The 277,506-nt window shown below is 49.4% G+C and overlaps 14 protein-coding genes and 2 non-coding genes across 32 annotated transcripts in view; 10 read left to right on the forward strand and 6 right to left on the reverse strand.

Moving 5' to 3' along the window:
* Nucleotides 1–382: 382 nt before the first annotated feature.
* On the reverse strand, nucleotides 383–3,710 carry NR2E3 (nuclear receptor subfamily 2 group E member 3). The gene is made up of 8 exons (XM_009480895.2): nucleotides 3,653–3,710; nucleotides 2,457–2,607; nucleotides 1,825–1,928; nucleotides 1,485–1,739; nucleotides 1,218–1,399; nucleotides 775–1,006; nucleotides 593–698; nucleotides 383–515 (listed from the first exon to the last, which is right to left on the reverse strand). Exons 1-8 carry the CDS (start codon nucleotides 3,708–3,710, stop codon nucleotides 383–385), a joined length of 1,221 nt encoding a protein of 406 aa, XP_009479170.2.
* Nucleotides 3,711–7,975: 4,265 nt separating this feature from the next.
* On the forward strand, nucleotides 7,976–13,187 carry LOC104029510 (uncharacterized). Its single transcript, XM_075714214.1, has 7 exons — nucleotides 7,976–7,993; nucleotides 8,867–8,884; nucleotides 9,148–9,349; nucleotides 9,430–9,680; nucleotides 11,561–11,594; nucleotides 12,400–12,632; nucleotides 13,182–13,187. The coding sequence occupies exons 1-7, from the start codon at nucleotides 7,976–7,978 to the stop codon at nucleotides 13,185–13,187; spliced, it is 762 nt and encodes a 253-aa protein (XP_075570329.1).
* An 826-nt stretch (nucleotides 13,188–14,013) lies between these two features.
* Nucleotides 14,014–25,790, forward strand: AP3B2 (adaptor related protein complex 3 subunit beta 2). 6 transcript variants are annotated; one of them, XM_075713723.1, is made up of 28 exons: nucleotides 14,014–14,126; nucleotides 16,432–16,507; nucleotides 16,618–16,692; nucleotides 16,829–16,924; nucleotides 17,013–17,173; nucleotides 17,315–17,381; nucleotides 18,066–18,248; nucleotides 18,367–18,543; nucleotides 18,781–18,878; nucleotides 19,157–19,211; nucleotides 19,352–19,423; nucleotides 19,591–19,653; nucleotides 19,883–20,015; nucleotides 20,098–20,207; nucleotides 20,283–20,459; nucleotides 20,544–20,730; nucleotides 20,832–20,950; nucleotides 21,177–21,288; nucleotides 22,078–22,312; nucleotides 22,388–22,559; nucleotides 22,645–22,699; nucleotides 23,169–23,275; nucleotides 23,373–23,604; nucleotides 23,707–23,791; nucleotides 24,458–24,555; nucleotides 24,665–24,688; nucleotides 25,269–25,407; nucleotides 25,640–25,790. In XM_075713723.1, exons 1-28 carry the CDS (start codon nucleotides 14,014–14,016, stop codon nucleotides 25,788–25,790), a joined length of 3,372 nt encoding a protein of 1,123 aa, XP_075569838.1. The 6 variants fall into 6 exon arrangements, with proteins under 6 accessions (XP_075569838.1, XP_075569839.1, XP_075569840.1 ...); XM_075713724.1 differs by having other exon boundaries at nucleotides 22,394–22,559; XM_075713725.1 differs by lacking the exon at nucleotides 24,665–24,688.
* A 1,666-nt stretch (nucleotides 25,791–27,456) lies between these two features.
* On the forward strand, nucleotides 27,457–68,262 carry CPEB1 (cytoplasmic polyadenylation element binding protein 1). Of its 6 annotated transcripts, XM_075713883.1 has the most exons (13): nucleotides 27,457–27,471; nucleotides 33,118–33,295; nucleotides 43,234–43,422; nucleotides 56,915–56,926; nucleotides 59,344–59,570; nucleotides 61,195–61,444; nucleotides 61,761–61,874; nucleotides 61,979–62,068; nucleotides 63,097–63,233; nucleotides 64,445–64,643; nucleotides 66,818–66,912; nucleotides 67,176–67,256; nucleotides 68,152–68,262. In XM_075713883.1, exons 1-13 carry the CDS (start codon nucleotides 27,457–27,459, stop codon nucleotides 68,260–68,262), a joined length of 1,698 nt encoding a protein of 565 aa, XP_075569998.1. The 6 variants fall into 6 exon arrangements, with proteins under 6 accessions (XP_075569998.1, XP_075569997.1, XP_075569999.1 ...); XM_075713882.1 differs by lacking the exon at nucleotides 56,915–56,926 and having other exon boundaries at nucleotides 61,979–62,083; XM_075713884.1 differs by lacking the exon at nucleotides 56,915–56,926.
* Nucleotides 68,263–70,498: 2,236 nt separating this feature from the next.
* RPS17 (ribosomal protein S17) lies at nucleotides 70,499–76,998 on the forward strand. 2 transcript variants are annotated; one of them, XM_075714163.1, is made up of 6 exons: nucleotides 70,499–70,536; nucleotides 70,807–70,958; nucleotides 71,354–71,459; nucleotides 73,178–73,243; nucleotides 73,781–73,871; nucleotides 76,959–76,998. In XM_075714163.1, the coding sequence occupies exons 1-5, from the start codon at nucleotides 70,534–70,536 to the stop codon at nucleotides 73,859–73,861; spliced, it is 408 nt and encodes a 135-aa protein (XP_075570278.1). In that variant the 5' UTR covers nucleotides 70,499–70,533; the 3' UTR covers nucleotides 73,862–73,871; nucleotides 76,959–76,998. The 2 variants fall into 2 exon arrangements, with proteins under 2 accessions (XP_075570278.1, XP_075570276.1); XM_075714161.1 differs by lacking the exon at nucleotides 76,959–76,998 and having other exon boundaries at nucleotides 73,781–73,907.
* On the forward strand, nucleotides 71,019–71,150 carry LOC142594035 (small nucleolar RNA SNORA71). Its single transcript, XR_012831237.1, has one exon. It is a non-coding gene; the product is annotated as a small nucleolar RNA SNORA71 (small nucleolar RNA).
* On the forward strand, nucleotides 71,858–71,981 carry LOC142594036 (small nucleolar RNA SNORA71). Its single transcript, XR_012831238.1, has one exon. It is a non-coding gene; the product is annotated as a small nucleolar RNA SNORA71 (small nucleolar RNA).
* TERB2 (telomere repeat binding bouquet formation protein 2) lies at nucleotides 75,371–79,288 on the reverse strand. The gene is made up of 7 exons (XM_075714215.1): nucleotides 79,225–79,288; nucleotides 78,659–78,740; nucleotides 76,949–77,094; nucleotides 76,551–76,612; nucleotides 75,943–76,034; nucleotides 75,751–75,842; nucleotides 75,371–75,516 (listed from the first exon to the last, which is right to left on the reverse strand). Exons 1-7 carry the CDS (start codon nucleotides 79,286–79,288, stop codon nucleotides 75,371–75,373), a joined length of 684 nt encoding a protein of 227 aa, XP_075570330.1.
* Nucleotides 79,289–81,422: 2,134 nt separating this feature from the next.
* Nucleotides 81,423–84,714, reverse strand: B2M (beta-2-microglobulin). Its single transcript, XM_075713714.1, has 4 exons — nucleotides 84,602–84,714; nucleotides 83,877–84,155; nucleotides 83,284–83,318; nucleotides 81,423–81,703 (listed from the first exon to the last, which is right to left on the reverse strand). Exons 1-3 carry the CDS (start codon nucleotides 84,666–84,668, stop codon nucleotides 83,305–83,307), a joined length of 360 nt encoding a protein of 119 aa, XP_075569829.1. The 5' UTR covers nucleotides 84,669–84,714; the 3' UTR covers nucleotides 81,423–81,703; nucleotides 83,284–83,304.
* A 1,964-nt stretch (nucleotides 84,715–86,678) lies between these two features.
* On the forward strand, nucleotides 86,679–93,256 carry PATL2 (PAT1 homolog 2). Its single transcript, XM_075714116.1, is given in 19 exon segments — nucleotides 86,679–86,702; nucleotides 87,313–87,415; nucleotides 87,602–87,915; nucleotides 88,106–88,174; nucleotides 88,285–88,350; nucleotides 88,746–89,015; nucleotides 89,018–89,113; nucleotides 89,625–89,779; nucleotides 89,914–89,997; nucleotides 90,087–90,225; nucleotides 90,348–90,468; nucleotides 90,542–90,639; nucleotides 90,991–91,035; nucleotides 91,195–91,346; nucleotides 91,592–91,751; nucleotides 92,094–92,234; nucleotides 92,326–92,423; nucleotides 92,501–92,650; nucleotides 93,064–93,256. Coding segments are annotated over 19 exon segments (2,325 nt in total). The 3' UTR covers nucleotides 93,104–93,256.
* Nucleotides 93,257–96,734: 3,478 nt separating this feature from the next.
* SNX1 (sorting nexin 1) lies at nucleotides 96,735–113,604 on the forward strand. Of its 4 annotated transcripts, none has more exons than XM_075713682.1 (16): nucleotides 96,735–96,881; nucleotides 97,028–97,038; nucleotides 101,627–101,727; nucleotides 102,659–102,792; nucleotides 104,128–104,194; nucleotides 105,404–105,447; nucleotides 106,473–106,614; nucleotides 107,148–107,226; nucleotides 107,966–108,041; nucleotides 109,104–109,217; nucleotides 109,371–109,464; nucleotides 110,080–110,285; nucleotides 111,752–111,895; nucleotides 112,287–112,367; nucleotides 112,846–112,917; nucleotides 113,206–113,604. In XM_075713682.1, the coding sequence occupies exons 1-16, from the start codon at nucleotides 96,735–96,737 to the stop codon at nucleotides 113,254–113,256; spliced, it is 1,563 nt and encodes a 520-aa protein (XP_075569797.1). In that variant the 3' UTR covers nucleotides 113,257–113,604. The 4 variants fall into 4 exon arrangements, with proteins under 4 accessions (XP_075569797.1, XP_075569798.1, XP_075569799.1 ...); XM_075713683.1 differs by lacking the exon at nucleotides 97,028–97,038 and adding an exon at nucleotides 99,834–99,842 and having other exon boundaries at nucleotides 101,625–101,727; XM_075713684.1 differs by lacking the exon at nucleotides 97,028–97,038 and adding an exon at nucleotides 101,031–101,033 and having other exon boundaries at nucleotides 101,625–101,727.
* Nucleotides 113,605–114,321: 717 nt separating this feature from the next.
* Nucleotides 114,322–118,219, forward strand: SNX22 (sorting nexin 22). The gene is made up of 6 exons (XM_075714216.1): nucleotides 114,322–114,390; nucleotides 117,145–117,228; nucleotides 117,372–117,476; nucleotides 117,592–117,686; nucleotides 117,899–117,972; nucleotides 118,110–118,219. The coding sequence occupies exons 1-6, from the start codon at nucleotides 114,322–114,324 to the stop codon at nucleotides 118,217–118,219; spliced, it is 537 nt and encodes a 178-aa protein (XP_075570331.1).
* Nucleotides 118,220–118,902: 683 nt separating this feature from the next.
* On the reverse strand, nucleotides 118,903–120,911 carry PPIB (peptidylprolyl isomerase B). Its single transcript, XM_075713688.1, has 5 exons — nucleotides 120,756–120,911; nucleotides 120,403–120,516; nucleotides 120,172–120,265; nucleotides 119,292–119,476; nucleotides 118,903–119,091 (listed from the first exon to the last, which is right to left on the reverse strand). Exons 1-5 carry the CDS (start codon nucleotides 120,909–120,911, stop codon nucleotides 118,969–118,971), a joined length of 672 nt encoding a protein of 223 aa, XP_075569803.1. The 3' UTR covers nucleotides 118,903–118,968.
* Nucleotides 120,912–125,433: 4,522 nt separating this feature from the next.
* CSNK1G1 (casein kinase 1 gamma 1) lies at nucleotides 125,434–197,204 on the reverse strand. 3 transcript variants are annotated; one of them, XM_075713686.1, is made up of 14 exons: nucleotides 197,174–197,204; nucleotides 192,433–192,849; nucleotides 184,691–184,731; nucleotides 176,611–176,680; nucleotides 153,266–153,417; nucleotides 146,414–146,648; nucleotides 144,201–144,286; nucleotides 142,103–142,187; nucleotides 139,747–139,895; nucleotides 138,103–138,207; nucleotides 134,107–134,214; nucleotides 130,863–130,969; nucleotides 128,546–128,569; nucleotides 125,434–125,488 (listed from the first exon to the last, which is right to left on the reverse strand). In XM_075713686.1, the coding sequence occupies exons 2-14, from the start codon at nucleotides 192,608–192,610 to the stop codon at nucleotides 125,434–125,436; spliced, it is 1,395 nt and encodes a 464-aa protein (XP_075569801.1). In that variant the 5' UTR covers nucleotides 192,611–192,849; nucleotides 197,174–197,204. The 3 variants fall into 3 exon arrangements, with proteins under 3 accessions (XP_075569801.1, XP_075569800.1, XP_075569802.1); XM_075713685.1 differs by lacking the exon at nucleotides 128,546–128,569; XM_075713687.1 differs by lacking the exon at nucleotides 128,546–128,569 and having other exon boundaries at nucleotides 134,107–134,217.
* Nucleotides 197,205–245,465: 48,261 nt separating this feature from the next.
* PCLAF (PCNA clamp associated factor) lies at nucleotides 245,466–247,746 on the reverse strand. The gene is made up of 4 exons (XM_075714535.1): nucleotides 247,704–247,746; nucleotides 247,536–247,613; nucleotides 247,307–247,456; nucleotides 245,466–245,536 (listed from the first exon to the last, which is right to left on the reverse strand). Exons 1-4 carry the CDS (start codon nucleotides 247,744–247,746, stop codon nucleotides 245,466–245,468), a joined length of 342 nt encoding a protein of 113 aa, XP_075570650.1.
* Nucleotides 247,747–250,420: 2,674 nt separating this feature from the next.
* Nucleotides 250,421–277,506, forward strand: part of TRIP4 (thyroid hormone receptor interactor 4) — a 35,745-nt gene continuing 8,659 nt past the window's right edge. Inside the window, exons 1-11 of the mRNA XM_075713704.1 lie at nucleotides 250,421–250,521; nucleotides 251,253–251,419; nucleotides 251,634–251,770; nucleotides 255,222–255,455; nucleotides 256,378–256,456; nucleotides 258,242–258,371; nucleotides 258,692–258,907; nucleotides 259,450–259,576; nucleotides 260,312–260,499; nucleotides 261,626–261,750; nucleotides 262,552–262,643. Coding sequence (XP_075569819.1) covers nucleotides 250,436–250,521; nucleotides 251,253–251,419; nucleotides 251,634–251,770; nucleotides 255,222–255,455; nucleotides 256,378–256,456; nucleotides 258,242–258,371; nucleotides 258,692–258,907; nucleotides 259,450–259,576; nucleotides 260,312–260,499; nucleotides 261,626–261,750; nucleotides 262,552–262,643 — 1,581 coding nt within the window. The 5' untranslated portion in view covers nucleotides 250,421–250,435. The remainder of the gene's footprint in view (nucleotides 250,522–251,252; nucleotides 251,420–251,633; nucleotides 251,771–255,221; nucleotides 255,456–256,377; nucleotides 256,457–258,241; nucleotides 258,372–258,691; nucleotides 258,908–259,449; nucleotides 259,577–260,311; nucleotides 260,500–261,625; nucleotides 261,751–262,551; nucleotides 262,644–277,506) is intronic.

Consider the following 277,506-nt stretch of genomic DNA (forward strand, 5'->3'; position numbering starts at 1 on the left):
TGCCCCAGGCTGGTGTCACTCCTGAGTGGCAGTGGGTCCCCATGTGTGCTGGTGCCACAGCACAGGGCACCTCGTCTGGGTCCATGGGTTCCTCCAGCATTTGGGACAGTGGCACCCACCGAGGCACCCACCCCAATGCGGTCCTTCTGGTGCATCTGGCATTTACCTGGGGACATCCCCCTGCCACCAGCTGTCCCCAGTGAAGCTGGTCCCAAGTCCCAGCTGCCACCATCATCCCATGGTCCTGGCCACCACTCTGGAGACAGGACCATGGGCACGTTCACGCCCTGCAGCTTCCTAGGGTGAGGAGACCCAGGGTGGGGGTGACAGGTTGCCAATGCAGGGTGACAAACAAGCTGGGTGACACTGGGGTGGGGGGAGGTCAGTTCTTGAACATGTCGCACAGCAGCTTCTCCATGGGGGTGTTGCCGATGGTCCGTCGGAAGAAGAGCAGCTCCACACGCTCGGAGGAGATGAAGCGCAGCGCCGGGAGGAGCAGCAGCAGCTTCCCAAACCTTGGGGATGGAGTGGTGGCCATGGGTTGGTATCCCCACCCCTGGTGTCACCCATGGGGACATGGGGAAGGCAGTACCTGACAGGCTGCCCAGGGTAGTGAGAACGGTTGTGCTGGCCCAGCATCACCTGCGACTGGTCCTGCAGGTTCTCTACCTGCTCAGGGTCCTTCAGGCCACGGGTCTCTGCAGGGACAAGGGGGTGACAGTGTGGGGTGGGGACATGGAGACGGACAGTGACAGGTGCTGGTGGGTCCCTCACCTGGTTTGAAGAGCACCACGGCCTTCATGCAAGCGAATTCGGTAGGGTCGACGGACAATGCCTTGAAGCGGCTGAGGGTCTCCTGCAGCGCCCGGATGTCAAGGGTGGCCGGCAGCAGTTTGCTGGGTGCTGGTTCGGGGACAGCCAGCAGTGGGCAGCTCTCCAGGGGCATGGACCACTGGATGGCACAGAGCAGGAACAGCTCACTCCACGCTTCCTCCAACAGGATGACCTGGGGAAGGGGAGCCCCAAAAACCCCTGTCACCCCCGAAAACCTCCAACACCTGCAGCCACCATCATGGGTTGCGCTGAAGAGCATCTTCTGAGGGGCACCCCAACACCCTGCGGTGAACGTTGTGGGGATGCTCCAGCCATCCCCATCCCACCAGTTGCCTGCATTTTTTGGGGTCCCTGCTGCCCCATGGGGGAGTCCCCAACCCCACCTGGTCACGGAAGGGCAGGTTGGAGAAGACGGGCAGGTTTTTGGCCCATTTCACGGCCATGAAGAGGAGACGTGCTGAGGTCTCATAGATGTTTTCAGGGCTGGCCTCTGGGTATGGTGCCACCTGGTACTCGCCAGCTGCCCGCTCCGGCTCACCGCCCGTCACATCCACCATCTCATCGGCTGCGGGGACAGAAGGGGCCACTTGTGGTCACCCCACTGTGGGGACAACCCCCTGCTCGTCCCCTCCCCACCAGTGGCCACCCACCATCCTCGGGCTCCAGCTTGGCGCAGGTCTCAGCTGTCATCAGGCTGGCCATGAAGCGATGGTTGGTGGGCGGCGTGGGTGCTCGGGGACCCAGGGTGACAGCGTCAGTGGCACTGGGACCGCGCGGAGCTGGGCAGGGGGCTAGGGGAACCTCACGGGTGGTGGCCACGTGCTCAGGGGGCAGCTCAGCATCTAGCTGGATGCTGTCCAGCCGGACTTGGGCTGTGCTGCGGGGCTGGCGCTCATTCTGCACGGCTGCGGGGATAAGGTGGTATCAGCACTGGCCACTCTGCTGTCACTATTGCCATCCATCACCGTATGTCCCCCCCACCTGTCTCACCATCCTTGTTCATGCCAGCTTGCAGGCACTTCTTCAACCGGCAGGCCTGGCACTGGTTGCGGTGCGCCTTGTCCACCGGGCATAGCCCCGTCCCTGCCTGGCACCTACGGGGAGAGGTGGCACCTGGCTGCAGCGCCTGGGATGGCCCCATCCCTGGGGTATCCTGTCCCTCAGGGGTGCCTTGTCCCTGTTGGGTGTCTTGTTCCCCCCCCAATTGTCCTCTCCACCCGTTGGGTGCCCTGCCACCATGGGCACCCTGTCCCCAGTGGCTGCCCTGTCCCAGTGAATGCCCTGTCCCCAGTGGGTGCCCTGTCCCTCCATGGGTTCACTGTCCCAGTGAATACCCTTCCTCAATGGGTGTCCTGGCCCTGTGGGTGCCCTGGACCCCTCCCAGATCCCTGCCCGTTGGGTGCCTGTCCCCTGGTCCCTGCCCTGCTAAGTGTTCAACCTCTGGATCCCTGCCCTGCTGGGTGCCTGTCCCCCTAGTCCTTGCCCCACTAGGTGCCTATCCCTCAGTCCCTGCACCATTGGGTGCCCATCCCCTGGGTCTTTGCCCTGCTGGTGCCCATCCCCTGGGTTCCTCCCCACTGGCTGCCCATCCCCCCAGTTCCTGCCCCACAGGGACTCCCCACCTGTAGATGAGCTTCCTGCGGACGCTGCGCTTGAAGAAGCCGCTGCAGCCATTGCAGGCATAGATGCCGTAGTGCTTCCCACTGCTGGTGTCCCCGCACACCTTGCACAGCAGCACAGGGCTCAGCGCTTTGCCGGGGGCTGGGCTCAGCCCTGCAGGAGTGAAGCCACCACATTTGGGGTGACTTGGGACACCCTGATGTCCCTTGTCGCTCCCACCAGTCCCCACTGCCCCCCAGCACACTGGCGACAGGGTGGTTTCCACTTCCGCTGGTCCAGCCCAGGGACATGAATGGGGACTCCTCAGGGACTCCTCAGGGACTCCAGGGATTGCATGTGGGGTTCAGCATCTCCCTACGTCCCAGCACCTGGGATGCTGTGGGATGAGCTCTCATGGAACTTTTAGAAGGGGATGAAACGTTTTCCCTAGGGATGGGGACACCAGGTGTCCCAGAGCAGGGCCACAACCAGGGACCGGAGGTGTCCTGGAGAAGGGCCACGGCTGGGGACACTGGGCATCCCAGCAAAGGTCTGTGGGCATCCCAGAGAAGGGTCACAGCAGGGGACCACGGGGACCCTGGAGAAGGGCCGGGGACCATGGGCTTTCAGGAGAGGGTTGTGGCTGGGGGCTGCAGGCATCCCGCAGAAGGGCCATAGCTGGGGACCCCAGGGATCCTGGAGAAGGACCATGATGGGAACCATGGACAATCATGGAGAGCGTTGGGGTTGGGGACTTCCAGGCATCCTGGCCCAGAGAACGACTACAATGGGGACCCTCAGCATCTTGGAGAAGGGTGACAGCTGAGGAGCCCGGGCATCCAGGAGAAGGACCACAATGGGGACCCCAGGTATCTTGGAGAAGAACCATGATGAGGACCCCAGGTATGCCAGATAAGGATCATGATGTGGACCCCCACCATCCTGGCGAAGTACTACAATGGGGACCCCGGGCATCTTGGAGACAGACCAGGATGGGGACTCCAGCCACCCTGAGGCAGGACTGTGATGGGGACAATCAACCATCCTGGAGAATAAGTATGATGGAGACCCAGGGTATCTTGGAGAAGGACCATGATGAGGACCCCTGCTATCCTGGAGAAGGACTGTGATGGGGACCCTGGCCATCCTGAAGAAAGACCCCACTGGCGACCGCGGTCCCACCGTGTCGCACCCACTCAAGCAGAACACCACCTCTTACCCGTGGGGCTATCATCCAGCCCAGTGCTCACCACCGACCCTGCCGGCGACGCAGCCATCCCGTACCCGGCGTTCCTGACTTCTCCCTCTCCCCTCCCTCCAGCTGCCACCGTGGTGGGTGCCCTGGGGTCTGGCGAGGCTGTGAGTGCTCCAGCAGCTCTGCAGGCAGTGGGGCTCTTGCCTTGCTCTCTTCAAGGCAGCTTAGTGGCGGGCGCTGTGTAAGCAGCCGCCTCTTTGTCACCCTCTTAATCTTTAGTGTCTACGGGGGGGGGGGGGGGGGAGGAGTGGGGGGGATCAATCAGCCATGCGATGAAGAATTAAAAAGGTGCTGAGCCCCAGCCCTGTAACCCTAAACCCCGTGACACCCAAGCTACCCCCGCTGTGCGCCACCACAAGCCACGGTGGGGGTGTCACCCTGCCACCATGTGTACCCCCCTGACCCAGCATTGCGAGGCTGAGATTGTGGTGGAGGTGGGAGATGGGGCTTGGGGTAGGGACCCCCATATGTGCCCCCTCTTGGGACCCACTGGGTCCTATAAGCACATAAGCCCTTCGCTAAGGCGGTTAGAGGGGAATAACGAAAAGTGGTAATTAAGGGGGGTAATTTCCCTGCCCCCCAAGTAATTAATTACCTGCCTTGATGGTGAAGGGAGGGGGGAATGCTCGGTGGGGCCCCCCCAAAGTGCCTTAGCCCCAGTGGTCAGCACAGAGCACCCTCTGTACCTCAGTTTCCCCTCTGGGGGGGATGCAGGGGTCCTCAGGGGCTTTTGGCCTGGGCTGCTGACGCCGCATCAGGTGGGGGCCAGGTGGCCCCTGGTGTTACGCAACCACCGCTAAACCCTTGTCATGACAGGGCAGCACAATTTGGGATTTGAGGGCTTTAGCTGCTAAACCCCCCTGCCCAGCTCAGGGGGATGGTGGGTGGCCACCGTCACCCAGCCTGGGTTGTCCCCAGGGATGGGCCAGGCTGTGGCCAGGGGTCCCCAGCCCCCTGTGTCTCTCCCGGGGTGGGGCTCAGTGTGCGGCCCGGGGGTGTCGCTGCTGTCTGTGGCCCGGACAGAGGCATCCCAGGGGACAGGCGCTGGCAGCAGGTTCCTGCTGAGGGTTGGTGGCAGTGACACCAGTGGATCTGGGGGCTGGGGGTCACCCCTCCGTCATCCCTGTCTGCTGCATGGTGCCATCATCCTGCCTGCTGTGTGGCTCCATCCCTGCTGTCTGCAGCATTTCTCTATCATCCTGCCAAAAACCTCCTTCCATCCCCCTGCCTGCAGCATTGCTCCGACCTCCCCTGCCTGCAGCACGCCTCTATCATCCTGCCTGCCTGTAGCATGACTCCACCACCCCTGCCTGCAGCATTGCTCCATCCTTCCCTGCAGCATGGCCCCATGCCCCCTGCCTGCAGCACCCCTCCACCCCTGCGACCCCCATCCCCACCCATCCCATCCCACAGCCTCCCATCTCATGGCAGGCCCCCGCCCTGACCCAGATCTCTGACAGCCACCATCTGCAGCAGCAGCCACCCTCCTCCCTCGGCAGAATTATGACGCTAGGCTAATGCGGCAGGAGCAAGCTGTCATCTCGCCCTGCCTGTCCCTTGCCTTGCAGCTTAGGTGCCTCCAGACCCTTCAGCAGACCTTCACCCACTGGTGAAACAATGCCCAGTGCCTGATCTGGGGGCACTGGGAGCACCCACACCCCAGGGTGCCAGCCCGCTCATGGGTGACACAGGGACCCAGGCGCCTGCTGCTGGGAGGCGCCATGGAGTGGCCAGCATGGCCATACATGCTGAGTCGGCTAATTTGCCCATCCCCTCCTTGCCATCAGGTAAAAGCCAGCTCCAGAGCTGGGATTTGGGAGGGGGATTAGCCAGGCCAGCCATCTGCTGCCAGCCAATCATCATCACGCCCCGGAAAGCCAATAATTACAAAAATATGGTTTCCCACATTGTTTCTCCATTAGACCCAGCTGGGTGCTGTCCCCAAGGTGGGGTCCCCATGGAGCAGCACCCTGACCCCCTCCCGGGGCTGAGCACCCCGTGAGCACCCAATCTAGGCATCCATGGGGGCTCAACCCAGACTGTTTTCAGGGACCACCCTGAGTAGGCCCGACACCACAACTAAGGGGCTGCAGGCGGCAGGGTGGGGGTGAAGGAGCAAACACTAAAGCCCATGGCCGGGTCGTGACTTAGCTCAGTGACAGACACTGGGGCAGATGCCATGGGATTACCCAGCCTAAAACCTTGGGATCTGAGCCCCTTCTCCCCCCAGCAAGCAGAGAGCATTTAATTACTAATTTACTAATTGCCCAAAGATGCTGCTGACGGGCTTGAAACCTGTGGTCAGGAGCAGCCCCAAGGCTCTGGCCACACTAATCCCACCGGCCATGGGGAGCAGGCGGATGCACCCTGGCCAGGGGACAACTCGGCTGGGGACATCGGGTTACCCAGGGAGGCACTGCTGTCCTGGCAGCCCTCCTCCTGCCAGTGATGGCACAAGGTGGTGGGGAATGTGAGGAGACAGTGGGGACAAGGAGGTGATGGTGGGGACCAGGAGGAGACAATGGGGCCCAAGGGGAGATGGTGGGGACTGGGAGCAGATATGATGGGGACCAAGATGGTGGGCACCAAGAAGAGACAACAATGATCAGGAGGGGATGGTGGGGACCAGGAGGAGACAATGGGGACCAAGGAGAGATGATGGGGACCAAGGAGAGATGATGGGGACCAAGAGATGATGGGAATCAGGAGGAGATGTTTGGGACTGAGGGGAGATGGTGGGGACCAGGAGGGGATGATGGAGACCAAGAGGAGCCAATGGGGATGAAGGGGAGATGACAGGGACCAGGAGAGGACAACAAGGATCAGGAGGGGATGATGGGGACCAGGAGGAAGTGATGGGGACTGGAAGGGAATGATGAGGATCAGAGGGGACAATGGGAACCTGGATGTTTTGATGGGGACCAGGAGACAATGATAGATGGTGGAGAGCAGGAGGTGATGGTAGGGACCAGGAGGGGATGATGGAGACCAGGACAGGACAATAGGGACCACGTGGGGATGATGGGGACCAGGAGGGTGTGATGGGGATGAGGAGGTGGCAATGGGATGCAATAGGGGTGGATGGGGATCGTGAGGGCTGGGATGGGTTGATGAGGACTGGGAGGGGAAGATGGGGATCAGGAGGGGAGAATAGGGACTGGGAGGGGATGGTGGGGACCAGGAGGAGACAATGGTGACAAAGGGGGACGAAGGGAACCTAGAGGGATGATGAGGACCAGAAGATGATGATGGGGCCCAGGAGCCCATGATGAGGACCAGGAGGGGATGATGGAGACTAAGAGGGGACACTAGGGACCAGAATGGGGTGGTGACAACCAAATGGTACATCAGGATGGGACAATGGGGACCAGGAGAGGATGGTGGGGATCAGGAGGGGACAAGAGCAATCAAAAGAAGACACGAAGGTCTGGGAGGGTACAAGATGGCTGTGGGACTGGAGGTGGCTGGGAAGGGTTAATGCGGCCACCCAGCACAGAGCCATGTCCAGGACAGGCTCCGATTTCAGCTGTAATTAGCTCTTGTTTATTGGAGGCTCTATGATAAATGATGCTGTGGAGGTTTCCTGATGACAGAGGGTGACAGCTCTCATGTCACCCGCCCATAGCCCTGCCAAAGTCTTTGCTGACCCCTGGCACAAGGATTAAAGTTTAATGTGGCTCTGGAGCTGACCCCGGGCACGCACTGCCCCAGGGACACAGGGCTAGGGACAGGCTGGTGGCCATCCCTTGGGCTACCTTCAGGGCAAGAGGCATTTTGGCACCAGTCCAGTGGCTACTGGCTATTGGTGCATTGCAGCCATGAAGCCATTTCATGACTCCTTTGGGGTCACCCAAGGGGTTCATTCATGAAATGTCACACCAGGTTGGGTTTTCCCCCCTGCGATTGGCCCCGAGGAATGGGCTCAGTGCCATGGTGGGGCCGGTCAGTGTGGTCCGGGCACATTCCTGGGCACCTGTGAAGCCATGTGCAGATGCCAAGAGCCACAGCAGTGCTTGCCAGGGTGGGTTGAGGTCCTATCCAGCAGCCACCTTTGGAGCAGCAGCTGATCGGGGACCACAGCGGAGTGAAGGGACCTTGGAGGCATCCCAGAGGCAAGGGAGCCAGGCACTGCATGAGCGCCAGGGCTGGCATGGTGCCTGAGACTGCAGATTGGGTTTCGTGGGCGACATGGCACCACAACCACTTGGGGACAGAGAGGTTACCGAGGTGGGGCTGGGCACAGGCCCATGTCCCCAGCTCTCTAGACATTATGTTTTCTCCTTGCAGATGAACCTCCTCACCCAGGTAAAGGGGGAGCTGGTGGGGAGGGCACCCACACCCAGGCAGTCCCACCCCTCCCCGTGGCACCCGGCACCCATGGACTGCATGGCTGGGACCTGCCTGGTGCTGAGTCTGAGGGTGCAGGGGCGGGGAGTGGGTCCTGGGAGGATGCTCTGGGCTAGGGATGGGTGCTAGCAGGGACATATGCTAGCAGGGGTGGGAGCTGGCAAGGGTGGGTGCTAGCAGGAGTAAGTGCTAGCAGGGGATGGGTGCCAGCAGGGGATGGGTGTTAGCAGGGGTGGGTGCTAGCAGTGGATGGGTGTTAGTATGCGTGGGTGCTAGCAGGGGATGGGTGACAGCAATGGTGGTTGCAAGCAGGGGTGGGTGCCAGCAGGGGATGGGTGCTAGCAGGAATTGGTGCCAGCAAGGGATGGGTGCTAGCAGGGGATGGGTGTTAGCAGGGGTGGGTGCTAGCAGTGGATGGGTGTTAGTATGCGTGGGTGCTAGCAGGGGGTGGGTGACAGCAATGGTGGTTGCAAGCAGGGGTGGGTGCCAGCAGGGGATGGGTGCTAGCAGGAATTGGTGCCAGCAAGGGATGGGTGCTAGCAGGGGATGGGTGCTGGCAGAGGCTGGGTCCCAGGCTTGCTCTGCCCCCTCTACCCACAGGTGAGCACCCTGGTGCAGACCCTGAGAGCCCCGGATGGGCCGTTCCTCCAGCCCCGGCGCTGGCTAGGCTCCTGGGTGCGACAGGTTTGGGGGTACTGGCACAGGGACCTGGCCAGGGGCTCGGGCAGGGGGATGGCGGCGGTCCAGGCAGGGGCTGTGCCATGACACTGATGCCCTGGGTCCCATCTCCCCAGTGCCACTGGGGCTGACACCAGGTGTTTGTCCCTCCAGGTGAGCAGCTCCAGGCAGGTAAGTGCCGGAGTCCCCTCTGTGCCCCGCACCACCCGTCTCACCCCTGGCACAACAGGGCCAAATCCTGCACACCCTGCCTTTTCCTCAGCACCCATGGGTACTCAGCACTAGAGGAGATGGCCCCTTCTCAGCGGGTTTCCGCATCCATGGAGACCCAAGCTGTGCCCAAGCCACCGGGGATGGGGGACGAGCCAGCACGTTGGAATTGCTGCCGCTGTTCCCGGGACACCGGTGGCCCTGAAACATGGACGGGTCCTCAGGTGGTGGCCGGGGTGGCAAGCACGGTGACATTCTTTCTCTGCGAGGGGCTGCTGGGCCAGCACTTCGATGTGGTCCCTGATGGGGTGGCCGAGCCCCAGCCTGGGGATCTCTTCCTCTTCCCGCTGGCCTCGGGGGGCCCCAGCTGGTGGGGCGCCCATGCTGGTGTCTACTGTGGTGATGGGGAGATCATCCACCTGGAAGGTGAGCCCTAGGGGGTGGTCACAGCGTGAGGATGTCCCCATGGAAGGGAGACAGGGTACAGCATCTTCTCCGCCCCACAGGCAGCTCGGGGATGTCCCCATTGGGGATTGTGGCCAAGCATGGCAAGAGCCACCTCCTGCGGACACGGGGCCCAGCCAAGGTGCTGCGGAGGAAGGGAGGGCTGGATGCAGCTGCCCTGCAGCAGCGGATCCGGGCAGCCATGGACCAGGCAGTGGAGTACGACGCTGTCACCTGCAACTGTGTCCACTTTGCCCTCACCCTGCTGGGGCTGGGCCAGCTCGACAGTGCCACACCAGCTGCCACCACCATGGTGGGTGCCACCACTCCAGGAGGCCCCGACACCCACTCCAGCCAAACATCACCACAGCCCATCTTCTCTCCTAGGTGTCCCCAGAGCTGCAGTGATGGAGGTGGTGATGTGCCCGGGGGACGCGTGGGGCTGGAGCATCCTTCCCTGGGGGACCAGTGTTGCGCTGGCAGCTGTGACATCCCTCTTGCATGGCAATAAACGGTTCTGCATGGAAAGCCTGTGCCAAGCCTGTTTGATTTGGGGGGGGGGGGGGGGTTCACTTTGTTTTCCTTTTCCCAGAAGCTGCCAGCAAGCGATGTCTGTCCCACCTTGGCACATCTTGAAGGCTGCGGCCGCTCTTTGCTCCCCATGGCCTCCTGAGACAAACAGATGCCTCTTTTGTTGTCACCGTTTGATTTTGAGCATCAAAATAAATATTCCCTGGCTGCTGGGTTGAAAACTGGCCAAATGGCTGGAACACATCTGGTTGGAGGCCAGTCACTGGTGGTGTACCCCAGGGGTCAACACCGGCTCCAGTCCCAGTCAACATCTTCATTACTGGTCCGGTTGACAGGGCAGAGCATACCCTCGAGTTTGCTGCTGATGCCAGACTGGGAGGGGTGGCTGATGGGCCAGAGGGTCGTGCTGGCACCCAGAGGGACCTGGACAGGCTGGAGAAGTGGGCCAACAGAAATCTTATGAAGGTTCAACAAGGGGAAGGTGCAAAGTCCTGCCCCTGGGGAGGAACAAGCCCAGGCACCAGGACATGCTAAGGGGTGACCAGCTGGAAAGCAGCTTGGCAGAAAAGGCCCTGGGGGTCCTGCGGGACACCAAGTTGACCATGAGCCAGCAATGTGCCTTTGGGGCACAGCAAAGGCCAACAGCATCCTGGGCTGCATTAGGAGGAACATTGCCAGCAAGTCAACGGCAGTGATCCTTGCCCTCTGCTCAGCACTGGTGAGGACACCCCTGGAGCACTGCATCCTGTGCTGGGCTCCCCAATACAAGAGAGACATGGACATACTGGAGAGAGACCAATGAAGGGCCACCAAGGGTCTGGAGCATCTCTTGTATGAAGAGAAGCTGAGAGGGCTGGGGCTGTTCAACCTGGAGAAGAAAAGCTTCAGGGGGATCTTACCAGTGTGTATCAACACCTGATGGGGGGTGTAAAGAAGACAGAGCCAGGCTCTTCTTGGTGGCACCCAGTGCCAGGACCAGAGGCAATGGGCATGAATGGAAACACAGGAGGTTCCCTCTGAACATCAGGAAAGAGCTTTTTCACTGTGAGGGTGACTGACCCCTGGGCACAGGTCACCCATGGATGTTCTGGAGCCTCCATCCTTGGAGGTATTCAAGTCACCTGGACATGGTCCGGGGCAAGGAGCAATAGGTTGAGTGAGGCTGGACCAGATGACCTCCAGAGGTGTCTTCAACCTCAACCATTCTGTGATCCTGTGAAAATATTCCTCCACTGGGATTATTTAGAGCTGCTTCGGGTCTCTCTCTCTGAGCTTTCTTTTGGGGACTCTTGCGGTTCCCACAGTCACAGGAGAGTTTCTGGGAGGCTTCGCTCCCACCAGAGGGGAAGTTTGATTCCCCAGCGAGGAGGAAATGTCCCCATGGCTTCTAAGGGGAAGGGAGCAAAACCAAGAAGCTGGGTGCCTGATCAGGCTGGGGCTGGAGGAAGGTCTCTTGGAGGTGGGTGGGGGGGTCGCTGCATGACACACACTTTTGGAGACACCCTTCAGGTCCTCTGACTCAAGAGCATTTCCAGAATCTCCCACATCACCTCCGTCCATTCCCAAACTTAACATTTAAGGTGGAATTAGCAAATTAAGCCCAGTTTTAAGAAGTGGAAAAACACATATGGGGCTTGTACTGCTTTTTGCTTTTGCTTTCAGCCTTTCTCCACCTCTCATGTGTATCAGGAAGGATGTGAGGTCAGGTTTGGCCCCAGTGCCTGCCAACCCCTCCATCCCAGCTGCATTTCCCACAGCCCTTGGTGGAGGTGTGAGAGCCCAGCTCCATCACCAGCTCCAGCCCAGAGAAAACAATGTCAAGTAGCAGCAGTAGCCTGGTAAGGATTCTCCCATCTCTGCACCCCATTGCAGGCAGCTGCTCGCACCACCGTCGCACTGGGACAGGGAGGGGGATGATGAATGGGGCTTGTCCTGGGATGTATCCAGCTTGAAGAAGTTGGGAAGGACAGGTGACTTTTACCCAAGCCAAGCCCTTGCACCTGGCAGGAGCCATCGCAGGCAGGGCATGATGGCAGGGTGGGACCCTGCCCTCCATGCATGGGCAGGACAGCAGGAGCACAGCACTTATGCCCCGTTTCTGTTCCTCCGCTGTCAGCGTGGGGAGTTGGGGGGTGTTCGGGGGTGATGGGGCTGGTTCTGCTGCCTCCTCACCTTCCCTCCCTGGTGTGGTTGGCAGAGGGAGTATGAGGCATTCAAGTTTCTGTTCCACAAGAGTGTGCCTGGGCATGGGGAGGTCTTCAAGGTGGTGTCAGAGAGCACGTTGCAGCCCAGGGACATCTTGCTCCTCCCCATGGACACCAGCTCTGGCCTCAGCAGCAGCAGCTTCAAACACACAGCCGTCTACTGCGGGGATGGAGAGGTCATACACTTCCAGACTAAGCACCTAAACCCCTGCTCATGTCTGGGATGTGGTTGTTGCCAAAAGGCGGCTGGCAGTGTGGTGGCTGGGCCAGAGCGATAGGCAGCTCTCGGTTTTCCAGTTGTGAACATTTTGAGCAACAGTGGTCGGATCAGCAAGGAAGGCTTCAAAGCCATGAAAAAGGAGAGGAAGAAATGCCAGATTTACCAGAAAAAAGGCGGGATCAATCTCAATGACTTCCATAGTAAAGTCAGGGAGGCGATGAACAGCAAAGCCAAGTATCACTTGGGCAAAAACAACTGCATCCACTTTGCCCTCTATCTCCTGGGCTTGATGGACTTCTACATGCAACTGGTGAGCACAGAGCTGGGCGTTACAGCCACGGTGGGACAGCTCCTGCACCCACAGCCAGCCCTGCTTTTGCATCCTGACCCAATTCCCCCTGGGGCTGGCCCATGGGCAGTGGGGACAGCGGTGGGAAACAGCTGAGCCCCCACACATGGACAGCTTTCTCTTGCAGGTGGAAATCCAAAATGGAGGTGGCAGCTACGGCAGTAGGGTTGTGAGTATCCCCAGTATCAGCCTTCCCTGGCAGGGCTGTGGGGTCTCCGGGAGGGCTATGTGGTCCCCAAAGAGGGCTGGTGTCTCCAGGAGAGGTGGAGTCCCTGGGAGGGATTCAAGGTCCCCAAGAGGGCTGGGGTATCCAGGATGGCTGAGGTCCCTGGGACGGCTGAGTCCTCAGGACGGAGGGGGTCCCCAGAGAGGGCTGGGGTCCCCAAACAGGGCTGGGGTCTCCAAAGGGGGCTCACTTCCCCAGGAGGGCTGGGCTCCAGATGCCATGGGGCAGGAAGGGCAGGGGGTCAGGGGCTGCTTTCTGGTGCTTAATCACTGTGCATTAATTAGATTTAGTTAATTTTGCTACCTTGCCCATTTTCCCTCACTGCCTTACTCCTGCACGATGGGGTGAGAGAGCTGCCCAGCTGGCAACCAGCCTTGTTAGCTGCAAAGAAAAACAATAACTGAAATATCTGCCAATATCAATAATTACCCGTGAAGAATATAATAATAATAATATCTATAATAAGAATAAATAATACAATACGTAATATATTATATATATCATACTATATACCATATCCTATATAATGTATAATGTTTCATATATAATGTAATATAATATATAATATAGAATAGAATAGAATAGAATAGAATAGAATAGAATAGAATAGAATAGAATAGAATTAATATAATCTGCAATATAATATAATGTAATATATGGTATATAGTATACAATATATAATGTACACTATCTAATGTATTATGTATGAAATAGTAATATACTGTAATATAAGATGTAATACAATGTAATATTATATAATTTAAATATGCATAATTATATAATCTGTTATGTGAGATATATGATAGATACTATATAAGCACATCCCAAACGCTACTACTAATAATATCCCAAATTACGCCCATTTTACCGCTGACTAGCACCCAAACCTGTGCAGGTGTGGGGGGGTGCAGGGCTGGGGACCCCTTTTGGGGGTGAAAAGCCCCCTTCTCCCCCCAAATTTAGGGAGGGGTCGAGCCGCCTGGGCGAGCCCCCCTGAATCCGAGCATCCCTGGAGGGCGGGGAGCGCGGGGAGCGTGGGGCGGGCCCCGTCCCCGCATGACGCTGACATCAGTCCCGACATCCCAACCGGCCGCATCCCGACCGCATCCCGCCGCCATGGCGGCCAGCCCGGCCTACGGGGAGGAGAAGGGGGGCTCCTCCAGCCTGGGGGAGCCCGAGTACGGCCACGACCCCGCCAGCGGCGGCATCTTCTCCTCCGACTACAAGAGGTGGGGACGCCGCGGAGGACAGGCCGAGCCTGGCCGGGTGGCCGCCCCGGCGGGCCTTGGCCGCCATCCCCGCCGGGGCCGTGGTACCCGACTCGGGGCTGGCCACGGTCCCCGGCGTGGGGATGAGGATGAGGATGGGGACAGGGAACGCGGTCACGCCACCGCCACTGCAGGTTGCAAAGGCCGGGGAGGGTTTCAGGGGAAAACCGCGGGGTTTTGGAGATGGTGTGGCGGGGGCGATGCGTGGGGACCCGCACTGCACCCCCCACCCCTGGTCTGGGGGCATGCCGGGCACGGTGTGTCCCCCCCAGGCTCTGCTGGCTCCTGTGGCTCTCACAGGGGTCCCCGGGTGACGGCACCCCGCCCCCGCTGAGGTCCCCAGCGGGGAGGGGGCTGAGAAATGTCACCCCTGCTGGGGCAGGCTGCTGGGGGTGGGGTGGGGACAGGGATGCAGAGGAAGGTGGGGGGTTCCCCGGAGCTGTGGGAACGTGGGGGTCCCTTTGTCCCCCCAGCCCTGGCAGCGTCGCCACCCTGACCTGCTGGCAGTGTCCCCATTCAGGCAGTGTCCCCCCAGCCCTGATGCACTGTGTCCCCCACTCTGGCAGTGTCCCCCAACCCTGGCCCCCCCAGCAGTGTCCCCCAGTCTGGATGTATCCCCTGCCTCTGTCCCCCCACTGGCAGCATCCCCCACCCTGACCCACTGGCAGTGCCCCCCACTCTGGTAGTGTCCCCCTAGTCCTCATCCCCTGGCAGTGTCCCCCCATCTGGACGTGTCCCCCCTCCCTGCCTTGCTAACAGTGTCCTCCAGTCTGGCAGTGTCCTCCCCTCCCTGATCCCCTGATACTGTCCCCTGCTCTGGCAGTGTACCCCCAGCACTGTCCTGCTGGCAGTGTGCCCCAGTCTGGCCAGGTCGCCCCATCTCTGGCCCCTCTGGTAGTGTCCCCCAGTTTGGCAGTGTCCCCCCATCCCTGATCCCTGGCAGTGTCCCCATCACCTGCGTGCTGCCCTTCCCCAGAGCCCATTCCCTTGTGGCCACACCAGATCTGTCACTGTCCCCATGAACCGTGCATGGCCCATTGGGCAAGAGAAATGCCCCCCAAGTACCACCCCACTACCCAGCTGGGACACCCACAGGTGTCCCATCATGCCACCCCACCACCCAGGTGGGTGTCTCATCATGACATGGGGTCCCTGGCCAGGACTGAGTCCCTCAAAGCACCCAGGGAAGGCGTTTCCTGCAATGTCCCCAGACCCCAGCTGCAGGACAGGTGTCACTTGGGACGTGACACCCCGGGGTGGCCTCATCCACCTGGAAGGGCATCAAGATCATGGCTGCAACCCAATCCCAACAACAGCATCAGGTTTCAGCCGGCAGTGCTGGGAGGACGAGCTGGGCTGCAGCCCTGCCACCATCCCCAGGGCCACCACCCCTGGCCAAAGCCATGCTGTCCCTACCGCTGGTGCAAAAGCTGCTGCAGCAGCTACCGGCAGGGCCAGCCAGATGGCCAAAAACACCGGTGGGCAGTGACATGGCCGAGGAGGTGACAAGCCCGGTGCTGGCCACTGAGGCCGGACAACCTGCCTGCTACAGCGCCCTGCGAGCTGACGAGCTGCAGCTGCTTGCTGGCCCCAAGCCCATGGTGGCCACTGGCACCCGGCCACCGCCACGGTAAGACCTCCCCCAAAGGAGCTCCCCAGGACCCTCCAACAACAGTGGCTCTGGCTGAGCATTGTCCCGTGGGTGCCATCCCCAGCTGCTGTGGGTGGACGCAGCCTTGCAGGTCCCCCCCCCGGTTCAGTGGGGATGGAGGTCCCTTAGAAGAGGGGACAAGGGTGACAACCAGAATTATAAAAGGGGACTGTGGTGGCATTTTCCCAGCCCAGGGAATGGGCCAGGGAAGGGGTCTGCCTCGGGGCACACTGGCACATCCATGCCACCATGCCCAGGAGGGGACAAGGGACACCCAGCCAAGCTGGGCTGGTGGCTGGGATGGAGCCGGTGATGGGCACCTGCTCCCTGGGAAGCAATGTGGGGACATCCTAGGGTGACAATCACAGCCAGGCTGGGATGGGGTCCTCATCCCAGCACCCAGGGTGGGGACAGAGCTGGGTGCCAGCGCCACGCTGGTCCCTCTGGCTCGTCTTTCACCTGGCTGTAACCTAACTCCTGTCTCCATAAATATTGTATGGCAAAGGGTTGGGTTGCCAGCCTGATGGCAGGCTGGGAGCAAAAAAAAAGACTAAAAATGGTTAAAAATGGCTAAAAATGGAAAATGGAATTCTTTTTTCCCTTGGTGCGGTGCAGGCATGATGACCTCAAGGAGATGCTTGATAGCAACAAGGATTCGCTCAAGCTGGAGGCCATGAAGAGGATTGTGGCGGTGGGTGTTGTTGCCACCAGTGGAGACACTGCCTGTGTCGAGCCAGGCTGTGCTGAGCTGTGCCGTGCCATGCTGGCTGCCCCATGTCACACTGCTCCTTTACCCCCTAGATGATCGCCCGGGGTAAAAATGCCTCTGACCTCTTTCCAGCCGTGGTGAAAAACGTCGCTTGCAAGAACATCGAGGTGAGGAAGGACTTGGGTGGCCCTGGTTGCATCCACGGGTGTCCCCAGGGTCTGGCATCTCCCCTGCAGGAGGGTTTGGGTGATGGGCTGGGTTTTGGGGGGGCTCTGAGGTGGCTCCACCACCTTCACCCTGCAGGTGAAGAAGCTGGTGTATGTCTACCTGGTGCGCTACGCAGAAGAGCAGCAGGATCTGGCATTGCTCTCCATCTCCACCTTCCAGCGAGGACTCAAGGTGGGGTGGTTTGGGAACCTGGCGGGGGGGGCAATGGGGGCAGCAAACCCCCCACGGCTGCGCTGCAGCCCCCCACATGTCCCCACAGGACCCCAACCAGCTGATCCGTGCCAGCGCCCTGCGGGTCCTCTCCAGCATCCGCGTGCCCATCATCGTGCCCATCATGATGTTGGCCATCAAGGAGGCCGCCTCAGACATGTCCCCATACGTGCGCAAGACGGCCGCCCATGCCATCCCCAAGCTGTACAGGTAACAGGCAGTCAGCTGCTAAATTTTGAGGGTACCAATAAGGGTCCAGTGGTGGGGTCTCAGCTGCTTGGTGCAGGCAGGGACAGGCAGAGATGGGGGGGAGTTTGGTCTGGCCACACCTGCCCTGCTCTTCCCTTGCAGCCTTGACTCAGACCAGAAGGACCAGCTCATCGAAGTGATTGAGAAGCTGCTGGCAGACAAGACCACGGTGAGCAGGGTGCTGTGTCTCCCCTGCCCCCAAATCTGGGGATGTCACCATCCCCGCTGACCCAGCGTCCTTGTGGGGATGCAGATGTCCCTACCAAATTGGTGTCCTCGTAGGGATGCAGCCATCCATGCAGAGTGGGCATCTTTGCAGTGATGCTGCTGTCCTCACCGAGCCAGCATCCTCATGGGGATGCTACCATCCCCACTGGTACGGCATCCTCATGGTGATGCCACCATACCCACTGAACCAGCATCCTCACGGGGATGAAGACATCTCCACCAAATTGGCATTCTCACAGGAATGCAGCCATCCCTGCAGAGCTGTCATCCTTGTGGGGATGCTGCTGTCCCCAACAGGCCAAAATCCTTGTGGGGATCCCACCTTCTGCACTGAGCTGACATCCCCACAAGGAAGCCACCATCACCACCAAACCAGCATCCTTCACAAGGATGCCACTGTCCCGACCGAGCTGGCATCCTCATAGGGATACAGCCATCCCTGCCAACCCAGCTTCCTCGCATGGTTGCCACTGTGCCCCACTGATCGAGCATCCTTGCAGGGATGCAGCCATCCCCACCAAGCTGGTATCCTCATGCAGGTGCCACCATCCCCACCAAACCAGCATCCTCATCATGATGAAGATGACACTACCCTGGTGAGTCACCCTGGGCTTTCCCTCCCCAGCTGGTGGCCGGCAGTGTGGTGATGGCATTCGAGGAGGTCTGCCCAGAGCGCATCGACCTCATCCACAAGAACTACCGCAAGCTCTGCAACCTGCTTATCGACGTGGAGGAGTGGGGGCAGGTGGTCATCATCAACATGCTGACCCGCTATGCACGCACCCAGTTTCTCAGCCCCAACCAGAATGTGAGTGCAGGAGCCTCGGGGTGCCCCAGGAGCCTTGGGGTACCCTGGGAGCCCCTGGGGAGGTGGGGTGAATGGGGGGGTGCTGTTGGGGGGTGCAAGGTGTCCCACCTACCGGCAGGAATCCTTGCTGGAGGAGACCGCTGAGAAGGCTTTCTACGGCTCCGAGGAGGAGGACGCCAAGGATGCCAAGGCAGAGGCAACCTCACTGGCCAAGCGCAAGCCCTACATCATGGACCCCGACCACCGTCTGCTCCTGCGCAACACCAAGCCCCTGCTGCAGAGCCGCAATGCAGCGGTGAGCCCCCTGCCCCAGTCCTGTCCATCCCTGGAGGCCACTGGTGGTGTCCAGCAGCATGGGCTCATGATGTCCCCACTTGCCAAGGAGCCACCAGGGTGCTTGAGGGACACCCAGGAATGGGCATCCCCAGGGATGGGCTTCCTCTGGGTGCTGCCAGGTGGGACACTGGGGGACACAGCCATCTCCCAGGGTGTCCCCATGCTTGCCAGGTGATGCTCAGGTGTGTCCCCACAGGTGGTGATGGCCGTGGCACAGCTCTACTTCCACCTGGCACCCAAGGCGGAGGTTGGTGTCATTGCCAAGGCACTGGTGCGGCTCCTGCGGAGTCACAGGTCTGTGGCACCCAGGTTGCGGTGGTCCCCTACCCAGCCACCCCAGTTGGTGGGACCCATGGGGAGCCCCAAGACCCTGGGAGATACCCCCAAAAAGCCCATATCTGCAGAGACATCAGGTTGGAGCAAATTGCCAAAAAAGAGGCCTTTTTGGCCCAGCCCAGTCCAGACATGGGGTGGCAGCACAGTGGAGGTGGGTCCTGCCCCATCTTCACAGGGACTTGCTGAGGAAGTCCGGCCCTGCCCCGCTGATGGTGGTCCCCTCTTTGTTCCCACAGTGAAGTGCAGTATGTTGTGCTGCAGAACGTGGCCACCATGTCCATCAAACGGCGGGTGAGTCTCAGACTCGGTGTGGGAGGAGTTGGCCCTGTTGTCTCTGGAATGGAATGAGGGTCACCAGGGCCAGCTGCCTGTGGGTGGCCTTGGCGAGGCAGGGACAGGGATGGCACTAATGCTGCTGGCTCTGCATGCAGGGGATGTTTGAACCCTACCTGAAGAGCTTCTACATCCGCTCCACGGACCCCACACAGATCAAGATCCTCAAGGTGAGCTGGAAACACCCAGCAGAACCCATCACTGGTGGCTTTGGGGCTTCATGGAGCCCTTCCCTGTGGGGCTGCTGTCCTCCATGCCCTGGGGGCAGGAGGACAGCAAGGACTCTGTGCCCTGGCACCATGCCCCCATGCTGCCCGTCTCTTCCTCTTTCCTGCAGCTGGAGGTCCTCACCAACCTGGCCAATGAGACCAACATCTCCACCATCCTGCGGGAGTTCCAGGTATGCCATGACCATACTGAGGCCACCAGGGTGCCACCCTGGCATGGCTCTGGGTGCCAAAACACCACCATGAAGGGGATGGAGGAGAGCTCCACCAGGAAGAGTGGGCTAAGGCCATGCCAACCCCATGGGTGGCTCCAAAGAGCCCCAATGTGTGACCACCACAAGGGGGGATGCCCAGCACTGGCATCTGCGTGACATGTCGTATGTCTCCCCCATGCCTGTGCAGACCTACATCCGCAGCATGGACAAGGACTTTGTGGCGGCCACCATCCAAGCCATCGGGCGCTGCGCCACCAACATTGGGAAGGTGCGGGACACCTGCCTCAATGGCCTGGTACAGCTCCTCTCCAACCGGGATGGTGAGTGCATGCCATGGGGGTGAAACCAGGGCTCCATCACTCTCAGGACAGGACCCTGCTGAGGCCAGGTCTCTGCCCACAGAGCTGGTGGTGGCCGAATCTGTGGTGGTCATCAAAAAGCTGCTACAGATGCAGCCAGCCCAGCACAGCGAAATCATCAAGCACATGGCCAAGCTCACCGACAACATCCAGGTGGGTTGGGGCATTGTGTGGCCCGCAGGACCAGAGGAGTGGCAGCGGTGCCATGTGCCTGGGGGCATTTTGCAGGTGCCAATGGCACGGGCCAGCATCTTGTGGCTCATTGGCGAGTACTGCGAGCACGTGCCCAAGATTGCGCCCGATGTGCTGCGCAAGATGGCCAAGTCCTTCACCAACGAGGAGGACATCGTCAAGTTGCAGGTCATCAACCTGGCGGCTAAGCTCTACCTGACCAACTCCAAGCAGGTACCAGGGATGTGGCCCAACAGTGTGCTGCAGTTTCCCCACCAGGGAGGGAGGGGCTGGCTCTGAGCACATCCTCTGGTGCAGAGCAAGCTGCTGACCCAGTACGTCCTCAACTTGGCCAAGTACGACCAGAATTACGACATCCGTGACCGGGCTCGCTTCATCCGCCAGCTCATTGTGCCCACCGAGAAGAGCGGGGCCCTCAATAAGTATGCCAAGAAGCTCTTCCTGGCCCAAAAACCCGCTCCCATCTTGGAGTCCTCCTTCAAAGGTACCCACTCCTGGCCACAGGGCATGGGGACACAGGGCCAACTGTCACCATGGTGCTGCATGGCTGTCCCCGAGCTGCTGCCACCTCTCACCCCGCTATAGATCGGGACCATTTCCAGCTGGGCTCCCTGTCCCACCTGCTCAACACCAAGGCTGTGGGCTACCAGGAGCTGCCCGACTGGCCAGATGAGGCCCCTGACCCCTCCGTGAGGAATGTGGAGGTGCGTGGAGCAGCCCGGGGTACAGGGGTACATGGGGGGGCCAAGTTGGGGGCATCATCTTGAGGTCTTGGGAGAGCCCCAGAGGTGCCTACATGCTGCTCAGATGCCCCATGCCCCCTCTCTGATGCCCACACACCTGCTTGGGGACAGGAGCAGGGGCAAGGGCTGCTGTTTGGGACCCCCACCCATGGGTGATGGGCCCGCTCCATCAGCCCTGTGCTGGCAGGTTCCTGAGTGGACCAAGTGCACCAGCCGGGAGAAGAGGAAGGAGAAAGTGGAGAAACCTTTCTACTCTGACTCGGAGGGAGAGTCGGGGCCCACGGAGTCAGCGGACAGCGGTGAGGACCTGGCGGCGTGGCAGGGGCCACTGTGGTGGGGTATCAGGCAGGGGTCACTGTGGCAGGGACATCAGGCAGGTGCCACCATGGTGGGGCATGGGGCAGGAGCCACCATGATGGGGCATCAGGCAAGGAATGCCATGGTGGGGCATGAAGCAGGGGCCACCACAGTGGGGCATCAGGCAGGTGCCACAATGGTGGGGCATGGGGCAGGGGACATTGCAGTGGGGACATTCCATTGTGGTGGGGCCATGGCAGGGGACATGGAGGGATGCAGCAGGGGGATGTGGGGTTGCAGTGGGGGGAAGCAGGGATGTGGTGGGGGGTTGTGGGGATGCAGTGTGAAGATGCGGGGGAGCAGTGGGGATGCAGTGGAGGGATGCAGGGATACAGTGGGATGCAGTGGGTGGATGTGGAGATGCAGCAGGATGCAATGGGAGGATGCGGGGATGCAGCGGGATGCAGTAGGAGGATGTGGGGATGTAGCAGGAGGATGCAGGGATGCAGTGGGAGGATGTGGGGATGCAGCAGGATGCAGAGGGAGGCAGTGGGAGGATATGGGGATGCAGTGCAGATGCAGTAGGAGGATCCAGAGATGTAGTGAGATGCAGTGGGAGGATGCTGTGGGGATGCAGCAGCAGGTGTGGGGATGCAGTGGGAGGATGCTGTAGGGATGCAGCAGCAGATGTGGGGATGCAGTGGGAGGATGGAGGGATGCAGTAGGATGCAGCAGGGAGCTGTGGGGACATGGGGGGATGCAGCAGCAAGGTTGAGCCATGCCCCCTGCAGAGCCCGAGTCCATCAGTGAGGAGAGTGGCAGCAGCAGCAGCTCCAGCAGCTCCAGTTCTGGCAGCGAGGAGGAAGAGGAGGAGGAGGAGGAGGAAGAGGAGGAGGAGGAGGAGGAGGAAGAGGAGGAGGAAGGCAGCAGGGAGCAGTCGGAGGACAAGGAGGAGGAGGAGGAGAAGAGGATGAAGAGAAAGGAGAAGGAAGGCTCCCAGAAGGCAGCCCTGGGGAGCGTGGGCAGGTACCCCCTGGGAAAGTGGGGTGCCCCCAGCCAAACCCCACCCCTGTCCCCCCCTGAGCTGGGCTCTCCCCACAGCCCCAGTGAGGAAGAGAAGGAGGAGGAGAAGGGGGCAAAGAAGGCCAAGAAGAAGGCATCGCAGGGGCAGAAGAGCCGCGCTGAGACCTCGTCGGAGGAGGCCAGTGCCTCCGAGAGCAGTTCCTCAGGCTCTGACGCAGGCTCCGAGGCAGAGGCCAAGCAGAAGAAGGCGGTGAGGGCCAGGCTGGGCTTGGGGGCAGTGCGGGGACCCCCAGACCCCCCGTTCACACACCTCCTGTCTCTCTGCTCCCTTGCAGCCCCCCAGCAGCAGGGCTGGCCCCAAGGAGATCTCCCTGCTTGACCTGGACGACTGTGAGTGGCTTCCTGGGGCATGCAGGATGGCCGTTGTGGCAGTGCTGGGGAAACTGAGGCACGGGCACCCGCCCCAGTGGGGCCAGGGTCCCGCAGGTCCTTTGGGGGCTGCTGAGCTGGGACGGGGATTGGTGGGGTGAGCGGTCCTTGTCCCCAGAGGATGGCTGTGGGACGGGTGGCTCTGCCAACGGGACTGTCCCTGTTGGGGCTGTGCCCATGGGACTGTCCCCATGCGGCTGTGCCCATGGGGTTGTGCCTACAGGGTTGTCCCCATGCAGGTGTGCCACCAGGGCTGTCCCCATGGGGCTGTGCCACTGGGGCTGTCTCCAGGTGGCTGTCACATGGGGCTATGCCCACTGGGGTTGTCCCCATGGCACTGTCCCCACAGGGCTATGCCACTGAAGCTGTCCCCATGGGGCTGTGGCTCATCAGAGCTCCGTTAACCCTTTTGTCCCCCCACCCCCCGTAGTCACCCCCCTTCCTCCCCAGCCCATCCCCTCCAGCAACATCGTCTCCACCAGCCTGGTGACCGACCTGGAGGGCCTCACGCTCACTGACACCTCCCTGGCACCTGCTGTAAGTGACCCCAACGTCCTTCCTGGGGAGCTCCTTTGGACACCTGCCACCTGCAGGGGCCTCAGGGAGCCCACACCAGTCCCTCGGTCCCTCACAGCTGCTGAGCCCGGTGTTCGGCACAGTGAGGACCTATGAGCTGCTACACCGCATGGCAGGCGAGGGGCTCTCGGTTGAGTACTGCTTCAGCCGCCGGCCCTTCCCAGGGGACCCCCACATGGTGGCTGTCCAGATCCAGTTCTCCAACAATACTGACACTGAAGTGAAGAGCGTGCGCGTCAGCGAGCCCAAGCCGCTCTCCGGCATGCGGATCCAGGAGTTCCCCGAGATCGGTATGGCACGGCACGGCATGGCCTCGATGCTGCAGCAGGGACGGGGACAGGGGTTGGCTGGTGGAGGGGACATGGGACACAGTGGCAGCCCTGTGCTTTCAGAGCGCCTGGCGCCCGGGGACACGGCCAGCGTGGTGATGGGCATTGACTTCTGCGACTCCACCCAGGCAGCCAACTTTCAGCTGTGGTGAGTGCCAGGCACCAGGCAGGACAAGATGGGTGTCCTAAGGGATGGGGAACAGCAGGGCAGGACACAGGTGCTCCAGGGGACGGGGAAAGTGGAATGGGCACCAACATCCCTCCAGGGGACTTGGGGCACCAGATGATAGGTAACAGCCATACCGGGCATGGGGTATCCCAGGGGATGGGATGGAGGACAGCACGACAGGGTATGGGGTGCTCCAGTGCACTGGGGACAGCTGGACAGGGCATGGGATACCCCAGGGGACAGCAGGACAGGGTATGGGGTGCTCCAGGGCATTGGGGACAGCTGGACAGGCACCAACATCTTTCCAGGGGATGGAGGACAGCAGGAGAGGCCCCAGGGGACAGTGAGACAAGGTCCCTCTGGGGGATATGGGACAGCCAGATGGGCACCAGGGTCCTTCCAGGGGAGGGGGGACACTGGGATGGGCATGGGGTGGTTGGGGGACAGAAGGACAGGCACCGGGGTCCTTGCAGGGGACAAGGAGGCAGCAGCAGCCCCAAGTCCAGCCTGATAAGTTCCTCCTATTCCCGAGGCCTTTTGTGCCTCAGTTTCCCTGCAGCCACCCCCTACCCAAGGCAGGGACCAGAAGCGGGACCCGGGGGGAACATTCTGAGCATGTGCCCCCCTCACTCCCTGTCTCCCCAGCACCCACACGCGCCACTTCTACGTCTCCATCCAGCCACCCGTGGGGGAGCTCATGGCCCCTGTCTTCATGAGCGAGAATGAGTTCAAGAAGGAGCAGGGTGAGTGGGGGATGGGGACAGGGACAGGGTGGCACACGGGCACCCACCACCCCAGCACCAATGCTCACTCCCCATTTTGTCCCCTCTGCTGCCCTCGCCGTGGCCCTAGAGCACCTCACGCGGCCGGGCGAGGGTAAGTGGCCACTGGGCCAGCCCCTAGACTAGCTCTGATCCCCTCGTCCCCTCTTGCACCCCCCAGCCCGTGAGTCAGGGTGACCACCCTGGCACCAGAGTGGCCCTGCTGGGTCCCCTGTGCAGCGTGGAGGGCTCGTGCCACCCCTGGCACTGCCAGCACCGTGTCCAATGAGTGATGGGGACACCCTGGCCCCGCATCCCTGTGCTCCTGGAGCAGCACCATCCCCACCCTGGCCCCACCAATGGGGGTCTGTGCTGAGCAGTGGGTGCTCGGTGCCCTGCAGCACCCAGCCCCGTCGCTGCCAGGGACCAGAGGAGCCTGTCCCCAGGGACGTGACTGCTGCTGCTGGGCAGGGATGAGCCCGGGAAGGGTTATAGAAGGATTTTCCTGAATCTGTCTCTGCCGGGCTGGAGAGGAGCAAGCAGGGCAGCCAGTTCAGGATGTTGGGGGTGACCTGGATGCAGGGAGTAGGAAACTAGAGGGGCTTGGTTTGGGGATGGCAAAACGGGGCCTGGCAGGGACATATCTGCTGGGTGCATGGCTGGAGATGGGCAGGTGCCTCTGCTGCCCGCTCCAGGGAAGCTGACAGGCATGAGTGAGATCACAGAGAAGCTGATGCTGCCCGAGAAATGTCAGAGCGACCACACCATTGTCCAGCAAGTGACCTCGGCTGCCAATGTGGGACGCGTGCCCTGCGGTGCCAACAATGAGTACAGGTAGTCAGATCCCCACACCAGGACCAGGCAGGCGCTGTCACCTCTCCGGTCCCACCCAAATCACAGTGGGGACACTCAGGGCTTCCTTTACGACAAGGAGCCTTCATGAACCCACACGTGAAGGTGGTCATGGGTGGCAGACACCTCCCTGGTCCCCACCAGAGCATCCTAGGGGACGGGAGGGTGATGGGGGGACAGTTCGCCCTGAAGCCTTGTGTTCGCCGGCGGGCAGGTTCGCGGCCAAGACCGTGACCAGCGGGAGCCTCGTGCTCATCACCCTGGAGCGCCGTGAGGGCGCCGCAGCCCAGCTGACCGTCAACAGCGAGAAGATGGTTATCGGCACCATGCTGGTGAAGGACATCGTCCAGGCCCTGACACAGTGACACCCAGACCCTGCCACACCCATGGCCCTGCCCTCCCACCCCCCCTTTGCCCCACACTGCTCCCCAAAACGCACCCTGCCCCAATTTCTGCCGGGTTATTCCCTGCCCCGATCCCCAGAGGGGCAGCAGGCAGCGACCCTTGGGCCAGCTTTGCCACTGGGAGGAAGGAGTGGGACGGGGCGGACAGGACACAGGGCAATGTTCCACTCAGAGGGGCAGCAGTGGCTCCAGCCCCCACGGGAGCACAGTGCACCTCCAGCCCCCAGCCCCACGCCACCGTCTCCCAGTGTAACCCCTATTTATTATGGCCAGGATCTCCCAATAAAGCTCTTCTCAAACCCGCTCCCTTCCTCTCCTCTGCTCTGTATGCACACCAGCCGGATCAGCCCCAAACTGCCCCCAGGCCAGGCTCTGCCTTCCTCCCCAGGGCAGCAACAGGGGACATCAGAGAACCAGCCTTCCCTTAGGCAACTGGGAACATGCGAGTCCCCTGGGGGTGGCACTGCTTGAATCTGGTGGCTGCTGGCTCTTGGAGAAAACCCAGCACTGACACACAGGGTTGGGGTAAACCCCCTGGGGCTCAGCAGAGGGTGGGAGGCATTTGGTTTTGACCAGGGATCTGAGGAGTCCTGCGAGGTTTCCAGCTATTTATTCAAAGCAGAATTGCTCATGCTTTGACCAAAGAAATACCTGCTACTTCAGGGCTGGGTCTGTTCTGCAGTGCTACTGGAGGGATTCCTGGGGCCGACTCCAAGAGGCTTTTCATCTCCAAACTGGGGGGGGGGAGGAAATTTGACTCTTTATCAAGATCTCTCCTCCCAGCATGGATTGGGTGGGATTTAAGAGAGAGCTTGCTCTCCCTTTCCAAAGCTGCAGCCCAGCGGGAGCCAGGCCCCGCACTGGAGGGAGATGAGCAAAGGACACGCAGGAAGGCCTGAAGCCCGTATCGCCTCAAGTCTGACCCCTTCTGCTGCTGCAAAAAGGGTGAGGATCTTTCTGCTTTTTCCAGCACGTGGGTAGGAGATGGGATAAAAGTACCTTTTTTTTTTTTATGGTGACAAAACACCGGCCAGAACCACAGCACCACCAACCGCCGGGCATAAAGCATTTGCTCCTGCAGGGAAAATGCTCCATTTCCACAACAGCAGAGGCAAGGGCGAGAGCCAGAGCGCTCAGCGCTGCCTCACACCCAGGGGGCCTGAATTCAGGAGCTGGTGGCGCTGCCACCACCCCATGCTCCTTGGGGGGGAGCCCTGTTTTAACCCCTTGGGGGCCCCCTTGCCCTCACAGGGAGCACAGCGCGCACCGCAGCCTGCGTGTGGAGAGGTGCCTGCGCTGAGGCGGCCCCAGGGAGGCTCAAGCCGCCGCCGGGCGTCGTGAGGAGAAGGGCAGACACAGCCTCAGCGCGGGAGCCGGCGCGCGTCCAACACCCCGCGCGGCGCACGCCGGGATAGGGGAGGAATAATTGGGAGGGGTGCGCCACGCGGCGGGCGGGCGCAGCGCGCATGCGCCTCGGCCCCTCCCCCTTAGCGTGTCCCCGTCCGTCCCCCCCCCCCCCGCCCCGGTCGGGGCGGTGGCCCATAAAAGCGGGCGGGGCGGGGAGGGCTGCCTGCTGCCGTCGCTTCCCTCCTCTCCGGGGTCCGCCCGCCAGCCCGCAGCGCCGCCCATGGCCTTCCCGCCGGTGAGGGGGGGAGCGAGCGGGACACGTGCCGGCGGCCCCGGCGCCTCACGGAGCCGAGGCGGGCGGGAGGGAGGAGAGAGGCGGCGCGCGTGGCCCCTTTAAGGCCGCCCCGTCACGTGGTTTCGCACGTTGGCGGCGCGGGGCGGCGGTGGGGGGGGGGGGGGGGAGCGGCGCTGAGGTGATTTCCCGCCCTTTCTCCGCGTGTGGCGAGGGAGCGGGGATGGGGGATGGGATCCCCCGTCCCTTAGCGGACCGGCAGGGCCCAGCCTTGCGGGGTGCCCGCTGCTGCGTGAAGCTCTGAGGCCTGGCGGCTGTCGTGTCGTGTCACCCCCCCCTGCAACAAGGGGCTCTGAGGGAGCTTCACCTCAGGCAACCCATCAACTGACTGGTGCCACCTTCAGGAATGAAGCCATTACTGGGGAAAACCCAGTGGTCTCAGTCTGACTGCCAAGTGGTGCCTGCTCTCATCCCAGGTTATTGGGGGCTGAAGCTGAGCTGGAGGTGTTGAGCTCTGTTTCACGATGGTGGGGTGTGCTTTGGCTTGAGTGGGAACCCATGGTCTTGATTCATAGCAAGTGGTAGTTCTGAGCTCTTCTCAGCTCCGTCTCTTTTTAGTGTGTGAAGTGAATGGAGTGGTTATTTTACTCTTAAACCAGGTGACTGCAAGCTCCATGTAGTAAGACTGGCTTCTGCTGGTGACCCTGGGAGACTTACTCCCTAATCTCTGTGCTGTATGGGCAGAGGCAAGAGAGAGTCTTTTGAAAAACAAGTTCTTTTTTTTATCCTTCAGTATTTCCCAGCTAAAACCAATTAACACTCATTGTGGCTGCTTTTGTGATAGGCTAGCCATGTGTGCTAGCAGTGGGAGTGTTGGTGAGGGGCTCCAGCTAGAGCTGTGCAAAGGATGGGAGCTGTGTTTTGTGAGGAATTTCAGTATCCTGTTGCTTTGCTGCAGTTTATTGTGACTGGAATAGTCCCCCTAAAGCAATTAAAACCTTATTCTGCTTTGATAATGTGCTGAAGCAGGCAGCTGTGATATTGCTTGTTTCCAAAGCTGCTTGAGTGATACCTTCAGAATGTTTTGTTCACAAAAAAAAAGCTATAGCAAAAAGTAGGTGCCTCAACAGGGACACTTCTTTAAAAACAGGAGTCTTGTCAGAATTGGTGTTGTTCTGAAGTCAATGCTCCTGTGTAAAATAATACCATCAAAATCTCTTCTAGTCTTGATTCCAGCCAGGTGTGTTCAAGACTCTCTGCACAGTAAACCCTGGGAGAGCTGCTTAAGCTCAGCTTTGCTGATGGTGAGAGAGCTGATGCAGCCTAGCCTAACCCTGTTTGGGATGAGTTGGATGTGTCAGCTTGTTGCTTTGTTAGTGGTGTTGCTTGGTAGGAACAGTTACACCAATATTAGCTGACTTCAGCTTGGCAAACAAATTTCTGGTAAAAAAGGACTTTTAGAGCTGCTTTTAATCAATGTGTGGAGCCCTCTTGGCTTGATTATGTTGAGACTGACACTGTTTTAACAGCATCTTAAATTTTGTCTCGGGATTCAAGGCCCTCTTGGCTGTAGCTAACAGTGCTGAGAACCCCTTCAGGCATCAGCGTGGCACTGCCCAAGTGGGATTTCTCTGAAAGATGTAAAAAGCAAAGGCTGAATTGTAGCTGAGGTGGATGAGTCTTGTCTGCTTCAGAGCATCCCCAGGAGCTAATGCACATCTTGGCCATACTGGCAGCTGAGCTGTGTTTAATGACTTCCCTAAGGATTAGGATATCTTAATCCTTTGCCAGTGCTGTTGTGATGCTGTGGGTTCTGTGTAGCCCTGGGATTTCTTTATCTGTAGGTTTCCTACTGGTGTGTCTGCCTTGGGGCTGTGGAGATGCCTTTGTTTTCACTTACCTTGGACATCTTTGGTGGCTTTTGCTGCACAAGTGTATGCTGTTTGCTGACTGAGCTGCTGCAGGTTGTGCATGTGTGTCTGGAATGGGACCTCCTGCAGGTAAACCACAGGCTGCAGCCATGGTATTTGCTTGGGGCTGATGGAGTGTGAACTCCAGAGACCTGACAGCTGCTGTGCTTCAGCTGCCAGCTTCTTGATGCAGAGCCAGCAAACAAGAGCTCTCTACCATGGTGGTAAGGCTTATCAGTTGTCTTTCTGTTACTCTGAGGGAGTAGGAACTCCTCCTCCCTATTTAAAATCAAGCCTGGCACTCTTTCTCACTCAGGTGTGTTTTGTTTGGAGTGCTTAGATGTGTCTGGAGCCTGATGGTGTTGTCCTTGAGACCTCAGAGCATCTTGGGGATGCATCTTCATGCTTGGACATGGGTTCTCGGCTAAGGGTTTAGCTGAGCCAGGATATGATGGGCTGTACTCCTGTCTGAGAGTCACCTTGCTGTGTCTTTGTGCAGTGCTTCTTGGGTCTGTGTTCCAGATCTACAACAATGATTTAACCTGAAGCCTGTAAATTGTTTGCTCTGTGGCACTGCATGCCTACTGCAAGGAACTGAATTGCCTTTCTTGTTTGTTTCTGATCTAGGAACATCCCTAGAAACTCTCAGCTCTTAAATGGAGACTGGGTGTCTTACCAGGTGTCAGGAAGCAGTGTTTGACTCCTGATGACTTTAAATGACCTGTCAGCTGGATCACATTCTGTTTTCACTTGTTCATCTACTGGCTGCACCAATAAAATGCTATCCCCTCTCCTGGATTGGGATTGTGTGCTGTAGCAGGCAGGACTAGCTGAGAATGGCTGTTGGGTCACTGGGTACGCCCTGCTGTTTCACACAGTGTGCTAGGTCACTGCTGAGGCCTGCAGAAGAAGGAGGACCCACAAGTGCTCCTGGACTTGTGCCTCAGTGAAAGCAGAGGGGATCACCAGTTCTGAGACTGGGCTGTAGCCATGGTTGCTGCTGTGCAGAGGACTTCCAGAGAAGCCTGAATAGGTAGCATGTGCTTAACTATTGCAAAATTCTTCAAGATGGAGCATTGAAAGCTTATCCTAGCTGGGCTCAAGAGTGCTTGTTTGCTTGTCTTGGCTTGGGGATGTGAGAGTGGAGCAGGTTCTGGAGGATGCAGCCTCAGGCATAGTATTTCCCTGTGCTTTGGTATTAACTCTGAGACTAAAGGATATGGGCGTATTCTCCAGCTACACAGTTTGCAAACTCTTTCCACCAGGCTGTCCAGGTTGCTGAATGGTTTGGGCCCTGCATGCTTTGAAGACCTGCAGAGCTCTTCTCAAAGGAGTATCTCTCTTTTAGGGGTTTAGAGAGGAAGGAGAGCTTTACCAGGGGAAGGTATAGAGACACAAGGCCCTTCCTACAAGGGGTTGGATGCCAGCTCCTGTGTCCAGGATGCTTGTATTATTTCTAGGATAGCCTTGACAGTCTTAAGGTTAAAAGCTCTGTAAGTGGAAGGAATTTTTGTGGAAATGCTTGGCTGTACTGCTGTTTTCTGTTCTTGTTTGTAGCAGGACTGGTGCTGCCAGTTGTGGGAAGCATCAAATGCTAAATGAGCAGGAATGGGTCAGGCGTTTGGTTTGCTGCTCAGGTTTATTTTTGTCTTGCTAGCACAGACTCCTAGGGAAAAGCTTTGCCTCCTGCTGTAAGTGGTTCTTTAGCAGTAACGGGGTAGAATATGGAGTTTCACACTTGTGCCAAAGCAGCCTGATGTGGCACTTTTTAAAGATGACTGGCAATACTTTCTGCAATTGAGCTTCTGTACTCCTCAGCTGTTTTTTATAAAGATGATTTAAAGCTTGCTTTGCCTGTCTCCTCTTGCCTGAAACTCACTTTCAGCCCTACCTGTTTTACTCTTGGCTTGTAAATGCTCCTGCATTGTGCCTGCAGAGTCCCAGGACCTTATCTGAGGGTGGGCTGAGCCTTTCAGTAGGCAAAGATCCTAGACTCCATTGCTGAATAGATGCTGTAGTCTTAAACGGGCTGAAATCCCAAATCAATTGTTCAGGTCCTGCCTGGAGGTATTGTGTGAGTTGACAATTCAGTAGCTTATTCTGGCTGCTTCCAGGACAGGGTTTCCTTTGCTTTTTGGCTAAATAGTGTGCGTGTGGGAAGCTCACATGTGTGGAGAAAACTATCAGATCATGTGTTATGGCAGTAAAACTGCTCATAATGACAGGGTGGGGGGGAAAATGCAAGTCCTGTACTCTGGGCTAAAGTTCCTGTGACCATGTGAAACTCAGTTTAGGACCTGCCTTGTGCCACAGGCTGCATACTGGAAAGATCAGTAAGGGATGACTTGAAAGTAAAACCAGCTTGGTGCTTCAGGCTTGCTAGTAGGTGAAGGGGGGGGCGGGGCAGGAATGTGGGGGAAGTCAGGCCCAAAATGCTTGCAGAAACGCATCCAAAAGGTAGATGTATTAAGTGTCTCCTTGACAAGTACCAATGGCTTGATTTAGAGGTTCTGTGTCTTGGAGTAGCAGGGGCTTTTTTGCCAGCCTCGCTTCAATTCTTTGAATTTGGCTCTAACTTGATTTGCTTAAAGGCAAAGATTCTGCTCTGGAGGCCAAGACTGGAGAGGTTGTGCCTTCCTGCTCTTCTCTTTAATGTGGGTCCTAATTGATAGTGATACCATTTGCTCAGCATGTTCAGGAGCAGAGTTCTGCTGCAGTGGCTTTTGGGTGGCAGGAAGACTTGCCCTTGGTCCAAAAGTGCTCGTTTAAGTTTTGTGGCTTCTGGATTGGCAGAGGCTTGAATGTTGTGCAGTTGCACCAAAACAAGCCTAGCTGTGAAAGTAGCTTGCGAGCAGAGCTGGGGGAAGCTGCTACTCTTGCTGGTTCTCTGGACTGGCACTGGGAAGCAGGAGGGGTTTGATCTTTTTTAATGCAGAGGAAGCTTTACAAGAGGTCTGGCTTGTGTAGGATGGTCCCAAAATCTTGATGCTGGTAGATCAGTGCCTCTGGAAAAAAGAGGCACTAAAGCAGAGCTGGTTTTGGGTAACCTCCCTTTGTTGTCAGGAGCTGCTACCTAAAGGGAAGATCAGGATTTGGTTCTCTGCCTTTCCAAGGGGGACCTTAGGATTTGGGGCTATGTTTGAGCTGGGAAGTCATGTTTGTTCTGCAAGACTGTTTTCTGAAGTGATTGCGTGGCTGTTGACTTGGGCCATTCCAAGATGTTGTTCAGAGCTCCCAAACATGGGTGGTAAAGTGAGCTTTGCTTTCTTCTGTTGTGCACAGGAGTAGCTACTGTAGCTTCTCATGGTGGCTGCCTTGACAATGAGTATCCCCCTTGTCACCCAGTGTCAGGAAGCTGATTCTGGGGAGAAGACACATGCCTCTGTTAATGAGATCTCTGCTTTAATGCTGTGATGTGCTGGAGAGAAGCAGCAGTGTTCATGTTAGCAACCACACTAGTTTTGGTGCTGTGGCTCTTAGTCTAAAGTTCATCCTACCTGTGGTGAGCTGGTACCTGTTTGTGACTGGGGTGGTCCTGGTCTGATGTTCCGTGCTGACAAGCTGCTGACCTGTTTGCTTAACTGTTTCTTTAATGTCAAGAATTGTACTTGAGTCTTGCTAAGACCTGGAGCTAAAGCTAATATGAGTATTGGAGGCAATCCAGACCTTCCACAATGTGTTGAAAGCTGGGTGGTGAGTACTGGCCTGCTTGACACTAATACTTATTCTTTTTTACCAGAAAGAAGATACTGGAAGGAGCATAAAGGACTGCTGGGAGAGCCCAGATGCCCCTGCACTTTCCACTTGCAGCAATGCAGATATATTCCGCCGAATAAATGCCATGTTGGACAACTCTTTGGATTTCAGTGGAGTCTGCACCACACCCATCACAAAAAGCAAACGTGACATCCTGCCAGGTGATGTGTTTGGCTGGGTTCAAGGCAAGCTTGAGTGTCTGAGGCTGGTAGAGGGGGGAGTTGCTTGGTGGGACCTAGCAAATGTGGTGGTGCATTCTTGGTGTGGCTGTTGGCACATGCTTGTGAGCAGAGAGCTGCTTGGAGTTGGGGTTAATGCTTTTTTGGTACCGGGGCTTAATTTGTGTGCCTGAAAGGGATAATCCAGGTATTCCCTGGCAGTGTGGATGTGCCTGGGAAGGCTTGCTTATGCTCCCTGTGATGCTGTGGATCATTGTGTGGGCAGGATGTGAGCTCTCGCTGCCTGACCTGCCAACTTCTGGCATAGAAATTTCCAGCAGACTCCTTTACAGGAGTCTGGAGGCAGGATTAATCTGTTAGTGGTTAGTATGGCTGATCTGCTGTATACATTAAAAATGCAAAAGAATTTTGAATAACCATGTTTGCTACAGGTCAGTTAATTTTGTATTTAAGAGCACACTGAAGCAGTACATGTAGGTGAAGATTTTCTTGCAAAGCAAGCTTGGGATTATGCAATCAGTGCTGCAAGTTTTGCTTCCTGCAGGCTGCTGTCTTGCACTTGATCTGCCTCAAAACAGAAGGCTCTGTGCCAAAGCAAAGAGTGTTGGGTCCAATCTTACTTTTATGTAAGTGAAGGACGTGCTTTTGTCCCTTTACAGTAGGCAAGATCTGCCACTAAATGTACCTGCCTGGTGCCTGATGTTCCTCTTGCCAGTGCACTTCTGTGCAATGGTACTTGTGCCAAGGATTTGGACACTTGAAAGATTGCTGTTCCTCCAGCCTCTGAATTATAGGGTCAATAAACACTTTGGCCATTATTGGAAACAAACTGACCCTCTGGACTTGTCGCAAAACAAAGTGGGAAGTAAAGGGGAAAAAACCTCACTAGCTGGTGACCTTGCAGGCTGCTGTAGGCAGAGAAGCTTTCTCTGCAGTCACTTGGAGACACGGTTGTCTTGTGCTCATGGATAATCTGATGAGTTTTAATCAAATGGATATAAAAAGCTGCAAACAGGTGTCTGGGCATCTTGTGGGTCTGTTTGATGCTTGTGCAGTGCAACTTTGTTCTGGGGTAGTAAAATGACTGCTACCAGATGACTTCCAGTGTAATCTCCTGGGTATTTGAAGGGCTTAGCACTGTGGACCAGGGGCTGATCTGGCCATGTGATTCTGTGCTGGCGCTGCAGAAACACCAGGGGAAGTGAATTGTTTGCTTCGAGGTATGGATCTATAGCCAGCATTGCTTGGAATGTGCCTAGTAAAATGGTATTAGAGGATATGCTGGCTACTCCTGAGCAGTTGTGTAGTGAATATTAACTAATTCAGGTCAGTGATGTGGTTGGTGATGCATTTTTAGAGATTTGCTGTTGTATACTGAGCTGTTCAGATGGTTTTTTTGTCCCTGGGCACAGTGGTAGTCAGTGTTGTATCTGATCTTGATATACTGGAAGCATAAGGGAGAAATAAACCAAGTATTTTATTTCCTTACAGTGAGGTCATAAAAGAGTTGTTTCTGGCTGCCTTGTTGAAGTCTTAGCTATAGCCCTTCATATTCCATTTATAATTTGAATGGGAATGTTTCCTAATTAAGTTTCCACTTACTTGCCAAAGTTAACCTAGTTGATAAAGGAATTATCCCTGCCCACTAGAGCAGATTCATCCTGTGAAGCTGTGGGTTAGTTTTGGTTTTAGGCCTGGGCTTAGAGATGGGACATAAATTTTACTTTGCAGTACTGTCTTCTAGACTTCTAAAGCTCTTCTCAGAGGGACTGGGGTATTCACCTGGCAATGACCTGCTGCTTGTAAATCCCTGTCAGTTGCTGTGGTATTTCTTATGGATGCCTGGAGCCTGGGCTCTTGCCTGGTGTGGAGATGCTGAGAGGTGGGTGCCTTGATTGGAAACTGGGTGAATTTACCTTCAGTGGTGTTAAACTGTGTTTGTGTTTCAGGCTATCAGAGTAACTTGTATGGAAGATGTCTTGTAGGACAACTATGGTGGGACTTGAATGTAAAAGGAGGCTGCTTCTAGCAAACATTACTTTTGCTGAAGGGCAACTGAAGTTATGCTTTTTGTGACATCCTAAGCAGCTTTTCTTGTTCCTGATGTAGCAGTTGAGGTGAGTCACACAAGTAGGTGCTGGCTGTTGGCACAGCCATTTGTGCAGTATGGGAACCAGGGTGGGGGCCCTGCTCAACATTGGGTAACCTGACAGGAGGCTTTTAGCTTGTATCAAATCCCTTGTGCAGTGGCACAAATGCTTCTGATGGCGTGAGGAAAGAGGCTTGCTCGCTTCCCAAAGGATGCTGGGCACTGCTGAGGCAGGGCTAGAAAGTGGCTGCCTTGGGTGCCCTCACCCTTTAGGCTAATGGAAATGTGATCTTTTTCAGAAGGTGCCTCTGGGCCGTATGAGAGACTGATAATACAACCTGAACTACCCCAGCCAGGCCAGCAGTTATCAGCTGTAAATATGTGGATGAGTCAGCATCTGCCTGTGCATCAGCAGCTCAGAGTTATTAGTGTACTTGTAGTCCCAGCCTTGTTTTGTTAGCATCAGTCAGGACTTCTTGGTAGGTAATGAGGGCCTGAATTCAGCAGTTCTGCAAGCTTCCTTCTGTCTCTGGACCAGGAAAGTGCATGAGCTGCTTCTGTTTAATGTGTTGCTAAGGAGCATCTTCTCCATGAAAAAGCCGGTGCTGTCAGCAAGGACAGCTGTGATCTGCAAATGGGGAGGTGCTTTGGCCCTTGGACCCTGGCTAGGTTGTGGCAGTCTTTTGTGGAAATATACCTGATGGCTGTAAGGCTGAGCAGCTGATTACTGAAATTCAGAATATAATGCTGCTAACTGCCCCCTGCACTGGGCAGATGGTTTAGAGCATGAAGTGGGCTGTCTGCCATACCTTTTGAGTGAACAAAACAAGTTCTGTAGGATCAGAGTCTTGCCTTCGGTGAGCCTGTGTTCTGGGTAGGTGACCAGCAGAGCAGAGACCCTTGATCTCATGTGGTATCTTGTCACTGCTCCAAGTTAAATCACTTCTGAAGAATTTGAGCCTCTGGTGCTTTTACTTGTGCAGGAACAACTTGTGTATTGTAGTTAGGCTATATATCATGAAGCTTGTAGCATGGGCAGTCTTAATGAGCCTGGAGATCCACCCTTAATGTAGTAGCTATAACAGGTGAAAGGACTGTCTTTTACAACTTAAACTCTTTTGATTGGGGGGGGAGCTTGGGGAAGAGATTTTATTCCAGCAGGGGAAATACTTGTACTTTAATCTATTCATGGTTCCCCAAGATTTTCAGTTGTCTTCCTCAGGTCAAACTAAATTTATCCTGGATTGGACTTGTGTGTAAGAAGCCCCTTTCAGCATTAAGAGGATTACATGTGGTGGAGAAGGGATGGCAGAAGTCTGTGACCTTTCACTAATGCTATTGGGGAAACACGTGTGGAGACACCTTACTTGGCGTACTGAGATCTGTACAGCAGCAGTCTGAGCAATGTGAGAGAACAAGCTTATTCAGCAGTCCTGGGTCTGACACAGTTGGAGAGTTATTCAGATCTGGGCAGAGCTGCATGGCAGAAGTGACTGCCACTGGAGATTTAGCTTGCCATACCTAATGTTAAATCTCTATAAAGATCAGTTTGCAGTTAATGATAATACTTAGTGAACTTTGTTGCCTTGTCAAAATGATCTGATTTGTCAGGACCAGCCTGACCACCACCACAGTGGTTCGTGGGTGCTTGCTCCAGGAGTTCCCCAAGCCTAGGCTTAGGTTGCTAGCCCAAACCAAAGGGTACAGTGCAGCAATGTGGTGAAAGCTGTAATTGTAGAACCTGTCTGGTAGCTTCTGGGACAGGATTGTGTGGTGCTTCAAAACACCTGCCTTTCAGGCTGATTCAGTCCTCTCTGAAGAAAGGCAAAACTTCTTTAGCAAGGTTGTGTAGTGCAAGCACTAACCTTTAGTGGCTTTTAGTGTAATGTTGGAGATGGGAGAGAAAATGTGGCCTTGATAGAGGCAGGAGTCTATCTCCCACCAACTCAACTCATGCCAGTGCTACTAGAGTGCAGCTTGTCCTTGGGCAACTGCCTCACAGGTTCTCCTCTCCCAAATCTAAAGCTGATCTGCATGTTCATCACCAGTCTGAATGTGAGCAAAGCCAGTTTCTTAAGTTAGCGGGTGGTTTGTTTGTCAGGCTTTAAAGCTGGGCCTTGCTGGGTGGAAGGTCCTGCTACCAGATTTGGTTGAAAAACCTAAACCAGCTTCTGAAATCATCCTCTTCTGTAGGCACAACCTCCAGCTTAAGCAGAACAGTGAGTAAAGCTTCCTCTTCAGCCTTTGCCCATTTACTCACCTGGCTAAGCTGACTGGCTTCAGCTGAAGGCAATGCTGGCTTAAAACAAATGGATTTAAAAGGATTATAGGTACCCCAAATGTCCCAGCAGCATTGATTTCCCTTTCATTAAGCTCTGCTCATTTAACTGAGACAAAGCAGCCATTATTTTGCTATAAGGTGACAGTCCATTGTGTGAAGAAATGGGAGATGCCTAAATGACTTCCTGTGGATGGGAGTGGCTTAAGGTGCCAAGTTCAGTGTAAAGGCTGTTAGTTGTGGCCCATCAGGTCCTAATGGTTCTCAGTGGCTGCTTTATTTAAGGAAAACTGAAGGACAAATGCAAACCCAGACTAGCTGATGACTGAATTGGCTTTCTGTTTGTTCTCAATTGCAGTCAATTAATGACCTATCACTTGTTTAGCCACCCAAAAAGTCCTCTCTGGTACTATAATGTAGAGTCCTAAGTTCTTCACTGCCCTGCAGCCATAAGGAAACCTGCCAGGCAGCGCTGGATGCAGCTGACCTGATGTGTGTGGTCTTGGATGTGGGGACAAAATGTTGTAGATGCAGAGACCCCAGATGTAGTGCTGCATGCCTGGAGGGTGTGGAGTTAACAGGTTGCCTGGGGCAGGGCAAGGCTGTTAGCAGGAGCTTACCTGGAACTGGCAGCTGAGAACCATTCTACTTGCTGCAAATAAATGCTCTGTCTGGCACACACATCTAGAATAGTGAAATTCAACACCTGTGCCCCAAAAGAGGTGCACACCTACTGCCTTAGGTTTTAGCTTTTATATTTCAAGTGTCACATTAACAGGTCTTTGCCTGTGTGGGCACAGTGCAGTTCTGTATTGGAATGTAGCTCTAGTAAATGGGCTGCTTCATCAGATCTGCAAATGGAAGCAGGTCAGTGTTGTGTTCTGCAGAGAGCAGGGACTTGGCCTAGAGCTGTTGCATTCTATCATGGTTGCAAATTGGATGGTGTTGCTGAAGATCCAGCAGGTTTCCTGATGTGCTGTCGCTCAGGTTTTGGTGCTGTAATCCTGTGGCAGTCTCCCGCTGTTACTCTTGGAAGATGTAGGTACAGCAGCAAGGCAAAGTTGCAGTGCCATCTTCCTTAGTTTCTTAAATAGTTCTTAAACAGTTGCTTGCCAGCTGTTAACGTGTTTGTGGTTATGGGAATAAGGCAGACTCCTTGATCTGGCTGTGAAACAGGTCATGCAGCAGCAAATGTCTCCACTTGAGGAATTTTTCAGATTACAGGGAAGGTGCTTAGTGGTATATAAGAAACACCTCTTGTAACTAGTAGGTTTATATGTAACAAGAGCTTTCCTAAGCCCCTGATGAATCCTCAGTGTACCTTATGAATACAACTGGCTCATCCTCTAAAAGCTTTAACTTGAGACTTGTTTGTCTTGTGTGCAAAGTGTACTTGAGAAGCTTAATTTTCAGGGATGCAATTCCTAGCCTTTAAAACTGGAGGTGTGAAGAGGTGTGAAAGGCAAAACAAAGCTTCCGCTATAGCTGCCTTCCCCTTTGTGATCTGAAGGCTGCAGAAATGCTTACCCTGCCTCTTGCTTCTCTGGATTTGGTTTGGAAGTTGGTCAGGGCCTTGGTCAGAGCTCTAGTCCACAAGGTAGCTGTACCCAAAGGTGAGTCTGGTGTTGTCAGTGAACAGAGCTTACAGCTGAGTTGTGCTTATCCTTTCCCTGCTCTGTACACTCAGGGCCCTCGTTTGTGGAGGGGCTTCTTCTGTACTCAGGTTCTGCTAGAAGTGAGCATGTGGGAGGAAAGGGAGACCTCTTCATGGCTGCAGAGGTGGTAGGAGTGGGATCTAGCTTGTTTGGTTCATGCTTGCTTAACCATTTTGTTGCTGCCTTTCTCTAGACTTTCTCAGTTTTTCAGATAAAACCCATTTGCTGGCTTTGCAAGTGGCCTAGGTTTGGAAGGCTCAAATGTCTGAATGTCTGTGCTTGGTTGTAGCATCACCTTTCAAGACTAAGTCTGATGGCACAGAGGGATGCTGCTGCCATGGGACAGGGACTGAATCATGCTCAGCTTTCCCCATGCTACCTTAACCCGCCTGCCACAAACTGCCTGTGGGTCGCAGCTCCTGGTGCCAGTCCCTGCTTGTCCTCTCCACATAGGCTTAGGCTGTAATTTTCTAAATATTTTCCTGTTTCAAATGCGTGGTTGGTGCAGCCACACTGCATACCAGATCAGGGGAATGAGCCAGGCTTAAAACTAACTCCTGGTGGCTTAGTTTTAACCAGATCAGCTCCCCATGCCAGCTTCCTGGGTGGAAACTCATCTGCCTAAACTGGTGTAAGTGGGAAGGGACTGCTGAGGTGGGGATAATTGGCTGGGGCTGCAGCTTATGTAAACTGTCTGGGCTGGTAGCTCTTAACCTGCAGTTAAACCCTGAACTGTGTGGAGATGCTTGCCTTTAAGAAGCCTTTGCAATGTCTTAAATGCAGTGCTAACATTTGAAGTCTGAAAAATGCAGCTTTCTGTCTGGGTGGTGGTATGGAAAGCTGTCCGGCCTGTGCTGCAGTGTGCCCTGGCTCCAGGGATCTCCTGGACAGACAGGAGGACACCATCCAGGAGAGCTGCCTGCTCAGAGACCTGCACAGGAGCATTTTACTAAGACTGGCTTCTCATGATGCTGTTGAAATCAAACCTAACCAGCTCAGGAGGTGGGAGCTCAGTCTTGCCCAGATGCTCAGGCATGAGCCCAGTGCAGTGTGGCTCCCTCTGCCAGGATGGTTGGCTTCCAGTGGCAACTCAGGGAAAAATCCAGGTTGGAAAGATTCATGCTGGTTTGTGGGGCTTGGAAGAGTCTGCAGCAAAGCATTTGGGCTGGGTTGGGCTGTGTCAGGTTGCAAAGTTAAATTATTTAATATTTGGTAGATGTTTACTTATGAATAACTTGAGGTTATGACTCTTTAGACTGAATTTTTGTAGGAAATTTGTTCTTCCTACCCAAGTATCCTATTAGTTTTGTCTGCCATCAACAATGGATTGCTTTGTAACAAATTCCAGGCTCTGAATTTGAAAATAACATTCCAGAAATCCATTTACATTGTATTTTTTAACTTGGTGTTTTTCCTTGATGACCTGTATCCATCTTTCAGTGTGACTGGGAGTGTTGAAGGGGAAGCAGGCTTGTGCTGGCTATTTGCTTTGGATGGGAAAAGATCTAATTAAAAAAATGCTGGTTATCTAAGCAAATTCTACTATGTGCTTCAGCCGTTATACCCATAAGTGAATTGCAGGGAGCTTGTCTTTAATGTAGGTTGAAGTCATCAGAGGGAAACATAGCTCTCTTGAGCTTGAATCTGATTGGGTTCAATTAAACAAAACAGCTTATTTCCTGAAAAATGTAGATAGCTAGGGAAAAAATTCTGGATGCTGCGGAGTGAGTCCTTCTCATTGCTGATGAATTTGTTCCCTATTTTTCTTACTACTTTAGCGGTGGGTTTCATCCAAGATGTTGGATCTCAGTGGGGTTCAAGTTCTGCTGTCTGTAGATATTCTGTTTGTGTCCATGCTTCCCAGAAGATGAAGCTTGGTGGGAATTAATCTTGAAGACAGCATAAAACCTAGCAAGATCCTGGTCCCCAAAGGGAAGGTAGTCTCCTACTGCCAGGGACCTGGACTAGAGCACAGCACTTCTGCATTTTCATAAATGCAGAAATGTTACATATTCATATGGGCAAGTTATGGTTGCTGTGGGAACTGAGTTGTCTGAGCAATGTGCGTTTATCCTTTCCTTCCTACAGCTGCATTATAAATGTTTTTAGGACCTGTCCAAAACAAGCAATCTCAAAACTATACTGGAAGAATTAATGCAGTGAAATACCCTGCTGAAGATGCAGTGTGATGCTTTCAGAGGAATATTTGATGTTGTTACAGGTGCTTGATAGTAATGTGACTGAATTGACACTACAGCTTGTACTAGTACTACTAGGAGAGTAGGAAAAAACCCACTGCATGCTATCCTGGTGAAGTACTGTGGAGGAGGCTGCAGCTGGGAGAGGGGGAAGGTGGCATGTTGACAGCAGGTACGGTTTTAGCTGGTCTCATCCCAAATGCAGTGTTTCAGCCCCCTTGTTGTGATCTGGGAACATTGGTGCTCCCCAAATTGCCATGGGGTGAAGGTGAGGGTCTTGCCTCTGGTGGCAGCAGTGGCCTGCATCTCATGTGGGGTACCCAGCTGACAGTGGGGCCTTGCTTGGGCTTTGCTAGGTCACAGGCAACTGAGTGGCATGGGATGTGACCTTGGGTGTGGAAAAGGAGGCCAGGAATGCTGTCGGGCTGTCTGGGATGACCAGGGCTGGACATGAGGGATAACATGACAGGCTAGAGTCACTGCAGTGCCCTGCTGAAGAGCCAGGAGGGGTATGTTGGAGGTGTCCATCTGATGGCACAGTGGGAGGGTGTGGGGGCAGAGGGAGGAGGAGGTGGCAGCTGCTGCTGCTTGGTAGCCAGCTTATAAATGCCCTCTGACTCAGGTTTTGGGTAACACAGCTAAGCATCTTGTGGTTTCATCAGCCCCCAGATCCCTGTATTAAACTGGAATTCTCAGACTATGAACCTGCTGTGTTTCCTTAGGCTGTTGGCACAGGCTTAAACCGAGGCAAGAATCTGGTGTCTCCAGTAGCGTAGGCTTGTGAACACCCTGCAGGGGAGGGGAGGGCTGGGAAAGGGGGGGGGGGACCAGGCGTGCAGAAGGTAAACAGGCCATGAAAAATTCCTGATGTCAAATGGGTCCTGTGCTCTGGCTGGTCCTCTTCTCCCTGTACCAGTGTGATGTGCCCACTCGGGCTGGACCCAGGATAATGGGCTTCTCTCTGGGTAGTGGGGGGGGTTGAAGGTTATCCTTGTTACTCAGTGGTAAACAATGCAGAGTCAGTGAGGCACAGTGGCCAAGTTGAACCAAATAGATTATGCTAGCAGAATTGCGAAGCTTTGCATTGGGCTCTGAATTGGAGCCAGCAGCTGGAGTCTGTCCAGGACTAAAGTGTTTTTGGTTTTTGTGGGTGGAGGGAGGCGGGGAAAGGAGAGCTGGGTAGCACTAAAACTGTCTGCTCTGTTGCTGCTGCTGTCGTCGTTGCTGGGGGGATTGCTGCCTCAAGCCTGTCGTCTGCTGTGCTGTATTGTGGAGCCCTGCTTTTGTGCTGCCTTCCTCCCTTGATTTACTGGAGCTGCACCTCTCCTGCCTGCTGTCTTGTCTTTTGGGGGAAATCTTATCCTTTCTTCTTACCTTTATTTTGTAAGAGCTGATGCAGTTCTCTTGCATGGCTGAGTGACGTCACTGTCAGCACAGTAAGCATCAGCAGCCTGGTCACATGCTGACCCAGTCAGTAATGCAGACGGGATAGGAAGGTGGAGGGGCTGAGGGGGGTGGGGGGCTGGTTTCTGGACATATGGTAGCCCTCCCTTTTGGGGTGCAACTGCTAGTTGCAGAAGCTGTGGCTTCAGAGCGGCACGAGACCTGGCTTGGGGCTTAATGCTTCAGAAAACTCCTCCTTTAAAAAGAAAAAAGCAGCCCTGAACTCTCAAGCTTCTGTTTGTTCTCAATCTGAGCAGACTTCCAGGACTCTGAAGAAGCAGTGGCAAGCAGGATGCTTTTCCCCACGTCCACGCAAGAGTCTTCCCGTGGCCTCCCAGACACCAATGATCTGTGCCTTGGCCTGCAGTCACTCAACCTGACAGGGTGGGACAGACCCTGGAGCACCCAGGACTCTGATGCTGCAGCACAAACCAGCACACAGTCGGGTGAGTCTGACATGCAGCAACAGTTGTTGGAGTCCTTTTATTTTTGGCTGTTTTAAAGCTAACATGGAGCAATTTGCTTGTGTAATGGGGTGCTGGCAGTTACTGATGGGGGCTTCTTGACCCATGATGCTTGTGTAATGTGGTGGTTTAGTTGGGGAGGCTGTGGCTGCCTGTGCCACAGCCCCCTCTGCTCTGCTGTCAGTTCACTGCAGACAAGAAGTGCCCAGGCTTATGTTTTGCTTGGTGCTGTAATGCTGGTGGAGGAGTAACCTTGCTGAGAAGAGGAGAAATCCTCTTTTGGAGGGAGTGGGTTGGGGGGGGGGGGGGGGGTGTTGTCAGGAGGCCAAATGTGCTGGGTGGGAGTGAGGCTGAACTTTGTTCTGGCAGCCTGAAAATCCCTGGGGGCAGGTAGCTCTGCAGGCAGGGGTGCACGTGCTTGTGGAGGGACCCCCCTACCCAGCTGCAAAAGTCCAGGCAGCACTACTTGCTCCTACACTATGGCAGCGTTGCCTGCCAAACTCTGCCTGTGGGGTGTGGTAGGTGCAGCCAGCACCCAACTAACAACTTCAGCCGGCAGCTTGCAGGCTGGGTGGAAGACTTGGAGGGATCCTTCTCCACTCCCACATTTAACTAGAAATAGCAGTCTGCTCCTAGCAGTGGGCTGGAGGAGATGCAGTGGAATGGCTTCTTGCTTTAACTCTTCTGGTCCAGTGCAAACCTATGTGATCGGCAGGGTGTGGGCTTGCAGCCACTGCTTGCTGGCTTGCCCTTCCCCCTCAATCCTCTCCAGTCTGGTTTTGCAGCTGGGATCAGAGGGGGAGTTTTTGGGGTGCTGGGTGCTTCCCCCAGAGTGATGCAGGGTTCAGTTAACTCTTCCAGAGGCACCAGCCTTCTCTGTAAAATCACAGGAGGAGAAAGGGGTGCTGGTGCACAAACTTAAGGCATCTCCTTGGCCATGTGACAGGGCAGGGGGGTAAAACAGAGGCAAGAGTTAATTCCCTAGCCTTTAAAGGCTGTAAAAAAACAGTTTCACAAATGGTGGTGTGTTCATTTAAGTATCAGTCCATGGAAAGATCTAGTGCTTTGGCAGAGTTTGTACAAGTTCAGCCTGGTTGCTACAGAAACTCATCCCTTTATAGCAGCACGCTGCTGCTTTGTTAAAAGGGTAGTGCATCTCTGTGCAGGCTTGGGTGACAGAGGAGGCCCCAGGCGTAAAGTTTGTGCTGACAGGAATGTAGATAGCTTCTGGGGTGACCTGGGAAGGGTGACTTGCCCACATAGATATTGGGGGGGGCAAGGGGGTGCTGTTGACCACCTCTGTCCAGGGGATGCTGCCCTTGAGATAGGAAGAGGTTCTGGGACACAGCCCTGAATGTTGTTGCATGGGTTTTAAAAAAAAAAAAATCACTTGTGGGGTAGTAGAGTTTGAAACAACAGCTTCATCAGCACAGCTCACTTGAGTTTCTACATCTAATTTCCGCAAGACTTAGTGTGCAGGCTTGCCTGTGGGCCCTAGCACAGGCACTTAAGGTCTGCTTGCAGTCAGGTTGCAGTAGCTTTATTAAGCCTTGCTCTGCTCCAGCACATGGTCCTATGGGCTTCCCCTAATGAACCAGGGAATACCACACACTTGGTATCTGTCCTCCTTTTGTTGCCAGCCAAAACCTTGAAGGAGGAGGGAGAAATGAAAGTTAGTGTGCAGTGGGCTGGACAGGTGCCTTAGAGCCATGCATTGAGCCCCTTATGGTTATTAGCAGACTATGGGGCACTGAACCTGTATTACTGGATCTTTAATGTAAAGAGCATACTTAAAGCAGGCAACATCCATGCTGAATGGTTCTGCTGCTGCTAACAGCCACAACACCTGGGGCTTGGCACACAATGGTGCTGCAGAACAAGGGCTGTCATACACAGGCGGCTGCTCTGTGCGGATATCCCAGCCCCACCTGATCTGCTGTAGCTGACTCCAGTGCTCTCTTGGCCAGCTTCCTACCAGGCTGTCTTGGCAGAGGCATGGATGTCTCTGCAGTGCTCTGGCAGGCAAGTGGTGCTTGCACAAGCTGTGGTAGGCTTTGCACCTTGCAGGTTGGGCAGTGGGGCTGAGTGGACCATGGGCATGGGGTTCACTGCCAAGGGTAGAGGGCCTTCTGGTTTCAGGAGGGAGATTCATTTGGAGATGATTTGAAGGTGCTCTGGTGACCTCCCTGCTCACAGAGGCTGTATCTGGTGTCAGGTGCCCCCACTGACTGCAGTGCATCGTGCTGGAGCTCCTGCCTGCCGCAGAGGCCTGGGAAGAGCAGTAGGAAGGATCTAACTGTGGGCACTGCCCTGGGCTTGGGTGATTTGCACCTGGTGGGTGTTTGTGACAGCTTGTGGTAACAGCTGCTGGAAGATGGCACCCAGTACTCTCTGGAGAGGCCTGTTTCCTCACTTCTCACTCCTGGTATTCCACTTGGTATGTGAGGGAGGGATTGCTGGTGTGTAAAACCGTCCAAATGCAGCTGTGCTGCTTCTGCTGAGGCTGTGTACAGTGTCTAGGGCTGTATAAGCTGGGGGGTGTTGTGGTCCTGAGACCTTGTTCTCCCTCTCAATCCCACCTTTCCTTCCCAGGAGTGTGGCAGCTGGGCCAGGAGTGCTCCTTAGCCTGGGCTGCTGTTACTCTCCTGCTCAGAGAGCTGTGGGGATGGCGTACACTGGCTGGAGAAGTGAAAGGCTGATATCTGCACAGCTGTTGTATTGCTTCAGCCTGCCTGCACATCCCATGTCTGCAGAGCCTCATCTTTTTTCTTCTGTGAGGAGTGGCAAGGTGGAGCTCCTTGGGAGGGGAGAACTGGTAGTTCAGGAGTGTCTTCTGAAAGGCTGTGAAACACTGCTCTCTGTGTGGCAGAGGAGTGTTCCTGTCTGAAAGCTGCACAGATCTGAGGAGCTGGCAGATGCTGATGCTTCCAAGTGGCCTAGCTGTGCTGTGACAGAAAGAGGGAGGGTGTGGAGAGGATGCTACTGTGTCCAGGTGTTCTTGATGCCCAGTGCTGAGGCCTGGGAGGCTGCAGCTGGCCTAATTTGAGGGCTAGGTGTCTCCATCAGGATGTCCAGAGAGTAGGTGAGGCTGTGTCAGTGCTGGCCAGTCTCTAGGGGCTGAGGAGGGATGGCACTGCCAAGCAGAGCTTCTTGTGCCATTGGTGCCCAAGTGTTTGGAAGGTTCCAGCAGTGACTCAGCTGTGTGGACCCATGGGGAGGTGGCTGGAAGGGTGGAAATAAAAAAAAACCACCACCCTAACAATTAAGCTAAAAATATCGCTGATGTGGTCTCCTGCAGTGTCCGTGCTTGAGTACTGATGAGCTGGGACCTCTCCTGTCTGTGTAGTCCCTGCCAGTGCAGAGTTCTCTCAGCCTGGGAAGGACCTTTGGCTGTAAACCCTTCTGGTGTCACAGTGCAGCCTGGTGCAGTGGGATCAGGTGCCTGACAGCGCTGTGCTGGAGGAGGTCAGAGACCAGCAGGGCTGGCTTGTACACTCTGATCCTGCCTATGTCTCCTTTCCCAAAAGGCTGCTGAACCCCTTGCACCTAGACAAGGTTATTTGATGAGTTTTCCTTCTGCATCCAGTGCCATAACGCACTGAGGATGTGTGCTTAGCCCTTGAGAGCATGCCAGATGCGCTGCCAGTCCCTGAAGCTGGTGTCTGGAGAGAGCCTCTCTGGGAGGCAGCAGCTGCTGCAGGCTTGAGCTGCCTGCAGGATTGAACTGCTGTCTCATAGCAGGAAAGACGTCTCAAATCCACTGCTGCCACTAGATTTGTCAGGCTGGAAATACTTCAGCAAGTCCCAGAAACCTGCTCTGTGGCCCAGGGAGGGGTTTTTGCAGGAAACTGGCCTTGAACCCTTCCAGCCCTGCCATCCTCACTGTATTTCTTGAGGCAGCATTTTCCCTTCTTTAAAGAAACCTCATAGTAGGCAGATGCTTGTGTTAAGACTTCTGAGCTCATTGTTCTGCAGGGGCAAGGAGGGGTTAAGAGGTAGTGAGATGGGACTGCCCTTGATGGTATCCTTTGCCTTCACTGCCCTATTCCTCAAGGAGCACAAGCAAATGGGGTCTTGATCCAATTTTTGCCTAGAGAACAGGTGACAGCAGTACACAGCAGATCTATGTGTGGATTTTGGGTCTCCCTGGCTGGTTTTTAGTCTATATGCCAGCTGCTTGGTCTGGCTGGTCTGTCCTGTCCTACATTGGGAGGCTGAGGCTAACCCTATGTGGGACAGGCAGACTTCCCCACTGGGAAATCATCCTAAAACCAGTCTGTTAACACTAAGTTTGCAATGCTAACCTGCAAGGACGTTTTCAGGAGGATCAGCTCTTCTTACAGAGAGGATGTCTGACTTTCTAGGTGAGTCCAGCCTGATCAGATAAGCTCTTCCTGATGGTGTCAGATGGACCACCTTGCTGTATCTGCCTCTCTGCTTGGTGTGTGACCCTAAAGCTGCTGGTGTAGTAACAGATTTGAGCTTTTCCTTGGATCTGCTCTTGAGACTGCAGCTCTGACCTCATCCATGCCCTTTCTAGGATGGCTGCTGCTGTCTCATTCTCTAGCCTGCAAGGTTACAGCTCCAGTCACTCTGGTGTTGGGGAAGTGGCCTGTAGTAGGGAAGCGCTGCTGGATCTTTCCAGCCCTTGGTTCCCTTGCTTGCCAGTGCACAGTAACTTCTTTCTGCTCTAAGCTTGAACATGCCAATTATCCGTAGCTGCTTAAAATCTGCTAGGCTAGAACCACAGGCAATCTGTTGTACAATGCCTGGCAGATAGCTGAGGCCTCAGCTATGAGTACGAATCACTCTGAAGTCTTCAAGGCAAAACCCTATCTCTGAAGGATGAAAGAAGAGACCTGTTGCACAGAAGGAAGCACAGTTGTTGTCATGGACTCCTAGCCTTTCTTCTCGATAGCAGCAGGAGGGACTTGTAAGCTGCTCCCCCAGGACGGGCTGTTTTCAGATTGCCTTCAGAAATGCTGTATAGGTGGTGGCACGCACCCAAGGAAACCCCCCTGAGTGAGAGCTGCTAATCAGTCGGGGGTGGTTGTTGCTAGTAAGCACAACATAGCAATTGCTAGCCTTCCTTGAGTTGTTGGTTTGAGTGTTCAGCTGCAGAGCTTGAGGAAGACTCTAGAGGGGCAGAGGATTTGGGTGAGGGAAGTCCCCCAGATCTCTGGTTGTTCTTCCTGGCTGTTTAATTTGCTGCTAAGCTAACCTGTGCTGCAGCATGGTGCTGAGCACCTGCTCTGTAGCGCTGTCCCTTGTGCCCCTCTGCATGTCCAGGTCTCTCCCTGCTCTTTTACCTGCTGTGTTTTGGACAAGTGGCTTCAGAAGACAGTTGCTGCCTAGGTGTGCCCAGTAGCTGCATCAACTCAAATAGCAGTGTAGCCCTCAACTCCTGCATATTCCTGCTTGGCTGCATGAAAATCCTTCTAGTGCTAGAGGAGGGTTTCAGAGGCTCATTGTGATAGGGAAGAGCTCAGCATCTGGATAACTCTAGGTTATTACATGCCACCAGAGTATCCAAGAAGGACTCTTTCTGCTCCCTAGTGAAGTGGGAGCTTCAGGTCTGGGGAGGGGGCACTTCACCCTGAGTGAGACTCAATTCATTGGAGTTCACCTGCAGCCTCACTCAGGTGTAAGCCTGAGTCTGCCTGGAAAACTCAGTAAAAGGTTCCTTCATACTGCTGATGGTATGGCTGTTCGTGCTGGAGCAAGGAGGCAAGGCCACCTCTTGCTGGCCTCAGACCTGTACCTGATTCAGGCAAACAGGTAACTATAGACTTCTGGGGGGAGGGGGGGGATCCTGAATCCCCATGTTTTCAGTGTCCTTTGCCTTGAAATGAACATGGGCTTTCCCAGCAGTTGTGCATTAAGCCCTGGTCCTTCTGGAGCAGCCTGCCTACTGTTCAGGGCTTAGTATTGGAAGCATGAACATGGTGGCGGTACCTTGTATGTGGAGGTTAATTATAATAATGCTGTAAGGGGACAAAGCTGGGAGCTGGCTTGACTCATGTGGTCTCCTGCATGTGGTTGTATTTCAGGAGTACCTGAGACAGCCTTACTAAAAGCTTGCCCTGTGCCATCTTGGCTCCTGTAGGGCTCTTCTGAGGACACACTTGGTGTGGATGCTTAATGGACCCTTGTTTCCTGTGTGAGCAGCCCTTTCTGAAACATGCTCTGTGGGCTGATTTCTCAACTGCTGGCCAGAGCCAGCTGTGCTGTGGAGTAGAAAGCAGGGAGCACTTAATAGCTGCAGACTGCTTGTGTGGCAGCAGTATTTGATCCTTAACAGAATAAAATATGTATCAAATAAGTAAAACAAGTATCAAAACTCTGAGTTTGCAATTGGTTTCTATTGGAAGTTGCCTCTTAATCCACCTCTTAAAGCTTCCATTTGAGCAGCTTCTCTTAAAGAGATTTATTTTTATTTGCACTGATGCTATCAAATGGAAGATGCAAGTAGATGAGTAACTGGAACAGGAACCTAACCAGCATCTCTGCTTGCATTCAGCTCGAACTGAAGTGGGTCAGGGCAGCCTCCAGTCTTGTGCTGGAGATGGCTTGCAGGAGCAGGCACACACCACCCAAAACCCTCCCCTTGACTTCTGTCAGAGAAGCATGTTTTATCATGGCCTCTGGAGGTAATGGCGGACAAGTGTGGGTGCAAGGAAGGCACAGACTTCTCAAGCATCTGATCCTGCTCCAAGCTGTTGGAGATGCAGTGCAGAAAATGCTCCAGCACTGACAGATCTCCACCCTTCAAAGACAAGCTGGCTGGTGCTCCACTGCCTGGTGGTGCTGGTGTGTACAAATACATCAGGCTTGTGGAGGTTGCCTATAAGCTTTTTGACTCAAGTTGTAGTCTAAAGCGTATGCCTCTTGGCTGGCTCCTGAAGTGAGCTTTAACAAGAGTGTTCCATTCTGAGGAGAGTGGTGGAGCTGCTGTTCGTGGCTCTGAGCTGCCCCAGGCAACTAGTAGTTTAATCTGTTTTTTTACCCTGTTGTCATCAATACTGGAGGTAGTGGCAGGGTGGTTTAGGTGTGTGCAGGCTCTGGCTTGGGGTAAGATTCATCCCCAAAATTGTGCCAGTCAAATGAGAGATGGGGTGGGTAGGCTTTCTTCCAACCCTTGCACTGCTAGATGTCTAAGCAGTGGATGGAATGCTTGCTTGCTGGGCAGAGCAGACATGAAAGCTTTGTCTGCTGCAGCTTCATTGGTGGTAATATGGTAGCTCCCTAGAAGAGGCCCGGAATGTGCGTTTGGCTCAGTGCCTGTATTGCAAACTCCACAGCGTGTGCAGGTCTGAGTGCTTCAACTTGGGGCTGAGTAGGGGAACTGCCTGGACTTTTGCAAGGCTTTTGGAGCATCTCTCCCAGTGCACTGGGGCTGCCTGTAGCAGAAGGTGGAAGCGATGCCTGCTCCTCCCCTTCCGCAGCTCTGGTGGGACAGGCCCCGAGTTCAGCATCTGCTTCTGCCTGAGACTGAGTTTATCCCTGGTACTGTGTTGTGCCTGGGCACAGCTTGCTGCTCTGATAACCAGGCTGTATAGTGTGGTGCTGCAGGATGACCTGTCATTGCGGTGACACTAGGGGCAAGGCTGGTGAGCCAGTAGGAGAGTGTTTGGCCTGTTCATGCAGCTGAAGTCCCTCTAGCTGAGTTCTTGTGCAGTGACTGTATGTGGGACTGCTGTAAGAAGGCCTCTTAGGCCCTCTGCAGTGCTTTTGACAGGCTGTCTTTTTAGGGTGGTAAGGAAATTTGGGTTGGAAGGGATGTCTTGAGGTTATCTACTCCAACCTCCTGCTCAAAGCAGGATAGGAAAGCTGTTGGAGAGTGGCAAAAGTCGCATAGCCCAAGGGGGCTGCAGAAAGTAATTCATGGGCTGCCTCTGTTCCTAGAGCAAGGTCTGTGTAAATGGGCACCTCCACTGAGCTAGCTTTGAAATGATCTGCTTCCAAAAAGTGCCATGGTCCTTGAGCTGCCACTGCACACATGCTGCATGGTGCCACTGCAGGGCTGAATTAACAGCCCCCCCAGAGGGTGCAGGCCAAGGGCAGGGGCACTGGGCAGGGCATCTCCAGCCAGTGCCACATCTTCCATCTCAGCACCTTGTATCTCTGGGCTTGCTCATCTTGTGCGTGGTCTTTTAGGCACTGGCAAAACAGCTGAATCACAGGTGATGTCTGTGCTGCTGCCAGCTCAGAGGCTGCTCTCAGACACAGCAGCAGCTGCCATCTGTTTGAGATAGCCAGGGAGAAATGCCCAGCTTCCCTCCTTGCCCCTCTGGCTTGTTTTCTTGCCAAGAGTGCGGAGGGAGGGTGAAGTAAATCTCAAAGGCTGTTCTGTACCTGAGGTGTGCAGACCTCTGGAAGGTAACTAGGAACCTGCAGGCATCACTGGTGGTGGTGGTGGGTGTGCCAATCTAGTGATTAAATATGTGGCTTTATGCCAGCTGAATGCCTTAGTGAGGCTTGTGTGCCATTTCTTTAATAAGATTGCATTTGGGACTAAAGCCTGTCTGTTTTAGCTCTTCTTTTACTGCAGCCTGCTGCCTTGCCCAAAGGGTTATGGCCAACAGCCTGTTCCCCATCTAAAGAACATAACCTCTCCTAAAGGTGGTATCCTGATGGACTCAATGCCCTACAAACTGTGATGCAGCTGAGTGGTGAAAATGAGTCAGTCTCATCCTTGTTAGCATGTAAAGTAACACATGCTGCAGAGTTTGTACCCTGGATGTTGCAGCAGATAATTGAGAGGGGTTTGGTACTAAAATACAGAAGTGTTTGTTCTTGAGGCTTGTGAAGCTGAGACTTGTGCAGAATTTGACCAGAATATATTGGCTTTTAAACCTCTCCAGGACTGATACATGTTAAAACCTGCTGTATTTCAATGTTCTGATCTTTTTAAAAACAAATGCAGTTGTCAGTCTGCTTAGTGCAATTACCTGCACGCTTTTAATCCTGAATAGCATTTTAGCTGTCTTTACTGACTTCATATTTACCTTGGGCATCTGTTTTCCCAGAAACACAGTAGTAAATTCCCTGCTCAAGAAGCAGTGAGGCTTGTTGTCAGCCAGGTCCCACTCTCTTGGCCCAGGAGGAGGACCTGTGCTCTCAAACATTAATGCTGTAAGCTTCTCCATGTTCCTAGTTCTGCTGCTGCTTCCATTTTTCAGGGCATGCTGGGGAAGTGACTTACCATGTTGGTGCCAGAACCAAGAATAGACCTCAGGTGTCCTGACTCTAATTCTGTGGTTCAGCTGTGGGATCATGCTGCCTTTTTTTATTCCCCTGCCCCCTTCTTAGCAAACCAGAAATAGCTGCCCAAATATCCTCAGTTCTTCTTTGCCCCAAATGAAGAATCTGTCAGGGCAGAGGTTCCTCTTTTGTAGTTCAGAAACAAAAAGGGCTGTGCTGTAGTTCCTATTTAGATGGTGATTACTGCTGGTTTGATCAAGAAAAGCAGCTCCCAGAACTGCAGATGTGAAAGCTGGCAGTTGGTTCAAGATGGTTGAGACTTCTGTTGTGATGTACTCATCTGGAGAGGATGCATGCATATGACTTCAGGTGGCTTTTCTCATAACAGCAGTGACTTCCTTCTCCATTGGAGTAATGGGTTTATAATCAAATCAGGAGGATTTGAGCTGGACAAGACCTCTGGAGGTATCCAGTATGTTCATATCGGATGAGCTCTGAGGGCCTAAGGATGGAGATCCCCTCCACCTCTCCTGGGCCCTGTCACATGGCTGCTCCACTTAAGAGGAAGACATTTTTGTGCAACTTCTCTTGCTGCAGCTTTTCCCTGTTTCTTTGTGCCTGGCTGTTCCCTGTAGCTCCCTGTTATGGTGTGAACAGAGGGGGGAATCCAATGTCTGCCTTCGCTGTGCCAAGCAAAGCCTGTTCCCATACTGTGTGCTGCAACCCCACATCTGTCATCACAGCTTCTGCTGGTTTTGGTTCATTTGGTGTCCCCTGTGCTCCATGTGCTGGCTCCTTGCAGGCAGTGGAAGGTCCTGTGGCTGCAGGCATGGAGTGCTAAAACTTCACTTAAGATTAGTCTGGAGTATTGATCACCCTTTCCCCTGCAGTGAGCAGGCTGTGTTTTAAGCAGCTCCATGCCTGTGTGTGATGGAGGGGGGAAACTCACTCTGGCAGCCTGTCTGGCTGTGTCACTGCTGTAACTACAGAGATGTTAACTGTAGCTGTAGGAGGTGGTTAAGGTGTCCGTTTGCCTTTTCAGACATGCAAATGTTTCTCTTGCCATGAAGCTGCTTAGTGTCTGTAGGAGGTGCTGCTTTTTGGCTGACTAAAACATTCAGCCTGCTGCCACCCCACCAGGGTAGAGTCTGGCTGGGCAGTAAAAACTGCAGATGAGCTGTTTTTCTGGAACTGCAGCAGGCTATTGTTTGGGACATCAGCCTTTTTTTCTTTACAAGCTTATTTGATGAATGACAAAAGAAACTGCACTGTGTTCAGTCTCCAGGGCCTCTGTCACCCTGCTTTCCTCCTCTGCCACCCTGCCCCAAATGTTCATATGGCTCCGCAGCCTCTGGGTGCAGCAGGTGTCTCTGGAAGCAGAAGTGCAGTGGCACTGAAACCCATCTCTTCTGTCCAGCTTCTCTTGGTAAGAGCTTTCCTATTGATCTCTTTGCCCCTGCCTCCTCAAGGAGATCAGGGCAGAAGAGTGGACTTTCAGTATAAGTAGTAGTTGGTGGATGAAGGTGGGGAGGTCTTGACAGTCTGCCATCCTTCCTGTGCTGAGTAATCTCCCAGTAGACAAACTTCTGGTATCTCCTCTTGGGAGACTGAAATGTCCCTGTCTAACCTTGATGGTGGTGCCACCCAGCGAAAGTGACCCTCTGAAGGGCTCAGCATCATAGACCTGCTCAGACAAGTCCTGGTCCCTTCTAAATAGCCTTTCTTCAGCCCTGCAGTGAGCTTTCAAAGGCTAAAATATGCATTTAGAGCATGACTTGAGTGTGTGCATGTGCTCATCTAGCACTTGGTGCCACTGCCAAATGCAGTGTTGAACTGCCTGTGCATTAAGCATGCAGGTGCCAGATGTTGCTTGTAATGTAAGAATGTGGGGTCTGGCATGTTGCTCAGCTCAACAGGAGTTTCTTGTGTGCATGTATGTGGTTATGTGTGCCTTCCAGGCTGTGTGATGTGTGTCACCCTATGGCAAATGCTGTTTTCCTCTATGGGGAAGCTTCTACTGATCTTACAGTGTGGGGAAAGATCTTGAGCAGAAGGACCTGGACAGCTGTAAGGTGAGAGGCTTTTTTGCTCTGGGCAAGACTCGGTTTCCAGATAACTTGACTAAAACTGACGCACCAAGGAGTAAAGAGCATAAGCACTGTTCTGCTGATGTGCTTTTGGCTTGTTCTGCTGGATGGTCTCCTGCAGACCCAAGCTAAAGCAGGAATATGTGTTCAGAGGACAGCTTAATGGTGGCAGAGCTTTTAGTCAACTCCAGCTGTCAGGAATAAATTCAGTGGATGCTATGTGTGTAATGCTGCATCTTAAGGCCTTATTCAAGGCATTAAAGCATCATTTGTCATCAGCATAGTAGTAAGGTGGTTTATTTACCCGGAGCCCTTCCCTGAGCTGCCAGCATTGGTAAGCCCAGCTCCTTAGGGCTCATCTTTACATCCATCTCTTATAAAATGGGCTTGGTCAAAGCTACCAGGAAAGTCTAATTCTTAAATGGCTGTAAATTATAGTATGCAGGGAAGAAAGCCATATGCTTCAAGGTCCTGGGCAGGTGCTGAAAATCTTAAATTGCAAGTCTAACCAGCACATGGAAGAATAAAAGCTGTTCTGAGGCTGGTTGGGCATCTTGCTGTTGGGGTGCCTTTCCCAAGGTGTGTGCTGTGAATTCCAGCTTGGGCTGATGGAGTGATCTGCTTGGCATTGGGTAAATTAATGTTAAAAGTGGTAGCTCAGTAGTTGGTAACTGGATTTAAAAGATGTTTTGGGGTCTATAGGACAGAGTTGGCCTGAAGAGTTGAAACTAGTGACCCTCTGAAACTATCACTGTGGTCTCAGTGTGTAGCTGTGAAGTGTCTGGCTTGGGTGTCATGGGTCCAAGATGCTTGTGCATGCTCACCTCGGTATCTTTAGGGGCCCCAGGATGATGCAGGAATTAAGAGGATGTATTGCAGCAAAGTTGTCCTGATAGCATTTACTAGGGAAAGCTCAACTAAGGAGGAGGAGTGGTTTGTAAAATGTTTGTTCTCTAGAGAGTGACCTGAGCGCCCATGAACTGGAAGAGTGCCATGCTGGTATCAAGAATGCTCCACAGAGCTCTTAAATCTGTCAGCATTTGGCTGACGTGCTCAAAGATGGAGCTTGCTGGCTCTGAATCCAGTCATTAAAGCTGCAGCAGTGAGTCAAAAGTCAGAGCTGAGTTGCTATTAAAAGCTACCTCTTTTGCTGTCCACTGCAAAGGAGTGTTGGCATGTGCCTCTCTTGCAGCTCTGAGCAGAGGCATGAAAAGTTCCAGAAGCTATCTGCAAACTGCTGTGCTCTGGACAGCAGGGCTGCTGTGTATGAGCAGATGAATGGGAATCATGTTGACATTTCAGTTAAAATTTCCCCCATAGATGTGAAAAATACTTAGTTGTTGGCACTTAGGTTTTTTTCTTAGTCTGAGTAGTTACCTGATGTTTGCCACTTCACTTTGGGATCTTCAGGGATGCTCTTGACACCAGAAATTGCTGATGCATCTTGCATGTGCATTGGAAATGTTTTTTCTCTTCTGTAAGCTGTCTGCTTGTATGGGGAGACAAGGCCAGCTTCCCTGGAAGAACTGTTTTGTTGAATGGTGCTAATGACTTGAGGGCTTTTTTTTTTCAGGTGGGCAGCCTTTGTTCAGGCTCTTGTGCCCCATCCCCCAGGAGGGGGTTCAGTGGGTTAGATCAGGACACCTTTGGGTTGGGGCGTTGAGAAATAATAATCTGGTCTCTTATGCTGATGTTTCCTAGGCTACCTGCAAAGGCTGGCTTCAGGGGACACAACCTGATTGCTAAGCAAGTGTAAAGGAGGCAATGCTGAGCATGGGTCACAGATCTTCTTCCTGATGTCCCTGAGTGGCTGTAGGTACCAAGTGAAGCTGAGTCAGACCCACTGGGGTTATGTGGGATCTCCCATGAGCTCAGTGTAGCCTGCAGCGCATATAACTGAGTGCTGCCTGTGCAGACCTGTCAGAGCTTCTGGAGTGGATGAAATACATCTGTGTTAACAACAGGATGTCAGCACTTCCAGGACATGAGGTTAGGAGTGGGTCAGTTGTAGCCAGCAGGATGTTGCTTGGTGGTAGGCGCTGGAACTCAGATGCCCAGACAGTAGATCTCTTTAAAGGCCAGTAATCCTGCTACTTGAATGCACTCACACTGGCTTTACTGGTTTTCTAGCTGTGGTGAGAACTAAGTAATCCTGGGAGCAAATGTGTAAGCAGTGGTTGTAGCAAGCCAGAGTGGTGCTAGAGATGAGGGTGAAATAAATGGGGCAGAGCAGTTGGACATTGTAATGCCTCTGGGAGCTCCTGATGAGCCGCTGAACCCTGGCTGATGCATCCCAAATGAAGTTCTGGCTCTGCATCTCCAGTAACCAGGAGATGAGGTGCAGAACAGCATTGCCTGGTAGCAATCTGTGTGGCACTTGCTGCTCCAGGTCTCTAGGAGTGCTGTGCACAATGGGGTCAGCACAGGGCTGCTTGCTGCCTGGTGTTACAAAGCCATTGTGCTCGATGGCTGAGAAGGGCATCAGTGCTGGAGCATTTGTCAGCAGTGAGGCTTGGGCCATGGGATCAGCTGCTTTGCTTTGACTCTTGTACTGTTTAGTGACTAATCAGATTTTTGAGCCTGTTCAACAAATTCGGCTGTCTCCCTTGAACAATGCACTGGCTGTATTTTTAAACACATCACGTGGCTTCAGAGAAGTCGGCAAACCAGCATAGTGCGGCTTGCTTGGGCTGGGAGATGCTCTGCTCTACTCTGTGCTGTGACTCGGAGGGAGCAGTCTCCTCTCTGGCTCAAGCTGTCTGCAGCAGCTTTCCCTTGCTACCCACCACAGCTAGCAGGGCTGCTGCTGCTCCTTGAGCTCTGCCCACAGTAAGTACCACTGGGCCAGTGAGGCTTTTCTATGGCTGCAGGGTTCAGTGTAAACACAGGTGCTGCTGTCAGGGAGGGCCAAGCAGATATTCAGAGGGCAGGAGGTACCTTTCCAAGTGCAGTCAGAGATGAGTTCATAGTCCTGTGCTGCAGCCAAAATGAGTCTCCACCTCTGTTGGGGAAACTTGCAGGTATGAGGCTTTGCAAATGTAGGAAGATGCTGTGACTGTCACTGACAGCTCCTGCAGACCAGCTCTGCCTCAGGATGAGGTAGATGCTTCTCAAGTAAAGGACCCACCTGTACCTGCTGGGGTTTCTGTTGGTGTGTTGAGGTTTCTCACTGTAATGTGAGACTAGAGATGCCAGCTCCTGGTAGGTATGCCGCTGGGTAATGTGGCTTGGGACAGGTATATCCCAGCATCTAGCTTTGGGTATGCTCAGCAGCTTTCTCTGGTGCTGGCACTGAGTTGGTACTGGTGTCAGACTGTAGTGCACTCAAGCATGATGGCATTTTTTACTCACCTGGTTTGGGCAGTGTTTTGGATTTTTAATCCTCTTCTACACAAGAGCTACTGAAAATCTGGGTTAACTTTGTGGTCCTAGCTGGTTGAAATCAGGTGGGGCTGGAGGGTATCAGCTGGATCCCAAACTTGTTTTGCTGAAAACTGAAAGCTTCAGGGCAAGCTGCCTTGTTTTGCAGCCTCTGAATAATTAAAACCATTTCTGAATGCTTTGCTCTTTTCATTTGATTTGGGGACACATTCAGCTTGCTGAGACTTGCTCCTCTTGAATAGAGCTGGCTGGTGTCGTACCCCTGTGGGATCTTCTGTGGCTGAGCCTGCCCTGTGTTCCTTCTCCTAGGTGGCAGCTGGCCCCACACTGCTGACCCACAGAGCAGGATGGGACTTTCATGACCCTTCAGTCACCTGGTGCTCTGCTGAGGGGGGTGGTCTGCTTGTAGGGAGGAATTTGCTTGCCTTGATTCTCCTCAGTGGGAGGAAAACGTGCTGCTGTGTGAGGGAAGCAGTCTGGCGCAGACTCTTCTGTTGGCTCTTGGGCAAAGGCCTGACCAGACAGGCTTGTTATGAATGTGTACCAGGGACAGTGCTTGCTGCTGACTGTGAAGTGTCTCCTTTGTCAGTGGGCCAGACTGGTGTGTTGTTGGCTGCCTGTAGCTAGCTCCTGTTGGGGCTGATGTGTGTGGTGTCCCACCTCTAGGCCTGCAAATGCCTGCTAACAGGCCAGGCCTTGCTCTTCTCAGCCTGGCTGTTGGCATGTGCAGCAGACACAGGCCATGGGCCTGGTCTGTGCCCCCTCATTGCTAAAACTGGTGGCTGCCCCCCTGGGCCCCAGCTTGCTCCAGCACAAGCAGCAAGAAGTGCCAGCATAATGTATAATGGCATGGACTGGGTGGAGGGGCCTGTCTGGAGCATGTATGAGGCCCATAACTGGAACATGGGGTCTCTAATTCTGCTCCCAGATGAAACGGGATCTCCTGGCTGATCTCAGTTTTGGGAGAGTAACCCACCCTTGTGTTTGTCAACCACACCAGGCTGCTGCTGTTGCCTCTAGCTGTGCAGTACAGTGCTACAACTGATGGCAAAGAGCATGCAGCCTTTCTGGAGCTGTGTGGAGAGTTGGTACCTGCCAGATGTGCCACCTCCTGGATGAACTGTTTGTGGTCTGGTAGGAGCCCAGTATTCTCCTGGGCCTCTACCATGAGAGCCAGGAGGGAAGGAGGTGTGTCGTGCTGCAGCACTGACAGGCTCTTCCTCTGTTGCAGTTCTCAGCATGCTGAGTAACCCTCTCGGGAATGTCCTGGGGAAGCCTCCACTGGGTTTCCTTCCTCTAGACCCCATTGGTTCGGACCTGCCAGAAAAGTTTTCCACACCGACGCTGAGGAACTCCCGCCTGGACTCCCGTTCCCTCCTGGACTCGCGCTCTAGCAGCCCCTCAGACTCAGACACCAGCGGGTTCAGCTCTGGCTCCGACCACCTCTCAGACTTGATTGTAAGTTTGGGTCTTGTACCCACTCTTTGGTTCTTGGTGTCTTGCTGTGTTTCTGGGGAGCATGGGAGAGCTGTGGGGTCTGCAAGCTGCAGCCCTGCCTGCTCAGGAAGGGAAGGGGAGTGCTGGAGGGAGCTGTGATGCTCACACTGACACAGCAAGGTTCTCTTGCAGCCTAGGGTTTGGAAGAAGGGCTGCTCATGCAGTCCTTCAGCACAGACTAGCAGTACCCTTTTTTTTCCTTCCAAATAATACTTTGGCTTTTTGGCCTTTGTGCTTGTAGCCATAATGGGTTAAAGTAGCTCCCAGAGGGATCCGAGTGCTTGAGCTGGTGTGTGGCATGAGGATGTCTGTGCCCTGATCCCAACAGGGAGGTGGTTGATCAGCACAGCTGTCTCCAGGCTCCAGCCTGGGCTTCTCAGGAGCTCCTCTCCCTGCCTTTCATTGCCCTTCCTGTTTGCTGACTGCACTTCTCCATCTCAGGGCTGTTTCTTCTAGAGCAAACTGGGTCTAGCCTGCTCACATTCCCTAAAGCATAGCTAAATTTGGAAGCCAGCAAGTGAGGCGAGTGTCTGTCTTGCTGACCCAGTCTGTGCTGCTGGGTCTGTGTTGCAGCATGAGCAGCAGCGCTGGGTGCTGGCAGGACAGGCTGGCTCTGGCCAGGTCTGTGGGTGTTGCTGCATGGCTCATCCTCAGGGCCTGAGGCTAAAGCCAGGGCTGAGCTGCTCCTGGCTCTGCTGTGGTGCAGCTGTGGCCTTGACCCCCATGTTGGGGTGGGTGTGAAGGACACAGCTCAATGTGGAGTTGATTTCTCCTGTGATCCACTCTAGAGCATCAGGATCTTGAGCAGGGGTGCTGTAAGTGGCTGCAGTACCCTGGACTCTGATGGCAGGTGGTGCAGAGCAGCAGGGCTTTGTGCTAGCCTTGTTCATGAAGGTCAGGTCTTCCCTAGCACAGCTGCAGTGTGGGCAGCTGTGCTGCAGCAGTGCATGGCTAGATCTGCAGCTGGCAGTCTAAGCTGCAGTGTCACATCCCTGCTGTTTTATTAATCTGTGCTTTTACTCCTTCCACCCTGGGAGGCATGTTAAACCTGTGAGCAGTTTGTGTCTGCAGCCAGCTGAGCTCACAACCATGGTCAGGCAGGCCTGGGAGCTGGTCTGTGGAGGGTGAGAGCCAGCTAGCTGCCTGCAGAGCTCATGGGTGCTGCCAGCAAGCCCTGCCTGCTGCAGGCAGGGCCCAAAGCAAAACATGAGGTTCCTCCTGGGGTGGTTGGTGCTCCCTGGGGGTGCTGTCCTTGAGGCTGTGCAGGCAGTGGAGAGCTGTTGACTTTGTGTTTTGCAAGGTGCCTCCTGCTTAGCAATCCCTGCTGCTGATAATTTGGCATGGGTTCAGTGGGAAATGGCTGCAGGAGCAGGCCTTTTCCAGGGAAACTGTGGTCCCATCAGGCTGCTGGGAACAGGTGAGGTGGCTGTTTTCCTGCCTGTGCCAGACCTCACAGGGTCTCAGGGGAGATTGAGAGCCCCTTCTCCTGCTGTGGGTGAGGGCAGGGCCCCAGTGTGATGCATGGGCTCCAGTATTATGTGCTCTTACCCAGAAGCTGGGTTTTAAAGTAAACTTTTTCTTGCAGTCAAGCCTTCGCATCTCCCCCCCTCTGCCCTTCCTGCCCCTCAGTGGGGTGTCAAGAGACCCCATAAAGATGGGAGTGGGGTCCCGGCTGGATCAAGATCAAGCTGCCCTGGCTGCAGTAACTTCCTCCCCAGCCAGTGCATCAAAAAGATGGCCTGGAGCATCTGCGTGGCCTTCCTGGGATCTCCTGGACTCTCCAGAAGACCCCTTCAGTATTGAAAGAGAAGCCAGGCTTCACAGGCAAGCAGCGGGTAAGTTGGATGGTGGATCTCAGCAGGCTTCAGTGCATGGTAATGGTCCTGTGCTTCTGGGAGGGCACGTAGGTGGCCTTTGTGTAGATAATGTGGCTGGACATGAATTTGCAGCAGACTAAACCTTTCTCCATGCACAAGCCTTACTGTGGGTCTACCTGCTAGCAGAAAAATAGGCAGGCTGTCTGTGCAGCTGTGTTGTTACTGCTGCAGCTCTACTGAACCTGTAGTTGTAAATATAGGGATTTGCTTGGAGACCTATAGGAGAGTGGAAAGTAAATGGTCCTGTACTGAGTGGTGTTTGTGCTTGTCTAAGCTGTGAATGAAGCAACTTGCACCTGGAGTGGGCAGCTGCCTCCCCGAAACTACAAGAACCCTGTCTACTCCTGCAAAGTGTTCCTGGGAGGAGTCCCATGGGACATTACAGAAGGTGAGCAGCTCCTAGCTCTGCACTGAGGCCTTGGGTTTTGACATCAGGAGGGTGTAGGATGGATCTATTTGAGGGGGTGCTGACTTCTCTCCTTCTGTCTGTAGCTGGACTGATCAACACTTTCCGTGTTTTTGGTTCACTGAGTGTGGAGTGGCCTGGTAAGGATGGCAAACACCCACGCTGCCCTCCCAAAGGTAATATGCCTAAAGGTAATAGCGACACGGTAGGGTTACTTTTTTCCCATGCTATGTTACAGCACAGATGCTGGGATGGTACAGCTGCATGCTGGTGACTGGATGGTACAGAGCACCCATGGGTAAATGTCCCGCTCTCACTTGGGTCAGCACCAGGGCTGCAGAGCACTGTCACCTTGAACCTGATGTCCCTGCCTGTCCCTAGCAGGGCTGGGCAGAAGTGTGGGATGTGGGGGAAACCCTCTCTGGTGCTTCTGGAACCCCATATGGGACTGTTTAGCTCTGGGTGATAGCTGCTAGTCCCCACTGCCAGCATGAGCACCCAAAGTGTGCGCACCCTTGGCATAAAGCACATGTGGTGAATCCAAATGTGTGTCTGCAGCAAGCTGGCAGGCTGTGGGGACTGAGCTGAGTAGCACCTAGGGCATAATCCTGTCTGAAGTAGGTGGGCTGATGTGTTGTGTAAGTAGTAATGAGTTATGGGGTAAGGAGCAGCTAGTTAGTAGGCTTGGTGGTACCTAATGGCCTCATTCAGTCACCAGAGCAGTGCGAGGTACAGAGTGCTGGCACTGATGGAAGTGACTTTAAAGCCCTGAACTTATATTTCTGGGTCAAGATGTCCTAAATGTGAAGCAAAGTCTGTTTTCCTGCAGACCACACTGTGGCCAGGCTGGTGGTGCCCACTTGTAATGTCTAGATATGGCTTTGTGCATGGGGCACAGTGGCCCACATGGTGCTGGACATGAGCAACCTGCCCCCTTGTGCTGTGCTAGGTTTGGGCTCTTTCCCAGCCTGGCCAGGCTCTGTGCATCACAGGTGGATCTCATATGTAGAGTCTGCTAGGGCAGGTGCTGCAAATTGCTGTCCTCCCCTAGAAGGGGTTGGGGACAGCAAGGGAGATGCAGTGCAGATACTTTGGATGGCATCTGAGAGTGATTTTTTCTTTTTGAGGATGTCTGCAAACTGGGATGATCTGTTTCTCCTCTACTGCTGTTCTAACAACTGTTTCTTTCCCTCCACCTCTAAAGGATATGTCTACCTGGTGTTTGAGTCTGAGAAATCTGTGCGTGCTCTGCTTCAGGCATGCTCCCAGGACCTGCTGAGCCCTGATGGGCTCAGTGAATACTACTTCAAGATGTCCAGCCGCAGGATGCGCTGCAAAGAGGTGAGCTTTACCTTACCCATGAGAGTAACCCTACAGATGACAGCAGGGGATGCTCATGAGTTCCTTGGAGACAAGGGGGTGCACAGTGTTACTCTGCTCCAGGAAAGCAGGGCTGAAGTCAAACTGGCTATTGGCCATCTTTAGCTGATGTGTTCCTGTGGTAGGGCTGGACACAGGCAAGGAGGGAAGTGTCAAATCTGTGTTTGTGTCCTTTGCAACAGCTTGTGTCAGGAATTGTGACTTGGAGCTCCTGGATCTGTGGGAGACCAACTTTGTGAAGCTGAGCAGCTTTGGTTACCTGGAAAGGAGCACAGGAACAGGGATTTTACTGCTTCATTCAGCATACTTTTGCTTGCGGACACAGACTTTGATCCCTTTGGTGCTTCCTTAGACCTCATCTGCTTGCAGAACGAATGGCTTTCATACTTGGCACAGGCAGATATTTTGCATCCACAGCTGTAACTGTAGCTGCTCCCCAGTGCAGCCTTGTCTGGCTGACCTGTGCTGTGGAGGTGCTGAGGCTGCCAGAGGCTTGGATTGGCCTTCCAGTAAGGGGGGCCCTTAGCTATAGATCAGGTACAGCTGCACAAGTTTGGAGTTAAAGAATTGAGATTTGGCTCTTATCTAGGCAGGCATAAACTATTGCACTCCAGACAGCTCTCCCGGTGTCTGGCTATTGGCAGCACTTTCATGCTTGGTGATTTAGCTCCGGCAGAAGTTTCTCTTCTTTGGAGCCCTATATCAGCTGTCTAGCAGATGGAAGCTCCTGTTGAAATTGGCACTGGGTTGTTTCATTGATCTGCAACAACAGGCTTCTGTGCAGGGAGGCATCTGACTGTGCTGTAAACATAGGTGCAAGCAGTAGGTAAAATCCACTTGTGTGGATTGTTTTCCTGGCTGCCAGCCCCAATGGACCAGTGTTTTGGATTCCAGTTTGGCTGGAAGCAGAGTAGTGTGGCAGTTCTTTTTGTTCCCTTGAACAGGCCTTGTGGGCTCTCCTGAGGTGGCTGAAGCAAGCCTGGAGCTCCAGAGCTGTAGTGCCCTGAATGTGGACCCTGAGCAGCAGTAACAAAGGGGTGTTTATTTGCAAGTTGGGGCTGAAGTCTGAGGGTCTAAGATGGCTTCTGCTATCAGCCAAGGGCACTGTAGAGCAGCACAGCCTGTGGCTATGCAGGCCCTTGGCCAACAAACCTGCTTGTGTGTGGTTTCAGGTGCAGGTGATCCCATGGGTGCTGGCAGACAGCAACTTTGTGCGCAGTCCATCGCAGCGGCTTGATCCTAGCAAGACTGTGTTTGTGGGGGCTCTACATGGGATGCTGAACGCAGAGGCCCTGGCAGCTGTCATGTATGACCTGTTTGGAGGGGTGGTCTATGCTGGCATTGATACAGACAAACACAAGTATCCCATCGGTAAGTGGTGATCCTGCTAGGATCAATAGTCACCCACAGCATGCTTTAAGGAGGCTGCAGGAGTGCCACTTGCTTGGTTCCCTCAATGGGGAAGACTGCCCAGGGCACCTTAGGGAGGGCTGACAGAGCAGACATGCCTGGGAACTGGAAGCTCCTAGGTCATTCTGGAGCAGCCTGAGGGTTTTAATATCTCTTCAGGCATTGCTGAAGGGTTTTCTGCCCTTTTTCAGTGCTGTTAATAGTCATTAGATGCTACCTTAGCTGTTCTTCCATCCCCAGAGCAGAGATGGCTGTGGGTCTTACCCTGGCTCCTGCCATCTGTCAGGAGACAGACCCACTGTCAAACTTTAACAAACTCAGACCCACTGGCTGCTGGCCCTTCCTGCTTTGGAGGTGCAAGCTGTTGGGCAGCAGGAACAGGGCTGGGGGCAGGGCAGGGTTGGGGGCAGCTTGGTTGAACCAGCACTTGTGGTCAGCATCCTGTCCACTGTCCTGTTTGGATCCCCTTCAGGGTGCTGTTGCTTTGGGCTTCCAAAGCAGCCGGTAGCACAAGTGGAGAGGCTTCCTAAGTCTCCTGAATGGGTATCCTGGGGGATGGCATGTCCATCTCGGCTCAGGGCATCAACCTTCCTATCGTCAGAGAGGTGCTGGGGATGAGTGTGACTCTTAGACAGCACTCCCCTCCTGATGGAGCTGTAAACCACAAACTGCTCAGGCAGGAAGCCTGGCACTCAGCTGCTGCCTCTGCTCATGAGGAGAGCTGCTGCCCCAAACCATGACCTCTGCAGCCCCTGTAGTAACCCAGAGAGCAGCCCTGTCCCTGTGCCCTGCTGAGAGCCTCCCAAAGGGGAATAGAGCACTTGCCACTCAGGTCACAGGAGCTGAAACATGTCACAGCAGTGCCCCTCATGGGGCAGGGGACAGCACTTGAGGTTACTGGCCTATGTGGAAAAACCTTACGGCTGGAACATGAGGTCTAGCTTTCCAGGCTCTGGCTGCAGCAAGTCGTGAATCTCCTGCATGTTGCCAGGCAGGAACAATCTCAGAGTTTGGTAGTGCAGAGCTGTCTGCTGCCCTTGAAGTTGTCTTAGTTACAGCAATGTGAATTCAACTAAACTGTAACTGAATTGTACCCTAATTTTATTTGTGTTGATGGAAGTATCTCCTGTGTTGAGATGCTGCCTTGCTTGACTGCTGCCCCTGGCTTGGCAGAAGGCTCCTCAAGGGAAGACCACTGTGTGAAACCTGCCTTGTGCTGAATCATCTCGGGTAGAGGGTGATCCTGCTGGAGGAATGTACTGGGAGAAATCGGTGTCTGACTGTAGTTATGAGGAGCTGGCTTTGAGACCAGCTGATCTGGGTCAACAGAGAAAGCTGTTTCCCAGACAGCTTTCAGGGGGGTCCCACTAGGAAGATGAAATTGATGTTCTTAGAGGAAGGATCCCCCTGAGCACAGCTGCAGTCCCTGTACACAGTGTAACCCCAAACCAGATCCAGACCCTCTGGCCTGTGTGATGCTACAGGAGAGGAGTAAATGGGTTCTGGGCAATGCTTTGCACTGTGGCTGTCAGTGAGCTGAGCTTTAGCAATCTGCTGGCATGCAGGACTGTCTTGTAACAGCCAAAGCTCCTCTTACACTGAGAAAAACTTGCAGGTAAGCACAGGTATATTTTCCTGGAGCTTAAAACTTGGCTGGAAACGAGTGGTGCAGGGACACTGACTGGCAATGAAGCTGCAAAATGCAAGGCTCCAGGATGAGTGGGAGGCTCAAAATAAAAGCTGCTGAGCTGTGTTGGCACTGGCTTGTTTCAGGTGCAGGTGTGGAGCCTGCTGCTGCTCTGCCATCACAGTGCCCTGACAGCCTCCCTCTGGCTGCTGCTGGTCCTCCTGGGAGTGCTGCTGCCTGTAAGCTCACATCTTAACCAGCCTGGAGGTGTCTGTGGAAAAGCCTTTCTGTTCCCAGCTGCCTGCTGTGCTTTTGTTTACTGCCTGGGGAAAGAGGCTGGCAGAGCCACAAGGCCTTGGATATACTCTCCCTGAAAAAGCTGCTTCCCTGCCAGTGGCTGAACTCACCAGGGGAAGGGGTGGTGCTGGTGGCAGCTCCCTCGCAGCCTCCACCAGTTCCTTCTGTAGGTGCTGGGTCAGTCTAACACTTGTGGTCTGGCTTGTTCCAGGGTCTGGCCGTGTCACCTTTAACAATCAGCGCAGCTATCTGAAGGCAGTGACTGCTGCGTTTGTGGAAATCAAAACTACTAAGTTTACTAAAAAGGTGAGTGGAGCTGATGGGGCAGCCAGGCAGTTGAATCTGTGTGTGATGGGTGGTACTGCTGGGAGCACCACAATCTGTGTAGCCTGCCCTGTATCCCTGTGGAAGAGAAGGGAGGCAGTGAACTGCTGCTCTGCCTGCTATGAGGGGTGCCAGTGATGGATTTGGGGATACCCAGGGCAGTGGGTTGGTGCTGCTGGCACTGCCCAGGGAGTGGGCAGTTGCCCTCAGCACTACTCTGTGCCTACTGCCTGGTTGTCCTGCAGGTTCAGATTGACCCGTACCTGGAGGACTCCATGTGCCAAGTCTGCAGTGCCCAGCCTGGCCCTTTCTTCTGCAGAGACCAGGTAAGGCTTTCCCCTGCCAGCCGTGCTTGGCTCCTGGCTGTCACACTCAGGGGATTCCTCAAGGAAGAGCAGGCTCTGCTGCCTGCAGCAGTATTCACTTTAGTGTCTGGGGATGCCTGTTGTCCCTTGCTGAGTTGGGAGGGTGAAATGTTCATGCAAGAGCCCCAGGTGGGCCCTTGTGTTGGAGTGGCAGCCCTCCTGGGGGGGCAGCTCCAGTGCTCACTGGCAGGCAAAGACAGCTTTCCACCTTGCCTCAAGCCAGGGATGCTATGGCTCTGCTGGTGCTGTGTCAGAGCACCAGGGCCTGCTGTGGGCAGCAGGCTGACCCTGAGGGAAGGCTGCTGCGCTGCAAGCTGTGATAAACTGGAGGCTGGAGTGCTGTCACCCTGTAGTTGGTCCTGGGACTGCTCAAAGTGTCAGGGACTCTGGCTGACCTCTGCTCATGGGAGGCAAAAGAGCTCAGCCAGCATCCAGCAGGTTCCCACAGAGTTTAGATGGGAGGTGAGCTGCTGCAGCACACTCTGCTCTGCTGGGAGGGACAGTAGTGGGAGTGCAGTGAGCACTGGCAGAGCCTGGCTGCTGCCCCTGCCCAGGTGTTGGGCAGAGGTGCTGCAGCTCCTGTCTGCAGGTGCCCCTGGGTGGCTGCTGCTGGCCAGTGCTGTGATCCTGATTTTCAAGCCTACTTAAAAGGGGCCACACTGGAAGCTCAGTGCAATGTGCCCTCTGGCAGCATTGCTGGAATTCCCTCCCTCTGCTTTTCAAAGATCCACTGTGCTGATGTGGGTTCTTAGCCTCCATGGTTTTGCAGCCCTCCTGCTTCCCTGGCAGGCCAGTGTCTGTTTGCCTTTCCTTGAAACCCCTGCCCCATGGCATTGCCCCTCTGTTCTCCCCGCAGATCTGCTTCAAGTACTTCTGTCGCTCCTGCTGGCACTGGCAGCACTCCATGGAGGTCCTGCGTCACCACCGCCCGCTGATGCGCAACCAGAAGAACAGAGACTCCAGCTAAAGAGGCCACTGAGGCTCAGGGCTGCTGCAGGCGCAGGAGAAAGTCCTTTTGTTAACCTGCCAAGTGGAGAGCGCACGAGCGTGCCTGCTGGTGCCAGACCCAGGCTGGGAACGCGCTTCCTGAGGACTAATGGGGAAAAAAAAAATCTTACATTCACGTTTGCACTTGCTGGTCTTTTTTGTTTCTGCACTAATGCACAGTGAATTTTGTCGGGTTTTGTTTGGGGGTTTTTTGAGGGGGGGAGCACCCCTCAAGTGATTCTGCAGTTCCCAGACTTTGGTTCCTAGTTTGCTGATGAGAAGCAAAAAAAAAAGGGCCATGTGTTGAGAAGGTGTTTATGCAGATGCCTTCACCTAGGTTTTTTATTTATTAAAGGCGCTTTTTTACATTCCTTGCAATACTGATGGTAATAATGCAGGTCTCATTGGCTCCATTTTTTTGCAGTTGCCATACAGTGCCTTTCCATTCATTTAACCCCCATCTGAACGGCATAAACTGAATGTTCAGCTGGCGTTTTTTACTGTAACAACAAGGAGACTTTGCTCTTCATTTAAACCAAATCATATTTCATATTTTACGCTCGAGGGTTTTTACCAGTTCCTTTTTACACTCTTAAACAGTTTTTAAGTCGTTTGAAATGAGAGATTTTTTTCTTTCCTGGCAGCTTTTAACATTATTGCAATTTGTGTCTGGGGGCTGCTGGTGGAAAGTTGTAAATCGAGGGGTTTGCAATGGAACAGGATGGGTTTTTTTGGATTTGAAACTGGACCGGATAAATGATCTCTGAGCTGCTGTATATAGTTTTAAATAGTTTGTTGCACTTTTTTAAGTTGCACTTAAGGGGGGTTGATAGAGGTTTTTAATCACACAAAGTCACAGGACTTACTTTTCTTTTGTAACTAGCTAAAAAAGGGCTGCGTTTCGGTGGACAGATGAAGGTTCATAGGAGCCCTTTCTCTTAGAGGGGACAAGTACTTTTCCTTTCCCTTACGAAACATATGGAGTAATGGTGCAGTCAACTGAAATGCTGCTGCTGGGATTTGAGAACTTTAATTATTTTTTTTTACTTCCCCTCTACTGGAAGCTGTGTGCCAAAGAACCAGTGTCATAATTTCTCCCTCTTATTTTTTTTCCTGCTGAGCTGATGTTGCATTGTTGCATATCCCAGCTGCTCTTTGTGGGGTTTCGTGAAGCTGTGTGTGAAGTCTCTACCTCATTGTAGTATATGCAGGCAAGACTGCACTCTCCTACAGACGTGTGGAGTAAGCTGTGGTGTAGTTTTTGGCACATAATAAACATGTTGCAGCAAAAAAACCTGTCTTGTGCTCCTTCCTTATGTGCTTCATGTGAGATCTTTACAACCTCAAGGACCATAGTGTCTCTCAGCTCTCTGAAACAGCTGAGAGAAGCTGAGCCTCAGCCTGGCATGGTGGGGAATGTATGGATGCTGTAAGTGACTCAGCTGGAGGGTAGCTCTCTGCTGGGAGATGTGTTTTTAGATACCAATTACTAAAGGCTCCTTCAGGGGCTGCCTTGGGCCCCCTGGGCACAAGCAGCCAGGCTCCAGCTGGAGCTCCCCTACTTAGAACAGTGTGTTAATGAGGCTAATGGGAATGTCCAACCCCCCTGTACCTTCCCCCCTGCCCTTAGTGGAGGGGTGACACCTTGCTGGGGCATTTGACAGGGGTCATGTGCTCCAGGGCTCCTCTCTACAGGGTTTCAGAGGGCTGAGCATGACCTGGGTGCAATGGGGCTGCCCACAGGGGACACTCCTGGGTGCCTCATGCCCCCTTCAATCTCCTGCAGTGAGTAACTCCACAACCACCCCTCATCTTTTGGAGCTGTGTGATGCTCCCATGGGGCCAAACCCCCTTCATGGGTGGTGTGAGTTTGTGGGTGCTCTGTGTCCTCCTCCATCACAGCCTAATGCGGGACCAGCTGGTGTTACCCAGGGCACCTGCTTCCCCTAAAACTTGGCTGTGCTGGGGCTGCTGCAGCCCAGGGGAGCCGAGTGGTGCTGCGGACTTTGCAGCCCGGGGCCAGGGATGGATCCTGCCCCCGGGGCTCTCGGGCTGCGCCCCGCGGCAGCGTGGGCCGCGGTGTCAGCGGGCGCTGGGACCCGGGGGGAGCGCTCGGAGCCCCGGGCTCTGCCCCTCCCCGCCGCTGCGGGCGCCCTCCGAGCCGCAGGGGGGCGCTGTGGGCGCCGCGGGATCCCGGCGGCCCCGCGCGCCTCCCGGCAGCCTTTGCTCTCTTTCCGCGGCCGCCGCCGACATGGTGGGTCTCGGCCGCGCCCGCCGCCGCCATCTGCCGCCATCCGCCGCCGGGGCCGCTCCGCCCGGGGCGCTGAGGGGCTTCGGGGAGCGGGGAGGAGCGGGGCGAGGGGCTGCGGCCTGCGGCGGGGCGGGGGGGCTGGGGCCGGGGGGGCCGGGGCTGGGGTGAGGCGTGTTGCTGAGGGGCCGCGGGCTGAGGGAAGCCGGGCCCGGGTTGCCGCGGGGGTCCGGCGGGGCCTGAGCGGTGTTCTCCCCGCGCTCTGCACCCGCCCAGGGACGCGTCCGAACGAAGACGGTGAAGAAGGCCGCCCGGGTGATCATCGAGAAGTACTACACCCGCCTGGGGAACGACTTCCACACCAACAAGCGGGTGTGCGAGGAGATCGCCATCATCCCCAGCAAGAAGCTGCGCAACAAGATCGCGGGGTGAGGCACGGGGGGGGTCCGGTGCGTGGTGTTTGGACACAGGTGGGTATTCCTGCCGCAACCTGCATTCGAAAGTGATCACGGTCTTGCCCGTGGCCTGGTCATCGATAGTGCAGGGAGAGAAACGCCGAAAGCTTTCCCGTGTTTGGGGCGGTCCGTCCCTTCCCTCCCAAACCCTGTTGCTGTCGGACACTTCTCTGTCCCGGACGTTCCTCGGAGGTGGTGGGACATCGCCGGGGTCGGTGGTGGGATGTTGGTGGTGGGACAACAGCGGGGTTGGTGGTGGGGCCTCCGTCTCCTCAACCTGCCTCAGTTTTGGGAGCACGAGGGTGCAGAAGGGAGACATGAGCTCTGGGAGTGTCAGGGAATCCTGGATGGTCCTGTGTCCCCCGCAGGTATGTCACCCACCTGATGAAGCGTATTCAGAGGGGACCCGTCCGAGGCATCTCCATCAAACTGCAGGAGGAGGAGAGGGAGAGGAGGGATAACTATGTACCCGAGGTGAGGCTCTGCCTGCGCTCAAGTGCCTGCTTCGGTGTCTGTCTGTCCTGCCTCAAAGTGTCTTCTCCATTAGTGGCTCCAAATTTCTTCAAACCAAAACCTCAGCCAGGAGGAGCTGAGGAGGGTTTGGGTCAAGGAGGACTGAGGCAGATTTTGGCCTCGTATTGGGGCACTCCTTCCAAAACTGCTGCCTGGGGTGGGAGGATTTTTTGCATTTCAAATCTGCTGCCAGTCGGCGAATGATATCCCTCCTCAATTTCCTAACTTAAAATTAGGAAAAATATAACTTGATGGGACTGTCGGGATATTTCAGGAGGATATTTCAGAGTGACTTAAAACCTGCTGTACAGCAGATGTCACTGAAGAGCGGGAATTGGTGAAACGCCCTCTGATCTTGAACCTGCATTCACAAGGGGTTGAGGTCTCACCCATGACTCGGTCGTTGACAATGCAGGGAGAGGACCTCCAAAAATGTTTGGTGGGTTCGATCCCGTCCCTCCCAAACCCTGTAGCTTTCAGGCACGGTACTTGTTGCCTCTCTTTCAGATCTCCCTAGTCAGCTTCTGGTAAAGCTGCTGGCTTCTGTGCTGCACACAAATGCTTGTTTCTGTTACCTTTGCTCTCCCAAATCGTCAGTGCTGGGGTTTGGTTACGTGGAAGGTTATTTTAACAATGATCTGGGAGGAACAGGTACAGTGGTAGGATATTACGGGAGCTGTGGCAGTGCAGTAAGGTGGGCTGGTGTCATCTCCCTCAACTGGAGATCTGCCTCAGGAGTACCCCCCCTGCTTTGCCTTCTTGGTTTCATAGCCCAAGGTGAGGTGACACAGGTCCCCACAAGAGACCAGGGCTCAGTTTGACTCCCTTGCTCCTGACAGCTAGAAATGACACGTGAAACACCAGAAGCTCTATGCAGATCCTCTCAGAGGTGCCTCAGTGCCCTGGATTTCAGGTGTCAGAACAGTGCTGACTGGCACAGCTGGTGTTGGAGGCTTGGAGAAACCAGCTGGGGTGACTGTCCATGTGTTGCACATAGTGACCTTCCAGCTGCCTTTCAAAGGCAGAAGGAGGTAGTGCTGGTGGGAGAGGTCACTCCTGGAGGGACCTCGAGCAGGGAAGGAGCGTCCATGCTGTGGCTGTCTATGCAGCATTAGCTGAACCCGTGTTACTTACAGTTTCTTACAAAAGTACTGGTGTGATGTAGCCTCTTGGGGAAGGAAGCACACAAGAGATCAAGGGTTGGGTTCCAGAGAGGGTTGGAGGAGGTTGCTCTGCTCAGGTCCTGGGGGTGGGACCACCCAGGTGGTCACTTGGCATTGCTGTCTGGCACCGCGGTGGTTGCGCTCCAGCCTTGGGGACTCGCATTGCAGGATGAGTGTGAGTGTCGGTGGTGATCAGTGGGACCAGTGCAGTTGTGGACCTGACCCCAGCTCCTCCCAGCAGCATTGGCATGGAGCTGGTTAGGCCTTGGGTTTCTAAAGACTTGCCATAAAAGAGGCTCTGTTGCTGATGGCCTCTCGATGTTTTGGCAGGAGAGCTGGACTCCCATCGGGGTCCTCCTGGCTCATTCTGTTGCTAGAGCCCTTCCCCATAATGGGCAGTGAGGTCTTGTTTGCAGTGGGACGGGACCAGAATGGGGGTGTGGGGACACCCCGGTGGTAGCAGGGACATGGCTGTGGGGCCTTGTCAAACTGCGTCCGTCTCTCCTCCGTCCCCAGGTCTCTGCCCTTGACCAGGAGATCATCGAAGTGGACCCGGACACCAAGGAAATGCTGAAGCTCCTGGTGAGTAGCCCTAGCTGTCCCCCTGCCTGGGGTAACCCTGTCAGGCTGGTGGCATGTCCCTAGCAGTGATCCTGCTGCCTTGAGGGGCTTGATGGTGTCAGATGAAGGCTTCAACACTCTGGGCATGTGGTGGGTGGTCCCTCCACCCTGGGACCTGCAGGTGGATTAATTCCTGTACACTGTTGGGAGGGGAGGGGCTTTGCCCAGGACCCCGCTAGCAGGGTGGGTGTGCTCCTTGTCCTCCCCTCCTCCTGCAGCACCTTAGCGTGCTGACCCAAGAACCTCCTCGTCAGCTCTCGCTTGGGTGGAGGGTTCACCCATAAAAAGACCAGATTCCACCCACAGATGAGCTGATCTCTGGAGTTGGGGGGTCGTCTCCCCTTCTTTATGGAGATGTGCATCCACCCTTCATGCTACCACACAGCACCTTCATGCATCCCACTCCCGCAGGGAAGAAACTGCCTCTGCCCTTGACAGGGTCAAGCATGGGTGGAGGGCAGGGCCCCCAACTGATCCCAATCCTGTGCTGTTTTCCAGGACTTTGGCAGCCTGTCCAACCTGCAGGTGACACAGCCCACAGTGGGGATGAACTTCAAAACGCCCCGAGGAGCTCTCTGAGTCAGTTGCTGTATGTCACTTTTCCAATAAATGTGGGGAAACCATCTCAGCCGGCCTGGTCTTTGGAAGCCTGCGTCCCCAGGGATGAGGAGGGAGGGCTGGTTCCTTAGGGTGCTGTGTCCCAGATACAGGTGTCCGAGGCTTCGGAGTGTGAGGAGGACTCAACACCTTCATGTTTGCTGTCATCTTTTTGGGTTCTTTCCTGGCTGTTTGGGGTGTGAAGTGCAAAGCTGTTATTTTACAGGCTTTCCTGCGGTACACAGCTAGGAGAGGACAAATGTGGTGGCTCCTCAGAGCTTTTTGGAGCTCCTTGTCCTCGGCGCCTCCCAGGTTTGCCTATGCCTCCTCTGAGTGGACAGCTTGGGGTCATGCTGTGCCAGAACAACAGTTGCCTTTTATGACCGCGTTGGTCACTTAAGTGCTTAAGTGAAAGGGAGAAGTCTTGTTGCTGGTTTTCTTTGTATGAGGGGAGTGAATTGCGATGAGCAGAGTGCTGTGTCTGGGGGTGGAAGCTCCCCTGTAGAGATGGGCCCTGGTGAGGCTTGTGCTGTCCTTCCCCAGCGAGGTGCTCCATCCAACAGTTTCCCCAGGGTGCAGCAGAGATGTGTTTTGAGGCTCACCCCTGCCCCTAAAAACTGTCCTGCTATGCAGAGGCTCTCCTTGGAGGCAGAGACCTACAGGTCTCAGTGCTGGCTGTTGGCATCATCCAGCACCATGACCTGCGGGCAGGGTGCCCTTGGCAAGGGCAGGCAGTGCTCCTGGGCACCCTGGCTGGGCGAGGGTCCATGGGTTTTCCCTCCCTGCCTGTGTGACCGGCTCCAGCACGACATGGGTTTTGCTTAGGAGAAGCCTGGAGCCCTGCACTCAAAACCTGTGCGAGCCCACGGAGCTCCCTGCGTGCCCTGGAGATCCTGGGCCAGCCCCTGCCTGTCCTGCTAGCCCCATGACAGCGCTGGGTCCCACTGGTGAGCGTGTACCATGGCTGGGTGCTGCTGTGCCATGGGGTGACTTCTCCCCTCTCCCTGCAAGGAGACCTCAGTGTGTCCCTCCAAGGAAAACTACTGTTTGCAGCTACATCTTGAATCCACTGGTACAAATAAAAAGACAAAGGATTTGTGTTTTGGGGAGAAATGTCTATATTTAAGTTTGCTGTGGAATTTGTTTTAAATAGTTATTTAAAGAAGAAAATTTTTACAGTAAATGTAGCCAGGTATTTAAATATATATTGAACACACTGAACTACAGTCAGGATAAGCCAAGCAGGGATATTTTATAAATCCTCTAAGTACTACAGAGTTTTAACTCAGAATTTGCAGCTCGATACCACCAATCTCTTCACTGTTTAACTAAAACATGGGGAGAATGCAGACTGATGGGTGAAATAACCATCAATCTGCAGTAGAGAGCGAGCAAGCAGGCACCCCAGTGTCTAACTATGGGATTGAATTTCCAAACACGAGCGATAGCTCTCTGGCAGTGAAGTTTTTGATGGGAACAGCCACCTGTTACTCAGAATTTTCTCTTCATTTTAGTCTTCATGTCAGAGTAAATGTTAATTTCATTCTGAATCCAGTACACTGTGTAACCTGAGGTGCCAGGAATGAAATCACGGAGCTCTCCGACATATTTCTTCATGTCACGAGCAGAGGTGTAGCCTACAAAGGGAAAGTGCAGGTCTTACTGGAGAAGCTGCCCTTTTCTCTGACGAAACAAGGACAATGGAAAATGCAAGGCACAGAGAAGGGAGCGATTCCAGTCGCACCCTCAGTGTTTCTGCTGCTCTGAGTACCAGGAGGAAGCAAGGAGCACACGGGGGGTCCCTGCTTCATCTGCAGTCATTTTCAGGCATATTTTCCACTCCTTAAAAGTCTACCAGTGCCAAACGTTACCTGTCACCATGTTATTCATCGGGTATTCCTGGAGGGCACAGTATGGAAATTGCCCCTGGGCACGTGCTCTGGAGCTTACTTCTTCTTCGCTGCTATATTGGGGGGGAAAAAATCTGTGTTACTTCCTACGCGTTGGGGATCTCTTGAAATCTGGGGCACGTCCAAATCCTACTGCCAAGGGCAGGAGTGTACCTTCTGTCCAGGCCTAGTGGACAAAAGGCCTCCGCTTCTTCCTCACAGCCTTTTATTTCTGCCTCCGGTTCATCTGTCAGATTTTCGTTGGGCTGTGAGTATCAACACAGAGTTGAGTTAAAATTGTGCCCTGGGTACCCTGCAGAACACTAGAGATGTGATCCGAGAGCGCAGTATTTTTAGGACTTGTGATTTCAAGCTTGATTTAGAATACAATTTTAAATCTAACCACATTATCGCTTCAAAAGCACTGAGAAGTTGCTTTGAGAAGAAAGTGGGCAGTGTCTCGGAGCTACACGGGGAAGGAAAATGCTGCACGAAAGGGCTGAGGTCAGACCTCAGCAATCAGCATCCCCGGAAGGATGTGCCAGGTCAACTGGACGTCTGTTTGGGTGAGGAGAAAATCCCTCCTGTGCATCCCATGCTCAATCTGGTGCTGTCCCCCCTGGGATGTCACACTGGTAGGGATACACACAGCACAGCAAGCACAAGAAAATTTGATCCTGTATTTGGGCTGAGGGTCTGGGATGAAAACCAAGGTCCCCGAAGTTCATACAACCAATATTTTTTTAAGCTACACCTCCTGTAGTATAAATTTCTCATCTTACCTGTTCTGCAAGTGAATCATCCGCCTGCTCCCAAATAAAGCTACCGATTTTCCTTCTGATTTCTGCTATGAACAAAAAATAAATTACTATGAGAGCATCAAATAATGAGACTGTGCGGCAGTTGCTGCCTGTGCAAGCCCCTGCCTCTCACAGGTGCTAGCAAATGCAGTCAGGAGCCCTGGCAGGAGCTCACTGCATGGTGTTGCTTGCTAATACAGTACAAAAGATGAAGCATTAGTTCCTCTGTCCCTGGGGAGGAAGAATCACTCCCACCAGAAGGAAATTCCCTCCATCTACAGCAGAAGAAACTGGAGGTTCTTGTTTGCACCCCCAAAAGCCTGTGCTCACAGGGGAACCCCAGGGGAGCCAAACCCTGATTTTTTTTTTTTCCCTGTGACCTTCTTGCAGGCAGGCAGGTGGTAGGATGAAGTGGCCCAGAACCACTGATGGCTTCGCTCCTGCACTGGTGCTCGCCCATGCAGAGAGATAATGGGAGTGAAAGACTGTAGCTCTGCCCTCCAAGTAATCGAGGCTCTCATGTATTCTGGAAGAGAAAAAAGACAGCTGGTTTCCAAAGGTAAGCCTAAAAAAAACCCAAGCCAAAAAAAGTTTGAAGGGATATTGTCATTAAAACTGACCTGCTCTGACATTTTTGCCAAAAGCACCTAATTTTCTGTAATTCTCTAACTATGAGCCTCTACCAGCAACATCCTGTTACAGTCCTGGCTGCTGGCACCTCCTGAGAGCAGCCTGGAGGAAGGACACTGGGGACCAGGTAAACACGTATTTTTAGGGACTAAATGGCACAGCTCCACAACCTGCTCTCAAGACGAGACCAGTTCTTTGTGGAGGGGGGAAAATGTGATTTATTTATTTATTCTTAACCACACTGGTCCTGCTCAGGCTCCAGCGTGGTCCCCAAACAGCAGCAGCACTACAGCTGAGCGAGGAAGGGTGTGTGGAGAATGCTCAAGCACTCACTGTCCTCCTTAGAGGGGAACTAAATGTTGTTTGTTGGGTTTAAGGGTATGGATAATGATTACATTTTTCCAAGAAATAATCTGAATATATACATTGAATATATATATATAATATATATATATAATTATATATAGTTATATATAATTCCCCCTGGGAGAACAACCCAGACCTGCAGGATGCTGTGGCAGAAGGAAGGTTGTTACTCTGGGTTTCTTGTTTCTCAGGATTCCCCTCCCGAAGCTGGCATGGGTGGCTGAAGGATTACAAAAATCTAAGCCAGTTTTAAGCAATCGTGTTAAAAGAAGCTGCTTAGTTCAGCCTAGCAAAGCCTGCTGCAGAGCACTGCAAGAAAACATTGCAATTCCCTTTCACATAAATAAATTTGCATGATATTGAATATATATAAATATTCACTGGGTGGAGGAAGATGCTCAATAGCCTTTCCTTATATTTGTACAAATGTTATGGAGCTCTCTGATTTTTTTATATTAAGCAAGCAGAAGTAGCAATCCAGCCCTTTTCCAGCCATTTTTACCCCCATATAGGCTTTCACAGAGTTAACTCACACTGCCTTTTTTGCACCTGGTTCCTTCCTTGGGGATGGTGTTGCCTCTATTTTAGACCCCAAGTTTTCCAGTAGATCAATTCAAAGGTAGCAAGAAAGCCAGTAAAATCAGTTTAATTTATATTGGAGTTAAGCCAGCCTAATGCGTGGATGGTTTTTACAGCCATTTTTCTGTTTTGCCTAGGTACAGTTTAGCGTGGGTGTGACTTCTCAGACCCGCACTAAGCAGTAAATGCCTAGCAGACCTATACCAGGCGCTTTAGAGACACCACCCTGGCTTTTAAAAGGATGCTGGCATCCATTAAATACTTTACTTTAAATACATTAAAACTGTTATCTATGCCTTTGTTTATCTTTCGCTCTCTATATCCAACCGTCGGTGCAACCACGACCCTCCAGCACGCTGCGTTCACATGAGAGACATCACATGGAGAGGGCTCAGCGTGAGCATGAAATGGGGCCACATGCATCTCCAGAGCAAGGAGGCTGCTTCTGGCATGGGGGTGACACGGGGTGGGGGGTGGGGGGGGGTGGGGGGGTACAGCCAGGGGACACAGCCCACCTGCGGGTGTCCGGGTGGGCAGCGTCACTGCTGAAGAGGTAGTCAGCATCCCGCCGGTGGGTGAGTGCTCCGCCGCCGGCTGCTGCGGGGGAGAGAGGGGGTGAGGAGGAAGGTGGATGCCCCAACATGTCCCCATCTCGGGGTGGCCCGGGAGGCGGGACAGCTGCCCGGCTGGTTGTGGGGCCACAGGGCCAGGCTGTGAAGTGGGAGCTGTGACAGGTCCCATTGAGGGCTCTTCTGGACTTTTCCTCGGTGTGGGGGCACCATGGCCTACCCCGGCACCGGGGGACCTGCCAAACCCATGCTCTGCCCTGCCGTGGAGGGCTCAGCCCTGCTCTGGCCCACTGAAGGGTGACAGGGTGGTGCCACCATTGCACCTCCAGTGAAGGGTGACAGGGCTGTGCCCCCACTGCTCTGCCCCACCAAGGGGTGACAAGGCTGTGTCGCCACCGCTCTGCACCACTGTGGGCGGAGAGGACCGTGCCCCCACTGTTCTGCCCCACCGAGGGGATGTGCCAGCTCCGTGCCCCACTGCTCATCTCCGAGGCGCCGCCGGGACCCCTCACCCCACAGCTCCCGTGGGCCCGGGCTGACGCTCTGCGAGAACCAAGCGCGGTGGCCCCGGAACATGGCGGCGGGAAGCGGCAGCAGCGGCGGGAGGCGGAGCCCCGGCGGCGACAGCGGGAACCTGAGGGGCAGCGGCGGGAGGACGCTGGGGGGGGGCGGGGCAGCGAGCTCTGAGGGGCAGCGGCGGCGGGAAGACCCTGAGGGGCGGCGCCCTGAGGGGTGGTGGCTGTTTTCAGGGCTGGTCCACCCCGAGTCGTTCAGGCACCGGCAAGTGAAGCCATACAGGTTTCAAGCTGCCCCTCACGAGGGCTCCCGGCCCCTGCTGCCACCTCCCTGTGCCTGTCTGCATTTGGCTGAGCACCCCAAAATGGCTGCGGGTGACCCACACCTATGCACAGCTGGGCCAGGAGTCGGGCTGGCCTGGCTGCCCTAGGGTTTGAACACTGGTGTCCAGGGCATGTTGATGCTCAACCTCCTCTGGAAACCCTCCATGGCTTTGACCAACTTGCGTCACTCCTGGAAAGGGGACAGGACAAGCTGAGGGCACAATGGAGATGGCATCTGTGGCTGACTTGCCCAGGAGAAGGCAGTGGCAGAGCTGAGCAGCATCAGCGTCAGTCCTCTTCACTCCTGCCATCTCCCTGCACCATCTTCTGACTTTCTTCCAGCTTCTGCAGAAAGGTGAGGCAAAAGCCTTCATACTGTGGCCTCCTTCACTGCCTGGTCCTCATTCCTTCCCTCTGTCCCATGAGGGGAATGAGCTCCCCTGAAGATGCTCTGTATTCATGTTCTCTGTAGGTGGTGGCAAAAGAGGAGGTAGTGAGAAGACAACGGCAGCTGCTTGCCTGGATTTTGTGTCCTCCCATGCTGTCTGCTGGACTGGAGCCTGGAGCTACCTCCCAGACCCCATCCCCTTCAGATGGTGTGTGCTTTGTGCTGCAGAGGGAACAAACTAGCCTGCCAAGCAGTTTGTGGTCACCAGTCGGGGCAAGTCCAGCCCAGCAGGACACAATGGGCAAGACAGAGCCACATGAGGGCTCAACCTAGTCTCCTCCATGCTCAGATTTTCAGCATGTCCCAGGAGACAGATGTCCTAGTGCACATACCTAAGCAAAGCTTGAGTATGCCCCAAATGGTCGTTAGGTGTCAGCAGTACTAAAAAGTGATGCGGAAACCATGGTCTTTGATTCTGACTTGTTTTTCATCAAGTTTTTACACAAGCTGAAGAATTACTTCTCACTCACCTTCCCATGAAGGGCTTGGTAATACTGTCAAATTAAAGGATAAAAAGGTAAGGAGAGGTGTTAGGCCACAGTATAACTGCTGTGTGCTACAGGTAAGCCTGGCTTAGTTGAGCTGAAATGTGCCAGGCTGTGTCAAGCAGCCAAGGCTGCACAGCCCCAGGCCAGCCCTTCTCTTGCAGACACCATATGAATGTTTTGGCAGAAACATGCTGTGGATATTCACCTTTACCCAGCTTGCTGTGGTTTGCTTGCTGGAGAGGGAGTGGATGGCAAACTCCCACAGAGCTAGAGCTGCTGTGGCAGAGCTGGGACTGGGTGCACAGCAGCATCTCTTTTGCTTGGTTCCAATTTTCTCTGTGGACATCTGCATTCAGCTGTGTTTCTTGAATGACTTATCCCCTCCTCTTACACCCTATTCCTTCAACTTTTTTCCCTACCATGCAGGAACTTGTGAAGCTTTAAAAACTCCAGAGATGTGACATTGAAGATGTTGGACTTCAAAAAAGTTCTCTGAAGTTGTTCTCCTAAAAACGTTTGTATTTGGTTGACTCAGGAAATAGTTTGCTGGCAGCAAAATTGCTTGTAATTCATAAAGCACAAATGAGGCTTGTTTCAATGCTTCAGAGTTGCCAAGATAACTCTCAACAACCCCATCCCCTGGGAACTTTTGCTGACAAGGCAGCAGCAGCACAATTCCATCCCTGGTACCTTTGGACCACCCCTTCAGAGCAATTCAGGAGCCTGTGGCCAGGCAGATCTCACATAAACCTTTCATTTTTTCTTTTTTTTTTTTAAATGGAAAAGCATTCCTGCACCTTCTCAGCAGGATAAAAATGTGCACCTGAGCATGGTGCCACCACCACCCAGATGCACCCACAACCCAGCACCATCAGAGCCCATGAAATCAGCTTGGGTTATCATACCACTCTGAAGAAACACTTTAAGGACTCCACTGAAATCTTTCCATTTTATTTAGATAAAAATCCTTTACAATTCAGAGAACTAAAGAGTAACAATTGTTTTTTTAATCAGTAATATGGACATTTATAACTGTGCTCAAAAGAAAAGCCTAGCTTGTGTACTCCTTTGGGTAAATATTTTAATGATAAGCTTTATTAAAGAAGGAATTCTGTAATTAAATCATTTGCTCTTCACCATCATATGCACAAGTGAGATGTGAATAAAGGGCAGAAGCTCAAGATGATTTTGACTTGCAAGGCATAATTCTTCAGACCTGCATGAGGGAAAGGAGATTGACATCAGTCACTCTGTTCACACCTTCAACTGTAATTATTTGGGGGAGGGGGAAAGCATTTTCCACAAGGGAACTCCAACTACAGAGTCAGACACTCCAGACTCTAGCAAGGTCACCAATGTCCCACCTTCAATCAAGCTTGGCATCCCTCACCATCAGTGACCTTCACACCAACATCCCACCAAAGCCACTGCATGCCACACTGCCACATGGGCACAGCACACCTCCAACCCTGCCCTGGGGCCAGGTTTCCATCCCCACTGCCCAAAAGCAAGTGACAAACCAGAAGAGTGGTTGTATGTAATTCTTCAGAGCTCTGTTACTTAGAAATGTCTGTATGTATCAAATCACAGGTCCCTTTACCTCAGCATCCTGTCTCAAGCAGCAGTTAGAAGCAAACACTTAAGCACTTACAGCATCCCTTCTAAATATCCTTCCAATCCAACCATTTTTGGCTCTAGGGGGATCTCTTGAGCCTTTCCCCAGCCCCCAATATCACACCTCAGCTTTTCTGCTACAAATTAAGAACCTTTTTTCTTCTGTTGAACCCCACTAGAAAGATGGTCAACTGACCTCCATTTTCTCTTGTCCCTGGAAGCCTAACAACCCTCCTAGCCTTTGCTGCTCTACAGCAAGGAAGGGCTGGAGAGCTTTAGAGGGAGAGCAGTGTAAGGCAGTGACAAGTAAAGGACTCTGATCCATCTACAGCTTCGCAAGAAGAAATGCCCAAGGCAGTTTTTCCAATTTGCAAAGTTTGACTCATGATTCTGTCTGTCTAAAAGCCATCAATAACATTTTCTGGTCCAACGTGGAGGGCATTTCAAGTGAGGTCTTGCCAAGGCTTGTACTGGGCACAGTTAATAATTATCCAGCCTCTACCGGGGTACATAACTAAGGCATTTCAACCATCATTGCAACTATGTCAGCTAGGCCATGTATCTTTAGTTTTCTTTTCCCTTTCAAGGGTTAAACTAGTATTTACCCAATTGCTAAACCCAGATCAGTTATCCCCAGACAGTTTGAAGAACCCAAAGCACTCGGACTGTGAGACACCAGTGAACCAAGACTGCTTCTGGTCTGGGAGCAAGGTACTGATATGTGCCTCATAAATCCTGCGTTACCGAGCCGACATGCTGCCTGCCGCAGGGTTAACCAGCCTGCCTCCCCCCAAGTCATGGGGATTTCCACATATGGCAACTTCCTCCTCACCAGACAGAAGACAGCACCACAGGGTCTGGAGAAGCACTAGAGGACACATGACAACTCTGAACGGTATCTGGCAGACACACCAAAGACATGTGGGGAAGTTTTGCTCCAAGGGGCTCCTTTCTTTTGAGCAAAGGAGACTCCTATAGACAAGGTATAGCTGAGAACTAGCCAAAGCAGTGGCTAAAAAGGGTGTGGGAAAAGCCCCACTCCCAACCAGTGGCAACACAATAGATATGGGGTGGTTTTTCAGTGGTTGCTTTTGTTCAACTCTGTAAGCTACAGACTGTCCCCCACAGAAAGCAGTCCATGTTCCCCTTACCATCACGGCATGGAACATCAGCATAACTCACCATGATTATTCCAGACACAGCTTAGAAGTCTTCCTCTGCAAGAAAGAAGGGGAGAGCGTTAGGCTTTGGGGCAAACAGCACCCCCTCTCACCCACCACCACAAGCCCATCCCTGCTGGAAACAGCCCCAGTGCAGTAACCCAGAGAGCTACCCTTGTTTGGCTGTCTCCTTGCTGCAGCAGGCTGGGTTACCACAATCAGTCCCCACTGCTATGTCCTTCTTTATATCCACCAAATATAAAGTCAGAAATCACTGCATGACCCATCTCTTTCCAGGCAAGTTCACCTAGAAAGAGGTCAGAGTGCTCCACTAAGAGTCAGCAGACACAGCATAACCAAACACCTACAGATAATACCAAGGCATGTCTTTTCCGCTACTAACAAACTCTCTCACAGATACATATACACAGCCTTTTCAGCAGCCCAGCTAAAACCAATTTTTCATCTACAGCACAAGACCTTAAAATCCAACCCATTATAGCACCATGTTTCCTGAGAAGGGAAACAGAGACACTGGGCTATAAATTAACAAGCTCCAGCTTCTGCACATGAACAGCAGCAGTTTGAAAGCTCGAAGAGGAAGGCACACAATACCCCATCGGAATAACTGCGGCTCTCTGAAGGCAGAATGGGCCACCCTGCAGACATAGATGTCTCCCTTCTTGGGGGTGAACGGTGCATACACCAGGCGCTGGAAATACCACTTGTCATTGAAGGACATGTCCGTGTACTGCACGTTGCTCATGGGCTCCCCGTTCTTGAGAAGGGTGATATCAATCTTCGGAGGGTGGAAACCACTCACGAAGCAGTTGAGGGTGTTTTCCTCTCCATATGCGGCATGTTTGCGGGAGTACACATCCACCTTCGGTGCCTCTGGAGAGGGGAGTAAGAGGGTAGTGAGAAGCAGGGCTGCAGCAGGCATGGCGTCAGAGAAGCCAGTACCCACCCACCTAGGCACGGTAACTGGTACTCTCACAGCACCTTCCCCCCCCCGACCCACACCGGTAACAGGGCCCTCACCACCCCCCCTCCCCGGTACCGGACCCCTCACAGCATCTGCTCCCCACCGGTACCAGGCCCCTCACAGCCCCTCCCGCCCCGCCGCTGGTAACCGGTACCGGGCTCCTCACAGCACCTGCCCCCCGCCCCCCCTCAACCCCTACCAGTACCCTCACCCCGCCCGCCCCACCGGTACCAGGCGCCTCACAGCACCCACCCATCCATCCACCCACCCTCCCGCTGCCCGCTGCCCCCCGCCCATAACCGGTACCGGGCCCCTCACCCCCAGCAGGGCCCTTCACGCCGCCCCGGACACTCACCATCCGCTTCCCCCAGGCCGACCAGCGCGATCAGCACCAGGACCCCGACCTTCAGCACCAGCTCCATGGTCGCCAACCGCTCCACTCCACTCGCCGCACAGATTAGCCCTCCCTACTCGCCTGCCGCCTTTTATACCCCCTGCCGCGCGCTGCCAATCGCGATGCGAAACTGTCCACGCGTCATCAGTCTCCAGGCAGAGAGGGAGCTGAGAGGTTACGCGAGCCCGCCCGCCTGCTGCCAGAGTCGCTTTCGCTTTCGCTTCCACTTCAGGCCTGAGGCACCGCCCGGGGCTTGGCGGCCACGGAGCCACCCCAGCAGCCCGGCCGCGGGTGGGTCTGCCGATGTGGCTGTGCCCCAGGCCCGGCCTGCCCTGGGGCTTTTCCCGCCCCAGCGCCTGTTCCGCACTTGGCCTTCACCTCAGGGATGGAGGAATCAAAGGCGTGAGGCAGTACCGGGCCCCAGCCACCGCTCTGCCAGGCCTTGAGCCGTATGCCTGCAGTCAGGAACTGCCGCTGCGAGTAGGTCATGGAGCAGAGGCTACAAGGTGCTCACCTGGCTCCTGCTCCTCACCAAAAGGGGGGGTAAAAAACACCTCTTATGGAGGATTTTGCAGCCAGGGCCAGTATTACGCTAGCAGCCGATGCTGGCGCAGCCCAGCTGCCTTCCTTTCTGGACTTTGGCTTGCTTTTGAAGCCTCTGCGTCAGTGTCTTGGTCTGGTGGCTGTGGGATGGATTGACTCTGCCATTCAAGTGCAGCACAGACTCCCTGACATCAAACACAAGAACCCAAAGGTCAAAGAGCCAGGTTTTCTAGTGCCTCCTCCAGAAAAACTATGAACACCATAGCCCAGCTAGGCTAGGTACGCCTCTGAGTGGCTCTATAGCACCACAGGCGCTGCTTAGAGAAGTACAGCAGCTTTGAATAGCAGCGTTAAGAAAACTAAGGTTAAAAAAGAGAAGTGAACCAGTATTAAAGAGCACATAGATATTTTATACACCTAAGAGCCTGGCAGCTGCCATTGAGCGTTTTCACTGTGAGATAAGGGGACACAGCTGTCACCAGAGCCTCATCAGGGATCTCAGGGCTCTCACAGAAATCAATGCTAACTGCTGTGTCGGTGGCTGAGCCGGCATTGAGGGGGTCACTGCTCTGGAGCCTGACCTGCAGGCTAGTCTGGCTCTGCCCAGATGAGCGATCCCTGTGGCTCGGGGATGATTAATTATGTAAATAGCTGATCGCAGGACATGGATCCTTTCTCCATGCTGACACTCGGGCTCTCCCTGTTGGGATGGGAATCCCTGGAGAGGACTCTGCCATAACCAGCAATACCTAGCAGACTTTCGCAGTAAAGAGAAGCTGAACCATGAGTTTCTTCCACATGACATTTCTAAAAGGCCATATTGGTTTGTTTCCAACAGCCAAATCTTCCTTTTTAAGGGCACTTCTACTTTTACTAGCAGAGAGAAATATTTAAGGAGTGGGTGAGGTCTGACACAACCAAGGCACTCCCAGCATTTGGGGGGATGACAGCAGCCCACTGCACTTGACGGGACACAGAGATTTACAGCATCTTTGCCTTAGTTTTGCTCCCCTGTGCTTTCAAATCTACTGCTGTAAATCTTTGAGGTGCGCTTCCAGCTGGACTGCCCATGTCCTGCTGGTTTTCCATGACTGCTCAGGGTCGTATCAGTTTGGAAAATGCCCTCGCTAGCAGGGAGCAGCGACAGCGGGCTGGGGTTTTCTGTGCCCTGAAAGACGCAGGTGTTTGCAGTTTTACACCCCTTTTCGCGGGTGGGGTCATTAAGCCTCACCCTCATCTTCCCCCGCAGCTCCATCCCCTTCCCTGCCGCACGCACCGCCGGCAGTCCCGGCCGCGTAGGCGGGGCCTAGCCTAGGGGCGGGGCGAAGAGACTGCGCAGGCGCGGGGTGCAGCCGGGCGCCGCCATGCTGTACGGCAAGCGCATGCGCAGCGGCGCGGTGCCGCCGGTGCGGCGGCGGCGGTCCGTAAAAGGCGGCGGCGGGGCCAGCCCGGCCCCGTAGAAGGACGCGGGCGGGCGGGCGGGCGGCGGCGCGGCATGGCGGAGGGCGGCAAGCCGGTTGTGAGTGCCTGCCCTGCTCCGCCCTGGCATGCTGGCCCGGCCCGGCCCCGGGGCCGCCTCCTTTCGCGCTGCCCCTGGTCACGCCCCCCCCCGCCCCTCCTCCTCGGTGCCGGCACCCCCGGCGCCGCCCTTCCCGGTGCTGCCCTTCCCGGTGCTGGCTCTCCTGGGAGCGGTCGGTACCGGAGAAGACACCGTCCCGGAGGTGCTAGTGCGGTGTTCTTCCTTGCCTTGTGCTCGGGTGCTATTCGTGCCCTGGTAGCGGGGTGTTCACTCTGAAGCCTAACGGTGTCCCTCAGCACCAGCCACGCTGGTGCTGTTCTATGCCGGCATCCCCTGCGCTGGCAGGGGTCAGCGTCACCTCTGGGCAGCTTCAGCCCTGGTCCTGGCAGGCTTCAGTGGGCTCCTACCCTGTGCTGAGCCAGTGTGTCCTGCCCTTGCTGGTAGTGCCGGTGACTCCTGCTCTTCCATTTCCAGCTGTGGAGTCTGGGGTTTGCCTGGCATCACCGGCAGGGTCGGGGGGAGGTTGGGTGCCTCCTGCTTGGGGGCAGGTTAGGGTTACCCTATCCCTGCCTGTCTCCCTTAGCGGGGACCCTGCTGCTTTTGACTCCAGATCCTTGAGGACTACCTGCTGGTGGAAGATGCACCTCTGCTGGAGGAGATGGCTGAGGAGGATGAAGAGCTCGACCTATACAATGAGATGACTTTTGGGTTAGGTAAGATCTCAGGGGAGTCTCCGGGCTGGGGAGATCAGCCAGCATCCAATGGGGTGATGAGGATGGAGCAGGGGGGTGAGGAAGGTGTCCTCCTGCCTGGTGAGGAGCTGGGTTGGGAGCAGGGACCCTGGTGGGCACTGCCCAGGCTCTCACCCACCCTGACATGCTCTGCTTCCCCCCTCCAACACCGAGACTCCACTGAGGAGGATGCTGCAAAACCCCTGATGCCTCCGGAGACAAGCCCTGAGCTGGCCAAAGCAGTGGCAGAGGAGACGGAGGCTGGGGAGGAACTGGGGCCCAGAGCAGCTGAGCAGCCAGAGGAGCTGGGAGTACCCCAGGAGGAAGGTGGGATGGAGCCGGAGATCAGCTCTGGGTTGGAGGAAGAGGAGGAGGAGCTGGGGGCTGAGGAACAGGAGGAAGACCAGGAGCCCTGTGAGGAGCCCAACGACCTGGGAGACCCGGCGGTGATGAGAGCAGTGCAGAGCAAACCCACGCTGGAGGTGACGTGTGAGCGGAGAGGGAGGGGACCTATGCCTGGCTGGCAGGGACCTGCTGCTCCCCCCTCCATCCCCACACCTGTGGGTCCTGCCCCATGGAGGGCAGTAGGGGTTAGTTTGGTCCCTGCCCAAGGGAGGAAGACCTGCTGCGCCAGGGCTGAGTATGTGCCTGTAACCTCTTCTTTGCTTGCAGAGTCAGGACTCAGCGGTACTGGACAGCAGGATTGGTGCTTGCTGGGCAGAGTTTGGCAAAGAGGACGTGGTAAAAATGTCCCCTCCCATCCAGTAATGAGGCTGAGTGGGTCCTGCAGTGTCCCCTGTCCCTCTCATCCTGTCCTTCTTCCCTGTGCTGACTATCTCCCTGTCTTCCAGCTGGTGATGGATCCTCCAGTGTGGGGCTCCTGCCTGGGCAGCATCCTGCCCCACCATGTGCTGGAGGTGGGTACCCCCAGCCAGGCCTTCAGGGAGTTCCTGGTACCCTGGGCCAAGCATTGTGCAGACTATTTGGGGTGACTGGGAGACCTGCAAAGCCTCATCATAGGTCTGGAGGTGCAAGGATGTGTCTCTTGGGTGCCAAGGCTGTGGGTGGAGGTGCTCACCCTAAGCAGAGCCTGGGTTCGAAGGCAAAGCTGTTGGGTTTGGGGGGACTGGGACCCCTATGCTGGGTCTGCCTGTGGGTCCCCTGTTGTTGCACACTGCCAGAATGGGAGTCTGGCTGGTGTGTGGTCTGGTTGAGCAACAACCAAAGGCTTTGGTGAGCTGCCTAATGCTGGGGGACCTAAACTGATCCCAGCTGGGCCTTGTTCCCATCTCCTGCTGCTTCCTCCCTGCAGGATAAAGCCATCCTCCAGGTCCTGGAGAGGCCACCACCATCCACTAATGTGGCCCTCGACTTCCTCGGCTCCTCTGTGCAGAGGGACTATGGGGGCTCTCCGCGGCTCAAGCGCCCCGACTTCAGACTGATGTCCCCCAAGTCCTTCCCCCAGTGCTTTCTCCGGCAGGTAACAGGTTTTGGGGGCTCTTGCATCCCCTCTTCCTCTGCCCTCCCCTCCCCAGAGGTGCAGCCTCAAGGACAGGCTTGTCCCAGTGATGCCTTCCGTCTCCTGCCCTGCAGCAGTCACCTCTGATGCCTCGCTCCTCATGCTCCCCTCGGCCCTTCACACCAGCTCGCAGACCCTCTCCACTCTTTGCTTCCAACCAGGTAATGCAGCAGGCTGTGTGCCACCACTGTGTCCCCTCTGAGGTGGCCCTGGAGTGGCAGGGGATGGGGACAGTGCCTCCCCAAAGCTCTGCCATCCAGGGCAGATTTTGCAGCTCCATCTAATCCTGAGCATGCATCTCTGGTGTGTTGACGATGGGGAAAGTGGAGCCACTACTGTGATCATTGCTTTATAAATCTGTTTGTCCTGATGTCCCCACGGGACCTGCACTGGGCATGGTGTTGTTCTTGGTGTTACATTGTGGGACACTGGTGATGGACCTGGGGCTTGCAATCCCTGGTGACACGAGGGTCCCTTTGCATTGCCAAGCCTTAGCAGCAGGATCCTGGAGGGTATCGCCTTGCCGTGGTGCCCCATGTGTCCCCTCCATGCAGGGAGAGGGTGGCCCCTGTGAGGATGGGAGCCAGAAGTCAGCATGGAGCTGGCAGACCCCCCCAGGACCCTCAGAGGAGGAAGGCTCAGACACCTGAACGCTTCTTTCTTCCTCTCCAGACCACAGGGTATGCGGCTCCGACCCCTTTCCGGCCCATGTCACCCAACATCAGCAGCCCGCAGCGGCCTCTCGCCATGCACTTCGGACCTATGTCTCCCTCTTTGGACCCCACTCTCTTCTTCAGTCCATCAGCCAGTGGCCAGCTGAACCTCAGGTAGCAGCACAGTGAGTGGGGTGCCTGGGTGGGACTGGAGAAGCCCCACAAAGCAGCTGGGGCCGTGTCCCCCCTCTGCGGACAGCTCTAGTGCAGGTGCTGAGTCCTCAACTCCTATCTGGTCTCCCTTGCAGTGTGCCCAGCCATATGACCCAGCTGCACCCTCAGCACCAGCGGATCCTGACCCAACGGCAGCAGCAAGGCACGCAGGCGCAGAGGTAAGGGGGTCCTAGGCCCCTGGGGAGCTGTGGGGTGGGGGTGGGGGCTCTGGGTAGTCACAGCAGGCTGTGATTTTCTCCCATGCCAGCAGCTCCCCCAAGAAGCTGTGGTCTCCTAAAATGGACCCTTGTGCTGGGCTGATGACCTCCAAGGAGAAGGACTGGGTTGTCAAGGTGGAGATGATCCAGCTGCAGAGTGAGAACATAGATGATGACTACTACTACCAGGTGAGCTCCTGCTGGCAGCACCAGCTGATCCTGCTCCTCAGGGCCAGGGCTTCATCCCTTTGGGAGCCAGAGGCTCCCTGAGCTTGTGGTGGCTCTCCTCCTGGCTATGCCTGTTGTTACAGACGTACTACCAGCGTCTGGAGCGCAAACAGGTGGAGGAGGAGCTGCTTGGCCGGCGCAACAAGCAGGAGCCCCCCAAGCTGGTCACACCATTCATCCAGAAAGTGGAGACGTATGACTCTGGTGAGGGCCTGGGGCGGGGGGCTGGGCAGGAGGTTGCAGGACGTGGTCTCACCATGTCCCATCTCTCTTCCAGTGGTGCGCATCGCGGGCTCACTGGGCCAGGTTGCAGTGTCCACCTGCTACAGCCCTCGACGGGCCATTGATGCCGTGCACCATGCCCTTGTGGAGGAGGTACGTGAAGGGGAGCTGGGCTGGTTGGTGCCTTAGATGCCTAGTGATGCTGCTCTGAGCTTTCCCCAGGCCCTGGAGCAGCTTTAACAGGAGCTTTAGGAGTCACTGCCCCAAGCCACGGAATGGGGTGCACGGTTGGAGCGGGTGCCACCTTGGCAGTGGCAGCTTGTCCCTTGTTGAGGGGTGGGATGGGGCTCTGGGCAGTTGGAGCTGGCCATGGCCTCCCCATGGGATTGCTCTGTATTCTGAAGCTGCCTCTGATCCCCAGGGAGCAGCTGGCCCAGTGCTCTGCTGGCAGCGGTGTCTGGTGCTGGCTGTAACTGTTGTGCCTTCCTTTCTCCCCTCCTGAAGGCTGCGGGGAGCCACCGGCTTCGGGCACTGCACAAGATTGAGAAGGTGAGCAAGCTGCGATTCAGGGCAAGATGGGATGACATAGATGTTTGGTTTCCTTCCAAGTAGTTCTGCAAGGGTATATCTGCCTGGGCAGAGGTCCTGGATAACTGGCAGGCAGAGGATGCTCCAAGCTGCTTCCCTTACCCCATGTGGTTTCTCCAGCTCTTCCTGCAACTGCTGGAAGTGGAAGAGGTGCAGCGGAAGATGTCTCTGGCCCTGGAGGAGCAGCAGCAGCCCTGTTGTCAGGAGCAGAAGAGCCAAGAAGTGGAGTGTATCTACCAAGCCTTGAAAATCAGGGCTTGCAGCAGTGAAGAGTGAGTTTGTGCCATGGGGAGAGGGGAGCGGGTGGCACATCCTGGTCCTTGCTGGGCTCACGTGGTCATGGATGAGTATTCTCGGTGATGGTGAGGGTTGGATCCTGTCCTCTGTGTGTCACGGTGGCCTGTGCTGACCCTGCCCATTAGCTTTGTCCTTCACTGGAGCTGATGCTGGTCCTTCTGGGTGGTCAGAGATGCTACAGGTCCCTCAGGATCTGTGCCAATGGAGCCTGCATCCCCAGGGAGGCAGAGGATGAATTCCTGCAACTCCTGTGTGTGCAGAAGGGCAAGAAGCTCGTGGCCCGGCTGCTGTCCCACCTGACCCAGGAGCAAGCGGAGAAGATCCTGTTGACCGTCACCCATCACCTGCCCTTCCTCATGAAGAAGGATGTGTTGGACGAGGCGAGCACCTCCAGCCAGGGCAGGGGCATCCCAGGCTGCCTCCTTCCCCTGTTGCTCTTGTTGGGGGGGGCACCCTGGGCAATGGGGGGACCCATCTTGCTGGGTCCCAGCATGGCCAGGCAGCTGGTGGGGTTGACATGAGGCAGGAGTCTCTTTCCTTCCCTGAGGAGGAGGAAAAAGGCCTCCAGGAGGGGTTAAGGCAGTCCCCCACCCCAGGGTGGGGGGTGTGCAGCATTGACCCTTGTGTCTCCCTGAGGTGTTGGGATGAGGCTCAGGGATGGGGCTGTGGCCATGATGGGTGAAACAGTCTCAGATTCCTGCTCTCTCCTCTGCCCTGCCCAGTCTCTCCCCCTGCTCTACAGCCCATTGAATGAGGTGGTGGGCAGGATGACCTTCAGCAAACTCATTGAGGTCCTGCAAGAGATGACCAGGCCTCTGCCCAAGTCCCCTGAGCTCCCCCTCGCCATGGCCTTGAAGAACCAGGTAGGTGGCCCCAAGGAGGGCCAGAGCCATGCGGCATCCCCAGGGTGCCACCACTGCTGGCTGTGATGCTCCTCCTGGTGCTTCCCCACAGTTTGGGATCTCCTTGCTCTACTCCCTGCTGAGCCATGGCGAGAGGCTGCTGTCCTCTGACGTGCCACTGGAGCCACATGACAGGGACTTCGAGACGTGGTGAGGGGCTGTGCAGATGATGGGGTTGGGGTTTGCCAGCTGGTGAGGCACTCAACCCCCTGTGTTGATGCCCCTAGGACAGACATAGTGTTCCTGGTTGCCCGGGAGCTGTCGCAAGTGCCCAAGGCCTCGCTGGTGGAGCCTCTCTTCTTGCCCAGCAACCTTCTCTCGCTCTTCTGCCGCTACCTGGACAAGCAGACTGTCCACCACCTGGAAGCCAAGATGGAGTGAGTACTGCCTGGCACAGTACTGCTTCTGCCGGGGATCCCTGCAATACCATGCAGCAGATGGTATTGGATTGGGGGCTCACTGCTTCTTGTCCCCTTGGGGACCCCATTGGACACAAGTCTCCAAACCTCCACTGGGCTGAGCTGATCCTTGTGGCTTTGCTCCCATTTTTAGTGATTCTGGGACCGTGCTGGCTGGTGCTGGGTTTTGCGTTTGCATCAGGTTCACTGCACCTTGATAGCCTATCCCTGTGGGATGAATCAAAGTGGGGGGCAAAAAGCTGGGGGGATCCCCCAGCAATTTAGCCAGCAGATCTAGGGCACCCTGGGGTGGTTGGGCAGGTGGGCTCCAGGCAGCTGCTGGCAATGTGAGTGTGACAACCTGATGCTCCAACCTTGTCCTTTCCCTGCAGGTGCTCCCCACTGCTGTCGGAGGCTGCCATGCCATGCTGAGCCCTGGGAGCTGGGGATGGGAGCTGGGGCCAGCGATGCTGGGAACGGGCAGGGCCCAATGCTGTGACTTTTGAGTTTTGAAGTGAACACTTAACCCTGGTGCAGGGCACTCTGGGTGAACCAGGCACTGGCAGGGCCAGTGCTCGAGGGCTGATGCCGACCTGCCCTGGTGCGTGGGGCATGGGGAGCACAGGGAGGCAGGTGACTTATTTTGGCCTCGCACCCAGCAGCAGTGAGTGCTGGATCACGGTTGGTGTTGAGGTGGGGACTGCACAGGGGCGCTGGGAGCACCTGGGGGTGAGTGACTTTGTGTATGGCACTTGAAATAAAATAAAAAGGTGATTAACGAGCTCCTCTAACTCCTGTGGGCAGCTTCTGCTGTAAGCACAGGGGTCCTGGGGGCACCGCCTGGCCATGGAGACCCTTGGTTGGGGATGGTGGGGATCTGAGTGTGCAGTAAAGGGGAAGGAGAAGTGGGGAGGGGATGCACAGAGGACCCAGAAAGAGGATAAAGGTGGATGGAGAAGGCAACATGCTCAGAAGGGAGCAGAGGGGATCAGAGGACCCATGTGGCTGGGGGACAGGGGGCCATTGAGCCCTCAGGGAGAGGAATGGGCTGAAAGAGAAGGGATGTGGTGGGGAAGATGGGGTCAGAGCTTGCCCTGAGGGGAAAGGAAAGACCTGTGCATGCAGGAGGGCACATCTGGGTGCATATGGGAAGGATATGATGGGGGATCTTGAACATACATGTGTGGGTAATAAAGCATCTCTTCTCTTTGCTGAGCTCTCAAAGGCTAATTAGTCTAAAGGCTTGCAGGCATGGTCATGATGAAGTACCTTGAAGCATCTTTCTGAGCACTTTAACTGACCATGGCTACCATAAGCTGATCCTCACTTCTGTGTCTAGGGCTGAGGGGGTGGTGCCAAGGTGCAGTGTCTGGTCTCACTGTAGAAATCTTTGTTATTCCTGCCTGGCTTCCAGGGGTATATGGTGGGATTTCCCCTAACCCTATGGGACATCTGAGCCTAGGACACCCGTGTCTAAGCACCTGGATGCCCATTCAGAGGTCTAAACTTGACATCCAAAGCCTGGTGTATATTCAAAGGAGGTTTGCACCAGAAAGTTGTCTCATCCTCAGACTGGTAGCTATCATATGTGCCCAAGCTCCAATCCCCTGTAGATTAAACTATTCCTTTAAACTGATATCTTCCAGAGGTCAGACTAATGCACATGGAGAATTTGCAGAAAATAAGGATATGACTGGTATAGCTGATTGGTTGGGTGGGATTTATCTCCATGTCTTATCAAGACAGCTCACATCTCAGTTTCTGAAACACACTTCAGAGGAGCAACTGAGATGCCTGAATACAGCTGTACAGAGACAAGAGGTGCTGCAGATGTGATGCAGGATGTAGGGGGGACTCCTGACCTTCATGTTAGAGGTGAGGTGTAGGCTGTCAATCATCTAAAAGGGTGAGAGGTCCAGCTGGAAGGAGCTCCAGATCATTCTGGCAGCTGCTTTTGTCATCCTGATGCTTCTCCTGCTCATTTTGGTGTTCTTACAGCCTCAACCTTTCCTCTGCCCTCAAAATCAGGTTTGCCAAAAGCAGGTTCAAAGCCTTCTCCACTTCCTCCTCACACTTTATTGTTGGAAAGTTCTTATTTGGGACAGCTATGTTCATCCCTATACATCTCTAGCCATCCACTGCTACATCACTTCAAAAGAATGTCACTGGCAGGTTGTCATCAGGGTGAAACCTGTAGTTTTAACCCTTCAAGGCAATCTGGGGCAATACCTGTGTGGTGACACACCTGTAAGCAAAAGGATGGACCTTGCCACTACAAACCCTAGAGACAATTTCAGACAGAAGGGAACTAGCAGCTGCTCACTGATTTATAGGAAGAGAGGAGGACACCAGCGAGTCCTTCAAGATAAGGATAAGCCATGTTATGTTTTCAGTTTGCAACAGAGCAGAGCATAGACCTAGAAAGAGTGCTCTTTGCTTGAGAGCCAGCGTGGATAGAGGAGGAAAGTGCGACACGGTAGTAATCATGTATAAAACCAAATACTCCAACGTAGAAGGGTTGGAAGTCTTTACTGGACAGGAAACAGCTGAGACAAAAGAAGGAAAAATCCATCTCTTTTGGTTACTTGCCCACACCCGAGGGACCCACACCACCCAGCAGCCCCCTTGGTGCTTCCTGCCAGGAGAAAGAGACCCTCTCCCTGGGGCACCACCCAGTGAATTAATTCAGCTGAGGGGGGTCCAGCAGCTCAGGGACACCATCTGGTTTATCTGCATTGGGATCTTCTCCCTTAACCCAAAGCTGATGAAAGTCCAGGGTGTCTCACCTGGCTCTGCTTTACCTATTGCCCTGCCTGGCTCCTCCTGGCACTGTCCCAAAAGAGCCACCAGCCCTGTGGGGTGGTGGTGACCCATCACCATGAGCGAGCAGCTGGACCAAAGGGAGTCACCGTCTTAGGGATATGGGACTCATCCTGGGATGTCTTGCGGGGTATCACTCATACTGGGATGCAGGGAAAAGCATTTTGGGCCTGCACAAGATTTATTATGGCCTGTTTAAGGGAGGAATCAAAGGTGGAGAGAGGGAAGGATCAAGGTGGTTTACAGCAGTGCCACCTCTCTTGGGCTCATCCCAAAACCCTTCAAGCTGAAGAGGCAGTTGTGCCAGTCAGGGCATGGAGTGGTTGGCAGCTGTTCCAGCTTGAGGTGTTGAAGGGACTGTAGCCATCTTGGTCAGGGCATTGAGGGGGACCATGGCCAGCTCTGCTCAGGTACTCAAAGGAGGGTGGCTGTCATGGTAGGAGTGTTGAAGGGACCACACCCATCTTGGCTGGGGCACGGAGGGTCTATGGCCATCTTGGTTGGGACATCAAAGGCACTATGGCGTCTGGGTTAGGGCACAAGGGGTTGATGGCCATCTCAGTTGGGATGTTGGGTCTCAGTTGTGTCCCTTCAGTGGGGGGAACCATGGCTGGCCATCTTGGTTGGGGCATTGACGGGACTGTGACCATCTCAGTTGCGCTGTTGAGGGGACCTTGGCTGTTTGCATCATTGAGAGGACCACGGCCATCTCAGCTGGGCTGTTGAGGGGAACATGGCCATCTTGGCTGGGGCATTGAGGGGACAATGGCCATCTCAGTTGGAGTGTTGAGGGGACCAAGGCTGGTTGGGGAGGCATCGAGGGGACCACGGCCACCCCGGCCGGGCGCTGAGGGCCGCAGGGTGCCAGCCCGTGGGGGACACCGGCCCCTGCCGCCCTCCCCACGCAGAGGCCCCCGCCCTCCTCAGGCCCCTCAGGCCTGGGCTCGCCCACTGCCCCCGGGTGGGGGCACGCTCCCCCTCCGCCGGGCAATGGTACATCCCGGCAGGTTTCCCCACGCACTGCCGCCAGGCCCGTGGCCGTTTCCATGAGAACGGAGCGACGCCTGCCCTCGGAGGAAAACGGTGGCGCTCATTGGTTCGCCCTGGAGGGCGAGGGCGTGGCGGGCGGAGGCAGAGCCCAATGCGAAGGCCGCCCGCCCCTCTGGCCCTGCCCCGTCAGGTTAAGGTGGCGGCAGTGGTTTCCGGCGTGGTTGTCGGAGGCGGAAGTAGCAGCAGCGCGGACATGGCGTCGGGCGGCACCGGCGGCTCCCGCTCACCCTCCCCCGCTGAGCGCCTCCCCCCGCCCTTCCACGAGCCTTACGGCGGTGACAGCGACGCGCCGGGGGCGGCCGACAGCGACACGGAGGGCGAGGACATCTTCACCGGCACCGTGAGTGCAGGCCGCGGTGGCGGGCGGGGGAGCTGGCGAGCGCCTCGGGGGCAGGCCCGGGGCAGCTGTGAGGGAGGAGCTGTGGGGCTGGGCCCGGCAGTGCCTGCAGGTGGGCCCTTCTCTGAGGGGCAGCCCAGTGCCTGCAGGCAGCGGCGTGGCATCCTCTGGGTTTGGTTAAAAAAGGGGGAAACCCCCAGAGGTCTCCAAAATAAAAGGGGAGGGGGAGTGATGGCCCAGGGTGCTTGTCCCTGCAGGGAGTCCGGCGTCTACTCCCTTCCTGAGAGCATCTCAAGTGCCTTGGGTGGCTGTGGAGGGGTGTGCCTGGGGGTCAGGGAGTGGGCCCCGGGGGAGCAGGCAGCTCCCTTGACTGTGGGACTGTGAAACGGCTCATGCCGGGCTGGTCTCTGTTTCCCTGGGGTTATAACTTGTCAATTGTTGCAGAACAGGTGTGTCTCAAAGGAGCCTGTCAGTGTGAAGATGGCCCTGCATGGCTTGGGCATGGTGCTGGGGGCAGCTGCCTGCTGCTCGATAGTCCCCCCAGATCAGTATCAGAATAACTGCCTTGCTGGTTTGAAACCTGTTGGTAGTGGCTGTTGCTCAGCATCTTTGCTGCACAGCTTGTGAGACTTCATGGGGAAAAGCCCTGTCTTCCCCCAGCATCAGCTCTTGTCCCCTCAACATCCAGAGGGTGCTTTGTGTAGCTGGTGTGGTGCTTGCTGCCTTCAATTTGGTACTGGGGGGATGAACCTCTCCATGCAGTGGGGGGTGAGGTGACAGGAGGCATCCAATGTACCCCACTCACAGTGAGGAGGGTCACAACACCTTGGTGACCTCCTTTGCCTTGTACCAGCACAATTGGCTGCAGGAGGGTCTAGGAAGGTTTGGTGGTACTTGTTCAGCAAACCAGGTCACTGTGGTGCTGCATGAATTCCCCGCTGAAGGTGGAGGTGTGAATGGTGAAGGGTTTCAGTGCCTTCTCTTGTTTTGAGTAGTCTTCTGTGCATGAATCCCTGATTGTTGAAGGTGTTAACTCACGCCAGCTTTGGCCAGCTGTGCCAGCATTTGCTACGGACAGTGACCAGCAGACAGGAGGGGAGTTAAAACACTGGCTGGTGCTTTCCCAGGCCAAATCCCTCCCCAGCCAGCTGCTGGCCTCAGGTTCTTCGGTTTGGTATCTGCACTGAATGAGGATCTCTGCTAGAGGGGCTGCAGAATCTGGCTCCTCCAGCAGGCTGGTTGCTTGAATGCTGCAGGTACTAGGGTTGATTTCCTAAGCTCTGTGAGTTGAGGCTGGTCACATTGTCCCATGTGAGGGCTGGCACTGTGGCCTCTTCCTGCACTGAGTGAGGATCTCTGCTAGAGGGGCTGCAGAAGCCGGCTCCTCCAGCAGGCTGGTTGCTTGAACGCTGCAAGTACTAGGGTTGATTTCCTAAGCTCTGTAAGTTGAAGCTGGCCATGTCCCATGTGAGGGCTGGCACTGTGGCCTCTGCCTGCCTCGTCCAGGCTTTTTCCAGCCCGCCTGCTCCTGCCAGCAGGGCAGGAGGAGTTGGTGTCTCTGGCAGAAAGCTCTCCAGAAACCTTCTTCTGACTGCAGTTTCCCAGCCCTGATGTTTTCCATGGGCTGGGCAGAGGGAGGCCTTGAGCAGGAGACCATGGCTGTGAATATGTGGACCTGTTTGCTGCTGGGAACAGAGCTGGCCTGGCTAACCTTCTCCTGCAACCAGCACAAAGCTGGAGCTGTCTCTGCCCTGCTTCTGATGAAGCTCCTGACCTGGTGCTGCCCTGGTGTCCTTGAGCTGTGCTCACTCAGCAGCAGGCTGTCCTCTGCTGGTGGCTTAGCAGCAGGGAACAAGGCAGAGTTGGGGAGATGTGGGTGGATTCAGCCCTGTGTGAGCCTGTGAGGATGAAAGTCTCATATTGGTCTGGGCATAACGGAGCAGCAGAGTTGTGTGTTTTGAAAATAACATGGGAAAGCGCAACCCTGGCCTTGCAAGAAGAAGGTGCTGGTACCTCTGACTGGCACCAAGGCACAGTGATGGTCTTGAACTTCTCAGGTCCTCTCTTCATTGAAGAGCAGGAAGATGCAGTATGTGGCTTGTTGCTTTGTGGTAGAGGCAGCCTACCAAAATGGACAAGTGCCAACTGCCGTGGGATTTCATGCAAATAAAGCATCCCTTCACTGAAACTGGAGTCTGTTAAGCTAAAGCAGCTTATCAGGTGCTTAGTGGTGTTGTTGAAGGAACTGTCATAACTAATACTTGGCTCTTCTGTGTGAGCTGGTGGCTTTGCTTGTCTGTCTGCCCTTGAGTGTTAGCAAAACACTTTCTGTGAAGCAGGGGAGTTGGGCTGGCAGGGCAGATTCACCCGGCTGCCAGCGTTCAGGTGGCTTGACAGCACTTAGCCATCATACAGTAGTTAGCAAAGAAGCATTTGGGTCAGACACAAATATAACCAGAGCTGGACCTCATCAGTCTGATGAAAGTTGGATTGCTGTGTGATCACAGTCCTCTCTATGGACAACCTCAAGTGCTGGCTTTTCTGACCTAAGGTCCACTTCCCTGTGGCAGGCATCAGGCTTGTACTGGGGGACCTAGAGAGCTTCTGCCTGCATGCCTGATGGTCAGGGTGTGCTAAGTCAGGCCTCTGAGATGGTGGGTGTTGTGTCATGGGCTGATCTAAAAGAGGCTGTGGCTCTTCTGTAGTAGCAGATGGAGAAGTAGGAACAGGGTGTGGTACTTTCACAGTGTTAGAAACTAAATTTAAGGCAAACTGAGAACCTGGTCATGGTAGAAAAGTAGATAGTCTCCCAGCTGTCAAATGCAGAAAAAGACTCATTGTGGAAACTTCAGAACCCACCTTACCTTGCCCATGTAGAGTGGGGTTTTCTTTACCAGCTTGAAGGGCTCCTGCAGAAGATCTGAATGAGACCTGCTACAAATGTCCCTGACATAGGTTGCTGTGGTGTTAGCAGCCCTCTTGTTGGCTTGGCTGCTGGCTGGAGGAGGTCACTGTGGTGGTAGCACTCTTGTTGGCTTGGCCACCTGCTGGAGGTCTGTCTGGAGGACCCTCTGGGGGGTCTGGGTGTTATGTTTGGCATGGGTGACGCTGCTCCCCACTCTCTATCACTAGCAAATGTAATTCCTGCCTGTAACTGTTCTGATCCAAGCTGGGAGCGGTCCTAGCTTTCTCCTCCAGGAAACAGCCCTAAAGTGCAGGGGGACTCACCATCAAATGATGCTGATGTTTTATGTACCCAAAGACTTGGGCCCACCTCAAACAGGAGCTGTGTTAGCACCACTTTACTCTTTCAGGAGCAGTGGGAACTGATGATGTTTCCTTGCTGAAGAAAGTGCCAAGGAGCCTGTCAGTTCAGAATTGCTGCTAATAGTGCTCCATTTACTGGCCATCAAAGACTTGTTCTGATCTCTGCTAAGATGTTAAAGAATAGCACTTGCTGTCCAATTCTTGCTTGGAATAACTTGTACTTGCTTGTCTGCCTGCAAAATGAGGGGTGATTTGTGAGACCAGTGTCTGTAGTGCTTGCCTGCAGCAGGAATGCAGAAATAGCTCTGCCTTCTGGTGTGGTGGACTGATTGGCGTACAAGCTCTTGGGTCAGCTTTCACCTTGTCCCCAAGCCTGCTCCGAGGAGCTGGGACGGTTCCCCATGGCAAAGCCACGTGCCCAAGGGGCTGTTTGCTGTGGCAGGATTAGCTGTGTTCTAAGACCTGGCCCTGGGGCTGGCTTGTCCTGGCCGAGCTGTACGTGGGGAGCATGAGCTTTGGGTCACAAAGCGTGGTGTGCAAGACTTTGCAAGCATTGCTTTGCAAAACACAGAGAGCTGTGCCTGGCTTTAGTCCAGCTGTGGCAGCCTTGTCTCTGCTGCAAGGGGTGTTGTGGGAGGGGGTGGTGTGGCTCCATGAAGCTGGCTCCCCGCAATGCCAGGGCAGCGAAGTCCATGAGCTCCTCTGGCACCCCTTGGAAATAGAAGTGAGCTGCTGCATTAAAGCACAGCCCCGCTGCCTTCACGTGGGCCCTAACCAGTGCTCTGGGGAAGGCCATCTTGGCTTGTGGTGGTGGTTTTACTGCTAGCACAAGTTAAGCTGCTGACAAGGCTCCCCATGGTCCCCAGTGTCTTGCCTTTGGGTAAGCAAGTTGCTGCAGGTATCTGCTGCCAGCAGTGACATCTTGGCTTTCCCAAGGGATCTCCTGTCAGCAGTGTGCTCAGCTCAACACAGTTAAGAGCAGGAGGCTCCCTAGTGCTGTCCGCCTGCCTTGATGTGGTGTTAGTGCTGGTGAGCAAGTCACTACCTGGAAATGGTGTGGCTGGGTGTGTTTTGGGTGTTATGAACAGGAGCACTTGTGTGTACTTGACTGCTTACTGCTCCTGACACCTGTAGCTGAAGGACTGAGGCTGTGACGCTTGGCCTGTGGGCTGGCACAACCCAGTGACCTGCTAGCTGCTCCTGTTCTGCTAAAAATCAGGGTCAAAGCTGGCTCTGAAGTTCTGTGACGCTTGGTGTCCTTAATGGCTCAGATACCTCTGTATAGCCTTGCTGGGCAGAGATCATAACACTCAAGGGTAGGTGGAAAGTAAGCAGTCTGTGATGTCCTCTGGCCACTGTACTCACATGAGATTCATAGTAGTGACCCTGTGTGGCTAGGAAGGTGATCTGTTTGGTCCTGCAGCCTCAATTCCTCACTATAAATAACCTCTTGTTTATGTGTTTTTAATTCTCTTACAGAGTAAACCCATGGCACCAAAAAGGGAATCTCTTCTCCCTGTGAGCAGCACCTCCAAAGAGAATGGGGTTCATGTAGAGCAAGATGATCAGGACTTATTTGCAGGTGAGTATGTATCTACTGGGTGTTTGCTGGGAGTTCTGAACTGTAAGCCTGGAGTGATTTGCTTTTAAGTGTGACATGCAGGTCATGGATATTTCTGGATTATCGCAGGTCCTTATCTCAAACTCATGTTCCAGTCTGCTCTGGAAGTACTAAAGTCTGGTGGTGTTTTTAGGAAGGTGGGAGTAGCCTCCTCCAGGTCTCTAGCATAATCATGCAGCAGGATTAACTGTTTGGAAGCTGAAGAGGGTTAAAATGGGGTTTGCTTTAGTTTTGTTGACTTAAACTGTAAGGTGGTCAGTGTCCTCCTGGAGTTAGAAGGCTTTTGTTCTTTACCTTTTCCCTCCGTGCAGGTGGAGGAAGAATCTTTAGTCAAGACATGGACATGTTCCCAAGGAACAAGAAACATAACACCCCTCAGCAGGGGAAAATGAGGAGGGTCAGACCTTCCCCAGCCCTGGCATGGTGGGACACCTCTGGCAGAGGCATCTGAGAGTCAGTTTTGGAGACATCTGCTAACAGATGAAAGTTTTGAGTTCCTCTGTGTGGAAAAGTGTAGTGGAAAGGAGCCTACCTTCCAGGCTGGCCTACATACTGTGTAAAAATCCAGCTCGGCTTTAGCTGTTCCAGTGTGCAGCTCCTCTAGCACATAGCAAGGAGGTGATGTCTGGCTCCTTCTAGAATAAGAAGTTCACTGGCACTGGATTAACTTAATGTTCTCCAGCAGGATTGATGAAATACTCTTAACTGTAGTGAAGATGTGTTAAGTTGTGCTCTTCCCAGTGCTTGCAGGTATCCTCCCTATGGATTTCTTTTTTTGCTAATTAAGACTATAGTTACTCCCTAGAACTCGTGAACCTCTCCGAGAATACTGAAATTACCTTTCCAGAAACCCAAAGTAGAAAGGCTGACCCTTTCAAACTTCTCTTTACAGATGCCACTGTAGAGTTGTCTCTAGACAGCATGCAAAACACCCAGAAGAAGGAACTGGCCAAAGCTTCCAATCCTGCCCCCTCATTAGAAGTAGCTGCAAGCTCTTCTAGAAACCCTCCAAAGAACTATGAGGAGGTGAGACTTGCTCTGAGCTTTCCAACTTGCCCTGCTGGTTTCAGACTGTAATTGGCAGGAACCTGTTTACTTAGTTGTAAACATGCATCTTAAATGATGCAATTAATATAATTGCAATACTGGATGCCCTGGCTTGTATCTCAGGCCATCAGTCTGGGACTGATGCTGCTGAACTAGGGTTCAGGTCAGCCTGACAGCATTCTTGCTTGTGTGGTGGTGCAGACTGCTTCCAAAGCTGAAATAGCAAGTGGCTGATCTGGTCCTGAGGGTCTGAGCTCTGACTCAGAGCTCTAGCACACTGTATTGCTGCAGATGGGGCAAGTGGAATAGCTGCTCTTGTCCATGTTGTTAAAAAAAACAGTTTCCTGGGTGGCATGAGAGCACAGGGTCCTTGAGTGGAACTTGTAGTCTGGTTGCTGAGCCCAGTTAATCAGGTGGTACTTGGCTTTAATCTGGGGTTTCTCCTGTAGAGAGACTGAAACTATTTTGGAGACAAGGAAAGTGCTTCTTTTCTGCCCCAAGCACCCCTAAGCTCATGAGGATGGTCCAACCCAAAAGCATTCTATGATTCTATGACTCTGCAGTGCCATCAGGAGTAGTGTCTCAGGTTGGCTTCAGACTGGCTTAAGTGAAGGAGCAATGCAGAACTAGGCCAAGATGCTGAGCTGATCAGTGAACTGATAAGCTGTCACCTTCAGGTTCATAGACCAAAGGCTGTTTGAGGCCACTCTCAGCTCTGCTTTGCCCAGTCCTTTAATACCATTCCACTAACGAGGCACTGCAATGCTCTCTAAGCAAGCCTGAAGCCTCTGTGTCTGTCAGAGGCAGTACTGCTGGTATAGCCACCCACTGGCCTGTAGCAAAGCAGGGTATGATGGAAAGACCCATTCAGACTGGGTCTGCCAATTGCTATCCTGGCTCTCCATCCCCATGTGTCTACACAGTAAACTTACCTTCTGCACAGGTTCAGTATCTTGTGCTGTTTCAGATGAGAACCAAAATCATGATGTAAAAGAGCCCAAAGGGAACTATCTTGTGCAGAGCTGAGGCTGGATTCTGCAGAGTTTCACTGTGGGGCTGAGCAGTTTGTACATTGGTCTGTGCCAATAGCAGTGTTGTAAAGACAAATCCAGTTTGGGATCCTTGGAACATGTAGCCTGGACACAAGTGAGAAGCTTGAGGGCTTTATAGAATGGCTGTGGCCAGACTGAAGTGCCAAAGATGCATTGGCAGTGTGACAAGCTCCCTGTGATGTATGGGACTTTGTGGTTTGGGTGGATTGAAACCTAGATTTCTAGTTTTAACTTACTGTCCTCATGTGCTTACTCCAAACAGCTGGAAGAAGAGGAACAGGAGGACAAATTTGAGCTGACTGTGGGAGTGAGTGATCCAGAGAAAGTTGGTGAGTTAATACCCTGTCCTGCTGCATGGTGAAGCACAGTTAGACAAGCTAGGCTTGGCAGTAGGACCAAATGCAGCTATCACCTCCATGTGCCACAGCTCCAGCTTTCAAGCTGTCTCTGCAAGCACAAACTTGATCCCAGAGTAACTTCTCCAAGACTTCTTCCAACATCTAGAAGAAATGAAACTACACAAAGCAAAATGCCTAGGCTGCAAATGAGTGAGGGAGAAAGCAGGTTCTGGAAAGCCAGGGACCTCAAAGGCAGGGAACCAGGAGTGGGTTTTTTGGGAGGGTGAAATGTGATGCTTGCAGTAGCAGAGCTTGGTGTCTGGAACTGTGGTGACCAACTTGACTTGACCTCCAGGTCCTGTGTGCAGGTGGCAGCAGGGAGGCAAAACTACCTTAACCTAAGTGTATTATTCCATGCTCTGGCATGTTCCCTAGCAGCTATGCTTGCCAGGAGAGCAGCTCTGGCTTCAAACTGAGAAGAAAGAGGGTTTCTCTCTGTTGGAAGTGGGGATCAGAGGAATTTGGCCAGCTATGTGGCAGTCCCTGGGGTGCAGAGAACCCCAAGTAACTTCTGATCCCAGCTGGTAAAGCAGCCTCACACATGGCAGCTTGTTCTCACTCCATGGCTCATGATTTCTGGAGCTGAGAGGTGCACTGACTTGTAAATCAGAGGTATATTAGGGGTGGTGTCAGAATTCTGGAGATGCCCTTCAGTTGAACTACCAGGTAAACCCTCCCTCTACCAAACAACGGGATTTCTGTGTTAGCTGGAGAAAACTGCCTGTGATGTTTCAGGATCCAACCACATGCAGCCAGGGGCTGTCTGACTTGCATCCTCTGAATAGACTGCTTCATGTGCTATATAGCTGCCAAATTGTTGCGTGCTGAGCAGATGTGTGGAGTCAGCCCAAATGCTGTCGGGGTAACAAGTGCCTGATTGTCGGTGTGGGCTGCCTTAGGAAGTAAAAGGAGGGCTAAGCAGTCAGGTCAGGGAAATGCTTAGTGGGCAGGGGTCCAGGGTCCTGCGGTGAGATGCTGCCTGTGGTTCTGTGCAAAGATTTGGGGCTCCATCAGATCAAAGATTGGAATTGCTGAAGCAGGCAAAGGACAGAAGACTGCAGGAGCTTTGTGCTTTGCATTCTGGTGATAGTGGAAAGTGCTGATCTTGTGATACTAATGCCTTGTTTCTGCTTTCCATAGGGGATGGCATGAATGCGTATGTAGCCTACAAAGTGTCAACAGAGGTATGTCTAACTTGTCATTCCTGACATAGGGTGTCGTTATTTTTCCACACTTGAAGACAGCTGGACTGTCCTTTCTTAGCCAAGCCAGCGGTGACCTAAATAGACAGGAGATCTGAATGGTTTGTTACATGGATTCAGGAGTTATAATCCACTCTTACAGATCAAAGGATGAGCCTAGCTGAGAAATAGGTTTTGAACTTGTTTGAAAGGAGGCTGTCTTTTTTCTTTTTTTTTTTTTTCTTTCAAACTAGTTACCTCTTTGCAGTCCTGTCTGATACCAGTGCTCAGCATTGGAGTGAGCAGCAGGAATGACATCTGTTAGGGAGAGCCCTAGAGACTGGGGCTGTTGCTAATGATTCTGTGCTGATGGTACCATCAGATTAAGCTGACCTGAACTCTGCTCTTGCTGAAGAGCTGCTGCTATAGCTAGTTTCATGTCAGGACCTGCTCTTCTGGGCTAGTCACAAGAAATCGAGCCTTCTGCAGCTGCTGCCCTGCTTGGAGCTTTGGGGTGCTGCTCTGAGCTCTGCAAAAAGTTGTTCCTAGCTGTCTGTACAGCAGCTGCTGGACTACAGGCATCCTGTGGTCTGAAGCTGATGGTGTGTGAAGGGGACTAGAGGACTTGTTAGCCTCCACTCCTGCTCTGAAAACACAGTCAAAAGCCACTGATGGCCCCTGTAGTCTTAAGGTGATAGTCTGACCTGACAGCAGTCCCTGTTCCTGTGAGGAGCAGGGATGATGGGATTAGGCAATGGGCAGGGCTTACCAAGCAGCCTGTGGCCACAGTAACAGCTGCTCTGTTATTTAGTGGCATTAATACTGCTGCTTGGTCCAAGGAGAACTGTTAGTAGGTAAGTTGCTCAAAACCTAGACCAAAGCTTGCTCTATTCATTCCTCATATCTTGCAGAGCTCAAGCTGTCCTACTTCATCCCCAGAAGTGATGGCAGATAGAGCTAGCAAGGCTGTGTGTGCAGGGGCAAGCTTCCCTGGGTGAGTCTGATCTGAATTTCATCTCTTCCCCCAGACGAGCATGCCAATGTTCAGGAGCAAGCAGTTTTCAGTGAAAAGGAGGTTCAGTGACTTTCTGGGTCTCTATGAGAAGTTGTCGGAGAAACATGCCCAAAATGGGTTCATCGTTCCTCCACCGCCTGAGAAGAGTCTCATAGGTGAGTGGTGGAGGTGCAGAGCACTAGAGCTCATCCTTCTGATGGCAAGCTCTGTGCCCAAAGGACAGGCCGGCCTGCAGTCTCAAAGCTGAGAGGGAAGCTGCAAAGCAGCCATGGGAAGCAGGTGTGGAAAATAATCTGGGTTCTGTGGCACAGAGAAAATTCTGCTGGTTCCATACTAGGAGCTCTGGGCTTAAAGCCTTGTTCAAGTTTGTAGATGTCTCTGTGTCTCTTTGATGTAGAGTAAACCTCATCATCTGTGCTGTGACTGAATTGCTGTTCACTTGAGTCCAGACCTGCAACCCTTCCAGTCTTGCCTGGCATTGCTTTGCCTCTTTTCTGGATGTTGATTTCTGCTAGACATAAGAAGATTTTCAATTTTCAAGTAGCTCTTGCTGATGCAAGGTCTAATTCCTGTTGTAAAATGCCTCTCCTCTACTGTCACCCTGATAGTCTGTACTTTGTAACAAACCACGCTACCTTATATGTTGAGTTTGAAGCAGCTCATTAATAGTGTCTTCCTTCTGTGCTAGGAATGACCAAAGTGAAAGTTGGGAAGGAAGACTCCTCCTCTGCAGAGTTCCTAGAAAAAAGACGGGCTGCTCTTGAGAGGTACAGACCCCAACAGCTATCCCCTCATGTCTGAACCAAGCAAGGGACCTCTGAAAGGTCAGACTGGCTGCACTCTCCTCCCTACATGAGAAAAGCTGTCTGCTTCTAGGTTTGCAGTGAACCTGGAGACTGCTGAAAAGTTGCAACTGCAGAAAGTTGCTTTGACTCCATAAAACAATCTCCTGCTTCAAAAGCCCCTGCTGGTGTTCGGTCCAAATATGGCCAAATTCCACTGACACAGCAGGGAGAAAACTGAGCTGTCTCAGGAGACCAAAAATATGGATTAAGTAATGGTACAAACAGTGCAGATCAGGTGAGAAACAACTCTGTCTTAACTTTTGCACCCTAACTACACAGCCACAGGTTGCCTTTGCTCTGCCACCTGTGTTGGCTGTTGTAGTTAGCACTGGGATGTTGATCCCCACTCCAGCTCCAGCCTCTGACAGATCTGTTAAAAGTGTCATTGTTCAAGATATAAGACTGGATCTTGATCACTTGGTGTATCAAGTAACTTTCTTGCTATAGCAAGTATTAATCGAAGGTCCGGTCTTGCAGTCTGGTCTTAGTAGAGTTCACAGGAAAGTAGGACTCTTGGATGGATGAGAACAGCTTGTTGGGCCTGACTTCCAGCTACTGAACTGCCATTTCAGAGTAAACAACAAGCATGTTGCAGATCACTGTGATGACTCAGAGCCAGGTTTGCCATGACCAAAGTAACTTGGTGCATTCCTCTCCACAGGTACTTACGCAGAGTGGTCAGCCATCCAACAATGCTGCAGGACCCAGATGTCAGGGAGTTCTTGGAAAAGGAGGAGGTCAGTAGTGCGGAATAATGTAGCTACAAGAACCTTGGAAGTACAGAAGAAAACACTACACAAGCAGTTAACAAGCCATGATGCTTCAAAGCTCAGTGAAAAGCAGCAGAACCCTGTAAAAGCATTTAACCAGTGATGACAAGAACAGACTCTCTTCTGTGTGTCAGTGCTTGTCTAAGCACTGTACACTCATCATGAGCTCTAGCCTAGCTTGCTTACATCATGGTGGGGCACACACCGAGAACATGGTTAGTCTTTGTTGTCTGAAATCCATGACAAGAGTGTAGCCTGCAGTTGGGAGGTGAGGGTGGGTCCTGGGCTGGCTTGCCCTGATGCTCAGATGTTAAGGGAAAGCATGACCGTGTCGTCCCTGCTCCCCCGAGGAGAGCATGACCGTGTCGTCCCTGCTCCCCCGAGGAGAGCATTACTGTGTCCTACTACACACCTGATGTGGAGAAGTCAGAGTCTTAAAGAGGCTGAGCCCTGGGGCCCTAGCCTGAGTGATTCCAGCACTAATGCTGTGCTGGAGGGCTCTGATGTAGGAGCAGACATCATGGAAACAGCTCACTTTGCTGATGAGCAGATGCAGCTTTGTCTGGAAAATAGTTGTGGCTGGCATAGAGCATTTCCCAGCATCAAAGCACCACTCTAGTGTCCCCCAGCAGTGCTAACTGCTGCTGGCTTTCAGAGAGAGGCTTCAAAGCATGTCTGTGTGCCTGTGTCACCTGTGTCAGCTTGGGCAGCTCTCAGTTCCGGGATTCAAGTAGCATGGCTGGTTCTTACAGATCTGTGTTGCCTTGGCCATGCAGAACAGGCAGACCCCAGATACAGTGTAAGGTTTAGGAACTCCTCATTTGTTTGAAAACTATTGTAGTCCCACTATTTGAAGTGCTGTACAGGCTATGCCACTGCTTGGGCGGTGTCTGGCTGATCCTTTGCAGTAGCTGTGAGCCAGAAACCCTGCTGTCAAGGTATCCACATGGGACAATGATGCTACTGTGGTGGCTGCTTGCCAAGCTGCTTTTACGTCCTGGTGAAGCAAACTTTTCTATTTCTTTGTAGCTACCAAGAGCAGTAGGAACCCAGACCCTGAGTGGAGCAGGAATATTGAAGATGTTCAACAAAGCTACAGATGCTGTCAGTAAAATGACCATCAAGATGAATGAATCGGACATAGTAAGTATTTGGACACCTCTGGGCTGTCGTCATCCTTGCTCTGGAGCTGTGTGCTCTCCCCAGCTTAAGCTTTGGGTGCAAGATGCAAGGAAAGCTCAGCAGCCCTGCAGTGATGCTGTCTGTGGGAATCAGCTCTGGGTTTACCCATTTCAGTGGTTCGAGGAGAAGCTGCAGGAGGTGGAGTGCGAGGACCAGCGGCTACGGAAGTTGCACGCTGTTGTTGAAACGCTAGTGAACCACAGGAAAGGTAACAAGCTTGGTCCCGCTTGCTCTGTAGCTTGGCTCGTAGCAGTTAAGCCTTGTGTGGTGCCTGACTGGAGGTCACCAGTGTGCAGGTGTCCTAGGGCACACTTCTGAGAAGATATGACAGTGCTTCCTTACTATAAAGGATTCTTGTTCTCTTTATCATGGGAGACAGAAGTAAAACAGTAATCCCACCTCTTCTGTACAGCCCTACAAGCTTAGGATGATGGTGTTGAAGTGAACCAGTGTCCTGCAGGGTGGAGGCTGCTGTAGCAAACCTGAGCAGAGCCGATCTAACTCTGAGCTGTCCTCTGGCAGGGAGCAGGGATGGTTGTTTTTTTTTTTTTTTTTCCTCCCTCTGCATGTTTTGGCTGACTTCTGCAAAGCTGTGCCTGTCTTCCCACTCTGCTGCTGCTTCCTGGCTGCAGTTGCCTAGTCCTCCTCCTACTGTGCTGCAGAAGCTGCCAGCTCTGAGATAGATGGTGCTGGATCTTCTAGCTGACATCTCCTGGGGCTACAGAAAAGCAGCTCCTTGGGCTGAATTCTAGGCTGGGGCTTTACTTGCAGAGCACCTGGTGTAGCAAGGCCCATCAGCTGACTCTCTTATTCTGTTCACTAGAGCTAGCGTTGAATACAGCCCAGTTTGCAAAGAGTCTGGCCATGCTGGGGAGCTCAGAGGACAACACAGCCCTGTCCAGGGCACTGTCCCAGCTGGCTGAGGTGGAAGAGAAGATTGAACAGCTGCACCAGGAACAGGCTAACAATGACTTCTTCCTCCTGGCTGAACTCCTGGGAGACTACATCCGTCTTCTTTCAGTTGTAAGGGTAAGCATTCCTTTGGGGCAAGCTCTAGGCTGTGCTGCTGGTCCTAGCACTGATCTTAGGCTTAGGTGTGCCAGGAGGCAGCTGGTCTTCTAAATTCAAGCACAGGGCATGGTGTGCCTCTGACCTCTCTGGGCAGAGGGCGAACTTGCTGCTTGTCCAGTTGTGCATGTGTTGGGGTGGTTAGATCAGAAAAGTAGGGTAAGTGAGGCCTGGCTGTGCTGCTGTTGTCCAGGCGGTATGTGGAGCAAGTTCATGGCTTGTAGGTGGCCTCAACCCTTCCAGAGGCGGAGGCTGTGTCTACTGTGGAGTCTGTGAGCAGGTAACCTGTGATCTGCGTGTTGCACCCTACCAAGTGCCTACTGGGGAAGAGTAGTACTTGAGCCTTGAAGTCCATGCAGCCTGCCTGGTGCACTGGCCTTGCTGGAGGCTGAAAGAAACCATGTCCCAGGTGAGCTGCAAGTCTGGCAGGCTGACTCATTCCTGCCCCAAACTTGTCCTGTCTCTGAGCAGTTGTTTCTGGAAGCTACAGAGGCCAGAACACATCCTAGTGAGTAGGCCCAAGCCTCCTTGGTCTGCCAGTCTGTATTGGGAGGTGTGGTGGGTGCTCCAGAGCAGGACCAAGATCTCCAATAGTGCTGGAGGTAATAAGTCTTATCTGGGATGTTCTGGTAAGGAGCCCTAGCGTTGCCTCAGACTTTAGCTGTCTCCTGGCTGCTCTGTCCTTCTGACCAGGCTATCAGACACTGCTTTCTGCTTTTCTAGCTCTTCCCTGTGATCTGGCTGGATGCGTTCAGAAGTCTAATGGGTCTTCCTTGCTTGGGCTGGTGATTTGCAGGCCTGCTAAAATCATCTGGCCTCCTGGCAGATGTCTGCAAGCTACTGCTGGAGCATGCTGTGTGGTCAGCAGGAGCGGGGAGCACTTAGCTCTGCAGGAGCTCATGATGGACATCCAGTGTGGGACAGGCAAGGGTAGCTCCTCATACTGGCCACTCTCGATGGCAGGACTGAAACAGGCAGGCAGCAGAGCTTGGGGATGGGCTAGATGTCATGCTTGGGATGCTGCCAGTTCAATAGGTGGCCTCAGGCCTGCCCAGACTTGTGCTGAACCACAGGTGTAGCTGGGGCTTTTCCAATGACTCTCTCCTGCCAAACCCTAGAGCAGGTGGGCAAATCCTGTGCTGCCAGCCCTGTACAGAGGAAGGTCTCAAAAGCTGCTCCTGAAGCATGAGTTGGTTGATGTTGTACCTGGGCTCCTTTGCTAGTAGAGCAAGTCCATGTTCTGGCTCAGCTTTAGTTACACTGAGATGGGGTCAGGACCTGACTGATGAAGCAGCTCTGCTGTTAGTTGATGTCCCCCTTGCCAAAGGTGTGGTTGTCACTGTCAACAGAGCTCCTTGCAGCTGCCTGCTGCTACTAGTGTGGTAGCAGAGGCAGAGCAGAGCTCAGTCTCTGCTCCTTCCTTTCAGGGAGCCTTTGACCAGCGCATGAAGACCTGGCAGCGGTGGCAGGATGCCCAGACCATGCTACAGAAGAAGAGGGAGATGGAGGCCAGGCTGCTCTGGGCCAACAAACCTGACAAGCTGCAGCAGGCCAAAGAGGAGATCTCAGAGGTAGGGGGTGAGGAGTTGCCAGGGTCTCTGCTCAGCTCCTTCCCTCTGTGCTCTGCTGCTGAGCAGTAAGAAGGGGACCTTTTGAGCTGAAGGGACAGGTATCCATTGCCAAGCTTGCATCAAGGGATTAGCCATCCTTGAGCAAGCCCCGCAGGAAGCCACAGAAGCTGCAGGAGGGGCTGCTTGTTGTCCCGCCTCCCATGGCTTCCTTGCTGAGCTTGCAGCAAGCAGGGGATGCAGCTTGCCATGGTGGTGAGGACCAGAAATGCTGGGCTTTGCTCCAGCAGTGCCTCTCACACAAACAGTTGTGGCTGCGAAACCCCTTGGAGAGAGGAGCGAGAGCTTCTTCGCCTCCCCTCCCCTGGAAACAGCGTGCTTCCTCTCTCTGCAGTGGGAGTCTCGTGTGACACAGTACGAAAGGGACTTTGAACGGATTTCTGCCATCATCCGCAAGGAAGTGATACGGTTTGAGGTATGTTTGGCCCAGCCCTCAGTGTGCAACCATCCAGATGGTTGGCCTTGATGTGCCTTGGCTGGGAACACCAGCCTGGGCTAGGCTAGCCAAGGGTCACCTTGGCTCCTGACCCTGCTCCCAGTACAGCGGTTGGCAATATTTGTAAATCCAGACATGTGTGAGTTGGGGAATTGCTACTACAGGTAGAGCTGATGTCTTTTGGCTAAGAGGGGGCTTCTATGCAGAGAAGTGTGTCCATTAAAATGAGGATGGGTGGGCAAAGATCTGAGCCATCAGGCTGTAGCCAGAGGTGAGCTTCATCCTCAGCATCTCATGCTGTCATGCTTGTTGTTTCATGTGGGCAGCTGAGTTCATCCAACGGAGCCCCAGGAGGAACAGGAAAATCCTGGTGTTTTGTCCTTCCTCCCTGCTAAAAGCCAGAGGGTTTTGGTGGTTTGTTCAGCCTTGTACTCACTCCTGCACCCATCTCTTGCAGAAAGAGAAATCCAAGGACTTCAGAAACCATGTCACTAAATACCTTGAGACATTATTAAACTCTCAGCAACAGGTGAGTAGCCCCAGCCCCTGCCATGGTTTTACCTCTCAAAACTCAGCAGTGTGAGTTCACACACTACTCAAGCAGGAACCCCCTCTGTGGGTGCATCCTCCTCCCCACATGTGGGGAGGGATGAACCCCCATGGGCTGGAGCAGGACAAAATATAAGCATTGCATCCCCCTTAATGCGTTTTGGGGGAGGGGAGGGGGGGCTGTCCTTCTCAACTTGCTCTGGGCTTGAACCCTGCTGGCAAAGCACCTGTGGCCTCCTGAGCTCTCTCCCTCTCTCCTTCTCCACAGCTGGTGAAGTACTGGGAAGCATTCCTACCTGAAGCCAAGGCCATTTCTTAATTGGACTGAGCAAATGAGTGTACCTGAACTTTGCCTTTTTTTTTTTTTTAAATACACTATACCTCTTCTTTTACATGTGAGCAAACCCTAGTTAAACACTCTGGAACTGGTAGAGGTTTAACCCCCAGACAAGCAGCTTGCAAGCCAGTAACTCTTCTAACTGTATATTTTTCATTTAACAACATATATTTTCTTACTCAAGAGAAACTAGTTTCTTGCTTTAAGACCAGACCTGCAGCAGGGGGTTAAAGATATATGTAAAATGTATATTTTTCAGGCTGGGTTTTGGGACTCTAATGACTATCTTACTCCTGCAGTGCCATTAAAATTCTGTAATAAAACTTCTATCAGGGCAAACATGCTCTGTCTGTTTGTAGGGTGGGGAGGGGTAATGGCTGCAGCCTGCAGATTCGGAGGGAGGCAGTGGAGCCTCCTGCCTTGTTGTGACTGGGACAGGGGTGACCTTGGGCACTGCCCCAGCCACCTGTCCTGACTCCTGATTAAGCTTTGGCTTTGTGCCTTGCTCTGAGCACGAGACTGGGGTGGCTGTTTTTAGGATCTGAGCTCAGCAGGACTGTGTAGGGGCCCTACTTGGTGTGGTTTGTGGGGGGACCTGGCCCCCCAAGAAGCCAGTGTGGAGCCTTTGAGGACTGTGCTGCTCCTTTGCCCCATGGCCAAGGAGCAGCTCTTGCTCCTTCAAACCCTCCCAGGACCCCAGTTGCAGATTTCATCAAAACCGATACCCCTTCTTCTGCCTTAAAAAAAGGAAAAGGCAGCTTGTGCTGACTTCCCACTTTCCTTTCCCCTTGTCCCTGTTGAGCAGGATCCCTGCAGTACAACCAGGCTCAAAAAAATTCCCCCAAGCCTGTTGTATTTGGAGCCTGAGGCTGCAGCTCCCTCTCTTGGGGTGCTCTTGGGCTGGCTTTGGGGTCCCCTGTGTCACTCCCGTGGCCGCCCAGAGGCCGCGGCTGCCCCGGAGCCCTTCCCTGGAGCCTTACGGCGGCGCAGAGCGCGGCGGCCGCCCCGGCTCCCCCCGGCGGCCTCGGGCAGCGGCTGCGGCGGGCCATGATCGCCGTCTCCATCCCGGCGGCGGAGCCCCAGGCGGCGGCGCGCAGCCCCGACAAGGCGCACACGGTGAGGGGCGCTCCGGGGCTGTGGAGGGGGGTCTCTGGAGTTGGCGGGGGCGGAGATTTAGCTGTCCCCAGGGGGTCCCCACCTGCCTAGGGAGGGTGGATGGGGGTTGGCTACCTCTGCCCCGGGGGTTGGAGCTCCCCAGGGGGTCCCCACATGCTCCGGGAGCGGAGGTCCCTGCCTGGCCACAGGGGTCCCTGCCGGTGGTGGGGACAGACCCTCTGCCTTTGAAAGGGGGGGGGGGGGGTGTCCCTGGTCCGGGAGTCCCCTCTGGCACCTGTGGGTAGGGGGTCCCTGTCTGTCCTGGGGTGTCCCCACTTGCCCTGGGGATTGGAGGGCTCTGCCTGCCCTGGGTCACTGCCAGGGGATCCTCTGCCCTTGACAGAGGGGGGCTGGTCCCTGTCCTGGGGTCCCCTCTGGCTCTGGGGGCGGAGGGTCCTGTCTGTCCCCTGGCTCCTCCCTGCCCCAGGGTGTCCCCATCTCCTCTGGGGGATGAAAGTCTCTGCTTGCCCTCGGGAGGGGGTGGTGGTGGTCCCACTTTTCCCAAGGGGTTGGAGGTCCCTGCCTGTCCCCAGGGGTCTGTGCCTGCCCTGAGGTGCCCTGACCTGCACCAGGGGTTGGGGGCTCTGCCTGTCCCCCGTGTCCCAGAGGTCCTGCATGCTCCAAGGGGTCCAATTGCCCCAAGGGAGGGGAGAAGGTCTTTGTCTGCCCCAGGGGCTGGAGGTCCCAAGGTGCACCCCAGGAGGTCCCCACATGCCCTGGGAACAGAGGTCCCTGACTGACCCCCAAGGGATGCTTGCCGGGGGGAACACTCTACCCTTGAAAGGGGGGGGCTGTCCCTGGCCTGGAGGATCCCCATTAGCCCTGGGAGTTGGGGGGATCCCCATCAGTCCCTGGGGTCCTGTCTCCCCCCACCCTGAGCACCACTGTCTGCTGCAGGGGTGCGTGTCCCCACCTACCCCAGAGGTTCCTCTATGCCCAGGGGGTGGATGTCCCCAAGTGTCCCCAGCAGGTCCCCACTGCTCTAGAGTGGGGGGGCAGGGAGGAGGGTTGTCTTCATCCACCTGGGGGGTTGGAGGCCCTCAAGTGCCTGCTGGGATCCCCACATGTCCCAAAAGGTCCCTGCTTGGGTGGGGGACAACCTCTATCCTTGAAAGTGTGTGGTGGGGGTCCTCTGGCCCCAGGGAGTGGAGGTTCCTACTTATCCCTTGGGTTGGAGATCCCCAAGAGCCTCCCAGGAGATCACCACGTACCCCAGGGGTGTGTGTGTGTGGTGGGGGGTGTCCCTGCCTGGGGGTCACCTCTGGGCTCTGTGGGGTGTAGGTCCCCGACTGCCCTGGGCCCCTGCTGGGGGCACACCCACCGCCCTTGAAAGAGGGAGGGATCCCCACATGCCTCCAGGGGTTGGAGGTCCCTGACTGCCCTCACGGGGTCCCACATTCCTGTGGGGGGGTTAGAGATTCCCAAGTGCCCTCCAAGGGGTAGAGGTCCCTGCCTGTTTGGGGGGGGGGGTGTCCATGACTACCCCCAGGGGGTCCCCACCTGCCTGAGGGGGGTGGGGGTTGTCTCCACCTGCACCAGAGGATTGGAGGTGCCGAAGTGCCTCCAGGGGATCCCCACATGCCCCAGGAATGGAGGTCCCTGCCTGCCCCCAGGGGATCCCTGCCGGGGTGGGACCCTCTACTTTTGAAAGGGGCAGGAGGGGGTGTCCCTGGCCAAGGGGTCCCCTCTGTTTCCAGAAGGTAGGGTGTCCTTGTTGTCCCCAGGGTGCCCCAGGGATTGGAGGGCTCCACAACCCTGAAGTCCCATCTGTCCCAGGGGTCCTGCCTCCTCCCAAGGACTCCCACCTGCCCTGGGGGGAGACAGGGCAGATGGGACTGTCTGCCCTGGGGAGTGGAGGTGCCTAACTGTCGCCATGGGTCCCTGCTGGGGGACCATGACAACACCCTTGAAGGTGTGGGTGGGGGGCATCCATGGACTAGGGGGTCCTCTCCGGGGGTGGGGGGTGTATCATAGAATGCTTTGGGTTGGAAGGGACCTTTAGAGGTCATCCCTGCAGTGAGCAAGGACAGCTTTTAACTATATCAGGGGGTCCCTGCCCCAACGTGTCCCCATTTGCTCTGTGTGATGATGGTCCCTGCCTGCCCCAGGGATGGTTGGTCCCAATTCTCCCAGGGGGTTGGAGGTCCCTGCCTCTCCCCAGGGATCCCTGCCTGCCCTGGAGTGCCCCCCTCCCCAGCGGGTGGGTGGGTGGGGATATGGAGAGGTTGGAGGTCCATGACTGTCTCCAGGGGGCCCTCACCTGCCTTGGGGAAGGGTTGGTTGTCTCCCTCTGCTCCAGAGGTTGGAGGTCCCCATGTGCCCCTCTCCAGTGTCCCCGCACACCCCAGGGGTTGAAGGTCCCTGCCTGCCCCAGGGGTCCTGCCTGCCCTGGGGTTGGGATGTCCACATCTATCCCAGAGGCTGGAGGTCTCTGCCTGCCTCCCCCTCTGCAGGGGTGGGGGAGTGGAGGACCTGTCCACCCTAGAGGCTGCAGGGCCTGGACAGTGGGAAGTGGAGATCCCTGACTACTCCCACCGACTGGTCCCCACAGAGTTCAGGTCCCTGCCTGTCCTGGGGACCCACCTTCAGCAGGGGTTGGAGGTCCCTGACTGTCCCCAGCGGGTCCTCACCTTGGGGGGGGTGGAGGGGAGGAGGTCCCTGCCTGCCCTGGGAGGATGCTGAGGATGGAGGCCACATGGCTGACCTGTGGTGCAGGTGTTCAGGGTGGAGGTGCTGTGCAATGGCCGGCGGCACACCGTGGCGAAGCGCTACAGCGAGTTCCAGGAGCTACACAAGCGGGTGAGACCCCCCAGGCACCATGGAAGGGACATGGGTGGGTCCATGGTGGCCCTGCACCTGCGCAGGACAAACCAGCTCCCCAGAGCAGGGAGGACCAGCCTCATGGTCCACGCTGCCATGATGTGCCTCATGGTCTACCCTAGATCAAGAAGACCTGCAAGGTCCCTGACTTCCCCCCCCGCCATGTCCCCAACTGGATGCCCAAAGTGCTGGAGCAGCGCCGACAGGGCCTGGAGCTTTATATCCAGGTAAGGTGCTGGCTTGGTGGGGGCCTTTGGGTTTGGTGTGTGGTGGGGTTTTTTTTTTTTTGGGGGGGGAGGGAGAGGAGGAGCTGCTGATCCCCCCGCCCTGGGTGCATGGCAGGGTGTCCTGTACCACAATGAGGAGCTACCCCAGGACGTGCTGGACTTCCTGAAGGTGCGGCATTGCCAGCAAGACCCCAAGGCCAGCAGTCCCCTGTGAGTAGACGAGCAGTGGACAGTACTGTCCAGCTCTGCTGGCACCCAGTTTATCCTGCACGGTGCTGGCATCTCTCCCCTCACCTATGTTAAGCACCCCAAGACGCAGGTTTGGGATGCTGGGGACAGGCATTGGGCTGGCACACGGCTGGGCCACTTGGGGTAAAAGTGGGAGCCCTTGCTGGGCACTGATGTCCCTTCTCCCATGGCAGCGCTGGCTGCCTGACCTCCCAGCGCCCTGTCATTGGCTTCTGCACTGACCCCTACGTGCGGCCACCAGGCACCGGTAAGAAGCGGGACCACGTGTGGCAGGTTCCCCAAAGCCTCCAAGGGAAAAGGTTCTTTTGGGACCCCAAAACTTTTTTCTTCTAATGGGGCCTGGGAGGGAAATGAGGCTGCTCCAGTTCACCCCTTTCCTTGCAGACCTGCTCCCTGACGCTGTCCTCAACGGGGTGCTGCAGGGCCTGTACCTCCCCCTAAGCTGCATCCCCAGCCAGGCACTGTCCCAAGCCCCTGGCTTGCCAGGCTCCTGAGCACCCACCCAGGGCTGCAGTGGTGAGTGGCCAGGCAGCAGAAAGGATCACTGCAGTAAAAATTAACTCCTCCCCACTGGGATGGGGCAGGAAACCTGGGTGGGAGAAGCCAAGGGGTACAGTGGGAGCCACAGCTGCTCTCAAGGCCAGCACTGCTCACCCACTACCATCCAAAGTGCCTTTGTTGGGAGAGCAGGAGCTCTGACTTCTACCCTGATGTTTCAGGGTTGTGGTAGGAGCCTTTGGACCCTGAATCGTGCTGGAAAACCCCTCAGCATCTGGGTTTCAGTGCAATAAATCACTTGGGTTTGATTGGCAGAAGATGGCTGTGCTCTGTAATTCTGCAAAGCAAATTCAGGGCCAACTGTGGCATCACTCTTGGCTTGATGAAACATGAAAGAAGGGGGCTGGAGGGTTGAGGGATGCATAAGCACTCCCCTCTGAGAGCAGAAGAGAGGCAACTCTTTAAAAAACACATTGGTCACATTTATTGGTGCATGTGCTTCTTACAAAAGTGATGGGAAGAGGAGCTAGTGCCCCGTGCTGCCCACTGGCCGGCTGGAAGGTGGCAGGGTGAAGGGGGAGGCTGGGCAGCAGGGATGCAGGGCTCTGCCGCTGCTCACCGGCCCTGGGACAACAGGGAAATGCATGGGGGGGGAGCAGGGCAGCCCCAGGCCCGCAGCCCTTCGCAGCCGGGTCCCTTAGAGAGTGCAGGGCCCCGCGCCATGTCGTGGAGCCGGGAGGGTGGATTACTCTTTGGCAATGGCAAATGGCTTCTCCACCTCGATGGTGCCACAGTCAGCAATAGCAACATCCTTCAGGGGCTTGTCCCGGCTGTCTGTCTTAGTGTTCTCCACCTTCCTCACCACGTCCTGGGGAAAGCAGAGGCATGAGAGTGGGGCAATGCTGGGCACAGGCTGAGGCAGTTCAGTGCAAGCCCTACCCCAGAAGGCACCTCCCAGCCAATTCTCCATAGCACTCTGCCCCCCGCCAACTTACCTAGGCAGCATCTGCCTGGTCCCACTCTCCCCCTGTGAATCGATCACCCCATTACCACCCATCACCCCCTTACCATGCCCTCCAGCACTTTGCCGAACACCACGTGCTTGCCGTCCAGCCATGGCGTCTTCACTGTGGTGATGAAGAACTGGGAACCATTGGTGTCCTTGCCGGCGTTGGCCATGCTCACCCAGCCAGGGCCATAGTGCTTCAGCTTGAAGTTCTCGTCAGGGAAGCGATCCCCATAAATACTTTTTCCTAAGGTGGGGGAAAAAAGGCCACATTGCTCTCACAGAAATATGTCAGGGTAGGGATGATGATGGCAGCTCTCTCCACAGGATGGGTGGGGTGAATGAGCACATCTGGGGGGGGAGGGGGGCTAACTACCAACACCACACAGCTGCAGGGAACCATGAGCTACCTGCTACCAGAGGCAGCTAAAAGCACCCCAGAAGCTAGGCAAGAGGGATCATGCCCCCAGGGGACTGGAGCAGGAGGCTGTGTGAGAGCACACCTGATAAGAGTTTACAAGCCCAAATGCTGATATTGTCAACTTTAGTAATGTTTGCTAAGTGCTGGTGGTAGGTTTGGACTCTGCTGCTACCCGACTAAATGTGTCCTAGCAGCCAGGACGCCTGGCAAAGGCACCAGCTGCTGCACAGGAAAGTTTTCTTAGTGAGGAGCACCAGGTCCTCCCCGGGCAGAGGGCACAGTTACATGGGTAATATTCAGGTACCAGCCAGCCAAGCCCATCCCTCCCCAGCACCAAGCTCTGCTTCGAGGCCAGGTCTCTATGAGCTGTGTACCCACTCATGCCCACTCGTTCCCACTGTGGCACCATGCTCCAGCTCCCCACCGGTCCCCAGAGATAGCCAGGCAGTAGGCTGGGAGCATGGCTGCTGTCTTGCTTCAAGACAGCAGCTGGATCCTTGGGCTGGCATGGGCCAAATTACCTCCAGTGCCATCTCCACGGGTGAAGTCTCCTCCCTGAATCATGAAGTCCTTGATGACACGGTGGAACTTGCTGCCCTTGAAGCCAAATCCTTTCTGGGGGTGCGGAGAGAGAAAATGGAGTGAGGCAAAGGGATGGACTAGAGCTCCCTCTGTCTAGCTCTGCCCCGGGGTGCCAAGCAGAAGCCCAGAGGGGCGGATGAGGCCCAGCCAGGCAGCTGCTGTCTCCTCACCTCTCCGGTGGCCAATGCCACAAAGTTTTCCACTGTCTTGGGCACCGTCTTGCCAAAGAGCCCAATGACGACGCGGCCCACATCCTCCTCGCCGATCCGCAGGTCGAAGAACACCTGGGGGGGGGTGGTGGACGTAGATTAGGAGGCATCAGCGGAGCGAGCCTCACCTTGCTGGGCCAACCCCCCAAGTCAGACTCACCAAGTCCAACCAGGCCTAACCTCACTGGGTAAGGCCTCCCCCACCTCCCCAGCTGCGCCCCCCGCCCCAGCCGGGCACCCCTCACCCCAGGCCCACCCCTCGTCCAAGCCCCCGAGCCCCAGGCCTCCCCCGCCCCAGCCGGGCCCGCCCCGACCTTGGCCGTGACCTTGGGCCCCTTCTTGCGCTCGTCGGCCCGCGAGGCGGCGGGCAGCAGGAGCAGGAGGGCGGCGCCCAGCGCCGCCGCCGCCACCAGCGCCTTCATCCTCCGCCGCTCGCAGCCCGGCCACAGTGCCCGCCGCGCCGCCTGCATCCGGCCCCGCCCGCCGTGCCCCCCCGCCCCCGCTGCGCAGTGGTACGCGCCGCACCGCGCTCCCCGCCCGCCCGCTCCAGCCGCCCGGGCGCGACCAACGGCCGCGGGGGGGGATAGGGGGGAGGCACCTTCCGGCCGGGCGGGGGCGGCACCGGCGCGAGCCGCCGGACGGCTGCCACGTTGCCCCTCGCTCGGGAGCCGCGGTGCAGCCAATCAGGAGCGGGGCGGCGCGCTGATTGGCCGCCGCGGAGTAGGAGGCGGGGCGGGGCAGAAGGCTGAGGGGCGGGGCCGCGAGGGTCTCGCCGGCCAATAGGCGCGGCCGGCGGCCTGTGAGGGCGGGCACGCGCTCCGGCCGTTGAGGCGCTGGTGGGGCGCGCGCCGGCGGCGGAAAGGATCGCGGAGGGCACGGGGGGCATCGGACAGACGAAATAAATGACAACGCGGCAGCCCCAGGGCCCTTCGCCGCTCCGGGCCTGGCAGCGGGAGGACGCGGCCTTGCCCTTGGTGCACCCCCGTTGCAAAGATGGAGCCTTGTCCCTCGGGAGGGTACAACGGGGAGAGGGGCTGCTGGGAGTTGTCCCTCTCTCCTCTTTCCTGGGCAAGACCGAAGAGTGGGCGAGGCTGCATGATAAAGCTAAAGGAGCGAGAGAGGAGAACAGTCTTCATCAAAGAGCCCCAGATTTCTCTTACGTACCAGATGTGGCCAGGCTGAATGTGCACAGAAGTACTGGGGGGGGGATTCGGCTGGTGGTTACTTTGGCTGGAGCCAAAGCCCCTTGGTGTGCCCTGGCCGGCAGACATGCGTACGCAGTGCACTTCCACTTGGGGACGGCATGCTTGACGCCTACAGCAGCAGCTGTAGATGCTATTCCAGAGACACAACGGGACCATGTGGCAGCACGTTTTGGGGTAGTTCACACCTTTGTGTTCCAAGTAATTGATAGTTTAGCCATTCTGCTACCCAGGATGCTTGAAGCAGGAATGTGCAGGCACAGGGAGAAGGGAAATCAGTGCCACCATGCCTTGGCCAAGCTCTGTGGGGCTGAACCATCCATGGCTGTAAAGCACAAAGTTTTGAGCGGGTCCCGCAAGATCCCACACTATGCACTGTCCCCTCAAAGGAGGGCTCAGAGCTTCTCATGTGAGAGGAGGGCTACCAAGAGTAGCAACAGAAGCAAAGGAAAATACAAGCGATATTGTCAGGAAAAGGTAATAAATACGTCTGTTCATGGAGAACAATGCAGCAGTGCAACGTTTTATTGAAAAAAAAAAAAAAAAATCATCTCACTTGATACCTCAGAAGACTGCATCGCAACGTTGGTGGGCCACACCATGGGAGAGCTACATTGGGGAGGCCAGCACAGCGCCAGGTGCCCCCCACTACGCAGGCCCGAGAGCCCTCCCCTTGCGCCCCTGGGGTCTCCCAGCTGCTAACGACTCTTGGCAAGGAGAGGAGAGTTTGCCCAGGTAGGCTTAATGCCCTGCTTCCTACTACAGCATGGCTGGCTCAGTCTGGCTTGTGTCTCCTAGTCACCTCCAAGCTTCCTGGGGACAGCAGTTTCCTCAAGCACAGGACTTGCTGTTAACCTGCTTTATTTTCCTTTTTTTTTTTTTTTTTTTTTTTTAAAAGCTGCCCCACATCTTTGCCCTTTTGAAGAGTCCAACGTACGATTATAGTGCAAGAGGGCTTGGTACAAGCGAGCATTACCAGCATGCCGTGGGGGGGACAGTCCTCCCCTACAAACACATCATTGTAGGATTAAAAGAACATTGTATCTCCAGAGAGAAGCGGTAGTGGGTCACCGTGAAATAGCTTTCAAACCAACCCACTTAAAAACAAGGTCAGGAAAGTTTCTAAACAATCAAATACATTCACTTTAAAAAAACAAAACAAAACAAAACAAACATTTAAGAACAAAAACTGTTGAGATGGCCCCTTTCCCCCCCCACCCTCCCTCACCCTGCAAACACTTACATATGCTGCAACTACAAGCTGCTCCTTGACCGGAGGCAGCGAGGAATGACCAAACACGGCAGGAGATGCAGAAGGAATCGAGTTCTGGTGACAGGCACTTAGTGGGGCTTGGGAGGGCAGCAACAGAAGTGTCTCAGGGCCCGGCTCCATCCGCAGTGGGCAGGACTGCTCCTGGGGGAGCGCCTGTGCCCCTCCCCCCCCCCCCCCCCCCCCCCCCCGCCAAGACGCCAAACCATGGTTTCCTACAGCAGAGAGGGAAATGCCTGTGCCACAGACACCGGGCTTCTGGGAGCCACTGGCAGCAAAGGAGTTTGGAAAGAGAAGGGTGGAATGCGGCCATGGTCCCCGTCCTCCCTCTGGTAGGAGGGGATGAGAGGGCGAAGCACCCCAGCACGTGCCTGTGGGAGGTGAGTGGTCCCCTTCCTGCCCCGGCCCATGGTATGGCTTGAGGAAAGCGCTCTGCAGAATGAGAAGGGGGGGTGCACACATCTCCTGGTGGGTGCGTGAGCAAAGAGCTCTGTGCCTCCGAGCTGCGCTCGTCAAGATAAGGCATGGAAAGAACGCAGCGGAGAATGGCAAAGAGACGCCCTATGAGGATCCTGGCAAGGAGGTGAGGCTTTTCCGCCGGGGTGCTACACCAGCGTCTGTCTGCTTTAGGGATGCATGAAGAGCAAGCCCAGAAGCTCCCTGACCAGGATGATCTCCTGCCCTCTAAGCCTGCTTCTGCCCAGCCAGGGGAACCAAACCTCCCAGCAGTGCCACTCCATGAACTCCAAGCTACACAGATCATCATTAAAAAAACATAAAAGATAATGAGATCTAGTCTCTCCCTTTCCTCCCTTCATGCTCTCTGGGATTTTTGGGGTGAGCCAGGCCTGAGTTTATGACAAGCGAAGTCCCTCAAGTGAACAGTCCCAGCTGGTCAGGTGTCACAGGTGGAAAGACAAAGTAAAAGGAACCTATTCAAAACCCCCCCAAAAGCTGCTTGAGTTCTCCCACAGCCCTGCCACATCTCTGGTAATGCCTGGGCAACCTTGGCCTCCTCCAAGTTTGGAATGCTGCAACAGGATGCAAGTTTTGTTTTTTCGTTTGGTTGGGGTTTTTTTAACACGTATGCAAAGCACCCCAAGCCCTTTGCTAGCTATTGGTTTGGCTCAAAAGTGGTGCATGAGAACCATGGCTTCTCCTGTCGGGTGGGATGGTGTCCGATGTGCCCCAGACCCATGCTCGCAGAGAGGATGTGAAGGCTATTCCAGTCAAACCTATCTGACCATCTGGAGATGAAATCAGTGTTAAGGCAGTGAAGTATCCTCTCCCCTGCTGGGGAAGCTTTGCTCCTGCTAACATTTTCTCACAGAAGGTACATGTTCACAACCACCCTACTGGAGGGATTTGAGAAGGCTGCCTGGTTGCCCACACCGAGAAACACCTACACTTTGGGAAATGGCTGCCTCCCAGTTACCTTAATCCAGGTCTACCTCTTAAGCCAGCGCAAACTCCTCCAGCCCAGCAAAGCTGACACTGCTCCCTCCTGCCAATGCTGGGCTATGGCCTTGCATCTCCTGGCTGGTTGGGTCAGGCACAGTGTAGGAAACCATGGTAGGGACATTCACTGGCAGCTAGAAAGGGTGATTGAAAATTCAAGTATGCTTTCCTCAGCGCATGGCCCAAGGTGGGCGTTGGGAACCCCAGACTGGCACGAGGGTCATGTGGATGTCATTGACATCCCCACTTGAGGGCATTCTTTGGACCCCACTGTCTTCCCAGCTGAATGTCTGTCTGCGCTGGCACGGCATGGCCACGCAGAGATCCACAGATACAATGTGCATCTGTAAATGCTAAAAATAATAAAAAGTGCAATGACGTCAGCTTCTTTAAAACAATCCACATTGCTCTGTAACTGTCAGAGGAGGGAGGTGTCAAGGGAGCTGGAAAAAAAACCGAACTGGAACAGTAGATTGCAAATTTCTCACAGCTTGCACATTACAGTGTAACTGTTCCCAAGGAGCTGAAAAGGGAACCTGTCTCTTACTGCTGCAGCAGTCAGGCCCTTCTCCCATGCAACTCTCCTGCCTGCACCACATCCTCCTGCCCCTCTTGACAGCCAATTGAGCCTACCTTATTTCTTTGCTTAATTAAGGAGGGAGGAGGATGGAGGAGCAGAGAACGCAGGGGAGGGAGGGGAGGAAAGTGAGCAGAAACTAAGCACAGTCCTCAGGTTTGCGTGAATGATACCTTTGCCGTAAACAACATGAAGGAGGGTCAGCCAGCCAGCCCCCCTCCCAGGGTGACCAAGACCTGAGCCAGCCACAGTCCTGGTCCCAAAAGGAGCTTCAGGCTTGGAGTGAATGAGGGAGACCATTCAGCAGATCCACCCCAGAGTGGTTTGTTTTGGAACGTTTTCTTCTCTTTTTGGTTTAAAACGTCACTTCTTTTTTTCTCTCTTCCTCCTATGCCTCCTCCTCCCCCCTAAAGAGAAGCCCCTTCCAGTGAGACAGGACAGGAGCTGCAGGCGCAGTAGTTCCTGCAAGGCCCAGGAGGCACCGGTCACTTGTGACGCTGAGCCGTCTTCTTCCGTTTCCTCTTAAAGAAGCAGCAGCACCTGGGGCACAAAGGACAAGGCAAGTTAGCTCCGCGCCCGGCACCCTGGGAAGGTCCCCTGCCACCCCGGGCTTCCCTCCACTCAGCTGCATGCAACAGCACCTCTGCGCACCCGGCCTGAGGCCCAGACAGAACTGCCGTCCTGCGGGATGGTCGTCAAGGTCGGCAGATGCTGGTGGATGGTTGACACCACCAGCCTGGACTGGTATATCAGCAAAGGCAAGTAGCCACATGCTGGGGGGTCCAGCTGCCCAAAGGCTGCAGGCGACAGTGGGGCGCAGCCCCTGAGTGCCAGGAGCCAGGCTGTCTCCCTGCTGAGGCTCAACTGGGGCAGGAACACAAGGAGCCATCTGGGAAAGCAGTAAAACAAGGATCCAGATGCTCTGCTCCCTCTGTCTGAACCCCGGAGGAAGTGAACTGGAACAGCGAGCCCTGGCTGCTCTTCCCAGCTGTGAGACACATGGCTTTCACCACTGTTCACTAAAAAGACAAGTTCCAAAGAGATCTATGCTCAGGGACCAGGTTTCTTTACTGAACCTTTCACGATAACCAGAGCTTCCACCTTGGATAAATCATTCAGTGCTCATATGCAGAACCCCTGCTTCTTCCCCCATCCAATGCAAGGGAGGTACACAGCGCCTGGGGATTAGGGGAAGCAAGAAGGATGGATAGTGGAGGCTGAGGTGGGGAGAAAAACGCCCATCGCAGCTGAACTGTGAAGAGTGGTGTTTTCACTTGTGGGACACACTGAAAGCAGTCACCCAGGTTTTCTAGTCCTGCTGGCTTCCTACAGAATTACTTGGTGTTTAAGGCGTATCTATCTTATCCTCAGCCCACTGTCAGGAATCCTCTGCACAGAGGAAAGGTGCTTGTTCTGTGCGAGTTCTGCTCCTGAGCTACGTGTCTTTCTCCTTTTGCCGTTACAGCCATCTCCAGAGAAGCCCGGGTGATGCTGAAAGACTACTTTTTCAGGCTGGTGGAAGGGATGCCTGGCTAAGCAGCAAGAGCGGATGTGAGTATGCAAAGACCATTTTTTCCTACAAGCATCTTTTACCAACAGCCATTCAAAAACCAAAGCATTCAAAAACATTGTAACAACTTCTCCAAATTATTTTCCATTGGGTCCTTTATGGCTCTGAAACGTCAGCATTACAATTCTATCCTCTCAGAGCTGGAGGAACAGATTTGTTCTCACTCACACCTCAGAAGGTGCTTGCCCCTGGATGCATGAGCCTTACTACGGGGTGCAAAAGTGATGGGTGACCACCACCCCCCTATGAGCCAAGTCTGTCAGCACAGATTGTCTGCTGGGGGGACTGAAATCACCCACAACATGGAGAGCTCAAACAGCCACAGCAAAGAGGTCACCTCCCACCACACGTTCCTCTGGCCTGCATGGACTAATGGCTAGGGGAAGTTTAACATTCACGATTTGTCTTTAGGTTCCTAAACAGGCCCAGTCTGGAGGTGAGCCAAGAGAAAACGCAAAGCACTTGTCCTTGCAGGAACACAGGCTTAGAGTGACCTGTGACGATTCCATCACTACCCACCTGGCCTGACGTTTGCAGCGTGCAGTCTGAAGCACCACCCAACCCAGGCTCCTGTGCATGGCTGACACTTCACCTTCCCCCCACAGGACGAGTCTTGCATTTTACTGTCCTGGGCCATCTGCCACCCTCTCCTGCTTTAACCTGTCACAGTATTTCTCTTCCACACCAGCCACCTTCCTTCATGACTTGGGCAATGGTGAATAAGGAGGGGACATTACAGGGAGAGAGGATGGAAGATGCATGAGTTATGATTTTGCATGCAGTGGATAAGGGAAGAAGAGGGCTGAGCAGCACTCATTTCCTTGGGCACCGAACGAAGGGAGCTGCCTGACTTCTGGTTGTTTTTCCTTGTGACTGTCTTTTTAGGCTGCTACTCAGAGGTCCAGGGAAGGGTTCAGGAGAGGAAGTCCTGGCAGTTCAGACAGGCAGAGGCAAAACACCAAAATAAAATAATAAGGCAGGCTGACAATTACAGAACGTGATCTCTCTGCATGCAGACAATGCCCAAGAGAACAGCCCCAGACTACGACATACAGAAAAGCCAGAGATGCCAGAGGTATTGGAGGCGATGCCTATGGAGGGTAGGGCAGAGGCGGTCAGTCTCCCATCCAACAAGGACATTCCTTGCTGCACAAGGGCTTTGTCAGCTCTCTCTGTAGCAATCCCACCCATCAGCCCTCCCTGGGACCTACAAACTCCTTATCTGAGTCTCCGCTTGATCCTCCGCTTACTGGGTACGTGGATTCCCCAAGGGGCAAGGGAGGGAGCTAACACCTCCATGGGCCACCTGGAGATCAGGACACTACAGCTGTGGCTTCAAAACCCTGATAAAACCATACATATGCCTTAGCTGGGCTTGGACCAATGCTAATCCCAACTCCTCCACCCCTTCTTTCCTGGAGAAGCCAGTTCACCTGCACCCTCAGCTGGCAGCTGCAGGGTTTTTGGAAAGGAGCCAACTCCCACCCACCCTCTCCAAGCAGGGGCTCTAGTTGGGGCTCTGTCACCAGCAAGGACTCCATGGCCACATCTTTCCATCCTTTGTAATGATACAGGCCCTGGCCTGTGCTTCTTCAGCAAGGAAGTGACTGGCCCTCTCCCCTCGATACCCAGCACAGGGTTTTCCTTTCGTAACAGTCTGCGTGAGGAATTCCTGCAAGACGCTCGGCAAGCCCGGTCCCGACTCTGCCCAACTCCATTAGACATCATCTGCTCATGGACATAACAGTTTGGGGGAGATGGTAAGCCGAATAGAAAAGGATTAAAATCCATCTTTTGGATCCATCAGTTCAGAGATCAGCCAAATTGCTCAGCCTAATGTGGCTGGTCAGACGTAGCCCACACCCTCCCCAATATTGCATGTGGTCCTCAGCACGGTCCTAAAATCAAAACAGCTCTGGGTTGGCTTTGACTTTGTGCCATTTTAGAGTTTGGTTGGTTTGATTTTGCCAACCCCAGTCTAGTCTGGTCCGCTCCCCCTTGCATGTGGACTGGAGAGAGGGACTCACCACAAGTTGAGCATTTTCAGGCAGCTACAGAGAGTGTAGAGAAAAAACACAGAAAGGAAGAAAGAGCAATTAGTTCACAGAGGTGGGATGAAAGCATGTCACTGCAGCCATGCAAACATGCAGTGCAGACTGGCAGACACACACCATGCCTGCCCGCCACCCGCCCCCAGCCCTCATACCACCTCTGCCCTTGCCACGGCACTGCTGAGAGCTGCCACATTTTCCAGGGTCTTGAGGCCTCTGACAAACACCCCCTATTTTCCATGAAGGCACTGGCCCCAAGAGGTTCTTATCTGGGGCTGGGATAAGAAGCAGGCTCAGGGCCACCAGGAGAGGAATCTGCTCTTGTCCCCTGCAGCTCCAGTGGCAGAGGGGCCAGATCATGGATCTACACCTGGGAGCTGCCCTTCAGTGAAACCCATGGCTGGGATCAGGAGCTTATCTCCAGCATACCCCAAAGCAGAAGCATTTGCACAGCTCCTCTGCCTGCCGGGAGTGCCAGGGAAAGACCTTTCTGCTATTGCATCTTGTCTTGAAACACAGGGCCCCAGCTCCAGCTCCTTCTAGCTCTTTCTGGCCCACTTTACTACAGAGTAGAATCCAAAAGTGAGAGGATTTATGATCACAGATGCAAGGGAAGATGGAGCCAGCCCTCCCTGTGGCCAGAGGAATGAAGCAGACTACACTTGGGAATTACAAGATACCCCAAACCTGTCAGTGCAAAGCAGCCTGTGCTCTGCTTCCCAGCACCTCCAAAACCAATTTGGGACCACACAAACAAGGGCTGGCAAGAGTCAGAACAGCTCCACGTGTCGCGAGACACGGCTTGGTCAGCACGGCCCTTGCACAGGGCGCTGCAGAAACAGGTTGAAGGTGGTCCCATCTTAAAAGCTGGCTCTTCCTTGCATTGGGTTGTTGTATCGAGAACTGTTAAGCATGGCAATTTGCCCCATCCTTCCTAGGGGCAACCCCAAGCCACATGCCCGGAGGGGACCCACTTCAGTCTGACCAAGACAGAGCCTGTGACACCAAACTGGTGGTCTCTGCAGGCCACACTACCCATATCTAATAGGAATATTGCACAATCTGCAAATTGCACCTCAAGATCTTCCCCACCCCGCTGTACTTGATGAGGAACCTACACCAAAACCCAACGCTTGCTCCTTTGGCTAGGAGGAGAAAGTGTATCTTGTTGCTCAGGCACGTTACTGCCAGGATCACACCCAGGCCAGCTACCAGCGAGCAAGATCATGCACAAGTGCTTCCCGAGGGACAGAGGAATAGACAGCAGAAGACCTTCAGGACAACCAGCACTGGCTTCAGACTGACGCATACTTAGGGACCTTTGCCATCAACACACCCTTTCTCATGCCTGCCAGTTTTCCTCTTCACCCTCCCACAAGCCATTCCTAACAGAAGTTCCCACAAAGGCTGAGACAAACGATGTCGGACAAGCGACACCAGTGTCATCCAGTCAAATTATAACCAGGCAGTTGAGCATCGTCACAGCACCAACCAGTTCAAAGGCAGCCTATTTACCCCTCTCATGGGGAGTGTCAGGATTACACTGCGACCTGCTAGGGTCTAGTTCAGAGGCAGCAAGAAGGTCCCATGTTGAGGATCATGCAAAAGGTGACATGATGGTACCAGACGCAGCATGTGTGCAAAGGAGGCCAAAATGGTCGAAGCAGCAACTTTGTACATCGATCGGTTCTCACTCTTGACCACAAGCTACAGAGGAGAGGTCAGCTCAGAGGGATCACGCTCCTCCCCACAAGCAGCAGGGCTGCTTCTGGTTTCTCTCAGTTGGCTTCTGTTGGGCTGGACCAAGAGAGTTCACAGAGAGAACTACCTGTCCCTGCAAGAGTTACTTTAGGACCGTTCTGGATACCTGGCATCCACTTCTTGCAGCCAGAAATAAAGTGTTAACTTTCAGACCAACAATCTCTTCACTGAGCTGTGCTCAAGCTACTCCTACACTCTCAGCATCAGAGTACAGTGCGTTCTCCTTTTGGAACAGGGGACACTCACTGGGATTCCTGATATCAATTCACATTATTTTGGTATTTGTGCTACTGTCTATCTTGCAATACATGCTCTGAGTAAGAGTTACGTTCTCCAGCCATGACAAGTGTAAAAAACGAAGCAGCAGCAGCAGCAGCACTGAAGGCACCATGCACAAAAGCAGCAATATGCAAGGAAAAGGGCATGGGACACGAGCACTGAGTACTTCACCACAGCTAAACATCCCCACTTGTTTCCCAGGAGGAGGATAATGACCACACCAGTGGAAAGCCTGTTTGTAAAACAAACGTACTTAGCTTCTTCCACCACCTCCACCTCTGCCTGCGCTGTTATTGGCGCGTTGGAGTGTGCTCCCGTCGGGTCGTCCACGTTCAGCTCCCCATTGGTCGAGCTAACCACCTGAAACACAAATGAATGCCCTGTTAACGAAGCCCCCTTGCACATGATATGTCTCCACCCACCTGGACAAGGGATGCTGTGGGAATGGGAAACCTGCGGAATGACTTCAGTTTGCTCCTGTCTCTTTGTACCCTCTTAGCAGGCTGTCAGATTCCTTGGATGCCTTTGAATCACATGCCTGGTTTGGAGAGACTAGCTGGTTCATCCCAAGCAGAACAGCAGGCAGGGGACTGTGTCTGTGTTCACTAATTCACACTCCTGTGCCCAGCACAGGTCTTGTGCTGGCCTTTGGGAGACTACGCCACTTTGGGAGGCGTGGCCACTAGTGTGAAGACTCACTGACAGCCTATATACACACACAAACTTTATTATGTTGATTGTTTTCTCCTGACACTTTTACAGGCGAGCGACTCAGTCCTGTTGCCTGCCAGTACTGTGGGAAGAAGTCACTTCAGAGCCACCAGTCTCACTCCTTACACAGCCAGTTTCTGGAATTACATCCTCACCCAAAAACTATTGATATGGTCTCTCATCTCTTTTTGCTTCACAGCTGACATTATGGTTTACTTCAGCATTTCCATTATAGGGATGACCATCCAGATCCCAGCTGCCAGCATCTCTGCATTTGCCAGGAGAGCACATAATTTTCTGGATAATTCATCATTGCTCCATTGCCACAACAGCCGCCAAAGAAACCTGTATGGGACCGAAGTTTGGCTGGCCCTTCCGCACTCCACCTAGAAGTTAGGTCAGGCTCCTGCATGTTGCTGTGAACACCTGGAGCTGCTTCCTGGGTCCAGAGCTGTAATGATGTGTGGTTCCCCTCCCGCTCCACCTCTTCACCTTTCTACAAGGTAAAAGGATGTATCTCCCATGGGGGGGTCAGGGTGCTACACAGTATTCCTGGTGGCTCTGGGTGACCTAACCACCAGACGTGAAGGGAAGGAAGCCATTGAAGCAGACGTCCCCTCACTATTAAGCGGATCTATTTATGTACATTTTGAATACTTAAGTTCTACCAGCAACTGCTGTTTCTGCAGCTCAGGTACCATGGCCAGTCTTTGCCAAGACAGGTCAGGACTCGGCTCATGTGGTTTTCAGAGCTCTCCTCAAGTGACAACCCCTTGGGTTCTCTTCACACCCACCTTCTCAGACTCACCACACTGTAGGCCCACCCAGGATCTCCAGACCCTCACACTTCCCACACTTCGTAAAAAGCTAGCACTTAATCATACTATTCCCAGTGATCTTCCCACACTTTCTCCAGCTACTTGTTAAATTTCATTTTACAAAAGGCTTTGATTTTCTTCCTCTTTTTTCACATGCTGCCACTTCATTCTGATGTGGCAAATTCAACCGTTGCCTTAAAGGAAACAGCTGCTTGAAGTTACTGACCTCCCAAGGGTTCAGTATGAGCTGGTACATCTGTTGAGAAAGAATTTAAGCATCTGCAACCCAGCAGCCATGCACAGCAGAAGATTTCCTGTTCTTGGCTGCAGATAAGCAGAATTTTAATGCTTACAGTGACACATACAGGCTTGTAAACTGCTCAGGTAGGCAATGCTCCCAGTCAAATTCAGACTAGGACTGCCTTATTGCTGTAGCTACTCTGGCAGACCACTGTTCATGGGGAGACAGCTCATGCTGCCTTTGCGCAAGGAAACTATTCCCCTTACGTAAAAAAAATTGAATAAAAACACCTTCTCTGTAGTCACCAAGTGCTGAATTCATAGAATCACAGAATGGTTTGGGTTGGAAAGGACCTTTACAAGTCATCTAGTCCAACACCCCTGCAGTGGGCAGGGACATCTTTCACTAGATCAGGTTGCTCAAAACCCTGTCCAACCTGACCTTGAACACTTCTCCAATTTACTGTCTGCTCACATCTGAGATCAAAGCTCTACATACATTAGTTCCTCCTTATCTTTCAATTTCTCTGCTACTCAGAAAAATATCTGTAAATGCAAAAAGGAACGTGGGTAATTAAGCTAAAAAATCATTGAATCCAACCAAGTATCAGGAATAAGGAAAAATTTCAACCTAATCTGCATTTCACTTAGGGGCACCCTGCACTTCCCGACTCCTCAGATCAGCTCTGTCCCACTCCAGGCACTAATTCCCATTTCACCAGAGCCAATTTTCAAAGTGTTGTGTCTGGCACCAGAGCCAGCTCTCACAGGCAAAGCTCTGCCAAAGAGTTCACCTCACCAGCAATATTAGACAGTTCTTGTTTGCTTGAATGACTCTTGCATCTTCTCTCTAGCATGTCCAGCCATCTTACTCTGGCAGTACTGCAAGAAACTCCCTTAGTGAGCCTGAGTGACAACCAGAGGCAGGTACGGTTTCATAAACAGAAGTGGCCTTTTCAGGAGTTTAAAAACTTAGCTGTAGTGCCACCTTTAATGCTGTCTGGCACTGTTGCACATCCTCTGCTCATCTACCTTCCACAGTGCAATCACCCAGAGATCCAACCTGCAGCCACCATGCCCTTACACTTGTGCTGGTCTGTCACTGCATCCAAAACTAAAATCCACATGCACTGGGGAGCAAGAGAACAGGGTCACCACACCCCGCAACTGCAGCAATAGTTCAGCCTGTCTCCCCTCCATCCGGAGGGAGAAGTGGCTATACAGCCTCCTCACATCAGCCATCCCCTGTGCATTTCTCAAGTCTGAAACCCCTAGATTTCCATTAGGCAGTGGGAATTCAACCAGAACCTCGCCTATCAAGCCTGAACTGGAACAGCTCAAGTACTTTCCTAACATTTGTGGGGTTTATATGCAACAAACCCTATTTCAGCTGCTTCTTACTACCTAAGAGCACCCCCAAGATGGGGATAGAGAGGTGCTTTATAGACCAAACCTGCTAATATACACTCCTTTCTGTGTTCAGTTTGACAAATCTGAGTTCAAAATAGCTGTCAGAGGAAAATCTTCATTGAAATGGCAACAGCAACTATATTGGCCATCACAGCTTGGGTCCCACAAAACCACAGCTTGAGTATTACATACAGGACAGGACCAAATTGACCTGTGAAATCCTCTCCTGACCATGATGTTACTGCAGTTTGAGGAGAATTCAGGGGTTTTAACACAAATTCTTGCATCAAGGCCATACACATCAGGAGGAAGAGGTACCTGTACTGATCCTCCATGCCGATCTGCAGCCAAATGAGATGTCAAGTACGAGGTATTTGTCTGCCGGCTTGGCTGGATCTCCCACTCCCCTCGGCGATCTGATGACACCTGCTCACAAGTTCAGAAGCATGAGAGAAACAGAAGAGAGGGCAAAAGGTGAATGAGTGGAAGAAATAAAATGGTGTTTGTTAGTGAGTTAGTTTCTTTGCAAAAAGCAAGGAACTTAAACTTTTAGCTGGGCTAAAATTTCTCTTTAGCAGGTGCACCTCATACGTCAGCAGTGTCTGCAGTAATCTACTGCAGGAGTGGATTTCTTCTTCTCTAGCTGCTAAATGAAGAGAAAGCTCAGAGCTATTCAGGAAGTTATTTCTTTACACGGCTTCATTTCCGTGGGTTTCAGCACAGAAATAAACACACTGACAGTATGTTTAACTACGTCTGTCAAGTCACACACACCAGAGCACTTGGCATGGCAGCAAGATTGGATACACAAGCTTGACCTCCCTAAAATACATATTTTTTAACTCAAATTTGCAACATAAAACAAAGACATGTTTTATTTCACCAAAAGCCAGTTCCACACACCAATTCACCTGCACAATGCAGAAAGGAACACCCACCACACCTGCTTGACTGGAGAGAGGATTGGTGGTTTTTTGGTTTTCTGCAGAAAAGTAGATAAGAAACTTTCGCTAACAGTTTCTTCTTCATCCCCAACAGATGCAAACTTTAGACAATTAAATTATTAGAATTTTATTTGTTTTATTAGAAGAACCACTTTGCACTTGCATGTGAAGCTCCTCACAGGTCACCCAGCTTTGATGACAACACATCCAGCGTTCACCTAAGACCCAGGAGGATCTCAGTGCACTTAAATCCAACTGACCAGCTGGAGGAACACTTCCTAAGACTGGGAAGCATAGGACAAACAGGTAGATCTGAGTTGTTCACAGGCCACCAGCAGAGGATGTAGTCACGCCTGAAGTGACTGACAGGACACATTTAAAAGGTGTCTCCTCGGATGCTGTATAAAAAAATTAAGCAAATGTTTCAAAGCTGAAGCACAAATCTGAAAGAAGAGAGGGCAGAGCAGAAGAGTGTCCCCACACACACGTGGCAGGAGGGATGCTGAACACAGACTCCATGGACCTGTCCAGGAAACAAGAGGCTCAAGCAAATAACCACCAGGTTATCAGCAGTGAAGCTGAAGGACCTAATCAAAGAGAGGTGCACAGGCCCTGCCTTTCCTCAGCACTACTTTGTGTTACTCCCTGCAGCCATGGGTGATTAGCCCAATCCCTGGTCTGAGCAAGAGAGAAGCCACAACGCTCAGTGCCACTGTAAAAAAAAAAAAAAAAAAAAAAAAAGGACAAAAAAGACCGCAAGCAGTTCCATACAGGAGAGGCTCCGGAAATCTCTGAATAAACTTCAACACTAACTAGTAAATTGTCACTCAGCTAGAACAGGAGCACGTGCAAAGGGAAGCAAAAAAAAAAAAAAAGCCTCCTAGCATTTTAGAAAACATTTGCTATTGTTCCCTTTGCACATGACCTCTGACTCCCTCTCGGAGTGACCCACAGTGCTGCTCCTCCTTCCAAGCAGGCACTGAATCCAGTTCATAGGTACTATTTCCTTAGAGGTGGTCTTGTCCAGGCTTGTCCTATTGAATCTTCTTATTACATGTTCTTCCCATCAGCCTGAGATGCTGCTTACGCTTTTTATACTTGGTGACATTCAAAGGAGAAGCACTTTCCTTGGAATATTTTGTAATGGCTGCAAGTCACAATTTTATGAACAACTGGAGAATTTAAATGCAGGTTTTAAAAGCTAGTAGAAGACAGATCTTGACTGCTGCTTCTTCCAAAGCACTATGCCATCAGGTCACTTGGCTAGCCCAGGCGATGAAGTAGTACCATGCTACATCAATATTAGAAGAAGCACCCTTCTGTCTAGGAACCTGGAAGCAGCTTCTAGGAAAGGCTCTAGAAGCCACAAGAGCCAGATTTTTCTCTTTTTAGCTCTACAGCCAAGTACATGATAAACTGGTTCTGAAGTAGGTTTGAGCTGAGCTGCCCAAAACGCAACCCAAGCAGTGACACTGAGGAAGTGATGCCTGTCAAATCTGAGAGCATCAAGTTCCCATTAACACTCATCACCTTCCTACCAGCTACCAAATTGCAAGACAAGACTGGCACCTAAAGACAGGGGGCAGGGCTCACCCATCTTTGATAGATAGTAAGCATCTGCACTTCCTAGAGGAAAAGGCTACAAGAAGATCACTCTCTCCTCAGTGTCTTTACTGGGAAACAAACTATTATAAAAGAGAATATGCAGTGATTATACCCGGGAATGAAAATAAGGTAATTAAATCTGGGGATCAAGGCAGTCACTTGACCCAAACCCATGCCTCCAATTCACTGCTCTACACCATTTTTTTCCCCTACTTTTTTCTTTCGAGAAATTGTTTGCTCAACACTTAAAAGGAACATCCCTTGGAAGAGAGTTGCTTATGTTTTAGCAAGAAGAAACTGATTTTCCCTGCATATTGGGAATATTAAATTATTCAGCATCCTAAGTAATGGTTAGGTTAAAAAAAAAGACAAAAGCTGCCATGCAATACATGCAAGACTATTTGATAGGCTCAGAAGAACAAGGACTGAAGGCTGCTTGCATAACATTTTGTGAATAGGACAGCTTTCTTTGGGTTCCATACTATATTTTATGAACTAACATGCTTGAAAATGAAGCCAGGCATCATTGTCCATTAAAGGAAACAAGATACCTCATACATACACAGCATGAAGGTCTGTTGCCAAAGTGGACAACAGGGACTGCCACCCAAAAAAGGGGGGTTAATGCATTAATCAGGCAATTTATTAAAGCAGATTATTTTACTAGTACTCACAAACCAGTCCACACTGATCAGCATGCATAAATACAGTACTGCACATGTGCTTCAAACATTCCAGCTTCCTACAAGCAACATTTCTAATGAGGGGTATTCATCCTGATTGTAGCTGATGGCTTTAGATGTATTCTAGTCTGCATTAGCGGCTCTACCATTCAAAGCCCAGCTGCATGGAACAAGGAAAGCTGAGCCCAGACAGGTTATTACATCTCACACTCGATTCTGCACCCATGAACCCCAGCTCATGCGAGCTGAGTGGGAGCACAGATGGCAGACAAGGAGCTAGAACAGCACACAGTGGTTAGAGGAGCAGAGCAAGCCCAGAACCACTCACTGGGATGTAAGAGCACCAACAGCTCTAGCTAGCAGCCGGCAGTTGGAGATCTACTGAACTTCTGATCAGTTCTGTTAATACAGAAAATCCAAACTCTAAACACCAACAAAATATTACAACTAGAAAGGAAAAAATGTGGAAATTCAAATTAGAAAACTGGCAGTTCATCTGGACCATGATGCCCAGCCTCCCCAGGGAACCCTACCCTGGCAGACCTTTATGTTCTGCAATACTCATGCTGTGAACTGGACACCCTGAGAAGTATATATTGCACGTACACGGGACAAGCACATCCTTTTTGCAGCTGCACGGTCCATGGGAAGAGGGCACCTGGGGGCAGGCTACCAACAGACCAACTGTTGGTCTACTCCACAGTCCACATGTTATGTGTAAAAGCACCCAAAAGAACATGGTTGGCCAGGTAGGTCAGATAGTCTGACCAGGCTGGATAGTTGAGTTAAACAGCTTACCCACAAACTACAGAAAAATGACTCATTCCAAATTGTACTCCACTTGGTTCACGATCCCAAGGAATTCCACTGGCTGATACAGTATTTCAGCAACCTGTTGCTTTGACAAAATTCTGCTCAAATCACAATCTCCAAATTAAACAGGAATTGTGCTTGCCATGACCAAGGTGAGAATCAGCCCCAGCCACCTCTAATGGCATATGGTCTCTGCTTCTCTGGTCCAAGAGGAATTCAGGGAGGTGATGAACAACATGGCACTGCCGAAGCCGTTGTGAGCAACTCACCTGATTGCGAAGGGCCTGCTGTGATGGTCGATCCCTATGGGCATGGCTGTCTCTTGTTACTGCGGATGTCCCAGAATCTACGTGAACAGATCCCACTGGAGTAGGCTGGAAAACAAGGCATCTGTTAGGATGAAGCCAGTGCTGAAGATGCCTCTCTCTCTCTCAACACATGCATGCACAAACCTAACTTGTCAGGCTGGCTCCCATCAGGTAGAAGCAGGAAAACATCAAAACGCTGCCCAAAGATACTGACAACATCCAAGGAAAATTACAGCTAGGGCTATAAAATCCCTGTGATTTGATGCTGGACACCAGCACCAAATGTCTTGTATAAAAATTAATTAAAAAGGTATACTTAGGTATCTGTTTCAGTGTCAGATCACACCTAATGCGTCTCACATAGGATTATTACAACTGAAAATACACAGACTTATTTTCCTCATCTCATCGCCTTGCCACTTTTAAAAATTAGCCTTGCATAGAAACAGGATGTGTTAAAATTAAAGCTTCATCTGCTCAATTCTCACCAAAGTCATAATCCCTGCTCACAACATCAAAATCTCCATAGCAACTACTGCAGTTGTCAGCAATAGCATGCTTGTCTTACAAGGCACTTTTTATCAACTGCCTTTGTAATTAAACAGATTAGGAGAGAAATTATGATTCACAAAGGGAATGATTTCTTATGAAGATGAACTGGTTTGGGCACAGTAAACATTGATAATGCTACATATAGTTGGGATGGTAAATCTCTGGCAACAGTACCAAGTTTAGCACTGAAGGCATTTGATCTGGCAATAGTGACAATTAATTTACAGATGCCTTTGCCATTGCTGGTGTGTCGTGACTGGCCATTAGCAAGAAGGCTATCAGCAGAATGATACAAAACACAAGCAACACGCAGCCAGCGGAAGAGCTTTAGACTTTTCTATCAGATTTCCCCATGACACCTCTTTTGGTCAAGGTCTTCTTGAGTATAAGTGGCTTTTGACAATAGAAGCAACACAATGAGATCATGATTCTGGTCCATCTGGTGTCGTGGAACCGCTACATGGAGCTTGGTTACTCCCACATTTCCTTGCCACATGCTACAAAGAGCTGTAGGTTCAGCTTCTGGAGTAGGGTAAACCCCAAGATCCTTTGAGCTCAGAACTGGTTTGCTGTTACTATTCACTGAGCATCCATCAGAGCCCTGCCTAGATCTCCCGTATGTCTCGATGAGAACTCAACCATTATAAAGGTCTTCTACCATTTAGTGCTGAGGTAGCAAGTATGCTCTCCTGCTTTAAGATGGATGTCTTTACATATTGGTCTCAAATCCTGTGCTAGACTAGAGGAAATTAAGTCTAGTCATGTTCATTGCCACAAGTGGGAAAATCAGGTTTGAATGCCCAACCAGGGCAAGCCCAGGGAGGTGGGAAGGGGCCTTCTGCTCCTTTGGGAAACTTCAAGACACTGCAGGAACCCTCTGAACACAACTTCAGGACATCTCACTATGTTGATCCCATGTTAGCTAGAGCACAGAAGTGAAAGATTTGATCCTAAGCTCACTGGCATTAATGGGGATTATCAGGAACAAAGAGACAGGTGGCAGGGAAGCAGCACCTGGAAGGCAAGGCACTACATTGTGCAGAGATAACTTACAATTGGCCTGCCAACCCAGTCATAGGCGTAGTCAAAGGTGTAGCCTTTCTTCTCAAACAGCTCTGTGAAGATGGTTCGTAAATAATCGTAGTCTGGTCTCTCAAAGAAGTCTAATCGCCGAACATAACGCAGGTACGTGGCCATCTCCTCTGTTGGAAAAGGGGAAAAAAGCAGCGGTGTCAGTTCTGCTCACACATGAGCTCCATGACTTAGAAGCCTCTCAGAGCCGACACACACACTGGAAATATGTTTTTCAATTAACTCCAAAGAGGCTTTCCCATGGCACTAGGCTCAAAGTTGGTGCTTAAAGTTGGGCTGAGGGCCAGATCACCAGTGACGCGAGTTGTCCAGGCTCCACTAAGTTCAGCTGAGCCGTACGGATTGACAGAAGCTGAGGATATCCAACAAGTCTTCACCCTCAGTGACCTATTCAACAGTCTTTTATTGCTAGATGAATCTCACTCAGCTTTCCAGAGCTCTCCTGCCAGGCCCAAAGTCTAATAACAGTCTGCTTTTATTCTGAATCTTCTGAATGAGTTGTTATAAGCCAAGGTCTGTGTTTTAGCATTGAGCATCATACTGTGAGAGAATTGTCTTGGCTGCCAGTGCTACCTCTGGCTCTTCCTATAAAAGTAGTGTTTTTTTAGTAATAGTCCACAATGCAAATCAATTCAAACACTTCTCAAGCAAAGACAGAAGTCCCACCTCTGCTCCAGAGAGCTGCTGCTCCACCTCAAATCTGAGTTCCACAGCTAGTTTTATTCTATACATTTGTATAAAAACAAACATTAAAACACACTGCACAATAATTGCCAACTCACTGAACCTGCCAACAGGATGCTCATGTGTATGTCTGCTCATACAGATGTTTAAAATAGCCACAGCAATTTCATCTGGGGAAGGAAATCAGGAGATGTTGGTGGGCACCCTGTGGCACCCCTGAGCTCCAGCAACAACTAGGGTCTGACTGCCCAGAGCACTGTGCTGCCTAGCATCATTACATCAGTCATAGCCTTAAATATTCAGAACAAGACTTCGAAGGGGAGGCTCCAATGTTAATTTACCTGGTGCACACAGAACAGAGTTTGGTGTTAAGCTAATTAATTGCTTTCCTGCATCTGGGTTGTACTTTGCATGCATAGAGAACTGAGCCCTAGTAACTTATGCCCTGCACCTTCCCAGCTCTCCCTTGGCTCATGCCTAAACCAAGGTAGGACGTTTGAGCAGAGCTCAGTATGAAGTGCGAGTCTGTGCACTGCAGGACGACTGATAGACCAGCATGGGTTTTGTCTTTAGCTAACAAAAATAAGAACAGCATTGCTTATCGATACTTAACTCTGTCTGTGGCTTGCAGCTTGCATGTCACATGGAGGAAAAAGAGGAAAAAAAGGAGAAGATAGGTGATCCCCTCTTCCTGCTAGTATTTCTAAAAGGTGGAGGACCAATAGGTTTCAGGCGAGCAAGGGATAGAAATAAGTTCTCTCATCTCCCTTCAGCCCAGACCTGCAGGTATGACCGAGCTCTGAGGAAGGAGTATTGGGGAAAAAGATGAGAACAGCCAAACTGAAGCTGTTCTGCTTGGAACTGGGTGGATTTTGGGTGCAAATACATCTGGGGAATTAGCATGACTTGAGTGAACAATGATCCCCTTCCAGACTTGCTACTCCTCACACTGGGAAAGAGCCATGTGACACAACGGCTCCTACAGGAATAGGGCTGATTGTGGGGACCTGGGTACTCTCCCTGGTGTCAGAATTTCGAAAAACACCAAAAAACCCCCCACTCTGTGAAGGCCATGGGGTACCTGGGGAGGGCTTTAACTTTGTACTCTGCTTTCCTACCTCCAAGGTGGACTTTTGTTTAACTGCAGCAAAAGTGTTGGGCTTGGCTAGAAGCACATCTTTATTAACACTCTTCTTAAAACTGCTGTCAAAAGGTTGAACTCAAGGACAGACACATCATCCCACCTTCTAAGCTGGCCACCTACAATTTTAACACCTATAAAACCTTCCATTTGGAGAAGAATTAACTCAGTAGATCCAACGTGGTCACTTGAGAGAGGGAAAATAACAAGGCCCTCTTTTGGAAGAAAGCCAAGAAGCAAAGCAGAAATACGTGGCACTTGAGCATTGTCCAGCCTCCTTGATGAGTAGAGTTACGCTCATTTTAAGCCACAGCCACAAGCCCTCAGGCCCTGCTAATTTATAGCAGCAGCTCCAGTTGTCTCCTAGCTTGAGAAACAACATAATGGATACACATCATCCACATACTTTCTGCCAGAGGAACTCAGAACTGTCATATTTAACAGGGTATGTCCACCTCCAGCTGCACTCAAATGGTCCCATCAGGGCTTTACCTGGAAAGTTCTCACAGAGAACTTCAACCGGAGTGTTTCTCTTTGTGTCCCCAATCTTCTGATACCTCTCTTTTAAGGTGTCAGCCTGTAGTGCACAAAGACAAAACAGTTGTGCAGAAATTCAACCATGTGATAAACGACATGTTGTATGGGAAGAATATAATGTAATTCTCGCTATTCATTTTACGTGCTATTGGCAAAGAATATCCAAGGACACATTCAAAACATCTTCAGTACTTGTAAGGAAGGACACTTGTTAGTGTCTTACAAGGCTAATTGCTTACCAGCCCAGTCCCGAGGACTGTATAGGGAAGCTTTCATGGGACAAGAAAATAAAGCCGCATATACTATGACTGCACATCAGTCCTAGGCTTAGAGCCAGTGGCAACCTCAACACCTCCATAAACAACTTTAAAAGTAGATAAATTGCAATGGCAATTTGGGCACATCAGGTTTTTAGTGTGTATAATAGAATGACACCACATAGATACCCAGTTTACATCAGTCACACTTCTCCCAAATCCCATGCTACTCCCACACTACCTCTCCTTTTACCCCCAAAGTGTCTATCACTTAGCACTGATTAAATAGCTGGTCATCAAGAAAATGAAACAATTTGCACTTAGATTTCCCACCTAAATCCCTCTTGAAGCAGAGAACTCTGCTCCAGTCAGCACCCTAAGAATAGGTTTTATTGCCTCCATTCCAAAATATGCCAATTAGACCTGCAGCATAATTAGCACCATAAGATGTTCTCTCAAGACTAGCTCCAACAACAGAGGCCAAAAGCGTAAGCTGAGGAAACCTAGTAAAGATGCCATATTGTAGATGAAGCTGAAGAGTCTGTGTTTGTTCTGGAGCTGAAAAAATATAGGACTTCAAGAAGCAGTCAACTAATTCTTATCAAGTTCAGCACTGAATGGAGGAAATTTTGTAGAGTCTTGTCTAAACCTGGAATAATTTTTGAACAATTTACAGGATCAGTTTAAAGCAGATGGGTACAACTAAGCCAGAAACAAAATATGTAATGCAATAACACACACAGAGGTGTGAACTTAAAGTTGGAGAGATTCTGATTTCTTTCAGAATCACTTTCATGCTTGAAAAACCCTTTCTTTGCTTTTATGAGTTGTCGATGTTTCTAGCACATGTCTGATAAGGCTAAGCTGAGACTAACTCTGGATAGACGGTGACAAAGCAGCTTAACAAGGTCTATCATGCAAGCCACTGCCACTGACCATAGCAGCACTGCTGAGCAGCTGGTGAGCCCAAAAGCTTGTCTCCTTTTTCCAACAGTACTAATAGGTCTAACAGGAGTTATTGTCTTCATTAATAAACCTTCTCCTAACCTGAGCAAATTCCATCTCTTCACTCACTACAATTCCAAAGTTGAACACAGTAGCTTAATGATCAGGAAAGTGATGGAGAAGTGAAGGTGCAACTACCAAGAGCTTCACAGCCAGCAAATAAAGTACTACTAGTTAATTCAGCTGATGGATGTTAGCTGCAGTTGCTGTAACTGAATTGTTTGCAGCCCTCCACATTGTACATGACATTTCATAAACTTCTAAGCACTGAGTGTCCAGTGTCTCTGGAGGGAAGCCAAGCTCAATACTTCTGCCAGAAAACCAGTTTTTCAAGCTGAAGTCCACCTGCACGTCTAAAACCATCAAATTGTTCCCGTTATAAACACATTTCACAGATGCAGCTGGGGGATTGTGTGCTGCAACTGGAGTTTCATAAACAGCCACTGCGTCCCAGTCGCACTCCAGCTCAGGGCAGCTTCACATTACAGCAAAGCTGCTCCTATAGCTTGATGGTTTTCTCATTGCTGTCCCTGTCCCAGCTGCTCATCTGCCTCTGCTGAATCTTCTCTCCAGAGCTGTACCAATTCAGCTAAGCTAATGGTAACTTGAAGTGGCAGGTAACATATTTCTATCTTAAAATCTTTCTTGTAGGTAAAGCTAATGCCTTGTCATTAGACTTCAGGGACACAAAGGACAGGACAGCATTTCTGGTTGGATATTGCAAATGTTTCCTCATCAGATTCTTATTCAGGCCAAAGTTTCAAAGGGCAGAACCTAAAACTCAAACCTACCTTCAGTCCCTGCCAGGGCAGACTGCCTCGGAGGAAATACATGAACATATGGCCGAGGGCTTCCAAGTCGTCTCGACGACTTTGCTCTAGAACAGAGGAGATGACAAATTATTGCTGCAGCTGTGGAAATGGATCTGAGATCTGATCAGTAGCTACATGTATTTCTGAGATAAAGTTATTCCAGGGAAGTCCACTTGCTGTCTGAAGCTCAGAACTTGTGCAAAAATACCTAGAACCTGCTACAAAAAACCATAAAATACGTAAAGAGCAGATCAGCTAGAAGGCATGAGATAACACAGGAGCTGTAAGATGTACTGCACAGCCTTAGGTAGAATGGGTAAGAGCTGAAGATATTAATTGCAGAGGAATAAAGCAGTTCCCCAGTTCTTCTCTGGACTGCCAGCGCCAATGGTGCAACTGCGATGTGGTGCTGGATTATGTTATTTCCTCTGAACTATACAGGAACAGGCAGGGGACGCTTGCAACCAGCTGCAGGGAACTACCATGTTGCACAGTGCCAAACCTTTCCCAGTTGTTTCTGCAGCTCGTCACATCAGAGCAGATAAAAAATAGCTCCATCTAGCACCACTTTTCCTTGTGAAACACTTGCTGCTGTTGCCATGCAGATGTTATGGTTATAAATGAGCAGGGGAAAAAGAGGGCCTCAAGCCAAAGGAAAAAGCATCCTTAAAATAATCTACCAAAATGTATCAAAAAGCTCAAGGGAGGATACAAGACAGAACAACAAATCTGGAGCGCAACAGCATGGGACTGCCACTGTGCCAGGCTGCATCATGCAGACTTGGGTTCATTGATGCACCCTCCCCTCCTCCAAATCTCCACTGGCAGGCAGATAATGTGCTCCAAAGCCGCAATCTGGAACGCATCTAGTCATGCATCCCACATGCCATGACAAACTGCACATGAGCTGTCCCTGATGCTGCATCATCTGCAAGAGGAGAAAAAGGTAGTGCTTTGCCCAGCATGACTATCCTTCAAAAGCAGCAGCAAGTTTAACCCTCAGAAGATGCTGGGGGTGAGAACACTCAGCAGAAGGGAACTGAGACGACAGTTCCTGTAGGTTACCCTGATACAGGTATAAAAAGGAAATAAAAGGATGTCCTGGGTAATTTAGTGCAACGATGCAGATGAACTTCTCAGGAAGATGGTTGAGTGCACTTGTCTTTCAAAAAAATCGCTATCAGACTCCTTTATTTTGTTCAGTGCTGAAACGTGAAGCGACCTACTCCACCTGGGCTGGCCTCAGAAGCAAAGCCTCAGTCGCATGGAACCCCTGTGGGCAGAGACGGGCCCCTGCAGAGCTGGTAGCCAACCTTCCCCTCCTCAAACACACCTGCCCAGAACTGATTCTTCCCCTGTGTGAGCCATGGTGTGAGCTGCAAAATCTGCAGGGAAAAGGGTCCGAAAGAAGGCACGTGGTATACTTCAAGCACAAGCAGATCTTCTTTCTGCATCCACCTGCAGAGCACATCCCCAGCACCAGCAGTTCCCAAGTGTGCTCCCACTGCGCCTTCTCATTCCTCCATCCCTTCCTGGCTCTTCACCAGATTTTCCAAATTTAGAAGTTGGGTTCATCCCTCATTACTCCCCAAAGAGAGCAAGCTTTCCAGGAGACACAAAAGCCAGCGACACCTTGATCTCATAGCTGGGAGGCTACTCAAATAATATTCCATTATCTTACGGCTCTTACGAGTTTAAGTGAATATAAACATTTGATAAGGTTTTTTTTCCTTTCAGCCACAGAAATGTAATCTTCTGGTATGAAAGAAGGCAGTGAGGAGAGGAGATGAAAGCCAGGTTTGAAATTAGTTAAATCATTAATTTTCTCCAACCAATTATTAGGTCACGGAACATCCAACCTGAAACTGGAAGGTACCAGTACAGAGCTCTACTATGAAAATCTATTTGGTCATCATTTAGTATGGCAATTACTACCTGCCTACCTGCCTTTTATCAGTGCAGGGCTGCTACCAGTTATTTAGTTCTTAATAAATCTATAATTATGAGGCTTCCAACATTTCAGCTGTCTCAGTTCCTCAAAAGGGGAAAAAAAAGGCACCTCACAACTGTAAACAGCATCACAGCATTGAGAGGTTTACAAATAGCTCAAAGGGCACAAGAGAGCTGTAAGCCAAGCTACCATCAGAGGTCTACAAGACTTGGCACAGCAAGCTCCCACCAACCACACAGACCTTTGCCAAGATGAGTGTTGATGGACATGTATCTCGCTGTTCCAGTTAAGCTCTTGTGTTCCCTGTAAGGTATGTGTTTTTTGGTTTCCGGGTCAATGTACTCCTTTGCCAATCCAAAGTCTATGATGTGAATGACGTGCTCTTTCTTATTGCCTTGCCGGCCAATAAGGAAGTTTTCTGGCTTGACATCTCGGTAGATGAGGTTCTTCGAATGCACGTACTCCATTCGAGATATCTGCAAAATGACAAGGCAAAAGTTATTTGTGAGCAGACCAGCTACCGCACCCTCCCGACTAACGAGGCAGCAAGGTTTTTTTAGCCCATCACTGACCCTCTATCTCAGATTTCAGCTACTGTACAAGAAACGCAACAACAGATGGAGTGAAGTGAGGCAGTGGAGCTGGGTCTCATGCTCCAACGCAGAGCTGGAAGAGGAATTTGTCATTCTCTCCTTTCTCCAGCTACCATACTGTGTTCCCTGACTTTATCTCAACAGAAACTGCAACGTCTGTTTCTGAAACATTACCAGTGGGACACAGCTCTTGGAAGGATGCCACGGGGAATTGCAGCAGCCTTTTTGTATTGATTTTAAACACACTAATCTGGTTACCAGGAGCTCTTCCCTTGTCTACAGTCTTCTCTGTTGCTCTGTGTCTTACCTTCCTCCCTCGACCCATATGTTGTCTTAGACATGCCAGATTCTTCATGGAGGGGGATTTTTGGGAAGGCGGAAGCCTGAGGATTGTAAAACCCTCAATGCTGACTAAAAATAATAATTACTCTCATCAGTTGTCAATTAGAAATAGCTGGAATATTTTTCAGCTTTTGACTAACTTTGTTCTGGCAGTATGACTGAGAAGGGAAGGTAAAAGGGCAGGAACCCCACCTGCAAGGTGATGGAGGGCTACTTCCCCTCTAACAATGCACCTTATTCAGAAGCTCATCATTAATATTGCTTTTGAAATTAAATATATTGCAGAGGAAGTTTGAATAGGTCAGCAAGCAGTTCTCCTTTGGGTTCCTAACTTAATAGATGATTCTAATTGGAAATAATTCACAATTTAATTTAATTTATTATCTTTTAATTTCTTTTTTAGGTTTATGAGATACCTTATTTTTAAGGAAAACCTGCTGCATTTCCACCACTTGGAAAGAAGTAACAGGCAGGAGGGGGCAGCGCTCCTTATAAAATAAAAAATGCTTCCCAGGGAGGGCAGGAGACATGAAAAAATTGACTGCAGATGAATCAGTGTTAAAAAATAGGACTTGCTCAAAGGCTCTTCAAAGAAGGTAACAGCACGTGTTGCTGTTTCCCTCCCCTCTAAGTAGTGATTTATTTCAATATGCTGAGAAAATGGGTTTCATGGCTAACAGCCATTATTTCTAATCAATTATAAGATGATGCAGAACAGAGCAGATGCTCTGCACTTCAGCCATTCTTCACGCTTTGAATCACCTACAGGACACAGCAGCAGGTTGGAAGACAAAAAGGTATGTCAGGAGGCAATTCAAATTAAGATGCAACCCTTACAACCGGAACAAAGCATTTCCTTGCCTCTCCATACATAATGAACTTTCAAACAGAGCCTGACTGGCTCATTTTATTTGTCTCTGCTACCAGAGAAGCTCAGTTGTTGAAATGGCCAACAGCAATTACACAACCCCAAAAAAGCGTATTTGTTTTTGTTCCTTAAAACCACACAGCAAGTCGCATTGGCCAGGACAACAACCTGGACAGCGGTCAGATGAACCAATCCAGACGAATGATGTCAGATGAACTCCAGCAGCACTTGAAGATACTTATTTACCTGCTTTTTTTGCTTCCACCACACACACACACACAGATGCTGTTGGGTCTTTCATATTCCTTTTTCTTTACTTCCACCTGCCTGGATGCTTCATGATATGCTGCCAGAGAGCTGCGCACAGCCAATGATGGCTGAAAGATGCTCTCCACGTCAGAAGGATGTTTCCCAGAGTAGCCTCCATGCTTTATTCACCCTGACAAGACACTCACCCTGCTTGTGGCTGCTAGTGATGGGGAGCTGGTGACTATCTGCGCTGCATCGCCCTTCCAGGCTTGCTGCCCAAGAATAAACGAGCAGTGCTGCTGCAGTGTGACCTTGGCCTCAGACCCATCACAGAGCTAAAGAAGGAGTGGAGTTCCCACTCCAGACACGCACTGGATGCAGAGACATGGTGCCCACTGCTTTTATTTGAACTACAGGCTCTAACGTCTGTGCATTAATTCTTCTACAGACAGAGAAACCACTGCAAGGAGCTGGGACAAACTGTTGGAATTGCTTTTACACTGGAAAAACAGTGACTGCGAAGCAGTGTTAACATCTGCTCTGTTATTTTAACAGTAATAAGAACAGACTATGGCATTTTATCATAGGGCACAGGAACACTAGGGGTGGATGGGAGACTCTGCTTGCAAATTAAAGCAGGATTTCCATGGCCACGGCCAGCTCAGTCCATCTTTAGAGCCAGAAATCTCCATTTCGGATGTCGGAGAAATCCCTGGGAAGGAGAGCATCCTCTGGCACACAGCAGGACCCCTGCACTGCGGCTCAGGAATGAGAGGATATTTGTGACATTTAATCAGATGCCAAAGAAACCCATGCTTTTATTTTCCTTTCTCCTGTCAAGGAAGCAAGCATAACAAACCCTCTTTCCCCAAAAAGGTAACTCTTGAAGATCTGATCTTGCTTGCAATCCCATCTTTAGGCCCTCCTGATAAATCTGAGCCCTTATTCCACACATCACCTGCTTGAATTTAGAACAGATCAGCACAGATTAAAAATTCTTCCTGTTTAAAGGCTCTTTTGGTGTGTCTTATACAAGACGATTTTGATGTTCACGAGTAAAAAACTTCACTATGACTTGGTCCCGATCACAGCCAGAAGTATTTGCACAGTGCCTGGCACAACAGGCCTTGTCTCTGACAACAAGCACTTAAAGCAAGGGTGAAAATAACATTTACTCCTGACAAAACTGAGTTGTCAATGAGCATTGCACACGTTGGACCTGGCCAAGAGTGAATAACTGAAGCCAGAATACAAAACATCCTCGCCCAGCCCAGCCACTGAGTCAGCTCCACTAAGCCCTAAGATGACTTCTGATTTACGGGCTTTAGGGACTCATGTTAGTGAGCATGTTTTTAATTTACAAGCTTTGCTTTGTTCAGGAATGACAACCACTTGATCTATTCAGCTGCACGCGGATGATGGAGGAAGCAGTTCCAGTTTGATGCTCTTAGAGCAACGTGAAGCATCAGAGACACACAAGCTACAACAGTAACTGAGCTGGAAAACTTCCACTGGGAAAGAAAAATGGAGAACTCCTTCAGTGCAGGTTTTCACCAAGATGTATGAAACGGTGCATTAGACCAAGAGCATTTCTGATTCGACTGAAACTGTGTTTGATAAGCTGCTGCCACAGCTCTGAACACAATGCACGCTTACCAGAAGAACATGCAAGCCTAGTGACAAACCTGAGGGCTGTGTGGCTCATCCCCTTGCTGAGGCAGACCTTCCTACTGTGTCACCTCATCTGAAAAGATTCCAAAACAGGCTGTCCTTCTTGAAGACTCATTATTGTCCAGTCTCTAGCTCCCTCAGCCAGGAGTTGTCTTGATGTAAATGTTTAGATTCTCCCATAATCACAAGTGACACTCCTTAAAACAATGATGATATATTTGTTTCTCCTAGAGGGCTTTTCTTTCTTCTAACATCTGTAGAGTTAAAGGATCCACCCCAGTCCTGAGATGCTGCTACCTGTCAAGCTAAGTAAGACCAGCCAAGCACGTATGCTTATTAAAAAACACCTTTCAGGGATGTCTCTGGTTAAAAATTGACCACCGGACACAAAAAAAGGAGATCAAGTGCCACCATACTGCATTCAAAGTTCCTGCTTAGTTTTAGCATGCAGCACATGTGTAGATGTGTTGGAGATGTGCTGCAGCAGCAGTCAAGCTTAAGGAGGGAGAGGTGTGGAGAAGGTAGCTAAATGGGACCTTGAAAGCAGCAGCTGGCTGCTATTGGGCTCAGCCTGTGGCACCCAAGGGCAAGGAACCATGCAAACAGCAGAGAAGGGACTGGACGCTCCTAAAGACATGGGGACCATTACATGCAAGTGAGGGGAGAAAGATCTAGGGAACAAAGGGGTGAACACTTAATATACCACTAGCTCAGGGCACCCTGGCTGCCAGTGCTGCTGCTCCAACGTGTGCAAAAACATCCACAGCAGACCTCTCCTTCCTCTGTCTCCAGAGGGGATGAAGGAGGCAGGAGAGGCAACGCAAGGGTGACTCCCAGCATCGGGGTCAATTCCTGGGAGCTCCCCAAGCTCCGTACTGCAGAGGGGCCTCCCAGACAAGTAGTACTGCTTTACCTTTGGGTGGTCTTCCCGGGCTTAAAAAAAAAAAAAAAAAAAAGATGACATTTTGATGAGAACCAAATCAGAGTAGCAGTTTTCTGCAATGTGCTGAGTTGTCCCTCACTCCCTACATCAGGGAAGGGTGTTCCTCTCTGCTGTCTGGGTGGTACCAGGCCATTCACATTTTTGGAAGTCTCCCTGGATATTAGGCTTTGTTAACAGGCATGTCAAACATCAGAGGAGAGAAACACTGCTCATGCAATGCACTGGATTCTGACAGTGAAGTTTTATGTCTCCTCAGGCCTGCAGTTAGAATTACAGCAGCTTAGGCAGGCTTGGCTGGTCAAAAGCAAAAGCAAAACATAATTTATGGAGGTGAACCTACTGAATTTGACAGTCCAGCTTCCCTTCTCTGACGTGTCTCTGACACTGGAGAGTGTTACAGTGACTGCAATTATTTAGTGTTAGGAACTAAGACAAATCCAAGACAATTTCCCCCAAAGGCTTGTGGCTGGAGCAAAGGGTTTTCATTCCAGTTGAGCAGTAAGTGCCAGCCCCTTCAGAAAACATGACTCCAAGGGCCAGGTGAGCCCTTCTCCCAGGAAACCTCACAGGGAAGGACATGGGGCACACCTGAAGATGCTAAATCTGTATCCTTAAATGCATATGCTCCAAAGTCGTAACCCATGTAATCTTCCTGAGAAGACTGGAAAGGTCTTAAAACATCTCCCCATGGAAAAAGGAGCAGCACTGCCTGCTCCTTTTGGAGAACATCATCTCCTCCATTTGTGACTGCTTTTGGTGTCCCCCTGCATCACCCTAAGCACTGTTTTTCAAACTGGTACCAGTGTCTAGATGAATTGGCAGGCTGGTTGAGGTCACAAGGTCAGGAGACGACGCCAGTGAAGACCATCCAAGTACAGAGCGAATCTGCAACCCTAGGGCTTGGCAAAAGGCAGATGGACACTGCTGTGACAACCTTGATTTCCCCAGCAGTCTCATGGGAATAAATTTACATCTTTACATGTTACATCTTTACAACCAAAAGGTCGTACAGGCTATATCCAAGGCTTTGCCATCTGATGCCACTTGATTTAATGAAAAACAATACTATAAATTGGTTTTCCACTGATGAAGGAACACTCAAAGCCAAGAAAACTAGACTGCTCAGCCATAGGAGGACAACTTCACAAACCCAATACGAGGCAGGCGCTGTTCAAACTTCTGCATGTAACCTCAGTTTTCCATTTAAGATTCTGCAGTTGCAAGCTTCAGTTTATTTAGAAAGGATTATGTTCATCACTCCCTTATCATCTTCTCTTTCCTTCAACACTTCTATCCACAGATCTGTTAATGTGAATACACAGTCCCACCTCTGCTGTGCCACTTGGATACCTGCAGACCACAGGTTGAAAACCAGAAAGCCGAATTAAAATGATAACTGATTGGCCCTACCAACTTGTGGAAGCTCATTCACTATGTTTAGTATGTTCAGTTTTCACGTTGCCCACTTTTAACACAAACACAAATCAAAGCTACCACTTTCTGCTTGGTTTCCTTTCCTTTTCAGGCAAATTAGAGGCTCTGTGATCCTGCCCATATATCTATTATTTTCCAACTGTTAGTCATTTAAACCCATTGACCAATTTTGACCAAATTTGACCAAGGCAGAGACCTCAAATGCTGGTATTTTGGCTAAGGAGAGCTCAGCTCCCATTGCTCTGAGAGGTTTCAGTCTATGAGCAGCCTGGTAGCACCAAACCAGTAAAACTGGTAGGAGCGTGGGAGGGTGCTGTGCACCCTGTGTCCATGGGAGTGGGTAAGAAATGAGATATTCTGGGGGACGTCCAAACAGAGGGAGGGAGCTGGGGTAGATGCTGGGGCAGGGGCATGTAGGGGACACAGGACACAAGTCCACAGGAATCCAGCTTCATTGGTTCTGCTAAGCAAGAAGCAAGTTTGCTCATAAGCATAATTTGACCTTCCTTTTGTAAGCAAGAGTTTTTCTCAAACCCGAAGAGCCTTGTTTTATAGGAAAAGTGGAGAGCTTTTTACCAAGGCCTGTAGGGACAGGACAAGGGGCAATGTTTTTAAACTGAAAGAGGGTAGGTTTAGATTGGACATAAGGGAGAAATTCTTCACAATGAGGGTGGTGGAAGAGGTTGCCCAGAGACGTTATGGATGTCCCATGACTGGAAGTGTTCGAGGTCAGGTTGGACAGGGCTTTGAGCAAACTTACCTAGTGAAAGATGTCCCTGCCCATGGCAGGGCAGTTGGACTAGATCTTTGAAGGTTCCTTCCAACCTAAACCATTCTGTGATTCCACAATGGAAGGAGATTCTCTCTCCAACTGACAGACACACCTGAACCTCGCACTGTACCAACCCCATCCTTCAGCTAACCCAGGACTGACATAAACACGAGTCAGCATCGTGGAGACTGCTGGGCAGAGCCCTCCCTGCTGTTACTCACCAGCTGGATGGCTATCATTAATACCGTCTTCAAAGTGAACGTCCTGTCACAGAGGTCAAATAAATCTTCCAAGCTAGGACCAAGCAGCTCTAGTACCATGGCGTTGTACTTTCCACATGGTCCGAAGTAATACACCTGGGGAAGCCCTTCAGCTGGAAGAATATGAAAAGAATTGAAATCAGTCAATGGGACAACATTAACACCCTTCCTCCTGTGTGTAAATGTTTTGCTGGGCAGAGCCTTTATTTTTACCTCTTGAGTGTCCTTTCTGTTTGATATTGCCCAGCAAGCAAATAAGTTTCAGCATGCACTGTGAATGAACCGAAGGCCAAATCAGTGCAGGCTTTGCTCAGCTACAGCCTTGAACAAATGGATTTCAAAGCAGTAACACAACCACATGAAAGTGTCTAGCTTTGGCAGCTTAAATGCTTGGACTTATGGAACAAGACACAGAGTTCCCTACGTTGCAGTAAACACCAGGCAGATTACAACCCCAAACATGGGCTGACACTCGTCTGAGCAACTAGGAAGATGATAGCCCTTGCAGAAAATGAGGCATGTCCAAAAAAGAGCTGCTTTTTCAATGAAGATAATACATAGCCATTGTTTTTCAGCACAACCTTACACAAAGTTTACTCTTCTTATACTCACAAGAAAGGGGGAAAAAAAAGTTTTCCTTTAAAAAAGAGCAAAGATTTAAATTTTGACCCATCACCATGTAAAAATAAGCAATCATAGTCATTAAGCATATGTGCAAACCATTTTGCCGTTAAGTCGCACACAAAACTCTCAACACCCAACTGGTAGGAGCCAGAGCCTACCCTTCCCACCTAACAGATCAGCAACAGATTTCTCAGCAAGAGTATGCAATATTTATACTCAGCTGACAGTGGCTTTTTGCGTGGATTAGCTTTCTGAAAGGCACCAGAAGAAAAGGGAAAAAAACAGCCTTGGTGTCTGAACACTCACTGAGCTGCACAGAGCTCCTTGAATTACCTTTTAGTCAAAAAGAAAAATCAGACCAGCCCATACAGGGAGGAATTCAGTGCAGGGCTAACTGCAAATTCTTCTAATCAGCATCTAGCGCAGGCGTTCAGCATCCCAGCATCAATATCAAGCTGTGTAACACTTTTTTTAAAAAAAAAATATTTCCAGTCTACATCTCATAAGCAGTTCCAAACCACAATGGAAGGGTTTTTGTTTTGAAATACAGGGTTTTGTCCTATGTCAAAACATCTTTGCTTAAATACATGAAGGTATGATGTCCTGCTATTCAGTGTAAAGGCTCAGTATGGGGAGCACTACTATACACGCAGTCTGTTTTCACAAAGTTGCACAGAGGTCCATAAATTATATAGCATGGGACCTCAACAGACAGTGATTATAAATTTTACAGCATGTTTTAACTAAATGCACATATACACCTATATTTATGTAAGGGATCAGTATTAAAAAATTATAGCAAAAAACCCTCACTAATTGTCAGACACCAGAATTAAATTGCATGTGTAGCTGCAAGGTTTTGTATCTGCTCTGTGGCATGCTCAGGCAGCCTAGCCCACCACAGGTCAAGGCAGTAAAACAAGGAAACGCTAAGGCTGGAGCGTGTCAGCAACATAATAACTTTAAGTCCTACTACAGATTTAGGAAAGCCTCATTAATCTGCCCAACGGCACTCAACAACTTGCCAACAACACAATAAATACTGTGCTGTGATTACTAAAGCTTAAATATTACAGAACTTATGCTCCCATGTATTACTCAAAAAGAACAAAATGCAGCTTGACAAAGATTACCGTAGGATGGTTTTAATCTCGTTAACTCACATGCTTGGGGAATCATATTAGGTATCAGTCATCAGGATGCATTAATGAGATACTACAGAGTATTGCAGGAATTTCCAGTCTAACTGGAGTTTTATGTCCTATGTAAAACATTTACCCAACCCGGTCTTGGGGGGCTACTGCTCCTAACAGAGCCTCATGTTTTAGGAAGCATTAACAGCAATTAAGTCCTCTAAGAAAACAGGATGGTTTGATATAGAAGCAATTCAGAAAGTCGAACAATGATGGGATGTGATCCAGGCAGCTCTAAAACATTTTCAAATATCCCCAAACCAACATGAATGATAATTTAATGCCATCAGCTTAGTGCTGTGGGCTTGAATAATTGCAATAGCTCTTGAAGTAACTCATGGTGAGCCATTGAGTTTTCAGTAAAATCTGATGAGAACTTACCTATGTTACCTCTAATACCAAGATCATAATCTCTAATTTTTAAAGAATAATAGAAGAAGAATAGAGAACAATAGACTAGAAACCCAGAATATTCTATGGAAAGTTTAAAACTTGAGACCATTATAAATTCAAGATATACATACAGTGAGTACTTCTACCACAATTTCTGTATCAGGATAACAGTCTTGAAAAGTGCAAATCAGGAAGGAAACCACTCAGATTAGGAGTGTGCTAATTAAGGTGTACGGGAGAGTAAAATTGCAGAAAGGCTCTTAAGGAAGGCAAAGAATCCCATTCCCAGAGCAAGGACAAAGGATTAAATTTACAGCATTACTTGGTAAAGAGAGAGCATTGCAATTAAAATTAAATTCCTACTGGATGTAAGAACCAGGAAGATAAATTGCAGCAAGACTCAAAAGATGGGGATTTCATGTAGGAAAGGAAGCAACACAACTATTTAGTGCTCTTTGGGGTCCTAACCCCTTGAGTTGGCTTTACCCACTCACACCCTTACAAGCCAAGAGTACCCCATGAGCTTGGAGTATCATTCTCAGCTTTAAACCTCAGGAAGGCTCTGCTCTAGGTGGGAGCTCCTGCAAGGTGAAGGTCTACAGCTTCACAGCAAAGAATATTAAAAAAAGCATCCTAAGTGCCAGCCTACAGAAGACATTATTAGTTTCAGGTATATTTTTAGGGTTCAATTTTTCTCTGAGGTTTTTCAGCAGCAATGCTGCCAGCTCTGCAGCTTACCTCTTAGCTTTACTAGAATAAAAATGCTGGAACATATATCTCATTTTCAGACCCAGGCCGCATCACTCACATATCCTAGACCCAAAGGAGCATTGCTGACAAGCCCTTCAGAGCCTCCCAGCTCAAGCCAGGGCTCCTCAGCTCCACACTGGTTACTGAAATAAAGTTATGAGGGACACAGGGTAATGCACCCTCAGCTCACTCAAACACAAGTCAACATTTAGCATCATTTTAGGAAGGGGCAAAGCTCAAAAGAGAAGTTGTAAGCTTGATGCAAATATTAAGGCTTGATGCCTGCAGGATCCAAGCAGGCAGATGGTTTCAGGGTGCTTCTCTGCAAACTTGAGATACAGGCATCTCTGGACCCCTTCTTCTTATGAACAGTAAAAGGAGCAGCCTAAAAAAATCTGCATAAAATTGTATTTAATCACAGCCCATCCACACAATTCAGGATGTAGTTTGGCTCTATTTCAGCAACAAGGAATGTGTCCTGGACCCACTGAGTCCATTGCTGTGATGAACCACATGAACTCCACAAATATCACCAGTAGATCTGTAAATACTTAAGAAGGACATCATCAACAAAAGAGAGTGATTGAGGAAGAATTATCTTTTGTCCAGGCAGTCGAACTTGAGGTTTTTAATGGCAAGCAATTGTGTCAGCAGAGGACTGAAAAGGTCAAAGTAAGTCCTGGTGCTGTGAAGTCTGTCCTAGATGAACAGTTCTGGCTTCAAAGAGTGCAGAATGAAAAGCCATGGGCAGAGCAGAGGTCTCCTCTTGAGGATTCAAATGTACAACTCAACACTTGAAATACAAACCATGATCAGTTTAATGCAGTTGATGTACAGAACAACATCTAAACAAGGAATTTCTCTATGGCATTAAACATGACCAACATATTAAGGCAAGAAAATCCAGGCACGACATGTGCAGGTTCCGCTTTGGAGAAAAAGCAGCCTATTACTGTGGAGGCTGCTGCAAGCAGAAATCATCTGAATTTGCTTAATGGCTTCAGTCTTGCTGCTGAGTGATTTGGCCTTACTGTATGTAAATGGCCCCGCTCCACCCTTGCTCTCGTGGAAAGTTTACCACCCCAATAAACACAGACTGATCACTGCACTGGAATCCACAGGCAAATTCTGCTATTTCAGCAGTGCGATGTCTTGGAAAAAATTCAAGCTGAGCACAGCAAAATCCTAGCATAACATTTTGGAGATTAAAGCATCATGGCTGGAATGAGAGCAAATGCAGACATCAAAGCTGAAAACTCAGACTTTGCTTCCACTATGGTGCTGTGCAGCCACACGACTCTGGCCTCAGGTTTTCCAAGATGCTAAAACTGCTCCTGTGGGCTGCCACCAAAAGGGATCGTCCCATCCTCAGTCTACTCTCACCCATTCCCACTGCCTCCCTGCGCTCACATGGCCGAGGAATAAGTTGGATCAACCCCCAAAAAAGCTTGGTGTTTGAGCTTGAATGCAAGAATGGGAACAGTGACAAACAGCGGGACAACTGCTCTTGGAGAGAGCTTCATTTGATCTGGATTAACACCAGGGAACTACACCTTTCAGCGAATTTCCATCTCAAGATCAAGCATCCTGGCTCATTCAAGTAGTGCTGTCTTGCTGTCACATGCTTTATAGCACGACTAATGGCCTTAATAACTCGTCAGACATCCAGCATATTCCAACAAGCCACGTTAGTCCAGGCATCAGATGTACAAGTCATACAGACAGTCCAAAGCCATTTCCAGGACCGGTTATGAAATGGCGACTGGCAGACAGATGCCAATCAAAGGTTATGCCCAAGGGAAATCTGATTTTGCAGCATCTGCCCCACGTGGAAGGCACGGAAAGCAGAAACCATCTGCTGCAGCAGAGAATATGTACTTATGCTCTGTATATCAGCATCATGAGAGGCCATGAATAAACTGCATGCAACAGCAAGCAGCTGTCCTGGTTTTGGCTGGGATAGAGTTAATTTTCTTCCTAGTAGCAGGCATAGTGCTGTGCTTTGGATTTAGTAGGAGAAGAATGCTGATAACACGCTGATGTTTTTAGTTGTTGCTGAGTACTGCTTATGCTAGTCAAGGACTTTTCAGCTTCCCATGCTCTGCCAGGTGCACAAGAAACTGGGAGGGGGCACAGCCAGAATAGTTGATCCAAACTGACCAAAGGGCTATTCCATACCATATGACGTCATGCTCAGTATATAAACTGGGGGGGGTTGGCCGGGGAGCAGCGATCGCTGCTTGGGAACTGTCTGGGTATCGGTCGGTGGGTGATGAGCAATTGCATTGTGCATCACTTGCGTTGTATATTATTATTGTTATTATCATTATTATATTGTTATTATTATCATTACCATTTTACTTTATTTCAATTTTTAAACTGTTCTTATCTCAACCCAGGAGTGTGTCTCACTGTTACTCCTCCGATTCTCTCCCCCATCCCATCGGGGTAGGGGGAGTGAGCGAGCGGCTGCGTGGTGCTTAGTTGCTGGCTGGGGCTAAACCACGACAGCAGCCCACAATACACCCAAGAAGAGATGAGGTAGCAAGTGGCACCTACATCAGCGGAAGTGCAAAAGCCAAGTCCCCCATACATCAAATTGCCAGGAGACAACCGCAACTTGTGGAAAGTAAACAATACTGGTAGCTTCTGAATCACCAATTTTTTTTTCTCCCATAGGAAATTGGTTTCCACTGCCCTTAGATGTGGTGTGGCCAAATAAAGAGAAGCTCATGTCTTAAATTTCAAGAATAATAATTAAGGAAGAATTTCATAACCTCTCCTCATGCAGGCTTCAAAGCTGAGTTCTACTGCAGAGGGGAGACACGCCTGAGGAACCCCAAATTAGATACCCAAAGATAGAGGGGGCAGAGAGCAATCCAACATCAAATGAATGGCTGATGCTCGATGCAAAAACACGCTATGTGAGCATCAAGAACTATTCTTCATAGAAATGGATGCAGAGACATGACAGCATTAGTGCACAAAAACTTCTGCATGATTTTAAAGTGGCACTGATGAATGGGACGTAGATTGTCACAAAATTCTCATTCAGAGCAGAAAGTTTATTTTTACAAATCACAGAACACAAAATTACACACTAAACAGCATAAATAGCAACTGTGCAAGAGCTGAACATCTATAGCTAAAATTAAACATGTTCCAAACAAATTAAACAAATTGCTTTGGAGTAGTCAACCCATTTAAGCTGATTACACTAATGAGGATCTACCCTTCTCTTAATTTTCAAATCAGAATAAAATTCTGGCTGAAACAGAAGCTTTGCTATCAGTGTTGACTGGGCCAAGAACTCATCTTTTAACCTCTTAAAACATGCCCCATGATAGTGAGTTTAAAACTACCATAATACCTTGGTCAACAGGTTACCTCTATGAGCTGGAATTACAAAGCCTCATTCTGACCTTCAGGTTTCTGAATAACCTGCTTCAAAAACAGAAAAAGGGAGGAGAAGTTAAGATTGGCTTGTTACTTGGAATAAAGTTAGCCTAAATGTCTTTCAAATATTTGATTGTATATGTTTCAGAGATGTCTTATTTCAAAGCAGGACTGCAATAGCTTTTCAGCATAGCCCTTCACCTTCAACCATAACTGGACGAATTTGGGGAAGGACAGAGACAGAATCATAGAACAGAAACATAGAATCGTTTAGGTTGGAAAAGACCTTTAAGATCACCAAGTCCACCACTAAACCAATTAAGGGTAGAGTAATAATTTCATGTTTCCTGGCTTGGTGGTTGGATTACTTTTTAATGAAAGTAAAAACTAGGAATCACTAAGGTTGGAAAGGATCTCTAAGATCATCAGTCTAACCATCAACTCAACACCACCATGCCTACTAAACCATGTCCCAAAGTGCCACGTCTACCTGTTTTTTGAACACTTCCAGGGATGGTGACTCCACCACCTCTCTGGGCAGCCTGTTCCAATGCTTGACTACCCTTTCCGTGAAGAAATTTTTCCTAATATCAACTCTGAACTTCCCCTGGCACAGCTTGAGCCCATTTCCTCTTGTCCTATCTCTAGCTACTTGGGAGAAGAGCCCAACACCCACCTCACTACAACCTCTTTTCAGGTAGTTGTAGAGAGTGATAAGGTCTCCCCTCAGCCTCCTCTTCTCCAGGCTAAACAATCCCCGTTCCCTCACCTGCTCCTCATAAGACTTGCTCTCCAGACCCTTCACCAGCTTCATTGCCCTTCTCTGGACATGCTTCAGCACCTCAGTGTCTTTCTTGTACTGAGGGGCCCAAAAACGAACACAGTATTCAAGGTGTGCCAGGTACAGGGGGACAATCACCTCCCTGCTCCTGCTGGCCACACCATTCCTGATACAAGCCAGGATGCTGTTGGCCTTCTTGGCCACCTGGGCACACTGCTGGCTCTTGTTCAGCCGTCTGTCAACCAACACCCCCAGGTCCTTTTTGGCCAGGCAGCTTTCCAGCCACTCTTCCCCAAGCCTGTAGCGTTGCATGGGGTTGTTGTGACTGAAGTGCAGGACCCGGCACTTGGCCTTGTTGAACCTCATACAGTTGGCCTTGGCCCATTGGTCCAGCCTGTCCAGATCCCTCTGCAGGGCCATCCTACCCTCCAGCAGATCGACACTCCCACCCAATTTGGTGTCATCTGCAAACGTACTGAGGGTGCACTCAATTCCCTCATCCAGATCGTTGATAAAGATATTAAACAAGACTGGCCCCAAAACTGAGCCCTGGGGAACACCGTTTGTGACTGATTTTGGGTGATGGAGAATATTTTCTCTTTGTTATAAGAAAACACGCAGCAGTTGAGATACAAAGGAAAATGAGCAGAAAATTAAATTTCTGACTCTAGCACCAGCTCACTTGCAGCTGCGCTGCAGGTAGAAAAGGGAGTGATGGCACAGGGTCTGCCACAGTATTGCCAATTGCTCCAAGACTTTACAAACCTTGAACTGGCATCAGATTAGCGAAACAACCTAAAAATAGTAAGCTGATCCAACAGACACACAAAAACATCAACATACAGAAGTGGGGCTAGAGCACCACTGTGACTCAGTGGTGACTGCAGTCAGAAGATGGGTAGGCACTGCAGCAGCTCCCTTCCCACTGCTCTGACAGAGATCACAGAGATGACCAACCTGCTCGGGAATCATGAGTGTTTTCAGCCCACCTTATGACTGCAAAGCTCCTGGATAATTTCCTTGCTCTCCTGAGCTTTGATACTCTGTTTTCAGAGCCCATGATTTACCTTTAGTTCTCTCTCACTCATCTGAACAGGATGAAGAACAACTGGACCTGTCCAGAGCATCTGGCCAGCATCCCACTGTCTCCTGCCTGCTTCCCAACAATGCTGCCTGGGACGCAGCTGAGTCACTGTTGGCTTTGGCTCCTCTGGGAGAAGGGGCACTCAGCAGAGCATCGCTTAGCAGGCACCAGTCCCAGCTGTTCCTCTCCCTTGCCCAAAGCCCAGCAAGGAAAGCAGCAGAGAGGGCTGTCACAGTAGCTAACTCCTCAAACCTTGACTGGCTGTTGTGCTGGCTTGCTCTGCTCCCAGCCCCATTTATTCCAGATATCTCCTCCATAACTGTTCACCCTATTCCAGATGGCACCTCAGCAGCCCTTTCACAGCATCATTATAAGCTCCTCTTATTCATGCTCCCCGTGAACATCCTCCTGCTCTGTTTGCTCCAACTGCTGCCAGACACTCGGCTCTACACTGCCAGCTTTTCACAACATCTTTTTCCTGTTTCGGTTGGGCAATGAATCATCTCCCTTCTAGCAAATGCTAAATGCTCCAGCATCACTGCCCAGCAGGAGTAGCTGTGGCAGGATTTTCTGCCTAAGCCCATCAGAGCTGCTGCCGAGATGGAGGAGAGGCAGAGCAAGGTGCTTCCCCTGCCCTTGGACATGGAAGAGGCACAGCTGAAACACTCTCTAAACCCAAGAGGTACTTAGAAATAAAGCAAGGGAGAACATCGTAAGTTGGATCAATACGTTCTCCCCTGATGACCACAGAGCAAGCTGAGCTTTTAATGAGAAAAGATGACACTTGGCACACAACTGTACAACAGTTGTATACAAGCCATGAGTAGTCAGAGCTACTCTTATCTCTGAGTTTGCAAGTAAAGCATGGCTTCCACACAGACTCCAAGACCCCAGCTTCAGTCCAGAAACCCAGCATATTTCGTGCATCTTCTCAGGATATGCAGGATGTATTGAATCCTTTCTGTGTTTTGAGTAGCTTGTTAGTATTTGAATCTACAAAAAAGAAGGTATGGGAAAAGGAACAGAAGAAAAACAGACATAGGAAGAACAGAAGGAAGAACATATTTGTTCTTGCTGCTGGTAAAATTCCAAATGATTTGATTTTTATTTCAGTTGCAGAAAAACAATTTTCACAATCATTGTGTTATTAAAACGGGGTGACATTTAATTTTCCTTGAGTTGTACAAGCTGGTTTCCTGATACCATGGCTTGACTCTATTAAACAACTCTTCACATACACAAAGAAAGCAGTTTCAGAGAGGGTACCAAGAGTATGTTCACATTTGTATTCATAAAAATAAAAAAAGATTGGGAGGAGAATCAGCCCTAGCTGGAAAGGCTAAGCTGCAGGAAAACTTTCAAAATCTGGGAAATTTACCCAGAAACACCCATTCACATGCAGTTTTTTAGCTGTAGCAAGTAAACTACAGTCAAGTGAAATTGTTTCAATTCTTGACAAAGACAAAAGAAAAAAGCACAACACAATAAATTGCTTTTTTGGCAAGTTTTGTGAGGCTGAATTCACATTTCTAGGGCTCAAGGGAAATGACTGAACTCAAATCTCCACTTTACTGTTGGACTTTATAACAATATAGCCTTTGCAACAATCTCTTGTTCCAGTGACGATGGCAGCTGGCATGTAAGACAACACCTGAAGAGAAGGATCAAAACAGTATATAATTTTAGAGCAGTTATTTTAAACAATGCCAAAAAGTTCTAGCTTAAGTTCTAGCTTAATTATCTACCTTTTTCCCACATACCTGCAATACAAGGACAAGGGTGAAAGAAAATATCAAAAGGTTTTGTTTCACATCATTATTCCTGCTTTGCTTTCTGGGTTTCTTTGTGCACTCAGCAGAGCCTGTGTTTTTGCTGAAAGGCGTGAGAAGTTGTGCTGCAGCAGTTTTAACTTTGTGAGGGTTAAGTGAGGGGTTATAGCAGTCTACTGAAGGCAATAAATTTGCCCCAAAAGCTCTTGTGTAATTAAAATACAGCCACATCGTGAAACAGCTCCCCAGGCTGCTTTTCTACCTCCAAGCTTGGCTTCACAGTTTGAAGGCGTACGTTGCTCCGCCCATTGGCTCCACACTGCTCAACCAGCCAGGCGCCATTGGTAGCCTTCGCAGCTGGGATCATGGCTCCTGCGTGATGGATCTAGCAAGAAAGACATGGCCTCCTGCTTATGCTACACTGCAGGTCACTGCGCTGGGTGAGTTTTGCTGGTCAGTGCAAAGCCAGATCACACCTGTGATGGCCAACTTGGTTTTGCTGGTTAATACCAAAGAGAAACTGTTTCCTGTTCAGTTTTCCTTGGCTGTGCAGTTCTTGCATTGGGTCAGCTCTGCCTGCTGAAAGGGAATTAAAGAGCAGGTTTTGGCTTCTACGTTTTAACCAGGTAACAGAGAAGTTGAGATGACTAAGGGTATACTCTGTGATTGCTTTTTTTCCTTTGAGAACAAGTTATGCATGTTAATTACTTTACAGGTATCATCTACAGGAAGCTTAAGAAAAATCAACAACAGAACTTCTTGGTTGCAAGAGAGTGCTCAGCAGCACACAAATTTAACTCCAGAAGCACTGCCAAGGAAAAGGCTATTTCTTGGCAGATGAAAAATGCTAAGAAAGCAGCAATAATAAAAGACTTCTGCTGAATCGCTCCTCAGCTGTCCAGAGAAACATTTTGATTTGATCACACCAAGTCCCAGCTGGCCCCTGCCCTTCATCAGCTCATCTCCATTGGAGACTGTTGGCTGGAGGCAGAGCTCTTACCGACTCCCTACTTCCTCCCCATCCACATGCCAAAAATCTATAGCACGAGTTAAGTGACACTTTAAGCTTACGGTGTCCTGGGCAGCTGCAAAATACAGTGAAAATACCATAATGATAATGCAGAGGGAATTTGACAGCTTGAATTACAGCTCAGCTGCAACCCACGTCTCTATGCAGTGACCAGGAGTCGTTCTAGCCAGGACTGCACAGCGACATAAGGCAAAACTGGCATGTACAGGCAGTATTCGTCGTTGATCCAATGGCATTTGGGTCTTGGATGACAGATCAGACTGGTCCAATTTAGCCAGATAAAGCAGACAATGGTATCAGACACAAGGGTAGCAGTCCCTGCTTTGGGTGCTCAGGAGTGAGATGATGCTCAGGCAGCTGAAGCTGTCCAGCTTCTGCATGCCAGACCATGGTGGGACAATCCTGGCAGCATTTCTGGCAGCACAACCCTACATGCCATCCCCCATCGGCGCTGAGACCTGCTTGCAAAGCTGTGGGTGCAGCTCAGCCCCACAAACACTCATGCTGGTCCTACTGGGAGGGTGGCTTGATAGCAGGAATGTTTTGTGCTGCCATCAAAGCTGCTTTAGCATCAGTGCAGGACCCAACAGGAGGACTGATTAAAAGTCACGAGATGGACATTTGCTCCTGTAATAGCATCAAACTAGTAAGTGATGGATGCTGAGAGTCAAATGTGTATAAGCTCTCTACAACAAGTCGAGAGATTGGCAGGAAAATGTTACCCACACAGTCCTTCCAGCCTGAAGGAAAACCTCCCATCCCCTATTACAGGAGAACCTCCTGCAAAACAGAAGTTCACAGACACTAAATAAGATACTACCTTCAGATATCATGTCTTTGTTTCACCTTAAGATAGCTGAGTACAAGCAGGTAGGAACAGAGTTCTGAAGGAAGAAACTGCCACTTTCGGACAGAAAAATTGTTACAAAACTGCAAGTCTCCAGCCAGGGCAGAGCTTGCAGAAAAGTTCTTCTGGCACAGCTGGATCCACTACAGATTCAGGGGCAGAGTCTATGGCTTATCTTTTAGAGATGGGAGAAGGTTTTTGAATAGCAGGCAGGGCACAGCTCAGAAATGCAAACTCCAAACACATTTAATAGCTGGCCTGGGAGGCGTGCAGCCCTACATACCAGACCTTCACTTGCGTCGAACCTCCCTGGCACAGCTCAAATGTTTCTCTTTAAGGTGCTGAGTACCTTAAAACCTTCAGCATGCATAGGATGTTTCTGGTGCTCAGGAAGCACAAACATGTGAAAGGGATCCTACTAAATCAGGCACCCACCTTCCAAAAGGGAATCAGCTTTGTTTGAATCAAGGCAGTACTCAATATCAGACACATCAGCTATCCAGAAAACTAATTGACCTTTATAGCTCTAGACCTCAATTAGTTTCTACGTGCAGCATCCCGACAGCTTGAAAAATTTTCATAGAAGAGCTAGGAAAGGGGAACAAGAAGAACAGCAAGGCTAACCGGTTGCTGCATCCTTATTAATTATTGTGGCCCTAATCGTCAGACTGGGGCTCCCATTCAACATATACTTCCCAAATCTGAATTCCAAAGGTTATCTTTAAACTTTCAGTATTTTAATTTCCTCACTCAAACATCTCAGGCACTCAAAGTCCCAGATGCAACCTGGGCTGCTAGCAAGCACGAGGTATTTCAGCTTGGGGTCTGCTAAAAAGCACCGGAAGAAGCACAGAGACCCACATGATTAAATGGCCCGTCCCTCTCCTCAAGCCCAGCTGTTGGGCCAGTGGCACATCACACAACCCACTCGTAGTAGGCACTGCTGTCTATCAGAAGAACCGAACAAGGCATCTGGGATGACTCAGATGAGTCTGACTACTACAGATTTACGATCACCATTGCAGGGCAAGTCAGGCTTCAAGAAAAAGTGTTTGCAGGAAGTGCATTTTTCAGCATCCCAGCATCCTGCCATTCCCCTCCACAGGCTGCCCAGTGTCGGTGGATTTTGATTTGTGATCACTGCAATGAATACCAGAAGAGTAAGAGATGCATGAGGACTTTTTGAAATATAAAAAGGAAACTGCCCTAATCTCATATTCAAATATTAATGGCCTTGCTTTAAAAGCATCCGATAGCTTCCAATTGACAAAGCCTAAATTTAGCCCAAGGAAGTCAAAACTTCTGATGTTAAAAGAGATGCTGAAATGTGCACATTCAGGAAGCCCTTCCTAACAAGGGAACTGCCACATTAAAAAAAAACCTAATATTTTTAGGTAGTAACATATTATTCCCCAGAGATCAACAGTAAGCCAGCTTTGAAAGCAGGCAGGCTTTAACTGAGCGTGTTACAGTATTCCACTACATTTCATTTTGCAATTCAAAAGTTCTGAAGGCAGAGATCCCTCAAATTAAAAAGTTCATTGGACTACCTTGACTTTATAATGAAGCTGTGATTGACATTCTTTAAGGGTGCAGCTAAGTGTGAGGGATCTCCACAGTGTGGTGCATGAGGTGCAAGCTAAGTGTGAGGGACCTCCACCTGAACTTTAGTAAAGCCTTTGACACAGTCTCCCATAGCATTCTTCTAGGGAAGCTGGCAGCTCATGGATTAGGCAGGTGTACTCTTTGCTGGGTAAAAAACTGGCTGGATGGCCGAGCCCAGACAGTTGTGGTGAATGGAGTTAAGTCCAGTTGGTGACTGGTCATGAGTGGTGTTCGCCAGGGCTCAGTTTTGGGGCCAGTCTTGTTTAACATCTTTATCAACGATCTGGATGAGGGAATTGAGTGCACCCTCAGTACGTTTGCAGATGACACCAAATTGGGTGGGAGTGTCGATCTGCTGGAGGGTAGGGTGGCCCTGCAGAGGGATCTGGACAGGCTGGACCAATGGGCCAAGGCCAACTGTATGAGGTTCAACAAGGCCAAGTGCCGGGTCCTGCACTTCAGTCATAACAACCCCATGCAACGCTACAGGCTTGGGGAAGAGTGGCTGGAAAGCTGCCTGGCCAAAAAGGACCTGGGGGTGTTGGTTGACAGACGGCTGAACAAGAGCCAGCAGTGTGCCCAGGTGGCCAAGAAGGCCAACAGCATCCTGGCTTGCATCAAGAATGGTGTGGCCAGCAGGAGCAGGGAGGTGATTGTCCCCCTGTACCTGGCACACCTTGAATACAGTGTTCGTTTTTGGGCCCCTCAGTACAAGAAAGACACTGAGGTGCTGAAGCATGTCCAGAGAAGGGCAATGAAGCTGGTGAAGGGTCTGGAGAGCAAGTCTTATGAGGAGCAGGTGAGGGAACGGGGATTGTTTAGCCTGGAGAAGAGGAGGCTGAGGGGAGACCTTATCACTCTCTACAACTACCTGAAAAGAGGTTGTAGTGAGGTGGGTGTTGGGCTCTTCTCCCAAGTAGCTAGAGATAGGACAAGAGGAAATGGCCTCAAGTTGTGTCAGGGGAAGTTCAGAGTTGATAGTAGGAGAAATTTCTTTACTGAAAGAGTGGTCAAGCATTGGAACAAGCTGCTCAGAGAGGTGGTGGAGTCGCCATCCCTGGAAGTGTTTAAAAAACAGGTAGACGTGGCACTTTGGGACATGGTTTAGTAGGAATGTGTTGGGTTGATGGTTGCACTGACAATCTTAGGGGTCCTTTCCAACCTTAGTGATTCCTAGTGATTTCATTAAAAATAATCCAGCCACAAAGCCAGGAAACATGAAATTAATTATTACTCTACCCTTAATTGGTTTAGTGGTGGATGTGGTAGTGCTAGGTTAATGGTTGGACTTGATGATCTTAAAGGTCTTTTCCAACCTAAATGATTCTATGATACTATGAGTTGCACTTTTTGTTTAAAAAGGTCATTTTTAGCAGAATGAAACCACACGTCCTTGCTGAGGCATCTCAAACCTATCTCTAATGGCACGTTTCTTTGCAAGACTTGAAAATCAAGGTAGAAGAGTTTTTTCTCGCTGTTAGAAAATTAACCCAACAGCTTAAAATGAGCTCTATGGTCTATCACAGGGATCTGAAGTAGGGAAATGATTCAACACAACATGTGACCCAAAGGCGCAAGTTGCTTTCCATGCAAATGGATGGCAGTTTTGTATCATCTTGCACAGACTAATAAGTCACTTACTAAATACTTACACTAACTGAACACTTACATTCTGAAGTATTTCCAAATATTTCAAAGGAGGAAGCTGCAGTGCTCATCCACAGTGTTGTAGTATGACAGTTATGAACAAACCTTTCCATACAACAAAGCAAGACACAAACGTGCTTCAGGCAATGGCCGCGTGTCGCTCCACACCAGCACAAATCCACTTCGGGGCGCAGAGGGGCAATCCCCACCCAGCACCTCATGCCCCAAACCAACACCTGGCTGTGGGGTGATCTTCTGCTGGCTCAACTCCCAGCCCTAGCAGTGTTTCCATCAAGGTGGCAAATACGAGTGGGATTTCTGAAGATTAAAGTGACCACAGCAGCAGCTAATGCGTATGTTTGTACTCCTTAATTAAACAGGGGTGTAGACATCTTGCATTAACCCTCACTTATGTGGCCTTGAGTTACTCCAGCTCCCTTGGGGAAAAGCATTGCACACAGGGAGTTCCCCATGAAATAGCTGGTATTGGCAGCATGCTCCGCCACGGTGACTTGTTTACATCCATCCGTATAACAAGTCTTACCCAAATGACCCCTACCTAATTGCTATATGTATGACAGCATTGTGCAACTGGCATGGAAAGAATTTCTCTATAAAGGACATCAGTATGTACAAAGTGTAGAGCAGGTCATGAGTAAAGTAAGAGCAACACAGAATGAGAAAAATGTGCTCAACATAGGCAATCCGAAAATATAACTTAATACGCAGTATGGAGCAGCAGACAGCTCAGCTACATTGAAAAATATATATGCAAATATTGACTAGACTATGTAAAAGGCTCAGTTATTTATACCACTTTCATATTCCTTGGTCCTACTTCCTGACAAGTAAACAGACTGCTTCGTTCCAGAGTTGTGAAACAGAAAGAGGTCCAAAAGTAAACACACAGACTCCATACTTCATTAGAGGTGAACTTGTTTACAGAGCAAGAATTAAAACAAAACCACAGAATCCATCGATATTCTATATGTAGCAACATACCCATCCCTGACTCAGTACATTCTGATTGTACGCTGTGACTCATCTATTGCGTGGGCTGGGGAGAGCAGAGATCTTCTCAGTTTCCTGGGATTCTCCAGCATATCAGACTCCTCTCCTGCTTTCCACCATGACACCATAGAGGCTCATTACGTTTGACATCCACTTGCCAATGTCACCTACCCATCCTGGGGATGAGTGCTGGCTACAGAGATATTGCATGAAACTCAATGCATGTTGACACCGGACTGCTATGAATCACATGTGCAAAGGTGGGATTGCAAAGAAGTGGGGGAAGGTGTGACTCATTTACCAGCTGATATAAAAATAAACTACTACTGAATCAAAAAAGCATGACTTCTTCGCTCTATGTGCACAGGCAGAAGCTGTCACTATGCAGGAATTCAATCATCAGCTCAGCACAGCCAAAAGAAACCTGAAAATAAGCAGTACTCCATTTTACCTTCCAAAGGAAAAGCTTACAGGGAAGGCATTATGTATGGCGTTAACAACCACAGGGGAGAGATGCCAGAGATGCTTTGAAATGTAGTAACAACAGCAACCAAAAAAAAAAAAAAAATCATTCCTGTACATCTACTGGTCACTGCTGTAAAGTCAATACTTCCCCAGGACCATGGTGAATTATTTATTTGCGTGGAAGCACAAGACTAAAGAGCAGTTTCCTGATTGCGTGGAGATTTTTTTCAGCCATAGTCGTGTCTTGAGAGAGAGGAACTAGGTTCAGAGTGATACAGTAACAGTCATGCAGCAGTGGATTCCCTGTCCTTGAGAAAAGCCTTAGAGTTCAGGGGACAAACATACTTTGGGAAGAAAAAAAAATAGTTAAAGCATTGCAATTATACATCAATGCAGCAGACATGCTTGCCTCAACTTCTCAGCAAAGCAAGGCTTACAGAAAGACATAAGTCTTTTTTTTTCCCCTCCAACCAACATAGCTGGAGAGAAAAAAAAGAAGTTTTTTGGACAAAGCTCATCTTAAAGTCTCAGCATTTGGTTTCCATTTCCATTGGGAGGCTCTGCAGACACAGATATGTGAGCTCCATTGGATATGACATCAGCTAGATGAGCACAGGCATCAGCCTTATGGCTGCACAGGCAGGTACCTGCACCATCCAGCCATACTCCTGCAGCACATTAAGCGACATGGAGTGGCTCCATGGGCTCTGCTGCTGCGTCCAGGTGACAGGGCAGCCCAGCGCCCCAGTGTGCAGACAGCTTTGTCACGCTTCTCTTCCCTAGAACACAACAGCTTTTAGAAATGTTCATGAACAGCGTCTTCAGCTTCCCTTTGGCAAATAGATGTTAAACACTTAGCAGATGAGAGATGTGCTTATGGCACTGAGTAAGGATACAGAGGTTCCTACAGCAGGAAACATAACAGTTTAAAAGGCTTCACCAATTTAAAACCCATTTAAAGTGTTTTCTACTAGAGCTGAGAGCAGTAAGATCCAGCTTTGACACTACAGGCTCGAGCAGCACTGCACACAACCCCCATTGCCAGACCAGATCCTGATCAGAGCAGTTAGTCAACAGGAGAAGCCAGAATCTCCATGATCAACTCAAACTAGCTGGTCAGAAATACCAGTGTATGCAAAAAGAGCTGTGGCATATTGCAGCCAAAAATCCAAATGATGGGATGGGCAGAAATAAAAGCATGGCCACATACTCCTGTATGTCCACACTACGCACAGGAAAGAGCGGCTCAAGCCAAAGGCTGCTGAAGAGCGAGAGACTGGGAAATACAGGCACTGCTTGCTGATAAAAGATGAGTTTCCAACCTTTGGAAGAGATGTTTCCTCTGTGAAGTCTGTAGGAGAGTTTAACTTGAAGGAAAGGTGAGAATCTGGAATCGGCCTTAAAACAAAAAGATCATTCCTGCTAAAGGTCCTCAAACCAGGTCAATAAGCAAAAAGAGCCCACAAGACACAGCCAAGGCAATTGCCAAGACCTTAGTCTGCCACCAGCAGGACCCAGCTGCTGAAGGTGGCCCAATGGGCCTGGCAGGACTCCTGCAAGCTGTGTGAACTGCTTTATTCACCCCAAACCAAGTAGGAGGGTCCTGGGATGCTGCTGGGTGAGCAAGGGGCAGTTTGAGCAAAGAAAAAGCTTTGCCTTTTGGTATACTGCCCAGGAAACGCAACCATCTCAGGAGCTAGGAGCTGGGTCTGTTTGACCACGGTCAAAGTAACTCAGTTTTACTCTGCCAACACCAGCTTCCCCACCCCAATACTTATGGGGAACCAGACACTCAAACATCAGCCAGCGGTGGGGATGGAGCTCCTCCACTAGTCAATCCTGCAAGCTGTAGGGCCCGATTATTCAAGATTTTTTATGAATGGTAAGAAACCAAGCCTTTACTCCACAAACTTCAAGTACAGGAGACAAATGACATGCTCAAGTGACTGATCCAACACTGGAAACATGCTGGAATTGCTTTTTGGCAGCCCTAGGAGATGTAAAAGCATCCAGTCAAGTTGAAGGGGGAGCTCTTCTTGTCTCCGAGATATGGAAGCAGCAGATTAAAGTAGCTGTATGAAGCCTCAGAGCAAGGGGAAGCCTAGCAGCTGACGTACCAGTCTTGAGGAGGAGGGGAATACCTCGAACAGCCAGTCCTCAGAGAGAGTCATAAAGCAAGAGACTATATTTGGGGAATACCCACACTTGGAGTTTTTGTAGGTAGCTGTGCTATTTATGTTCATACACAGATAGGTACTACCCAGCAAGAAAAAAATTCAGGACTGACTGTGCCACCACCAGTAAAGCAACATCCTAGGGATAGCCCAGGCCAGGATCAATCTTCTATGTCAGGATGTTCGTGCATGCTCACATGGATTTTACAACAAAGAACCACCATGAAACAGTTCAGTACGACACCGGCATCTTACAGGATCGATGACAGAGTAACACAACTAGTTTGCACAGAGACTGTTAAAACTACTCCAATTATCCTGGTCAGCAAGCAGATTGTATCCCAGACTACCTAAAACCTAAAGGAGCTCTTGTGCTTTCCTGAGACGCCCTACGGACTGACCATCAGGTCTTTGACTCTGTGCCTGTGGCTTGCTTTTTTTTGTTTGTTTCACTGCCTACATTAAGGTAAAGCATTCATATACTATTTTAGATTATTAAATAGTTAATTCCACAGTGAAACAAAAGAAACCAGCAGATAGTCACTGTGCAGCAGGTCCTTGCCTCTTCTTTTGAGGGGAGTAGAAAAGTTCAAGGAAAAATCATGAAAACCCATTTCTATAAGCAAACATCCTCCATTTAGAGGGGAAAGGTAGGAAATTATAGGGGAGCTATTAGTTTCTCTTACTACAGGGAGGCATTGAAACATCAGAGATAGCATCAGTTACCTGCAGAAGCAAATCAGAGACACCTGTTGGTTGGTTACTTCTGACCCAGGACTATCTCTGTTAGCTACTTCTGAATCCATTTGATATATCCACTGGTATTGAGCTATTCTGAGAAGCACCAAAAAGAGCTACATTCATACAGTTTAGATCCCTTTATCAAACTTTTCACTGCTCCAGTATATCTTAATCTAGCGTGAAATATGTCTTAAGATGTATGAGACAAGAAATCCAGTCTTCTCCTCAGCTAATCCAAGCTGACTAGTGATCTTCATCTGTGTCACGTGGCAGGCAAAGAAGCTGGTGCTGATGGGAGGTAACAAATGCAACTTCAGTGCCTTGTCAGAAAGTCTTTAAACATCGATGCTGATGGAGCATGTGGCACAGGAAGCCACAGAGTAGCTGGAAAAGGAAGAGGCAGCTATCACACAACTGTGCTGCTTCCTCCGTGCACGTGGAAACATCTCACATGGAAGCCCATCCCAGGAATTAACTTCTGACAGAGTCCTGAATTATTGGGCTATTTGCTACTCTTGTTTAACTACACCAAGGAAAATGCAAAATTAGACTGAATAGCTTTAAAAAAAAAAAGGCGACTAATTTCACCAGTTTTTGATGATGGCAACAAGTGAAGCAGGTAACCAATACTGATATACATCCTTCGGGCATTGAACTGCACAATTGTTCTAAAATTTTGGGGCAAAAGCCCCCCAAAAGTGTCCTGTGCAATACACTGCAGGACCAGACTCCAAAGTCAGCATTACGGAGCTAGCTGCAAATTTCTCTCCAAAAGTAGCACTTGTCCTACCAGTGCGATCGAGCGCTTCATGCCTCCTTAACACCACTGGTTGGGCTTCTGCAGGGGTTTTGATGCACAAAACCTTTAAGCTCCTGAGTTTAGAGGTTGCGCTTCTCGATCTGGCATGTTGCAAGCAAGTCATGACCAAGTTATCTGCAGTCTTGAGCATCCAAGACCAATTCTCTTTGAAAGCCGACTGCCACAAAACACTTCCCTCCAGCTTAGTCCCAACTTCATGTGGACAGATCCAGTCACATACCAGAGATGAAATATCTTTTTCGACACACAAAAAGCTATCCTGCAAGAAGGTTCCTACTTGATCGATGGCCAAGTAGGTTGGTCCCTTCCAACCTAAGTTTTCCTATCATTAGTATCCAGGAGTAATATACTTGAAAAATGTTTATTCTGAACATCCAGGAAAAAGGAAGTCACCATTACAATTCTTCTCATTAGGAAAAAAACTCCATCCAACCATTTTTCTCCAAATGCTGCAGATGATGAGAGTTTTGACTTCTCATAGAGACTCTGCTCACTGAGACCATCTGGTTGTACATGCAGTTGAACACAGCATTTGCACTAACAAGAGGACCATGCTGCTACTGCAGCGTAACAGCAATGCTTTTACTAGTCTTACTCTTCAGGCTAACGGTGGGAGGTTTGCAGTCAGCCACGTTATTTGGCAAGATTAACTGGCTAATTTATCGAACAGTATGTCACAAGTAACACTACTGCTGTTGTCATCTGAGTCATGCACACCATGGGTTTGGACACTTCATTTGGCAACTCTACAATAATTTCAAGTAACAAGTCCTGCTTACTGGAAGTTCAAGGCTGTCTGTTTGAGCAGTTAAAAGTTTTTAAGCAAGGACCATTAAGGGGAGCCTGGCATTAACAACATCACTGAGAACAGACCTATCTATTTCCCCAAAGTTGGCAAATATTTAGCACCAATCTGTTTTTACAGACAGTCTTCCCCTAATTCTCAGTGTGGCATGCAGACACCTAGTTAAGGCTGCCTGGTCCTGGCAGTCTGACTTCACCAAAATTTATTTTGTTCAGCTTCCAAGTTTCATGGAGAGACCAGAGATGGGGCTCACATCCTCCACCCAAGCTCCTGGCCTGTATGCAGTTGTTTTAGCAAAACTGTAGCACAAGAGCTTCTAATAGCATTCAACAGATTATCAGAGCTGGGGTTGTGATGCCCATGGGACCACACAGTGATAGAAATAAAAGTCATGTTGTTCATGAGACTTCTCAACAGTCTCTTGACAAATACTGGCAACAACGCTTGAGATGACAGTCAGCCCCCCCTTGAATGAAGGAAAGGGAGATCTTGAAGGCAAGATCTCCATGTCTGATGGCAGCATACTCAGAAATACTTCCATTAGTGTGCACAGCGTCAGATAGGGCAGAAATGACCTGCGTGGGTGAGTAAGTGTTGTAGGACAAAAAGTTTAGATTCATTAGGAACAAGAGAAAACCCATTAAAAATACTTAATCTAACCAAAATAAAGGCAAGCCCCCAACATTTGATCAGTTTTAAAATTCCTCAATAACATCTTTAAAGAGTGGTAGAAAGCTGACAGGTGTAGAAAAAGCAGATTGGGATTCATTCATGTGTCATCAGACACATGTGCCAGGGTATCACAGAGGTGGCAAGCATCAACAGAACTCAAGTAGGGAGTGAAGAGCAGAATTAAGTGTATCACTTATTCTGTGATTCTACGTTTGATTTATTTACTACACAGGCTTCAGCAGAAATGCTGTAAGTCTCAAAAGCGCAGGTAACTGGAATTAAGTGACAACATTAACCTATCAGGAGCACAGTACCAGGTGCTACCACCAGAATACAAAATACATAGAAAAGAGCACCTTATTTCAATAGACAAAAAAACCCAACAACAATATATTGTTTCCAATAGCGACAAATTACTTGATTCCCACATTCCAGATTTTGCATCCTGTAAGGAACAAAGAAGCCACAAAACGTAGAGTGCGATAGCAACCAATCTCCAGAGGATGTGCTACACAAAAGTAAGGAAACCAATTAGAAAAATTAATTGGAACAAGCAGAGATAAAAATGCAAGATGACTGCTCAGGCACTGCATATTATGAGCCCAGAGCAGATAAATCTTTCATTCTGTTCAACTTAGTATTTTGGTAATGTGAGAGCACATCCTCTGCAAGTGGAAGCTAGGTCCATCCAGGGAAATCAGGAAAAATAAAATCAGAAGAAAGTGTAAAAAAAATGACAGTAATGCAGGAAACTTGCTAAAACCCAATGTTAATATATGATCATGGCACAGAGGAAGCAGAGAAGGTCCTTGCTTCAGAGAGACTTCCTTGTGCAGTGGGTAGTCAAGGCTGTGGAAATCCTTGGCATGGGAAACAGCACATACTAAACATCTACAGAGGTTTAAAAAGCAAATTCAGGGAAGAAGAATCCAAACACTATTAGACACAAGCTCAAGCCCTATATTAGTGAAATCAGAGAGCTTGCTAGAAAAAAAAAAAAACCACCACCTTTGTCTCATCCTATGATATTCTTTTCATATTTGCTATAGACTACTGTCACACAGGGTATACTGAGCTCATGGGCTTTTGGACACTTATGATTTAGTAAATATCAATGAAAACAGTATTTCAGATTGTTGTTAGAAAAGCTCTATGCTTCTTACACAATTTCCTAGATTTTAAGATTTTATGTCACCTTCTTGAAATCTGTCATTCTATACATAAATAACTTCCCCTCCATCAAAGGTTCCTATGTTTTACAAATATGGGTATTTCCCATATCAATCAATCCTCACTAACTGGAGTTTCTAGGTCTGCATAATTACCCAGTATCATTATGATGTTATTCTGACTAAGTCTCTTCCAAAAGTCATGTGAAGCTAAAAGAATTTGCCCAGATCAGTAAGTTCAAGTCAGAGTTACACAACAAATATGATGGTGATGTTTGATTTAATAAAGAAATCACAAACTTTCTATAAGCTTAAGGTAGGTTTACTTACCTGCACTTCCAAGCTGTTTATAAAACCTGTATTCTAAATGAAGCTGTGGTGCACGTGATTTTATTGGTTCCTAAAACAGAAAAAAAATGTGGTTATAATCAGTCTGACTGAAAAAAGTTCTATCCTATACTTGAAGATTTGTGACTGTACACAATGTTTCAAGTTTCAAGATAAAACACCCTAGACTGAAAGTTTAACAACAGACTTCACCATTAGACATCATTTAAATAAGTAGAGAACAAAAAGCAGTAAGACTTGCAATATGTGCTCTGGAGGAGAAATAACTTCCTAATTTAAATACAAAGCTCATTCGTGGCAGCGAAATTCAAGAATTGCTCAGCAAAACTCCTAGTCCTTGAAGAATGACCCTGGACATTAGCAGGAAGAAAGTCAAAGCTGCAAAAGATCAAGTCCCAAGTTCAGTTTGTGGACTGTGGTTGCCCACAGTATTTTTGTTGGTCACTAGCCTGTATTTTTTAAAAATGTCAAGTCATATATCTGTGTTTTAAGTCAGACCACAGTTGTATAAACCTGCAATCTTGCTTGCAGCAAGTGCTACAGTGCAGCCAGATATCTGGTAAAAACACAGGAAGAAGCCTCCCCCTTCAGCAGCACACGTCAGTCAAACATCCCAAAGCACTCAAGAATATTCTATTTTTATACACAGAATAAATAAAATGGATAAGACTGCAATGCACCTAAAACATTACATTTCTCAACTGTTACTCATCTGCACTTTACACACAAAACTTAATGCCTATGATCCATAAAGGCATTAACATGCAAGATTACAAAGCTTCTAAAAATATAAAGTTATCACGGAGAGGATTAAGAAACTTGAGTAATTACATTTTTAATAAAACTGTGCACTTGGGATAGGCAGTAATGTGGATTCACTTACTGCCCAGATATCTTTGAAGTGGAAGTTAATACCGGCCTCAATTTTTGTTTGGATGTTGTTTATTTTCTTGCATTTCAGAAAAGAGATAAACTCATCATCTACAAGTTTGCCTATAAAGGAGCCCCGTAGAAACCAACACAAAAAAATCCTTTTGTGTTTCACATCAGCTCCTATGAGTTAGAGCAAGAGCATCCAAACCAGGCTGAACATGGACAAGAGTGAGCCAACATCTTCGATATGGTAGAATAACTCTTCTGTCTGCATGGGAGGACACAAAGGCTTCAGCTGATCCACTTGTCCTGTTTCCCCTGTGATCTGTACGGTAAGACTAATGTCCACATTTGGTGTGAACTCCACATTAAAGACTTCCCTTTAAGTCAGAAGAATGATTTTTGTACAGGAATTCAGGCAATTCAACTTCCAGCCAAGCTGTTCATCACCAGCTCAAGTCATCCCCTCCATTTGCCAGCAAGGGCAAAAAATGCTCCTGGTTGCTTCTCAACTTTCTGATATTTAAAAGCTTCAGAAGTCAAATATGACCACCTACTTAGAAAACAACGGTGAAAAATATTCTGAAGGCAAAACTGAACCTGTACTGAAGGCAAATAGAAAGCAACACAAACAAGTTTGTTATATAAGTTGCATTTAAATTAAGGTAATTGTTGATGGTGGCTTGAGGGAGTCTACAGACACCTGCGCAGCAAAGAGATTTAGGGCAACAGGAACTCAGCCTGTTCAGTGAATAGTTTATTTATCCAGATAGTTTATTTGCATGAAGGTAGGATTAATGCATCAGGACATGAGGCTCCCTGATTTTGCAACGTGCAATGTAAGCCCAAGCCACTTCTGCATCAGAAGCTGCTGGAGCCTGAGCTCTGGACGCTTGCCAGAGTCATGGCAGCTTCCGAGAAGATCATACCAGAGCAGACGGTTGTCCTGTAGGCTGAGAGCTTAAGGATGCTGGCAGACGTTGTGTTTGTAGTGAAAACAACTGAATTGCCACTGCCTAATGTATAAAATCCACAACTTGAACCAGTGGCAGCATGACCACTATGAGAGGGTACAGTTTTGTACCTGTGCTCAGACTACATCTGTATGTTAATGGGCTGGTTTCATGCAGGGAAGAAGTTCTTACTATATGCAATTCAGCATTAAAAACCCTCAGAAGATTAAACCAGTAAATACGGCTAAGGCATTTCAGGAGACAAACTCTCCATGAACTAGATGCCTAATGTTCAGCTGAAGAGCAGGACGAGGACCTATACGGTAACATCACATAAGTCAGAACATAGACACTATGCTCTACTACCAGCAATTTTCCAAGATGCAGCACAATCCCCACCCCCAAAGAGACATCAGGAGACATTAGCACTGAATTTCACAGGACTTTCTGATCAGCTCTTTGGCATCCATCACACAATTCTGTAATTTTCCAGCTCTAATTTTCCATCATAACAGGAGGCACAAATACCCGAGACATCAGGGCTGCAGTTGCAGAAGACCATCTCACACAGATGGAAGGACCTGGAGCAGAGTTTTGACTTGGTCCAACAATGCAGATAAAAGAAAATGTTGCCTTTAATTACATTGAAAGCAGCTACTCTACCACTAGTCTGTTCAAAGAATAAAGAAGATTACAGTTAAGTACATATATAAAAGCAGCATATTTGCTGCGGAGGAGAATGAGTAATTCTTACTCCTGGGGAATATGGTCTAAGATTAGGAGACCAAAAAACCCTCATCTCTTAGAATGATAGAATGCTTTCAGTTGGAAGGGACCTTTAGAAGTCATCTAGCCCAACCCCCTTGCAGTGAGCAGGGACATCTTTAACTAGAGCAGGTTGCGCAGAGCCCCGTCCAACCTGACCTTGAATGTTGCCAGGCATGGGGCCTCCACTACCTCTCTGGGAAACCTGCTCCAGTGCTTCACCACCCTCATTGTAAAAAAATTTCTGCCTTATATCCAGTCTAAATCTACCCTCCTTTAGTTTAAAACCGTTACTCCTTGTCCTGTCACAACAGGCCTTGTTAAAAAGATTCTCCCCATCCTTCCTATAGGCCCCCTTTCAGTACTGAAAGGCCGCAATAAAGTCTCCCCATAGCCTTCTCTTCTCCAGGCTGAACAACCCCAACTCTCTCAGCCTGTCCTCACAGGAGAGGTGCTCCAGCCTGCAGGTCATTTTGCGGCCCTCCTCTGGACCCGCTCCAACAGGTCCATATCCTTCTTGTGCTGAGGGCTCCAGAGGTGGACGCAGTACTCCAGGTGAGGTCTCACCAGAGCAGAGTAGAGGGGCAGAATCACCTCCTTTGACCTGCTGGCCACGCTTCCTTTGATGCAGCCCAGGATACGGTTGGCTTCTGGGCTGCAAGTGCACCTTGTTGGCTCATGTCCAGCTTTTCATCCACCAGTACCCCCAAGTCCTTCTCCGCAGGGCTGCTCTCAATCCCTTCATCCCCCAACCTGTACTGATACCGGGGGTTGCCCTGACCCAGGTGCAGGACCTTGCCCTTGGCCTTGTTGAACCTCATGAGGTTCACACAGGCCCACTTCTCCAGCTTGTCCAGGTTCCTTTGGATGACATCTTGTGCTTGTGCCATGTCAGCTGCACCACTCAGCTTGCTGTCATCTGCAAACTTGCTGAGGGTGCACTCAATCCCACTGTCTATGTCATTGATGAAGATGTTAAACAGCACTCGTCCCAGTACAGGCCCCTAAGGGACTCCACTTGTCCCCAGTCTCCATGTGGACATCGAGCTGTTGACCATGACTCTCTGGATGAGACCATCCAACCAATTCCTTATCCACCGAACAGTCCACGTATCAACTCTGTATCTCCCCAATTTAGAGAGAAGGATGTTGTGGGGGACTGTGTCAAAGGCTTTACAGAAATCCAAATAGATGACATCCATTGTTTTTCCCTTGTCCACTGATGCAGTCACTCCTTCATAGAAAGCCACTAGGTTAGTCAGGCAGGACTTGCCCTTGGTGAATCTGCGCTGGCTGTCTCGAATCACCTCCCTGTCTTCCATGTGCTTGAGCATAGCTTCTGGGAGGATCTGCTCCATGATCTTCCCAGGCACAGAGGTGAGGCTGACAGGTCGGTAGTTCCCAGGGTCCTCCTTTCTTCCCTTTTTAAAAATGGGCACAATGTTTCCCTTTTTCCAGTCAGCAGGGACTTCACCTGACTGCCATGACTTTTCAAATATTATGGAGAGTGGCTTGGCAACTACATCAACCAATTCCCTGAGGACTCTGGGATGCATCTCATCAGGTCCCAGAGACTTGTGTACATTCAGGTTCCTCAGGTGGTCTCGAACCTGATCTTCCCTTACAGTGGGAGGGGCTTTACCCCCCCCTGGTCCCCATCTTGCGGTCCATCAACTCAGGAGGGGTGAGGAGAGAGGTTGCTGGTGAAGACCGAGGCAAAGAAGTTGTTGAGTACCTCCGCTTTCTCCTCATCTGTTGATCCTAGGTCACCATTCTTGTTCATAAGGGGGAGTACGCTTTCTTTAACCTTCCTTTTCTGGTTGATGTACCTGTAGAAGCCCTTCTTGTTATTCTTTACATCCCTTGACAAATGCAGCTCCAGCTGCGCCTTGGCCTTCCTGACCCCATCCCTACACAACCGAGCAGCTTCCCTGTACTCTTCCCAGGACACCTGTCCCTGCTTCCACTGCCTGTGCAGTTCCCTCTTACTCTTTAGTTTGACCAGCAGGTCTCAACTCAGCCATGCTGGTCTCTTCCCTTCCTTGCCTGATTTCTTACAGTTGGGAACTGAGAACTCTTGCGCTCTCTGGAAGGTGTCCTTAAAGATCTGCCAACTCTGTTCTGTTCCCCTGTCCCTGAGGACCGTTTCCCAGGGGGTCCTTCTGACTAACTCCTCTAAGAGCTGGAATTTTGCTTTTCTAGAATTTAGGGTCCTGACTGTACTCCTCGCTTTTCCCATGTCCCTCAGGAGCGTGAACTCCACCAACACATGATCACTGCAGTCAAAACTGCGTCCAGTCTTGACATCACCAATGAGCTCACTTGCATTGGTGACCATCAGGTCCAGTATTGCATCCCCTCGGGTAGGGGTGTCTATTACCTGGCTTAGGAATGTATCCTCAATGCATTCCAGGAATCTCCTGGATTGCCTACAGCTCGCCGTGTTGCTTTTCCAGCAAACGTCAGGGTGGTTGAAGTCCCCCAGCAGGACGAGTCTGCAAGCGCGAAGGCTCCAGGAGCTGGAGGAAGAAGGCTTCGTCAGCAGGCTCCCCTTGATCAGGCGGCCTGTAGTAGACACCACAAGGTTCCCTTTGTTGCCTCTGTCTCTGATTCTCACCCATAAGCTTTCGACCTGCTCATGGCTATTCTTCAGGGACAGCTCTTCACACTATATCGATTTCTTTACATAGAAGGCAATGCCTCCGCCCCTCCTTCCTTGCCTGTCCCTTCTGAACAGCCTGTAGCCATCAATAGCCACATTCCAGTCATGGAATTCGTCCCACCAAGTTTTGGTTATGGCAGTCAGGTCATAGCTTTCTAGTAGCACAGCAGCTTCCAACTCCTCCTGTTTGTTCCCCATGCTGCGTGCGTTTGTGTAGAGGCATTTCATCTGAGCTGTTGGCCGTGTTGCCTTCTTAGTGGAACATCCCTTGTTTCCCTTGGGGTGTTTCACAGAGGTTTCCTTGTTAGCTCCTACTATCTCAGGAGCCCCCAGCTCATCTCTGCAAGACTTCAACTGTGCTGCAGCGTCCCCAGCACACCTCTGGGCAACAGGTTGAAGGCTCATAGTAGCACCCCGTCCCTCTAACCATTCCATACCATCCCACAGCTTGTCACAGGCAAGCCTGGTATGTTCCCCCTCCCCCTTCACATCTAGTTTAAAGCCCTGTCAATGAGCCCCGCAAGCTCCTGAGCAAAGACCCTCTTTCCCCTTTGAGAAAGGTGGCTCCCATTTGACGCCAGCAAGCCTGGTGCCATGTAGGCTGTCCCATTGTCAAAAAACCCAAAGTTGTGACGGTGGCAGCAGCCACAGAGCCACGTATTAAGAGATTGGGTCTGTCTGTTCCTTCCAATGTCACCTCCCCCAACTAGAAGGAGGGAGGAAAAGATAACCTGTGCCCCAGATTCCCTCACTAACTGTCCCGAGGTCTTCTACTGTTCCTTCATTAATCTTCTCAAAAATGGAGCAGGTATGTGAATGCCTGGATGGCCACCGGATGGCAATTCCAGTCCTTCACATGTGAAGGACTAGAGATTTGTAAGCATGAATCACAACAGAGCAAATAAAACTGGAGCGTGTTGCAGAGTAACTGCTTTAACACGCAGATACTTAGGGCGAGGCAGGGGGGTGGGAGAATACTACCAGAAAAAATAGTTAAGATTAAGGTAGCCATAAAGGTAATGCTATTCAGCTCTGCCATATGGCTATTGAAAAGTTCCAGGTTACTGGGAGGTGTTACTGCAGGTACTGTTTTGAGAGAAACAAGCATCCTTCAGGCTAATACAGCTGTGTTTTTTCTGTATTATTACTTCCTTACGCCTTCCAATGCTATATTTGTGGGGTTATCTTTGAACGCAAATTAGAAGCAGCACTGATTCAATAAAACACCTCGTCTGTGTACACAGTGTTTTTCTCTTGCCAGATCTGCCCAAAAAGCAAGACACTCAACAAGCACCAGTCGTTCCTGATGCGGATCCATATCAAGGACATCCTGAACTCCACTGCAGATGTTTGTTTATTTATTTTAGGGAATATCTTCTGACATTTGCCAACAGGTTTGAAAACAAATCCCTCCTGCAAAGCCCTAATTATCTTTCACCTACTATGCATCATATAAGGAGAATGCTAGAGATATAAAATCTGTGGCACTTGAACATGACCAGAATTAATGCACCAAGTCCATCTTGATCTTCTGTAACCTGAATAACTCCTGTCATTTTGCCAGACAACATTGGTTGGGCAAACAGGCATGTTTGCTGCTAATATCAAATTAGTATTACAACTTTAATTTCAGATTCTAGGGTTTGGATCTGTGATTAAAGAGCATACAGATGAGAAAAGAGCACATCAGATGAAGACATCAAATTTGAAAACCCCAAGTGACTAATGAAAGTCTTGGTTTACAGATAAGAAAAGTTAAGGCATAAACACAAACTACTGGGATATGATTTTATAAATCCAGCAGAGCTGTCAGTTAGAGAGTTTCCCCATCCCCTAGACTCCTACTTCAAACCACTGTTGACCACAGTGCCTTTGGGCCGTGAAGCACTCTTCAGAAGAAGACTCTTTACCTGGACCACTTGCTGGTCCAGATATAAGAAACATAGAAGCTGTCATTGCATGTAGCTGGGGAGGGCTACATTGACTGCAGGGCAGAAAATAATCTGATAACTGGTACTGAGGCTTGTAATACTGGATGAGAACAAAGCTGTGAATGAAACTGCTTGCACAAGTTCTGAAGTTTGCTACTGCTGGGGCTTGGGTTTTTTAATGCAACTCCTGCAATGCTTTAGAGCCAATCTGAGTAATTTTTACCATCCTGTGATGTAAAAGGAGAAAATCACGCTGAAGATGCTGTGGCTATGTATCCTTGGCCACCCAAATCAGCTAGAGGAATGACTGACCTTTGCTGAATTGGATCTTGTTTTGCCTGTTGCATCTGCAGCCTCTCAGCCTTGTATCAGACTGAGTTGTGCTATTCTCCCCCAACAGAACTGTAACCATTGAAACACCCCCTTTCCTGCCTCTCAACTCCAAAAACATCCAGCAGCAGGTTGCACAGTGCCACACTCCTAACCAAACGCTCTGACAACAGCCCATCTAGAAAGAGGTAAGGGTCTGGAGAATTTGTGGAGTACTGAACAGAAAGGCTCAACCCAGAGAGTGGGAAGAGGTGGCAAACCTGCAGTCAGTGCCATTCACTGGGACCTGGCAGCCAGCTTGGAAAGAGGGACAAGACTCTCACTGGTATAAGACAGCTACAGAACATTTAGGTACCAAAAATGTTCAGCAGATAGAAGGATAGGCTCTTTCCTCATTTTTAGTGTTCTCAAGAATTTATCTTATTTCAAAGAAGTTATTCTAGCTGAGGGCAAGAGCAGCATTAAGCCCAAAGTGAGAAAGTTGTTTTTTGTCTAAATTTCTAACATTAGGTACAAGTCATTTAAGAACACCTGAAGCTTCTACTTACCAGTTTGATCGCTACATATTCATTGGTGTAGAGATTTTTACCTGTGAAGGAAAAAGATCTTTTAGTTCCACATCCAACACTCGCAGCTAGAGACACAATGCACAAGAGCGTCACTGATGGAAAAGCGTTGTGTTTTCTCAATTTCCCACTGAAGTTCATGCCTTTAACAAAGTGTAAGCCTCAAAATAATAAGTTGCAGCGGTTTACCAGGGCAGGCAAACACTATCTTCCATTTAGCATAAGGCAATCATGTTTTATGGTAGCACTTATGTTTGATGCAAATGCTTGAGGAGGTATCCCAGACACATTAGGTTTTATTATCCACATCATGCCAAAAAAGTCTGGGGAACAAAAAATGAAGAGTCAGATCATCATTTCCTTCAGAAATGTCTTGAATCTGCTAGACACTGAACAATTTTATCGTATGATCTATAGGGAGTTTCACTAGCTTAATTGTACTACACATCTAAGTGACTACTGCAAGGAGGCATATGAAAATAACTTTTGTACCAACACACAGCTTTTACTTCTTCATCTACGAACAGGCAGGCAGCATGTATAAAATGCCTTCCATACGCCAGCGGCACAACAGCAATCCTTGTTATCTAATAAGGCCAATAACTCTCAGTTGAAATATGGTACCGATGATGTTAAAAAATACACTAAAAGAACAAAACCCATTCTCCCCAAAACATGGAGCAGCGTCTAGTCTGATACTAGCTCTGGCAAGCACAAAGGGCAAGAGCCCAGGACAAGTGTAACCAGGCAAGCACACAGCCAGCTTCTGGTATATCATGGCTCCATGACTCTGAGCCAGACTTGGTACCTGTGTGTGTTACAGCTGGAGGTGAATTTTTCCTCCAGGAATCTGTCTGGTGTTTGAACAAAGCCCTTGGCCTCCTTAGTGATCTGTGGCAGAGATGCACAGCTACATGTGTCAAGGACCATCTCTCTGTGTGTTCTGAAGCTGCCAGTTATCATATCATTCAACATCCTCCAGTTCCTCTGCTAGGTAATTTGAGCAATCACCCCCCTGTTCACCTTCTCCACGTTGCTCAGGATTGGCAGCAAACTCTCCTGGAAGAGATATCACTGGGGAAGAATGCTCAGGCAGTCCTTGTACCTGATCTGTCCCATGATCCTGACATCTCTGCTACCTTTCCGACCTCCTCTAGTTCCACCATATCCTTTGAGGAGGGCAGACTCCATTGCACAAAGCTCCCCATGGTTTTATATAGGGAAGCATTGACCTCCTTTGCTCATCATTGCTAGCACCGCTACAGCACAAGTCATACTTTCACTGAATGACACTGTAGCTCCAAAATTCAATAGCAAGCTATACTGGAAGTTATCAGTGCTTGTTTGTAGCATCAGTTTGTCCAGCTCTATTACACATTTACTTTCCAATTCCTGTAACAGATATTGATGCTTAGAACAGACCAGCTATTGAGAAAGTCCAGGACACGGAGTGACATACTTCAGAGCAGGTAGGAGTTTGGGCAGCTCTAGTGTATCTACATGACACCATTAAAACACATGCCATGTCATCCCTTGCATACAGATATTCTTTGCATGCAGCAACAGCATTGGAAGACTCAATAAAATTAAAGACATTATGAACATGAGAGAAGACAAACTGTCATGTTTAAATCCTGAAATATTTATCAGTGGAAATTCCCCATTTATTTATTTTACAACAGCTTCATATTGTCTGCATTCAACTTCTTTTGATACCATCCCCACTATGTTGTCAGTGTAGTTCTGGCCTCCGAGTTTTGGTTCAGGCACTCCCAGTCCAGGCCCCGCACCAAGCAGATTGCTTCAACATTCATCAGGAAGCCAAAAAAATTTATGGTAAGCTTTAACCTGTTACAGTAACTGGCAATGCTGTCTAACACAGGGCAGGCATTTAAATGTGAGGTTAAATATCCTTAGAGGAAGTTTTTTATGCAAGCAGATGTGTAAGCTGAGCTCCAGCATTAACCCTTGCAACACAGGGCTGTTTGAATCCATTTATTTAGATCTTTTAATAAAAGCTATTACGTCCAGGCTGTTAAAGAAAGGGAGAAAGTAGCTTTCGCAGTCACATCAGGAACACTCAGACATTGGAAAGTGGTTTCAAAGCACTGAAAGAGCTAGAAAGCCAAATCAGCAGAAAAGCAGGTGGCAGGATAAACTGCTTCACCCTTTAAGACAGATAAGGGCTCCAGCCTGATGCTATCTGACAGCTGCTGGGGGGAGAACATGCAAGGACATTAAGAGAAAGCAACCCAAATACACTTAAATTATCTGCTCCGTATTAGCTACCAGCAAGTGAGTCATATCAGCAGGTCCAGCTGTAGCTTGCCCACTGACACTTTCTCCTCTCCTTTTTTTGATAGAGACTGAACTCCTATCAAGACACTCAGTTTGAGGACACTGAGCCAGACTAAGGGAAGCTCCAGCCCAAATACGTGAGAAGGTTAGATGCTTTAAGCAGCAAAAAAGCCAAGGAGGGAGGCATGGGAACACCATCCCCTACAGATCCCACAACCTCCATCACAATCTTGGAGATGCACCATTTCAAGGTACTTTTGGCACTCAACATGTGGGGTGTAAGTCCATCCAGGGAGTGATGACCCACAGACCTTCTAGCAACACTTGTGCTCTCCCACTGACGTAGGGTAATGATATCAGGGAAACAGTGTCCTTCCAAGCTTGTTTCAAGGCAGAGGAGGACATTGCCAACACCCTCCATGTATGTGGAGCCATAAGCCAGCCTATTATGGTCTGGTTCATAAGGCTGAGGACTAGATAGGAGATAATTTTGGTAATGAAATTGCTCAGTTAAAAAAACCTGGGATTAGCAAAACACTAACCTGAGATGTCAGGCCAGCAGCCAAAGGTAAATGAATTAATTAATCCTCCAGTTCATCCCCTTCAGAGCACGCACTGTGGGGAGACTCTGAACATAAGGGGGTGCAAATGGGTCCAGCTTCTGAACTCCAAACCCTTCCTAAAGCTGCAGCACAAGATGCTTGCGCTTTGCCAGCTACGGCAGCAAAGCAAATCCCCCAAAAAATCTCTCCGTTGGCTTGCTTCAGACTGAGATCTACCACTCAGTTTTACTATCACACTGTCCAAGGTGTAACAGATGCTTCTTCCTCCTTTTACAAGGCAGCACTGGTATTAAAATGGAAGAGTAAAAACAGTACTGCTCACAGGAGCAAGTGAATCTGCACAGTAAAATAAGCCATGAATAGAAGCAGCATCTTATCTTAGCAAGACAAAAGACGTGTAATACAGCTGAGATGATATAACTGCTAACAAAAGCCTTTCAAGTTCAGGCAAAGCTTTTGATGGAGCAGCGATTAAGTTCATGCCTCAGTTTTGGGTAGTTCTACTGACAATTATGAACTATATATTCTAAATGAGAAGTGATGCATTAAGTCACCAGCATTCACGTGGGAAACCTAACAGAGTGGATTTCTCAAGCCCTGGCAAGAAGATGTGTTGAATATACGGACAGACTGTAGACCAGTTGAAGAGCCCAAAGTGATCAATCCCTCATGTGCACCGTTCCCACAGGTCAAAGTTAAGAGCCACAAGTACAAACCTCTCATGAACGACACGAATCAAAAATGCTTTGACCCTTCCTTTGAGCTTGTTGCTATATGGGCAATACATTCTGATGAGAGATCAGGGGTGTGTAATGGAACAAACACCCAGCCAGTCATCCTAAAGACCAAGCAGAGCTCACCCCAGGCACCATGGCAACTGCAGACAGACCACATCCCATGGGCAGCTGAAACATGAGTTCACATCGATTTTGTAGTGCCAGATTTGCTGTCCTTTGTAGAGCACATGCCTCCAAATAACAGCGCCTAGTGAGGATCCTAGTGTGGACCAGATCTACTGTTATCCGTGCCCTCCACACCTAGCATTATTCTAGCCCTATATTCACATGATTATTTTGTTATTTGGGAAAGAGACAAAACCAACCCCAGTATCAGATTCTATTATCATCTTTATTTTTTATTGTTTTATTTGTTTTAAAGCAGAGCTCCTGGCTTCAAACTGCAGCCTAAGAGTCAGCTGGGCAGTTCTTGCTTTTTTGGGGGGAACACCTTCCTAGATCTGATAGACCAGCTTCGACTTGTCAACATACAAATAAGCAGCTTTTCTTCTAGTTTGGGGCTTGCTGCTCACTGCCAAGATGCACTGATTCTTCATGAGACTTCTGCAGGAATCATGCTGACATCTGACTTCTGGACACTATGCAATTTCTTTGGGTAACATATGAAAACACAGGCTTCTCCAAGAATCCCTTTGGTGCGGTAGCCTATCAAGGAAGGATATAAGCAATATACAGGATCTAACCTTCTTAACATTTTTTTCCCCTCCGAACTGAGAGTAAAGCTGCATTAATCATCATTTTTAAATAACTGAAAGAACTGTTTTGAAAATGCCAGATAATGTTTGCATTAGAGCAAAAAGATTTGGGCTCCAGTCTACTGCTCTGCATTACAATAAGCCTCTGGTCTATCCAGAACTTAATGCTTCTTTTAGAAAACCCTGCAACCTACCAAAGCTGGAATAATTTTACATTAGTACCTATTTAATTGCTTTACTAAATAAGGGTGCCAAACACTGGGAAAAATAAGACATTTGAAGAGGCTTATTTATCCCTAAAATGGCTCATGGTTCAGGATTTCAGGTAAATACAAGAAATACCCACTGGGTAAGTCTATGAGTCAATATAAGGAGGCAGTTCGTAGGCTCAGCTGGCGTTATCTTTTCTATGGTGAAGTTTACAGCCATGGCTTATCACAGCACTAGATTTTAACAGGTTAAATCCCACTCTTCCTGAGCAGTGAGCACCTACTGACATCACATGACTTTACAGCCCAGTGAGTCTGTTCTCAGGCTGTTTTACATAATGCCAGTTTTCCTATCAGCTTGGGGCGCAGATGCAGGACCTCGTAACAGCAGAAGTTGCGCTATAAAACCTTAGGCATGCTCCAGCTCCCAAGGCAGCACAAGAATTAACCTGGCAGATAACCAGGAGCTGCAAAACAGGGCTTGGCGTTGCATGAAAGGCAATGAATCCCCGTAAGCATGCAGAGTCCGGCTCAGGGACGGCAAACAAGATCCCCTGCTCTTTGTTGGCACCATACCCCTGCTAGTAGGTTGAGCCGCTTCGGAAACCAAAGCTCTTACAGACCACCTAATCTGCAGCTTGTCTGAAGCAGGAGCATCCAGTCAACCCCGTTTCATCTTATTACTCTGGGCCAGACACTGAGTTTTGTGTTCGTCTTCCCATTTCAGTTCATCTGCAGGCTGGAATCCAACTGTGCTGCTCCCACATGCTTAAAAAAAAAATAATATCCCTGAGGCTATCTGTATTTGCAGCAAGAAAGATCAACCCTAAGCAGCGAGCTTGATATTCGTAGAAAACAGCTTCTATACGTACATGCCACCTCCTCCCTGAACAATCAGTCCTCTGTCCAGCACTAGAGCATGATACAACGGCAACTTAGAATGAAAACACAACACCTGAAAAAGAAATTCTTTGGCAAGTTGGAAAAATATATTTTCCCCTTGTTTATCACTGTGTGACTTTGTTCTTCCTGTGTTACTAAAAGCATTCACTGGTGCTTAACTTCTCCAAATACATGTAAAAAAAACCCAAAAAGCAGAGGGCAAGCCATTCATCTCTGCAGGACAAAACTGTTATCAGAGACTTGTTTGCTCGTATTTCAGATGCACTGCTTCTCCTTCCCCCCAATGCAATTCAGCGATAATTAGCATCACATCTGTGCAACAGAAATATCTGATATTTGAGCAAACAGGAGTTCTTAAAGCTATAGTGACTGCCAAAAGCAACAGCACCTAAAAAAAAAAAAAAAAGAGTAAAATGGCTTCTGTAAGGACCTTACACCTAATTGCTATTATCAGTCTGTATGGCCCGTTGCCCAAATACACCACACTCCTCAGTTAACCAGTATTAGCAAAACATTTACCAGTGTACTGAAAAAAAAAAAAGAGCCACTCAATTAACAGGTGTTACTTTTTCCATAGTTAAAACTGAATTTCTCTGTAAACCCACTCTTTTAGAAGTGAAATCTCTTGTGTCGCATCTGTGCTTTGAAAAACAATACATTAGTCGGAAATCCAATACTACTAAAACTTTGAGAACAGTGAGAAAGAACCACCATGGAAACAGGATCAGCATTTGGGCATCAGCCGGATAAACGCTAGGAGCTATCTACCTGGAGGGGTCCACTACAGCTGCTGAACCTCAAAGCAGAGCTTGGATTACAAAGCAATTCAACATCTCCACGGGGACCCTGCTATCGTGACATTTGCTGTTGCGGGGGTGGGGTGGGGGGTGTGTGCTTTGAAAATGCAATACAGCTATTCATGTTACATTACTATAAGGATCCAAACTGATCTTTAGCTGCCAATTATGCTCATGCTCATGAAGGTGGGAGGTTTTGTCCCTGCCCTTGGTTTCTCTCCACCTTTGGAGCATTATCGCTGTTCCTGCAAATCAATAAAACTTCTCTGATGTAATGCTGAAACCAAACTGCCCATTTACTGAGACAGATCATAAGCAAGGTGGTTAATCTTCACACTGTGGAGAAGTGGCTCATCATATAGATGCAATAATCAAACCTTACAATGAAAAGATTACACAGATACATCTAAGATTATATAAATTCTAAGCAGGAATCTACAAAGATACTATCAGTAGTTCTGTGTTATAACCCTTTGCTTACTCGAAGTGATTTCCTGATTGTTTTATCATCCCTTGTGCCTGATGCACAAATGATTTTAATTTCAATTCTAAATACATACCCATTTTTGGGCAAATGCTATTTATGTCAGCCAGCCTGTCTTGAGCATTGTCAAGTTCACTACCACAGCAAACCAATTCATTCAGCAGAAGAGAAATGCAACTGTTTTAAGTAATTCAGGATCAAGACCATCACAAGGTGCTGCTTCTGATCTACAGCAACTACCCCAAAACCATGTATTGTGAGCTCAGAGGCATGTAATTAAAAACACCATGTGCTTCCCCCACCTCATTTAAAAAACAACCATTTTTTTATTACATTATTAGTATAGCCATCTGTTTGGGCAACCAGCTGCAAGACATGTGGTTAGAAGACCAACGGACCACAAAAAAAAAAAAAGTCACAGGCTCCTGGGCTGGTTCAGGAGCTGAGAGGCAGCAGCCAGATGGCCAGTCAGCAGCCCCCACTCTTCACCAGCCAGTGAGTCAAACACATGGGGCAGATCAGGGAGTAGGTGATGGGGCTGAAACTAGGGCACCAAGGTTAGTGAGGGATGTGGAATAGAGAATATGTGGCCAAGTGCTGGGAAAGAGTCTCCCCCATTACTTTAATAGGGCACCCTAGCTTATGAACAAGAAATTGAGAGCAAGATTTAGCAATCCAGACAGGTAAGATTTTTTCACCTTAGGCAAGACATCAGCGCTGAGAACAGTCTTCATTGTCGGGATTGTTTAAAATTTGCATCTTTGACCTCTCCAGTGTATTCACTTTGACTTTATGCATATAAAAATAATACTAACAGTTACATCTGGACTCAGAAGCTTCAGGTAAGGCAGCTCAACACTTGGGAAACAAGACAAGCACATGCATTTCTCAAACCAGGATAAGTTTTTATGTATTTAATATTCCAGTGGTGAAATGCTAATCTGGACAGTGCAGGCCACTAAAATGGTTACTTCTTACCTAGTCTGAGTTCTCCAAAGTTCCCACACCCAATTTTCTTGCCCACTCTGAAGTTGGGTCCCACCATAAGAACACCAGAAGATGCTGATGAGCTTGGTCGAGAACCATGCCCGCTCCTTCCTGGCATTCCTTTCGTCGTCCGCTGCCTTTCATCCTTTTCCCTATTAGGATGGTCCATGATCTTAGTGAAATATCTCTGCCAGCAAGCTGGCAGAAAGGAATTAGAGTATGCACTCTTCTCCTTAGAATAGAAATATACGTCCAAAAGTATCTGCGTCAGGGTCCAAGAGAGTCATGGAAACACATGGAGTTCTTTTGGCACTGTATCCAGGTTTCCTAATGCATCTTGATTATGTACCAAGGGGTCGATTATGTTCTTGAGAACTCAATAAAGGCAGGTTGCTTTTGGTTTCTTACCTGGGGAAAAGAAAAAGGATATATGAAATAAAAATCATTATTTTAAAATACCAAGCAAGAAATGTACAACAGGACCAACGTCCAGAACTAGCCCAGCCTTAAGGAAATTAACAGCTATATGGGAACTTTAACATTTTCTTAACAATTTCCTCATAAAGAGCCCCGATGTCACAAAGAAATGTTAAGTGCTGCCCATCCACTGCTTGCTACTGGATTTATCAGGACTTATGCCACACATACTAACAAAAGCAATTTCAATTACACCAGCACATCAGCTGGAAACTGCAAGGAGATCACGTCCCATCTTTAAAGCAACTGTGAAGTGTAAAATTTGTTTTCTTCTCACTTCATACATTTATAAAGTATTACACAAAAGCCAAAGAAAGAATAAAAAGTGACAAATGAAAGGTGTCAAAAAAATAAAATATTGAAGCACTTAGGAAGTCAAATTCTCCTTCGTTTTACATCTTTTGAAGTTGACCTCAGGTATATTTGCTAATTGAAATGGTTGTCTTAGAGATGACCAAAATTAGTAGCCAAAGCAAGATTATTTTAAAAAAGCTAGAAATTTCCTAAAAGCTGTATCAACATACAGTTCACATTACTAACATGATTTAGTTGCCAAAAAAATGAGGTTTGGAAAAACAGATGTTCTAATAGAATTGGGTGAGGAACTTGAGGGCCAAGATCTTCTCCAGCAGCCTTCATTCATGACTGGCAAATGAAAACCTGACAGTTCTCCCAGAGAAACTGAAGTACCCCTTCCTCCCACATGTCCAGACTTGTCACCTCCACAACCCCATGGGCAGGCAACTCTAGACTACTCAGACAGTGCACTGGTGCATCTCATGAGCATCAGTCTGCTAACTCTGTCAAGAGAGGACAAGAAATAGATGCTTCTAAACCCATGCAGGCCAAGTGGCTCCTCTGCGCCCATGGACCAGTCTAAAAAAAGACAGGCAGGAGCTGTACGGACCTGCTCCACAAATGCAGTCCAGGGAGCACAAGGAAGACTGACATCTCACCATGAGACCTTTCCTAGGACGTGAATTCATACTTGATCATTAAGGTAGCCAAATGGCTCAGCTCAGCCCCACTGTAGTCAGAACAAATTTCTACCACCCAGACATGAAACTCTGAAGCCTCTGTAACAACAGACCATTGCAGCCTGATGGGACAGTCCAGAGGTACCAGTGGTGGTGGGCGAGGTTCCCCTCATTTCCCAAGCAATCAACAGGGCTAAGGGAAAGGTTGCAGCATGCTTTGTCTATACAGATGCCGCATCGGGAGCTGGTTATGAGGCAGCAGATATGGACACCCTGAAGATACTTGTGGTACAGTTCTTAAGCAAGAACCAGAATAAATATACCTGGAGCTATCCCCCACATCCCAGGACCTATACATAGTGGATTGTACTCCTTTAGGGGACACTGCTGCATTCACAACTTTCCAGATGTGAATGGAAGAGTGCCTGAATAATTCTAGAAACAAGGTTTAGGTCCTACTTCAGCTGTAGGCATCCACGCAGAAGTTTCAATGTTTGGAGGTATTTGCTAACTTCCATGCAAAGTCAGCAGATTTCACTAAATGAAACCACCTAAACAAAATTCAGTGTGGAAGGACATCAGCAATCGAACACTACCAGATACACCCAGAAACACAACCATGTATACAAGGGTTCAAAAGTTACTAAGGCAATTGGCTCAGTCCTCCTGTAGCAATACATTTGTAGAGGATTTACCAACGGTTTCTTCTCTTTGTTTCATGAGATGATGAAGCTAACCTACCTACTTCCTGTTATCCAAAAATAAAAGACAAGAATTATTACTCATCCACAAACCAGTGGCACAGAACAAAAGCATTAGCCCTTCTGAAATACGAGTATGCTTTCCCTAGCCTTCAACTGTGGTATACTTTTATTTCTGGAAACTTTGGTTTTGGTCTAAGGCACCTGTATGCAAGGCAGAAGTCATTCACACTAGATCCAGAAAATGCAGGTAGCTACCAGTTGGAAATTCTAGTTTCTCAATATTGAACTAGTCTTTAGCACAACTCTGACTTTTTCTATCCATTTGCAGTTCTGTATGTTTGCACAAAAGAGGGTACAGTACTCCCCAGCTTGAGCTTCCTCCCTAGACTTCTTTTTTAAAAAAATACTTCCGCAAAAAAGCAAAGATTAAATACAGAGAATGCACAACTTTAACACCACTTTGCAATTACTTTCTGCTGCTTTTGTTCATATATTATTGCAGGCTTCTATATCAGACAGGGGTTTTACAGGACTCTAAACAGACTCCATCTTCATAAGAAGGATGCTCTGTCCCTCCACAGTATATTATGAAAAACTTGAGGAACTAATAACAGCGTAAAGAAACATCCAAATGAATGCTTCATGCAACATAAGAATTCCACAAAACCACCCATCTTTAAGAGTTTACACTAATGCTTAGAACCTAGCTCAGGTTGCACAGGTTACAACCCACAGGATATTTCATCCAGCCTGTGACTCAGCAGCTCTCTTTTCTAGAGTGAAAAGCAGATGAATTCTCATCATTCTGCACAACGTCATATGGCATGTTTGCAGCAAATCCAGGAGGTCTGAAAATCATCGGGTCATCCAAGAACCACTGTATCACGTCCATACTACCAGTTTGGCCATACTGACCCAGAAACTGCAGCGTCAAGCTCCCTATGTGGTACAAATAATGTGTGAAACACCATTCATGATTAAGCACCGCTGGCCTAGCTAGAGACAGAAGAGCTGGAGATGTTCACATACAAGAAATTCAATATTTAGTATTACCAAGCTTTACTTGTACCTCAAATTAATTCAAGATTTAATACTTAAAACTGAATATAGATAAGCAGGAAGCATCCATTACAGGCAAACAGGATGAACTGGTTTTTCATCATAGACATGCCAACATACTTTCAGCTGCAGCATTCATTTTGAGGGGGTGAGTTAGTGCTGCTTCTCAAAGCTGTTTGCTTAGATGCAAGCACAGTTGTATTTGCTTTGTGAAACCAACTTGCAGAAGCAATGACAATGATCTATCAGATATCAGAAAAGCACTTTGATTGGACCTCACCCCAACCTGTCCTGGGAGAAGAGACTTGCTTCAAAACAAACAACATAAAAAAAAAAAAAAAAGGACAGTCATTGAAACTAAGAAAGTTTATTGCTGAACAGAAATCAAATGTGAGGATGACAATGGAGTGCTTCTAGGGCTGGATCACTAAGAAAGGTGAGCAGAACAGACAAATTCTATGAATAAAAAAGTAGCACTTTGGAAAATGCACTTGATCCCACCAAAGCCAGAGAGGAAGATTTGTTTCCCCCAAAGACCAAAGTCATTATTTTCATCAAGGTTGGATAATCTATGGGCAACAACTACAGACCTCACAAAAGGGTAACACAAAGAAATCTCTAGCAAGAGCACAAACCCTGCCCAGTTTACGCTTGGAAAAAACAGTGCACAGCATTGTGTGAGACATGAAGGGCAGCACAGCTCTGTAAACTGAGGAGATACTGCTATGACTACATGGAAGAGAGGCCAAAAACCCTGAAAGAAAGAGGCAAAATCTGCATGATGGGGACCGATTACAACACAGGAAGGAGGACTGATACAATTTTCATAAAGTTGCAAACAGATTTTTTTTTTCCTTGCTCATTTAACTAACAGTTACATTGCCAGTAGAGAGTGTAAGAAAAGTCAATATAAGCTAAAACCACCAGAAAGGGTTTCTAAACAACCCTGATGAACATGAGGTGGACTGGGAAGAGATAGGCTGTTTAAGAACATTTAATAACACATTACAATATTTTCCTGCATGACACCAGAAGCCATTTAACCTTCTTTCTGCCATGAACTATTACCAGCTTTTGACATGCAGAGTAGATAGATCCAGATAACGAGGTTGTTTTGCAGCAGAACCTGATGCCTAGGTGCAGATCTTTTCAAAGTTGTTTGGCTATCTGCTGGCACAAGACAGCACTGTTATAGAAAAGCATTTTACCAGCTATGATAAAATGGGGCTAAAACCAGTCAAAAAGTAAAGGCGCGCAATTTAACACGTTTCAAACTGTTGGTATGAGTTGGGCTTGATCTTCAGGATTGCAGGGGAGGCAGTGCTCTCTCTGTCAGTGCTCAATGACATGAGTACATCATTCCTAAGGGCTGCTCAAGCCTCTTGTGAGCACAAGCCCTCCTGAGCCTTGGTACAGATTCCTCCTCCTCCATACTAAAGTCTGAACTTGGCTCAAGCCCCATATGCCAAGTTTCAGATCCAACATCAGAAATATACTGCTTGGTTTGATACTTACACCATCTTGCTCAGTGCATCTCAGACGGGACAAGCAACTCCATTCTTCTCAGGCAGATTAAGTACAGAGCTCTACCACACGTTTTCTGGCTAGTGAAATAACATGTTAACAGTTATAAGCTACTACACCTCCATCCTTTGCCTGTTCCTCATCTGTATAAGGTGTCCCCAGGGAGAAAGATGGAAAGGTCACGCCTGACAGTCTGCAAACACTAAACATGCTCTCTCTCAGCTGAAAGCCTCCTGCAGACAGGAGTTCAGATCAACAATGAATGAGTGAACCAAGCGTTTGATAACCTCTTTATTACTGCCAACCCTACAAGCAGATCCCAGCTGTCGGCACACTGAATTGCACAAAGATCTTTCACTATTGTTACTACATACTGAAAACGACTGTAGTAAATATGGCATCAAATATGGCTTTTGAGGACTAACAAAGCACTTGGCTTTGGAAGAGGAGTGGCAGAATAATGAAGACTAGACTGTAATTTGAAGTCAGCTGCATTAATATTTAAAGACTACTCAGAACACCAGGACTATTTCCTGCCACGATTCAAACTTTTTCATAATGATTTTCCTTCCTACCTTTCCACCCACTCAGCAAGATTGCTCTTGAAAGTTACTTGCATTTAAACAAAGATGCCTGAAGATACTTCCTTAATGGTGACTCAGTCCAATTCCAGTATTCATTTCACTACAATATAGTTGGAGACACGGGAACAGTTAGTTAATGAAAGATACAGGCTTGAAAGGACAGTACTTAAAGCACAGTTAGCTAAACAGAAAAAACCCTTGTATCCTACACACTTCAAGACACTTGGGATCTGAGATCTAAATCACGACCTCACCTCCATCAATGAAACCAGAGCACTAGAGCTACAAACCAGCTTCTAGGCAGTGTTGAAGGCAGCTGCTGTTCACGTTGTGATCCTAGCACAGTCCAGCAGGAAGAAAGGTTTATCACTTACCAAGCACTCGTTATGGCACAGAGACATTGCTCACAGATAGCCAGTTTTCTTAGTTAAGCCCTTAAGTTTGAAAGCAGCAGTAGTAAAGGACAACGCAAACAAGAGACTGGTGTGAAGAAGCCAGAGCAATCCTTACTCCTACCCCTCAAAGGAAAAGCTCGCTTCCCTTGCACTGAAAATTTCTTTGACCTACTCGAGATACTCTGGAGACCCTTCCAAGATAAGAACAAAGGCTGTCCTCAAGTCTTGTTTTGTGGCACAATTTCAGAATATCTGTCCAAACTGAAGTTGCAAATGAATCCCCCTTTCTTCAAATCAAATCAAGTAGACCTGACCCAGGTCTGTGCGTTTCTGATTCGTGAAGGAGTCAAAATGTACTAGAAATCAAACCGCAAAAGCTTGGCGGATGTATCACCACCCTAACAAGCAGAAGTATTTCAGCCCTACAATCCCTTTTTCTTCTTTTAAGAAGAGACCTTCAAGAAAGCCCCATTTTCTTTTGAGATGGGTGATCTCATCCCACTCTCTACAGAAACAGGAACTCAGTTTCTCATAGCAACTCCAAGATTGTTGCTTTAGGACAAGGCACATGCCTTCTCACTGTGTTTTCCAACATCCACCCCAGGTGCCTATGTAATACTTTTGATAAGTCTCTTGGGTCTGGAAAGCACTCCCCAGATAAGATCTGCTACTTCCCACATGACTTCAAAGACTATAAAAGCCTCCAGGGCTCTCAACTGACATGTTATAAGCATACAGATATGAATTCTGTGTAAAAAGTAGAGCCTTCAGCAGCGGAAAACTTTGCTTGCTTTGCCACAGATTGGGGCAAACGGTTCACCCTCTGGAAAAGGTGTAACAGCCAGGATGCAGGTAATGAGGAATATTTTGAAACCAGGACATGTGATGTGTGTTCAAGCATGTTCTCAGCATCTGCCAGCTTGTTTTATTAGCTTACACCCTTAAGTTTAGAGGAACAAGCTGGCCTTGTCCCCTCTGCTTCACTGCATATATTAACAGCTTCCTGGGCATCAATGCTCTTCCTATATTAAAACATGATTAAGTAAACCTTTCACTTACAGCTTTGCTCTCTTCTATGTGGACACACATCTCCATTAGTTTCAGGTCCCTTCATGCCTTCTCATCCCACCATATCATCTCTTCCCTTCCATGATGTTCCACTTCTTGTCCTGCTTCTGCTCAATGCTACTTTCCAACTGGCCCAAACAAAAAAATTGCTGTTTCCAAAGCCACCCCATTAGTCACTTCTGGTAAAGTTGCTGTTCTACTAATGAGAAAACAAGAGTTATGAGATCCACCCTGTTCCTAAGGAGAAAAATTAACAGATAACCAAATACCCTATCTTGCAGTGACCTGGAAGAGGATCCTGCTCTGGTGCTTGCCTATCTACACAAGCTAGTAGGAAGGGAGGATGCAGAGGCTGAATGCTCTCTCCGCTCATCCATGAGAAATATACTTTTTTTGCCTTTTTCTCTCCCACTCAAGAGCTTTCTGGTTACCTAGACGGTCTTCTACTAGGAGATACCCCCCCAATAAGCTTCCTATTATGGGAGTGTATTTCAATTACCTGCCTGTATCCTAGTAGCACCTCCACACAGAGGAGATCAGCATTTATCTGTGCTTTCCCAAACAGCACTAGACTGACCTGGTTTCAGTGACTTCAATGTTGTGTAAAACAACAGAAAAACTGAAAAAGTCAGTCAAAATTCTCTGTTGCAGCTTAAAGCTGGTAACAGCATCAACAAAGCTGGCTGTAGACTATGGCAAGCAGGTGCATGTCACCTCAGATGTCCCACACTTAGGAGGTTCTTTCCAACCTTGAAGACTACAGATGCCTTTTAAACAATTTGAGTTGCTTCTGTTGAATCATTTGACCCAACAATTTCATCTTCAGCTTGTGCAGTTAGTTTTGTTCAGTGCTTCACAGGCAGAAAAAATGCCTTACAAGATGAGGCATACAAATAGCATTTAAGTCTAAATTGCTGGGAAGGGAGAAGGATGGACAACTGCGGATCACTACATTCGTTACTTATGAATGCATAGGACTGTCAGGTTGACATCCTACAATTACACAGTTTTTACAGAAAGGGATGAACTCATACCATTTTTCATCCTAGGGAAGTGAACTTCCATGAAGTCTTTTCCTCAAAGACCTTGCGAACCTGCTAAAAAACATAAATTGTATAATCCTCAACTAAGTATCTTGGCAATTTGCTTTTCCAAATAAGTCTTGGTTGATTGTTTCACCAAGAGTGATCCAAGCACCCATTCTGTAAGTTCATTTCTGAACTTTGCTCTCGATACCCTCTACACAAGCTCAGCCTGAAAGCCAGGAATGTTAGGGAAGGAAAAAGTAATTTAGTTAGTAATTTAGTTCTTCCACACTGTTGTGGTTTAGCCCCAGCCAGCAACTAAGCACCATGCAGCCACTCGCTCACTCCCCCTACCCCGATGGGATGGGGGAGAGAATCGGAGGAGTAACAGTGAGAAACACTCCTGGGTTGAGATAAGAACAGTTTAATAATTGAAATAAAGTAAAATGGTAATGATAATAATAACAATATAATAATGATAATAACAATAATAATATACAAAGCAAGTGATGCACAATGCAATTGCTCATCACCCACCGACCGATACCCAGACAGTCCCCGAGCAGCAATCGCTGCTCCCCGGCCAACCCCTCCCAGTTTATATACTGAGCATGACGTCATATGGTATGGAACAGACCTTTGGTCAGCTTGGATCAACTATTCTGGCTGTGCCCCCTCCCAGTTTCTTGTGCACCTGGCAGAGCATGGGAAGCTGAAAAGTCCTTGACTAGCATAAGCAGTACTTAGAAACAACTAAAACAGTGTGTTATCAACATTCTTCTCCTACTAAATCCAAAACACAGCACTATGCCTGCTACTAGGAAGAAAATTAGCTATCCCAGCCAAAACCAGGACACACACGAAGACAGTCAAAAAATAGACCCTTTTGCAGGGAAATGGTTTGTGATGTAAGCTAGGTTCATTGACTTCTCTTCCCCATGCAAGTTCAACCTAAGCATATGCCAGCAGCCATGTACACATATTCCTATACATTTAACAAAGCACTACAGACCATAATCTGCCAGAAAAAGAGGGTTAGTACTCTTCATAAGGAGTTGCATCATGCTGGAACAGCTAAATGAACAGCTGAATGCTTAAATAAAATTAAAAACTCCCCTAATAAAACCCGAGCTCTGCATATTTCAATTTTTTTTAGGCTGGGAAAAGACAAGACTGAAGAGCAACTGCCAGATCAGCTCCCCTGTGTCTTCTGAGGCTTGCTGCAGAAGTCAGACACACATCCCTCTGCATAAAAGCCTGACAGAATGCCAAATCCCTGTTTGTCAGCAGCAAGCACCTCCAACAACGCAGGTGTTCAGCCCACACACAGCTGTCTGCCCACCACCAGCCCAAACACTGCATCCTCAGCAGCCCCAGGAGTCCTGCAGCCCCTGCTGCACCACTGCCCCAGGAGTGAACTGTCACATCAAAGTTTTTAAGATCTACCTCTTGATATTACAGTAACCAACCCCAGCTTTAAAAGCCAGTGTTTGAAAGGCTTCTCAAAGACTGGCAAAAAGCATGGCATTTAGGATACCATATCTGCTTGCAAAAATAGGCTGTATAAGGCTGTAAGATCAGCTTCCAGCAGAAAGAGATACTTATGAGGATGCTAGAGAGGAAATGAGAAAAAACCTGGTAGTAGCAAAGGGTCTGCAACAGACGTGGAACAGGATGAGAACCCTGCAGATGCTTTCCTCTCTGATATCCAGGCATCATGTATACCTGCATTTTTTTCCATCTTAAAATACCAGGTTGCTTAACAGCAAAAAGAGAGCCTCAGATATACGTAGGCTACCCCCTTCCCTTCAGGCAATAAAATAGCATTTCCACACAACCAGAATGAAGTTTTGAAGGTGCATCAGAAATAGGTGCCTTCAGAAAGGGAGCTTTATGCAAGTACCTAATTCAGTGCAAGGCTCTGAGCACCAACACACACATAGATCAGGCAAGATTCATCCCAGCTTAGGTGTGTCCGCCAGGGATGAATACCAGCAATCAGCCAAAGCACATTTGGCTGTAAGAGACTACTTGCTTTCATGTCCTACTGTGGGGCAATATTCAGCACCACAGAAACAGAAGAAGTTGTTTTTCACCACCACACAGACTCATATGAAAAGAGGATGAAAAGAGAAACCTATAAGGGGACACGACCAAAACCAACAGTTGAGATGGGTAAAAGTCACAAGTATACTCTGTGCAGCCTGTATAGCTAAACTTTAAGACCTGGACTGGCAGGCAAAGCCCATACGCCCCATAGAAAACAGGGCAGCAGACATCCCTGCCAAGTTCACATGACTCCATCCCACAGACTCTTGCCATTGCCCAACAGACTTGACTTTGCCCCGTCTCCAGGTTGCTCATCACCAGAAACTCCTTGTAAGAGCTGGTCAATAAACTGGAAACACAGTGATGTAAGAGATGGTGAGCCAGAATATCAGCATCTCAAAAAAAAAAAAAAAGTAATGGTGATGCCAAAAGGAGAGACAAGTAATATATTAAGAGGAAACACAACAAAACTTGATACTTGATAATGAATTAATGTAATTATGAATGTATTTAATTATTAATGTAATTATTAACAGGTTGCCCAGAGAGGTAGTGGAGGCCCCATCCCTGGCAACATTCAAGGTCAGGTTGGATGGGGCTCTGAGCAACCTGATCTAGTTAAAGCTATCCCTGCTCATGGCAGGGGGGTTGGGCTAGATGAGCTCTAAAGGTCCCTTCCAACCCAAAACATTCTATGATTCTGTATGTCTTTTCATTTTAATGCCTGAACTTCACCTTCTCCTTACTTGAAGATAACTGCCTTTTCCAGCAGTCACGGGACAGAGGATCAGACCATGCTGTCACTTCATATAATTAAATCTTTGGCAGGAATTCAACTGATATTACCTACATATTTTGCTTGCAACTAAACTATGTCTTGAAGAGGAAAATATGTACCTGAGACCTATATACAGAGACAAATCTCCACCAGCCTTTAATGTGCTGTTTATTTGGAGGCAAATTGCTGTCAAACAGGGGCAACAAACCTTGCTACCCTGTGCAGAGGTTAAAGAGCACAATGTGGCTAAAAAGGTAAGAACTAAGACTCTTGGATAATAAATCCTGCTTGTTTGGGCTCAATAAATACATTGCTTCAGCCTAAGCAAACAAATCTCAAAGCTGCTACCAAGAAGGGGCAAGCAGCTGCCAGCACCCCAATTCCCTGCCATCGCCTCATTCTCTCTCACTCCACTATTTTTTGAAGGGTACGGTTTTTACTGGCATAGCTCACTTCCGTTAAAAACTGACAAAGCTTAATATTTAAGGCACTGTTACAGTCAAAGCCTGAAACCTGCTGCAGCGATTTGTCTTCCCTTCCCATTATGGGATTATAAGAACTCCATGAAGTCAGCACTGCAGCTGTGCTACAGACCCAAAACAAGCTGCCAAAAAAACCCCACCTATCCTACAGGGTAGCATCCTTATGGCATATAAAAACCAACCTTTTCCTTTCTCTGAGATTTAAAATTCCCCTTTTTAAAACCTCCAACTGCGTATCCTTCTGAAGCAGTTCAGTTGTCAGAAGAGATTGATTCGGATAGCCTACATGATTGAAAGATGCCAAGAATTACATGCAGACCAAGCAAAACACTCGCTGGAGGAGTACAACCCCCTTGCAGGAGGCCCAAAGGTGCTTAGGAGCTCTGTGATAGTTTTGTGAACTAATCCTGTTTCTTGCATTTTTTTATTTTTAATTTATTTATTTTTATTTATTTATTTCTAAACAAAGCAAAGGTCACTCCTTTTGCTGGCAGCTGTGAGCTGCCTCCTCCCCAGTGCAAGGTACAGGCTTGGTTACTGGTTTCGTTCTGTGTCCACAAGTGGCAAGATAGGCTACACCCACACAGACATCATAAGCTCCATAAAAATCTGCACTTCCTCGGCACAGCAATTAGGCATAATAATCCCAAGATACACAGTTAGACAGTTGCGTTTGTTCACAGAAAGTAAATGTTTGTGCCTAGTTGTTTCCTCGATATGGCAAGGAAGTAGCCCATATCACCAGCCTGCAGTGGAAAGCCAAGCAGAAGCCATTGATACTCCAGAGAGCAAGCTACACTGCTTTAAAAAAATTGTAATACTTGAAGGTTTCTGTTGTTCATTGGTTTTGTGTTTTTTTTTTTTTTCTTCCTCAAATCCAAAGGTAGCAAGTTGACAGTGGCTTAAAAGTCTTCACGTGCTGGACGGGTGTTTTAGCTTCTTCCAAATTTATTAGCAAGCACTGTCCCATGCCTGTCATTTTTCTACTTGTGCTTTACAAGATGAAGTTTCTTTGTAAAAGTTGCTCACACCACTTGCCGAGATGAGGTCCATGGGCTATATCAGGTAGAGAAGCATCCAGAGAGGCAGCCTCTCCACATTGGCATCCCATGTAAAACCATCCAGTGCATTGGGACACATCTGGGTGGCAGGAGCAGCATAAGAGATGGCAATAAATAGTCTCTGGTTTCTCACAGTGACAGTCTTGAGATAAGCTTTGGAGATTTCTTTTGACTGTACCCATCCAGCTGATAGCATTTGCCTTCATGTACCATCAAGCTCATCAAATTTCTCCCCTTAGGTACACAGTAACCAGACAAATTTAAGTTTGCAAAGGATAAGCATGGTTACAAGACATCACCATCCCTTCTCGTTCACACTCTTATCTTGAACACAGGTTCACAAATACAGGTGGCCAAACATCACCCCGCCTTTGCGCCAGGTGATGGAGAACATGCCCAAGATGCAAGAGGGTGTTAATGCTAGCAAGGATATGTGGCAATCCACAAAATATTGCATACCAAGGAAAACCAGACAGTCCTTCACCTCCACAAAAAGGCAGTCTGAACACAGGCAGTGACAGTGTCCCCCCACCAAGAGCGCAGACCCAGTCCCACACAGCAGGGCCACTTGCTGACCCTGCACACACAAAGCAGCCCCATTTTTCAGCTGCAAACAATAGTCCCAAAGCAACATCCAGCTTCTGCAGTGTGCTTATTTTCATTATCAAAGCCAGATGTATTCAGCGACACTACTGTACTAAGGTCATGGCAGTAGAATTAATTCATGCAACCTCTGCTGCTGCTATCAATAACCCTCCATCTGCATCTCAGCACTGTCCCACCACCTGATGCTCATTTTTCAGATCAGGAAACAGTACTTAGGTAGTAAGTGAACACCTCTGCTACCTTTCTTCCAGGTCATCTTGCTGTTTTGGTTACTTCCATTCAGATTTGAACTCCCCAGTGCCAGAATAAGATCACTGCTGAAGTTACTCAACACCCAAAACAAGGATACTGGATGCCCACCTATAGGACATTTTGGTTCAGCTGCGAGCAGCAGGAACAAGCAGCACTGACAAGCGTTCAAGCTCACATTGCATTCAATAGAGCAATGTCAGCTTAAGGAAACAGCATGCAAGTTTGTAGGGGAAATAAGCTAAAGAGATGTTTCAGTTTCAGAGAGGTAATTTTACATGACAACTTTTCCTAGCTCTCTCCTTTCCCTGGTGTTAAGGACTTCACACAGTTCACAGCCTAGCTCCTCTGTTTGCTGTAAACTTTGCTGTGTAAAGCAAATACTGTGCCAAACCAAACAAATCTTCCACCCACTTGTGGTCCAGCAATCTATTAGGAAGGAAAGGCAAGGCACATACCATTAAAACTATAAATACCACTTAGTATGAACAAGAGTAAAGTCTCACAGTTAACAAAGAAAAAAAATTTGCTCCATTCCTCAAGGAATTAGATTTACATGTTGGCCTTAGATATGCCACTACCCTTGCTTTGCAAGCCTCTAACCCCTTCATGTTTCAATCCCATTTGACAAAGAATTCAAAGACCTTAAATTTCTCCAGCTATTATGATAAAGCCAGAGGAGAGCAATCCACATGTGTTCCCTCACTGAGGAAAATAATGAAGCACAAGCTCAGTTATGCAGGGTAACACAAAGGAATGCACATGGGAGAGGAGTCGCTCAGCCCCATCCACAAGAAAAGCTTCACAACTTGGGTCTTACTAGATACTGGAATATCCAAACACTGAAACCACATTTCCTAATCTGTTCTCAAAGTCATTTAAACCCCCGTTACAGGATCACCATTCAAGAGACACTGGGACAAAGGACAGGTATTTAGGTCTCAGCTAAGATATCCTGACAGGTGCAACCTTCCTCTGAAAGCACACACTACCAGCTAGCTTTGCTGTTGCTCCTCATATATAAAATAAACACACCGGTAACCATATAAGCTTGCTTGCTATTCAACAAATAAGTGAGAGTGAGCATTTGGCAGGTATTTCAAACTGAATGTGGCTAGCAAGTACATAAATGAAGGTTTAAGGACACACAGAAGCAGAAGCTGCTACAGTAAGTGTAGCTCTGTGCTAATGCATTTCCCATTCTATAATGACTTAAAAATTAGTGACACTGCAGAGAGAAGCCTAAAGTTTTCTCAAGACCCAAAACCAGTCCCTGTGATAACATTAAGGCAACTCATCTGAGTTTGGTGCAAAGGTATTAGAAGACACCTTACGGCTTCCCCCACATGAGCAACAGGGAGAAACTGAAGCCAATGCCCAAAGAAATAAACATTAAGCAAGGAGCGACTACCAGAGGAAGTCCTTGGTTCCTGAAGCTGGAGGAGAAAGCTATTTTTTCTACCCTTTCACACTCATCTAGACTTAAGTTTATCTTTTAAAATGAAGTAGAGATGCAACACAGGTACTCGCAGAGATTTGTAGCCAACGAAAGCACATCCTGATGATAATATTCCTTTGCCCTGCAACACATGGCCTTGGCTAGTTACAGCTGGCAGATTTCTTCACTTTGAGCTTTGGTGCTTGTGAAATAAATGCTAATCTCGTTGAGCAGAGAGACAACACCTCATTCCACCATATTAGCTCTAATGTCATGATCTAAAACAAGAAGTGGGGTTTTTTTTGTCCCATGCAGAGACTGACCTCCTAACCATGGGAGGTCAGCTACCAAGTGTCTTTGTGTCCTCTGAAATGCACCAACCTCCCATCCAAATCCATCCCCACCACCAGATTTTCAGTTAAATAAAGAAACAGCTGAGTCTGTAAGAATTCATTGCTGAAACCCTGCCTCCCACAACTACAGATCACCTTTAGGCACTATCTTTCAACCATATTTTCAAGACTAATTAATTCATTACAGTGCCTGTTTCCCTTCCACACAAATAATATAACCTTGAGAAAGCTGAAAAAACAAGCCCAATTCTTCAGCCTACAGGGCAGTTCTTCCATAAGGAAAGACAGCACCTCTTGATAGCATCTATATACAATGGCCAGTATTTGCCTGTACATCTGGCACTTTTCAAAAGTCATCTTTGGTGGTTTGAAACCTGAAAATGGCTCTGTACTCAGCTACAAAACATCCCTTTGAACCACTGCATGCAAAAGAAAATTCATGCCATTTACAGCTTAGTCTTCTCAGTCAGATTGTGAAAACCGGCAGGTGGCACAAGGACATTTGAGATTTTTCAGAAGAAATTCATGCCATGAAAGTGCAGCTGCAATCAGAGAATGAACAAACACACCGAGACGCACAAAGGCTGCATTTGGCACAATACACCATCTTAGGTGGCCAGTAGCAACATCTAACCAAGACCACAGGAGCACGGGAAATACACAGTGATCTACACTGGAGCTAAAGACTTGAAGACTGTTTCACAACCTGCAGTAATACTACTGCAACAATGCTGGACCAATTTTCCCCGCTTGAATGAACTTGTCCTGTTTCTTTCTGAATCTGTGTAGCCACCTGGTATGCACAGCTCACAGAAAAGTGCTCTGCAGCTTGCATCAAGTGAGGTAGCTCCTCTTCTTTTTGAACCTGAAACCTTCAGAGTTCATTTGAGGTGAACCGGTGTCCTTGTTCACAGGACCAGCACTATGTTTCCAAAGAGAGCATCCCAAAAAGTGAAACTTTACACATTTTCAGCATGGCCAACTTAGATACCTACATCAGAAAGGCCTTTTCTTTTTCTAAATCACATTTGCATTGATATGCGAGAACAAGAACTGGAAGAATACTGCTTTGTCACAAAACTGTACCAATTTGATTCTCATTCAGTTGGAGAAGAAAATTTAGGAGAGAAGGATGCTGAGGACAATCTGACATCTGCTGCCTTTTAAAGGAAATGCTAAGAATCGGACTCCCCAGCATCTGAAAACTCAACATTAAAATGGAAAATAAACTCTCAACCATGGTGGTGTGGCCATCATGCCTCTACAGGACGTATCTCAGGACAAGGTGAAGCTGCCCATGGAAGAGGGAACAGCCTACCTAAATATAGTCAAACCCTTGTTTGTGATGGATCATTGCTTAACCATGTCTATAAAGTACCAGCCAGATGTCCCTCAGCTGCCACAACCTCCCCAGGGGACCTCACTTCATTACCTGCACTCTCTAAAGCAATTTACTACAACACTGCAAACCTCTACTGCTGCTTGAGGAAGAGAAGATGACAGCAACCATGTATTTGTCTTTAGAAATTGCTTACCATTACCTGGCAGCTGGCTAGGAAGCAGGATAGCCCCTATTTGAAGCTTATCTGCTCTTCTTCCACAGGGCACACGTGCAAATGCAGCAGAGTACAACCTGGGACTTCTCACACCAAAGGATTTCTGAAGGAAACAGAAAATGCCACTTCCAGGAACAGTTTTTCTGAGCACAGCCAAGCTACAGCAGCCAGCAAGCCAGTGCTCATTAGTGGGGCTGTTCATCACCGATTCAACCGCACAGGAGTTAGCGTTATTACTGCTCAGATTCTTTTGGTTTCCCCTGAAATGGTACACAATATAGGTGACAACACCCGCATATCCTCTGACCTCTCTTACACACTCGCATGCTGAGAAAATAAAAGGATTAAGATTTTACAGCCTTTTACAGGAATTATTTCCTGGGTTACTGTGGTAGGTACATGTTAGCAGTGGAGTTTTGGTTGTTTTAAGGAAAGGTCAGTTTACTGCACGACAGTTTTTCCAATTCATATATACATGTAAGAAAGCAGCTTACACCTGATCTATGTGGTGATCAGATACATAGCATATCAATTAATAAGCTTTAGTTTTCCTGATGGTGTTTTTTTTTCCAGGAAAGCACTCAGTGAGACTAAGCATCCATGCACTGCTCAAAAACAGCTTTCACAGTTCTATTTACAACAGCACAACCACAGAGTTTGGGTGCAAGTCAAAGCTCCATATGTACTCTGCTTCTGGTTTTAATCTTATAGTAGCTCAGATACATGGTGACATATTTAATATTCAATCAACTGCAAGTGCTGAAGCACAGTAAGAAGGTTCAATGTGATAAGAAAAACTTTCAAAACCTTAGAAGTGAAACAACTAAGTGTTTACCTCCAGACTTCTCATGACCCGAGGGAAGCAAACAGCACGCGAACCTTTCTCAGACAGCCATCAGTTTATCCCAATAACATTTCCTATCCACTTTTCCTAGTGGCCACCTTCAGGTGAATCCCCAAATGGCTCCACAAGTCCTCTATAGCACCCCACGAGTCTGAAACACTGCTCCCACATCACAGAGCGGTTCAGACTCCTCCACCCCATCCCCAGGGATGTAACAGACCATGATTAGTCTAGAGTACAGCAGCCTCAGTAGTTTAGTGGCCAGGCTGAAACAGGCTAAAAACTGAAATTAAGCAAAGACAAGACAACTCCAGCCCAAAGGAGCCTCCCTGAGTCAGCAGCCATAGGTCAGGGTCACAGCTCTTCAACTACAATGCAACACCCTGCCTGTAAGGTACAGGACAGCTTCACAAATGGTTCCAGCAGCACACTGGCATGCTACAACCTGGGGAGCACAGCACAGACAAGCAATGGGAAGCACCAAGTCCAAGTACTCCCAAGCCCGGTGCTGGGTAGGAGGGAGAGATTTATAACCTGCATCCCCAGAGATAGGCCAGGCAGAACAGAGCAGTGCCCAACCGCACCACCACATCCCTACTCCCACGCACCTCACGGTGACCTTGTCTGGTCCCAGCTTCCTACTCTGCCTGTGTCCTAGGTACACAGAAGGACAGAGTGGGAGTCAAAGCCAGGCTTTAGGTGTCTCCTAGGGGCTAAAGGAGACAGAGATGAGCTGGTTAGAACAGCTGAGTAGCCCCTAGGTTACCAGAACAGCCATGCCTGGTACATACCCATCAGACGGCTTATCCATCTAGCTACCTTAGAAGGAATCTTCCTGCTCCTCCATCCAAACACCCTCAAGTATCTCCAGCTCCGGCACTCATTTGACTTCTCAGCAAGCCAACTCCAGAACTGCACAGCTTTCCATCAGGTTCCTGAGCTGAATCCCTACTGAGAGGTTAAAAAAAGCCTCAGAGACAGCCTGAGGAAAGGTACGGGTAGATGGTATCATCCTTCTCAGCAGCAGCAGGTTGTCACACACTGTTGTTCCATTAAATGGACAGCTAAGGAACTTGCAGACAATTGGACATTTATGATTCTTCTAATACCTCAAAATAAATGCATGTACTGAAGGAGTACTGCTTCCCCTGTTGTTTGGTAATTTTCAGCATCTCTTTTCATATCCTGTATAATAACAGTATGCCAAGAACAAAGGCTTTCATTTGTGTTAACTGCAGTAGCAACAGCTTTCACTGAAACTGCAGCCACATCTTCCACCCTCACGTGTTTTCGAAACACTGGGATGTAGCACAGTCTCCCTCCCCCATGCCACCAGAAGAAAACAGAATACGAAATGCTGAATTTCAAAACTGGCAGATACTTAGTAAGCAAAATAATTTGGTAGCATTTTGAAAAGGAGTTATCTGGCATGTATTTAAAGGAGAAACAAATGCAACTTGCTGTGCAAGGATGACAACAGCCAGTGACCGCAGTAAAACCCAGCTAGTGGCCAGCAAGCACATGGCCCATGAGCTCATTTCAGCAAGGCCTTACTGTAAGTACCCCCACGTACTAGTTTTGAAAGCTACTGAAAACACAAATCTGACGCAAGCAGCACAAGGGAAAGGAGTCTGAGGTACTACTTTGAGTACCAGCCTCACATCTAGAAGAAAAGGACATTCAAGTTACCTCCTGCTTAAGCGATGTCAAAATTTTGTGGTAGGCATCTAGAACTTCTGAAAAAGCACCAAAACAAAGGCTAACATGTACCAAAATCCCTAACTGTAAAGACTGGAGCATCCGCACTATGTCCTGAAGCATTTCCAGCACTAGGTAAATATTATTTCCAGCAGATGCATCTCTAACATAAACCAGTAGACACTTTGACCTCTGAAACCTAGAAGCCATTTGCAGAGCCACACATCTCTACCCAGTCCATACTTCTCGGGTACAGACCTGTCAACAGTACCCCCAATTAAAGACCAATAAATTTATTCTTGAAGGTTATCTGTGCAGCTTTTCACGGATTCAGATTCTTAAAAGCTACATCATACCCACACCAACCACACTGTTCACAGACTGACTGAAGGTCCAGCCATGAGACCACCGTTACAGCCACCTTGGCTGTTCAGTACACACACCTCCGTGCCCAAACTGCATAACAAGGGGAAGCACCACAGGATCTGGAGCAAGGTATCCTTGTGTGGAAGGGAAGGGAAAGGAAATGGCACAGCTCTGCTGTGATTTACCTAGTCTCTGCAGACCCAGAGGAGAAAACAGACCCCCAAAAATCCAGGTACCTGATCATCCACCCCCAGCAGAGGAGTCCCTGGGCAGTCTTCTCCCATGCAAAGCAGTCTTGGAAGGACAGTGCTACTTAAAGCCCTAGAGTGGGGATGTTTCAGAGGCAAGAGCTGCCTGGACCTCCTAGCAGTCACCATCAGGACTACTCCATGTCCCCCAGTAAAACACTGGGGCACTTTTAACCCAGCTGAAAAACCAGGACAGGAGTTGGTTTCCCATTGAAATATAAAATAGAGTCAGTTTAGCAAACAAAGCACAAGGGTCAATCACAGAAGACCCACAGGTAGGTAAGAAGCCTAGCTGACAACCAGAATCCATAGCAGGACCAGCACCAGTGGCATATCTACCAGACAGACCTAGCCCATACAGCGTTAATTGCCCAAATAATGCTAATTCTCGTGAGACAACTTGATCCCATCCCCTCCTCTCAACAGTACTTTTATGGAAACATTAAAACCATGGAAAAGGCCTCATAGCATACCACAAAAAATAAGGATCCATCGTTGCTTGAATGAAACTGCAGGGCTTGCACTGGGTTTTTAGCAAGGAAATCGAAATCATGCTGACATGCAATTGTTCCACCCCCGTATTCGCCTTCACACATTTCTTACAGGTCAATTTTAGAGAATTAAGTCTTGTTCGGCTAAACATCTGGTGGCTGTTGCTAGAGGAAACAGACTATCTGCAACATTTGAGCAAAAAGGAGTTACATAAAAGCCAGACTGCATAAGCAAGAACAAGCGTTTCGCCAGTTTATCAATCTCAAACGTTATATGAAACCCTGTATTTAATTTTTGGGTTAGAATACAATGAACTGAACCTGTATGCACTACAAAAGCCACAAAGATTCAAGTTTTTTCTAAGTTTATGAGAATATAATCATGCCATATTGTAATTAACCTTCTAGCTAGCTTGTCGTAAAGATTTTCCATGAACAGCAGACACAGATGAATTACAGCTTAAAATACACCAGTTCAGCTCTAGGCATTTTCAGACTTAGATCAAGTCAGTACAAGTTGAAGAGTTATAGAAGACAGTTTTGGTCATTAACTATTTGAGTTAGGGGCTCCCCCATGCCTAGTGGAAGAATGTTTTTCCTTAATGCTACAGAGCACCTTTTCAGTCACTGTTCCCTTTTCCTCAGGTTTTATCAGTGTTTAGAGACCAACACCCAACAGTTGAAGCTATGCTGCACTAAACAGGGGGCATTGTTTTGTGGAAAAAGTTGAGAAAGAACACTAATGGCATCACCATTCAAGACCCTTAGACCAACTAGAAGCCTTGTAAGATTACAAATTTTTTATATGGGCTCTACAGATCATGGTCCCACAACAGGAGACGCAGCATTCCCGAGAATATCTTAAGCAGCATAACTCTAATATACTGGAATTGCACTTCACATTATGTACCTTTCTACAAATAGATATTGCTGTTCTTTGAGGAGAGCTTCAGCACTTTATAATCCAGAAGCCTGATGGATGACTAATACAACTAGAAAGCTTTGTGTTACAGAAAGATATTTTAGCTACCACACATCATCAGGACCACTATCAATATGCAGCCAAAGAACACTGGAGGCACCTACAACTTTCATTGCTGTCTCCCTCTTTTTGACATAGGCTCCAAGACCTTGGTTCCAGCTAGCTTCCTCCAGCATCACCTGAGAAATTCCACTCTGCAGTCAACCCCAATCGCTTAGAAGTGCAGAGTTCTCCTGTGCAAGCCACTATTGGTCCAGGTCTACCACAATACCACTATGTACTCTACTACTATGCAGAAAGCCACTCCAACACACCAGTTAGTGAGCACAGCAGAGATGTACCATGTGAGTAACTGCTTAAGCTGGGAATGTAACCGTTAACCAGCAGCTGCGCTGCTCTTGTTCATTTATGCCATCCAGGAAAAAAATATTCGCTGCTAAAGCCATATTCCTCAAACTGGACGTGGTTCACCAAGCACACTGGAGGACAACATGGCAGAGTCAGGAGCCAGCTCCTCACTCACATGGACAACATCTGTTTCTGGAGCACAAATGCAGGAGTGGAAGCACCTGGCACTGGTTTCACCAGAGCTGGGAAAAAGTCAGCACACCTCTGCTTGGGGATCCTGAGGCAGGGAACACACAGATGAAGACACAAATGCTCCTTGAATGAGTAACGACATGAGTTGGGGTGCTAGCCTATAGAGGAGTATGAGCAAGTGGAAGTCATGAAATGGGAAAAAAAGAGCTACTTTAAATATTAAATTTAAATATACAGAAAGATAAAAGCAGTCAGGAACAGGATACAAGTGTAAACAGCTTAGGAGAAAGATCCATGGCTGAGACAGCAGCACTTTTCAGTGTTTCTGAATTGATAAAGAATTTCAGTAATGCATTATCAACTTCTACTGTATTAAAAAAAGACAAGATGGGTCTCCTTGTTGTATCATTTAGCATTCATGCTGCCTAGCAGTCTGTGCTCAGAATCCATATCCTTGAGTGTAAGTGGCTGAACAGATGGGGGTGGGGAGAGAAGGCAGGGGGAGAGACACACAAATTAGACATTGTGAGCTGGGAAGAAGCTTCCCCAAAGTGAAAAAGCATGCTACAATCCCAAAACCCATGGAAATAGGTTGATCTGATTAAAAAAAAAATCTCCCAAGATCATCGTGCCTGTAAGATATCTGGGAAGAAAAACAAGCCAGTGACTTCAGTCACAAAAGAAATGCTTCACAACATCACATCAACAAAGCTTTAGACTTCAGTGGCTTCTCTTTAAGACAAAACAATATAAAGTGAAGTGTAGTCACATGACTACAGTCTCCATTGGACTTATACGAGGATATTAAAAGCACTATACTGCACCAGTCTGAATTGCTCAAACTAAAGACTTTTCAAACAATTAAAGGCACTCCTACTACTGGCACCAAAAAAAAGAAGATACATCTGTTTTAAGGGATGAAACTGCAAAGTAATTTGAGGTACTGTATCAAGCAAAACTGAAAACAGATTTCTGCTCCAGGCTGGAAGCTGCTGAAAGCATGAAACCATTGTCCATCCACCTGCCCCCCCCAGCTGAAATTACCAAAAGGCTCATTAAGCTTTCTACCTACAAAATGCAAAATAGAAATGACAACTTAGAAAGAATTTGTTTAGTCATGTCATTTTGTCTAAAAGTAGAAACAGTATGATGATACACAATTATGGCCCTAAATAAAATGCCCCAACTACTTAATCGGTATCACTTAGTCTGCACTGGCTTATGTCTGAACAGAAACACAGTTTGTCACTATATATATGTGTTTTTCCAGAAGTCCACAAAGGGAAATCTAGTCCCAGTTTCACTCCTGCAGTACTCATCCTGGCTTGTATCAGGAATAGTGTGACCAGCAGGAGCAGGGAGGCGACTGTCCCCCTGTACTCGGCACTGGTGAGGCTGCACCTCGAATACTGTGTCCAGTTTTGGGCCCCTCAATATAAGACAGACATGGAGGTGCTGGAGTGTGTCCAAAGAAGGGCAACGAAGCTGGTGAAGGGTCTAGAGCACAGGTCTTATGAGAAGCGGCTGAGGGCATTGGGGTTGTTTAGCCTGGAGAAAAGGAGGCTCAGGGGAGACCTTATCGCTCTCTACATCTACGTGAAAGGAGAATGTAGCAAGGTGGGTGTCAGTCTCTTCTCCCAAGTAACAAGTGACAGTATGAGAAGAAATGGCCTCAAGCTGTGTCAGTGGAGGTTTAGATTGGATATTAGGAAAAATTTCTTCGCGGAAAGGGTAGTCAAGCATTGGAACAGGCTGTCCAGAGAGGTGGTGGAGTCACCATCCCTGGAAGTGTTCAAAAAATGGGTAGACGTGGCATTTTGGGACATGGTTTAGTAGGCATGGTGGTGTTGGGTTGATGGTTGGACTGATGATCTTAGAGGTCCTTTCCAATCCTAATGATTCCTAGTTTTTGCTTTCATTAAAAATAATCCAGCCACCAAGCCAGGAAACATGAAATTGCTACTCTCCCCTTAATTGGCTTAGTGGTGGACTTGGTAGTGTTAGGTTAATGGTTGGACTGGATGATCTTAAAGGTCTTTTCCAACCTAAACGATTCTATGATTCTATTCTATGATTATGTACACCCACAAAAACCCTTCTTCCAAGTAGAGACCTGCGCTGCTCTCAAGGTCATCACTTATCAAACACACTTGCTTTTTTGTTTACTTTCATCACTACTGCCTGTTTCATGAAATCAAGGTATCTATCCACACTGGGGTCAGTCAAATGCTGTCACCTACAAATGTTATTCCCTTTGATTTCTCCACTCTAGAGAGGAAAGTTTTCCCAACACCTTCAGTTTTGAGTTTTCGTTCGTTTCATAGGTCAGTTGTAACAGAATAGGCAACCTAGCCCATATTTTACTTGTCACACTGGAACAAATGCTTATATACAGAGCACATCAACTCCTGGTAACAAAGTTGAAGCACTTTAAAGGAAGCTTCAGTTCACCACGAAAGACTTTGGACTCTCCCTGACTTTAACCCTACCCAATTTCCTTGTTGGAGATCTTAATCACTGACAAGCAGCATTGCAGCTACCTACTTCTCAGCTCAACAAATATGTTTCTAAAAATAAAGCTAGGGAGAGTAGATCAGGGATGCAAGTTCCCAGAGAAGTTACTTCAGGTGAAAAATGCTGACAAAATTGAGAGGGGAAAAAAAAAATTAAAATGGAAATACGGAATAAGAATTGAAAACTTGCATTTGGATCTCTAAGCATCCTTCCACAGGCTTTACAGATATTTCATATACCCTGCTTATAAGTTACTGGGTTTTATAGTGCCTTCCCTTATATATGGCTGTTTTGGGGTTTTTTTCCAGGAAGGAACATTTGAGTTGCATGCTAAGACGCTCCAGAACATCAAAGGTACATGATACTCACCACACTTTCTGTAACCCTCTTATGTTTGTTATCTGAAATCAGAGGGTAGCAAGTGCTGGGGCACAGAAGCAGCAGAGCAGCCAGCCAGCCATATCTGCAGTGAATCTGGAAAAGAAGAAAGAACATTTTTAGAAAGTCTTAATGCAACAGTTCATACAAAAAACTTCCAAACTTGCTTTATTCTGCTAAAAAAACGGGGGGGAGCATTGCTTGCAGTTTTCGGTTTAAGATACCAGCTTCCAAGTATACTGTGGATGAAACAGAGCCAAACACAACTTCTTATAGGAAAATCTACTATTTCTCCTTACCCCATGTCAGGACAAACTAATAGCTTTCCATACAGTAACATGAATTTTAGTTCAGAAGATGACAGCATTTTCTTAAAATATAGATGTTTCTGGCTCTTCAGTAATTTTGGTTTTTGTTTTTGGTAAACTGTGTTTCCCTACCTTGGGAAACAGGTTCCCAAAGCTGAACTCCCATGACGCAGCACCCCTGGGCTGGCTCCATCTCCTGCGATGCTCCAGGCACTTTGGTCAGAAGGAAGCACAAAGGGGTTTTTTTGCTTGTGCCTTTTTCCCCTTAAATAACACCCTCCAGAGCACATAGCCCATAGGGCAGAACAGGGCCCAAACACCAATTTCCAAGGGGGAGTGTGCTGTAACAGGGATGTGAAGGTTGAACCAAAATGAAACTATTTCTGGAAAACCCTGCCCAGGGTGATCAGAGACACACTGTTCTGTTCCACATTCAGAACTTAGGCATTTAACTTCCTTTGGAAGAAAACACATGGATTGTTCTAACAAGAACTAAAATTTTAAAGAGCAACTTTAAGTTTTAAGATGACAGTCAGAGCTTCTAGAAGACCAGTTCTTCTGACACGCTAAAATACCACATTAGACTCTCTTATACATGATGCTCTGACGTGGAGCAACCAGGCTCCCAATGCCTAACAGGCATTCAAAGTCTATGCCTAAGCTAGCACTTTTATCCTTATTTTCCTATTACAGCAAGGGTAGAAGTTTAAGGGTCCATAACCTTAAAACCTCTCAAACTGCTTGTTCTGTAAGTGCAAGAAGGAAAAAATAGTCACTCTTTACCCTGAACACAGCAGAAGGAAACCCTGTACGAGAAAGCATTTTTGCTTTCTCCAACATCAAGTGCAAGATAGACCGAAGTTGCCATCATTGTGCTGCCAAGAGACACTGCTTTGACTGAAGCACACAGGAATTTGGTCTGCCTTTGCCCAGTACTTTCATAAGCTTGTTGTCAGTCCAGTCCAAGTCACATATGTGCTCTTCCAGTGTCATTCATGATTTCTGTCCTCAAGAAGCTAGAAGGATTGCTCAACAGCATTGTAGGAGACTTCAAAAGTCTCCACAAGCTCACAATGGCTGTCATTAATTAATCCTCGTCTACAATTATCCAGCACCAACTCCTAAATGAAACCAACCACTGGGGTGAGGAACACACACCACTGCTCCACAGCTTCATTGTACAAGCAGTGTGTGACACCCATTCCTCTAAAATGAAAAGGCATTAAGCAGTTGAATATATCTCCCAATACTAAGTTTACTGCAAAGCATTTAAGGCAAGCTTTTGTTCTACTTGACATTAAAGTCGTTCCAAGTTATTTGACCAGGTCAAAGGCTGCAGCAAGGAAGAACCAGCCAAACTTGTACCAAACTAAGCCCTACAAGAAAGGGAAAATGCAAGCGCCTATATGCACAGGGAAGGAGAGACTGCAGCTTTTAGTTTCTTGACATTGCAATCCTAACACCACTCTTGGGCAAAGAATAGGAGCATCCCATTAACATGACACTCCACATATTTAAATGCTCAACACCCTTTAACCCAGTGAAGTTCGCACTTTTGCCACCTTGAACACATCCCAGTTAAACTTCTAAGGAAAAACAAAAGTTGTGCATAAAAATTCCAAATAGGGTTCATTGGCCAGAAACTGCCTCAGTTTCTTTACATAAATACCAACCTCTACTAAGAGGTGGCATCTCCAAACAAGGAAGCTAAATGGAAGACACTATTTATAACCTACTCCATAGTACAATGATTTACTTTAGGAATAAAAGTAAATAAGTCATCGCATGCTATCCTGAGATTCAGGTTCAAACCAGGGGGTAGATATTATTCATGTTCTGCTTGAAGAACACGACAACAGGCGCGTTATGGAGAAGTTAAAGCGTAATGTAAGAAAATCCGCTGCACCAGTGAGCCTCTGTCACTTCCTACTGGCAAGGCCAGGTGACAAAAACCCATCCGCACCTCATACAAAACATCTACTAACGGACCTTTCAACCTGCAGCACAGCAAACACAACTCCTCCCATGTTCACATGGATGGGACTCCAGCATCTTGAGAGCACCGGAGGTTCAAAAGGCAGAGCTCATTTTCCATCCTTTCCCTGGCTGTGCATCGATCGTGCTGCGCTCACCCAGAAATCCTGCCTGATAGCAAGATGGCTCAAGCAAAGCACAGAGGAGCCCAAACTAACGAGAGGATTCAGCTCATGACTGCAGCACATGTTAAACCCAGACAAGAAGCTGGGAACTTCGTTTAGCTGCAAGCATGGCATGATACAGAAAGAAAGCCAACTCCTGCAGCAAGAAAAAGCAATGGTTAACAAGCGAGAATATGTGGACAAACCAGTTGGAGCACTAGTTTATCATGGTAATGAGCTCCAGTCTTTCCTTTTCCAGAAAGTCTTGCTGCCCTTCCAGAAAGCCTAACGTCATGCAGAACCCAGGGGACCACATCCTTTCATGAAGAGAAGACTAAGGCAGCTGAAAGAGCTGCTACAGAAGGAAGAATGACAATGAAAGAGGCAGTCTAAAACCACGAACTGCAAGAGGGACCCTTTCTAGCTTGACAGATAATTGAACTTTTTGTGTTTAATTAGTACCTCCAGACACCAAACCCATTTCCTGTGACATCTCCTTGATGGCACTAGCTAGGCCTTAGGCTTGGAGACACACATCTCAGCTTGAACTCAATAGGCCTTGGCTTCATACGACCACACAGACATAACTCGGAATCCTTTGATGAGGATGCTCTGCTTCCCGCCAGGCAACTCGCTTCAGGAAGAAGAGTTATTTATTTTATGGAGTGCCAAAACCAGAAGGATACAAAGCATTCGGGAGTATGGAGCTGGGCATGGGTCCCATGCACCTGTATTCCGGACAGGCTCCTCTGCATCGCTTGACGTAACCACAAAGCCACCTCTTCTCAGCACACTGCCAACAAGCAGAGTTTGTTTCAGCCTTCAAAGGCCACAATATTCAGATAAAAACCATTACACTGGCTGGAGAAACCCCACAGACCCCCAAAACCTCTTCCAGCTTTCAGTGAGAAAGAACAAGGTTACACTAGAAGCTTTAAGCCTCACTAGATGTTTTTTCCCCATTACTTTTCAAAGCAAGGAGCAGATGAGAAGCTTGTTTCAGAGTAAAAACTAATGTGCCTGAAGGCAGCTCACAAAGAGATGATATTTGCTACCTTACTGTAGACAACCAGGTCTTTCATCTCCTCTGGGGTCCAGGGAAATCTGTGCTAGCCTGAACCAAGACACAATTTCCGAGGCACAGAACTTGAAAGTTTGGGGGATACCACAGACACTTTTTGGCTCCTAGAGGAGGACATCGCTTCTGCTGCAGCGAGGAAGATGACTCTACCAACCCATTCCTTATTAGTCTCTTGAGAAGCTGGCACACAGATTTCAGATCTTTTGTACTTCATTATCATTTTATTACCAGTTAGCAGCACAAAACTCTGTGTAATACTTAAAAGCAGCTTGTCATCTTTAGGCTCAAGGCATTTATAGTGTTACCAAATTAAAGAATGGGAACAATGTTAAAATTCCAACCTAATGGACACTGCCCCACTCCAAAGTGTTTACACCATCCGGCCCAGCAAAAAAAGGTAAGACTGCTCCCAACAGCATTAGATGATGGAGCAAAACCTCAAGAGCAGACACGATGCTCCAGCACTCACATCGATCTTGAACAAGAACTTTGCTTAGTGGTGCACAGAATGTGTAGTTCTCCAGAAACAAGTGCCTTATTTGAAAAGTGACCCATCAGACCTGGATCAACATACATTCAGGTGAGCATTTTTTTTTTTTTTAACCAGAGTTCCACACCCACATGGAAAAATAATGTCTGTATAGACCACTTCTGGTGTGCAGGAAAGCCTTTCCAGGAGACCTCAACACTGCCAGACAGTTTCTATTCCAAGTTAAACACATAAGCATTCAAAAGCCTTGTCTAGAAAAAGGCTTGCCTTCCCCCTTTGGGGGCATCATTTTTCTGAATGATAAAAACATGCAAACTACCTGAGGGTAAACACCATATTCTTCAGTTTCATTTCACAGCCCAGTATTTTGTTCTCCCCTCATACAGACCTTTAACCAGAGCTATTAAAAGAAAACCTGGAACACTTAAAACAGCGAAAATAAACTTTTCCCCAAATACCCTCAAAATATTAAGACAGTTTCAAAATTGTAAGAGCTACTAACATTTTTAGAGACTCGACAGGTGATACCTTCAGTGGCTCAGGAAAAACTAGCAAGAGCATCTTTATGTACTAAAGCCTCACCTCAAACAAGCAAACTCCAAAAGAGAAGTCTGCCTAATGGTTAAAATCATTAAACAGATGAGTTTGTAGCATGGAATATCCCTCTCCTATTCTGCCAATGAATAAGGAACAGCTCTTCAGGAGTAATAAAGATAGGAGTATGACAATTCAGGAAGTCCAGCAAATTTAAGCTGCACGTTGCATGAAAGTAAGAGGAAGGTGTCAGTCCCCATTTTTAAGTTCAATCAGACAAGAGCAGCTAGAATGTATCACCTGCACCTCCATACACTACTCTGGTTGCTGAACAGTTACAGAAGTTATGAGGGATACAGCTCAGAGGACAGCAGCAGAACACCTAAAGCCATGTCCTCCAAAAGCCAAAGAGGTGAACTGAAGAATACAGCCCATCTAGCTTAATCTCCAGCTTGAAACAGCAGCCATAAGCAGATGTCTGGGAAAGAGAAAGAAGAGGGTAAGCATGCACAACTTCTCCATGCACGCTTCCAGTGTTTTTTTCTTTCTGGGCCTTCCCAAGTCAGTTTGGGCTTCTGGGTGTTCAGAAACATTCAGTGGAGCCTCTTCATGAGCATGTCTAGTTCCTCCCCAAACTTTCTGTAGCCACAGTAGCCTTTGCCTAGTTCAACAAGTCTACTATTTGCTGCCTGAAAAACAGCGTCATCCTGCTTCTTCTGAACCCGCCTCCTGTTAGCTCCATCTGGCCCTCCCCAAATCTCACAGCAGAAGTGGACCATCCTCCCACATTCACCATTGACGATTTTGTTGACCTAACCTAACCCACTGCCAACCCTTTAATGTCAGCTATATATAAGCAACGACTTCTTGTCAGAAAGAGCAAGACACTAACTTTGATTGCATAAAATAAATAAGCAGCATTATGTGCCAACTAGCTGTGAATAAGCAAGCAGTATTATTTGCTAGTTATCAGTACATATTAAAACCTATGCCTAGTGGACAGCAGAGCAGCAGTGAAGCAGAAAGGACCCAAACTACACAACAAGGCTGTCTTCCCTCAAAACATGGAACGTAGCAGTGTCAAATGGGGAAAAGTCACAACTTGTTGGGTATATTTTGCTGTCTTTTCACCAAAACCGAATACATTTAACACCTGCAAAAGAGCTGAACAGAAAGCTGAATGCCTTAACAACTGCACTTGAAGCAAAGCTCCTGCTTGGACTCAGTAATTTGCAAGTCCCTCCCTGAATACACCCCAAAGCTGACATCTACATTCATTCTGCTCAACTGCAAAAAAAGAGAGTCAGCTTTTATTCTGCACTATACTTGGGCACTGCTCAGAGCAGTATTTATCATCTGACACCTAGGTTAAAAAGGAAAAAAACCAATCCTGCTGCTTGCAAAAACCATTTGACATCCCTCTCTCAATTCCCTTAACTCCTCAGTAGCTCACACATTTCAAATGTAGCAAGAGAATGCTGCAAGCAGGTCTAGATCTCAGTTTTGCCTTTACAAAAGGCAGAACAACCACCAAAACTTTTTGGGTTATCTAGCGGCATTCCTACCTGCAATCTTGGCATTGTGAAGATTCAATATTCCCAGCAAGCTGCTGAAACCTGCATGTCCTTCTAATGCATAACAGGAAGCCTACATTTTGTTAACAGGAAAATATCGAAGACTTCAAAACTGATGCCAATGGTCTTTGTGATGAAAGGGAACAGAATGATGCCTCAGATGACTATAAGATTTAGAGAAAACATGTGTGCAAGTTCAGATAGAGTCTACTTGCAACACATGAATATCACAAAATGAAATTCTTCAAATCTTTTGACTCATCCAGAACAGAGTCCTGCTTACTCAAAATTTCATTATGCAAAGTTTTCACTAACTTGAGATATTCCCAACAGGGAGCTAGACTATGTGTTTCCAGTGGTAAGCAATCATTTGATATTACGTGGTTCAATGACATCTCAGCCTGAGTGCACAGAGATGTTACAGCCCTGCTGAGGATGCTCACGAGGATGCCTATATTTTATCCTTTCGATACTAGCCTCTGCTCCTGAAACCCTGACCTGTTTCCAGGTCTTGGCCTCCAAAGCTTGAAACTCAAACTGGGAACGCCCACCCAAGGAGTATTTTACTTTGCACTACCAGATGATTTAACCTCCCCACCACCACCACCCCAATAGCTGCAGATACTGTGCAAGAAACAGTAGCCTAGAAGAAAGATAGCATGTGGCTCTAGGAAAAACAAGCACACATCTTAACACGAAACATCTGCTTTTTACTCTTTTTTTACTGCAGAGCAAAGAAAGTGAGCTTCCCGTTTGGCTTCCCCTAAAACAAGAGCAGAGAGTACACAATGAAACAGTGCTGAGTAATGGTCTGGGTGCCATGAGTTGAGAGAACTGAAACGGAGCATCCAGCTTGATTAAACATTGAGTTATGATAAATATTTAAAAGTGGGATTTTGAACTCTCACTATCTTATCAAAAGAGGCTTTAAGGAACACTCTGATCACAGTCTGTCTTAAGTGCCTCTAACACAGCACTTGCTCACCTTACATCTTCCTCCAAAACACACAGTACCTGGATCACACACTGCATATTACTATTATCATCGTGCACTTTGCTCATATTTTGGATTTTTTTATTTCTTCTTTTCCAAATCCCTTTATGGGTTACATGAGTCACAGTTGATATTCTTCTAGCATCTGCACAATGAATTCTTCCATTCCCAGTCCCTATGTGAGGAGAGGTAAACCTAAGTCAAGTCTAAAAGAAGTTGTCCCAAATGGCATTTGTCTTATTAGACATGGTCAAGTTCACACTCCCACGTTTCAATCCCAGCCTGGACCACACAAGAACACTTTAAAAAAAAAAGATCCCATCTAGTCCAAGGAGTTTTCTTGCAAGATCCCTTTGATTTGCATCTCAAGATGAGTTTCTTCAGTTCTTCATATGCTTTTGAAGAAAAGGGTAACCAAGCTCTGTTATAGAGCACTCACTTCTCCCAGCCTTTGTGGCAAAGATGATTTGCTTGACACTCCCCCACTTACTACATTGGTTTACTAAATCAGTAACAGACTTTTAATTTAATGCTCTTTAGAATAGCCTGCTCAGCTGATACTCCTCCTCAAGCCTAAGCACAAGCCAGTAACCCAAATGGAGATAGTTGAGATCCTTTTCCCTACCTGACAGGTTCGGAAAGCTTGCCATGTACTCAGGTGACATTGCTAGCCCTCTAAAGAGAAGAGGTGACACTTTCCAAGAAAAGCCCACTTGTCTCCATTCATCAAGGCCTTTGCTGCTCCTCAAGAGTTTTTGTAGACTTTAGATTCTTTGCAGCTTCTGGTTATCCCTCATGGATCTCCTCCTCCATGTGTGAACCAAATTTAGGGGACACCAACAATCCACATGTACCCCAAAAGCTGGGAAGATGCTTGCAGTCTGGAACTTGCACCAGGATGAAAAAGATCTTTGAAGAAAACCCAAGCGTGTTCTCCATAAGACGGAGCAACCGAAGAGCTGCAGCAACCCCCAGAAGGAAGTCCTGCCTGTTTCTCCCCTGCCTGTGCTTATCAGACCCATTACTGAACAAGTCTAACTCATTACAGCAACAGGAGAAAACCAACCCAACAATACCTGGAGAGCTTTGTGCCAGGTTAGACAGCAGCTCAAGAACAGGTTTGACAAGCACCAGCAGCAGTACATGGGAAAGGCAGGACCAAAACCTCCCCTTTCGGGCACAGCAGTTAACTCCACAGCCTTGCAAGCTTTTAATGCTCCATAACAGGACATTTCAATACCAAGCAAGTAATTGAAACACCAAGTTTCATGTTTAGGTACAAAATAAATCAACAGCTCCTCAAGTGTGCTAAAAAGACTACTAGTCTCACAAAAATTGGTTTAATATTCCAATTTTTGATTAAAACTAGATTTTTAGCAGGTACAGGTCAGCAAGCTACGAAACTAAAAAAGTAATCCACAGCTGGTCAGCCATGACATGAACAAAAGCAAAACAGCACTGGGGAAGTGTTGCTATCACCACTATATATACTTCATGTAATTAGTATGACACAGAGCAGGATGTTAATATGTGCATGCTTCACTCATCGTTGTCCCTGCCCCGTTCTGGGCTATCAGCCGATCACCGCCTGCCAGGAACGCCCAGCTGCCTGCTGGTCACAATCCCACACTAGGAAAGCTGAAGAGAAGCATTATGAACACTTCCTCCCACTTCCTGCATAAAAAGGTGGAACTTCAAGAATTTTTCCCCTTTTAAAGGGACCAAGAACTTCATGTTCAATTACTTTTTCACCCTTACTTCTAACTTTTTGTTTTGCCTGGTTTCAGTTTCTACTTATCCCACCTTGAAACACTTTTACACACACACCACAGTATGTTGTACAGCAAATCTCCTTTGAGTATGTATAGCACAGGAAACCTGTAGGTATGTACAGTATGCTGAGAAACACTGAGATTTTCCTTCCAGTAAGTATCCTTAAGCCACCTTCCAGAGCTCTTCAGAAATACTGCATCCCCACCCTACCCCAATATTCTGGAAAGGCAAGGGGTTCATAAAGTTGGAATAATTGAAACAAGAAATACCCTCCTGCCATTCTGCCTCCATCCACAACAATCACAGGTGCTACAGGGAGCAGTAAGCTTCTGCAGTCTGCTCCAGCATCCACAACTGCTGGATTACAGATGTTAGCATGGACATGCCTGCCCAGTCCCACCAGCATTCATTTTATGGACCTGCTGACCACGGGTTTGTCTAACCACTTTTTGAATGCATCTGGGCCAGCTGACCACAGGTTTGTCTAACCACTTTTTGAATGCATCTGAACCATCAGCTTCCACACACTCTTAGAACAAGAAGATTCAGAAGTTTGTTGCCTGATTTTTAAAGAAATGCTTCCAATCCTAAGAGTCTCAGACATTTTGGACTCCCCAGGATAGGCAGCTGCTCCTCTGCCTTCAACTCAACTGCCCTTCTCTGTATGTTTTCCAGCTTCACTGAAGATGCAATGACCAGAAACACACAATGCAATAGATGCAGTCACACACTCACCTATTGAAATTCACTCAGCATATTACTCAATGACCCTAGTCCTTAATCAGATTAATATTTCAGCCCTCCAAAAAATAAAACAATGCGCACTACTTGTAGCAAGAGACCAGTGTGCCAACAATAACCAAGTCAATGCCAGGGAGATAAATCCTGACAGTCCCAACTGGCAAGCTGTGCCCATGTCAAGTAATAAGGGTTTTGCCCACTGACCTGCAAAAGAGTTTCTTTCACAAGCCAAAAAACCCACACCACTCACTGCACTCCTAAACATAAGCAGGCACAGCAGACACTTGAAAATCCTGTTTGACTTCCCAGCAACAACTTTTCCCTTTCAGCTGGCAGCACACTACCAACTTCAGAGAAGTTTGGTATTTTTTCAGGGATGGCAGAAGAGCTCCAGAAGCATGATTACACACTGAAGGCATCTTCTTCATTATGCCTGTAGGATGAATTATGTATTTAATTAGAAGCAGCCTTAATGAAAAGCTGCTAAAGTTGAACACAGAGGATAAGTCTCACTTCACACAAGGACGCAAACCCACGCAATAAAGCAGATGCCAGAACTGTCCACCTCTGTGCGCGGTCTCACACACTCTAAAAATTTCTCCCAGAAGCTGAAGTGCTATTTTGTACAGATAAACTTAACCTCAAAGGTAAATATTACCATTCCCACAGTTAGGAAATTGCATCTGTATGAAGCTACTTGGATTCAACTTCCACGTTCAATCCCTAATCTTCAGTATAGCTGTTAATTAGAAATGCTCACTACCAAATAATCTGCTCTATGCACCAAGTGGCATCTGTCTTCTTTGAAGCCTTAATACCCACTGGTGAAGATCACTTTGTACCAGTAGATCACTTGTAGACCCTTTGAACTGCATCCAGGTACAGGGTTAATCGCTGCCAACAGCGGCACTGAAAGCATCAGCCGATGATCCAACAAAAAAGCTTTTCTGCATCACTGAGCCCCAGATCTCCATCCACCACAGAAAATCAGCCTTTATGTTTTGATATAGATAAAAGTAGAATCACAGAATCACAGAATCCTTTGGGTTGGAAGGGACCTTTAGAAGTCGTCTAGCCCAACCCCCCTGCAGTGAGCAGGGACATCTTTAACTAGAGCAGGTTGCTCAGAGCCCCGTCCAACCTGACCTTGAATGTTGCCAGGCATGGGGCCTCCACTACCTCTCTGGGAAACCTGTTCCAGTGCTTCACCACCCTCATTGTAAAAAATTTCTGCCTTATATCCAGTCTAAATCTACCCTCCTTTAGTTTAAAACCATTACTCCTTGTCCTGTCACAACAGGCCTTGTTAAAAAGATTCTCCCCATCCTTCCTATAGGCCCCCTTTCAGTACTGAAAGGCCGCAATAACGTCTCCTCGCAGCCTTCTCTTCTCTAGGCTGAACAACCCCAACTCTCTCAGCCTGTCCTCATACGAGAGGTGTTCCAGCCCTCGGATCATTTTGGTGGCCCTCTTCTGGACCCGCTCCAGCAGGTCCATGTCCTTCTTGTGCTGAGGGCCCCAGAGCTGGAGGCAGTACTCCAGGCGAGGTCTCACCAGAGCAGAGTAGAGGGGCAGAATCACATCCCTCGACCTGCTGGCCACGCTTCCTTTGATGCAGCCCAGGATACGGTTGGCTTTCTGGGCTGCAAGTGCACCTTGTTGGCTCATGTCCAGCTTTTCATCCACCAGTACCCCCAAGTCCTTCTCCGCAGGGCTGCTCTCAATCCCTTCATCCCCCAACCTGTACTGATACCGGGGGTTGCCCTGACCCAGGTGCAGGACCTTGCCCTCGGCCTTGTTGAACCTCATGAGGTTCACACAGGCCCACTTCTCCAGCTTGTCCAGGTTCCTTTGGATGACATCTTGTGCTTGTGCCATGTCAGCTGCACCACTCAGCTTGCTGTCATCTGCAAACTTGCTGAGGGTGCACTCAATCCCACTGTCTATGTCATTGATGAAGATGTTAAACAGCACTCGTCCCAGTACAGGCCCCTAAGGGACTCCACTTGTCCCCAGTCTCCATGTGGACATCGAGCTGTTGACCATGACTCTCTGGATGAGACCATCCAACCAATTCCTTATCCACCGAACAGTCCACGTATCAACTCTGTATCTCCCCAATTTAGAGAGAAGGATGTTGTGGGGGACTGTGTCAAAGGCTTTACAGAAATCCAAATAGATGACATCCATTGTTTTTCCCTTGTCCACTGATGCAGTCACTCCTTCATAGAAAGCCACTAGGTTAGTCAGGCAGGACTTGCCCTTGGTGAATCTGCGCTGGCTGTCTCGAATCACCTCCCTGTCTTCCATGTGCTTGAGCATAGCTTCTGGGAGGATCTGCTCCATGATCTTCCCAGGCACAGAGGTGAGGCTGACAGGTCGGTAGTTCCCAGGGTCCTCCTTTCTTCCCTTTTTAAAAATGGGCACAATGTTTCCCTTTTTCCAGTCAGCAGGGACTTCACAAATATTATGGAGAGTGGCTTGGCAACTACATCAGCCAATTCCCTCGGGACTCTGGGATGCATCTTATCTGGTCCCATAGACTTGTGTACATTGAGGTTCTTTAGGTGGTCTCGAACCTGATCTTCTCTTACAGTGGGAGGGGCTTTACCCCCCTGGTCCCCATCTTTTGGTCCATCAAAGTAGAAAGAGTCCTTGTAACATAAGGTCATACCAAGCTTGCTAGAAGACTAAACTTAGCCACCTGCGCCTCAGGCAAGTCTATTAGTTAGGGGAAGGTCGGATACTGCTGTTGAGCAATGGTCCAAGGGTAAATCCCTTTGAAGACTTGACTCCATTTAATTGCAAATGATCTCAAAGCTATTAACAGGGAGCCCGATCCCAATTTGTCAGAGGAGACATATTTGAATACCACACAAAACTAGCATCAGAACACCGTGACACTGTTTTAAGGTTGGTTTGCTTGAGTGGTGTAAACTATTACTACGTTCAACGTTAGAGTCAGTATGAAAGGAGCTCAAGAAAATTTAACAGACGGGGTTTCAGCACAAGTGTATTTTAGAACACCTCCTTAGCAAGCATATTTCCTACTCTAACACACCTCGCACTACAGTTGTAACATGCTATAGAAGAGCGGATCAACGGAAACACCGGGATTATTCCAAGCTTTTGTAAATGTTAGCAGAGACTGATTGAACAGTGTGTGAAGACAAGCCCCAGTTTACCAAAAGGTGTCACAGTGAACAGCTTTGTCAAATATTTAATAATTTTCCAAGCCAAAAAGATGGTGATGACTCAGATTCTTCAGCTGCATTAAGTCTTACGATCAGTATCAGCCACGAGCCCACAGAGGGACCACAGCACTCAACTGAGGTTCAACGTTCAGGATCGCGGCAAGCATTAAACAGAAGCTACCCATAGAAAAAAAAAAGTTTAAAGAATTTGGTTTCAAGACACTGCTGGGGAATATCTACACTATCTGCCTCATCCCTGCAGGTCTTCAGAGATCCCAAAGAACCTATTTTGGTGCAAAAAACCCAAATAGGAGTATTAGCTCAATCACACAAAATCAGGATTACTGAGATGACTGCACCAAGTCCAAATGAGCACAAGGTTTCTTACAGTAGGTGTTGAATATATATGGTCCAACTAGATGCCTGTTAAGTCACACTCCATCCCCTCAAGTCTCTGCAAACATATGGTAACAGAAGGCTGCCTGAACATCTGACATTCACCCCACACATAGCTGCTCTCACATCTAACCCTGTCCCTGCAGCATCCCCAGACAGGAGGATGCTGAGACCCTCAAGTCTCCCAACCTATATGCTGCAAGCCAAAAGCCAGAGCTATCGCCACAGCAGACAACAAGTTACCCCCAAAACCCTGCCTTTGATCGTGTTGCCTCCTTAATGTCAAAGCACTCAGTTTTCTGTGGAGACCAGAAAGAACAGAACAAGTGGTTCAAAAACACCATGCTCCCAATCATAGATCTTGACAAGTAAAAGCACTCTGGCACACGCAATAACTGCTAACATTTAGAAATTATAAAAAACACCAAGTACCAGTGCTTTATCCAGTAAATCTAGACAAAAACAAAGGACTGCGTATTAGTTTGGAGCCTAATACCAGGTTTGGATCTCAACCACTGAAAAACATAAATTGCAGAGATATTCTTCCTGCAGAAGCAGAGTGCAGCCTAACTATGATTTACCATCACCGGTGTTGCATGTATCACCAGTAAAACTGAAGCCTTAGCGCTGCCAACACTGCACAGAGCTTTTTCAAGAATTAGAAACCTGTCAAAACCTTTCCAAACAGAGGACAGCTGGGAAGCAGTATCAGATGCCAAAGTGGCTGCAGGCCTGATCTCAGCTCCAGGATGATCATCCAGAGAACTCAAGGACCTACAAACCGTCTAACCTGGCACTGATGCTAAGCCAGCTGAGGTAGTCCATGGCTAGCAAAATGGGACTGCAACCACAGAGCAAACATTTTTCAGGGTAGGGAAGAACCTCACTACCTGGTGGATGCACACATAGCACGTATTTTGGAAATGTTTATTTCAGTATAAGAAGTTACTTAATGCATATGTTGCCACAATCCCTCCCTCCCTCCCAGTGCAAACCAGTGTGTTGTTACCTGCTACTCCAGCCCTGCGAAAAAAACAACAGTAAGAACAAATCTTCATGAGCCTCCTAAAGGTGAGACCTTTGAAGTCTAACTTGGACTTCAAAGGAGACAACTACAAAGTATGTGGTCTCTGCTTCATTAAAATAAGATGTTACAGGTTCTTAAGTTTCATTTGTTCATTGAAACTCGTTATTTTAAGATCTAGGAAATACAAACAAGCTGTAGAAGCTAGCCTTGCATGTTACAAAGGAAGACAGTTACAAGGTACCTAAGGACAGCCAGAGTAGCCAAAACCAGGGCTGCTACAGGACTTACAAGTAACTTGCACCAAACTTCATAAAAGCTGAATTATTTCATTACATTTGCCAGAATTGGCTCTGTCAATTGAACAATATTATAAGCCGTATTTTAGAGGACTTCCTCTTACTTGTTTGTAATAGATGTAAGCAGAAGTCAGATCTATAATGAATTTTGAGTCACGAGGAACAAAAGCTTGAAGACCCAGTAAGTCTGGGATGCTTGAGATTGCTACATTTAACCCACCTAAAGTATTTTATCCAACAGTAGTAATAATTCAATTCATATGCCCCTCCTTGCTATGAGGAAGACTAGACAGATGCAGACATTTCCTTCAAGTCAGTTTTTCCTGTAGTGTAATCTCCATTAACATGAGGGAAGAAAAACTGCATCTGAATCTACCTTCCGATTTGTAACTCAAGAGTGAACATGCAGCAGCTAGCAAAAGAACACCGAGTTTGGTTTGCTATTTCTACAAACAAGATGTTACCCTAGTTACAGGTGCAACAAAGATAAGTATTTAAGAAAAAGCACACATGCACATTTCAACCTCCTAAGCACACAAGATTTTCTGCTACGTTAAATGAGTTATATCATGAACTGAGCTCCATACCAAATTGCTAAGATGGAAATGATCATATCTTGCAACATAAAATAAATAGCTTCAAGAAATACATACTTCAAACTCATTGGCTTCACAGAGTCCAAGTAGGTTTCTCCTACAACTTAACTGACCTAGCTCCAGCACTGAAGTACAGCAATTCCTTGTGGGTTGGAAAAAAGGAGTAGCTCTATAGAAAGCAGATATTCCAGAGTTTTCTTAGCATCATCACGAACTGCATGAACTCACCAAGCTTTATCAATAGACATTAAGAGACATACATAGGACAGCAACTACTCAGGATATTTAATAAATGATGTGGCCTCCTCTAATGTACCATGCACAATATGGCCAGCTCATCTTAGAATACTACAGAAACACAAGAACTTCAGAAAAAATGACAGCAGATTCAGGACTGCAAAGAAACCCTCACTTCTTTGTAAATAGCTGCAATTTTCCCAGCCTAAAGGAATGTCATAATATAATTAGGGGGGAAGGAGCAGGGGGAGATGAGCTGGATAGCAGAGGCAGACAGGAAAACAGTTTTCGATCTCACCACTGAATATCCCTATTCCCACATTAAATGCTAGGAGTAGCAAATCCTAGCTACTCAATTGTCTTCCATAAAGCAGAAACTGTCAGGCTGATCTTCAGGGTAGAATTGCTGTCAGCTCTTCAGGCTATTAAGTTATTATCCAGAAGAGATTTACTCACAGACAAGCAAACCAAAACAGAAGATTCAGACAGGTAAGAGACACCTATCCATTTCAGAAGATGAGCTGCTCTAAATAGATCTTACGGGAAGGAATAATGTATGAAAAGCCAGGAGAAAATGGTGGTAATCTCACACTAATTGTACCACATTGTTGGTTTTGCCAACTTCTAGAAATAAGTCATCTTTTAAAAGGTAGGTAGTGTCTGACAAACCAGAAATCAAACAGGTATTTTAGCAAAGAGTTAATAATACCTCCTCCCTCTATTAAAAAAAAAAAAAGAAAGGTCTAGCAGGATTTAATACAGAACATAGTGATGAAGCAGGCACAACAAGCCTGAGATTTTACATCTCCATAGAATCAGAGAATAGTTTGGGTTGGAAGGGACCTGTAAAGATCACCTAGTCCAACCCAGCTGTGGGCAGGGACATCTTTCACTAGATCAGGTTGCTCAAAGCCCTATCCAACCTGACTGAACACTTCCAGGGATCGGGCATCCACAACTTCTCTGGATGACCTGTTCCAGTGTCTCACCACACTCACCATAAAAAGTTTCTTATGTCCAATCTAAATCTACCCTCTTTCAGTTTAAAGCCACTGCCCCTTGCCCTGTCACTACAGGCCATAGTAAAAAGTCTCTCTCTGTCTTTCTTATAAGCCCCCTTTATATACTGAAAGGTTGCAAGAAGGTCTCCCTGGAGCCTTCTCTTCTCCAGGCTGCACAACCCCAACTCAGCCTTTCTCCATAGCAGAGGTGTTCCAGCCCTCTGACCATTTCCATGGCCTCCTCTGGACCCTCTCATGTCTTTCTTGCCCTGGGGACCCCAGACCTGGATGCAAGTGCTTCAGGTGTGGTCTCACAAAAGCAGAGATTCAAGATTGAAGACTCCTCTGACACTTCAGAAGAGGAGCAGAGAAAGCCACCAGATACAGAGAAGCATATATTTGAGGACAACGCAGCTTTTGGGGGAAAGAAGCTGATTCATAAGAACTTCATCTCCTCAAAAACCCCTGCAGATAGAACAAGAATTAGCCATGTAAAAATCAGAAGCTAGAAAAATCAGTACAAGTAAAATAAGATGAAAAGACAAAAGGAAAGACAAAACCAAGGCACAAGTGTTTCTACACAAACACTAGAAGTAAGATTGAGAAACTCGAATGTCTGTTTTTAAAGTAATAATACGGATGTAGCAGGTTCATTCAAAACAGAGGAGGGCAGACAAGTCAATGGGACATTCAAAGCATACAAGGACTAAGCAAGCTTTTAGAGGATCTAAGTATCACCGTTCCAGTAATCTAAGTTTACTGTGTGAGCAAGAAATACCCTGTAAATCAGAATTCCAAACTTAAACCAGAAAACTACAGCCTCAGCCACCCAAGCAGTGATAGCAGCTGTCACGCTGTCACCAAGGGGTTGTACAAGCAGGAAACACAGCATTAGAGACTTCAAATGCCTCTGCATAAAATGCAGAAGTGTCAGGTCAATATATAATGCCAAGACTAAGTTCTTAATAGCATAAAATGACTCCTCCCTGGCAGCGGATGACAGAAGCTGCAGTTCCTGCCTTCACCTTGAACAGCAGCTGGAGTATTGGATTAAGCCCCTACTGTGCAATCCAACCATGCCACAAGAGTAAAAGAAGCCAATCCAGCCAGTACAGCAAGGCTAAAAGTCCAACAAGGAAACTAAATTCAAATTTGTAAGTTTTTATTATAAAAAAAGGAAAAAGGTCCCATGATTTATTACTGGGTTAAATAATCATCAGACAATGTCTCCCAAAGGTTAAAATTGTGTTTTACACTCAATGTGCTGAGGTCAGCCATCTCCACCCTCCCTGCTTGACCCCAGTAAAGCAAGCCAAGCAAATAAGGCTTCAGGTGGCAAAGGACCACTCAGAAGACAAGGCAACAGCAAGAACCTCACTTTACATACAAAGTCACCCAGGAGGAGGATGGGGAAGCTCCCCATGTAGTTTCTCGGTTAAAGCTGCACCAGAGTACCTGAAAGACACTTGCACCAGCTTTCACAGAGGCATCTGAGAATCACAAACTAGGCAGCCACACTGGACAAATCACAGTTGTCCTAAAGAATGGACTAAACGGACACAGGGCTAACTATATTATATAAAATGAAGTCATGTCTCAGGAGTCAGTTGGAGGTGGTTGTCTTTCTTTTTTCCTTTTGCAGGAGGCAGAGCACATGAACAAGGAAAAGGCAGCTGATATACTTCATTGAAAAAAACAAACATACTACATGACAAGATCCTTCAAAGCTCTTTGGAGAACAAACCTCTATCGGATAAAAGGAAAAATCCTTCACATACGTAAATAGCTAGTTAAAAAAAGATAAGGAAGGGGGAAGAAAGGCATCACTGGTTAGTTTTGTAGCAGAGGGGACTCACCAAAGGATTCTGCTCTGCTCAACTATATTGAGCTGTTCAAGAGAAGGCAGTACTAAGATGACAATATTTGCTACTCTGAATAATTCAACACAATCAGTAAGTAAGAGCAATGACTCTAAGGAATTGCAGTAAAATCTTGTGATACGAGTGGGTGATACAACTCAAAGAGCAGCACATCAGGAACAGCCACCCTGACTTTAGCTTAAGAAAAATATGACAGGCTGCACTCAAGCCAACACTGGGGAACAGGACATGAGGGCTATAGCAGAGTATTCCACAAAAACCGTAGCTCCATGGTTTTTTTGATCACTAACAAACAAGCAGAACACAGACAATAATATAGAAAAAAATACAAATCCACAGAGTACAGTGTTTTCTAAAGAGGCACCCACACCATAAATATCACCTGCTGATATGATCAGCACCTCTGCCAACCTCCCCCATTCGCTTGTGCCACCCCCCCCCCCGCCATCCTCACCTCAAGGAGGCTGGAACAGAGCTGGCAAAGACATGAACAGCAAGGAGAAGAGACACGGAAACAAAGGTCTAAGCAGATGAGGATGATTCAGCCCAGCCAAGAGACCACCAGGAATGGAAAAAGTAGTTTCCTAAAATTGTGAATGTCATGGAGAAAGCAAAGAAGTAATTTGTTCTGAATTTGTTTCTTACTAGTTTTTTTGGACACCCCCAGTTCTTGTTTTCCATCTCTTCCTCATGTGTAGACGGTGTAAGAAGTAGCTTACACGCTTAGTGTCCAGCTTCATGTCTCTCTGTGCAAGGGAGTGAATATCAAGATAGTTCAAAGTGAGAGGACAAATCCGTGGAAGAGAAGTATGAAGGTTACTAAATTCAAACACCTGGCTCAGCGAGGTCATAAACTGCTTGAGAGTGAAAAATAAAGCAGTATTTCTCCAGATTAGATCTGCTGTATTTGTGTACTCCCCTCCCCAGGCATCTGCTACTGGTTACTAGTGAGCAAGATACTGGGCCAGATGGATTCCTGGTCTCATCTGGTAGCACTTTTTAAGGCGTTATACAGGATTTCATCTGTTAACCTGAAAATATGCAGCAACTGATTGCTTCAGAAGAGCTGGAAATTAGTTTAAAAAACACAAAAAAAGGTGTCAATCTCAGTGTAAGGAAGGCAGCAAGTGGCTGTGCACTAAGTTGCACTTACAATCTCACCCAGCTCATAAGTCCCCTTGCAATAGAGCTCTGTGAACCTGCCTGCCTGACCAATCCCACCAGAATATTTTCCATCAGCAACTTTGGCATAGAAAGTCAAATTGTTGTCAATACAAAGAGCTGGAACAGCATAAAAACTCCTATGGAAGGGTAATATATATAGACAGGAATGAGGCAAGGTCATACACTTCAGACTTCACAAGAAATGCTACTATGAACTGGAAAGCTCTTTAATCCAAGGAAAAAAAAGAGACACACGCACGGTATTAGCTTGTCACTGTGACCTGTGAGCCACCAACCTGATTCAGACGTGAAGGATACCAGCACAAAGTTCCCTGCAGCACCACAGAGCATCCCAGAGAGACCTCCCCTGCCATTCTGTGCCCTGCTCCAGTCAGAGGCATCAGGGATTAGCTTTAAGGAAACGCATGCACAGAAGAGATTGTGAGAGAACCTGGAAAAGAGCAACTGCAAGGTTGGCATGTGTGGTTTGAAAATAAGCAGCCAAGAGTTGAACGCTTTCTGAAAGCACCAAAGGAGAGAAGAGCTGTTTTTAATAAGAGGCAACACTGGCAGACAGAGATAGGTACATACTGGCCACAAATAAATTCATTGTGAGAATCTGGTGCAAGTTTCCAACCACCACGGCTAGAGGATAACAGAAGAGCTTTTCACACAAAAAACGTAGCCAGAAGCCCAGATAGGCCTAAACCATCATGGACTTTAGGTCAGCAGTCAAAAATATGCTGCAGAGACTTGCAGAGTAAAGCAAAGAGCTGCACCTTGTCTTCCTCGCAGCCCAACAACTCTTAAAAAATAAAAACCGGCAGAAGCTGGACACTTTGCTGAGTCCAGAAAAGCAATTCCAGGGCAGGCAACATTTGAAGAAATACTTGTATCTAAACAAAGTTCAGGTACTTACACAAGGTGTAAGTGTAAAGCACTGATTTTATCAAGCAGATAATCTAAGATTTCACTGGAGTTGGCAATATTTTTGCCAAAAGGTTGCAATACCAGCTGTACCGGGGTACCACTACACCAGCAGCCGGAAATTCCATATGGAGAAGAGACATTTGCCTGGCCAGTTCTCACCATGACCCTCCATGCTTTATAAGTCCATCAGGTTTTTTTAATAAGAATTTTTTTTTTTTTCCTACACACCATGATATTTAAATTCCAGATCCTTTCTTGTCTGCTTGCACCTTGCTGGCACTCACCTTCCCCACAGAAGAACTCTTGCTGATATTTATCATTGGCAGCATCTCCAGCTCATCCCTGACTCGAAGAGCTCCAGTATCAGCCCAGCTTCATGTGGAGAAGACCACTCTGTGCATCTCTCTACCACAGCAACATAATAAAACCTGAATTCTCCTATCAGTAACACTTTACCACATATGCAACACTTCCAAAACTGTAGCAACTGGCAAGCAGCAAGGAATACTCCACAGCTTTTGCAGCCTGAAGAAAGCAATGTCCCCGAACTTGTGACTCAAAGGCACTCTTTGTACGTTTTGGAATGCGTCTGTGGGAAAGCACTGCTAACATTTGATAAGAGCTTCTCAACGGGAACAAAGCTCACGCTTCTCAGTTCACCCATGGTCCTTTCCCAGCAGGTTGGCAGAGACCAAGTTACCAACACAGCATGAAACCAGGGATGTAGAGAAGATGGTTTATTTAGGTAAATCACAGCCAGTAGTTGGGGAGCTGAGAGAAGGAAAAGCCAAGTCCTGAAGAACTTTGGGAGTGGCAGCATAAGCTGGTTACACATACGCATTAGGTCACTGATAAAAAAAAAAAAAAAAAATCAAGTCTGAGATTACACCCATGACAGTGTGACTTCAACCAGGCCACTTTGAACCTGGTAATAAGAAAGGGGGAAGGTGGAAAACCTCACATGAAGTCAGGACACAAGGAGGCTGCAGGTATTAACAACTGACTACAAGCTTGGACTCAGTACACGACACTTCCTATGAACTGAAAAGTCAAGTCACTGTTGGAAAAGGCCAAAGACGACAGTCACCAGCAGTGAAACAGATTGGGAAGGGAAGATGACAATCCCATGAGCAGTTTGGACAAGACAACAAACCCCAACCCTTAAAGTTTCATACCATGCCAAACAGCAAATATATAAGTTTCCCAGATACGGGGGAATATACAACTTCTTCATGCAAAGAAGTTTTAAATACACTCACAGTTACACATGGTGCTTTGTCTCCCTTAGACCTGGGAACATGTTTGGGTTTAGAAAAAGAGTTCGCAAGCCACCTACAACTCCTTCTTTGGCAGGTGCCCTGCCCCACGCTCCCAGCTATGGTCAGAACCATAGCCCACGAGAAATGTTCGTCAATAGGTGCCCCTTGATGTGCACCCACCCCTTCTAAATCCCGTTTTTCCAATCAATTAGCTGATGACACTACACACACGAGAAAGCCACCTGTGATGGAGACGGTGCAGGGTCACGGCACCCCTCACCGGGACGGTTCCCCTCACCCACACCCCGGAGCGAGGTGGGACCCCCCCCAGACGTCTCCCGGGGCTCAGCTCGGCCAACAGCCAGACTCCCTTAGGGGTCTCTCGAGAGATTTTAAGAAAGGCCCCGCGGCCCCTGCCCTCCCCCGCCGCCGGGGATGGCCGGTCTGCCCCCCAGCCCCGCGCAGCTCCTCCGCCCGGCAGAAGCCCTTCACGCCGCGAGAACCGCGGCCACTCCCCCTCCCGCCGGGGAGGGCTGAAGCGGCGAGCCCCGCGGAGCCTCCTCCGACACCGCGGGAGGCGCGGCTCCGGGAGGGAGGCCGGGCCGCACCGCGGAGCGGAGCGGAGCGAAGCGGAGCGGAGCGGAGCGATCGTCCCCGCCGCCGCCCTCCGCGCCCATACCTGGCTCCGGCGGCGCTGGGCTCCCCGGGCGGGCGGGCGAGCTGGGCTAGGCTAGGCTAGGCTAGGCTGGGCTGGGCTAGGCTGGGCTGGGCCGGGCCAAGCCCCGCCGCTGCTCTCCCCGCGGCCCGCCGCGGCTCCTCCCTCCGCCGCGCTCTACAGGGAGGGCCCTGACCCGGAAGCACTCACCGCTTTGCCCCACCCCGCGGCGAGCACCGCCCTATGGCAGCAGCGCGCCCGCGCAGCCCACAACCGCTTCCGGGGCTCCGCGGCGGTGGGTTCGCCCTAGCAACCGCGTTCCGTTGCTAGGCGGAAGTAGCGCCCGGCGCGGCAGCGGGCAGGCCTCGGGGGATCGGCAGCTGAGCGGAGGCGCTGCGGCTGCCGGCCTCGTCGCAGGAGCGGGCCCCGCCGGGGCTGAGGGGGCAGGTGAGCGAGCGGGGCCGTGCCTGGGGCTCAGCAGCCCACCTGGCCGCAGCTCCGGTTCCTCCCGCTGCTTCCCGCCCTGCAAAAAGCCGCCGCGTCTGTGAAGGGGGGAAAACCTGGCTATAAAAAGGGAAAAATAGCCACAGAAACCTAGGTGATAAAATAAAGATCTTAAACTTGGCCATGAATTCATCGTTGCCTCGAATCTCCCATGTCTAACTCTCATGTCTAACACTATCCCAAGCCTCTGCTCTGGGATGAGCTTATTTTGCACTTTTTGTCTCTTTGTGATATTACTAATGAAAGAAAATAATACTAACATCACCCCATCTTTGACAAAAGGAAGAGGCAGTGGGAATTAAGCACTTTTGAAACGTGAAGATTCAGTGCTCCCATTTTTTAGGTGCCATAAGGAGAAAATGGTACTAATTCACTGAAGCAGCTTATGTTATTCTGGAGCAAGACGCGCATCCCCTGAGGGCTCAGGGGCAGCCGCATCCTTGTTTGCATTTTTAAGTAGGTGTCATTGTTCAGATAGAAATTGTAACATCATCTGAATTTTCCCCATTTCTGCTCTGAACCAGCCAGGAGCTCCCCAGGAGTATCTTAATTCTGTTCATCATCAAACAATTCTAGTCCAAGTAATTCTTTTGGTAAGTTATATTAAACACGCAGATTCTCATTAGCCCTACAATAATCCCCTGGGACTTTATCAGAAGAATGACGTGCACGTTGAAAGATGTATGGGGGTGAAGGGAGCTCGCAGCTGACCCAGAAACGTTTTGGGTGGGTTAGGACCACCCCACCGGAGGTTTTACTGGCCGACACTCAACTCCTCATCCTTGACCAAGACAGGTGAGAAGCTGGACCGATTCCCGAGCACCTTACTATTAACAGAAATGAAACCTCCTGCTTTTATTCTTGAAACTGCTGCAGCGTCTCTGGTTGGGATGAACCGGCTCGTTGCCGCAGGGCAGCCAGCAGGAGCTGGTGGGCAGGACAATACATCTTTGTCCAGGGCAGTGGGAAGGACAATGAAGCCCCTGTTCAGGATCAGGCACAGGGAGGCACCACCCCGACACAAGCGCCAGAGCAGTGTGGGCAGGGGGGACCTCACAGGACACTAAGCGCAGAGACCTTGTATCCTTTTGGCTAATGCTGGCCATAAGCATGCAAAGAGAAAAAAAACTAAGTCAAAGAAAAAACAAAGACTAAAAGAGCATTTTTTGGCAGGACTGTGAGAGCAGAGGAGCAACCATGTAGAGCACAAAGGTACCAGGCGCTTGTCCTTCTCTCTCCCAATGGAAATGGCCCCTGTAATCATTCACTCCAGAACAGGAATATACATGAACAGGTTTGGCATTTAGTGAAATTAATAGCGCTCCTGTGTGAGAAGGCGTCCTGTGTAATTCCCTTAACATAAGCAAGCTGCATCCGAACACAAACCTGTGGTGTCTGTGGCAGGGAGGCTTTATTTCAAGGTGCGAGAAGGAAAAAAGCCAGCGGTATTAAGTGGACATTGTACATGCCACAGTGCAACATAGTCTGGTAACAGCTCTTTTTTAGGAAAAGCCTTGAAAGTCAGAAAAAGAGATGAAAACCCCTCATCTGGGGGATAAGGTCCCCAGGGTTTTGTGCTGGATTTCCACAGCAGGGTGAGAATGTGGCAGCCCAACAGCTGATGGCCTTTTCCCTCCTCCCCTCTGTCTGTATCCCTGCGGCAGGGACAGCTGCTCTCCCTGCCAAACAGCTGCTCCCCTGCACTGTCCTGGCTACGGGAGAGCCAGAGGAGATCCTTTCAGCCCAGCCTAGCTAGATCCAAGAGAAATGTTCTGTCTGTCCCATTTTGGACATGAGGGCAGAAGGACTCTGCCAGGAAAAGCTTGAAAATGCTCTGGAACAGCAGGACTTTGTGATTATTCCATGTTACTTGAAGGGGGAGAAGCAAATAACCTGCCACACCTCAGGCTATGGGGATAGAGAAGGATGGGGTCCATCCTGCCACTCTGTCTTGCCCAGACAAAGGTAATTTTGCCCCCTAAGATTTAAAATTCAACATATTAGATGCTTAGGATTTCTCATCTTCTAAACAATACTCTCTCCTCTCCTAAGCACCCTGTTTGTGCTCATTTTGCAGATGGCTTGATATGGACCAAGAGCCATCAAAGAGCTGGGACCAGCAATGAACTGCTTGCAACGTAGGTCCATCCAGCATCCCCCAGCAAAGGTCCAGGTGCCCCCAGCCTGGGTCAAAAGGAGCTCCTGGACCTTTCAGACATGCGTGGGAGTCTCAGCTGAGGCCATTCAGGGCAGTTTAATGCTCATTAGTGCTCTCAGGGCTGCAATGTTCTCGAGGTCAGGGGTCAGAAAAATAATTTGAACCATCTGCAGAAAACTCTTGTTAGAGATGGGAAAAAAACATGTATTGGGGGGAGCAGGTTCCCCTTGCTGCCCATCCCTGCCCCTCCAGCCCTGGATTTCACCCGTGAAATCGCAGGTGATTTTGCTGATGCCATTTTCCTGGGGAGACCATTACTTAGCAAGATAATACTGACCCTCAGGCAATAACGAGCGATTTCAGTCTCTCATCCATATACTTATATATTCCCCGCACGTTACCTAAATAAATATGTTGGAAGAAGGCAAAATGAGTATTGCCCTGGTCACTAGCACGGTCCAGTGTTTGGTAGCTGGAGATGCTGCTGACATCTATTGTCAGCTCTGGGTAATTTTTTTTTTTTTTTAAGCGTGTTAATAAATTGAGATTAATAAATCGATCACTGCAGGGTCATGGTAGTGGGTCTTACTTTTGCTGGCAGGTCTCAGCTTGCTCCCATTCTCTATTTTATAAATTAAGTTGAAAATCCTAATTATGGAGGGCATTTAAAGCACTGGGCTTTAGCTAGTTTTGTATTCCTCTCTTTTTTTACCCCATTGAGAAACCAGGGAGTTGCAGTGTTCCTATGGATTTAACCAAAAGAGCATTGTTATCAAATAACTCTTTAAACTTACAAGAAATGAGCTGAAAAGTGAAAACTAATTTGTAGTAATAACCACTGACTGGATTTCCAGCTGATTGTTCCCCTTACACGTCCTGCCCTAAGACTCTAGAAACCCCACTGCATGGGGAAAACCTCTGTTATGTGGTGTAACATTACACCAAGTACAGTGATACAGCCAATTTATCTTTGTCTTAAATTTATTTTCAACACTGTATGTGACCCTGCTTTACCACATTAAGCTTTGCTATTAATTACATTGCTGGATTAAAGCATTTGTAGTGATAGATTTAAATTGTTCAGCAATATATTTGGGGTGGCACAGTGCAGGTATAGCTCCCCAAGCAATTGAACACCTACAGACCTGAAACACAGAGCTGTTTTAAGGAGAATTTTTTTATTAGAGCAACGATAGCTGGGGAAAAAAAAAGACCCCTAAAACAGGCAAACTTTTGGATGTGGAAACCTTCTACAAGTCTTTGGGGTCTTACAAATTTTATTTCTAGTTGTCTGGAGCTCTTTTGCTTTAGCACTCTCTCCCTCGTAGATTTTTTTTTTTTTTCCTCATTTTCAGAATAGCTGGGCACTGTTCCAGGTTCCCCTACAAAGCCAAACTCAAAGGTTACCAGCAGGGGCACAGCTGAAGCTAAATCGGCTGCCCCAGCCACAGTATAGCATCCCTGCTCACACATCAAAGGTTACTCTTCCATATTCCCACCAGGACTGGGATGCACCCAAGCAAACTACTTTTCCTGCATTTTGCCTAGAAACTGCTGTTCCATGAAAAAATTTTGGGCCTTAAGACTGCAGTTCCTGATGTAAACATTAGGGTTTTCTCTTACCTGTGCAGAATGAGCATATTTCTTTATTAGAAGCAAAAGTGGGTTTAGCTGCTCCTTAATACCAAATTTTGCTCTTTTATGAGATTTTACAGCAGGGTAGTTGTGTACCACATAGGCAACTCTTCGATCCTAAGCTCCTTTTGTGCACAGTGTGCACGTTACATCCTTCCACATCCTCTTATGTTCCTGCTCCATCAGATTTTAACTTTTTTATGACTTGTATGTCAGAGCGATCCAGAGCCTGTTTGTTAAGGTCTTCACCAGTGTTGTTCCTCAACCATCAGCCTGGGAGAGCAGCCTTGATTTAATTTTGTCAAGAGTAGCTCTTAGACCTTAATCCCTTCCCCAGCTTGCAGCTGCTGAACACTATTAGCACAAGAGTCAATGCAGGTAATATGCAGATCTGATAAGAGAGAAACATTTTTTTGCTGGCTCCCAGGCAGCTTTAGAGGAGAAGCTCTGATTGAGTACTACAGCTAGTTTGGCAAGTCAAATGGCAGAGGAAAGAACTACCCATGGTGCCTCTGTGGCCACAGGACCTGAAGCAGCATGGGTACTGCTCAGCCGTAGCTGTGATTCCCTGTTTGGGAATGCCTACCCCAGGTCTTGTTATGAGTGAGCATCTGAAGCAGCCCATTTCCTTGTGTAAATGAGCCCTTAGCTGCACCAGGAGTACTACACTCAGGCTAACAAAGGGATAGGGGAGTATTTCTTCATGCTGAGAATTTGTCCTTTGCCAGAAAGGCTGAGGTAACTAACAAAGTTACTAAGATCATGAAGATCTTTCTGGCCTCTGCACCAAGAAAGAAAATACCTGCTATCAGAGCACTGGCTGCCCCCATTTCCTGTATGACACAGGTACTGAATGGTTTGCAATAGGGAATGCAGGTAAGGTCTTACACAGCTACTTACAGAACAGCCTGTCCAGTGCGTTATCTTACTAGCACTGTGCTTCAGTTCACTAGAAAATAATTAGAAAGTAAGTTTTTTTGTTATTTTGTGTTATATCAGGGAGAAGAATTCTGTAGTTTTTACAGCACGTTATCACAAAGTTATTGCCCTGAATTTACATCACCTTTTTTTTAATTTCTATTAAAGAGAAATCTTCGCTTGCTACTTCTGATTCAAACAGCTTTTCTGTAACAAATCTCCTTTTTATTTGTAGACTTTTTAGGAACAGGTTTCTAGACAGTGTTAACCACTTTTCCCAGGATAAATACATCAGGCTGATCTACGAGAGCTGCTACTAAATTCTCCTCATGTGCATATACTCACCTTTTCATCAGCTCAACTATACTCTGATCATTTAAGGTGCTTCTAAGGAAGAGAAGCAGAACCCCTGAGAGTAAGACCCATTGCTTCTTTTCCACCAGACCCCACTCACCGTTTCATCTAAAGGATCCCAAAAGTTGTGTGGCAGCCTCAGGCCCTTCATGGTAACAAGTTCTATTTATTTTTAGCAGGTTATTGCTCCCCAGGCTTTCAGGGTTTTGATTCATTAGAACAACCCAGTTTGTTTTAATTAAACTTCACCTCTAAATTGTAGCAAGTGACACCTCCCCTTCCACCTCACTGGTGTCTTTTTAAATCTGGCTTTCCCATCTTTGGACAAAGAGGTTGTCATTAACAGTTTTTACTTCAACAAAGACACAACACGGGTGCATTTTCAGAATGCTTCAGTGTATTAGAAAACTGAGGATCTGCTTTCTAAAAACAGAACAAGCATGATCATGCAAGTCTCAGGCAAGCACAAGGCAATCAAAAGATAAAAGCTACATGATATGGAAGCTGAACTCAAGGAAACCAAGATAAAAATTAAAACAGTGACTTACACTGAATGCTATAAAGTATATATTAATTTCACCATAATTTTACCACAATGTTCTTGCAGTCTCTCATACTTTTAGTTCTGTATAACAGCTGAACATAAGTCATAACAAATTGTAAAAAAGCCATACAAATATACCAAAACCAGCTTGAGTATAGGAGACGTGGTTTATCATTAAAGTCTGGGTCAGATCATGTCTACTCTTCTTCAGAGGACTCACCATCTTCTGCAGGGTCTGGTGGCAGGGGGCGAGCTCTGTAAGAAGCATTACCAATTCAAAAGAGTTAGCAGAACTCAATCAACTCTTGTTTGAAAGGCTAACAAAGCCATTTTCCTAGAGGCTGGGTGACCTAAATAACTTCAACTTGCCCCAGACTGCACCTTGAGACATTAGGACTGATACAAGCTACTTCATCATAAGTACTAGAAGCCCAGATTAAGTAGCACACACCTACCTTTCAAATGGGAAAGCCTACTTCAGTGCAGGAAACATCGTACACCGATATATCCTTGGCCACCTTCTCTGTGTCCTTCTCGACCCAGAGGGCCACATGCAGGTTCCATATCATTTCTAGGAAGCTGAAAATTTAACTCCCATTTCACAGCTGAGCTTCAACCTGACTAACTTACCTGTGTGACTGAAAAAAAAATGTTGCACAGTTAAGCAAGTACAGCTCTTGCTTCTTCCAGAACATACTGGGAAACTTTAAATTGTTTTAGATAGTGACACCGTGTGTTCTTTGCAGGGTTATCACCACCTGGTCCTTACTCAGCCAAACAAATTTCAAATGGAAGAGATCAAAGTTTTGCAGCACTACAGTGCACATCTTTTGTTTCTCTAAGAGGTAGGATGCACTCAAAAGTCTTTGTTTGTTTGCTTGTCCTTCAAGACAATTCAGGACTCATTCTTATGGGGACCCCCCAGACACTTTAGGAATATCTATATTTGGTGAAAAAAACCAACCAAAAAACCACTTGGCAATTGAGAATAGAGTGTCTGTAAGACAACGTTTCACACTGCTACCTTCTTAGCCAGTAGTGTAGCCTACAAGTTAATCTTTGAAGTGACAGCTTGGTAGAGCAATTCAGTTTCTGATGTACAGAAGTCGCTAGCAGTCTCCTAAGCTTTTCTGAAACAGAGCCTACAGCTACAGGGAGTCACATTGCTCTCATCTGTATGCAAACAAAGCATGCCTGAGCACAGAGAATTTGCTTGAACTACCAATTACTGCATCATTTTTAGAAAACCCCCATGAGGTGAGTGGAGATGGATGCTGTGTTTTACCAGACTTTGCTGAGAAACATTATTTCAATGAGGATATGAAAGTTAACAGACACACCATCAACTTTTCAGTGGTTGCTCACTCCTTCAAGAATAAATTGTAGTTTCAAAGCAGTCATGGAGGAAAACTGGTCACAATTTGTTTCATCCAAGCACACACTGACAGCTCTCAATATACCCCTTGCAGGCAGCCAGGCACACTGCTCAGTATTATTTGAAAGTGCCAGGGATTTTGCTGTTTAACATCACTCCACAGACCACACTGACTATACCGGTGCACGCTTTAAAGCAATGCCATAGAGCACTAGATGCAGCGATGACAGCTGCGTGTGTCACTGCTGCTCTGCAGGCAGTTTTAGCTCTGTCGTTCTTCAGACAGCTTTTTTAATTCTTTTTTTTTTTTTAAAAGAAATGAACATTAAGTGCAAGCAGCACATGCTGAGAGGTGGGCTACAGCCAACCACTGAAACTCCTCACATGTACAAAAACTGTTCGTTATTGCATTTTGCCTCTCTGATGCACCGAGCGCCCCTTCCCTGCCCGTTAGCCCCAAGATACAACGCTTCTGCGCCTCCTTCAGCCCCACCTCATTACAATTTCAGTTTGTAGGGACTTGCACTGCTCCTTCCAAGGCTGAGAGGAAACCCGCGGTTAAACCCTCTCCTGAGAAAGCCCCGGACGTTCACGGGATGAGCTGAGGGCAGACAGATGGGGACTGCCTCTCCCAGCCCCGCGGGACAGACACCTACTTTTTGGCGGCCGACCCCAGGCCGCTGCTCCCCGCCGCCTCTCCGCCGGGCGCCCGGTTCTCCTTCTGCAGCAGCTGCAGGAACTCGCCGATGCCCCTCTGCCAGGCGGGGACAGGCCTCACGCACACCGGGTTCCCCCCAACACGGCGGCCCTCGCCTGCAGGGGAGGGCGGCCGTCAGCCCCGCCGCAGGCCCGGCGGGGTGGGAGGGGAGCCCCGGCCGCGGCCCGCTCTCACCTCTCTTGGCAGCCAGCGACGGTCCCGCGTTGAGGCTGCTGGAGCCCAGCACCTTCCGGGGAGCCCGGGCGGCCAGCACTGCGAGGAGAGCGGAGCGGTGAGCGGCAGCTCCGCGGTGTGGTGTGGTGCGCCGTCCCATCGCCGCCGCCGCTCCCCCCCGGCCCGCACCTTTGCGGTAGGCCCCGCTGCATTCCGCCTTCGTCCGCACCATCCTGACCCAGCCGCCGCCGCCGGCCCGCGCGGGAGATGCCAGCGCCCGCCAATGGGAGCGCGCCGGGTCGCGCGGGGCCGCTCCGCTCCGCTCCCTGAGGCGCGGCGCGCGGATCCCCTCGATCCGCTCCCGTCTGCGCGGTTCCCCTCAGCCCGCTCGCCTCGGCCCCGTCCCCTCAGTGCGGGTCCCTTGAGCCTGGTTCCCTCAGCGCGGCTTCCCTCAGGGTCGCTCCCGTCAGCCCGACCCCCTCATCGGGAGTCCTCTCAGCGCCGGCTCCCTTCAGCCCGCTCCCTTCAGCCGCCACCGAGTGTCAACAGCTGCGGCTCCCGCCCGGGACAGCGGCTATCTGTCCCGGACGCACAGGGCCGCCGAAGGCCTCGCCCCAGCGCTGCCCCCGGGAAGGAGGTGGCGCACGGATGTCCCGGGCCTCCCCTCCGTGGCAGAAGGGCTCTCGCTGCCCGCTGTTCTCTCCCCGTCACCCTCCTCGCTGCGGAGGCTGGCACCCACGTCCCACAGGCCAGCACTGGCGCTCATTCTTGTTAATACCGCAGCAGTCCGTGGGGGAGAGGAGGAAGAGTGATACTGCTCCTTCCTGTGACAAATTGTGATGGCTGTGCTCACCTGTGGCAGGGTCGCTGACTCCACCGAGCCTTTCCAAGAGAGGGAAGTTTGTTCCATTCCTGGGCGCACACAGAGATGAAGCCTAGGCTCCCAACAGTTTGCCATCTGCCCACGGCTTTTTAAAAAACATACCAGCGGGTGACAATGGCTGGGAGCACAGAAACCCCCACAATATGTCACATTTTGGTCCAAGACTGCCATTAGATGCTTTTTTTTCAGCACTAGCGTGAGTTCAGGTAGGTTCAGTGTGAGTTCACAGGGAACAGGGTGGGAGAACTGCTCTGGCTGAAAAATTGTGTTTCTTCATGGTCTTTTCCAGCAAGATCTGTTCCTGGATCAAACACACCGCAGCACTGTGCAGGTGTCATGGCATGTTAACGGACAGGCAGTGTGAGAGGGTACTCCAGGTCCCTGGGTAGCAAGGTCCAGGTCCCTGGGAGCAAGACAGCATGCCAGGAGGGAGATCAAGGCAGCTTGGGAGCCCAACTAGGCGTGGAGCCCAGACAAAGGTAGTGCAGGGATGGGATCACTTGTTATCACCTGCCTCCAGACAGAGCCTGGAGCTCCCTCTGACGTGCAAGTGAAGTCTTGCCGTACGAAGGCTTAGCTAAGCAGCCTGTAGGGAGGAAGGCCAGGCACCCCCAATTTCAGCAAAAGATGGTGTTATGACAAATTAAATTGCGGTCTCCTGGATGTGAGGCTCCTTTGTGACAGCTGTACCCTGTGAACATGACATGAGCTGCACAGGCAGCTGAGGTTCTCGCTGTGCTTTAGCCTGGCAGCCACTGGGGCTGGAGACTTTCACCTTTGCAGAGGCGATGAGCCTCATTCTCCAATATCCAGCTGGAGCTGCCTTTTCTAAGAAACCACACTGTCCTCCAGCATGTCCAACGTCTCAGCAATGTTGGTCCCAAATACATCTCGTCCCTTTCCAACAGTCACTGCTCCTTTTAATGTTCATGCTAATGCGTGTTTGCTTAACCAGGCTTTTAGTGCCGGCTTTTTTTTTTAATGATGGCATAATTCTCCATTCCCTTCTATTTTGTGGTGCTGGCACATGTGAAATGTGAGCTAAGAATAATGTTATTAGTCTGTTTGGGATGTGGTTTTGTTTGGTTTTTAGAGTGGACTACGTCACCCTAGGCCCAACCCTAAATATTCCCTCCTCTCCCTGCAAGCCTACATAGAGTGGTGAGCTGCATTTTTTCTTTCATGCAAACTTACACCACTTCTGCCTGTTGACTTCAGAGGATTTTTCCGAGCAAGAGAATAACTGGCTCTGCAGACGTTTCCTAATGTGAGCAAAGGGAAGGGAGCAGGTGTCAGAGCTGGACGGCCCTTTGGCAGAGCTCTGCAATCATCCGTGTGGCACAAGTACGCGGGCTGGTGGTGAAGAGATTCAGGGATACAGAGAACCTGTCTGTGGGTGAGAAAATCTCCTCATTAAATAGTCTGCAGATCAGCTTGTGTTTGTGCAGAGTTCAGAGCGCATCTGGAGATGAGGATGCAGGCAGTGCTTCAGGGAAACAAACCCCCACCCTGCCTGCAGCGGGGAAAGGCCCTGTGATCTCCCACAGGGAGAGATAACCTTTCCTCGCTGTGCCGGGCTGGGTGCAGGCAGAGGGGGCAGAGTTAGTCCTGTCCTAACTGAACCCTCGCCCCTTCCCTTCAGGCTGGGCAGGAGCAGGCAGGTCAGACACGGGTGGGAGGCAGCAGGCAGCGCCGGGCACCTTCCCTATACCCCACCCTCCCCGCCGTCCCCCCCGTACCCCTCCTTGCTGCCCGGCTCAGCCCCCTCCCTCCCAGCCGGGCCTGGGGAGGATGCTCAGCGAGGGCCGGGGCTGCTGCCGGTCCCCCAGCCTCCGCTCATCTTCCTGCCCTATTTCCTCACCAGCGATTCGGGGACAAGGGCCGCTTTCGCTCGCCTTCAGCCCCGGGGGACTCCCCATGGGGAGAGCGGCGCCCGGAACGGTGGCGCCGCGGCCGCGTTCCCGGGGGGGCTGCGGAGTTGTGGTGGTGGTGGGGTGTTGGGGAGGTGCGGCGCCGTTTCCCTTCCCCCGCAAGGAAGATGGAGTCGCCCAGCCCGCTCCTGGCCTGGTGCGTCCAGCACCTGCGCGGAGACTTCGGGCTGGACGTGGGCGAGGACGTCGTGAGGTGAGCGGGGCCCGGGGCGCCGGGGGCGGGTAGGAGCCGTGGCGGGCCCCGCTCGGGGCCGTACCCTCAGCCGGGGCCTAGTGGATCTCTTCTCCCTGGCCCGCTGTGCCAGGCCGCGGTGGCCTGTCGCCTCCGGGTCGTCCCTCCCCCCCCCGACCCCACAGAGAGGCCAACACAGAGGGAAAATGGTGTTTTCAGAGCCGCTCTCGGGGGATCCAGGGATCTGCGCCCTGGGTTGTCCCTCGGATGAGTGCCCCGTGAGGGGACAGGGGGGGGGTGCGAGGTGGCAGGGAGGGGTGTGGGGTCATTGCGGGTAGGTGAGGAAGGGCACGCTGCTGTCTCCTTGTGTTTAAGTAGGAGCTTATTGGTTTGTGGTTAGAGTCTTTATGTGACTTGGTGGGAACCAGAGTCTCAGGGTGAATTTTTTAGTGTTGGGCAGAAGGGTCGGGGGGATGTCACTGCGCTGGAACAGGGGGAGAAAGATAATTTACCTTACTTTTTTCAGTGAAACAGCCACAAGGGATTTCCCAAAGTGTCTGTCTCAAAATTTCACAACGCTTTCCCAAAGTGCCTGTCCCAAAATTTGACTCATAAACCTATTTCTTACTGTGGTCTCTACAGAAATCTGATCTGAAGAGGAGAGAGAAATTGCATATGTGTGCAATTAGACTGTTGGTTTCGTCAGAACAAAAGCCCCCTTACCCATTTTCCTTCATTCCATCCTCTTGCAGGTACATCTTGTCAATAACAAATGAGGATGAGATCCGGGAGTACGTTGTTGACCTCATTCAGGGAACTGATGGGCAGAAGAGTTGGTTTATAGAAGAACTGCTGGCCAGGTGGCGGAAATCCTCCCAGCTGCCATCTGAGCCTTTGCCAGCGTATCGGAAAAAGGATGGTGAGTGGTACGGGGAGGAAGGAATTAAAGTCTCAAATAAGCTTGTCTCAGTTATTCTGTTTATAAACAATTAGATGCCACGAATGCCTGTGACTGGTCCTATTCCTGTACTTTGTAGCAGTGTAAAGCCAATTTGCATTCACTAAGAGTTCAGGGACATCTTTCTCTTGCTGGTAGTTACCCAGCCTTTCTTTGTGCTTACGCACACTTCCAGAGACTTCGGAAGTGCCTCGGGCTGGAGACCAAGCAAAAAAGGGTAAACGCAAAGGAAGGAACAAGCAGGAGACGCCTGCGTATGCTGAGCCAAGTGTGCACGTAGAGGAAGTAAAAACCCCCCTTGACCTGGCCAAGGTAAGTGTGTCTAGTACATGAGGGCAGGCTTTGCCTGACTGTGTGTCACTGGGTGCTGAGGGCATGCTTTGAACCTGGGTCATGGGAAAAGAAAATATCAAACACTAACAAAAGATGTGATTGGAAAGTGGAAATAAGTTTTCAGAAATGTGAATCCTGTGTTATCAGAGTCCTGATGAAGGGGATTATGTGCCTGAAAGCATGTTTGTGTTTCCCAGCTACATCACAGGGTCTAATAAATGCTTGCCTCCACCTGCAAACCCTGTCTTGTCTTACATACAGCACAGCTTCTGTGTGATATAGGTTTATGTGTCTTTGTTCCCTCATAGACAGCATCCAGCGTGGCAGCCACAAGCTATAACTTGAGCAAACACTTTGGCAGCTGTTGGGATAGGCAGAGGTCCCACACTGCAAGTGTCAGTGAGTTGTATGGCTGCCCAGTGCAACGAGAGGGGCGGCTGTTCCTGTGCATTGATTGTTCAGAGCTGACTGTGGATTTGGACAGGCCGTGCTCATACCCTCTGTGTGTGTATGGGAGTCTCACTACTGTGGAGCAGATAATATGTGGATGGGGAGAAAGACTGTATGTTTGTGTCTGTAATGGAGAGTAAAATAATGATCAGGTAGTGACTATATCAAAATGGATTTTACTCTCCCCAAAGAAGGCTGGATGAGAGAGTGGACAATGGAAGTAGATGCTGTAATTAATAATAAAAGCTGTTTCTCTAAAGCAGAGGTGTGAAGGTTGAGGAATTAAGGAAACCACCAAGTGGGTAGAACATTCCTTCTTCCTGTATTTAAACCTTCCCAGTCACGCTGAATAAAGCTTTAATTGGCAACTGAAATATTTCAGGCTGCTTCAGAGAGGAAGCCTTGGGCGCTAGATAGAGGAATCTGAGAGCTGTAGTGAGTGCCTTTCCACTAAGCAGCAGCTTTCGTTTGGCCATTTCCCTTTCTTGTTCAGCTCCACTCCTGCACCTTTAGTGTCGAGACTGAGATGTTGTTCAATTTTGTGGAGACCTTTTTTTGCAGTATTCATAAGCAGTCTGAGCTGCAATGGAAGAAACTGCAAAATAAGAGCATAGAAATGCTAAAAACCAGAAAATCCTGCTATTTTCAAGCAGCATAAGGCCATGCAGCAAGCAGTAGTTGCCTTTTTCTGTGATAGTTAACTAACTTTTTGCAGCAGACTTGCTTTCCATTCAGCAGAACCATTTCCCACAGTCAGTGCATCAAATATGACAATCTTTGATGTTAAATGTTGTTGTAATTACCTAGGCTGAATTTCTAGATTTTATTTTTGGTGTTTGGTTTTGATGCAGAGCTGCCTTCTGGGAACCCAAGCTCCTTAGGTACAGATCCAGCTGCACAACTGCGGTCCAGGTTGCATCAAATACAGCAGATCACTCTATTGGTGCCTGAGTGCAAGAGCATGCTCCACAGAAATAAGTGCGTGGATGTGCAGTGCGCTTGATTTGCATCGTTAGACTTGCAGTGGAGTCCTTCATGCTATAAACATCAAGCACATTGCACCTCCCAAAATTAAATTCCATGATTTATCCAGGTGCAATCCTGATTGAGCAATGTCCAAATCCTGAGAGTCAGGGTTGCACCTGAATAAATAGTGGAACTTAAATTTATGTTTTCAAATTGAAGCTTTTGTAGCAAGGAGGCTGCAAATGCTTAAAGTGTTTGTAAAAGTGTTTGTAAGATTAAAAACCACATTTTTTTGAACTGGAGGGTTAAAAATGGACAGTAATTTCCATTTCCTTGTAGTCATCTTCTAACTTCATTAAAAAAACACCTGAGAAAGCTCTGCCAAGGCTTGCTAACCAAAGTTGCTTTATCTGGTTTAGTTTTGTGGTTTTTTTTTTTTTTTTCCCGTGACGGTAGTCTTTGGATCTGGCAGTGGCAGTAAAGCCAGTTGGGTAGAACTGGGGGACTGGAAATGCTGCATCCGCTTGTCACTAAACCAGTAGCCTGCTGCTATTGACAGCAGGTAAAAAGAGTCAAGACAAGGTGTCCTAATGCCACAGCACTGCACCGTCACTGAGAAAAGCAGTGTGGGTGGATGTGAGACATAGAAGCAGTGCAAGCTGATGGCAGTGCAAGCTGATGTGCGGGTTAGGGAGTGGGAGTAATCCTCTAGCATGCAGCAGGCAGGGAAAGTGAGTTGTTGTTCTTTGGTGAATGAAAACAGGGTTTCTGGGAAAGGTTTCCGAGAAATCCTCTTTTCTATTGTCGAGAGAGACTGTGGAGAGGAGAGGCAAAGAAAAGCTGCGCTTGAGCTGCAAGAGGATTTTCAACTGTGTCACAGATATGACAACTAAAGGCCGGAGAGTGCATTTATATTGGAGTGCTGCTTGCTGAAATAGATAAGAGTAATAAATCCTAGTCTTTCTTGGCCATGGCTAGCATGCCATTCATGGTTGAAACCAGTCTCATCTAGTGTTATGAGATAGGTTTGTGCCTGGAGTGTGTTGTGCTTCGTTTTCAAAACATCTGTTTTTGAGTATTGCCAGAGAGATGGTAGCAGTTGGCTTTGTTCTGTTCCCCTGGAATGGTTTCTGTGCTGTAATTAATTCCTGCAATTAACTTCTCAACAATTCACTTCTCAGCCAGTACCTGCTGGAGACGTCAGATGGGAGGAGGAACCCTTTGTTTCTTTGATCAAGGTGTAAGGTCTGAGGGAGAAAACAGAGAATTCCACTCTTAGATTATTAATCCAGCCATCATCTAAAATATCTTGCTTTGTTTCTGATCAGGGTTTCTCTACTTTGGCCTGACCCAAACCCTGACCCAATGCAGTCCCTGATTTTGAAACTCAGAGAGGTGAATCACAGAATCACTGATGCCAACTCATGAAATGAGGAGAAGAATTTACATTACAGCTAAATACTTGAACATGCAGTGCATGGAAAACCTCTGCTCAGGTGGCTGTGCTGGGTGGAAAATGTAAAAAATGCTGGGTGGTAAACTGGCTGTGAATGAAGAGGTCCTGCTGCCACCAGCAGCTCTGTTTCTGGGGACAGGCACACACAGGATTTCATAGTTACAAACAGGGGGTTGCTATAATCTAAATAACCCTTGAAAATAAATCTGGGAGTAGCTGAGCTGCTGTTTGAAACTGTTAAATACCTGTGAGTTGATATTGCAGGTCTGGAGGACTGACAACACGCCTGCCATCTAGACTCAAGCAGTTTTAGCTTTCACAGGCAGCAAACATCAAGAGGATCAGCAACATCCTTATGTCCTTGCTTTGTTTAGATTTCTTGGACCTTTTCTGGCAGGCCTATGCTTGTCTCCGTTGAATCTGGGGTCTGGTCAAGTTTCATTCCAGTTAGGCAGAAACACTTGTCTGAGTCTCCGCAGTCTGTTCAAGGGTCAGTGCTTTCTCTTTGCTGCTGGTATTGCACTGCAAATACAATTTGTTTATTTTTTTGCTTCTCAGGCACAGGAGAACAGCAGCGGAGTCAGCAGCAGTAGCAGTTCCTCTAAGAAGAAGCCTAAATATGTCAGCCTGTATACCAAGGAGGGGCAAGACAAGTTGGCTGTCCTGATCCCTGGCCGTCACACCTGCGAGTGCCTGGGCCAGAAGCACAAGCTCATCAACAACTGCTTGGTTTGCGGGCGCATTGTCTGTGAGCAGGAGGGCTCTGGACCCTGCTTGTTCTGTGGTGCTCTGGTTAGTAATGAGGTGGTTTTTATTTGCCATGCTTGGATGTGGTGTAGTTTGCTCAGGGCTTTGAAATGGCATGGGGCTGAATTAGCCTCTCAGATCAAAGTTCTCCAAGCTCTAAAACTGGGCAGGAAAGAACCTGTACTATCTCCTTCTAGGGGAAGGAGAGCTACTGTGGCTTTGTCACTTTGTGTTTCTTTTATGATGTGCTGCATCAGAGAGCAGAGAGGTTTCCCTCATGATTTACATCACTTTGAAGCTTGCCTGATTTATGACAGTCTACTGTGGCTGTCCTGTGCATCACACTAGTGTCCAAAATGAGTGCAAGGCTTCAGCCCCATCCTGGGCACAGCCCTGGTAGCCTTGTAAGGGGCAGGAGACACGGCCAGGGCCAGTGTGCTGACTTTTCTTCAACACTTGTGTGGTATGCATCATTTGGGATACTTGTTACACCCTGTATTTGGTTGAAAGGGCACCTTTTGGAGAAAGGGGGCAAGTTAACAACTGCAGATTAAGTCAAGTCAGCTTCAGGAGAGAGGAAAATATTGGGTGGATGAAGAAAATGTTTTAAATCAGGTTGTTTGCTATTTTTAAAGATCTGTTTAACTCCAAGTGGCCAACCAAGAGAGAGGACTCAGTGTTAAGCATTGTTCATCTGCTTGAGGAGGTTGAGTGTATTTCTCATCCTTTCAGATCACTTAGCAGTGTGCCCACCCACAGAACCAAGAAAGACCAAGCTGTACATTTCTCATTAATTGCTTTTAGTAAAGAACAAGCTTTCAGGATTCTCCCCATGTAAATAAAACTGAAGGAAAGGAGGTGTGGACTATCTTGGCTATTTTAAACAGCTTACCTTGAGCTGTTGTCCAAGGCTCTGAAGCTGGTCAAGCATGTGATGTCCTTCCTAAGTCTTAATTTTTTTCCTTAGGTGTGCACTAAAGAAGAGCAGGACATTCTTCAACGGGACTCAAACAAGAGCCAGAAGTTGCTGAAGAAGCTCATGGCAGGTCAGTAGCAGTCACATACCTGTAATATAATTAATCCAATCAGTTATGCAACAGCAGGAGCCTCACTGTGCTACAGTTGCCTTGACATTGTGTAGGAATGAGAGTGTGTGTCCTGGTATGTAAATTATCTAGATCCATTCATCTGAATTATAAAGAATTGCTGGCAAAGTCTAAAGGTAATTCTTTCCTGGGAGCTGGCACTTGAATGTTTCTCTGGGATGTAAATTGCCAGGACAGTTTGTGAACTTCAGACTTTACTGAGCCACTTGCCCCTGTTGCTGCATGGTGTTTGTGGTGGGTATTAAAAGGATGTCTGGGAAGCCGTCTCCTTGTATCCTCTCAGCAAGCAGTCGGCAGCATTTCTGGACTTCAACAGAGGTGATAACTGCTAGTGTCAAATGGCAGTGTATAATGTCCTTACCCAGAGGCCCCAAGGCTGCTCGTTTGGCATTCCCAAATCAATCACGTGAACTGGATCATTGTAGCAGTCCTTGAAATTAGGATAAGTCTCATGTGGAATGTGTGCTGTGGAAAATGAAGTGCTGCTATCTGATTTGCTGGGCCTAGAGAGGTGGTGGTTAATATTTTCTAACGACTTTTCCTGTCTAACACTTATCTTGGGAGCTAAAAATAGGAACAGAGCCAAGGAAAGCAAGAGGAAATGATACCCAGTCTCCCAGCAAAGATCTGTGCATTATGGGGATGTTTGTCTGAGTTTAGCTGAAATATAGCCAAGGTCACAGTGTTCCTGGTTGAAAAATACACTTTGCTGAAGAGCTGGGGAAACATTTACTCTGGGTCTCGGTGTCAACTTATCTTTGGAGCTGCTGAGATGGCAGGAGGTCCTGTAAGTCCTTGAGAGTAACAGCTGATCACCAAGTCAGTCTGTTTATAATCCTGTAGAGCTCCTGATGTACTTCAGGATCCCCTTTTCTTACCCATTTTATCGGTCTTCCCTTCTGCCCCTGCCAGGTATTGCTTTGTATGTTATCTCTGTAGGTGAAAGCTGAAATGTGGATAGCTATTTGTCTCGGGAGTGAAAAAATGTGGATCAGCGACAATAGGGGAATACAGGCTTTTTGGTTTCCCCGAAATAAAGGTGTTAGCCTGTGTGATGTCTTCTGTGAAATACATTGGTTTGTTCCATTGTGTCTTTGATGCAACCTTTTACACCCCTTTTGTTTGTTTGGTTTGGTTTTGGCCCCTTGCCAGAAATGGTAAGAAAGAAGAGATCGTTGCTGGGAATAGATTTCTCCATCTCTAACAGTAGCTGGTCTGAAAAACCTTCTGAGGTGCATTGGGGGTGGATTTCATTTGTGAGAGGCTCATACAGCAGCAGGCAGAAGGCTTGTTCTGTGCGTAACTGGCAGTTGTCAGTGATCTGTCATGACCAAGAGCCTCTCAGTGGAAGTAAAAACACTTAGGAGAGGGAGGGGACTCAAGGCCTGCAGTTGGTGATGGGTGAAATTTGGACTGCTGAAATTGTTAGGGAAAGGTGAAGGAGAATCAAAGACCACGACCTTCTCTTTAAACATTACCTAGACATTGTCACTGTAGTATTTAAATGCTTCCTCCTATTTGGAGGAGGGAGTCTGTGAAAGGGGCTAGAGGGAAAATCAGGGCTTGAACCTGGTTTGGAAAGGTGCTGATCTTGGTGCAAGGTTCTTTTAGCTCCTTGAATGGCTTTTTTTTAGGGGATATTTCTGCAGCCAGCCCCACGAAGGCTGAGCTTTAAACTACTGGCCCGTCCATGACTATTGAGCTGTGATTTATTTTCTATCTCAGGTGCTGAAAGTGCAGGGAATTTGGATGCCATAAGTAAAGACTTACTGCCTCGACAAGAAGCTAGACTCAAAGCAGGCCTGGAGATGGCTGTGAAACACAAAGACAAGTTGTTGGAATTTGACAGGACAAGGTAACACACTGGCTGTGAGACCATTGTGTAATAATGTAAATTATCTGGTAGGCTGAGCTGCCTTTAACAGAAATCTTAGAGAGTTCCTTCTAAAACCTGGCCCGTAGCTACAGCTAACAGACACTTTAATGTTGCCATTTGGTGGAACAAGAGTGAACCCCTCAAATGGGACCTGTTTGGATGGCCTTGCTTGTGTCCCTGACAGTCCAGCTCTCTAGAAGAACAGAAAGGAGGTGGTAGGAAGGCAGGTTTGGGGCAGGTGGTGCTGTGTCACTGTCCTGCTGTCCTCATCTTTTACTATTATGGTTGTTTCTCACCAGCGTGCGTCGAACCCAGGTCATTGACGATGAATCAGATTACTTTGCCACAGACTCCAACCAGTGGCTGTCCAAGCAGGAAAGGGAGGCCCTCCAGAAGAGAGAGCAGGAACTGCGGGAGCTGCGTCATGCCTATCGGCTTGCCAAAAAAATCACCATCGACTTTGCTGGCAGGCAGATCCTGGAGGAAGACAACAACATTGCTGAATACCACAGCAAGTGAGTGAGAACTGGCAGTGCAAAGGCATGCCCAAGAGCAGGGAGGTGAAAATTGTTACAGGTGGTGGTCTGGCTGAATCTAGAAGAGCAAGTGTAGGGAAAGTGGAGCAAGCCATTCCCTTGAAGGGCACTTCTGACACTAGGATGCAGTTTTGCATTCTTTTCTTCCTTGAGGGTCTTTTTGGCTTGCAGCATATCATCTCCTTCAGCACCACTCTGCTGAGACCTCCTCCAAAGCCCAACTGTGTGAGGCTTGCACGGGGTTTCAGTAGCTGGCACGTCTGTTAAAGATAAAGCTGCCTGGAAAGAGGTGTTGCAGAAGGCCTATCTCAACAGAATAAATTCATCTCAAATTCAAACCAGGCTGAGTTTCTGTGGTAGATAAGAGTGCCTGTTCAAATTAGAAATCAGACCTAACAAGGAAATTTAGCTAGGGGAGGTGGTTAAAAAATGCTTTGGGTCAGAAATGTTTGTGTTGGAGAGAAGAGAGATGTTGCCAGGGGGAAGCAGGGAGTTCTCGTGCCTCTTGTTTGTGCTTGCAGACTGGATGAAACCATCAAAGCCATTAATTGCGGCACACTGAGCAAGCCAGCTGGAGGCCCAGAAGCAAAGACGACTCTGAGTTCTGGTGTTTTAGTGAATCCCTGTCTTCTTCAGCCTGCTCCTTTGGTGAGTACAGGTTGAATGATTTATACCAGAGTAATAACTAACTTTGGGAGAGCTGAGCTTAAGAATTGTGAATTCTAGCATGTTTGTAGTACCCCTTTCCTCCCCTGTGTCTAGGAGATTCTCATTAGCCATCTGAGCTGGGGACAGAAAAGGTTTGCCAATGCCCTGCTCTGTTCCCCGCTCTTGGGAGGTTTGGTTTATCTGAGTTTTAGTCTCCTACCTCCTCTTCAGGAACTTGAAAGAATTTCTGAGAGTCAGCCTAAGGTTGTGTCACTTTTTCAGCTCTATTTATGAAGCCTTTTCTGCCAGAATTCCAAAGGGCATAATCTCTACGCTCTAATTCTACTGTAATCGTCGTGTTCTTGGTGTATGCTAAGCATTTGGAGGTTGGATGATTCCCAGTTTTGAGTGTTGATGGCTGTGAATATGCTTTGAAAATTGTATCTTCCTGTGAATGCTTTGAAACACCAGCAGGTGGATTTGTCCTGTAAATCCATAGTTTAGCTGCGATGCATAGAAAGGAAAAGCCGCACAAGTGGAGCATGACCTTGCTTTTCCTCCTGCCAAAGTATTGCGTGTAAGCGCAGCGAGCTTGCAAGGAAGGAAGGGTGATCACAATACAAGTAATACCTCTGTCCCTAAATGAAGGAAAACTTCAAATAGGATTTGCACTTGATATACATTTTTCCTAGAGAGGTGCTAACCTTTTTCTTGTTTCTTTTGACCACACTGAAGTGGGTGGACCAAACTGGTTTGCTCCCACACCGGAAAGCCATCCATTCCATGGATGCTGGAAATGAGTCTGGCTTGGAACGGAACAGGTTGCGGATTCAGGATCGAGAGTTGCAGGAGATCTCAGATGATGGTTGGTGCCTCAGCATGCACCAGCCTTGGGCTTCCTTGCTCATAAGAGGAATCAAAAGGTAACGGGTTGGCATGAACTGTGTTATATCCTGACCAGCTCTTGCTTCGTAGGTGAGCTGGGAAGTTGTGTTCCTCGGAGGACCTCTGTGGACTCGCTTGCTTTGTACAGTGACTGATAACCTAGTGATAGCTCCAGGTTTGGAAGCCATGCTTCCTCATCCACTGTACTGATGGTTTGAGAAGCCTGATGAATTGATTTTTCATGTGAGTAGCTAACCTGGAAGGTACAAGTCTCTTCACAGTGGGTAAATTTAGAGAGAGGCTGAGATTTCTGCACTATAGTTGGGGTGTACCTTTCTGGAATTTGAAAGGTAAATAAGCTGAAAATGTGAATTATGTTCTTCTGGTCTTTTTGTCCATCATAAAGAAGCCAACAGGGGGACCAGGCTTTGTTTAAAAAAAACAATCACACGCACACACCCCTTGCCACCACCTTCCTCCTCTGGGCTAGGAATCAGGTTACAAAGAGAAGCTCCTTCAGCACAGCATCCCTGACATGTTAGTTTACCTTTTCTACCACTAGTATGGAACAAAGAATCTTCTTTAGCCTTTTTTATTTCCTTTCCTTCACAGAATTTTTCATTTTAGAGGGCAAAGCTTTTTCACTTCCCAGGCTGAAGATGCTGTAAATCTTAATGTGCTCGGCTTCTGCATCTAGGTGATCTGGGGGTGCTGTCAGCTGCTGTGATGCAGCTGCAGCATTGATGCCTAGTGCCCATGCTGGGATCCCTGAGAGCTGCAGCTAATGACTGCTTCATACGGATTCGTGGTCCTTTATCTTTATTACTCCCTAGATTGCATGCTTACTGTGTGTAACTTTTTGAGCTTGTAAGGGAATTGCATGAGCAGATTGTCCTACACACATGTCCAGCGTACTGCTGTATTTGCAGGGGATTGATGTCCTTTTTTGCTGTTGCTCTAAAGCAGTGAGGACATGCTCTGCTTGTGGCATTATTTCTTGCCCATCTCAGCTTTTCTCTGTAGTGCTGACACGTTGCTTGAGTTTAAATAGTCAGGGCAATGCTTAGCAGCAGGAATTGTGTAGCAAAACATTAGATTGAAAAATCTGTCTGTGTGGGTGATTTCTGCTGAAATTTAGGTCCTAAATTCTCCTTTGTTCTCTAGGGTGGAGGGCAGGACCTGGTACACATCTCATAGAGGGCGGTTGTGGATTGCAGCTACTGCTAAAAGACCTTCGCCTCAGGAAATCTCTGAACTGGAGACCACCTACAGAATGCTGCTCCGGAAAGGTGAACTTCTCTCCTTGGATCTTTGTATTATTTGGTACATTGAGCCATGTAATGAGCAGTGTCGGAAAGCCCTCTCTGCTGAGCAGTTATTACAGCTTCACTTTTTAACCTTCTGTTCTTTAAATTCTCTTCATCCTTTCTGCATTTCGTCAGCTGGATGGGTATGCTGATGGACTTTAACTCCATCCTTTAGCTGGTCACATACTCCAAGCACAAATGCGAATTGCACCTGACTTCTGTGATAGCTTTTGACAGCAAAGGACTTCATTTCATTCTCGGCTCAAGTGTGTGCTTGCATGTGTGTGAAGTGACTTGTGCTTCAGTCTGTTTACAGTGATATTAAAGGCTTTTCATGTATTCTGACCATGTGGAAATCAGGATTGAAAAGCTGCAGGTTCTCAGGAAGATGTTATTCTCTCATGTGGGTAGGAGGATGCTGGTGGCTGCACTGCCATGCCTGTTTGTGCGGTGTTTCTGCATGTCACCCAGCTTAAATGTCATACAGCAGGATTGTTGTCTCCCTCATCAGAGCCAGGAGCTCTTCCTGCACTATATGTTCCTCTGTCAGAAGCTAAGTAGGGAAAGGTGTATATATAATTAAATCTCCCAACCTTAGTCCTGTCATGGTGAAGATCCTGAGCTGGAAAAAAAAAACAACAGGGTGTTGAAATTGCTGTATGTTTTCTCGTGCCTCAAAAAGTAGAAGTGCATGGTGGGAGGGGAAGGCACCTGGGGGTTAGAAGACCCCAGCTGTGTGTGTGGGGATGTGGGCCCCCTTAAGAGAAATTTCTTTCAACGCAGATGTGGAATTTCCAAGCGATTATCCCTCAGGGTGCCTCCTAGGCTGTGTGGACATGACCGATTGTTTATCGCAAGAGCAATTCAATGAGCAGGTGAGTACCGCAAATAAACCTTTACGAGCTTGCATTAGCCAGCAAACTTTTAAAGTAGTGTAACTTGCCTCCATGAGATGCTCTAGAGAAGACGTTGAATGGAGATTTTAGACTGTGTTGAGAGAAGATGCAACTACTATGCGGTCTTGTATAACTAGAAGGAGAATGTACCGAGAAAATGCATTTCAGCAATGGCGGAAGGGAGCAGTGGACTAATACAGCCTAAATCCATCATCAGCCTCTCTGGCAGTGTGGTAGTTTGGTTGAAACTAGTTGCTCACATACTCTGAAACTCTTTTCAATACAGACTCATGCCTGTTTAATTAAACCAACACCAGATTGAGAGACCATGCTGCATGGGCTCATGACAGTTGTTGCTTCCCTTGCTGCACAGATCGATATGCACCAGGATGCTGTGACTGTGCTGGACTGTGGAAGATGGGAAACTGCAATGCATTCATGTTGTATTGTTTTCATCCTCATTTGGCAAACTCAGGAGCTTACATCTTACCTCGATGTGACTTCTAAAGTGCTGGTTGTTTCTCTTGAATCTTTGTGGGGTCCTAATAGAAAGAATTGTTCCAAGTTTTGCCCAGCTAGGCAGCAGTGTTTTGCTACCTCTGGGTATAACTATGCTGATCTTCCCATCTCGGGGGGGGACTTTGGATTAGGAGCAGTCATATACCTATTTGGCCACTTTTGGAGTGCAGCAAACAACTCCCTGAGCACAGCCAGCAGAGACTTTGCAGTTACTGGAGTGATTTGTGTGGCAGAGGACGTGAAGGGGCCTGGAAACTCAAGACAGCGTGGAAACATGGAAAGCTGCAGCAATGGTGGTGATGTGCCATGGGACCTTGTCCCTGGCCCTGTGCTACCAGCAGGATCAACTACTCTGGTATGAGAGAGGGTGGCTTGGCCCAAGCGGAGGCATCTAGGTCCATAGCTGCTGGAACTGCCTGGTGCTTCTTCCTGGAGCTGGAGGTCACAGTGGCCTCACTCGTGAGAGTTGTGCTCTGGTTGGGGCACTGAGTCACCAGGAGGAGGAGGTGAGCACCCTCCCACCAGGGAGGATGGACAGGAGAGCCACAGGGTCTTCACAGGGACCCTGCAGAGAGGACATCCAGAGCCCCTAGATACAGGGAAGGAGGGACAGCTGGAGATTACAGTGGATCAAGACTCCCAAGGGAGTTAAGGGAGGTTTGAGTGGCCTTTGCTGAATGAGGCAGGTGATTTGGTGGCCAGGGACACAGAGAAGGTTGAGGTACTGAGACCTCCTTTGCCTCAGGCTTCCCCGACAAGATCTCTGAGATCTCATGCCTAGAGGCAGGGTTCAAGGAGGAGAGGGACTACCTGTAGTGAAGGGAGGAGATTGAATCAGGAGCCTTTTGAGAAATCTCAACCCGTACAAGTCCGTGGGTGCTGATGGTGTGCATCCAAATGTGCTGAGAGTGTTGGCAGATGTCTTTGGGAGGCCACTCTTACCTTGGAAAGGCTATGGAGATCAGGAGAGGACCCTGATAATTGTAGAAAGGTGACTATTACATCCGTCTTTAAAAAGGGAAGGAATGATGACCCTGGATGCTTCAGGCCAGTCAGCTTCACTTTGGTCTCTGGGAAATTCGTAGAGCAATTTGTCTTGGAAGCCAATTTTGGGCACATGGAGGAGCAGTGTGGATTTACCTAGGGGTAAAATAATGCTTGACTAACCTGATTACCTTCTATGATCCAATAGTTAGAGTGGTGAGTATCTTTTACTTTGTATTTAGCAAGGCTTTTAGCCTGGTCTCCTACAGCATGCATGTATCCAAGATGAGTCATTATAGTCTGGGTGGGTGGACTTCTGGGGTTGACAACTGACTGGGTCATGGGGCTTCAAAGTGCAGTGGTGGTTGCCTCATAATCTCCTTGGAGGCTGGTCACAGGCTGTGTTCCTCAGCGCTTTTTCCTCAAACTTCTCCTGTTCAATGCATTTAACAATGACCTGGAGGGGGAAATGCAATGTCCCACAATGACTTTTTGAATGTTGCTCTTGGGAGGAGCAGTGGGTACACTCAGCAGCAGGGCTGCCATTCAGAGGAACCTTGACAGGCTGGAGGAAAGGGCTGGCATGATATTCCTGAAGGCCCAATGCCAAACCCTGCACCTGGGGTGGACTAACCCCCTGCATTGGTGCTGGGGAGTGGTTCTGCTGAAGAGGCACTGGGGATCTTGGCAGCCAGTGAGCTGAACGGGAGTCCTGGCAGCAAGGAGGGCTGGCAGCATGATGGCCCAGTATGGCCAGTAGAAGTGATTATTTCTCTTTGCTCAGCATTGGTTAAACCACATCTGGAATACTGCGGTCACAAAAAAGATGTTAATAAACTGGAGTGAGTCCAGTGGAGGCCACCAAGGTGGTTGGGGGCTGGAGCACATGGCCTGTAAGAAAGGCAGGGGAAGAAAAGAGACCTTCCGCTTCCTGCAAGGAGGCTATAGAGAGACAGAGCCAGGCTCTTTGCTGATGTACATGGCAGGAGGATGATACACAAGGGTCATAAATTGAAAGGGGAGGGTTCAATGTGACTTAAGAAAAAAAATTCCCCATGAAGACAGCCAAACAGGCACTACCCAGAGGGATTGTGCAGTCTCCACCCTGAACATTTTCAACACCTGACCCAACAAAGCTGTGAGCAACCTTGCCTGAATTCAGTGTTGACCTTGCTTTGATTGGGAGGTTGGACTAGAGACCTCCTGAGGTCCGAGTCTGTGATGCTGTGGCTAACTCCATGCCCAAAATCTGGTGCAGCAGCTTTCTTCAGGGTGTGTTTTATTAACTTAGAAAGCCTGTGCTTAGTACCAAGCACAGCATGGCTGTTCTCAATACTGTTTCATGTCTAGTTGCTCCACTGCCCCTTGTACAAGTTCGGTTTGGTCTGATGGGAATCACCAGACCGTGTAGGGTTTGATAGTGAACCTAGACCGTCTTGTGAGATGGAATAAGTGGATCCCTTGGGACAGAGGAGGAGGACACACCAGGCTGATGGGCATCTTCTTGCCATGAAGAGTTGGGGAGGCATCAGCAGCTAGGGGCTGTTTTTCATGAAGTGCTCTTCTGGCTTTCCCAAACCCTTTGAGGTTTTTTAGCAGAGAGCGATGCCTGGAAACTAGAGATGAAGAGAGGATTTCTGATGAGGTTGTGTCTCCTCTTAGTTGTGGGTGGAATGGGGAGAGGTTGGAATATGATATGAGCAGCAGAGGGAGCTTTGGGACTGAAACACAATGAAATCTGCAGGAGTGTTTGGCCTTGTATGAGAACACGCCTTGGGAGAGAGAAGAAGAAAGGACACTGGGGCCAATGTAGGGTGTTTTTTTTCCTGTAGCATCCACTGATTTATAGTTTGGTTTTAAGTGGAGAAACTCGTCCTCCTTCTGCCATCTGTGGCAGTGGTGGAAAAATATGTCCTGGTTTCTCACAAGTACTTTTATGTCCCTAACAATTCACCCTCTTCCTTTGCGGATATGTTCTTCAGGCATTGTCAAAATGGCTGTGACAGCTTGTTACAATCTGGAAATTGAGCTGCAGGTAACTAGCTTTTAATCTTCCCATAGAGGAGCCTCACAATTAGCTATGTTCTCTATAAATTCTTCCCAGTTTGCTGGCACCGTTTGGCTGCAGAGACACTGGAGGAAGAGTAGCGTATTCCAGTAGCACTGCTATTAGACCAATAGATGACAGATTTACCTCTCTTCTCAATGCTACGATGCCATGGCACTTCCCGGTTTATATCTCACTGGGTTTTTGCTGCTCCCATATTGCAAACTATTTATAATTCCCAGTTTGTTGCCTTTTTACAGTGGTTTTGTCCATTTTTTCCCAGGCTTGCTTAATGCAGTGTTCATTTCCCTAGCTTGTAAGATTGAATTCAGAGATCTGAGCATCCTTCTGAAGCTGGTTTATGAGGAAATATATGTTTTTGTGGACTACCATGAGCAGCAAGTGCATCTGAAGGAAGCTGAGATTAATTTAATTGCAAATGCTAGCAACACAAAAAAGTGTGCAGTGCCAACTCAGAAATCGGAGTAGGGTCTCGCTGGGAGTTGGAAACCCCTGTTGCTCACGCTGATGATTCAGCCCAGGTTCATCAGCAACCAGCACCAAAACCACTTGTCAGCAGTTTTATCCAGCCATTTCTTGGTGTACAAAGACTCCTCCTCGCTTCAGGGCAAGTGGGAGAGGAAGATGTGTTATTGCCACTTATGGCATGCAAAAAACATTGAATATTTTCTTCAGATCTGCAGTATATTAGCAAGTAAAGTAACGTGATGCAGCAGCAGACACCTCTCAGACATTAAGCCACTGCGGAGCTCTTTTCAGTCACTGTGCTTTGACTCACACTTCTCCTCTTCACCAATTTGTATTTGAAGCTTCTGCATTTTCCGGAAGAAATTATTTCACAAGTGTAGGGCAAGCCACATTTGCAGATTATACCCACCACCCGAAGATGAAATAGTTCCCTGTCCTGCTCATTTTCTTTTGATGATGGCCCTGCCTTTTTCAGCAGCCGTGGAAGTTTGTTTTGACTCTTGTGACCATTCATTCCCATAGGCAGGGGAGACTCTTCCTGGTCTGTCCCTCCTGCAACTTTTCTATTATTTCTGTCTTTTTGATGCTGTTGTCCACTCCTTATTTAGTACTGTCTGCAGATTTAATTTCCTTGCTGTTTGCATCCTCTCTGAGGTTGCTAATGAAGATGTTAGTGGCACCCTGCTGGTATTTTTCTATCATTATCCTCATTTAGTATTTGTTTTTTTACACTTTTGCTCAAAAAACAATATCAAGCAACAATGTCCTGTTTCACTGGATGCTGCACCAGCAGACTCAGACCAAGTCCCTGCCCCAAGGGCTTGCATTATTATTAGGGATCGGTTATTTATCCGCATTATTACTGGACATGTAAGTCCTTGTGTAACCCCTTCAGAGGGGTCAGTCTTGCAGCTCTGCCCTACATACAGTGTTTGAAGACCTACTGACATTGAAGTTGTTTGCAGATCTGCAGGGCCACGTGAGAAGTGGTGACAGAACAGGATCTTGCATCCAGTAGCTGGCAGGGAGCAGAGGAAGAGCAGAGAAGAGATATCCTTGTGATTAGAATCAGTATCATGGTAGATGACATTGCCCTAATCCCAGTTGTGCTACTAATTGCATGAACTAGTTAAATCCATTCCTCTGGGTCTCTTTCCCACGTGGAAAATAAAGCACTGCTTCCCCGTCAGAGGTTGTAGACACCTAATTTTACTGCTTGAAGCTGTGATCTTTGGATCGAAGCTGCTCTAGGAGCAGAAGTTATTATCAGGTAGGAGAGTCCACCGCAGGTATCAAGTGTCACTTGCTTTGTTTGCAGGGGACTGAAGCAAAAGCTGCTTTCTGAATTCAGCCCTGCTACTGAGGGCGAGTGGTTGGCTGGCGCCAGGAGATCCCTCCGCATGGCTCTTAAATCTCAGTATTTCCATTTGAGCTTTACACATCTTACACCTCCTTGGAGTGCGTTCTGGGCTTATTTCCTTCTCTTCATGGCAGCTACCCAAAAATCCTTGGTTGAGACCAGAATGATCCCTTTGTTACGCTTTTCAGCGCTAAAGGTGACCTGGAAACTTTTTTCTTCCCATCGAGATCTGAGCATTGACAATGGCTTTTCCTTGCTCCGGGGCTGATGTCACCGACACCTTGAGCAGAGCAGGGAGCTGCCTTTCTTTTTCTGCATGAGGTGCCGGTGACTTCAGCAGTGCTTGCTGGGGAAACATGGGCTGGTGCAGGCAGGGCTTAGCAAGAGTCTAAAGCAAGCAGGGAACTATTTAAATTTATGCTGTTTTAATGTGCTCTGAAGTCCATGTTCATTTTGCTAATGACTTTGATCCAAGAGACTATTACTTTGACTGGAAAAAGAACATTTCCGCTGCTGCTATTTTAGTAGTTGATAGGTGTGTTTGGACTTATTTTGAATGCAATCACGCACACATGCTGATATCTAAATGTAGCTATTATCTTGGGTTGAAATACTGGGTAATTATGTTTGATGGGAGTAAAGTGTTTATTTTTCATTTCTAGGTGATCACTCAGTGTCCTAAATCTGTACAAGGGAACACATCTAAGCTATTTTTGTGCCACGAGATTGAAACTATCATTTAAATAGGCTCCGTCTTTCCCTCTCAGGAAATTTGCGTTTAATCTCTTGCCCTCCTCTTCTGTGCCCGGTGAAAATAACAGCAAAAAAAATGAGACTTGGGCGCCAAGCATACAGGACTTGCTTTAAATTCTCAAACAGGAGTGAAGAAGAGGGGTAGAAATTTTCTATAGTTAGACTCCAGAAGGTGCCTGTTTAGATTATCTCCAAGTAAAGGAACAATAGCCTGCTGGTAATATTTTCCTAAGAAAGAAGTTAATGAGAGGGAGAAACAAACATATATGTTGACGTCTACTTTGAAGAACAGTATAAATATGTAGAGACTTTTTATGAGGACCTTGTCCCCAAAGTAAAGGTTTCCTAGCGCAGGCTCTGAGTGAGACAAACGCTTGTTTGTGTGATGCTGTGGCTGTCCTGGCACCTTCGCTCACCCCCCACCAACGGGCTATTTGCCTTCTCGTTCCTGAGGCTTAGTTATTGCACATCTACCAGTGAATGATTTTTAGCAGGGTTTTGAAGGCTAGATCAGATGTACTTCCCTCTGCAGCAATCAACAATCAGAATGCTTTGGGTTGGAAGGGGCCTTTAGAGGTCATCTAGCCCAACCCCCCTGCAGTGAGCAGGGATAGCTTTAACTAGAGCAGGTTGCGCAGAGCCCCATCCAACCTGACCTTGAATGTTTCTAGGCATGGGGCCTCCACTACCTCTCTGGGAAACCTGCTCCAGTGCTTCACCACCCTCATTGTAAAAAATTTCTGCCTTATATCCAGTCTAAATCTACCCTCCTTTAGTTTAAAACCATTACTCCTTGTCCTGTCACAACAGGCCTTGTTAAAAAGATTCTCCCCATCTTTCCTATAGGCCCCCTTTCAGTACTGAAAGGCCGCAATAAAGTCTCCTCGCAGCCTTCTCTTCTCTAGGCTGAACAACCCCAACTCTCTCAGCCTGTCCTCGTAGGAGAGGTGCTCCAGCCTGCAGGTCAGTTTGCGGCCCTCCTCTGGACCCGCTCCAGCAGGTCCATATCCTTCTTGTGCTGAGGGCTCCAGAGGTGGACGCAGTACTCCAGGTGAGGTCTCACCAGAGCAGAGTAGAGGGGCAGAATCACCTCCTTTGACCTGCTGGCCACGCTTCCTTTGATGCAGCCCAGGATACGGTTGGCTTCTGGGCTGCAAGTGCACCTTGTTGGCTCATGTCCAGCTTTTCATCCACCAGTACCCCCAAGTCCTTCTCCGCAGGGCTGCTCTCAATCCCTTCATCCCCCAACCTGTACTGATACCGGGGGTTGCCCTGACCCAGGTGCAGGACCTTGCCCTTGGCCTTGTTGAACCTCATGAGGTTCACACAGGCCCACTTCTCCAGCTTGTCCAGGTTCCTTTGGATGACATCTTGTGCTTGTGCCATGTCAGCTGCACCACTCAGCTTGCTGTCATCTGCAAACTTGCTGAGGGTGCACTCAATCCCACTGTCTATGTCATTGATGAAGATGTTAAACAGCACTCGTCCCAGTACAGACCCCTAAGGGACTCCACTTGTCCCCAGTCTCCATGTGGACATCGAGCTGTTGACCATGACTCTCTGGATGAGACCATCCAACCAATTCCTTATCCACCGAACAGTCCACGTATCAACTCTGTATCTCCCCAATTTAGAGAGAAGGATGTTGTGGGGGACTGTGTCAAAGGCTTTACAGAAATCCAAATAGATGACATCCATTGTTTTTCCCTTGTCCACTGATGCAGTCACTCCTTCATAGAAAGCCACTAGGTTAGTCAGGCAGGACTTGCCCTTGGTGAAGCTGTGCTGGCTGTCTCGAATCACTTTCCTGTCTTCCATGTGCTTGAGCATAGCTTCTGGGAGGATCTGCTCCATGATCTTCCCAGGCACAGAGGTGAGGCTGACAGGTCGGTAGTTCCCAGGGTCCTCCTTTCTTCCCTTTTTAAAAATGGGCACAACATTCCCCTTTTTCCCGTCATCAGGGACTTCACCTGACTGCCATGACTTTTCAAATATTATGGAGAGTGGCTTGGCAACTACATCAACCAATTCCCTGAGGACTCTAGGATGTATCTCATCAGGTCCCAGAGACTTGTGTACATTCAGGTTCCTCAGGTGGTCTCGAACCTGATCTTCCCTTACAGTGGGAGGGGCTTTACCCCCCTGGTCCCCATCTTGCAGTCCATCAACTCAGGAGGGGTGAGGAGAGAGGTTGCTGGTGAAGACCGAGGCAAAGAAGTTGTTGAGTACCTCCGCTTTCTCCTCATCTGTTGATCCTAGGTCACCATTCTTGTTCATAAAGGGGAGTACACTTTCTTTAACCTTCCTTTTCTGGTTGATGTACCTGTAGAAGCCCTTCTTGTTATTCTTTACATCCCTTGACAAATGCAGCTCCAGCTGCGCCTTGGCCTTCCTGACCCCATCCCTACACAACCGAGCAGCTTCCCTGTACTCTTCCCAGGACACCTGTCCCTGCTTCCACTGCCTGTGAAGTTCCCTCTTGCTCTTTAGTTTGACCAGCAGGTCTCAACTCAGCCATGCTGGTCTCTTCCCTTCCTTGCCTGATTCCTTACACCAATCTAGGTGGCTGTTAATGGTTGCAACTGATGAAAATTCTTTGAACTTTACAGGTCCCTGAATTCTCCTAAGCTGGATTTGTCTTTTGCATGTAGCCTGATGCCAGATCAAGAGGTATTAGGCATTAGTCTGGTTTGCAGGGACCTACAGGTGATGCATCTCTGTTTGGTTTCTCACTGTGTAAAGCCCCCCCGGTTTCTGGTTCTAGGAGCAGAGCAGAGCAGGCATGCAGCTGTTTTGGATTATAGATGGTAAGACATGGGGGAGTTTTTCCTTGTGTGAAGTGCTTTGGTTTTCATCAGAGACTCTTCTAAGGCTCCAGCTGCCTTGCATAAGCCAGCAGGTTTACTGAGGCCACTGCTCAGTCTGTTAAGATGAAGGAGAGATTGTCGCTTGATGATGATTAATTTAGGAATGCATTAACATGCCAAAGAAATCGAATGATAGAGGCTAGCTTGCCCTCTCCTCTGGTTTCCTAGACCCTAGGGAAAAAACAAAGCCAGGGCTGAAGCATATGACTTAATTAATGATGACTGTGGACTTAGCCTCTGCTACCATTTCAGCAAACTAGTCAGTGATCTGGGTGTTTTTTTTTTTTTTTGTCCTTTCAGATGTGGTCACTGATACTTGCCGCCTTCTTGGTGTTTGGTTTTTATTTAATCCTGAAACCAAAGGTTAGATAAAATTGACCTCAAGCCTGGCTGCTGCTCAGGTGTTCTACATCTTCGCCGTCCAGTTATGGCTCTGCCACATTGAGCCATGGCCGCCATTTAGGTAGTGACCCCAAATGACTGGGGAGCTGGCAGCTACAGAATATAACCACCGCAGTAAATGTACTAGTGCCCAAGGACTACACTTGCTTAAGCTTTCTTTGGCGTGTTATCAATTTCATAACCCCGAACAGACCGGTCACTCAGATGCATATCCTGGTTCTGCCATGAGTTGGGCCATGAGAAATCCCAGCGTGTTGGTGGGATTGAATCAACAGCTGGAAGCAGCTGCTGGCATCACACCTCCTTGGGGAGTAGCAGCAAGGGTCAGCGTGGGGAGCAGTGGCTGCCAAAGTAAACCAGGGCAGGAATGTGGATGCCTTATTTGTGCAGGGCTGTGTTCACCAAAGGGGTTTTTTTTTTGATCTCCATCACCTGTTGCACTTGGCCGTGCCATTTTTACCCCTTTGCTTTGCTGCTTTGATTTATGAAAGGACTTTATGAAGCTGCTTGAAAATGTCTGGCTGTATCTAGCAGGGTGCAGGCGTTCTGAGCTGCTTGAGCAGAAGCAGGTGGTCTGGTTTCCCCTTGTCTCCTCCTCCCCATCACCTCTTTCCTCCTCCTTGCCAGCTTTCCTCCAGCAGCACAGGTGGTGGGACTATGTTGCAGCTGAGGTTAGCCCTGCCTCCACTGTCCCTTAGCACAGGAGGATGAAAATGTCTCTTTCAGCTGAACCTAGTATACTATTGAATATTTTTCCATGTCCACCCAGTTTCCCCCGACAGTCATCAGGCACTCTATAAACATCACAAGCCCTTCTTGCGCTGCTTGTAGGGTTTACCATGGTTGGGTGTTTTCTCAGGCTGGGATTTGAGCTGCTGAATGGTGTTGATGGCTGTAGGTCCTTGTGATGTCTGTTCACGGAAAGCAAGGGGGGTGCAGTGTGCCCAGTGTTTGCCGGCACCAGAGTCCTCTAGATCTCCCTGTGGGTTGGAGCCCTGGCAGACTGCTCAGCATTTTAAAAATCTGAGTGCACCAGCACGAGTTTGAATATTAAATCTACATTTCAAAGTCCTGTTATTACTTACTACATTTTAATTGCTTCCCCTGCCCTTTGAATCAAAGTGCAGCTTGTGTAGGAACACAACAAGAGCCGGGCTTGAGGCTAGGTGGTGGAGAACACCCACTGGAAGGATCCAGCTGGCTAATGAAAGCAATCCTGCAGCAATCCCAGCCTGCTGCGTCTGGATCTGGTTGCATACCAGCTAAGCATGCGAGTGGCAGAGCAGGCAAGGACTGACAGGCATCGTTGTGGGAAGAAGGGGAAAGGAAGGCAGGCTAGCAAAATTCCTTGCGCATCCTCGCAAAGGAAGCCTGTGCCAGCACATGATCTGCCAGCAGCAGATGTAAGCTCTCAAAAACAGCAGGGAGGATGTTGACTGCAACAATGCATCAAGGCTGCGGTTTGTAACCTCAATAGTAAGGCAGTTAACTTTTTTTTTTTTTTAACAAAGACATTTTGATTGCCAAATCCATAACCATTAGCAGCTGTGGTTTTGAGCTGTTCCTCACACGTTGCAGTCTAGACCTGACAGGCTTTCAAACAAAAGTTTGGCTGCTGGCTTTTGTTTGTGTTTCATTGCGATCCTGCTTTTTTTCTTTTTTGCCTGTTCTGTTGATTTGGATTGAATGTCGGCACATATCCCTTTTCTAACCCAGCCTCTGCGGAGTGGCACCTCTGTATCCATGTGGTCTTCTGTGGCCAAGGGCAGCAGGCATGTAGAGTTCCTCGGGTGCATGTTCACAGGACTGCAGTATTGGATGTTTCTGCCTCAGGCTAGAAAATTTGGCGTTTCTAGAAAGTTGGATCTGCTTTGGAGTTTCTGTTTAGGAAAATGTTATGTTTCTTGCAGGCCAAAGGCTGGCTGGCCTGTGCTAAGGCAGACGGAATGGGTCCTTAGAAGATGATACTTGAAAACGTGCTCAAAGTTGAAAGTATAGTGCAAGACTGTGTAATGAGGGAGATCAAACCTTGAAGTGAAGCACTTGGTGCTCTGCAAGCTCTTTCCAAAACTGGAGATCTAAGTCAGGAGAAGGTGACACAGAGCAGCAGCAAACCTGGATCTCCTGGCTCAGGCGATGGCTCCTGTTGCCAGCTGGGTGTCACCTTTGGGGAAATGTGCCATAGAGCACTTCAGGGTGAAGGCTGGGTTGGGCGATTGGCTAGATAATCCCCCAAAGTGAACATCTGTGTAAAGAGGCGGTGGAGACTACTGCTGTTAGAACAACAGACAGGGAAATGATGCTTCAACACCACTCTCCTTGGAAAAGTGACAGGGATGGATGCTGCTTGGGCCCAGCAGTTCTTGAAGGCTGGTCCTGCAGACTGTGAGAAGGGTGGGATTATTTTTTTCCACTTGGTATTAAATAGCTCCTACCTGTAGATGGACTGCAGAGCCGATAACTGAACTTCAAGCACTGGATCAGTTTTGGCTGCAGCTGTACCCGGGCAGCTCTGCGGGTTATCTGAAGGCAGGAACTGGGGTTACTGCTGGTAGTGCCTGAACTGGAATTGGGGAGTTTGCAGCACCCGCAACTGGATAAGCATCCTCTCTCTCATTTCTGAGGGCTCCGTTTCTCCTGTATCCTGTTGCAGGCTCTGCAAATGTCCCTCTTTGGCTGCGGCACCCCCATCACTCACCAGAAATTCCTGACTTTCTTTTTCCCTTTGCAAACCACTAAAGAAACATTTTCTAGCTGGATGGTGAGCAATTTCCCTCCGGAGAGGAGGAGAAAATGGCTGTTTAGTAGTTAATTACTTTTTACGTTAGTCTGACAGCTATGAAGCTTATGAGGCATGAAAGAAGAGCGGATCCACCTTTCCCACAAATCATGAAGAAAACGGGGTGAAGGAAGTTGCGCCTGGCTTCCAGGGGGATGCTTTGCATCCCACTCCCCTCCCTTGCACGTGGCCAAGGGGCTTCTCATAACACCCGGGGAAGAGCCCAGTGCGTATTTTAGCCTGCTGGGGAAAGCTGATTTATTGCCACTGCTAGTTACAGCAGCCTTGCTCTTTTGGAGGGGACGCCGTCTCTGCCAAGATTTTTTTTTTTTTTTTTCCCCCTTTGAATGGATTTTACGGTGAGCTCTCTTGCCAACACATGGGCTACACTTGCTTTTATTCTTTCCAGACAGTGTTGCTTTCCAGCGCTGCCTCTTTTATTTCAAAGCTCTTAGAGAGCAGCAGGGAAGTGAAGGCTGGAGCTGGTGTCCTGGCCTGGCGCTGCCTGGCAGAGCAAGCTGTATTTCCCCTGTTCTTCACCAAGGAGGCACGCCAGGAAAATGATTCAACCCTTTCCATTATTAACCTTGCAGAACATCTCAACCACCTCCTTGCCATTCGGTGCCAGTGCCCCAAGGCCACCCCCTGGCAGCTGTAAGATGGAGAGGATGGTGGTGACCCGCTGAAGGACTACAGGTTCCAGCGTGCAGTTCTCTGCAGCGCTCTGGCTAACCAGGATGTGCACTGGGGCTGGGCAGTCGTGCGCTTGATGGGCAAGAAGAGTGGAGGGGAGCTCGGGCTGCATTGCAGGGCTCTGTAGGCCAGCCTGTGTAAAACTCGGGGGCTATTCCCACCCAGTGTTAGCATTCGGTCTTTTGCACTGCATTTGTTTGTCTCCTTTTGTGTCCGGAGAACTTAATGAGAGCAAAAGATGCTCTTGAAAGGTCGCTAACAAAGCTGCTGGGGAGTGTTTTGGCTTTGTGCTGCGCAGAGCTGCTGCTCCATTGCATGCGGTGCCTTTGTTCCTTCCTCGGATGCACCAGAGCAGAGCTCATCTCGTTAGTGACGGTTTGGCTCCCCCCCGATATGTTTTCCTTTGGCTCTTTCGATTCCCCTGCCTTTGGTTCACAGCACTCGGGTTCAAGCAAACACAGCTTATTGGGGACGGGTGAAGAAATTGAAGGACTTGGGACAACCCTTCTCCATTTTTTTTTATTTTTTTTCCACTGCTGAGATGGAATCAGGACGAGCTAAGGGTCCTGAACCCCACATTGTGATGAGTGATGCTGGGCAAGCCTGCATGGCCCCCACATCCTGCTGCAGGCTTTACCCAAATCAGGGAAAAAATATTTACTTTAACAGATTGGAGGGGGGGAAAAAATTAGCAGGTTGTTTTTTTTTTTTTTTTTTTCTCAAATGTCAGAGAAGGTGTGTTCATGTCTCTGCTGGCTCCAGGCTGACTTGTCCCCTCCTTTGCTCTTTTGCTGTGGGCTGTGGAGTGGGGAGGCTGGGCAGCCCTGCTGCTATTTCTGGTGATGACAAGCTGGTGATGGGAGGTGAGGTACGGTGAAAACAAAGTGTAGGGAGCAATTATCCCTGCTTGCAGCTTGATTGGGGTGGCTGTTGGGGACATCTGATAGCCACTTAATGTATGTTCAAAGTGCTGGCTCTAGTGAGAGGGCAAATCTGGTGGCTGGTTTTTGGAGGAGCCAAGAGCTCAGCTCCCTTTTCCAGCTTGTACTCAGACATTACATTTAACTTCAAGCTCTTTCTGTGTGTGTTAAGCCGTCTTGAGATCTGCTTCCCCTCTGCCATCCGTGCCCCCACCCCCCCGCTACCCTGCTAATTTCTTCACAGCTAGGATCTTACAAACCTGTTAGCAGCAAATTGAAGCCCAAATGGTGCGGTCACAGAGATAGGATGAGCAGGGAGGGTGGTGGTTGCATGGATGCTGGTGTATGGAGAATGTATGTGGGGTTTTCGACTGTGCAAAGCAGTGGGCTGGAGCAGCAGTTGGTAAGCTGTGCTGGCTGTTCTCAGCCCACGGAGCCCACCGTCCTCCCAACTGCCTCATCGTAAGCCCGCTACGAGGTGGCAGAAGGTTTGAAAGGAGGCTGAATCATTTTTTTTACACTGTAGTTACATTGCATAACCCCTCTCTTTTGAGCTTTCCTGATCATCTGCAGGATTGGATGAGGGTGGGTTTTATCCTTCTTGAGGGACAATCTGGCCTCTGTGACTTTTATTTGTTGTAAGGGGTCTTTTTAACCACCTTCTCCTAAATGCTGTGTTGGTTCCCAGTGGAGGCAATGTCAAAGCCTGGAGTACTGGCACCTGTCTTATTTACACACTCAAGATTATAATGATGAGTGTGGTTGAAATTAGGAAGTAACATCCCCCATCAGACTCCTGGCTGGATTTGATTCTTGGTCTTTTGTAGAGAGGGAGTGTGGTTTCCCTTTAAATTGACCTTTTATTTAAAAAATTGATGTTGCAGATCCTCCTTACTGGGGATATGCTCTGTCTTCTCTTTCTGGCACACCAGATGTGGCTTTTGTGCTTTTTCTACAAGTCTCAGGTTTGCTGAAGCGCTGAGGGGCAGTGGCCGCTGTCTGTGGCTTTTAGTAGTTTGGAGTAAATTT

The sequence above is a fragment of the Pelecanus crispus genome, chromosome 7 (genome assembly GCF_030463565.1).
Source record: "Pelecanus crispus isolate bPelCri1 chromosome 7, bPelCri1.pri, whole genome shotgun sequence".
Taxonomy (NCBI): Eukaryota; Metazoa; Chordata; class Aves; order Pelecaniformes; family Pelecanidae; genus Pelecanus; species Pelecanus crispus.

What these genes read in the sequence shown, in the direction of transcription:
- LOC104029510 (XM_075714214.1), top strand. An exon ending in GGAGATCATCCACCTGGAAG is followed by an intron (nt 9,350 to 9,429) that starts GTGAGCCCTAGG and finishes TCCGCCCCACAG; the next exon opens with GCAGCTCGGGGATGTCCCCA. An exon ending in TCATGTGTATCAGGAAGGAT is followed by an intron (nt 11,595 to 12,399) that starts GTGAGGTCAGGT and finishes TCGGTTTTCCAG; the next exon opens with TTGTGAACATTTTGAGCAAC.
- PCLAF (XM_075714535.1), bottom strand. Translation starts at nt 247,746, where the DNA reads ATGGTGCGGACGAAGGCGGAATGCAGCGGGGCCTACCGCAAAG. An exon ending in GTCGCTGGCTGCCAAGAGAG is followed by an intron (nt 247,457 to 247,535) that starts GTGAGAGCGGGC and finishes CCTCCCCTGCAG; the next exon opens with GCGAGGGCCGCCGTGTTGGG. An exon ending in CAGCGGCCTGGGGTCGGCCG is followed by an intron (nt 245,537 to 247,306) that starts CCAAAAAGTAGG and finishes TTTGAATTGGTA; the next exon opens with ATGCTTCTTACAGAGCTCGC.
- PPIB (XM_075713688.1), bottom strand. Translation starts at nt 120,911, where the DNA reads ATGCAGGCGGCGCGGCGGGCACTGTGGCCGGGCTGCGAGCGGCGGAGG. An exon ending in GGCCCAAGGTCACGGCCAAG is followed by an intron (nt 120,517 to 120,755) that starts GTCGGGGCGGGC and finishes ACCCCCCCCCAG; the next exon opens with GTGTTCTTCGACCTGCGGAT. An exon ending in GCAAAGTGCTGGAGGGCATG is followed by an intron (nt 119,092 to 119,291) that starts GTAAGGGGGTGA and finishes TGCTTTCCCCAG; the next exon opens with GACGTGGTGAGGAAGGTGGA.
- TERB2 (XM_075714215.1), bottom strand. Translation starts at nt 79,288, where the DNA reads ATGTTCCGGGGCCACCGCGCTTGGTTCTCGCAGAGCGTCAGCCCGGGC. An exon ending in GGGCCCACGGGAGCTGTGGG is followed by an intron (nt 78,741 to 79,224) that starts GTGAGGGGTCCC and finishes TCTCCCCCGCAG; the next exon opens with CAGCCGGCGGCGGAGCACTC. An exon ending in CCACTAGGCCTGGACAGAAG is followed by an intron (nt 75,843 to 75,942) that starts GTACACTCCTGC and finishes CCCCCAATATAG; the next exon opens with CAGCGAAGAAGAAGTAAGCT.
- NR2E3 (XM_009480895.2), bottom strand. Translation starts at nt 3,710, where the DNA reads ATGGCTGCGTCGCCGGCAGGGTCGGTGGTGAGCACTGGGCTGGATGAT. An exon ending in ACCTGCCCTTCCGTGACCAG is followed by an intron (nt 1,007 to 1,217) that starts GTGGGGTTGGGG and finishes CCCCTTCCCCAG; the next exon opens with GTCATCCTGTTGGAGGAAGC. An exon ending in TACCCTGGGCAGCCTGTCAG is followed by an intron (nt 516 to 592) that starts GTACTGCCTTCC and finishes TCCATCCCCAAG; the next exon opens with GTTTGGGAAGCTGCTGCTGC.
- CPEB1 (XM_075713882.1), top strand. An exon ending in CAAACGTGACATCCTGCCAG is followed by an intron (nt 33,296 to 43,233) that starts GTGATGTGTTTG and finishes CAATCTGAGCAG; the next exon opens with ACTTCCAGGACTCTGAAGAA. An exon ending in GCTTCACAGGCAAGCAGCGG is followed by an intron (nt 61,445 to 61,760) that starts GTAAGTTGGATG and finishes TGCTTGTCTAAG; the next exon opens with CTGTGAATGAAGCAACTTGC.
- B2M (XM_075713714.1), bottom strand. Translation starts at nt 84,668, where the DNA reads ATGGAGCTGGTGCTGAAGGTCGGGGTCCTGGTGCTGATCGCGCTGGTC. An exon ending in CGGCCTGGGGGAAGCGGATG is followed by an intron (nt 84,156 to 84,601) that starts GTGAGTGTCCGG and finishes TCCCCTCTCCAG; the next exon opens with AGGCACCGAAGGTGGATGTG.
- SNX22 (XM_075714216.1), top strand. Translation starts at nt 114,322, where the DNA reads ATGATCGCCGTCTCCATCCCGGCGGCGGAGCCCCAGGCGGCGGCGCGC. An exon ending in TCCAGGAGCTACACAAGCGG is followed by an intron (nt 117,229 to 117,371) that starts GTGAGACCCCCC and finishes GGTCTACCCTAG; the next exon opens with ATCAAGAAGACCTGCAAGGT. An exon ending in GCCTGGAGCTTTATATCCAG is followed by an intron (nt 117,477 to 117,591) that starts GTAAGGTGCTGG and finishes GGTGCATGGCAG; the next exon opens with GGTGTCCTGTACCACAATGA.
- RPS17 (XM_075714163.1), top strand. An exon ending in CTGCGCAACAAGATCGCGGG is followed by an intron (nt 70,959 to 71,353) that starts GTGAGGCACGGG and finishes TGTCCCCCGCAG; the next exon opens with GTATGTCACCCACCTGATGA. An exon ending in GGGATAACTATGTACCCGAG is followed by an intron (nt 71,460 to 73,177) that starts GTGAGGCTCTGC and finishes CTCCGTCCCCAG; the next exon opens with GTCTCTGCCCTTGACCAGGA.
- AP3B2 (XM_075713723.1), top strand. Translation starts at nt 14,014, where the DNA reads ATGGCGGCCAGCCCGGCCTACGGGGAGGAGAAGGGGGGCTCCTCCAGC. An exon ending in CCTTCCAGCGAGGACTCAAG is followed by an intron (nt 16,925 to 17,012) that starts GTGGGGTGGTTT and finishes ATGTCCCCACAG; the next exon opens with GACCCCAACCAGCTGATCCG. An exon ending in CCATGTCCATCAAACGGCGG is followed by an intron (nt 19,212 to 19,351) that starts GTGAGTCTCAGA and finishes CTCTGCATGCAG; the next exon opens with GGGATGTTTGAACCCTACCT.
- CSNK1G1 (XM_075713686.1), bottom strand. Translation starts at nt 192,610, where the DNA reads ATGGACCATCCTAATAGGGAAAAGGATGAAAGGCAGCGGACGACGAAA. An exon ending in TAAACAGCTTGGAAGTGCAG is followed by an intron (nt 153,418 to 176,610) that starts GTAAGTAAACCT and finishes ATATTCTTCCAG; the next exon opens with CTGAAGGGCTTCCCCAGGTG. An exon ending in ACTGGGTTGGCAGGCCAATT is followed by an intron (nt 138,208 to 139,746) that starts GTAAGTTATCTC and finishes CTTGTTTTCCAG; the next exon opens with CCTACTCCAGTGGGATCTGT.
- SNX1 (XM_075713682.1), top strand. Translation starts at nt 96,735, where the DNA reads ATGGCGTCGGGCGGCACCGGCGGCTCCCGCTCACCCTCCCCCGCTGAG. An exon ending in CCTACAAAGTGTCAACAGAG is followed by an intron (nt 105,448 to 106,472) that starts GTATGTCTAACT and finishes CTCTTCCCCCAG; the next exon opens with ACGAGCATGCCAATGTTCAG. An exon ending in AGGAAGTGATACGGTTTGAG is followed by an intron (nt 112,368 to 112,845) that starts GTATGTTTGGCC and finishes CATCTCTTGCAG; the next exon opens with AAAGAGAAATCCAAGGACTT.